The sequence below is a fragment of the Denticeps clupeoides genome, chromosome 7 (assembly GCF_900700375.1).
Source record: "Denticeps clupeoides chromosome 7, fDenClu1.1, whole genome shotgun sequence".
Taxonomy (NCBI): domain Eukaryota; kingdom Metazoa; phylum Chordata; class Actinopteri; order Clupeiformes; family Denticipitidae; genus Denticeps; species Denticeps clupeoides.
Window position 1 is genome coordinate 18,330,309 of NC_041713.1, and position 273,802 is coordinate 18,604,110.

The 273,802-nt window shown below is 44.0% G+C and overlaps 29 protein-coding genes across 50 annotated transcripts; 15 read left to right on the forward strand and 14 right to left on the reverse strand.

Annotated features, from left to right (window-relative positions):
- Positions 1-4,133: 4,133 nt before the first annotated feature.
- LOC114794790 (hemoglobin embryonic subunit alpha-like) lies at positions 4,134-4,801 on the reverse strand. Its single transcript, XM_028987578.1, has 3 exons — positions 4,678-4,801; positions 4,351-4,558; positions 4,134-4,269 (listed from the first exon to the last, which is right to left on the reverse strand). The coding sequence occupies exons 1-3, from the start codon at positions 4,770-4,772 to the stop codon at positions 4,141-4,143; spliced, it is 432 nt and encodes a 143-aa protein (XP_028843411.1). The 5' UTR covers positions 4,773-4,801; the 3' UTR covers positions 4,134-4,140.
- A 5,754-nt stretch (positions 4,802-10,555) lies between these two features.
- Positions 10,556-11,285, forward strand: LOC114794792 (hemoglobin embryonic subunit alpha). Its single transcript, XM_028987579.1, has 3 exons — positions 10,556-10,659; positions 10,746-10,953; positions 11,087-11,285. Exons 1-3 carry the CDS (start codon positions 10,565-10,567, stop codon positions 11,213-11,215), a joined length of 432 nt encoding a protein of 143 aa, XP_028843412.1. The 5' UTR covers positions 10,556-10,564; the 3' UTR covers positions 11,216-11,285.
- A 1,436-nt stretch (positions 11,286-12,721) lies between these two features.
- LOC114793517 (hemoglobin subunit beta-like) lies at positions 12,722-13,458 on the forward strand. 2 transcript variants are annotated; one of them, XM_028985383.1, is made up of 3 exons: positions 12,722-12,851; positions 12,931-13,153; positions 13,250-13,458. In XM_028985383.1, exons 1-3 carry the CDS (start codon positions 12,760-12,762, stop codon positions 13,376-13,378), a joined length of 444 nt encoding a protein of 147 aa, XP_028841216.1. In that variant the 5' UTR covers positions 12,722-12,759; the 3' UTR covers positions 13,379-13,458. The 2 variants fall into 2 exon arrangements, with proteins under 2 accessions (XP_028841216.1, XP_028841215.1); XM_028985382.1 differs by having other exon boundaries at positions 12,931-13,458.
- A 7,325-nt stretch (positions 13,459-20,783) lies between these two features.
- Positions 20,784-21,678, forward strand: LOC114793541 (hemoglobin embryonic subunit alpha-like). The gene is made up of 3 exons (XM_028985433.1): positions 20,784-20,898; positions 21,182-21,389; positions 21,491-21,678. Exons 1-3 carry the CDS (start codon positions 20,804-20,806, stop codon positions 21,617-21,619), a joined length of 432 nt encoding a protein of 143 aa, XP_028841266.1. The 5' UTR covers positions 20,784-20,803; the 3' UTR covers positions 21,620-21,678.
- A 6,632-nt stretch (positions 21,679-28,310) lies between these two features.
- On the reverse strand, positions 28,311-28,953 carry LOC114793509 (hemoglobin subunit beta-like). The gene is made up of 3 exons (XM_028985349.1): positions 28,838-28,953; positions 28,536-28,758; positions 28,311-28,439 (listed from the first exon to the last, which is right to left on the reverse strand). The coding sequence occupies exons 1-3, from the start codon at positions 28,927-28,929 to the stop codon at positions 28,311-28,313; spliced, it is 444 nt and encodes a 147-aa protein (XP_028841182.1). The 5' UTR covers positions 28,930-28,953.
- A 1,464-nt stretch (positions 28,954-30,417) lies between these two features.
- Positions 30,418-31,046, forward strand: LOC114793555 (hemoglobin embryonic subunit alpha-like). Its single transcript, XM_028985464.1, has 3 exons — positions 30,418-30,527; positions 30,609-30,816; positions 30,918-31,046. The coding sequence occupies exons 1-3, from the start codon at positions 30,433-30,435 to the stop codon at positions 31,044-31,046; spliced, it is 432 nt and encodes a 143-aa protein (XP_028841297.1). The 5' UTR covers positions 30,418-30,432.
- A 4,477-nt stretch (positions 31,047-35,523) lies between these two features.
- Positions 35,524-36,166, reverse strand: LOC114793365 (hemoglobin subunit beta-like). Its single transcript, XM_028985057.1, has 3 exons — positions 36,051-36,166; positions 35,749-35,971; positions 35,524-35,652 (listed from the first exon to the last, which is right to left on the reverse strand). Exons 1-3 carry the CDS (start codon positions 36,140-36,142, stop codon positions 35,524-35,526), a joined length of 444 nt encoding a protein of 147 aa, XP_028840890.1. The 5' UTR covers positions 36,143-36,166.
- Positions 36,167-38,046: 1,880 nt separating this feature from the next.
- On the forward strand, positions 38,047-38,757 carry hbae1.1 (hemoglobin, alpha embryonic 1.1). The gene is made up of 3 exons (XM_028985052.1): positions 38,047-38,238; positions 38,320-38,527; positions 38,629-38,757. The coding sequence occupies exons 1-3, from the start codon at positions 38,144-38,146 to the stop codon at positions 38,755-38,757; spliced, it is 432 nt and encodes a 143-aa protein (XP_028840885.1). The 5' UTR covers positions 38,047-38,143.
- Positions 38,758-41,974: 3,217 nt separating this feature from the next.
- On the forward strand, positions 41,975-45,516 carry LOC114793363 (hemoglobin subunit beta-like). 2 transcript variants are annotated; one of them, XM_028985054.1, is made up of 4 exons: positions 41,975-41,983; positions 44,907-44,989; positions 45,069-45,291; positions 45,388-45,516. In XM_028985054.1, the coding sequence occupies exons 1-4, from the start codon at positions 41,975-41,977 to the stop codon at positions 45,514-45,516; spliced, it is 444 nt and encodes a 147-aa protein (XP_028840887.1). The 2 variants fall into 2 exon arrangements, with proteins under 2 accessions (XP_028840887.1, XP_028840888.1); XM_028985055.1 differs by lacking the exon at positions 41,975-41,983 and having other exon boundaries at positions 44,874-44,989.
- On the reverse strand, positions 42,887-43,515 carry LOC114793360 (hemoglobin embryonic subunit alpha-like). The gene is made up of 3 exons (XM_028985051.1): positions 43,406-43,515; positions 43,117-43,324; positions 42,887-43,015 (listed from the first exon to the last, which is right to left on the reverse strand). Exons 1-3 carry the CDS (start codon positions 43,498-43,500, stop codon positions 42,887-42,889), a joined length of 432 nt encoding a protein of 143 aa, XP_028840884.1. The 5' UTR covers positions 43,501-43,515.
- Positions 45,517-58,659: 13,143 nt separating the features above from the next.
- LOC114793366 (hemoglobin subunit beta-2-like) lies at positions 58,660-59,293 on the reverse strand. Its single transcript, XM_028985058.1, has 3 exons — positions 59,187-59,293; positions 58,885-59,107; positions 58,660-58,788 (listed from the first exon to the last, which is right to left on the reverse strand). The coding sequence occupies exons 1-3, from the start codon at positions 59,276-59,278 to the stop codon at positions 58,660-58,662; spliced, it is 444 nt and encodes a 147-aa protein (XP_028840891.1). The 5' UTR covers positions 59,279-59,293.
- Positions 59,294-60,612: 1,319 nt separating this feature from the next.
- LOC114793359 (hemoglobin embryonic subunit alpha-like) lies at positions 60,613-61,390 on the forward strand. Its single transcript, XM_028985050.1, has 3 exons — positions 60,613-60,871; positions 60,953-61,160; positions 61,262-61,390. The coding sequence occupies exons 1-3, from the start codon at positions 60,777-60,779 to the stop codon at positions 61,388-61,390; spliced, it is 432 nt and encodes a 143-aa protein (XP_028840883.1). The 5' UTR covers positions 60,613-60,776.
- Positions 61,391-62,727: 1,337 nt separating this feature from the next.
- On the reverse strand, positions 62,728-63,388 carry LOC114793364 (hemoglobin subunit beta-2-like). Its single transcript, XM_028985056.1, has 3 exons — positions 63,255-63,388; positions 62,953-63,175; positions 62,728-62,856 (listed from the first exon to the last, which is right to left on the reverse strand). The coding sequence occupies exons 1-3, from the start codon at positions 63,344-63,346 to the stop codon at positions 62,728-62,730; spliced, it is 444 nt and encodes a 147-aa protein (XP_028840889.1). The 5' UTR covers positions 63,347-63,388.
- Positions 63,389-67,895: 4,507 nt separating this feature from the next.
- LOC114793844 (uncharacterized) lies at positions 67,896-69,041 on the forward strand. The gene is made up of 4 exons (XM_028985973.1): positions 67,896-68,029; positions 68,215-68,401; positions 68,568-68,868; positions 68,947-69,041. The coding sequence occupies exons 1-4, from the start codon at positions 67,896-67,898 to the stop codon at positions 69,039-69,041; spliced, it is 717 nt and encodes a 238-aa protein (XP_028841806.1).
- Positions 69,042-69,767: 726 nt separating this feature from the next.
- On the reverse strand, positions 69,768-70,562 carry LOC114793522 (hemoglobin subunit alpha). Its single transcript, XM_028985390.1, has 3 exons — positions 70,401-70,562; positions 70,063-70,270; positions 69,768-69,975 (listed from the first exon to the last, which is right to left on the reverse strand). The coding sequence occupies exons 1-3, from the start codon at positions 70,493-70,495 to the stop codon at positions 69,847-69,849; spliced, it is 432 nt and encodes a 143-aa protein (XP_028841223.1). The 5' UTR covers positions 70,496-70,562; the 3' UTR covers positions 69,768-69,846.
- A 769-nt stretch (positions 70,563-71,331) lies between these two features.
- Positions 71,332-72,128, forward strand: hbba1 (hemoglobin, beta adult 1). Its single transcript, XM_028985636.1, has 3 exons — positions 71,332-71,492; positions 71,578-71,800; positions 71,899-72,128. The coding sequence occupies exons 1-3, from the start codon at positions 71,401-71,403 to the stop codon at positions 72,028-72,030; spliced, it is 447 nt and encodes a 148-aa protein (XP_028841469.1). The 5' UTR covers positions 71,332-71,400; the 3' UTR covers positions 72,031-72,128.
- Positions 72,129-73,513: 1,385 nt separating this feature from the next.
- LOC114793614 (hemoglobin subunit alpha-like) lies at positions 73,514-74,710 on the reverse strand. The gene is made up of 3 exons (XM_028985638.1): positions 74,025-74,710; positions 73,745-73,952; positions 73,514-73,677 (listed from the first exon to the last, which is right to left on the reverse strand). Exons 1-3 carry the CDS (start codon positions 74,117-74,119, stop codon positions 73,549-73,551), a joined length of 432 nt encoding a protein of 143 aa, XP_028841471.1. The 5' UTR covers positions 74,120-74,710; the 3' UTR covers positions 73,514-73,548.
- A 615-nt stretch (positions 74,711-75,325) lies between these two features.
- LOC114793612 (hemoglobin cathodic subunit beta-like) lies at positions 75,326-77,845 on the forward strand. The gene is made up of 3 exons (XM_028985637.1): positions 75,326-75,487; positions 75,676-75,898; positions 77,015-77,845. Exons 1-3 carry the CDS (start codon positions 75,396-75,398, stop codon positions 77,141-77,143), a joined length of 444 nt encoding a protein of 147 aa, XP_028841470.1. The 5' UTR covers positions 75,326-75,395; the 3' UTR covers positions 77,144-77,845.
- A 367-nt stretch (positions 77,846-78,212) lies between these two features.
- Positions 78,213-87,780, forward strand: nprl3 (NPR3-like, GATOR1 complex subunit). Of its 3 annotated transcripts, XM_028985632.1 has the most exons (14): positions 78,213-78,776; positions 78,870-78,939; positions 80,193-80,231; positions 81,026-81,158; positions 82,218-82,292; positions 83,603-83,756; positions 84,042-84,126; positions 84,228-84,365; positions 84,471-84,627; positions 85,617-85,723; positions 86,194-86,323; positions 86,406-86,595; positions 86,667-86,859; positions 87,435-87,780. In XM_028985632.1, the coding sequence occupies exons 1-14, from the start codon at positions 78,599-78,601 to the stop codon at positions 87,598-87,600; spliced, it is 1,815 nt and encodes a 604-aa protein (XP_028841465.1). In that variant the 5' UTR covers positions 78,213-78,598; the 3' UTR covers positions 87,601-87,780. The 3 variants fall into 3 exon arrangements, with proteins under 3 accessions (XP_028841465.1, XP_028841466.1, XP_028841467.1); XM_028985633.1 differs by lacking the exon at positions 80,193-80,231 and having other exon boundaries at positions 78,214-78,776; positions 87,435-87,600; XM_028985634.1 differs by lacking the exons at positions 80,193-80,231; positions 81,026-81,158 and having other exon boundaries at positions 78,721-78,776; positions 87,435-87,600.
- Positions 87,781-88,201: 421 nt separating this feature from the next.
- On the reverse strand, positions 88,202-91,039 carry mpg (N-methylpurine DNA glycosylase). The gene is made up of 3 exons (XM_028985635.1): positions 90,602-91,039; positions 89,268-89,472; positions 88,202-89,141 (listed from the first exon to the last, which is right to left on the reverse strand). Exons 1-3 carry the CDS (start codon positions 90,752-90,754, stop codon positions 88,729-88,731), a joined length of 771 nt encoding a protein of 256 aa, XP_028841468.1. The 5' UTR covers positions 90,755-91,039; the 3' UTR covers positions 88,202-88,728.
- Positions 91,040-100,347: 9,308 nt separating this feature from the next.
- On the forward strand, positions 100,348-134,365 carry rhbdf1a (rhomboid 5 homolog 1a (Drosophila)). 7 transcript variants are annotated; one of them, XM_028985663.1, is made up of 19 exons: positions 100,348-100,666; positions 120,359-120,503; positions 120,584-120,723; positions 121,626-121,839; positions 123,408-123,621; positions 125,789-125,995; positions 126,598-126,723; positions 127,023-127,186; positions 127,490-127,741; positions 128,171-128,282; positions 128,408-128,482; positions 128,664-128,825; positions 128,904-129,004; positions 129,143-129,206; positions 129,399-129,493; positions 129,794-129,869; positions 131,452-131,552; positions 132,330-132,483; positions 133,389-134,365. In XM_028985663.1, exons 2-19 carry the CDS (start codon positions 120,481-120,483, stop codon positions 133,806-133,808), a joined length of 2,700 nt encoding a protein of 899 aa, XP_028841496.1. In that variant the 5' UTR covers positions 100,348-100,666; positions 120,359-120,480; the 3' UTR covers positions 133,809-134,365. The 7 variants fall into 7 exon arrangements, with proteins under 7 accessions (XP_028841496.1, XP_028841497.1, XP_028841492.1 ...); XM_028985664.1 differs by having other exon boundaries at positions 121,732-121,839; XM_028985659.1 differs by lacking the exon at positions 100,348-100,666 and adding an exon at positions 102,628-102,818 and having other exon boundaries at positions 121,732-121,839.
- Positions 134,366-134,647: 282 nt separating this feature from the next.
- aanat2 (arylalkylamine N-acetyltransferase 2) lies at positions 134,648-137,801 on the reverse strand. The gene is made up of 3 exons (XM_028986259.1): positions 137,636-137,801; positions 137,020-137,174; positions 134,648-135,603 (listed from the first exon to the last, which is right to left on the reverse strand). Exons 1-3 carry the CDS (start codon positions 137,799-137,801, stop codon positions 135,298-135,300), a joined length of 627 nt encoding a protein of 208 aa, XP_028842092.1. The 3' UTR covers positions 134,648-135,297.
- A 10,356-nt stretch (positions 137,802-148,157) lies between these two features.
- Positions 148,158-150,809, reverse strand: LOC114794561 (forkhead box protein J1-B-like). Of its 2 annotated transcripts, none has more exons than XM_028987200.1 (3): positions 150,610-150,809; positions 149,940-150,478; positions 148,158-149,773 (listed from the first exon to the last, which is right to left on the reverse strand). In XM_028987200.1, the coding sequence occupies exons 2-3, from the start codon at positions 150,459-150,461 to the stop codon at positions 148,979-148,981; spliced, it is 1,317 nt and encodes a 438-aa protein (XP_028843033.1). In that variant the 5' UTR covers positions 150,462-150,478; positions 150,610-150,809; the 3' UTR covers positions 148,158-148,978. The 2 variants fall into 2 exon arrangements, with proteins under 2 accessions (XP_028843033.1, XP_028843032.1); XM_028987199.1 differs by having other exon boundaries at positions 148,159-149,773; positions 149,940-150,495.
- Positions 150,810-151,895: 1,086 nt separating this feature from the next.
- Positions 151,896-160,094, reverse strand: mgrn1b (mahogunin, ring finger 1b). Of its 7 annotated transcripts, none has more exons than XM_028985405.1 (17): positions 159,925-160,090; positions 159,411-159,574; positions 159,159-159,277; positions 158,899-158,987; positions 158,604-158,750; positions 158,300-158,417; positions 158,012-158,078; positions 157,877-157,920; positions 157,389-157,436; positions 157,144-157,212; positions 156,901-157,060; positions 156,723-156,832; positions 156,310-156,524; positions 155,728-155,842; positions 154,848-154,893; positions 154,652-154,756; positions 151,896-152,922 (listed from the first exon to the last, which is right to left on the reverse strand). In XM_028985405.1, the coding sequence occupies exons 2-17, from the start codon at positions 159,496-159,498 to the stop codon at positions 152,810-152,812; spliced, it is 1,653 nt and encodes a 550-aa protein (XP_028841238.1). In that variant the 5' UTR covers positions 159,499-159,574; positions 159,925-160,090; the 3' UTR covers positions 151,896-152,809. The 7 variants fall into 7 exon arrangements, with proteins under 7 accessions (XP_028841238.1, XP_028841237.1, XP_028841236.1 ...); XM_028985404.1 differs by having other exon boundaries at positions 159,785-160,090; XM_028985403.1 differs by having other exon boundaries at positions 159,411-159,693; positions 159,785-160,088.
- A 785-nt stretch (positions 160,095-160,879) lies between these two features.
- On the forward strand, positions 160,880-168,244 carry ubald1b (UBA-like domain containing 1b). Its single transcript, XM_028985412.1, has 3 exons — positions 160,880-161,151; positions 161,493-161,552; positions 166,808-168,244. Exons 1-3 carry the CDS (start codon positions 161,044-161,046, stop codon positions 167,102-167,104), a joined length of 465 nt encoding a protein of 154 aa, XP_028841245.1. The 5' UTR covers positions 160,880-161,043; the 3' UTR covers positions 167,105-168,244.
- Positions 168,245-170,694: 2,450 nt separating this feature from the next.
- cdip1 (cell death-inducing p53 target 1) lies at positions 170,695-177,376 on the forward strand. Of its 4 annotated transcripts, XR_003750257.1 has the most exons (7): positions 170,715-170,884; positions 170,993-171,147; positions 172,437-172,570; positions 172,849-172,998; positions 173,114-173,366; positions 175,032-175,980; positions 176,053-177,376. XR_003750257.1 is itself a non-coding variant. In XM_028985410.1 (6 exons), exons 3-6 carry the CDS (start codon positions 172,486-172,488, stop codon positions 175,141-175,143), a joined length of 600 nt encoding a protein of 199 aa, XP_028841243.1. In that variant the 5' UTR covers positions 170,695-170,749; positions 170,993-171,147; positions 172,437-172,485; the 3' UTR covers positions 175,144-177,376. The 4 variants fall into 4 exon arrangements, 3 of the variants coding, with proteins under 3 accessions (XP_028841243.1, XP_028841242.1, XP_028841244.1); XM_028985410.1 differs by having other exon boundaries at positions 170,695-170,749; positions 175,032-177,376; XM_028985409.1 differs by having other exon boundaries at positions 175,032-177,376.
- polr3k (polymerase (RNA) III (DNA directed) polypeptide K) lies at positions 177,371-178,343 on the reverse strand. Its single transcript, XM_028985414.1, has 3 exons — positions 178,155-178,343; positions 177,743-177,830; positions 177,371-177,659 (listed from the first exon to the last, which is right to left on the reverse strand). Exons 1-3 carry the CDS (start codon positions 178,263-178,265, stop codon positions 177,532-177,534), a joined length of 327 nt encoding a protein of 108 aa, XP_028841247.1. The 5' UTR covers positions 178,266-178,343; the 3' UTR covers positions 177,371-177,531.
- A 234-nt stretch (positions 178,344-178,577) lies between these two features.
- snrnp25 (small nuclear ribonucleoprotein 25) lies at positions 178,578-181,070 on the forward strand. The gene is made up of 5 exons (XM_028985620.1): positions 178,578-178,984; positions 179,897-179,987; positions 180,298-180,403; positions 180,491-180,565; positions 180,647-181,070. Exons 1-5 carry the CDS (start codon positions 178,775-178,777, stop codon positions 180,702-180,704), a joined length of 540 nt encoding a protein of 179 aa, XP_028841453.1. The 5' UTR covers positions 178,578-178,774; the 3' UTR covers positions 180,705-181,070.
- Positions 181,071-186,326: 5,256 nt separating this feature from the next.
- mrtfbb (myocardin related transcription factor Bb) lies at positions 186,327-226,438 on the reverse strand. 2 transcript variants are annotated; one of them, XM_028985617.1, is made up of 17 exons: positions 226,011-226,438; positions 217,112-217,190; positions 209,053-209,273; positions 201,709-201,774; positions 199,947-200,002; positions 197,987-198,062; positions 196,976-197,137; positions 196,639-196,775; positions 195,742-195,849; positions 194,333-194,580; positions 192,761-192,929; positions 190,716-191,480; positions 190,255-190,365; positions 189,618-189,761; positions 189,359-189,490; positions 189,059-189,119; positions 186,327-188,609 (listed from the first exon to the last, which is right to left on the reverse strand). In XM_028985617.1, the coding sequence occupies exons 3-17, from the start codon at positions 209,195-209,197 to the stop codon at positions 188,137-188,139; spliced, it is 2,853 nt and encodes a 950-aa protein (XP_028841450.1). In that variant the 5' UTR covers positions 209,198-209,273; positions 217,112-217,190; positions 226,011-226,438; the 3' UTR covers positions 186,327-188,136. The 2 variants fall into 2 exon arrangements, with proteins under 2 accessions (XP_028841450.1, XP_028841452.1); XM_028985619.1 differs by lacking the exons at positions 209,053-209,273; positions 217,112-217,190; positions 226,011-226,438 and adding an exon at positions 203,740-204,162.
- Positions 226,439-273,802: the final 47,364 nt, after the last annotated feature.

A 273,802-nucleotide genomic window follows, 5' to 3' on the forward strand; every position in this document is an offset into this window, starting at 1 on the left:
AAAGATTTCATGAATTAGAGGTACACAGTACCTCAACTAAAAAATCCTACCACCTTAACCTACCTGATTAGTCTAATTGTAATATGCATGTAGTTTTGCTGCATCATTCTTTCCTTAATCAGTGAAGTTCATCATAAAATGGGTGTGTGTGTGTTCTGAGAACTGCCAGACCCCCTAGAACTAATAATTGCGCCCCATGTTGGCTTATCATGGGTGTTGCTTTTCAGCTCATCAAGATTGGACTGAAGCTGTTTTTTGTTGATAAATACTACAGCAGGTCTTGCTGTATTCTCATGTGTTTTAAGTTTCAGTAAAATTATTTTTAAAAAAATCCCCTTTAAGACATATTGATGCATGAATTTGAGTTTTTGCATGAGCATGAGTTTTTTTAATCATGTAGATAAAATGATCAATAATACTTCAAGTAAGTTAACACTGGTCAGTTACTTCTAGAATTGTAATTGTAGGTTCGGTTAGAATTTTTTTGTTGTGTGTCTTGCTTTGCAGCACATTTTGGACAAAAGCCTAATTGCAAAGTTGGCAGAACATCATCTTGGCAAGCGCTCAGGGAGGTTTTGCTGCGATTGATTTGGCAAGGATCCTTATTTGGGTGGAGCAATTAAACAGCAAAAAAGGCAAAGTGTGCACCATTAAAATCAGTGTTGATATGTTTAACTCCTGCATTCTAAATGTCAACAACTCAGGGAAAGTCTCATTTAGAAAAGGTTTATTCATCATTTCAATTCAGTTTAGATATTTGGTTATTATCCTAGATCTAATTGGTTCTATAATAAAATTATTCATGCTGCATTTATTGTTTGGTTATTAGTAGATTCATGATTTCATATAAACTGGTTATACACTTAGACGTGCCCTAAATCAATAATGATGCTGCACAATAGAGTTGAAGACAGTAAAAAAAACGGGATCAATGGGAGGGAAATATAGATGGAAAGGGTGGATGCTGCTGTCAGATTTGCTGTCAGAATGGTGGTCTTACAGTCACTGAACCAGAGGATGTTCTCACAGGTTGGCGGACGTTTTGAAGCCTCCATAAGAAGTGAGGGCTTTGCTGTGCATTCTTGGGGTTGCGTGTTTACCTGAGGGTCCATCCATCACACTGCTGCCTCTTTCATCAGTCGATAATTTGAAGTGGAGTGTTCAGGTCAGGGCTACTCCTGAAGTCAACATCCATCTTGTCTTGTCACCATTTAGAAAGGTTGCAATCATGACGCCAGTCCACCAACTGCCTATCCCCTCTGCATGCTGTCTCATCGCTGCCATGTCCCACCACAGTTGTGTCATCTTAATCACGTGGTTTGTGACGTGAGCAGCAGAGTGAAGAACAGTGAGCTGAGACCTCCATCCATAGGGGGCACCAGTGCTGCTGGAATGTGGCTTCTTTCAGTCGCATAATCAGGAACGGTTACATTTTCACTAAAGACGAGAGCGCACCTTCTCTCTCAGTTATGCAACTGAGCAAAGCCCCGTCCCCACACACACTGCCCCCTGGGCGCCTGTCATGGCTGCCCACTACTCACCAAGTGTGATGGTTAAAAGCAGAGGACACATTTCGTTGTGTCACTGTGTACTGTGCTGCAGTGTTTGACAATGACAATCACTTCACTTTCCTGTTGCCCACCAATTACTGTTTTAGTTTATTTATGTCACAAAAAAATGTATTTGTCACATACACAGTCATACACGGTATGATATGCAGTCAATTGCTTTAGCGACTGCTACGGACCACAGTATTGCAAATTGTATTGCAATACGGACCACAGTATTGCAAATTGTATTGCAATACGGACCACAGTATTGCAAGCATACAATGAACCAATACACAAATATGTCTTTAACATAAAACATAAAATATGTGTAACAGGTAGGGTGAAGGTGTGCAAATGAGTGAAGTCAAATTAAAAAGTGAGTCCAGAAGTGATTGAAAGTGAAAGTGAAAGTGCTGGCGTGTAGACCTCGAATAGCCTGCGGGAAGAAGCTCCTCCTCATTCTCTCTGTGTCGGCCTTCAGGGAGTGAAGTGCTTCCCTGATCGCAAGAGAGAGAACAGTCCATTGTTGGGGCGGTTGAGGTCCTTCACTACCTTCCTGACCCTGGTCCAGCACCGTTTGGTGTAGATTGATTGAAGGTCAGGTAGCTTGGTACAGATGATGCGTTCAGCTGATCGAAGTATTATCTCTTTGCCCCTCATGGATGGGTGGGTCAGCCTTGTAACTGTCCAAATTGCAGAGCTGGACCTGTCTGGTTTTGCATACATGAGATATAAATATTATTAACGAATATTTGCAGAGTGGAGTCTGTGTTTCACTTTCTGCCAAAACCTATATGTGAATCAGCTTCTTAGAACATTTGCTGTTCTGCTCAATATTTTCATGATCAAATGGGATTTTATTTCAGTGACAGAATGGTAGTAAGAGAGGTTTGAACCTGTGAAGTTGTGGTCTTCTGGTTCATAGGCGAGTGTGTTACCTTCTTGTTTTAATTTCAGATGGTTTGGGTACATATTATAAAGATCCCACAGATTGTTACTGGAGCCAAAGAAAAGTGTCAGAACACACAGTGAATGACAATTATTTGTGTCTGGGGTTACAGACCATTCAGGATACTCATGCTGACTTGTGTCCTTCTTCCATTGCACCAGTTCAGATGCTGCTGAATCATGTGGATGGTCGGGTGTACGTGCATCTATTATCTGAGGAAGACATGACACCAGGATGTACAGGGTGGGCCATTTATATGGATACACCTTAATAAAATGGGAATGGTTGGTGACATTGAACACATTTTATAAGTGGTCAGAAACTTGTAAATAACGTTTTTCTTGTGAAATTACCAATCGATTTGATGTGTCACATGACCCTCTTCCTATTGAAAAAACAAAAGTTGGATCCAAGATGACCGACTTCAAAATGGCCACTATAGTCACTTGAAAAGTTTGCCCCCTCACATATACTAATGTGCCACAAACAGGACGTTAATATCACCAACCATTCCCATTTTATTAAGGTGTATCCATATAAATGGCCCACCCTGTACTATGGGATAAAGGCAGGTTGTTGAAGACAGTGTGATGCTTTTGTTCTGCTTTTTTGACACGGTACCACCCACCTAAACATTGTTCTAATCAAGTACACCCATTCATGAAAACAACATTTCTGATGTCAGTGCCCTGTTTTGTGAAAAAAAAATATACTCTACCACAAAGCTAAAATGAATGAAGAATGATTTTGAGATCTTGACTCCCATCAATTTAGTTGAGCATCTGGAATGCGCTGATAAAATATCAAATCCATTGAAGTACTGCTTCAAAACACAGAGGAAAGAATAATTGGTCAGGATTTTAATTATTTCATTATTGCCTGACACAATGACAAAGGTAATAATGAATAAAAAAAAACAGTAGTGATTAACATATTTTTTAAAATAATAATTATTATATTTTATTTTATTGGTTGGATTTGGAGGTATATTCATCACTGCAATTCTTATTTCACTTTAAGGTTTTAGGCAGTAGTGAAATGATTTTAAGGTCTTGCCAAGGATTCAGAAAGGGACTATTTAAAAGTATAATAATAATTAAAGTGCAAATAATATTGCTTAAAAAGTGAAAGTGACAGTAAAAAATAAAACTGGTTTGGTCTCTCCCAACACTGTAAAGGAATGAATGTCAATAGATGGAAAACAATATTGTATTGCTGCTCAGAGAACAATTAAGACCTTTTCTCTCTTAATTAAAATAAGGACATTTGGAAATAAATAGTTTTGGTAAATCAATATCTAATCAATGTTTGACAGGTTTTGTTATGTTAGAAAAACAGGGCTTTTGGATTCACTGCTTGAGGATCATTATCTATGACTTTTCACATTACTGCACATATGACTGCCAGGTCATAAAGGTTTTGTTTTAAGGTTGTATTACAGTTAGAAAAGAATTCTCGCTTCTCAAACTGTTTTATGTAAATGTTTAAATGGTGTGAGTGATGTGGTGGGAACACATTTTAGTGTTCAGCTTCTATGGGAGATTAATAACAACAATTGAAACCACTGAAGTATTTATTTGAATCCGTTTTATTTGAACTGTTTCACACGACTCTAAACAGCGAAGTGGCATCAGTCGGGTCTCAGCGGTATTTCTCTGACAGAGCCGTAGTCACCGCAGCCAGGAACTTGTCAACAGCAACGTGAACCTCTGGAGTGAAGTCGTTTGGGAACATCATGGCCAGCACCACCAGGATATTGTGGCTCAGGATCTGTCCCATGCACAAAGACGTGGGTCAAATAGCTCAGCATTACGCAGCTTTCTTGTGAGACGGACAGGCAGGACAACTCACCTTGAAGTTGGCAGGGTCCACACGCAGGATGTAGGCGTGCAGCTGGCTGAGCGCCAGCAGTCCAGTGGTGAGGTCGTCGATATTCTCAACAGCCAGCAGGATCCCACCCATAACTACTGCACCATGCTTTCTGACTTGAGCAGAGCCCGGGCTCAGGTCAGACCAGTGAGAGAAGTAGGTCTTCATCTGAGGATAGGCGACCAGCATTCTACAACAAAAGACAAGCAGCCACCTCACTTACTTCAAATCCACACTGCTGCATGAGCAAAACACTTAATGTACCAAACTAAGAGCCTTTCAGGAGAATAAAACCATTAATTAACCGACCTGGAAAGAGCTTCATTGCCGATATCCCCACCTCTGCCAGAGACCTTTTCAAAGAAGGCCTTCACAAGATTCTTGTCTTTAGCTGTGAGGCTCATTTTGACCAGTCTTAGTCAGAATGCTAGAGGGTCACATTGTTAGGGGGTCTATTTATACCTCAAAGCTCCTCTGATATGATCTGTTCAAACTCCACACCCACAGGAACCGCACTTTGTCCATAAATGTGTCCATACATGTGACAGAATAAATTTGTCTTTGTCTGCTTTACTGGTCAATTCATAAAGGGAAATTAAATGCTTTTCTATGCTTCTTGTACATACACAACTTACACAACAGCCTTTTTATTCTTAATGTGAATGTTTCCAGCCGAAAAAAGACTTTAAAAAGCTCAGCATTCATTATAAAAATTCATTTGCTGATCAGAAATCAAGTCATCATTACACGGTTCCTGTTCATCTGCAGTTTATTTTCTTTCATTCAACAAATGAATGAATTAATGACGTATGTGAGAAGGAACGCCTTCCTCACGAAAGTGCTGTGGGCTTGTGGCCAAGATTGTGCGACTCTTATCTGGCCACTCAGAAGTGCTGAGGGACAGAACACCCTCCAGATCACCACCAGATTACCTGTTTCCTGCTCCACCGAGGGTGTACCTGCGCAACACGTGATTATTTTTGTATTTTAAAAACTGCAAGCCCTATGTAGTTTTGATTCTTTTGTGTGCCGCTTTGAATAACCGGCCAGATATAACCGTCCAGTGTCACGAGTGTGAATATCTTCTTTACATACCACAACTGAACTAAGGCAAGTTAAAGTAAGGTAAGTTTTAAAAGTTTGTATATATTATTATACATGGTCATAATATTACATTCCATTCTGCAGACTTCTATGGGAGATTTCTCTGGCTTAATAGAAGTTTTCATTAGGATTGCAATGCAAATTACAATATTTTCAGTCATTTTTTGACAATTCACAATGAATTTTCCTGTTATTTGCATAACTTAAAGGCAACTTGAATTACTGTTCTGAGGCTCTAAGATTATAAAGCTGAAACAAAGTATGAAACAAATAGATACATGTTATTTTATTTCAAGGATTTATTCCCATTTTGGTTGTAGCCTATTGGGTAACACACTCGCCTATTAACCAGAAGACCCAGGTTCAAACCCCACTTACTACTGAACAAGATGCTTAACCATGAGCATCTCCAGGGGGGTCTGTCCCTGTAACTACCGGTTGTAAGTCAACCTGGATAAGAGTCTGATATGTGACATAAATGTAAATGTTTCTGGTGACACAGAAAGATAATAAGACATTGCATGGAAAAAAAATCAAATTAGAGTGTCTGTCCTAAGGTTACCAAAGTTAAACATAAAATGGTACGTAAAAACACTAACTTTGTGATTGTCATTTGTTTAAATGTCCGACAGAGCATAACAGTCAGATCAGGTCAAATTACTGATTATAGCTCTAATATAGACTCTATACACCTTGCAGTGTAAAACAAGTAAAACTGTTTGTTTTTTGCAAATAAAAGTTTGTAATTGATCATTTTATTATTTTAATGTGTGTGGGAAGGGGCTGGCTTGTATTGGATGCAGGCAGGGGGGGCTTCAGAGAAAAAAGGTTGGCCTAGTGGGTAAGACACTTGCCTATGAAGCAGAAGACCACAAAGTAGTCTCACTGAGCAAAACACTTAACCCAGAGACATAAAAAAAATAAAAAAGCTAATAAAAACAAATGCCTGTGATTGAGGAGTCAAATTAATAGATGCTTTACCACTAACCACTTTTCCTTAATTACAAAAAAATAATTCAAATTAAGACTCCACGTTGTTAGATAACCTTACATATAACATGTGAGAACGCCATGTCATAGGGAAGGGTGATGTAAATACTGTAAAGTAAGACAGGCACCATTGAGGCTGGCTGTTGGTGTTACAGAGTGTTATTAACGTGGCCATTACAGGCACAATCGCTGCCTACACTAAAGAAAAATGCTCTGCTGTCATGGCTGCCCACTGCTCACCAAGGGCCATAGAAGCAGAGGACACATTTCGTTGTGTCACCGTGTGCTGTGGTGCAGTGTTTCACAATGACAATTACTTCACTTTCACTTTTTCACTATTTTCATTACGCTGTGGGACGCCCATCTCCGCAATATCTGACAACGTCTTTCGGAAACCCGTGGTGCAACTCGAGTACTGGTTGCCGGGAAACATCAGCTGCTTTACCTTCCTTCCTCAGCAACATTTCTCCCCCCCACCTCACATAAAAGTGCAGTGGGCGTGGCACCAGGGCTTCAGTACTGATTGGCTAGTACTCTGCGGGGTTAGCCAATCAGAGATTTTGGTGGGCGGGCCGCTAAATGAAGCAGCGCACTGAGTGCAGAGTGCGCAAGCCTAATATCGGCCAACAATGAACAGCCGACCAATGATCTCTAGTCGATCCCTAATCTGTCGGACGATGACACCAGCATTCTGTCCTCAGGGTGGCAGTGGTGCCGATTCAGGCGACACTGCTGACTTCTTCACTGCTTGTGAAGTTGTGGGCCGCTGCAGGCCCTCAGTGAGCTTGCATACACGACACACCTACCAACTGCAGAGAGCTGCTAAGTTGATTAAACAGACTAATTTGGATGCTCTAGAACATTGTGGACTGTTTTGAATATAATAATTCAGAATTTGTTTCAGATGAATTTTTTATGAAAAAAAAAAAAAGAAATCAAACATACTAAATGTTTTGCATGTTACTGTTGACACCTATAGACACACATCCAGTCAGAAGAAACTTGAAAATAAAATAAAATAAAAATAAATACTTTAATTCTTAATCTTCCATGGGGCTTAACTGTATACTTGTACGACCTTGGCATGCTAATAAAACAGATAAAACTGAAAAGTTTAGTTCAGTTTTTCAATTCCACAGACTTCAAGGCAGGGCCGGCCCTAAGAGATTATAGGCAAGATTTTAGGTGGCACCGTCTTGCATCACAATACACTTCACTGCTAGTGTAGATACACTCACAATAGTCGTAGACATTATTTTATTTAAATAAACCAATTTCAAATTTAAATTACAAAAAATATGAACTTGAGCTTGTTGAAGGCTAATTAATTGGTGAGAGAGACAGGTAAGTTGAACATTAAACACAGAAGATGACATACTCTGTGCTTGAAATGATGCTTTGAGCTCTTATGGATGGGGTCAATTAAATTTTCTGAAGATTTCATTACAAGTAGCAGAACAATTCCAAGGTGCCTTTTTTGCATTTTCACCCAGATACAGTACTGCTATTTTCTGATTGGCTATTGTCTAGGTCCTTTCTTTTTTGATAGGCTGGAATGGCGGTGGTTTAGTGCTGTCTGTTGTGGTTTGCCTTAAATGTTACTCTTGCACTGTTTGAGATTATGTAGCTGCATTTGACTCTGCCACACACATGCACTTTATGTCAGTTTTTCATTTTGTTTATATGTTACATGTAGCACCTGGTTTCGTTTCACTATGTCCTTTAGTAGCTGAAATGACAATAAAGCTCAACTTGAACTTGAACTAAACTGGAGAGACGGGCTTTCAAATGAAAAATACACATCACATTTAACACAACAAATTCATAAATATATTCTGTGTTAATTATAATATATTTAACCTAATCTACAGTCCCTGACAAAAGTCTTGACCTCAAGTGCGGCTGAAATATATTTCTAATCAAGATTTCTAATCAAGCGTTGTTTTTTTTTTTTTTACAAGAAATTGTCACGATCCGGTCCGAAAAGGGGTTACTCCGGTCCGGGATCCGTTTCATTGTTGTCATGTGTAATGTTCCCTAATCGTTCTCACCTGTGTTAATTGTATAAAGCTGCCCTGTTCGTTTCTGTTCGCCGTCAGGTCTTTAACGTTATGTTCCGTGTTCACCAGTGTCAATGTCTCGGATGTCCCCCCTGTCTTGTGATTCACCATTAAACCCCTGTTTCGTGATGTCAAGTGAAAGAGTCCTCATTCTTCATTCCTCGTCACTCTTCGTCCTCCTCTCCGTTCACCCGCCGCGTCATGCCCGCATGGACGTGACAGAAAAGGCTCGTTTTATTCCCAATAGCTTTTGTTATAATGTTTCAGTGCAAAACAAAACTGTCAAAAAGTATTCTAATATTCAAAGCTTGGTAAAGCCCATTGAGTCAATTTTTTTACAAAGTGTTGTCGCCTTGTCATATGAGCTTCACCTGTGAATGGATCAATGAGGTCTCAGGTGTGTAGGTGTGGTTGGTAGTCCTCTCAGCGTCAAGTACAGAGGATAAAAAAGATTTTGAAGACAACTGCTCAAGAGGACCGTATGTTGGCTTGAAAATCCAAGGCCAGCCCATTTTCCACTACAGCAGAGCTCAACAAGACCTGGTCACCTGAAGTCCCTGTGTCAACCAGAACAGTTTGTTGGATTCTGTCTCAAAATGGCCTCCATGGTCGAATCAGTGCCAAGAAGCCAGCACTAAACTAAAGACAATTGAAAAACCATGTGACATCTGCAATTCACCCAGAAAACAGTGAAGTTTGGTCTGGGATTTCATCCAGTGTGGGGGTGTGTGAGAGATCTGCAAGGTGGAAGGCAACATCAATAGTCTGAAATTCCAAGAAATCTTACCAACCTTTTATATTCCCAACCATAAAATGGATTCAGTCCTTCAAGCTCATGGAAGTCATACAAGATATTAAATTTGGATCTCACAGCACCACTACTTAAAAACCACTACTGACATATTTTTGTATTTGCAGTAAATTTGTCCAATTTCTGTATAGGCGACAAAACTTTTGTCTTGCCAAAATTGGACATTTCTGTCTTCATTAAATGATAAATCTGTTTTCAGTGAAACTAATTCATTTCAATGCATTAAAGATTATTTGGTAGGCCTTTAGCTTTTCATATGAGCTATTTCTAACACCAAATGATTAATGAAAAGTCAGGTTATAGCAGGTGTTTCTACAAGCAACAAGACTTTTGTCAGGGACTGTAGACTGAAAATATCAGTTTGTATATTTTCAGATTTATTCAAATAAATATTATTCAAATTTATCCTTTATAGGATAAATCAATGTTTGGAATCAAGGGAACTGCAGTAATTTGCTAAAATGCAAATGGATATATATATAATGTGTGTGTGTGTAAACCATTATATATATATGTATATAAACTATATTTATTCTTTTGTACACATAGTTTAGCTGACCTGCCAAATGGGGTGATGACCCCACACTGCGGTCTGTCATTACACAACACTTATCTCGGAGTTGCAGGGACCACGCCCTGCATCACTAACTTGCCGGATAAGCAAGTCGAGTTTGAAAAGGTCCGCACGTTGTCCCCTTTTAATATTAATTTTATTAGCTGATAAGAAAGAAATCATTTTACTGAACATCCTCACGGTTCAGCAATGATACCCACCAATCACTGTTACTGAATAAAAACAAAGGATTTAGGCAGAATTTGAAACCTGAACATAACAAGTTGCAACACAATTAATAAGCAGTAATACAGTACCTTTTTATTATAGTAAGAAACAAGTTCCTTCTTTTTTGAGTATTGCTACTAAATATGTTATTAGTGCAGTTTAGGCATAGTTCTTTATGCCTACACATCTCTTTTCTATAAGGATGACTCAGAACATGCTTTTTTTATGTCTGTTTAGCATTAACATGGCATGTGGGGGAGTAAACCCATGTTATCTTGAAGTGCTTTTTTCAGTTTTTTTCTGCCAGTTTTGTGGGGGCAGCTGGGTCACGTTCAGGTTGGCACGCTTTGCAAAGAAGGAGGGTCTTGGGTGTGCCCACTTAAATATGCACTATAAAAATGCCAGTCGTCTTCGCACATGTTACTCCCACTTGAGGAAATCGGCATCATCATGAGTCTCTCAGCTAAAGACAAGGCGGTGGTCAAGGCCTTCTGGGCGAAAGCTGCTACCAAGGCTGATGACATCGGCAGCGATGCTCTGTCCAGGTGAGTGAAGCGGATTTTATCCTCATGTTTACTGGGAGGGTCTGAATGCGCACCTTTAACTCGGAGTCTCGTGTGAATCTGGACAGGATGCTGGTGGTCTACCCTCAGACCAAGACTTACTTCTCCCACTGGAAGGACCTGAGCCCCGGGTCTGCCCCGGTCAGGAAGCACGGCAAGACCGTGATGGGCGGAGTTGCGGAGGCTGTGGCCAAAATCGATAATCTTACTAGTGGCCTGCTGACCCTCAGCGAGCTGCACGCCTTCACTCTGCGCGTGGATCCCGCCAACTTCAAGGTAGAAACAAAATTTACTCAACTTAGAAATTTTAGTTATTGCATAACATATGCAACAATGTTGCATGAAATACAACATAAAAAATTCTACTTAAAAAAATTCTATTTTCTTCCAATTTTCCCTTCCTCCTCAGATTCTGTCCCACAACCTCCTGGTGGTTTTGGCCAATCAGTTCCCAGATGACTTCACTCCCGAGGTCCACGTGGCCATGGACAAGTTCCTGAGTGCCCTGGCTCTGGCTCTGTCCGAGAGATACAGATAAATGTGCTCAGATGTATCTACTAAGTCTGTTTTACATGGGATTCCAATAATAAAACAGAATTGAAATTAAATGAACTTGTTTCCTTTTCCTCTCTTCTGAACATGATTCCTGCATTACATTACACATTTTCTAAATAAATCTGATTTTCTGCATTTCTCTAATTTGCTGTAATTTTGAAATGATTATTCACAGTGTTTTACATTTTGCTGGCTCTGTGACCATTACTGATTACAACACTGTAGACATGATCTACATAGACACTTGCGCCAACAATTATACACTGAATTGTTTTATTCAACAAGAGGATGAAAACATAAATTATTTATAATTTAATAAGAAAACAACCATCTTATGAACATGATTACTGAGATTTACTACTTTGCAAATAAAAATACAAAAGTCAAAATATAACCAAGACCAAGTAAAGCTCTAAATATATGAATTAGGCATGAAAATAATTGAATTATGACATTATTTTACAAGGATATCAGTGTGGAAATAGCTGAAATAAATAAAAGCATTTCAGTGATTAGCTGTCTTTCCAGACAAACTTCCCCATGATAAAAAAGGGGAACTTGTCTACTCTAGGACTCTCTGAAAAGCTTGACGTTTCTTGACCTAAACTTTCATTTAAAAAACTTTTAAAACGGCATATGCAGTAATAACATAAAATAAGACTTGTAATTAAAACCGAGAGGAAAAATGTATGCTGAACTTCACAGTATGTTCATTCAGTTTTTGACCTCATGCTACCTCATTCAACCCCATTTAATCTTTAGCTCATGTTAAAAGGTTAGAATTTTATAAAAGTCAATCATTTCTCAGTGTTGTCTTCTACAAGAAGAGTTTCATTTTATTTTAATCATGTTGTTGCTATTTTGTAAATCATAAAAATATAGTTGATGTTACGATTGCTTATGAATTGGCAAAATTAAATAAAAGCAATCCAATATCGTCATAACTGTGAAATGAAGTATTATGAAATGAGAAAAAATTGAGAATTTGTACATACTGCCTCATGTAGGATATTCACTGGGTACAGAAAGTCATAAAATTACATGAATATTGGCTTCATATTTTGTTTTAATGCCCATATGTTTCTTTGAAAACATAGGGGCATTAAAACATAGAATATGAAGCCAATATTCATGTCATATACAATATACAAATCACTAACAATAATAATAATAAATAATCATCATCATACTTTTGCATTAGAACATTTATAAAGCAATTCTTATAAATTTATCACAATCTTTAAGTGCTATTTGCTTGTCATATAATGACTAAATGACATATCTGAAAAACAAAAAAATTGAGGGTAAGTTCAAGCAAGGTCATTAATAAGAAACTGTGCAGATAGCCCCTATCTCTACAAAATCTAGACCGTGTTGAAACACAGCACCACCCAAATGTTTTTTTCAGCCAATCACCGTTCTTTGGGCGGAGTGACTCGAGACGTTTATAAGGGTCTCCCACGTCTCAGAAGACTGCAAGTCCTAAGATTCTCCTGCAGACTCTTGGAAAGCGCAGCAGCCGCCAGAATGGTTGAGTGGACCGAGTTCGAGCGCAACACCATCCAGAGCATCTTCGCCAACCTCAACTACGAGGTCACAGGAGCCAAAGCTCTGGCCAGGTAATAAATGAGACTTGTTCTCCTTGCAGTTCAGCAGTGGGGGGTTCAGGCTTCACTCACCCACTTGTTCTCCTGACAGGTGTCTGGTTGTGTATCCCTGGACTCAGCGCTACTTCGCCAACTTCGGAAACTTGTACAATGCCGCCGCTATCATGGGCAACCCCAAGGTTGCCGCCCACGGCACAGTGGTCCTTCACGGGCTGGACAGGGCCGTGAAGAACATGGACAACATCAAGGCCACCTACGCGGAGCTGAGCGTGCTGCACTCCGAGAAGCTGCACGTGGATCCCGACAACTTCAAGGTGCGTCTTCTGTCTCCAACCTTCACTACATGTATGCAGTCGTGTGTGTGTGTGGTGGAACAGTCTTGTGACGTGATGTCTCTGCTTGACCCGCAGCTGCTGGCCGACTGCCTCACCATCGTCGTCGCTGCCCAGATGGGAGCTGCGTTCACTGCAGAGGTCCAGGCCGCGTTCCAGAAGTTCCTCGCCGTGGTCGTGTCCTCCCTCTGCAGGCAGTACCACTAGAGAGCTGCGCCCGACTGTCACTCATGTGAAGCCAGCTGTGTTTGTAACTTAAAGAAAATAAAAAGAAAAGTTTTGGCAAATGTGATATAAAAGCTTGTTTTTCCTTTTCTACGTTTATTATTTTTGACCATAAATTCTTTTAGGCAAATTACATTTTTTAATTAAAATTACATTTTTAAAAAACAAATTAAAAATGTGACTTTCGGTTTACCAGGATTGTGTTCACAATTTCTTATAATTTGTTGCACTAATTTAAATGTAAAATTCCATGATCCGTTAATATTTTTTTACAAAGTCACTTAAGGGGCACCTTAAAGCAAATTAAAGAATAATGTATCTGTGTATATAAAATTAAGAGCTTCATTCGGATATAAATATGAGCTTATCTCAGTGCCTAGCAATGACCCGTTCATAATTAATTTTGTTTTGGAAAACAAAGACTGCAACTTTATTTGAACAACCAAGCGCTACTAAACAGAAGCAGCACTGATTATGGCTCCTGTACTTACCGACTAAACCCTTGTGCCACCAACACAACATCATTGAAGGACATCACAAATCCCCACAGACCCTACTGTTACAATACATGGACTCAATCCCATATCAGCACACTTACAACAATACAATCACATCAGTGTCAGGATTTGGAGCAATCATTACAAAATGAAGCATTGCATGCCAGGAATGCATGCTGGGAACATAATGGTTTCCAGCCACCCGGCGACCCACTACTCTATGGCATGTTCAACAAAGACAAGTTAAAACCATGCTCAGTGTATAGTCTCGGTTCCCACTGACTAAAAATATAATTGAGGTGCGAATGTTGTTAGTTGAATGTGAAAGAATGGGGCAGTGGTGGCTTAGCGGTTAAGGAAGTGGCCCTGTAAGTAGGTTGCCGGTTCAAATCCCGATCTTCCAAGGTGCCACTGAGGTGCCACTGAGCAAAGCATCGTCCCCACACACTGCTCCCCGGGCGCCTGTCATGGTTGCCCACTGTTCACTCAGGGTGATGGGTTAAATGCAGAGGACAAATTTCACTGTGTGCACCGTGTGCTGTGCTGTATATTGGCCCGCAGAGCTTCAGCACAAATCATGGTCAAGATTAAATTTTGCACGCTGTGATGCATTAACCAATAGAAACAAACCAATAGAAACAGACCATTGAAGCAGAGTCTGAAACTAAGATGGAGGACAGGTTGATTATAGATGGAGGAGAGTGATTGTAAGGTGAATTCAACCACATCATTTTACTGCGACACCATGAGGAAGGCAGCATGCTGGAGAAAAAAAATAAAGGGAAGAAGGATGGGGCCATGTACCATCAAATCTTGGGTGAGAACCTCCTCCCCTCAGCCAGGGGTAGAAAACGACTTGGAGAGGATCTGTAAAGAGGAGTGGGACAAATATGTTCAAACTCTCTGGCCAACCATAAGATACATCTGACCTCTGTGATTGCTAACAAAGGTTTTGCCAAGAAGTACCAAAGTATATTTTGCAAAATGGATCAAATACTTATTTCATTATTTAAAAACGGAATTACAAATTATTTTTAATTACTAATTGAAATGCATTTTTTTTTTTAATTGTTACCTGTAATTAAACTTGTATCGCTCTATCTCTGTTGAACTCGGGAAGGTGCACAGCAGGAATGACTGCTGCAGCCCCAGGTGCACACCACTTCTGTAGTCGTGTCAGACAACCACTCAGTCACTATGCAGAACACACAAATGGTTCTAATTACTCGATCACTGTGATCTTCCTCCAGCATTGCCACGGGATTGACCCGTGCTCTTTATGGCAGAGAAGCCATATTTCTTATATAGCCCAAAATCACATACAGTATGTCTCAATGGGCTTTGACAGGCCCTACAGTTGACACCCCCCACACTTGACCCTTCTGCACACAAGGAAGAACTCCACACAAAAAAACTCTAGGAGAGAGAAAAAGAGAAAGGAAGAAACCTTGGGAAGGAGTGATACAGAGAGGGACCACCTTCCAGGGTAGAGTGAGCCTGCAAATGGTGTCAGTGCAGGGTTGGATATGATATAATGAGTCCTACAGTTGTAGGGTTGGAGAAGTCCAGGATGTAGTCAGTGTCATGGTCTAGATTTCGTGTCCATAATGATGTTACTGGTCCATTTGAAGATCCCTGAAGCTGTAGTTGTAACGGTGGTGGTGGCTGTGGTGACCCTCTGGTTTGTTTCATGCTATGTCCTTGTTAAGCAGTTGTCAGGAACCAGGATTTATTTGCTGGTCTCTTCACTGGGGTCTGCCAGTAGTCTGGGTGCTTGATTCCGTGTCTCGGAGAAAAACAAACAGAAGCAGCGGCAGACGGTTGCACTGTACGACCGATACTGAAATATGTGGTTATAGTGGTATATTGGTGCTACAGTGGCCCGGTACCCTAACTAGGACAGCCTAACTGGTGAATTTAACTTTGTCTGTGTCTAACAGGGGGACTCTGTGATAAACTGGACTTTATAATTGACACTGGGTCAAAATGAAGTGAAATGAGGGTCTAGGACTTTAGCAAAAAGCCAGAGAAAACAGATAGGTTTTGAGATTGGATTTAAACACTGAGACTGTGTCTGAATCCCGGACACTGACAGGCAAGCTGTTCCACAACTGCGGAGCTCTATAGGAGAAGGATCTGCTCCCAGCTGTGACCTTCTGCACCTTTGGTACCAGTAGTGACCCCGCACCAATTGATCGAAGGGGGCGTGGCAGTTCGTAACACTCAGGTACTGTGGGGCGAGACCATTTAGAGCTTTATAGGTTAAAAGTAGGATTTTGTAGTCAATCCTAAATTTGATGGGTAACCAGTGCAGTGATTGTAAGACTGGGGTGATGTGGTACACCATAAGCATTCTCTGTGATTTGTCAGTGGAAGGTATGAAAATACCAACCTGGAAAGCCACTATGCCAGAATCCTTTCCAAAAAAGGCCTTCACAAGCTGTTAGACTCCGTTTGACCAGTCGACACAACACTGAGTAAACACAAATTCAAAGTGTCTACTTATACCTTAATACAATCTGTCCATCCTCCACGCCCACAAAAACTGCCCTCAATCTCTATCTGAGGAAATGCTACAAAACGGAGAATTAAAACTTTAAAACATCAGTTAACTTGTCATGAATTAAATTAAATTAAATGGCACAATAGAGGTTACTAGAATAAAAAAAATTCTAATTTATTAACACCAGTAACTATTACATGTAACTATTGCAGTTACATGTAACTATTGTATGTAAAAAGAAAAACCTAAAATAAAAAGAAAGGGATAGAGGAAGAGAGAGAAAATACATGGGGACCTTCACGCAAGTCAAACAACACAAAATGCCATGGGATTTCCCATCTTACTAACAAAAGTTAATCTCAATACATTGTAATATACCCTTTGTTGGCAATGACGGAGGTCAAATTTCTGTAAGGCTTCACAAGGTTTTCACACACTGTTGCTTGTATTTTGGCCCATTCTTCCCTGCAGATCTCCTCTAGAGCAGTGATGTTTTGGGGCTGTCACTGGGTAACACAGACTTTCCACTCCCTCCAAAGATTTTCTATGGGGTTGAGATCTTCAGAACCTTGAAATGCTTCTTACGAAGCCACTCCTTTGTTGCCCTTGCTGATGGAAGGAGGTTTTAACTCAAAATCTCATGATACATGGCCCCATTCATTCTTTTCTTTACACGGATCAGTCGTCCGGGTCTCTTTGCAGAAAAACACACGCAAAGCATAATGTTTCCACCACCACACTTCACAGTAGGTATGGTGTTCTTTGGATGCAACTCTGCATTCTTTCTCCTCCAAACACGACAAGTAGAGTTTTTACCATTTTGGTTTCATCGGACCATATGATATTCTCCCAATCCTCTTCTGGATCATCCAAATGCTCTCTAGCAAACTTCAGACAGGCCCGAAAATGTACTGGCTTAAGCATGGGAACTGCAGGATTTGAGTCCTTGTAGGCTGGCCGAACAAGGAAATAGTGGTTTACTGAAACATTGTTCTCCAGGATTTAAATTTTTTAGCACATGGGCTAAGAGGTGTACAAGCCATTGTTGTGTACTTGAAGCTTTGTTGCTCACAAATAACACAACTTCTGCAGATAAAGCAGAAAAGAAAGGGTGCCAGCTCTAACATAAAATGTCTACCCTTTGGATTTTTCTTATTGTTCTGTCTCTCACTGTTTGAAATTATAGACAAATTATTTCTTTGTTACTGTGTTAACATACAAAGTCAGCAGGCCAGCGTTGCATATCATTTTATACGCTTATAGTCTGTCGTCCAGCCTTGTTTGGGCCAACGTTTTAAGTTTCATCTATGACATTTTACCCCCCCGCCCTTGTTATGATAACTCAGTGCAGCATGGCAGTTTATCTTCTCACCAAACTATTCACACAATGCAGACATTTGAGTATTTAAGTACATCATTCGGTGATTTGGCTACATTGAAAAATTGTCCAATGACTAGGAAAGAACCATTTACAATTAGTTTTAGTATGCCCCACAGCCTCACGACCCAGAGTGTGGAACCCTGAACATCACAACAAATAACTCGTGTAACGCATCTAACCCCTCGTATTTGTAAGACATTTTCTTGGATTGCCTTTGACTCACACCAACCCCCCCGATTACTGTCTTGGATTATCTCTTCCTGTCTGAAATTCCGACCCTGATGTTGCCTACTTTTCTTCTGTCCCCAACCAAGCCTCTTGTGACTCCTCTTACACCGAATCTGACCCCAAACCAACCCAAGCACAAAGACCGCGAATCGAGCCAGCTGCCTTCCTCTTCCAGTATCCTGAGGTTGGTTCACCACACCCCCAATGCCAAGCCTCACTCCACCATCGGAGGCCTAAAAAACAGCCTTCCACACCAGCCGCTAGTGCGCTCCAAGTACGTGAATCGGACAGTCTTGCGGCAGTGTGTAAGGAAACAGACCCGTAATCGGAAAAGTTGTCGGTTTGAGTCCCGAGCTGCCAAGGTGCCACTGAGGTGCTACTGATCAAAGCACCGGTCCCACACCCTCCTGCCCAGGCACCAAGGTGATGGTTAAAGCACTGGAGTTATTGTCATTGTGGAACACTGCAGCACAGCCCACAGTGCACACAACGAAATGTGTCCTCTGCTTTTAACCATCCGCCGTAGTGAGCTGTGGGCAGCCATGACAGGCTCCCGGGGAGCAGCGTGTGGGGACGATGCTTTGCTCAAAGTGTCCTTAGCCACCAGGCCAACCACTGCCCCCCTCATGTAGCAGAAAGTATATCCCAGGTGTCACGTCCATGCGGGCATGACGCGGCGGGTGAACGGAGAGTTGGACGAAGAGTGACAAGGAATGGAGGACGCTTTCACCTGACATCACGAAACCGGGGTTTAATTAGTGAATCACAGGACAGGGGAGACATCCGAGATGTAGACACTGGTGAACACGGAACATAACGTTAAAGACCTGACAGTGAACAGAAACGAACAGGGCAGCTTTATACAATTAACACAGGTGAGAACGATTAGGGAACATTACACAGGACAACAATGAAACTCCGGCCCGGATCCTGTTCCAGACCGGAGTAACCCCATTTCGCACCGGATCCTGACAGAATCCCCCCTCCAATGGCACGACGCCTGGCGGGCCAGACGAAGCAGTCCATGAAGGAGGAAGGACAGTCCAAACACAGTCTAAATGGTCCGAGTGGACAGGAGGAATCGAACGGAATCGATTCGAAAACCAGAAAGGATGAGATGAACAGAGAGGAATGATAAATGACTGAATGAATGAATGAATGAGTGGTTCGGTATTCCAGATGGACGAGCGGCGGCTGTCCAGCGCAGACGGCTTCGGGCCAGTTTGGTACCGGCACCTCGTCCGCCGTCAACATGAGACCGCCGCTCCCTGTCAGTCTCCGGCTCGCCCCGCTGAATGGCCGCTCCTCACCTTCAACGCCGCCAGACACGGGACTGAGAGGCAGGGGTCGGGACCCTGCTGAACAAGAAGCCATGGAAGGCCAGGGACAAGGAAGCTGGCGGCGTCCTCCCGGCGAGTCGCGGCTCCTCCGATCAGCGGGGCTGCGTCAGGTGGCGTCCAAATGTGGGTCAGGTCTTTCTGTCACGTCCATGCGGGCATGACGCGGCGGGTGAACGTAGAGGAGGACGAAGAGTGACGAGGAATGACGAGGAATGGAGGACGCTTTCACTTGACATCACGGAACAGGGGTTTAATTAGTGAATCACAGGACAGGGGAGACATCCGAGACGTAGACACTGGTGAACACGGAACATAACGTTAAAGACCTGACAGCGAACAGAAACGAACAGGGCAGCTTTATACAATTGACCCAGGTGAGAACGATTAGGGAACATTACACAGGACAACAATGAATCTCCGGTCCGGATCCTGTTCCGGACCGGAGTAACCCCCATTTCTGACCGGATCCTGACACCAGGATCCCTGACACCGGTCAGGAACATCTACAGAATGTATTTCTATAGCTTTTATTTCCTTTCCTGCATGTGTATTAATGTATTATAATGTTTATGATGATATAATATACCTACAAGCAGGCTGGAAAGGAAAAGAGTCTCTCATTGTGAATATGGGTGTGTCCACGCACCTGCAGCCCCCTGCGCTCTACGATGTTTGGTTTGAGTAGTGCGTTGTTGCGCAGTAATAATAATGTATACAATAAATACAAAAATAATTTCTCTGGCTGTATTAGAAGGGCGAAAGACTGCTGAGATCCGTTCTTGTTGCGACCATCAGGCCTGAAACGAGCCTCTGACTCCACCTTGTGGCACGAAAGTGCGCTTCGGAGACGAACTTCACAGCAAGTACGTTTAATGTCGAACTTGTTTAATTAAAAATGCAACGAGTTTTTCCATTAAGAATGTTAAGATATTGTTCACCCAATACCATTTTCTCACGTGTTTTTATACGTTCTACAGGTTGCATTAATTATTCCGTCATAGTATTTTAATTAATTAATTTATTCTGGACGCATCATCATAAGGTTCGTTAATGCCCAACATTTCTACCAATTGTCTGAATCCTTAGCCTGCAGGGTTTCAGGTTACAATGAATTTTATCGGGACCCTTATCTCTGACTTTCAGTGACCCCAACCTGCACTTACGCGATAAAGAATCGACCCCCACCCCCGTTTACTGAACTCAGTACACGGTACATTTCTTCGAGGAAATACACAACTGAGCAAGATCAAATTACCGATGATTATTAAAATGAGGAATAAAATAAATCCAGGAATGTCTGTGTTTTAATTCTATGAATATTAATCGTTAGTCTCTGCGGCTGTTGTTGGGCTGAGGGGGAGGGTCTTGGGTGTGTCCAACCAGAGTTCCACTATAAGAAGACCAGTCGCCTTCTTGCAAGTTACTCCAGACGAGCGACTTGAGGAAATCGGCATCATCATGAGTCTCTCAGCTAAAGACAAGGCGGCGGTCAAGGCCTTCTGGGCGAAAGCTGCTACCAAAGCTGATGACATCGGCAGCGATGCTCTGTCCAGGTGAGTGGATTTTATCCTCATGTTTACATTTACATTTACATTTACAGCATTTATCAGACGCCCTTATCCAGAGCGACTTACAATCAGTATTACAGGGACAGTCTCCCTGGAGCAATTTAGGGTTAAGTGTCTTGCTCAGGGACACAATGGTAGTAAGTGGGATTCGAACCCGGGTCTTCTGGTTCATAGGCGAGTGTGTTACCCACTAGGCTACTACCACCATGTTTACTGGGAGGGTCTGAATGCGCGCCTTTAACCCGGAGTCTCGTGTGAATCTGGACAGGATGCTGGTGGTCTACCCTCAGACCAAGACTTACTTCTCCCACTGGAAGGACCTGAGCCCCGGGTCTGCCCCGGTCAGGAAGCACGGCAAGACCGTGATGGGCGGTGTTGCGGAGGCTGTGGCAAAAATCGATGACCTGACCGGTGGCCTGCTGACCCTCAGCGAGCTGCACGCCTTCACTCTGCGTGTGGATCCCGCCAACTTCAAGGTCAGTTCATCTCCCAGCAGCAACAATATTTCATAGTGTGACGTATATATACGAGTTTATATGCAAGCAGTAATCCTGACGATCTACTTTCTCCTCCTCAGATTCTGTCCCACAACCTCCTGGTGGTTTTGGCCACTCAGTTCCCCGAGGACTTCACTCCGGAGGTCCACGTGGCCATGGACAAGTTCCTGAGCGCCCTGGCTCTGGCTCTGTCCGAGAAATACAGATAAATGTGCTCAGATGGGCCTGCAGTCTGTTATGTTATAATAAAAAAGAATTTAGATCAAAAGCTCTGGTTTTCACGTCTGTTCTTTGGGTCAAATATGAAAGATAATTTTTTGAAGTCGCCTGTAGTGAGGCCGTTGAAAAAATGTATATATATAAATTGTATAATTATTTATCAAATATAACGTTGCTATAAAATGATGGTGTCGTATCAAATTATCATTGTTATCAAAGAACATAAATTATTAAAATGATGAAAATTATGAAAAGCTAATTTTGTATTAATATTGAACGCATACACGCACGTTTATAACAAATTCACAGACATAAAGAAGACTACATGAATGTTAATTGACGCTTTTGACAGTAGAAACGTTGTTCTAAAATATTCAAACGATGAACATTTTTGTAGAATTTACAGATCCGAACCAAATGAAAGTTTTTAACAATGGCTATTTTAAAGCCCTAATGTAAATGCTGTAAATGACAATGTATAAGTTACTAATTGTTTTTTAAAAGTTATGCGATGTTCGTTCTATTCTGTACATTATATTTCATTAAATTCAGTGTTTCTCAAAACAAATCTTCGGGCGCAGAATCATGAAACTTGGGGCACAAGCATAATGGGGCAAACTCATGCTGAAATAATAGTCGCGACGTGCTTGTCCACTGCAGTCAGAGCTTAAATTCGGGTTCAGACGGAAGCCTCATTAATCGGACGAATTCGCCGTTTTTGGCATGACGTTCGGCTCAAACAGAGAAAAGCCCTCTCTAGAACCATCTCTGCTATAATGGACTAGCTGGCCAGAGGTTGTGCATGAATCCCGTCCCCACATGCTGCTCCCCGGGTTCCTTTCATGGCTGCTCACTGCGCATTCAATGCAGAGGACAGATTTCGTTGTATGCACCGTGCGATGTGCTGTGCATCACAATTAAACTTTGACTTTAAAAAAAAATGTTCAATGTTACTGTACGTTACAAAATCATGGGGAAACTTGGGAAATTCTGCCAACTAATGATTGTGTCCGCCACCTTTTTTATAATCTGGTCAGGTCCAGATACCGAGGGATACCAGGGATGTAGAAATTCATTCAAGTATGGTTAACTTAAATGTACAGTGATCAGAATTAAAAACATTTGTTATATACACTTAAATGTTTTAAGTAATCAGTAATAGAAACGAAAATTGGAGGCTACTTAAAAGTACAATAGTCAGAACTTAATATAACAAGTCAAGTACACTTAAAATCCTAGTCTTATTAAAATACAAATTAAAATATTTGGGATAAGAAAATCCCAATTAAATTCTTTTGTCAATGACCACACAATGCAGCACTTTTAATGTATTATATTGAAACACACAACTGACCAACAAATGCTTTAACAATGATGCTCTGTATAAAAGACCAGAGGAAAATCCAAACAGTGATGTTTTTTCTGCCGATACTTTACTACAGTAAATAGAACATGTGTATTGGAATATTAAAAAATTATTATAATACAGAATTTTAATTTTAAACCTGCAACTTTTCTAAAATGTGCCCTCAGTAAAATATAAAAAAAAAATACAATACTAGGCACATCTAGCACAAAAAGAATCAGACAAAATCTACAACTGCAAGCCAATTTGCTCTAATCAGTATAAAGTAATTGTGCAACAATTCAAAACACACACGAAGAGCTGTGCTATAAACATAATTGTGTCTGACCCTGCTAGCTCATTCTTCAGCTCCTGAACCCTTGGAGGTAGCTCATTTCGTACTTGCATTTCCAAAGCATTTTAAGGTAGCTTTAAACAAAACTAGTAGTGCAAAAAAATTTTGGCTTATGTTGAAAGTGGGTACTCTAAAACTACTAACTACTAGCTACTCTAAATACACAATGCTGCAACTATCAAATGCTCACCGTTCACTTAAGATGATCTCATTTTTTACACACATTCAAATGCACGTTTCCAACCACAAATGTTCCAGCAGTTTCTAATTAGTAGAATTTGAAAAGAGAAAACCCCTCACCTTGTTCATCAACAAAATGGTTTCCTCGTTACAGCAAGCAAAATTCCTTTAAAAGGGTCCAAACATGAGAAAAACAGACAAATGTAGACAGAAAATGTATTTTCCAAGGAGCAAGGAGCACAGACCTTAAATTGCTTTGTGATGCTAAGAAAATGGTCTGGAGTTTCCAGCCAATCACAACAGGGCAGCACTGTGGTCTGAAGTTAGTTTGACTCTCTCAAACACTCTTCATATACTCATACTGTTTAAGTTTCAGGGTTAAGGTGTGTCATTTACACTTCAGTTAATGAAAATGGGTGAGCACACTTCAAATTGCAGAGATACAGTCATTAGTACTGCAATTACCAATCATAGATTCCCCACAATTTAATTGTACAAACGAGACGTGGGAGGGGCAATATGAGTAGGCGGGAAAAAACACGAATAAACAGAAACAGGAGCAGTCTTACTGGTTCAGGAAGATGATTAAAAGGCCAAGTCATTTGCAGGCTAGGGCAAATAATGACTAATGACTGAGGAGGAAGCAATCTTCCCTGTTTATAGAAGCACAGTCGCTGTGGGTATCAACAATTGTGCTGGGCAGAGTTTTGAAGGCAAAAAATGAGAAGTGTTTTCCTCCAGGCGCGTCTGCTGGGCCTACGGGACCCCACCGGGGGGCACCTGGTGTGCGAAGATGGCTGGTTAGTAGCCACAACAGATCTCAAAAAGGCTATACATGGTGGCAGAGGACACCTGCAGGTTGTTGGCTAACTCACCCATAGGAGGTAGGATGGCCAGGTGCGTTGGTGGTCTGACGCAAAGCACCACATGTAATGTGCCAGCTGTTGGGGCTCTCTCTGCCTGGCCGTTGGTTTGTGGATGGTAGCCAGAGGAGAGACTGCAGGTGGAACCAATGAGATGGCAGAACGCGTTACACACAGCTGAGAAAAACTGGGGTCCCTGGTCGGAGACAATGTTATATGGGAACCCATGTAGACGTACAACATGACTTGGTCTGCACTCGTGGCAGAGTATGGGAGGCCAGGCAGGGCAACCAAGTAGACTGCTTTTGAGAAGTAATCCACTATGGTCAGTACTGTCTGCTTCCAGTAACGAAATCCAAAGCGAGGTGGGTCCAGGGACAATGAGGGATTGGCAGAGAATGAAGAGGACAGACTGCTGGAGTGGTGGGATTCTTGGCCCAGGCACAGATGTTGCAGGTGCTGACATGGGCCTGCATGTCAGTGACAGCCACCAGTGGTGGTATGTTGAATGGGCCTGGGTTGGACGCCTGGGCTGTAAATGTGCTGTAAAAAGACCATGGTAGAGAGAACAGGGTGTAGAAAACTCTTTCTCTACACACAAAAGAACTGTATTCAAACCACTCCAACTTGATGTTACCTGGCAGAAAGAGGCATGGCACAATAGAGGTTAAAAATGAACAGTTTCTAATTTATTAGCGAATTATGTGAATATTGTATGTAAAAAGTTACCAAGATTACAGAGAAAACAAAAATGAGAAGAAAGAGTAAAGGGAGAGAAAGAGAGAGAGAGAGCCATGGGAAAAAATTAGATGATAGAGCAGACTCGAAAACCGGAAAATCCGATTTCGATGGAAAGCCAGCTGAGAAAGAAAGGAAAAAGTGTCCTTTCCCATATATACCCCTGGCCTACAGGAAGTTGTCACAGATCAATCAGAACCTGTTGTTTCTGACGTCACGCCCCCGGTGACTCTCAGTGCAAACCCAAGAAACCTCTACAGCTGTTTCAGCCCCTACCCACAACTCCACCGCTGCAAGTTTCTTGGTTTTCATGGCCGCACCCTGGGGTGAGACGGTGAAACCCAGGAATGTGGTGGAGCACTGGTGGAAAGTGCATTTTTCCAGCTTAAACTTCAGCCGGTGGGCAAGCAATCTCTTGAGGACTGCTCTCACATGTTGGATGTGTGCTTCAAGGGTAGGTGAATAGATGAGCACGTCATCCAAGTAGGCCTATCTCAGCATATCATGTAAGGTTTTGTTTATGAATTGCCAGAAAATGGCGGGTGTAATGTACAGACCAAATGGAATGATGAGGCTCTCAAAGTGGCTGGTGGGAGTGATGAAGGTGGGATAAAATTGTAAGTTAAGCTGAGGTCCAGCTTGGTGAAGTACGAGGTACCCAAGCTCAGCTGCACCAGCTGCATCTGTGAGTTTCACTGCATAACTAATGGATTACCCCTCAATTCCTTACTACTCCGATTTAATTCCAGTACCCCCTCACTACCTACCTAATTTTGCTCCTGGCCACAGCCTATTGCTTGCGAGGAGCTATTATTCCCCACTCGCTGTGACCCCAAACACAAGTCTGCTCTATCTATCTGTCTCCCTGTCTTCCTGTGCCTCCACCAGCCTTGTCCTCTGTAGCAAGGTGGTTGCAGGTCAGCTCTACAAGGCGATGTGGACACGGCAGTTCTGCTGTTAGCATGCTCTGCTGTTTTGCCAAAGGAAACCTGATCGCAGGGGCCTTCAATCACACCCCATGACAGTATGTGGGGGGGTTGCAGCATCTGGTGGGCAGGTATAGGTGGGTGGCCAGGTCTCTCCTCTGTCATTCCTGCGGTGACAGTTTAAAGATGAGCCCCACTGCCAGTTCACCATTTCGTCTTTAATGTTTTCATTGAATGTCTGGATCTCAATGACTTAGTCGGCTTTGCTCTTAATACCTTGTTTGAGCACCATCAGCTGGAGGGACACTGCCGGTTTGCCTTGAAACACCAGTTGGAGAACCTTCAGGAATGCCTCTATTGAATCGCAAAGGGGATCGCATGTTAGATGAGGGGCGCGGCCGGTGAAGCGCAACACTATGCACACCACTGATGATTTGTTGTCCTGGTGGAGCTCTGCATTGGGTGAGGAACCCCTGACAGCCCGAGGCGTGACTGTCAAGTCCACTCGCTGTGCCAGTTGGTGGTGAACTCATACCATCAGACAGGTGTGGGGCGCTCTAGTGGCTGGTTCAGTGGGCTGTTGTTGTGATGTCTGGGTCTGGAGCATACCTCTGGAGTGGCGAAGGAACCAAACAGTTGGCGTCATGGATGAGCACCAGATCCAGGATGTCTTTATGGGAAACCCAGGACCATTCCTCCTGACCGTATTCCTTCCCAATTGACGTGGTACTCGTATCCATATCCCTGGCGGCATCTGAGCATAAAGGTGAAGGTACCATCAATATGTCAATCAGGAGGCAGTGCTGTGAGAGTTGGCAGGAGGTGCAAGGAGTGGGCCTTCCAGATGTGAAAGACGTGAAATACAGGGCTGACATGGAGGGAGGAAAGGACAGCTGGTACAATACTGGGTTGACTTGGTGGTGGACCCGCAAAAGGGCCATAGCAGAGTCCCAGTTTCCTTGATGGAGGTTCAGATTGACATTGGGGACCGGTCCTTTGGAGGTGGGAGCTGGGAACCACACCAGGACTCGGTCTTTGGAGGCTTTAAAGGGGGACTGCCCAGTGGTGGATGTGACGTGTTGCTTCCAGGCAAGGATGAGATGTCAGTGAGGATGAGATGTTTGGACCAGGAAGTGGGGTGACCGGAACAGTCACCAGCATAAGTATTTTTTCCAGTTCCTGGTTTATTAACTCGGTCTGGTCGCCGGACTCAGGGTCAATGCATGTCCGGAATCCCCCATCTTTTTTTCCACAAAAAAGAAGGGAGTCACAACAGGGGATGTGATCCTGCTGGCAAGGGAGGCCCGGACGTACTCATCCACCCCCTTTTGTTCTGGCAGGGAGAGAATACAGATGGGCCGCAACTCTTACAGACCTGACCCAGAAGTCACTGAACCAGATTCAGTGGGGTGAGGTACAGGATCAGGCATTCAAGGACTTTTGATTTGTGGACCAGTGTTCCAGAGCCCAGACTTTCAAAGACACTTTACAATGCAGACTGATGCTTCTGGGGTTGGGATGGGGACAGTCCTCCTTCAGGGGACAAGAATCTGAGCAGAAGCCTGTGGCTTACATAAGCCATAAGCTCTTAACATGTGAGACCAGGTACTTTGTGGTGGAGATAGAGTGCCTGGAAGTAAAGTGGACTCTGGGCTTGTTCAAATATTACCTGTTGGGGCAAGAGTTCACACCATAGACTGACCACACAGCTTTACAGTGGTTGGTGAAGATAAAAATGCTCCAAATCATGTGTTACCAGATGTTTTTTGTAAACATTTTGTTTGCAACACTATCATTCTGAGGTAAAATACAGGGTGGGTAAGCAGAACCCGATTGCAGACTTCCTTCAGAGGGGGGTAGAAATGTGTCCACTTTTTAACTATGGTGCATTTTTGTCTGCTGTGTTTATTTTGTTGATCTCTAAGAGTTCTCTGTATGATATGACTAATGGTTTTTTTCAACCTGATTGATGACCTGCTTTTCCCGCCTTCCAAATTGAGCTCACGCAATTATTAGATGATGACTTCTATCAAAATGTACACATGCTATAGAAACAGAAAACATTCCAGATTTGAATGGATTTAAGAATTTAAATCCATTCAGTAATTTAGCTTATTAAAATATTAAATACAAATAAAAAAAATACACAACTTTATAAAATACACTGACAGAGAGAGGACACTCGAGCTTTTATGTCTCTTTTGCCAAGACTTTATTTAAATTATAAACACATCTGGCTTTTCTTGGGTAACAGAATGTGAAAGATGGACAGGACTAGTAGTACTGCCTGCAGAGGGAGGACACGGCCACGGCGAGGAACTTCTGGAACGCGGCCTGGACCTCTGCAGTGAACGCAGCTCCCATCTGGGCAGCGACGACGATGGTGAGGCAGTCGGCCAGCAGCTGCGGGTCAAGCAGAGACATCACGTCACAAGACTGTTCCACCACACACACACACGACTGCATACATGTAGTGAAGGTTGGAGACAGAAGACGCACCTTGAAGTTGTCGGGATCCACGTTCAGCTTCTCGGAGTGCAGCACGCTCAGCTCTTTGTAGGCGGCCTTGATGTTGTCCATGTTCTTCACGGCCTTGTCCAGCCCTTGAAGCACCACCTTGCCGTGGGCGGCGACCTTGGGGTTGCCCATGATGGCCGCAGCATTGTACAAGTTTCCAAAGTTGCCGAAGTAGCGCTGAGTCCAGGGATACACAACCAGACACCTGTCAGGAGAACAAGTGGGTGAGTGAAGCCTGAACCCCCCACTGCTGAACTGCAAGGAGAACAAGTCTCATTTATTACCTGGCCAGAGCTTTGCCACCCGCGACATCGTAGTCGAGTTTGGAGAAGATGCTCTGGATGGTGCTGCGCTCGAACTCGGTCCACTCAACCATTCTGGCGGCTGCTGCGCTTTCCAAGAGTCTGATGGAGAGCCTTGGGAATCGTGATCTTCTGAGACATGCAGGAGACCCTTATAAACGTCTCGAGTCACTCCGCCCTGGGAGGGACAGGGTGGCGCTTGGCCAAGATTTTTCTAAGATAGTGATTATCTCGTCACTTTGAGTTTCCTGCTTGCACCTCGCCTGAAACGAACAGGCACCGGTCTTTATAACATTGATATTTTTAACAGTCTTCGTTTGCAAGATCTCACCTCCAAAAACAAATTCAACAAGTGAAACACTCCACGTCTCCAAAACACCTGAAATACACACAGAGACCAGTACATAAACTACATTAAATTATTATAACATATTTTAATCATTCAAAATGGAATTTGAATATCTCTTTTCATTACACAGACTATAATTTTTTACATAATATTTTGAACAAAAATGTGGGATATAACAATAGGAATTCGTTTCAAACAGTAAGACGTCCTTTCATTACCAACATTCTCCTACAATTCTGGAGTCTGTATACTGATATGGGGAAATACACAACAATTGCAGTAATGATGATTTTTGTACGACGTGTTAAAATGTAGAAAGCAGAATAGTAGCATCTGTGATTTCATTTTGTATATTGTATTGCATATTGTAACTATTTACTTTTATTATTTTGTCCTATTCTTCTAGATGCATTTGATCTTTAAATTTTGGTACTTGCACAACATATGTAAAAAAAAATGTTTGATTTGGATTATGTCTAATGTGGCCATAAAAAAAAAAAACTTTTTAACATAAAACAACTACTAGTACTAATAATGATGAGGATAAACATAATAATTTTTATCATTATCATTTATTACCATAACATGTATTTTATTAAATAATTATTCCTAATATATATCAAATAAAGTACCAAAGAAGTAACAAAGAAATATATTTTCTTATATATTATTTCAAACAGTTTTGAAAAAAAACAGTTAAGGTATCATTCTGCTAACATTCTGGAGTCTGTATACTGATATGTTACAGTAAAGAATTACAACGTTGTCAGCAAACACAATTTTTCTACCATGTTATAACAAATTGTAAAGCAGAGTAGCACGTGCAGTTTCATTGATTATATTGTATTTCATGTTTTACGTTTTAATTTTAATATTTTGCTTTTAAATAATTTATTTTTCTTTTATTATTTCTTTGCATTTAAACTTTAAGTGTTGGTACTTGCACAAGAGATGTAACCCTGACTTTTTTATGTTTGTGCTGCATTTACAATAACGTCTGTTATTATAGACCGTCCATGTAAATAAAAAAAATATATATATAAAATTTCGGTTTTTGTTAATGAAAGCTCCCTGGTAAGACTTTTTATTATAAAGTTAATCGTTAGTTGCTGTTGTTGGGCTGAGGGGGAGGGTCTTGGGTGTGTCCAACCAGAGTTCTACTATAAGAAGACCAGTCGCCTTCTTGCAAGTTACTCCAGACGAGCGACTTGAGGAAATCGGCATCATCATGAGTCTCTCAGCTAAAGACAAGGCGGCGGTCAAGGCCTTCTGGGCGAAAGCTGCTACCAAGGCTGATGACATCGGCAGCGATGCTCTGTCCAGGTGAGTGGATTTTATCCTCATGTTTACTGGGAGGGTCTGAATGCGCGCCTTTAACTCGGAGTCTCGTGTGAATCTGGACAGGATGCTGGTGGTCTACCCTCAGACCAAGACTTACTTCTCCCACTGGAAGGACCTGAGCCCCGGGTCTGCCCCGGTCAGGAAGCACGGCAAGACCGTGATGGGCGGTGTTGCGGAGGCTGTGGCCAAAATCGATGACCTGACCGGTGGCCTGCTGACCCTCAGCGAGCTGCACGCCTTCACTCTGCGTGTGGATCCCGCCAACTTCAAGGTCAGTTCATCTCCCAGCAGCAACAATATTTCATAGTGTGACGTATATATACGAGTTTATATGCAAGCAGTAATCCTGACGATCTACTTTCTCCTCCTCAGATTCTGTCCCACAACCTCCTGGTGGTTTTGGCCACTCAGTTCCCCGAGGACTTCACTCCCGAGGTCCACGTGGCCATGGACAAGTTCCTGAGCGCCCTGGCTCTGGCTCTGTCTGAGAAATACAGATAAATGTGCTCAGATGGGCCTGCAGTCTGTTATGTTTCTGTGATTAAAAGAACATAAAATTATGAAAAAAACTGTGTTTTGAATTAATATCGAAAATTGACACGTGTAACACAGTTCCACATAGAATATAAGTTTCAGAGAGAAACTTATATTCTCTCCGGAGAGAATATAATAATATATTTAGAGAGGAACAATCTAAACTATTAATAATAGAAATTATTTACTTAATGTTTTAAAGTAAAATTGTGTTAACACTATTCAATATATTATTGCATTCTGAGATGGGAAGTAATGAAGTACAATTACTTCGTGTATCTATACTTTAATTAGCTATTTATTTTTGTGACAATATTTTTACTTTGTACATTTTAGCATGAATATCTTTACTTCTTACTCCCTACTTTTTCAAATCAGGTTTATTACTCTTGTGTTTTAAATGGCGCCTAATTCTGACTCTCTGCATCGCTTTTCTCCATAGACCTAAAATTAGTTTTTACCTCCCGCCCTCGCCATCGCACGTCATGTCAGTCACATGACTGAAACACATCTGTATTTACATGCACAAGACAATGAACGTAAAGTGAGTAAGAGAAAAACAATATAAAACCAGGCGTGATAGTGGCACTAAGCATAGATCAGCAAAAATGATGGATAAAACTAATGAGTGTGTGTCACTAAAAAAATGGAAACAGGGGGTCTTTGAATTCACAAAATGAATTTAATAAATGTAATAAAATTAATGTGATTCTTATGTAGACATGATTTAGTCAAGTACATTTCAATCGATTATTGATAATGTTGAAGATACTAGATTCTTTCAAATTGACTGGAAGTGACTGAATTGAAAACCTGAAACCAATTTCATCAATTTTGCCCAACACCAGAAATGAAAAATTACACCAAGAAGTGTAATTGGATCGTAGGGCAGGTTAATTTACATGTGCCCACCTACTGAGCAAAGCACCGTCCCCACACACTGCTCCCCGGGCGCCTGTCATGGCTGCCCACTGCTCACCAAGGGTGATGGTGTGCTGTGTATCACAATGACAATCACTTCACTATTTAAGTTCACATTACAGTTGAAAATCTCATACTCTAAATCTGATTTAATTGTGTTGGAAATATACAATAAATTGGTTTTACATTTACATTTAAGGCATTTGGCAGACGCCCTTATCCAGAGTGACTTACAACGTGCTTCCATGTTACAATCAATGAAGTGATCAATTCTGGTTCACTAGGACCCCCAACTATGAATACAATCATTTATTCACTCTGTTGTAGTTCTATACATAAGTAAGACAATAAGAAGGTTATAAGCAGTGTTGGGAAGGTTACTTTTAAAATGTATCCCGTTACAGATTACAGAATACATGCCCCAAAATGTAGCTAAACCCTCTGAGCGGCGAGGTTAAACCGGGTGATAGCGTGTCACCTTACACACACTCAGTCCATGTGCACTGTAAGAGTATAAGGATCATGGTGTAATAGTGAATTAGATCATATTTATTTAAAATTTCATGGGTAGCATGGATCTATGGCACTGAAACAGAGCGCAAACTTGAGGGACTGCGCATGCACAGATCTCGATAGGCAGCATGTTTAGACAGAACACCTGTGTTATGCGTGGTATGCGCAGCGTGGAATTACCAAAATTAGGGAGGAGATAGAGAGGGGATAGCCTAACATATGAAACAGGAAAAGACCGCCATGTAATCCATTTATTTAAAAAATGTAACTGTATTCTGATTATCACTCATTTAAATGGTAACTGTAACGAAATACAGTTACTCATATTTTGTATTCTAAATACGTAATGCCGGTACATGTATTCCGTTACTCCCCAACACTGGTTATAAGTTACTGGGTGGTAGTAGCCTAGTGGGTAACACACTAGCCTATGAAGACCCAGGTTCAAATCCAGCTTACTACCATTGTGTCCCTGACTAAGTTGCTCCAGGGGGGGACTGCCCCTGTAACTACTGATTGTAAGTCACTCTGGATAAGGGCGTCGGATAAATGCTGTAAATGTAAATGTAAATAAGTTAATGTAAAAATTCTCTAAAGAGGAAAGTCTTGAGCTGCCGTTTGAAGAAATAGCATATTATGTTGACTAAACAAGATTTTTTAAACAATCACATGAATTTAATATTTCAGTTGGCCATAGTCTGATCCTGTGGGACCAATGTACACATTCAAATCAAGTTTGGTGTGAGTTTCACTGATTTGACCCTTTCCAAGAGGGAGACAAACATGTGGTGCTGAAATGCACTCCTACATAAAGAGTTCTCAAGGACCCAGATTGTGTTTAGGAAAAAAAAAGCTGAATTTGAATTGTGAAAACAGAATTTGAATTTGGGGAAGCAAATTTGCATTACATTTTCAGGGAGTAAAATGCAGTTTCAAGTTCCTTCTAATTCAGATTCAATTTAATACACTCAATTTTTCAGTTTCTGCAATTCATATTGAAAAATAGAAATTTTAATTTTAGTTTCTACTGGCACAAATCTCTGCCCAGACCCACCCTCAAATAATTTTCAGAGTAGATTTATTGAAGTGATGTTGATGAGTGTAGTGAGTTTCAATCAGAATAAAATCAGAAAACTTTATTAATCCTGAAGGAAATTGCTTATGCTACAACTGCACAGAGGGAAAGATAATGTTGTCATGTAGGCTGGACATGGCGAGGAAGGAGGACGCATACGCACGACGTCACAGGACAGGGGTTTAATACATAATACACACGACAGGGGAACATCACCACACAATGACCTGACAGCGAATAGACACAAACTGGATAGTTTTATACAATGATACACAGGTGATAACAATCAGGGAACATTACACAGGACGAACATGAAACTCCGGTCCGAACTCCGGACCCGGAGTAGCCCCTGCCTGTCACGTCCATGCGGGCATGACGCGGCGGGTGAACGGAGAGGAGGACGAAGAGTGACGAGGAGACGAGGAATGAAGGACGCTTTCACCTGACATCACGGAACAGGGGTTTAATGGTGAATCACAGGACAGGGGAGACATCCGAGACGTAGACACTGGTGAACACGGAACATAACTTCAAAGACCTGACAGCGAACAGAAACGAACAGGGCAGCTTTATACAATTAACACAGGTGAAAACGATTAGGGAACATTACACATGACAACAATGAAACTCCATTTCGGACCGGATCGTGACACTGCCGGACTGGAGCATGACAAATGTACATACAATGTATGTACAAGACATACAACAAGAGCACAGAGAGCCTGAGAGAAAGACATACATTTATGAGTATAAATAAAAATAAAATAAAAAGAAGCACTAAAAATAAGTATGTAGTAATGGCTAAAGCGACATTGCACATTGTGTCAATAAGTGAGTTATTGCACAGTAAAAAAAACAGCAAGAGGAGACTGTTGCACAGAAGAACGACAGCAGCAGAAGAATCATATTGCACAACCCCATGTTGTTTACAGACTTACAGTGAATGTAAGGTAGAGAGAGAGAGGGCCACCTATTGTATGAGTGAGTGGTGGAGGGGCGAGTTAAAAAGTCTGACAGCTGTGAGATGGAAGGATTTCCCGTGGCGTTCAGTGGAGCATTTCAAACTTGTTAGTCTATTGCTGAAAAAACTCCTCTGCCCCTCCACAGCACCGTGCAGTGGGTGATCAGCATTTCCAATAATAGACGGCAGCTTTCCCAGCACCCTCTGCTCCGCCATAGTCTCCAGCGTGTCCAGTTTTACTTCCACCACGCTGCCAGCCTTCTTGATCAGCTTGTTTCTTATCAGCTACTTTCATGCTGTTCCCCCAGCACACCACACGACTAGAGGTGTTTTTCAAAGTGTTGGTTGGGATTTTTGTCGTTTGTCAATTCACCTTTTTTTAAAAAACAGTTGATACAATTTTGCTTGTATACTCCCCAACACTGGTTATAAGTTACTGGGTGGTAGTAGCCTAGTGGGTAACACACTAGCCTATGAAGACCCAGGTTCAAATCCCGCTTACTACCATTGTGTCCCTGACTAAGTTGCTCCAGGGGGGACTGCCCCTGTAACTACTGATTGTAAGTCACTCTGGATAAGGGCGTCGGATAAATGCTGTAAATGTAAATGTAAATAAGTTAATGTAAAAATTCTCTAAAGAGGAAGGTCTTGAGCTGCAATTTTGCTTGTTTTGATAGTTCGTAAGTGACTTCTACTGAAATGTAGACATGCAATAGAAACAGAAAACTTCAATTAAAATATTAAGCAAAACCGGAAATATTTATTTATAGAATTTAAATTCATTCAGTCATTTAGCTTGTTAAAACATTTAACCAATCAAATGATGCAAAAAATACACAATTGATTCTTAGTTTATAAAATACACTGACAGAGAGAGGACACTCGAGCTTTTATGTCTCTTTTGCCAAGACTTTATTTAAATTATAAACACATCTGGCTTTTCTTGGGGGATAGAATGTGAAAGATGGACAGGACTAGTAGTACTGCCTGCAGAGGGAGGACACGGCCACGGCGAGGAACTTCTGGAACGCGGCCTGGACCTCTGCAGTGAACGCAGCTCCCATCTGGGCAGCGACGACGATGGTGAGGCAGTCGGCCAGCAGCTGCGGGTCAAGCAGAGACATCACGTCACAAGACTGTTCCACCACACACACACACGACTGCATACATGTAGTGAAGGTTGGAGACAGAAGACGCACCTTGAAGTTGTCGGGATCCACGTTCAGCTTCTCGGAGTGCAGCACGCTCAGCTCTTTGTAGGCGGCCTTGATGTTGTCCATGTTCTTCACGGCCCTGTCCAGCCCTTGAAGCACCACCTTGCCGTGGGCGGCGACCTTGGGGTTGCCCATGATGGCGGCGGCATTGTACAAGTTTCCAAAGTTGCCGAAGTAGCGCTGAGTCCAGGGATACACAACCAGACACCTGTCAGGAGAACAAGTGGGTGAGTGAAGCCTGAACCCCCCACTGCTGAACTGCAAGGAGAACAAGTCTCATTTATTACCTGGCCAGAGCTTTGCCACCCGCGACATCGTAGTCGAGTTTGGAGAAGATGCTCTGGATGGTGCTGCGCTCGAACTCGGTCCACTCAACCATTCTGGCGGCTGCTGCGCTTTCCAAGAGTCTGATGGAGAGCCTTGGGAATCATGATCTTCTGAGACATGCAGGAGACCCTTATAAACGTCTCGAGTCACTCCGCCCTGGGAGGGACAGGGTGGCGCTTGGTCAAGATTTTTCTAAGATAGTGATTATCTCGTCACTTTGAGTTTCCTGCTTGCACCTCGCCTGAAACGAACAGGCACCGGTCTTTATAACATTGATATTTTTAACAGTCTTCGTTTGCAAGATCTCACCTCCAAAAACAAATTCAACAAGTGAAACACTCCACGTCTCCAAAACACCTGAAATACACACAGAGACCAGTACATAAACTACATTAAATTATTATAACATATTTTAATCATTCAAAATGGAATTTGAATATCTCTTTTCATTACACAGACTATAATTTTTTACATAATATTTTGAACAAAAATGTGGGATATAACAATAGGAATTCGTTTCAAACAGTAAGACGTCCTTTCATTACCAACATTCTCCTACAATTCTGGAGTCTGTATACTGATATGGGGAAATACACAACAATTGCAGTAATGATGATTTTTGTACGACGTGTTAAAATGTAGAAAGCAGAATAGTAGCATCTGTGATTTCATTTTGTATATTGTATTACATATTGTTAACTCTTTACTTTTATTATTTTGTCCTATTCTTCTAGATGCATTTGATCTTTAAATGTTGGTACTTGCACAACAGATGTAAAAAAAAATTTAATTATGTCTAATGTAGACCGTCCAAGTAAAAAAATCTACTATAAAGTGAAGTGATGTGATTGTCACATGTGATACACAGCAGCACAGCACACAGTGCACACAGTGAAATTTGTCCTCTGCATTTAACCCATCACCTGAGTGAGCAGTGGGCAGCCATGACAGGCGCCCGGGGAGCAGTGTGTGGGGACGGTGCTTTGCTCAGTGGCACCTCAGTGGCACCTTGGCGGATCGGGATTCGAACCGGCAACCTTCTGATTACGGGGCCGCTTCCTTAACCGCTAGGCCACCACTGCCCCATCTCTTGTGCAAGTACCAACACAAGATTAAATGCAAATAATTCATAAAGAAAAATAAATAATTAAAAGCAAAATATTAACAGTAAAAAACGTAAAACATGCAATACAATATAATCAATGAAACAGCAGAATGTTAGCAGAATGACATATTAACTGTCAAATTCAAATTTTTATTTCCCAGATTTTGTTCGTACTAGTACTAATAATAATGATGATAAACATAATAACTGTTATCATTATCATTTATTACCATAAAAAGTATTTAATTAAATAATTATTCCTAATATATAAAATAAAGTACCCTTTTAATTAATGAAAGCTACCTGGTAAGCATTTTATTATAACATATTTTAATAATACATAATAAAACTAGAATATCTGTTTTCATCACACAGACGATGTTAAAACAAAGAAACATAATTTCTTACATATTATTTCGAACAAAATCTGGGAAATAAAAATTTGAATTTGACAGTTAATATGTCATTCTGCTAACATTCTGCTGTTTCATTGATTATATTGTATTGCATGTTTTACGTTTTTTACTGTTAATATTTTGCTTTTAATTATTTATTTTTCTTTATGAATTATTTGCATTTAATCTTGTGTTGGTACTTGCACAAGAGATGTAGACCTGACTTTTTGAATTTGTGCTGCATTTACAATAACATCTGTTATTATAGACCGTCCACGGAAATAAAAAGACTTTTAACATAAAACTGCCTCTACTACTAATAAAAGTATTTTATATGTTATTATGAGATAAATATTAATAACATATAAAAGTTCGGTTTTTGTTCATGAAAGCTCCCTGGTAAGACTTTTTATTATAAAGTTAATCGTTAGTTGCTGTTGTCGGGCTGAGGGGGAGGGTCTTGGGTGTGTCCAACCAGAGTTCCACTATAAGAAGACCAGTCGCCTTCTTGCAAGTTACTCCAGACGAGCAACTTGAGGAAATCGGCATCATCATGAGTCTCTCAGCTAAAGACAAGGCGGCAGTCAAGGCCTTCTGGGCGAAAGCTGCTACCAAGGCTGATGACATCGGCAGCGATGCTCTGTCCAGGTGAGTGGATTTTATCCTCATGTTTACTGGGAGGGTCTGAATGCGCGCCTTTAACCCGGAGTCTCGTGTGAATCTGGACAGGATGCTGGTGGTCTACCCTCAGACCAAGACTTACTTCTCCCACTGGAAGGACCTGAGCCCCGGGTCTGCCCCGGTCAGGAAGCACGGCAAGACCGTGATGGGCGGTGTTGCGGAGGCTGTGGCAAAAATCGATGACCTGACCAGTGGCCTGCTGACCCTCAGCGAGCTGCACGCCTTCACTCTGCGTGTGGATCCCGCCAACTTCAAGGTCAGTTCATCTCCCAGCAGCAACAATATTTCATTGTGTGACGTATATATACGAGTTTATATGCGAGCCGTAATCCTGACGATCTACTTTCTCCTCCTCAGATTCTGTCCCACAACCTCCTGGTGGTTTTGGCCACTCAGTTCCCAGAGGACTTCACTCCCGAGGTCCACGTGGCCATGGACAAGTTCCTGAGCGCCCTGGCTCTGGCTCTGTCCGAGAAATACAGATAAATGTGCTCAGATGGGCCTGCAGTCTGTTATGTTTCTGTGATTAAAAGAACATAAAATTATGATAAAAACTGTGTTTTGAATTAATATTCAACTTTGACACGTGTAACACAGTTCCACATAGAATATAAATTTCAGAGAGAGAACAGAAATGTTGATTTTGACTGTGGAAACATTGATTAGATGAGGAACAATCTAAACTATTAATAATCTAAATTATTTACTTAATGTTTCAAAATAAAATTGTGTTAACACTAGAGGTGGGCATGGATTAATTTTCTTAATCTAGATTAATCTCACTGTAATCTTGAAATTAATCTAGATTAATCTATAGCAATCTAAATTAATCTAGATTAATCTTAAAAATAAATTTTCCCTGAAGCAAACCCGGCGGCTTCATAGCTGCATTTCCACGACACGTGATGTGGTCATTTCTAGAGCTGTGCGATTCATGACTCACCCGGGTTAATTGCCCGGATCCTTTAAATGACTCATGAGTCACGAATCTGAGGTCTCCATTGAACCGAATCCTTCGAGTCCTAACTACACCATGTCTAAATTGTAAACTCCAATATATTGTCTTACATGAGTCCGGTTGTAGAGGAAGTTAACCGCCAGGAGCGCTAACCCGCTCTCTGATCCGGGGGCGTACTGACTCAAGTGACTCAAGTGACTCACACACCCGGCCGGATCAGAGAGCGGGTAGCGCTCCACTCAAGTGACTCAAGTGACTCACAAACCCGGATCAGTTTAGTGAGTGACTCAGAGGGAGCCGAATCCTAAAAAGGATCCGAGTATTACAGCTCTAGTAATTTCACAGTTCGAAGACTCGTTCTCGCCCCCTACAGTGCAGGTATACATCCGCTAGGTATACATCCGCGCTAGGTATACAAAATAAAAAAAAAGGTCTAAACTAAAAGACACAAGAAAGAAGAAATATACTTATAAATCTAGTGTACAATAACTTGCGTAATATAGACCCAGCTCCCAACCCAACATTGTGAATAGATTATCGGCGATATTTTTTTTATCACCCGATAAAGAGTCTCACGTTAACGTGCCGATAGCGGCCCACCACTAGTTAACACTATTCAATACATCATTGCATTCTGAGATGGGAAGTAACAAAGTACAAATACCACGGATATCTATACTTTAATTTGCAATTTTTTTTTGACAATATTCTTACTTTGTACATTTTAGCATGAGTATCCATACTTTTTACTCCTACTTTTTCAAGTCAGGGTTATTACTCTTGCATTATAAATGGCATCTAATACTGACTCTCTGCATCGCTTTATCCCATAGACGTAAAATTTGTTTTAACCTCCCGCCCTTGGCATTGCACGTCATGTCAGTCACATGACTGTAACACATCTGTATTTACATTCACAAGACGATGAATATAAAGCGAGTAAGAGAAAACAATATAAAACCAGGTGGAAATTTACTGGGAAGGTTGTGATAGAAGTAAAAAGCATAGCTCAGCGAAATGACTGATAAAACGACGCGGCTGGACTGCCGTCTGGCCAGTTTGGAGGGCAGGACAGGCACGGGTCTAGGACTGCTCCTCCTAATGAGCCCAATATGGGCTTTTGAATCCCTTTTTCTTGAAAATGGTGTCCTGCATCTGCACCTCCTTTCCTGTGACTAAACTACAGTACAGTACTCCCTTTACTGCCACCGTCAATTATACAAGGAGGCGGAAGATCCAGACCCGGTGGATGGAAAGGAGAGGTAATGAAGGGCTTTAAGCAGCTGACGTGGAAGACTGGATGGATTCGACTGATGATCCAGAACGGCCCGATGAACCGTAGGACTCAGTGTGGAGCTGGAGATCTTGTGTGGAGATTCACACCCTGTGTGGGCAGCGGAGCAGCTTGTGGTTGCCAGGATGGCGGACCATGCTTTGGTCCAGTCCAGTTAGCAATTCCAGGTCAACAGCTGAGCAGAGTGGACCCAACCTGCCAGCACCAGGGACTGTGACCTGGAGGAGACCTGGAGATTGTTAGAGAGCTCTGCCCACTGCGGGTACCGGTGCCACATCTGTTGATGGGAAGTGACGAAGGTTTGGGGAGGCCGTTGGTTTGGTGGTGATAGCCAGAGGAGAGACTGCAGGTGGAACCGAGGAGACGGTAGAACACCTTCCAGAAAGCTGATGTGAATTGGGGTCCCTGATCCGTGGAGAAACCCATAGAGGCGTATGAAATGTTTCAGACGTAGGTTGGCTGTGGTGATAAAGGAAGGGAGGCAAGGGAGGGCAACCAAAGCTCAAAGGGAGGGCGACCAAAGCTCTCTGCTCAGCTTGTTTATATAGTTTGGGTTTATTAGTTTGAGGAGTTCCCCTTTGTGGCATAGTAGGGTTTTCTTTTTTTTTTTTGGGGTGGGGGGTTTACATGCAGGTGAGCCCCCCTGGGCCTGGTCACATATGTATAACACAGAAAATACACTGCACTTGTTTTACCCCTCTCTGCTCCCGCAACACACTGAGGCAAACTGCACGTGGCCATGCAAAGAGCACCAAAAAAATCCAATTTACATTTTGTAATAAATTTATACTAGCACTTCTGTAGTCCAATCCGTGAAACTCGTTCCAGACATCAGCATCACCACAATAAATAAAATAATTTGATGCTCTGCCGTCCTTTTCGGAAATGCTTTTCACGGTAACCATGATTGACATGAAAGGCATCTCCCACTAGGAATAGATCACATTAGTAAAACTCACTCCACTTCTCCAAATTACTCAAATCAACATAATTCAGAAAATTATTTGAGTTTGGCCCTGCAAAATCATTCTTTAATTTTTTTATGCTGAACCTTGCTTTATGCAGAACTTTACTTTTTGCAGAAGCTTACTTTATGGTGAGTTTTTCACAGACTTCAGTCTACCAGGACAAGCACCTTTTTAGGGGTGAGTTTGTAACATTTTGTCATTTTCCTCTTGGTTTGGTTTACTTTCACAGAGGGAGAAATCTAAGCCAACCAAAAATGCGTCTCTTCAAATCACGCGAGAACTTTGATAAGCGTTTGGTCCTGTTTTCACACCTACAGGCTTTAGTGCACTTGAATCGACTGCAACTCCATTTCCCTTATTGGTGCGGTTCGTTTCGACCGGAGTGAACAGTCACTTTCACCAGCCTTCAAGGCAGCAGATAATCACTGCCCCCACCCACCTAATACACCACACCTAAACACAACTGTCGGTGTCCGGTCTTGCATGGGTCATGTTGGAGACCTTGCTTCACATCTTCCTGGAGGTACGTAAGGCGTTACTTCGTGGCGTTTGGTCATGGCACCCGAGAACAAGATACAACACAGACTTTTCAGAATATTGCCAAACAATTGATCATATCATTTCGACATATTTGCCATCAGATATCCATTAAACCCTGGATTAAATTATTATTAAAAGTAAGGACGTATCAATATAAAAGTAATTATGAGAAAACTAATCTAAAATTAGCAGCGCAAACTGCTCCTGTCATTCAGCGACAAAAAAATTAAAGAAATCGAAATTGAACAAAGTATAAAAGCACATTTAATTTTACTTGATTTTATAATAAAGAAAACACAATCCCAAATGACACCAATGGCATCATTATTTTTATAATTTAAAGATGTAAACTTAACTTTGGTACCTGAACATAACATATTTGCTTCTTTATTAAAATCAAATTATAAATAAAATTACAATAATTTATTGACTAGAATGAACGCCGTTTCAGATATTAATCCAAAACATGCCTTTTGTTTTCATCATTTGACATTCTTTGTTGGATATTTGCAGCCAGAGCATCACTTTATAAAAATACTTTATAGCTTTCAGTTACATTTGTCTTTAACAATGATATCGGCATCACTGAACTAAGCACGACTTCAGAAAAGTGTTCAAGTCTTCTCAGTGTTTAACCATCAGTGAAGTGATCACAACCATGACGGTGCCCGGCTACCTTGATGGTTTGGGATTGTGCAACTTTCCAATTATGGGTCCGATTCCTTAGCGCTAGGCCACCACTGCCCAAATGGCCCAACAAACAAACGAGACGATAACCAGTGCATTTGATCTGGGATCAGTTTTATTTTTATTTATCACAGAAACATAACAGACTGCAGGCCCATCTGAGCACATTTATCTGTATTTCTCGGACAGAGCCAGAGCCAGGGCGCTCAGGAACTTGTCCATGGCCACGTGGACCTCGGGAGTGAAGTCCTCAGGGAACTGAGTGGCCAAAACCACCAGGAGGTTGTGGGACAGAATCTGAGGAGGAGAAAGTAGATCGTCAGGATTACTGCTTGCATATAAACTCGTATATATATGTCACACTATGAAATATTGTTGCTGCTGGGAGATGAACTGACCTTGAAGTTGGCGGGATCCACACGCAGAGTGAAGGCGTGCAGCTCGCTGAGGGTCAGCAGGCCACCGGTCAGGTCATCGATTTTGGCCACAGCCTCTGCAACGCCGGCCATCACGGTCTTGCCGTGCTTCCTGACCGGGGCAGACCCGGGGCTCAGGTCCTTCCAGTGGGAGAAGTAAGTCTTGGTCTGAGGGTAGACCACCAGCATCCTGTCCAGATTCACACGAGACTCCGAGTTAAAGGCGCGCATTCAGACCCTCCCAGTAAACATGAGGATAAAATCCACTCACCTGGACAGAGCATCGCTGCCGATGTCATCAGCCTTGGTAGCAGCTTTCGCCCAGAAGGCCTTGACCGCCGCCTTGTCTTTAGCTGAGAGACTCATGATGATGCCGATTTCCTCAAGTCGCTCGTCTGGAGTAACTTGCAAGAAGGCGACTGGTCTTCTTATAGTGGAACTCTGGTTGGACACACCCAAGACCCTCCCCCTCAGCCAACAGAAACTAACGATTAACTTTATAATAAATAAAAGTTAAAAAAAACGTAAAACAGGCAATACAATCTAATCAATAAAATCACACATGCTACTCACAATTTGTTTTACAATTTGTTATAACATGGTACAAAAATCGTGTTTGTTGAAAACATTGTGTAATTCTTGACTGTAACATATCAGTATACAGACTCCAGAATGTTAGCAGAAGGAAATCTTAACTGACTGTCAAATTCAATTTTTTATTTCCCAGATTTTGTTTGAAATAATATGTAAGAAATTATGTTTCTTTGTTCATTGTCTGTGTGATGAAAACCGATATTCTAATTACATTTTGAATTATTAAAATATGTTATAATAAAACGTCTTACCATGGAGCTTTCATTTATAAAAAAGGTATTTTATGTTATATATTAGGAATAATCTTTTAATAAAATACATTTTATGGTAATATGTTATAATTATAACAGTTATTATGTTTATCGTCTTTATTATTAGTACTAGTTGTTGTTTTATGTTAAAAAGGTTTTTTTTTACTCGGACGGTCCACATTAGGCATAATCCAATTTTTTTTTACATCTGTTGTGCAAGTACCAACATTTAAAGATCAAATGCATCTAGAAGAATTGGACAAAGTAATAACAGGAAAGAGTTAACAATATGCAATACAATATATAAAATGAAATCACAGATGCTACTATTCTGCTTTCTAAATTTTAACACTTAATCATCATTACTGCAATTGTTGTGTATTTCCCCGTATCAATATGCAGACTGCAGAAAAGAAGTCTTACTGTTTGAAACAAATTCATATTATATCCCACATTTGTGTTCGAAATATTATGTAAAAAATTATGTTTCTTTGTTGTAACATGTTCTATAGTCTGTGTAATGAAAAGAGATATTCTAATTCTATTTTGAATTATAAAAATATGTTATAATAATTTAATGTAGTTTATGTACTGGTCTCTGTGTGTATTTCAGGTGTTTTGGAGACGTGGAGTGTTTCAGTTGTTGAATTGGTTTTTGGAGGTGAGATCTTGCAAACGAAGACTGATAAAAATATCAATGTTATAAAGACCGGTGCCTGTTCGTTTCAGGCGAGGTGCAAGCAGGAAACTCAAAGTGACGAGATAATCACTATCTTAGAAAAATCTTGGCCAAGCGCCACCCTGTCCCTCCCAGGGCGGAGTGACTCGAGACGTTTATAAGGGTCTCCTGCATGTCTCAGAAGATCACGATTCCCAAGGCTCTCCATCAGACTCTTGGAAAGCGCAGCAGCCGCCAGAATGGTTGAGTGGACCGAGTTCGAGCGCAGCACCATCCAGAGCATCTTCTCCAAACTCGACTACGATGTCGCGGGTGGCAAAGCTCTGGCCAGGTAATAAATGAGACTTGTTCTCCTTGCAGTTCAGCAGTGGGGGGTTCAGGCTTCACTCACCCACTTGTTCTCCTGACAGGTGTCTGGTTGTGTATCCCTGGACTCAGCGCTACTTCGGCAACTTTGGAAACTTGTACAATGCCGCGGCCATCATGGGCAACCCCAAGGTCGCCGCCCACGGCAAGGTGGTGCTTCAAGGGCTGGACAAGGCCGTGAAGAACATGGACAACATCAAGGCCGCCTACAAAGAGCTGAGCGTGCTGCACTCCGAGAAGCTGAACGTGGATCCCGACAACTTCAAGGTGCGTCTTCTGTCTCCAACCTTCACTACATGTATGCAGTCGTGTGTGTGTGTGGTGGAACAGTCTTGTGATGTGATGTCTCTGCTTGACCCGCAGCTGCTGGCCGACTGCCTCACCATCGTCGTCGCTGCCCAGATGGGAGCTGCGTTCACTGCACAAGTCCAGGCCGCGTTCCAGAAGTTCCTCGCCGTGGTCGTGTCCTCCCTCTGCAGGCAGTACTACTAGTCCTGTCCATCTTTCACATTCTGTTACCCAAGAAAAGCCAGATGTGTTTATAATTTAAATAAAGTCTTGGCAAAAGAGACATAAAACTTTTTTGTCAGTGTCTTTTATAAACTAAGAATCAATTTTGAACTTATTGCAAGTGTTGGTCTGTTACATTGTCTCGATAAACTAACAACTGATGTCTATAAATACATTTTTCCAGTTTTGGCTAAGAATTTAAATGAAGTTTCTTGCTGCATGTCTAGATTCCTAGTTCAATTCAGTATTTCATTATTGAAAACCATATTTTACAACCAGTGAAAACTATCAAAGTTATAGCAACTGTTTTTAACTGTTTTTAGTCAGATGCAATACCTTCGCGGGCACAAACATTTCAGGACAGTTACATTAAAACCACAACGAACACCTGGTAAATCATTCAATACATTCATAAACGTCAGCTATTTAAATACATCAATTATTTATGAGCCATCAAATAAATAACTTAAAACAAATAAAAAACACAAACATTTAGTTTTTAGCTTGGCTTATTATGTTCAGTTCAGCAAAATTCTGCTTTCGTATACTTTGCGATTTCAACCAAATCATTGAATTCAGCATTTAGAATAACAACATGGATTATTATATTCAAAATTGTTCATTGTTCAAAACACATCTGAACCAACAATCATATTTTACATTGTTTCTAGCATTGGCTATTTCCTGGCTGTTTTCAGTTTCTCCAAGGCTTTGGTGTGACATATGTGATGCTTTATTTGTACAGTAGGAAAAATAATTATTTGACCAAATAAATGATCAATCTCTAATTTCAATAATTGTTTTGATAGACACAGCAATAACAATGAAGGAATTTGATGCCTTTTGCATAATGTGCTCTAGTACTTGGTGGCAAAACCTTTGCTGGCAATCACAGAGGTCAGAAGTTTTTTGTAGTGTAGCCACAAGGTTTGAACATATCTCAGGGAGTATTTTGTCCCACTCAATCTTAGCGGTACATGGCTCCAAGTCCGAGTTTTATATTAATTTCAGCTACAAACATGTAAGATAGTACATTCATTTTAATTTTATATTTTTATCATTTTGTATTATATTTGGTATTATATTAGTATATGTCTTTTTGTCATCACACGAGCTTTGGGACGCACTCGCAGAATTGGGTTGGGTGGGGTCCCTTCTGCCACCATGCCTCCAGACCAAGCCACACCTTCAAATTCAAATTTTGTCACATACATAATCATACATGGTATGATATGCAGTGAAATGCTTTTTGCGACTTCTACAGAGCACAGTATTGCAAATGTTGCAAGTATACAATGCAAATATTGCAAGCATAACCAAATATAACAGTTTTATGTCTTACGTATTGGAGTTCTATGTACTGTTGTTGTTAAGGGCTCGGATAGCCTGCGGGAAGAAGCTCCTCTTCATTCTCTCTGTGTTGGACTTCAGGGAGCCAAAGCGCTTCCCTGATCGCAGCAGAGAGAAGAGTCCATTGTTTGGGTGGCTGAGGTCCTTCACTATCTACCTGGCCCTGGTCCAGCACCATTTGCTGTAGATAGATTGAAGGTCAGGGAGCTTGGTACAGATGATGCGTTCGGCTGATCGAACCACCTGTAGGGCTTGCCTGTCCTGCATGGTGCTGTTCCTGAACCATCCCATCAGGATGCTCTCTATGGTGCAGGAGTAGAAGTTCCTGAGCACCTTGGAGGGCAGTCTGAAGTCTCTCAGGCATCTGAGGTGGTAGAGACGCTGACGGCCCTTTTCCAACCTCCTCCAGGTAGGCCATCTGACATATCTCGATATGAGATGGCGTCATCTGTGGATTGGTTGGGACGGTAACCAAACTGTTGTGGGTCGAGTGTGTCCAGTAATGAAGAAATTATGAAGTCTCTGACCAGCCGTTCAAGCCAAGCAATACTCCCCAAACTATGTCCAAGCCTGACCACCCAACCCACATCCGCCTTGTCTGTTTTGTGCTACAATGCTCCTGGACAACAGACTCTCTGTCAAGTTTACATTTACATTTATCAGACGTCCTTATCCAGAGCGACTTACAATCAGTAGTTACAGGGACAGTCCCCCTGGAGCAACTTAGGGTTATGTGTCTTGCTCAGGGACACAATGGTAGTAAGTGGGATTTGAACCTGGGTCTTCTGGTTCATAGGCAAGTGTGTTACCCACTAGGCTACTACCAAGTTGGAGAAGAGTTCATTACACATGATACACCTCATTCAGTCACTGACCTCCGGATTCCATCCTGCATCCAATGGCCAGAACAAGCTGATCAACCAGAAATTGGAGAAATACCTCAGATGTTTGAGCTGACCCACTTCCTGGTCCAAGCATCTCCTCCTTGCAGAGCTCCCCCATAACCAGCATGTGTCATCGGCCATGGGCCTCTCCCCCTTCAAGGCCTCCACCGGTCAAACCCCCCTGTGGTTCCCCACTCCTGCTGCCTTTGGAGTTAACCTATGCTTCCACCAGCTCCATTGCACCTGAGCCATGGTCCACCATGCCCTGAACACATTGGAGCCATGAAGAGACATGTTGACTGGCAAAGGAGACACACCCTTATGTTCCATCCCTGCTCAGACATCTAGGACCCGACCCTCCTCCAGGAGTCCCACAATGCCCATCAGTCTATGACACCCACTTGTCCAGTGCCAGGCATAGAGAGGGGGGGTCCTGTCACACCAGTCACCCGTCCGCCGGGCCACCAGAGGGCACAGGTTCAACCCTGACCCTGTCGAACTGGAAGGACACTGCACCCAGGCCAGCCGGCATAAAATGCTGGAGACGAGTGAAGACAGACACAAACTGATACTGATCTCACATCTGCTATAGTCTTACCTGCATAGATACTGCTTCATGCTGACTACCTTTTGATCTGATTACAATTCTTGTGTGCCCTTGATGTTGCCAACCAATTTTCTTTCACTCACGACTATGACTCCCATGCCTTCTCTGACATTGTATCCGCTCCCTAGACCTACCAAGCCCATCAACCTCGATTACAGCCAACATATCCCAAGGGCCACTAAGGAGGCAAAGCCAGCTTATGCAGAGAACTTAACAGTCACTTAATGTTATAGGACACACGGCACATTTGACAAGAGATTCAGACCATGAAAGGCTACAAGCCAGCACACCAGGCCTGCAGCAACAACCCCTCCCTGCAAGGTGAACTTCTTTGAATGCTTTGAAGCAGAGATCAGGGAGCCATTAAGGAAGACAACCCCTTCTCCCAATGACCAGGTATTCTGAAGAGTGAACCCGCAGGAACAGACAGCATACCTGGTTGGGTGCTATGGGAGAGTGCTGATCAGCTTGCAGACATCTTCACAGATTTCTTCAACACTTCACTGTTTAGTTTAGCCATGGTACCTGCATGCCTCAAAACCACATAATTGTCCCAGTGCCAAAGAAGTCAACTGTGTCCTGCCTCAATGATTACCAGCCCATAGCGCTCACATCCATCATTATGAAGTGCTTTTAGAGGCTGGTACTGAAGACCCAACTCCCACAGATTCTGGACCTACTTCAGTTTGGTTATCACCCAAACCGCTCCACAGACAATGCCATTTCATCTGCCATCCACACATCACTCTCCTACCTAGACAAAAAAAGACACTTTTGCCAGAATGCTTTTTATTGACTTCAGCTCAGCATTCAAAACTGTCATCCTTCAGAAGCTGGAAAGGAAGTTGGACTTGCTGCGAATAAGCTCTCCACTCTGCAGTTGGATCTTGGACTTCGTAACAGACAGGCCTCAGTCTGTGTCTATAGATATCATGAAGCTGCATAGAAGGTCCACATGGCTGTCAGCAGTGTGCTGACATGTCAAAAAAAAAACACCTCAAGGTCCTCAAACTAAGCACAGGTTCCCCACAGGGATATGTGCTCAGCCCACTGCTGTTAACTCTGCTGACACACGACTATGCTGCACAGTACAATTTGAATCGCATCATCAAGTTTGCAGATGACACAACAGTAGTGGGGCTCATCACCAACAACGTTGAGTTTGCGTGCAGAGAGGAGATAAAACATCTGGTGGATGTGCCAAAGAAATAACCTGGCTCTCAATGCTAACAAGAAGAGATGGTAATCAACTTCAAGGAAGAAACTGACTGTCCCCACCCCACTGTAAATCAATGGATCCTCTGTTGAGATCGTCATCAGTGTGAATATTTCTTTTTTTTTTTTATTGGAATTAGAGCCTGAACAATAACAAAATTCTCAAGAGGTTACAAAAGAAAACAGCTCAAACTGTATATACATATACACCCACACACACACACACAAAAAAAACACAGCCTACGATCACTCCCACAACCAACCAAAAGCGCTGAGGAAAAAAGCTGAGGAACACAAGGAAGAACCCATCCAGTCGTGGTGAGTGCTGGCGCCAGCGGGGAGCGCTGGAGGATCTCCGAGCAGTTTCCGCAGCGAGATGCACCAGGACCGGGGTACAACCCCCACGTACTGTTTGAGTGGTTACTTCTCGGTGATTCGGGTGTCGAGTCGCGGTAAAAGGCGACGTGTAATGGCATCAACCCCTGGGTGATCCGCAAAAAAGGTGGAAGTGTTCTTCTGTTGGGGATATTGGCCAGCTCCAGCTGGAATGGCTGGAGTACTAGCCATGGGAGGTAATCGCACCCTGGCTCAAGGGGATAAGCAGGGTGGCCAACCCACATGACTTCCGGGAGTACAATGACAAGGGAGACACAGACGACAAAAGCAAGTATGACATGAGTTGGTGGGTAGTCAGGGTCAGGATGGGCTCCGCTCATCGCGGCCATCCGCGATCATCTTTCAGGGAGGGGAGCTGGTCACACTGCCAGCAGAAGGCACCAACTGGGGGTGCAGTAAACAGTTGCTAGAGGGTCCGGGACCGTCTCCCTGTGAGGGACACAGGAAGCATCAAAGGGGACTTGTGGAGACAGGGCCTTGAAGGGTCGGACCTGATTTTTGTGTGCAGGTTAGAGGGACCCTGTTGTTTCAGTCCTGGCAATCACCACACGCCTGCGGGTTTGTTTTTAGTTCTCCCCTTTTATTTCCCCTGTTTTCAGCCCTTGGACCATTTTGGTTTCTGTTATTAATAAATCACTGTTCCCAGAAAGTCCCGCCTCTGTGCTTCCTTCCCCCTTCAGCTCGCAGATGTGACAATTTGCTTCTATTGCCAACCAATTCATTTGAGCATCTGATGCTTCAAACTGAAGCCAGTTTTTGAGGATCCTAATATTAGATGCCCAATAATAAAACCTAAAACGTAGTAAGTTTTCTTGGTCTTTTTCTTGGTTTCGTTTCTTGTAAGTACTGTCTGTGCAGTTTCGGATACTTCTTATTCCAGATAAACTCCAAGATCACAGAGTCAACTTTCTGAAAAAATTACTGAGGCACAAATATTGGTATGCATTGAATTTGGTAGAATTTACACCTTATTAAAACATGCAGTTATAGACAGATTAAGAATGGACCACCGTTCACGAACCTTAGACAGCAAGGAAACAAAATTGGCTTTTAAAAGATCCTCAAATGTAGTGGTGACACAGACACCACTATATGTAAAGTCATGATGGGCAATTTTAAAGGGTAAGCTATAAAGAGGGTAATTCTCACCGGAAATAATAATGGGAAATAATTTTGCAAGATGGCAGCAGCTGGACAACCATTGAACAGCCCGTGGTCGGTGCCCGCAGTCCTTGTGGAAAAGTAGGACAACTCCTGACCGTGTGTACCCCGACCCCCAGCGGGCATTCATGCACCGATGCCAGCAATGATGGCGTGGATGCCATACTGTCACAGGCGACGGAGCAAGATGAGCGAGTAGTCGCATACTACAGCAAGACTCTCAGTAGACCCAAACAGAACTATTGCGTCACGCAGCGTGAGCTGCCCTCAGTGGTGCAGGCCCGTTGTCATTTCCGGACGTACCTGTACAACTGTCGGTTCCGGTTGAGGACAGACAACGCCTCACTCACATGGCTCCTGGGGTTCCGCTGCCCGGAGGGACAACTCGCTTGATGGTTAGAAGCCCTCTGTTACATCCCTGAACGTATGCTCCCACGTGTTCTGTGTGTCTGGCTGTGTTTTTTGCATCCTGTCTCTTTTAGGTTGACTTCATAGGAGAAGTTGAAGCCTTCCAGCTCCACCTACCATCTGCCATTGGTCACCTCCACCTATATAAAGAGACTTTGGATGGTGTTCGAGAGGTCCCCAGGGTCTGCTAGGCCCTTACGCTTTTGGGAGGTCCCCAGGGTCCACAGAGATCTGCGTGGAGCTCCATTGGGGATCTCATTCGTGTGTCTTGTTGCTTTGTGTGATAGATCCCTTTGTTGTTAGCCTGTTAGCTGTTAGCCTGTTATGTGCCCTGTTCATCACACGAACAGCCTCAGCTTGAGTCTTCCGGGGTGACGTTCAGCATTCAAAGTTGCCTCCAATCGGTACCCTCCAAAGAGCAGGTAGGTTAAGGTAGCTTGTGTTAGGCATGTTTAGGACCGGATTTACAATTTTGCTGCTGTGTTTGTGGCCTCAGGTATACGTTCACTGGAGAGGAGTTTGTGTAGGCTTGGGTGGTTGTTAGTATTCAGCTTTTTGTTTTTTGGAGTACAAGTTTGTGTGGGGCAGTTGATATGTTGTATACGCAGTGTTGTATAATTTTTGTGGACATTCATTAGTGCTCCTTCTGCATTCGTTTGGCACAGTGTTTAAAAGACTGTTTGAATTGCTGTGTGGTGTTGGCTCACTCTCAGTAGTGAGGTTCTTCGGCGGAAGGATACTCTGTTTCAGTTGTGGAGCGTGTTTGTTAAGAGGAACGTTTTTCACAGCCCTGCCTGCTGATGCGCTCTCGTCAAGCATTTCTACCGATCTGGCGAGTGACTCTGATGCGGATGTAAAAATCTGTGAGTGCTCATTGGAGAAGCGTGAGTGGCTTGATTCAGCGAGAGTTTGTCCATAATGCGAATACCGTAACTACAGGCTTGCAAGATGGTGCAGGAGCTTCAGCTTTTGCCACCTGGAGTGTCAGCGTGAGCTTGAGCTCAGAAAGTTGGAGCAGGAGGTTGGAATGGAACGTAACTAAGTACCAATGTAAGCACTGAGTGTGCTTTTGTGTAAAGCTCCCACAACAGTCTAGGACGACTGTTGTATGGCAGTGCGTCTGTTTGTGGGCCTACTGTCTCTTAGGGTATTAGTCCCCAGAGCAGTGTGGAGTGCCCAGTTCGCCCTATTATTTTTCCAATCACTGACATTTCGTATTTCTGTGGAAGTGGGGGAAATATTTAATTGGACCATAGTTTGCTTAAGTCTTGCCCTATTATACAACCACCACCATTTTTGGTTTTGAGTATACAAATTTGTCGACTGCTTGTTTTTGGATCTTCGTAATTTTTGATGTGAGATTCGTTGAACAGTGCAGATATTGTATTTGAGGGGCAATGCTTTACCTTGGGCACTTTTGGATAAACCGAAGGGTTGATATTTGGTGGTGGGGGCGTTACATCCCTGAACATATGCTCCCACGTGTTCTGTGTGTCTGGCTGTGTTTTTTGCATTCTGCCTCTTTTAGGTTGACTTCATAGGAGGAGTTGAAGCCTTCCAGCTCCACCTACCATCTGCCATTGGTCACCTCCACCTATATAAAGAGACTTTGGATGGTGTTCGAGAGGTCCCCAGGGTCTGCTAGGCCCTTACGCTTTCGGGAGGTCCCCAGGGTCCATGGAGCTCCGTTGGGGATCTCATGTGTGATAGATCCCTTTGTTGTTAGCCTGTTAGCTGTTAGCCTGTTATGTGCCCTTTTTGTTGACTTGTGCACGTTTTGAAATCCATATTGTTATCACATCCCTTCCTTTAGGTTGTTTTGATGTTTATTAGCTGTCCTGAGTCCGCTGTTTATTGTACCTGTTAGCTCACTGTGAATAAAAGCACTGTTCGTACACTTTGTTAACTGGAGTGCGTAACAGTAGACCTCCTCCTCTCCACACCATTGTTGCATTTCTGAGACCCCTAGACTTAGGAACGTGACACCTCCAGAAGTATGATTTTGATATCCAGCACCGGCCGGGTAAGATGCACTCTCCCGCCGCACCTGTGAACCTTGGCAGTGTTGTTTTTGCACACGTGCAGCAGAGCGAGAAATGGGGGAGGCCACTGTTGCGGCAGGTAATGCGGTGGATGACTGTGATGTGCTTGAAGTGCTGGATCACACCCGCCTGAAGCAGAGCCAAGAACATGGTTGCCATGGATTATTTTACCATGTGGCCAGAAGTGTAGATGATTCCGGATCAGAGTGCGACCACCACGGTGAAAGAGTTAGTGGAAGAGTTCTTTTGCCGGTTTGGTGCACCAAAACTCCACAGTGATCAGCTAGCTATCCTCACCGCACAGCTCCAGAGGGACTGGGACACACATTTGCCCCTGGTGATATGGGCATACAGGTCTGTACACTGGCTGCACTGATGATTAAGTGGGAATTTAGACCACCAATGGACCTAATCTTCGGGTCGCCAACAGAGCCTGAGGTGGCCCGCCGCTGCTGGGTCTGAGTACCTGTTACAGCTGTGACAGCGGATGAGTGTGGTGTATGAGTTGGCGCGACAACACCAGGGGGCAGCTATGCTGAAGCAAAAACGAGCATACGACTCACAGAGCCACGGCAGGGACCTCCCTGCCACCTGTTGGACTAGAGGACCTCCCTGCCACTCTGTTATGTGGAAGCCAAAGGAGTAGGTATTGGCTGTTGGTGCCGCCTACTGGCTTCTGTGCAATGAAAAGTGTTCTTCTGAAACCCTCATGATGGAGCTGACTTCTTCTTTCCTGACCCCGCGGCGACGGCTTGTCACAATAACAATCCAGTTATCTGAGTGTTAAACCTGAGTGTTAAAGTGTATATGAGGTCCTCCTGTGCTTTGGGATCTGAAGCATTATAAATTGTATTAAGCAGACATCTAAGGTTAGAGAATGAGTGTCTATTTCGGATAAATCCTGTCTGGTCTGCAGAGATAATGCTCGGAGGGTAAATTCTAGTCTTAAAGCCAACAATTTTGATAACAGTTTTAAAATCACCATTCAACAAGCTGATTGGGCGGTAGTACGTACAACACAAGGGATTTGCCCTTTTTCCAAAGGAGTGAGATTGGTTATGAAAGGGTTAGAGGAAGGCAGCCAGAGTAAAAAGATTCATTATACATGTTTAGTAATAATGGGGCCAGTATATCCCAGAAGTTTCTATAAAATTCACAAGAAAATCCGTCAGGTCCAGGACATTTTCTGCTTTGTTGAGAAATCAGTGCCGATCTAAGTTCTACAATAGTAATTGGTTTCTATAATCCTCAACAATGGATTGGTCAATGGAGGAAATTGTCACGACGGCGGGCTGACGGGGGAGGGAAACCTGGAGGCCCGGTCCCTCAGGCTGGCTCCCCGGCCTAGTCCGGCATGGCGGCCCCGGTCTCTCAGGCTGGCTCCCGGGTGTGGTCTGGCATGGCGGCCCCGGTCCCTCAGGCTGGCTCCCCAGCGTGGTCCCACATGGCGGCCCCGGACCTTCCAACCTGCACAAATAAATCAGGGCCGACCATTCTGGGTATATGCGGGCCTTGTCTCCGCATGTACCCTTTGACACAGCGCAGGGAGGTGGTCCCCTGAGCCTCCGGCAACCATATACAGCACCCCTGTCTGGTGCCTTCTGGGCACATGCAGCCCCATGCGCTGCACATCCCTGCTGGCAGAGCAGCCAGCTTCTCTCCCTGCACTGCGCAGGAAGGTGGTCCGTAACCTCTGGCGACCATTTACGGCGCCCCTGGCTAATGCCTTCTGGGCACGTGCACCCCCTTTCGCTGCTCGTCTCTGGTGCCAAGGTGGGGGTTTTGGCCAGACCATCCGGCAAGCCCCTTCTGCGTCCGTTGGAACAAGCAGACCCTCTTCCTGCCTGTCCCAGCTGGGTCCTCATGCCTACCACAGGGCTCTATGGCACACCGCCCCTCTAGAGACGGACACAAGGCAATGCCTGGCCCGCCCTCTGTACCGGCTACAAGAGGACCCCCTTCGTCACTTCCCCACCTACCCTCCCCTCAGGGGGTTCCTGATTCTTTGAGGGAGCACCCCTCCCGACTCGACCACCTCATCCTTGACCAGCACAGTCGGGTCAGGAACCTCCTCCCTGGGGTTCGGCTCCACTGCTGGTAGTGGGGGCGACATACAGACACATAAACCATGCGCACACAACAACAGAACATACAGAAGAGAGGGTCATCTGGCTCTCTCTCTGGGCTCTCCGGGACCTCCTCAGGGGGCAGAGCCAGGATCCTGGGAGTACGAGGGAGACATGGACTACGACGAGAATGACAAAGAAGCATGTTGGGCGGTCGTTGCCGAGATGGCTTCGGCCATCGCGCCAGTCCAGGTTCGTCACGGAGTCCATGGAGACCCACGTCACTCCCAGTGGTGTGAGGCCAGCGAGGAGGAAGACAGTGACACGGGGATAAGCTGGTGGAAGGGGTCGTATACTGGCCCGTCTCGCAGTTTGATACAGAATTAGATAAAAATATTGTAATTATTGTCATTTTCATATTCCAAATAAATACATAGTTATACCATTTAATATAGTATTATATATTGTCACAACCATGTTGGCATGACGAGGCAGGTGAACAGAAGTGATGACAAGGAGGTGATAAGATGACCAATAATGGAAGGACACAATTGCGCGACATCACAAAACCGGGGTTTAATGGTGAAGCACAGGACAGGGGAGTCATCCAATGACACTCGTGAACATGGAACATAACATCAAAGACCTGACGGCAAACAGAAACGAACAGGGCAGCTTTATACATTTGACACAGGTGAAAACGATTAGGGAACATTACACAGGACAACAGTGAAACTCCGGTCTGGATCCTGGACCCTTTCGGACCGGATCATGACATATATACTGAAAAATGTCCTACATTAAATGAGATTATATATTGAAAAAGGCATTGCAAATCAAATATATAAGAATATTTCTCATATATTGAAATATATTTACCAATGTATTGTAATATAAATTCTAGTATATAGCAATATACGTTTGTTTCGTAAGGGTTCACTGCTGCTTCAAAACTGTCTGGTACAGGAACTGCACTTTTGCTGCCCAGTTGGGACCTGTGTTCACTGCAGGTGTGCAGGCCACAATCCAGAAGTTCCACGCCATGGCCGTGTCCTCCCTCTGCAGGCAGTACCACTAGAGAGCCGTGCAACATTGTGAAGGTTCCACAGCATCAGAACTGTAACCTCCAGACACTGCAAGAGCTTCTTCCCACAAGTAGTCAGAGCTCTCAAGACACTGATATCACCAAAGGACAGTTAAAACATTGGCAGAATGGATCGTTAGATAGACATGATCATTGCCTTGACCATTATGTGGCCATCGAGTCGAGTGGTGAAAAATAGGGCCCCTGCTCATTGGTCGGTCCTGTGGATGTCATGATAGTAACACGCATGGATGAACACATAAGACCCCCCCCCCCCCCCCCCACACCCTTTTTTTTTTTTTGAAGGGTCCTAATCACCCTGCTTCTAAACCTGAAGATGCTGTGGGTGAAACAGACTGTTAAACTATATTGAGTTTACTACTTAATTAGGTAGCCTTTTGATTGTGGTCTGTTAATATCTTGGAGAATTGAGTAAGGATTCAACAAAAGCTAACTCCACTTATAAACTACTGACTGTTACATCTGCTGTTCAATTTCTACTTGACAAGAAATAACAAGCAGATGAATTCAAAGGCTGTTTTTTAGAAAAGTGTAAATGAAAATGATATTATATTATATATATTTTTTATCTTTAATTGCTCATTGGTGATATAGGATATGTGTTGCTCAGCTTATATTAGTTTTTTTTTTATAATCTCATTCTAATTAATATGTTCACCCACCGTCCTTTCTGTGAATAAATGGGTCCAGCTTTAATTTAATATATTATGGAAACTACATTAAACAGATATGATTGATTGTTTGGTGACATGGTAAATGTCTGTTTGTACAAAGGTTCTGCTTTGGAAAACACTGCTACAATTTTGCTGTTTCAAATAATCAAATACTGAAAAAAACTAGACATGCATTATGGGAAAAATTTACTAACAGAATTGAAATGCGATTAGAGAGTTTACATATTATTATATGGATTGCATTAAATAAACAATATAGCTGGGCCAGAGTGGCTAATTGGGAGGACTGGGACAATTCCCAATTTTTTTCAGAATTTTCTCTTACTCATTACAAAAACCTACAAATCTCGCCATTCATAAAGTCACACACACACACACACACACACACATACATGCTGGATTTTCAACTGCTGCTGCTGATAAATTGTTAAATTGCTTCCAATTTAAGGTGCTCGCGACGGTATGACTTCCAAATGGAAAGACAAGAAAATGATTTAATACACACTAACACAGTGACTTTCAGCTTGAGTCAAGCTACATGTGTAAATTCATGTACATCATGCACGGTGACACTTGTAAAAACGTAGATAATATGGTTCAGGTTAGGAGTTTGATTTTGAAACATTGCATACATTCGGTGAGTGGAAAAGCAGCCGTATTATTCAGGATTAATTGAAATTGAGAAATGAATATGTGTATAAGTTCACAGGCACTTCACAGACAGTTTTTGTTTAATGAGTTAGAGAAAATCCAGTGTCTGTCTGTCGAATACAGAACTCACTAACTGAGGTGCAGGAAGGATTACTCATATTAGAATTAATATAATGACTGTGAACACTTATTTGAACAGAATAACGATTCTGATATTGTTGAAAAGGATGTGTTGTACAGACAATTACTTGCACTGAATTGGAAATATTTTAGAAAAATACTCTGAATTACAAGGCTTTAGGAAACAGCGCTATTGCGGTCTTGAAATGTAAGGTTTTAATCACATGATTTTAATAATATTCGGTCGTGATCTAAGTGGTCTGAGGCATGAAACGGCAGGGCTGAAAATTAGTCCCACTCCGGCCCTGCAATAAAGTCTTAGTTTTTAAGAAAAATAGCAAAAAGACGAGCACTTTGTCATATTTGCCAAAACTTTATTTTCTTTAAGTGACAAACACAGCTGGCTTCACAGAGAGTGACAGAGAGTGACAGTCGGGCGCGGCTCTCTAGTGGTACTGCCTGCAGAGGGAGGACACGGCCACGGCGAGGAACTTCTGGATCGCGGCCTGCACATCTGCAGTGAACGCAGCTCCCAACTGGGCAGCGACGACGATGGTGAGGCAGTCGGCCAGCAGCTGCGGGTCAAGCAGAGACATCACGTCACAAGACTGTTCCACCCCACACACACACGACTGCATACATGTAGTGAAGGTTGGAGACAGAAGACGCACCTTGAAGTTGTCGGGATCCACGTGCAGCTTCTCGGAGTGCAGCACGCTCAGCTCCGCGTAGGTGGCCTTGATGTTGTCCATGTTCTTCACGGCCCTGTCCAGCCCTTGAAGCACCACCTTGCCGTGGGCGGCGACCATGGGGTTGCTCTTGATGGCGGCGGCGTTGTACAAGTTTCCGAAGCTGCCGAAGTAGCGCTGAGTCCAGGGATACACAACCAGACACCTGTCAGGAGAACAAGTGGGTGAGTGAAGCCTGAACCCCCCACTGCTGAACTGCAAGGAGAACAAGTCTCATTTATTACCTGGCCAGAGCTTTGCCACCTGCGACATCGTAGTCGAGGCTGGAGAAGACGCTCTGGATGGTGTTGCGCTCGAACTCGGTCCACTCAACCATTCTGGCGGCTGCTGAGGTTTCCAAGAGTCTGATGGAGAGCCTTGGGAATCGTGATCTTCTGAGACATGCAGGAGACCCTTATAAACGCCTCGAGTCACTCCACCCTCACATCTGGAGGGCGGTTGGCCAAGATTTTCTGAGATAGTGGTTATCTCGTCACTTTGGGTTTCCTGCTAGGGCCACGCCTGAAGTGAACAAGCAATAATAACGTTGTTATTTTCAAATGTCTTCATTAGCAACATATCACCTACAAAACTCATTCAAACCCAATAAACTCTCCAAGTTATTGTTTGGACGAACACAAGTGTAACACATTCCTGTATGGTTACGTAGTCTATGAAAGGTTAATTTTGTATTAATATAAGAAAAAGAAAACGTTTCATGTAAATGTTTAAGTATCTTGCTGTGCTCAGTGCCAAATAAGTTTTTGAGCAAGTCAGTTTTAAATTGTATAATTTATATAATTTACATAAATAATATTTATAATATTGCATCTTTTTAGACTCGGCCACATCTGCATTTCAACAGATGTTGCAGATAATTATTTTTGACAAAATGTGTTGAAATTGGGAAAGACTGGCAAAATGAACATATGTATATATTATATTATTAATAATATGAATATGAATGTGTATATATCTAGATTATATTATTAAACACGTATTACTTATTATACAAAGCAAACTTGCAGTCAGTTTAAGTCTATATATCATATTAGTTTTAGACAGACTGCATTGTCTGTTAGATCTGCTTGTAAGAGGAATCAGTATGGATTCACATTAGAGTAAAAAACACACATTACAATTCATTCTAAACTGAGAACATAACATTAACTTGCTGGTTTGTTCTGTTTGCTGTCTGCTTGTACCCCCTCTTTTATTTATTCACTTTTTTATCTCACATTTAAAAAAAAAAAAGTATTGTATGTTATACTTTATATGTTTAGTAATTTGTGTCATTCTTCTAGGTACATTTCATCTTTAAATATTGGCCATGGACAAAATACACTTTTTTAAAAAATATTATGCTTCAGGCCTCGTAATATTTGTGAATATGCACATTTTAAGTGAAAATCAATCAAATGTAAAATAGCTTGTAATAAAAATGAGTGATTAAGTTTATTCTTTCAAGTTTTTTCGACTATAAATAAAGAATACACAGCAGAGTTTTAATGTTTAATAATATAATTATTTTGCATAAATATTCAAAGTACATTTGACATTTAAACAACAAATGCAAATTTAAATGTCTATAAACAACAGATGTAAAATGTTTTTTATAATTACGCAATATTTAAATGTGAAATAAAATACCAGTAATAATAGTGATAAAAAAGTACCGCCTTAATTAATAAAAAGTGATTAATTATAAGGATAAGGCTGTTGTCGGGCTGAGGGGGAGGGTCTTGGGTGTGTCCAACCAGAGTTCCACTATAAGAAGACCAGTCGCCTTCTTGCAAGTTACTCCAGACGAGCAACTTGAGGAAATCGGCATCATCATGAGTCTCTCAGCTAAAGACAAGGCGGCGGTCAAGGCCTTCTGGGCGAAAGCTGCTACCAAGGCTGATGACATCGGCAGCGATGCTCTGTCCAGGTGAGTGGATTTTATCCTCATGTTTACTGGGAGGGTCTGAATGCGCGCCTTTAACCCGGAGTCTCGTGTGAATCTGGACAGGATGCTGGTGGTCTACCCTCAGACCAAGACTTACTTCTCCCACTGGAAGGACCTGAGCCCCGGGTCTGCCCCGGTCAGGAAGCACGGCAAGACCGTGATGGGCGGTGTTGCGGAGGCTGTGGCCAAAATCGATGACCTGACCGGTGGCCTGCTGACCCTCAGCGAGCTGCACGCCTTCACTCTGCGTGTGGATCCCGCCAACTTCAAGGTCAGTTCATCTCCCAGCAGCAACAATATTTCATTGTGTGACATATATATACGAGTTTATATGCAAGCAGTAATCCTGACGATCTACTTTCTCCTCCTCAGATTCTGTCCCACAACCTCCTGGTGGTTTTGGCCACTCAGTTCCCCGAGGACTTCACTCCCGAGGTCCACGTGGCCATGGACAAGTTCCTGAGCGCCCTGGCTCTGGCTCTGTCCGAGAAATACAGATAAATGTGCTCAGATGGGCCTGCAGTCTGTTATGTTTCTGTGATCAATAATAAAGCAGAATTTAGATCAAACGCAATTATTTTTTGTCTCGTTTATTCTTTGTAAGAACATTGTGCCTGCTGACAAAAATATATATTTGACCATTTGAAATAAATTGTTAAACCCCGTTAGACCCACAAAAAGAGTTTAAATTGTTCAAGAAAAATGAACCTTCACATAAATCTTAGAGGTATTTACATGTAAGTAACGTATGACAGTAACACAATTTCAAAATCGAAATTGTTGCTTGTGGGTTTCAGACCATCCTTTTAAGTGAATACATAAATGTTGACTAATTTGTAGAAATTATTTTCATTTTTTTTTATTTTTCAAATCTGGCTGAAGTCATATTTGTCATCTGCGTTCTCCAACTGAAGTTCTCCGTACAAATTTGTTTTATATCGGATGCCCGGGGATCGAAAAACAATGAAAAAAAAAAAACAATAAGTCATTTTCATTATTATTTTGAATATTAAATAAAAACATTTTATTTGTGGACGTTTGTGAATTAATGGGGTTTGTTGACAATAACTTACATTGTCCCCTACATTTTTGCTTTTGGCGAATTTGCACAGATCTGAAATAGTTTTTTAATGTACATATAAGACAACGCTCAAATTAACCTAACTGAACTAACTTTTTATTGTCTTTGTTAAAAACTTGTTTTAAATTTTTTTTTAAAAACCAAATAAAAGCATATGCATAAATTGTTGTCACGTGTTGCAATTGTGAGATGGGGGAACATTAATTATTACAATATAATACTAATTGCTTGCATGTATAATACAATTTACTCTATAATTACTATAATTTGCTATTTATTGTTCCTTTGTTGTTGGTGCCGGTCCCAAGCCCGGGTAAACGGGAAAAGGCATCCGGTGTAACACCAGACCAGTTATTCCGCTGTGGCGACATGAGCTTTGCTCGACACGAGATTATGATTAATTATGATATTTTATCATATGAACGATGACGACGAGCTGTCTCCGATTAAAGGTTGAACAGACGTGTGGCGCAAATTAAAAGAAGTTTGAGAGGATGGTTTATTCTGTTTATTCCGTGGTTGCGTTAACAGTATTCGTTTGTTTGAAAGTGAAACTCTGGAGGAATGATGTTTTTGACCATTTTATGATAAATCATTTAAAAATACCATGATAAAATTGCCGAGGTCAAATCACCAAGTAAACATTGATCAAAATACCGACACAAAACGACAGTTTTGCCTTTAGACCTGGGCCATTTATTTGCTTTAAGTTACAAATACACATGAGTGACAGAGAGTGACAGTCGGGCATGGCTCTCTAGTGGTACTGCCTGCAGAGGGAGGACACGGCCACGGCGAGGAACTTCTGGAACGCGGCCTGGACCTCTGCAGTGAACGCAGCTCCCATCTGGGCAGCGACGACGATGGTGAGGCAGTCGGCCAGCAGCTGCGGGTCAAGCAGAGACATCACGTCACAAGACTGTTCCACCACACACACACACGACTGCATACATGTAGTGAAGGTTGGAGACAGAAGACGCACCTTGAAGTTGTCGGGATCCACGTGGAGCTTCTCGGAGTGCAGCACGCTCAGCTCCGCGTAGGTGGCCTTGATGTTGTCCATGTTCTTCACGGCCCTGTCCAGCCCTTGAAGCACCACCTTGCCGTGGGCGGCGACCTTGGGGTTGCCCATGATGGCGGTGGCATTGTACAAGTTTCCGAAGCTGCCAAAGTAGCGCTGAGTCCAGGGATACACAACCAGACACCTGTCAGGAGAACGAGCGGGTGAGTGAAGCCTGAACCCCCCACTGCTGAACTGCAAGGAGAACAAGTCTCATTTATTACCTGGCCAGAGCTTTGCCACCCGCGACATCGTAGTCGAGTTTGGAGAAGATGCTCTGGATGGTGCTGCGCTCGAACTCGGTCCACTCAACCATTCTGGCGGCTGCTGCGCTTTCCAAGAGTCTTGGACTTGTGATCTTCTGAAACATGCGGGAGTCCCTTATAAACGCCTCAAGTCACTCCGCCCTCGCATCTGGGAGGGACAGCTGTAAGAACGGAGTCACTGTAGACATACATAATGTAGACATGATACTAATGACAAAGCAATTGGGATTGTAAAATTTTAAAATATTATTTTATAATGTAAAACTGAAAATATGCGTGTATGCTGTTTGCTGATTTTGGGTTTCCATCCTTCATTATAAAGCAGTTTTTACGGATGCTTTCAATGCATCTGTGAAGAATGTCGATTTTATTAAGGACGAATAACCAGGTTTCAAATGCAAGTAATCGAAAGGGTACTGAACCGAACACTGCAGCAACTCAGAAATACCTTACCACGCTGAATCATATGACAAACCCGTGAGAGAATATGAACGTGGCCATCTACCTCCGCCTCCTGGTCAGACGTGGGACATGTCAGCAGACTTTTTTTTTTTTACCCCAACATCTAGAGACCCTGCCCCCCCGACGGCCCCGGAGTGGAATCGTACGCTGTCGGTACTCAGTCACCAAGAAGGGGTCTAGGATGAAGCGACTCTGGCTCTATGAACACATCAGCCGGCCCAGTGATCCGGAACCGGTGGATGGAGGGATGACGTAATGAAAGGTTTCAGCGTGTTGACATGGAACACTGGATGTGCACGGATATTGGGTGGTAGTTGAAGATGCTAGGTGAGGGGATTCAGCCAGCTAAGGATTCCAAATGTACCAAGGGGACAGTTTGTGTGACTCAGTCTGGAGACTTGAGTGGACGCTCTCTGTCCACATTCTCAGCCACGCTCTCTGTCCCACTCGGAAGCGCAGGGTTGATGCGACAAGGGCCAACTGCGCTGAGGTAACTGGGCCGGGTGCGTTGATTGTCTGAAGCTGGGTGATAGGGTGATAGTAGCCTAGTAGCCTAGTGGGTAACACACTCGCCTATGAACCAGAAGACCCAGGTTCAAATCCTACTTACTACCATTGTGTCCCTGAGCAAGACACTTAACCCTAAGTTGCTCCAGGGGGGGACTGTCCCTGTAACTACTGATCGAAAGTCGCTCTGGATAAGGGCGTCTGATAAATGCCGTAAATGTAAATGTAAATGAAGCGAAGAACCGCAGGTATCATCCTGTTGGTTGGTTCTCTCCACCTGGACGTTGGTCTGAGGGTGGTAGAGGGAGAGACTGCTGAGCCGTCAGAATGCCTTCCACACAGCTGAGACAAATTGGGGTCCCCAATCGGAGACAATGTGCTGTGGGAACCCATGAAGGCAGACGACGTGCTGGAGCACAAGGTCAGCAGTTGTGGCAGAGGAAAGCAGGCCGGGTAGGAGTGATCCACTATGGTCAGGATGGTGGTCGATCCGTTGGCTTTGGGGAGACCGGTGATGAAGTTCAAGGCGAGGTGGGTCCAGGGACAACAAGGAATTGGAAGAGGATGCAAGGGACCAACGTGAGGAGTGTTGGGAATCGTGGCCCGGGCACAGACGTCACAGGCATCCACGTAGACCTGTTCATCCCGGCGAATGAACGAGATGGTCCATTGGCGTCCTGGATGGCCAGAGACGTCTGGGGCAGCCCGGACCTTACTCTCCAGGGACCACCAGAGAGGGTGGATTGGTTCGGGTGAGACGGAGGATTGGTTCGGGTTCAGAGTCTGGAGCGTGCTGCCGGGACAGGGCATCTGATTTCTGATTCCAGGAACCAGAACAGTTCGAAAAAGATGGCCCACCTCGTCTGACAGGGATTGAGTTGTTTAGCAGACTTGATGGTGATGACATTTTTATGGTCGGTCCAGACCAGAAAGGGGGTGTCACAGCTTTGCAACCAGTGTCGCCACTCCTTGAGTGCTCACGCGACCACTAGCAACTCATGGTCTCCCACCCCATAACGCTGCTGCGTCAGAGTGAACTTCCATGAGAAGAAGCAACACTGGTGCGGTTTCTGGTCTAGGCCACGTTGTGAGAGGACAGCATCTGTGGATGGATGGATTGGATAGATGGATGGATGGATGGCATCTGTTGTCAGGGAACAGGGGTTGCTCCGGACTTGGAGTTTCATGATCGTCCTGTGTAATGTTCCCTGATTGTTATCACCTCTGTATCATTGTATAAAACTATCCTGTTCATGTCTGTTTGCCATCGGGTCATTGTCTGGTGATGTTTCCCCTGTCGTGTGAATGGGCAAACATGATTAAATTGACTTGAATTTTTCAATTCAGTCACTTTCAGTCAATGTGAAAGAACCCAGTATCATCAACGTTCTCAATAATCAACTGAAATGTACTTGACTAATTCATGTCTACAAAAGAAACACATAATAATTGTGTTACATTTACTAAAATCCTTTATTTTTTTTATTCAAAGCCCCCCTGTTTCCAGTGTATGGTAGTAGATGTTATGGTGTTATTGTTTTGCCTGTACCGGAATTGGCCAGGAATCAGAATGTGTCCGCAGCCACCGGCCTCCATGGGACACTGTTATTAGACAAATTTCCTGAAAAAAGTGCTTGCAGAATTCCCTCCCAGAATTCCCTCCTGAACGTCAGATCAGGATACAGCAAACATAAAAAACTGTATAATCAATTTTTTTTATACAATAATTTTATTTTATACAATAAAAAATATCGCCGTTAATCTATTCACAAAGTTGGGTTGGGAGCTGGGTCAATACTACGCAAGCTATGATGACTTTCACCCTGATATTTTAGCGCGGATGTATACCTAGCTGAATTGCACTGTAGGGGGCGAGAACGAGTCTTCGAACTGTGAAATTACCACATCAAACGTGACTTGGTAACATGGATGCAACTATGAAGCCGCTGGGTTTTCTTCAGGGAAAATTTATTTATAAGAATCTTCCCAATGGAAACCTTGACAAGACTAAAGTGGTTTGCACCTTGTGCAAAGCGGAATTAGTTTACTGTGGGAGTTCTTCCAGTCTCAAGTACCACCTAAACGCAAAGAATCCGTTTATGCGGAGGATGCCGGGCCAAGTACTGATGTAGTGCAGGGGAAGAGTTGTCGCCAAACTACTGTGTTTGAGTGCAACCGAGGCAAGCCCGTCAGCCAAGCTAACTAATCTCCTCGCTCAATGGATTGCCACCAGCTGCCGGCCTATTGGCGTTGTAAAAAACACATGAAGACCATGTGGTGTTGGAGAAGAGAATAGAGTGAGTAGAAAAAACTCTTTCTCCCTCCACACAAAGCACTGTATTCAACCACTCCAATTTGATGTTACCTGGCAGAAAGAGGCATGGCACAATAGAGGTTAAAAATGTACAGTTTCTAATTTATTAACACCGGTAAATAATTATTGTAGTTACATGTGAATATTGAATGTAAAAAGGTACCAAGGTTACAGAGAAAGTAAACATGAGAAGAAAGAGTAAAGAGGGAGAAGAGAAAGAGAGGGGAAGATAAAGTCTCAGAAGCCTTCCGGCTTCCGAGGGAAACCCCCCTGAGCAAGATAGCTCAGAGCCTCTCCTCCCTTCCACATGTGTGCAGACTTTTATACCCCTGGCCTACAGGAAGTTGTCACTGACCAATCAGAACCTGTTGTTTCTGATGTCACGCCCCCCGGTGCCTCCCATTTGGGGAAGACAAAGAGGGTGGGCGGTCCTGACGGCTGATACTTCACACGTTGATGTTGGACAAAAGGCATGTAAAAACCGGGGTGTCGAATCTTCACCCACAACCGTCGACACAGGAATGTCACACCTCCCCCTGCAGACATCTGTTATGCAAGGCAAAAGCAGGCTCCCTGTGATGTCCATTCTTACAGCGTGGTTGAAGATGATGGGCTCGAGCTTGTTCTCCAGGCGGCCACAGACGACTCATCTTACAAACTACCTGCGAGGCGAACTATCATGAGGAGAATACATGACCGACGAGAAGATGGTAGAGGCGAGGTGTGTAGCACTGACTGGGGACCGTTGGACATCTATCAACAATGATAACTACCTCGGCATTACTGTACACCTCATCGATGCCAGCTGGGAACTTCACTCCTTCGCTTTGGGTAGGCTACGTTATGTAATTTTAAATGACATAATTTAATTTAATTACTTAGCCTATTAATTACCACGACACCACGAATTACCAGCACATTATGTTTGCTTCTTGATGATTGCTAGTTGTTTACTACTAGTAAACTGATTCTGATCTACTTTGTCTGTCCGTTAGGTGTGATGAAAACAGAGGAGCATCACTTTGCAGAAGCGTGTGCCATATAAGAACTATTGGAACAGACAGCACTCCTAATATGGTGGCAGCAGGGAGGATACTGACATTCGAGCGTTTGCCCTGTGTTGTGCATGTTGTACAGAGAGCTATTGTAATGTCACTTCGGAAAGGTGGTTTTGATGGTGCACTGGCCAAGTGGTCGGACATTTCAAACACAGTCTGACCAACTGAGATGAGCTGAATGTCCAGCAAGCCTCCCTTGGACAAGTTCAGGAGCCACTCGTGCAAGATGTTCCAACACGGTGGAATTCCACCCTTGAGATGATCAAGCACGTGAGGCGCAACAGAGAGGCACTGCACACAACGCTGTCTCAGCAGAAGCACAATCTGGCCCTCCCAACAAATGCTGAATATGAGAAGTTGGCAAAGCTAGAGAAACCGCTGGAGCCATGCAGGTATAGTCTACAAAGATGGCGTGTTCATGAATTGGCATACAAGTACTTTTAAATGTCACTTTGTATTTAAGAAACACATGCCCTTAAATGTAATGTGATTAAGAACTTTAAAAATGTGTAATCTGAGTTAAATGAATCAGTCATGAATTATTTATTGCTCTGTTTCTGTGTGTGTGTCTGTGTAGGTACATCACTGAGCTCCTTGGTGGGGATAAGTATGTATCCTGCTCTGTGGTTCTACCTGCCCTGTGCCACCTCCAGCACGCGATGAAGATCTCAGATGATGATCCTGCCTTTATTGGGCGATTCAAGGCTGCCTTCACCAAGGACCTCAACCAGTGGAGGGAGAATATAAACCTGGAATGGCTTAAGGTATGTCAGACTGACCAGAAGATAACTGCATTGTTTGACCATTATAGACTGTTAAGACAGTAGATCGGTCAATGAATAGATGAATGAGTCATGAAGAAATATGGAGGTTGGATGTGGAAAGTGAAATTTTCATCAATCAATAATTATTGTTTTTTATTCATCAAAGGTGGCGACTGCTCTAGATCCACGATTTAAGGACCTCAAGTGCTTGCCCAGAGCAGAGAGGGAGCCAGTGTGGGCAAAGCTAAGTGAGTTGGTGAAGGGAGAAGAATCTGCTCTGCAGCCTCTTGGGGAGGAGAACCCTGAGCCACCCAAGAAAAAAACAGCCCTGCTACTGATAAGATCAGACTCAGAATCAGATGAGGAGACACCAGAAGACAACACTGTGGAGAGGTACAAAGTAGAGCCCAGTGCCAGTCTAGATCAGTGTCCACTGAAGTGGTGGTCGGAGCACACTGCTGTCTATGGTAAGATGGCCAACATTGCCCCTAAATACTTGGGGACTCCTGCCACAACTGTCCCATGCAAAAGACTTTTTTCTTTAGCAGGCCATATTGTGCAGAAGAGGAGATCTACTTTGTCACCAGAAAATGTGAACAAGCTGGTCTGCCTGAGTGACTGGTGGAAGAAGGAGAAATAGAGCTTGGACTGATAGACACAAAGCTACTGACTGTAAACAGTTCGTCACAACCTCTTATGTAGGTCTACAGTTCAAAATTCATGTTTAACTGAATAAACAGTTGCTAAACACAAGTACATCTTATTGAACATAATTTATTTTCATCACCAATTATCATAGTAGAACAGCTTTCTCAAACAGTTTTTGATGCATTTTGGAAACAGGAGATGAGCCCCTCGTCTAATGCGCCACCTGGCTTGAGAAACCCGTTCTCAAAGACTTACTTTTAGTCATTATTTGGGTAGCACACATATTCTGAATGCCTTCGGCAGAATTCAAATGAGCCATTTGAATCTAGATTAATCTAGATTAATTACAAGATTACAGTGATATTAATCTAGATTTTAAAACATTTATCTATGACCACCACTAATAATAATTTTAGGGAGTTACACACAATATTTTTATAATACATTTTAAAATTAAAATGATTGCAATATTAGTTTTTACTATTTTTTTTATATTTTTCTGCAGTTATGAATTCTTACCACTTCTCAAGAACATATCTTATGTTTATTTGTAAGTCTGTTGATTGTGTTCAACGTGAGTAATCTGCTACTGCATATGGGGTTTTATACGAAAAACCTGTGGTAAGGTGTTGTAATCAAACCCGGATAAAACAGTCTTGTGCTAAGTTCTCCATAATAAAGCGGACTCACTACAGAAGGACAGCACACTTTTGATTTGATTTATAAATGTTTTATTGATGTTCGGCTTCGTCAGAGACGACCAGATGCGCGAAGTGCGCCTGCGCCGGGCTCGCCGCTTAGCGGTATTTCTCGGCGATGGCCAGGGCCAGATTCTGGAGGAACTTCTCCACGGACACCTGGACCTCGGGGGTGAAGTCTGCAGGGAAGTACATGCCTATGACCACGATGATGTTGTGCGCCAGGATCTGTGGAGATAAAACGGACCAGAATTAACCTGCTGGACGACCCCCCGCCCCGTCGCACGACACCTTTTAACGATTTACGGGACGCGCCTTGAAGTTGGACGGGTCGACGCGCAGCTTGAAGGCGTGCACCTCGCTGAGGGCGGTCAGGCCTCCGACCAGGTCGTCCATCTTGCCGACGGCGTCGCCCACGGCGCCCATGATGTTCTTCCCGTGCTTCTTCACCGGGGCGGAGCCGGGGCTCACATCGGGCCAGTGGGAGAAGTAGGTCTTGGTCTGCGGGTAGACCGTCAGCATCCTGGACGAACAGGGAGGGGGGGGGATCGGACTAAATGGACATTCCATTCCAACACAGCTAGGCAGAGAGAATTATGGACTTCATAAAGTCCAGAGAGTCAGAAGAGTTAAGAGATTTTTTTTAACATTACCTTCCCAGGGCGTCGGCTCCGATTTCGTCGGCCTTTCCGCCGATTTTGGCCCAGAGAGCCTTCACCACAGCTTTGTCCTTGGCAGTGAGACTCATGGCTTCTGTTCTCTTCTCGCAGGATGGATTCAGAACGAAAAATGATCGTGCCGCAATCGAACGGCTGGCCATTTTTATAGCTTGGTCGGAGGAGGGCACACCCAAAAACCCGAACCCCTCCTTTGGGGTCACGCAACCGATGCTTGACGATGCAGATTTTTTTTTTATGTGACTCGGTGCCAGTTTATTTCTGGTTTAATTAAGATAACGGAAATAAGATACTTCTGGGAAAGTCGAAAAAGATACGGCATAAAAAAATTAGCAAGGGAGTGGCGCATCCCCACCCAATTATTGAAAAAAATAACCATCATATTTCTGTCTGTGTTCAACTACCAAACCATCTATGTCTAAAGTTCCAAAATAACGTTTCCGTACAAAACATGGTGAGCAGCATGCATGATCTTGATGCCATTCATATGCTCAGTATTTATGAAGGTGTGCATCTGGATCTGGTCATGCTCTGGTCTAGGTGGACAGAAAATAACGGATTTAAATTGCGCCCGTGTGCATAAAGCGTCTTAATTTGACTATTTTGCATCCATGTGACGCATGCACCTGCTTAAAAAAAAAAAAACGGAACATTGTCATCTTCCACACAATTATTAATCCTGAATAATGTGAAATGGACCCATGACACTCAAAGTGGACCGTGGATTTTAAATTCCGAGAAGGGCTGGACTCATTTAATTTTTGATAGCTAATCTCAGCAGAACATCTGGTTCTTGGCCTGACCCCAGCTTTTGGAGAAACCATGACGCTGTAATTAATCCAAAACGACCCAATCAAATGGATTTTTGAGATGCGGGGCGGGTCCGGGGAGCATCAATAAATAAAGCGCGCAGTGCGCAAGGGGAAGGGATATTCTACTGATATTTCTACAGAAAGAAAGCCTTAAACTACTCATCATGGTCGAGTGGACAGATGCTGAGCGCAGCGCCATCGTGGGTCTGTGGGGAAAGATCAACGTGAATGAAATCGGACCCCAGGCCCTGAGCAGGTGGGTTTTATTATGCGTATTATTATTATTATTATTATTATTATTGTTAGTATTATTATTATAACATTTCTGTTGCACCCAATAGGCTGCTGATCGTGTCTCCCTGGACTCAGAGGTACTTCGGCAACTTCGGTGACCTGTCCAGCCCCGCTGCCATCATGGGCAACGCCAAGGTGGCCAATCATGGAAAGACCGTGATGAGCGGACTGGACAGAGCCGTGAAGAACCTGGACGACATCAAGAACGAATACAAAGCGCTGAGTGTGATGCACTCTGAGAAGCTGCACGTGGATCCTGACAACTTCAGGGTAAGATCCTGAAATCCGTCTGTGCATTTCAGACCATATTTACCATTTAATAGAATAACTAGATATATATTTAGATCTTTTTTTTCGTTTGTTTCCAGCTCCTGGCTGATTGCATCACCGTGTGCGTGGCCATGAAGTTCGGGGGGTCTGTGTTCAACGCTGATGTCCAGGAAGCGTGGCAGAAGTTCCTTACCGTCGTGGCGTCCGCCCTCGGGAGACAGTACCACTAGGTCAGCATCAGCACCGCGGGAGCACAGTCTCGGGGCTCGGAGCTTCTGGAGGTTTCTGACGGGATGTTTCTGAGCAAACCAAATAAAATTTGAAAAAAGATCAGTAACCAACTCAGTGTTGTTCTCTTTGTTGTTACTCCTCGTTCCACGTAGGTCTGGCCAGTGATGCACTACACCAGTTTTAAGTTTACAAAGCAGACAAAAAAGATCATAATAATTCTTTAGTTTAATTTTCTTACATTTCTTTAAAGAACCATTTGTATATCAGACTTGGAATAATCTTCAGAATAATCATGAAGTACATTTCAATATAATTTTGAAGCAGTTTATTTCACACAATGAATTAATTAATTAATTTCTACTTTAACCTTTTTTTTTTTACAACACTTTAGCTCTTCTGGCCTAAACTGCAGTTCTTATACATTTAACCCTTAGATGCACAACCAAAACTTTGTCCTCCTTTTGCTTATTTCATATTTTTCATATTTCATATTATTTTTCATATTTTAAATTATTATTTCATATTTTAGATGTGGCTCAAGATTCATTTAGAAAACACTCAATGTCAATATCAGCAAATGAGCTGAGCCAGCTAAAAGTCTGGTGTCATGTCGTTCACCAACTGAAGCCACACTTTACTGTTTTGTGTGTGTGTGTGTACTGTTGTGTAAAAGAGAATGTGTTATTTCGCAGGCATATAAAAATCTATTTTTCATAGATAACACTACTGGCAACCTTCTGATTATGGGGCGCTTCCTTAACCACTAGGCCACCACTGCCCCACATGTTAGAAATTTACACCCCACATGCAAAAGCTGTTCTAAAAAGACGATTGTGACTACTTTTGTGGGATTTTTCTGTTTTTGCTCTCCTGTAAAGTTGGCAGAATGTTGCTTATTTCCATATATTTTCAGAATATGTCATTCAAAGAACATGTTCTCTTAAGTAAAATGTACTCTGCTTTTTAAGGCCCTGACTGCATTTCTGAGCAAGTTCAGTCACTCACATGTTAAGGGTCATTGTGACACTCCCTGCTCGTACCTGGGTACATCTGCTCCCCTCCTAATGTTTTGGCTCACCCCTGGCTGGCATGATGGTTTATCAGGGTGATCACACACATTCTGTCAGAGATTTGAGGGAAATAGAATGTGTAGATACGCCCGAAAGAGCAGATCTGACAGCGTGTAAGACAAGTCGACCTTTTGAACCTGATTAAACCGTACTGACAGTATAAAAATGGATTGTAAAATAAAAATGGAGCGTTGACGTCCAAAATGAATTAAAATAAGAAATGGGAATAATAGTCTCTGTTTTGACCTACCAAAAGCTCCTTTCACAGAACTAATTCATATGCATATATATTTATTGCATCTCACTTCTGACACAGCTTTCCAAAACGCATTTGGAGCGCATTGGATGTTTGAGCTGAAGTTGGAATTGGGTTCGATGTTTACTGCAAACACAAAGAAGGCTCGAAACGGAATTGCATGGATGCATGAATAACTTTATTGATGGCGGTTAGCGGTAAGCCTCTGAAAGAGCCAGGGCCACGCACTGCAGAAACTTGTCCACGGACACCTGCACCTCCGGAGAGAAATCCTCGGGAAAGTACATGGCGATGGAGATCATGATGTTGTGGGACAGGATCTGGGGAAAGACGCCAAAGACGTGTTTAAAAAAAAAAAAACATCGTCGTCATCCATCATGGTTTCACCTTGAAATTAGCGGGATCCACGCGGAGATTGAAGGCGTGGAGCTCGCTGAGGCCGTCCATGTAGCCGACCATGTCGTCGATGTTCTCGATGGCTTCTCCGATGGCCCTCATGATGGTTCCTCCGTGGTTCTTCACGGAGGACGAAGAGGGGCTCAGGTCGGCCCAGTGGGAGAAGTAGGTCTTGGTTTGGGGGTAGACCACCAACATTCTGCGCGAACGAAATTAAAATGTTCGATTTAAAAGCGCTTCAGCCGGCGAGGCCGAGATGAGCGGCGGGTACCTGGAAAGGGCTTCACTGCCGATCTCGTCAGCCATGGCGCCGACCTTCATCCACAGGCCCTGGACGACGGCTTTATCTAACGCCGAGAGACTCATCTTCTAAATTTTACCCCCCCGCGAGGGTCGCTCCTGTCTGGTTTTTATTGAGGGAATAAACAGCCACACCCTGTTTGATATCAAACCTCAACTCCACCTCGGGCTGGGCCAATTCCAGGAAACGCATCGAGCCACGGAATTAGTACAAAAACGAACGAATAAACTTTGTTTCGGTACGGCAAATAAATAAATAAATAAATAAATAAATAAATAGATAGATATGGTCCCGTTGTTTTTTTTTTTTAGCATTTTACCATCAGGCTTTGAGATAAAAACTGCGCCTTATATAAGCGTCCTCTTCAGTGGGTGTAACCACCCGCAAATGAAGATAATGGGTTTCGTATTATTAATAATGCCCACCTCACATGTCCCCACATGCACATGTCGAGTTAGGTCTCTGTGGGTCGGATCTCATGTATTTTATAAATCGTAACTTCATGTGAAGATTTTTTTGTAGCTGCCAGGTTACCCATTCTAAAACAAATTGCATACAAAAAACGAAAATGTTAGATGAGTATGAAGAAGAATGTTTCAGTGGACGTCGTCCAGTAGATCCACTAAAACCAGCTACTCATCCTTCTTCCACGTCGTTAGCCGGTACGCACCAAAATCCCAGCACTGCAGTAGGGACGCTAATCTCCAGACCCGTACCGAGAATAAAAAAACACCGCGAAATACAATATTTTGAGTATTTCAAACATTTACTCCCCATAACAATCTGTCCGATTAAAATTGTACAGCACGTGATCATCGATTTAACTGCATACTGTCTGCACAGCTTCACCGTAAATTATAAAAAAAAAACTACTTGTAGCACGTGTGACGTTTTTCCCGACGCAGGTGAAGGTGAAGAAACGTCCAATCAGGGGCGGGGGGCGGGGCGAGTAATAAAGGCCGGACGACGCGGGGGGCGGGGCGAGTAGTAAAGGCGGGGCGAGTAGTAAAGGCCGGACGCCGCGGGGGGCGGGGCGAGTAGTAAAGGCCGGACGACGCGGGGGGCGGGGCGAGTAGTAAAGGCCGGACGCTGCGGGGGGCGGGGCGAGTAGTAAAGGCCGGACGCCGCGGGGGGCGGGGCGAGTAGTAAAGGCCGGACGCCGCGGGGGGCGGGGCGAGTAGTAAAGGCCGGACGCCGCGGGGGGCGGGGCGAGTAGTAAAGGCCGGACGCCGCGGGGGGCGGGGCGAGTAGTAAAGGCCGGGCGACGCGGGGGGCGGGGCGAGTAGTAAAGGCCGGACGACGCGGGGTCGTCGACTGGCGACCTGCGGCGGCGGCGTCGTCATGGTGGAGTGGTCCGACAACGAGCGCGCCATCATCGCTGACGTGTGGAGCAAAATCGACGTCGGCGAGATCGGACCGCAGACGCTGGCGAGGTATTTGTCTAAAAACAAAATAATAATGAAAAACCGTGACCGTGTATTTCGGTCATTTGCAAGGCTTATGAAATATTACAAAGACTATTAATAGTGCATTATTATTCCAATTAAAACAACTTTATTTATCACCGAGGATCAAAGGCCTTGGCTGCTGTCCACGCTTTCTTTGAATATTTCCGCTGCAGGGTGCTGATCGTCTACCCCTGGACCCGGCGATATTTTGGCGCCTTCGGCGAACTGTCGAGCGTCGCCGTCGTGCTGGCCAACCGCAAGGTCGCCACCCACGGCAGGGTGGTGCTGAACGCGCTGGACGTGGCGGTGAGGGACCTGGACAACATCAAAAGCGCCTACTCCCACCTGAGCTCGCTGCACCGCTACCAGCTCCACGTGGACCCCGCCAACTTCCGGGTGCGTCCTGCGCCAAGCCGCTCATCAGTGTAGTGCATGGAGAATGTATACACACACACACACACACCAATAAATTGCATGTATATACAGATATTTTGAATACTCTCATCCACAGTTTTCTCAGACTATTTATTGTATAGTGAACTTCTTATATTAGATAGTTGGCATATTCTCTATGATATATATGTTTTGCTGCTCTTGAACTGTCATTTTCTGTCATGAGCAACTTGTGGGACTAATGAATACATAAATAAACGCAGAATATATAGTTCCCCCCTGTTAAAACTGACATACAGGAACTCTGCCCCCCAGCACTAATAATACTACATCAGCAAGGTGTAATTATGTACCTGAGTTCCTGTATGCCAGTTTTAACCAGGAAATAATGTTCCCCCATATTATTTAGGCTAAGAATTATGGCAGATGTCTGAAAATCGCCAAGGTAAATAATTACATGATGTAATATTGGTGGAGGGGCGGTTATATCCTGGGACCTTGGCAAAAATCTGACATGTAGGGTGACTACATGTCAGATAAGATAAGATTATCATTTATTAGTTGCACAAGTTCTCATGGCAGAAAATGACAGAACAAGAGCAGCAAAACATAAATATCATAGAGAATAGGCCAACTATGCAATAAAAGAAGTTCACTATACAATAAATAGTCTGAGAAAACAGTGGATGAGAGTATTCAAAATATCTTTAAATACATACATTATATTGGTGTGTGTATACATTCTCCATGCACTAAACTAGATGTAACATGTCTGGAAATCACTCTAGAACATAATTACATGTGAATACAGGAAACAGTCACTCATAATATACTTCTACAAGTAGACTACCACATATCTACTCCGGCGACTTTATATCCTGTCCGGCAACTTCTTCAATCATTTCGAATAGTATCTGTAAAAATTTAAAGATGCTTCAAATAAAGACATTTAAAAAGGCAGAGAAAATGTCTAAATAAAGAGAAGCCCCCTAACATTGCAGTAGCATGTGACTTCATGATTTGAAATCAGCTCGCGCCAGGGGGAACATAGGGGGACCTGAATTTCCCGAAACACGTGCCTTCTGCCCTCCGTCATGTCTCACACACTTCTCCCCGCAGCTCCTGGCCGACTGTCTCACCATCGTCATCGCCACCAAATTCGGCGCCGCCTTCTCCTCCGATGTGCAGTCGACCTGGCACAAGTTCATGGCAGTTGTGATTGCGGCGCTGGGAAGTCGCTACTTCTGAATATCTCCTGGCTTCTCAGACAATCTCAGCTGTGACCTGACCTGACTGATGTTCTCATGTAACTATTACAACTAGGTCATAAATCATTCATAATTAAGATAATAAATAATACAATAAGACAAAAACAAAGCGTTATAATACTATTATATGTAATAAGATAGCAATAAGGAATGGGGGAGAGTTATATTACTCATATCCAATAATAAAAACTCACTAAAAAAAGCCTTTATACTTTATACTCTTAACCTTAAGACTTTTAGTTAGATATTTTGTGCAGTCTTTGGGCTCCAGAAAATAGATCTATGAGAAAAACAGTAAAGAATGCTTTATAATCTTTCCAATACAATGGTTTGCTGTAAAAGAAATAAAGAAACAATAATAATTCATATTATTATACACTAGAAAAACAATGAAAACGTGTGAAAATATACATAGATGCATACATAATGCATACAGAAATCCATAGAATATACTGATTCGTAAATTGGTGCCTGTGGTACACGTTCTACTTATTACACATTCTTATTACACAACTGGAGACTCTGCGATTATTGTTAATATTCCCTGCGGCGTTGTGTTTAAATGCATTGTGGTTATTATTCATAATATCCTTGACCATAGTACATATCCTTATTTGTGTTGTACTGCATTGCATAGTAAATCAATTCTATAAATAAAATGGCCACTTGTGTAATTATTAAACCGTTCATTTCTGTTTTTTATTTTTATTTTTTTAATGGTGGTCCTAATAGCAGTATTTTCAGTGGAGATTTGAGAAGCAATTAACTACTACATAATCAATCTGAAAATATAAATGAAACTTGTGGTCGGAGCATCATTCAATCAGATTTAAATCACATATATTCAGTTATTTGTTGTAAAATGAATGTGGGTAAAACAAATACTTATTTTGAGCAATGCGTCATATGAAATGGCAGCTATCCGAACAAAATCAGTGCAGATCACACATACAGCTTGTACGTAGGAGTAATCGAAATGAACAGTGTTTCGTTTGACTGGCCGCTGCCTTTATTAAAGCGGAACCTAAAAGCGGGGATCCGTCATTTCCGGGGATCTCTTTTACTGTGACACAAAACACAGTCCTGAAAGTTGAGAACGTTTTAGGCTGCGAAAGCGCAGAAGATATTATACCCTTTTTGTGGATAAATTTTTTTTGGAGAAAAAAAGGTCGGAAAAGGCGGCTGTGCTGTTGTTTTCTCTCATCTGCGCCGTCGCTGTAAATATCGCGTAATAGGCCGGTTCTCTGTTAGCTTGTTGCTCCGCAGTCTGGGTGACGGTACAGCGACCGTCCACGTGACTTTAGAATTACAATTCGGTTTCTTATTAAGTAGGCTGACGCGGTTTTTTAACACGCTTTATCCGGGGAATCGGGTCGGGGAGAGAAAGATGTACCGGCCAGCTCGACGCACGACGTAGACCGCGGCGTCTCCAGCGATGGACGCGTTCGCAGAGCGCAAGTCCACCTTCAGACGGTCAGAAGACAACACGCTGAAGGGCGGAGAAAAGACGAGCCCCATCAGCGTGATCTTGGTCAGCTCGGGAAGTCGGGGGAACAAGCTGCTCTTCCGCTACCCGTTTCAGGGGGTTTCCGAACACGCCTCCTCGTCGGCGAGTAAGTTCCACGCACCGCGTTTTTACGTTTGGTGGACGGCCCGTCGCCGCACGGCTAACGTGTGAATCCTCTCGTGTTGTTTGACCCCCGAAGACAAGCAGAGAAATCCTTATGCGCTGAATGCGGCGGGCGATGCCCAAGAGGACCAAGATGGGGACTCGAGGTAGGTTCCAGGCCAACAAATGGTCACGAGTATTTCACGATCCCGGACATCCTAAACGATGGTGTCATAATATTATAATATTTCTAACCGAGATGAGTAATGCAAGATATAAACGTCACTTGGAACGACTGGCAAATTAACAGTGAATTGTTTGAACATGTTTGTTTCGTCCCCCACCTTTTTATTATTTGTTTTGACCACTCACATATTCACAGTTGCTGGTTGCACACACACCATCTGCTTCCAGCATTAGACTGAAATTTTTATCATCACCAAATCACCCATAAGAGTGGCTAAATGTAGTAATAATAATAATAATATTTTCCGGCCTCACCATTGCAAACGTACTATTAAAAAAAAAACTTTTTTTGTTAGATATTTTGTGCAGTCTGTGGGCTCCGACAACAGATTTCTGAGTGGAAACATTAAAGAATGTTTCATAATTTTTGCAGCAGTACAGTTAGTCAGTGTTTTGGACTCTTTGTGTTTGGGCTTTTTTATTTTAATTTTTTATGCGTTTTGTTACACAGCTTTTCTGGCTACTGTTTGCTCGACATCTCATTTGTTGTCATTGCTGAATGCAGAAACGAAGTAAAACAATATTCCCTGCAGTGATTCGACGTCTTCTGACGCATCATAAGAGGTGCTTGTTCGTCACTACGGACAGTATCACAATGACACTCACTTCACTTTCTTTCTTTTTTCAAAAAAGGTGTATTTAGGTAAAACAAGGCAACTGTTGTATATGTTGTTTAGTCTGAGAAGATGGCATCTGATAATTGTCAAGCCCTAATAATAATAATTATTATTATTGTGAATAGAGGAAATAAATGAGCCCATTGTGCACAGTATATTTCCTTCTCTGAGGCTGTTTGAATCATATCCCTCCTCTAATCTAAGTGTCAAGCGGAGATTTTTGCCTTCAGCACAGACCTGATAACACTCTGCTTTGGGTGGAACGCTGCTTTAACATGAAAAAATGTGCAGTGATCTGAAGGTTTCAAGCCAGGCATCATAATAAAAGCACACCATACGGACGGCGTCGGTAATAACAAGGGAACATTTTTTTTAATGTGCTATCTGAGTAACCACCCTTCTCTGTTGTTCACGTTGCTGTTTCACGTTTTACCATTCTGCCAGTCTGTTCATTTACTTAATATTCTCCTATCATGCACTCATCAAAGACGTGTGCTACATTTTTCTTTTTGGTTGCTTTATTTTGTCCTTGTTTTACGGCCCTGTTCCCATTTCAGAGAACAAACTCCACTAACTGATGAGCAGTTGGTAGCAGGGTAAGAGCAAACCATTCTACACCACTTTCCCTTTCTCTAGATCACCTCATCTTCATGTTCCTTTCCTTCGTGTTACCGTGTCTGGCATACATTTATTTATGTGTGGTGCATATATGTGTGAGTGCATATATGCACCCGCCAGCCGCCACTTCAGGAATCCGTGGTGAAATCCAGTACCTGCTCTGAATCACATGCCTGGGGGGATTTATGCATCAAGCCTGGCTCCATGCTTGTCCGGAATGAAGACCTGTCAATTTATTGTGCACTCATGGTGATAGACACTGTCAAATCAACTGTGATTGTGATTGTTTTGGATATGCAAGTCTGATGAAGTATTTGGCACATTCCTGTAATCACATAATGTCTTTTTTTTTTTTACAAATCTGTGCACTTGTAATTTGTGCTAGAGGCTGAATGTCCACTGTGGGTCTCTGTGTAAAATAATTCACATTTTAATTAAACGAGGTTTAATTCTGTGCCAATGGTGGTCTGCGGCATGAGCTCATAAATGCCAATTAAAATTTGTCACCTCTGATCGACCAAGAGTGAAATTCTCCTCAGCTCCCGGTTCTTCTGCAGACTCATCCCAACCTTCTACCCCATCCCACCCTCACCTTTCTAGAAGCATTGATGTGAGTTCATTAGTGTAGATTTGCTGTTGAGCCTGTAATAAACATTGGACTACCACCAACACCAAAAAAAAAAAAAGCTCAGTGTCCCACCCCCATCCCTTGCTGCACCATCAGTTTCTCTGGTGCTTCTGAGTTCTGACAATTTAGTGGCTTTCTGTACAGGTTCTCTGATAGCATCCTTGCTACCATCCTGGCCACCAAGTCTGACATGTGTGGAAAGAAGTTTGAGCTTAAAATCGACAATGTGCGTTTTGTTGGCCACCCAACCCTGCTTCAGCTTCCACACACCATTCAGGTCCGTACAGCTCTTCACATTTTCTTCCATTTTATGGCAAACACTATGCAGTCCATGATAAAAAGCCATGCTTAATAATAAAAACAATAAATAAATAAAATGTATCAGATTTGACCACCTTATAATGCCATCACATAGTGGACAGTACCATATATCAAATCCATATCAAATAGTATAGCACCAATATACTGAACCCTGTTCAGTATGCTCGATTCTGATCTGTGCTCCTGTGGCACACAGCCATGCCTGTAAAAGCCTCTTTTGCCATCTAGTGGTGGTATATTCTGTAAACAAGTCCTTCAGTGTCCTGCAGTTGTCAGCAGAATTAACCTGAATCTGTAGTGAAAACGTTTAGGGCATTTAGAAGTTTCCTAGTTTCTCCATGGTAAATTTGGTTTGAATAGAAATAGAACGTTTGAAATAATGATGTCGAACATTTATTTGCTGATGTGCTTTATACTGAACTAGTGAGAAGGACCATTTTATTGCTTTTTTAAATGAATGCAGCTCAGCTGTAGTAAAATAATTAAAAAGGCTTTTCTAACATTGAATGAAGCTTTTAAAATGAAAGACTTGGGTTAACAAGACTAATTGTTGCTGATTAAGTTCCTCTTTGCATGTGTGCAGATATTCATTAACAGCCAGCTATTATTTATAACACGAACTGGACTGGACTGGATTTTAAATCCAATGTATAGACATCTATGTTTATAATGAATAAACTTTCTCATTGGTGCATTACCATGAGCTCATATTATGCTATTCATGCAAAATATGATATTTATGATATGACATTGTATAATTTTTTTATTTATTTTTTATACATTTTATACACGCTACTTATCGGAATAATGAGTTCGATTTTTCTTAAGAATAGTAATTAATTTAAAGAAGCCAAAATGTCATGCAGAAATACTTTTACCCAAGAAGTAACTTACACAAAATAAGGATAATGAATTTGATGTTTACATTAATTACAATGACTACACTGACGTGTGTACGATGCAGAGTAAAATAATCATCTCCAGTACATCATTCTGTGCTTTGTCTCTAATACAGGTCTCAAAAACTGACCCATCGCCAAAGAGAGAGATGCCCACCATGATCCTCTTCAGCATTGTGTTTGCTTTGAAGGTGCCATTAACACTCAATTACCAATCAAAGAACTTTTGGTCCTTTTTGGTATTATATATGCTTATGTGAATAAGGCGAGTTATTCAAATTTTCTTATGAAGGTGAACTGAACTAGTGTTGATGTCAAGGAAGGAGTTGTTATCTATGTGAGGGGCCTGTGCGTTATTATTGATTAATATTAAAAATTGTAAAAATAAACAAGTTTTGGGGTGGTGCATGGGACCGATTTAGCATTTTCTGAGAAAGGGAGTGGCCCGTATCAGCACCATTGCGGGGTGGGTCACCGTGCTGCTTGATAATCACCCTGGCCAGGGGTTGTCTCACCACCCGGCAGGATTCTGAGTCAGCAAATACAGCAACACTGAGTGCTTAGTCATGGTTTAGTCTGGCTTTCCAGCACTGGCCGCACCCCAGCCTGACTCGCCCAGCAACAAGATGTCTATCTCCAGCAGCTGGGTTAGCGGCAGTATTTATTATAAAAATTAATTACATTAATAACAATAAAAGTAATATGGTCACAAACAAACACTTGATGGCACATTTAATATATTGTTGAAAACAAGATAAAACATGTAATTAAAGTTTCATTATAAAATAATTTTGATTAATAATTAATTTGATGTCAAATGTCAAATCCTCTAAATAAATACTGTGATAAATAATATGTCCTGCCAATTCTATTTGTATTATGGATTTTGGGAAAGCCAAAATTGACATTTTACCCATTTTTATTATTGATGAAATGAGCATGAACAGAAGAAGAAGAATCTTTGTCACTGATGCAGGAACATCAGCTTTCTTATTTACTGAATAATAATAATTAAGGACATAAAATGAAGAATTTGTAAATATACAAAAAACAAACCACAAAACCTATGTACAATACAGTAGTAAAATTGTTGTAGTTCTGGCAGTGGCCATGCTTACATTCATAGAAGCTAAACATTTTATGTATAAGGAAACAACAAAAAACTCTCCAATAGTCTGAATTATGTTTTTGTTGGTATTATCATAATTTGATAAAAATGTGAAATAATTACACACATATGTGTGAATACTATCCATATATGTATTTTTGGCTGTTCTGTATTTGACATTACATATCTTTTATCTATTTACTCATATTGCTGAGATGTTGGTGTAACAATGTGGTACAGGGTTCACTGACATATGGGTGTTGGCCCAGCTACCACAGCACTCAGTGTTTGTAATGAGAAAACATAGAAAGTGGAATGGTGGTGTTCAAGATAGAAACCCTCTGGCTGATACTTGTATAAATATATATTTTTTTGTGATGTTTCCCCCTACAGGCCAATGCTGACCCCTCAGTCATCAGCTGTATGCACAACCTTTCCCGCCGCATCGCCATTGCACTGCAGCATGAGGAGCTCCGATGCCAGTACCTCACCCACGAAGCCAAACTCATGCTGGCTGTGCAGGACGAAGTCACCACCATGACTGAGAGTGAGGGCCATGCACCAACACAGTCATGAATCAAGCCTATCTCCTGAAAAAATTACCACATCATTAGACGTTTTAACATCATTTTCTGCTGTTTATATTCAGTACATTAGGCTAAGGTCTTGCACATGAAGACCAGATCACATGATTTTAGTTCATTGCTTTGATGGTACATTGATGTTACCCTGCAAATCATTTTTAAAAACTTTATATATATTTTTGTCATGTACAATTGTTTTAAAGTTTATTAGTAATGTTCCAAATGGTGTTTTTCTCTCTTTTTGTTAGGTCCAGACTGCAGCCCCCAGTCCCCATTTAGACAGATCCTGCCAAAGTGCAAGCTTGCAAGAGACCTGAAGGAGGCTTATGACAGGTTAGTCCTTTTAAAGCCTGCTTTTATTTTAAGAATTATACTTAATGTGTATACTAATGAAAAATTTAAACCATTTAAAATATTTTTGTTCATGTGTCCAGCCTCTGCACAACTGGAGTGGTCCGGCTGCACATTAACAACTGGCTGGAGGTGAGCTTCTGTCTGCCACATAAGATCCACCATGTTGGCAGAAACCATATCCCTCCAAAGGCGCTGGAGAGTAGCCTGAAAGCCATTCGGTGAGCTGGATATATGGCATCCACCTCAGATGCTTTAGGACTGTTGTTTTTACTTCAGCATTTTGTCATCAAGTCTGCCAGACATCATCTGGTTTTCTCTTGCAGGCCATACCACGCTCTGCTGCTGCTGGACAGTGAGAAAGCCCTGCTGGCCCAGCTGCCTCTGGACAGCTCCCCGGCACTAGTGCGTCTCATCAAGACCTGCTCGGCTGTCAAGAACCTGCAGCAGCTCGCACAGGACGCAGACCTAGCCCTCCTCCAGGTAGACCTATCTCTGCTCACAACGCAAATACATACACTGGAAACATTATAAGCTTTTATAGCACATTAAACACCAATTCATAGATTTTCACATGGGTATTATCAGCTTTAACATTAAACTGCCTTTATAAAATATATTGATAGTTTTTTTTGTTATGATCGTTCCTATTATTTCAAATTTGAATACCACTGAATACAATTTTGATTTAGACTCATTTTAAGTCAAGCATTGGCTACATGGGCCAATATATTTGTTGCTTAATTTCAGAATATAGGGTACTGTGTCCCTATGCACTTTTTCCAAGAATGCAAAATGTTTGCCCTAGACAATCCACACAAGAGCCGAGCTCTTATCTGACTATATTGTATATTTGTCCATTGACCGAAATCAAATTCCTTTAACAAATCCATTAGCTGTTCTTGTACTGCACTGACACCTAATGGTTGCAGAACAAAACTATATACCAAACATACAGAGGAGTCATTATGACAGCTATATATATAGGGAAATATAAAACATGTATATAGCACAAAATATAACAAACAAAAAAATCTCATCTTACCTAATACAGGAAGGAATTTAGAGACAACCTGCTTTCAGAAGACAACACTTTCAGAATAAAATTTTATTTTATATCATTTTTTATATTATATTTTATTACAATAAATACAAATATTTTTTAAAAAGTATTTGACCACAAAGAATATCAACAATCGTATTTTACACATGAATTGAGGAATTAATGAAAAATAGTTTTCGTTGCGTCTTTTGTTGATTATATTTTTTCTTATAGTTCTAATTAGATTTCTGGGACTGACAATCTTTGAAAATCCCCTACATAGTGAAATTGAAGATCACAATGAAATTTGTCAGTAGGTTGCTTTACACTGCCACCTAATGGATAAACCGTTTTAACATCCTTCCCTAATTATTCCAGTTTAAAATGAATATTTAAAAGATAAAACATCACCAGAATATTTTTTTTACAGGTTTTCCAAATTGCTGCTCATTTGGTGTACTGGGGGAAGGCCATCATTATATATCCTTTGTGTGAAAATAATGTCTACATGCTGTCCCAGCACGCAAACATCTGTCTGTAAGTGTGTGCAGTCATCCTGTCTGCTTTATTAAACATTCAAATATTTATTCAAATATTATACAATCACATAGATCAGGTTCGGTTTGGTGGACCACCCTACTACTATTCTGTTCAAAACTTCTAGGACCAAAATATATAATTGTCTGTGTATATATATTTTCTCTTTTCTTTCAAGATAAGTCAGGAAGTCAGTCAAAAAAAGGGAGGCCAAGTCAAACAAGAGCATGAATGCCAGAAATCAAGTATTTATTTGTGTTCTGCAAATGATTGTTGTTTCTGTGATTTGTGGTGGAACTGCTATATGCATTTATGGTAAATGGCGGGTATTTTAGTGGGGTTTTGTAGTAATGCGCTTACTAGATTTTCTAAATTCTCATTATGTGTTTTCATCATAGGTCATCAAGCTAATGATTCCTAATGTTGTATAAATGTGAGGTGTAGTAGTTGAAGCTGTCCCGCTCTTGCAGGTATTCCCCCTTGGCTGAACAGTTTGCTCAGCAGTTCCCAGGTCATGACCTACCCTCCATGCTTGCCAAGTTCTCCCTGCCAATCTCCCTGTCGGAATTCAGGAACCCTCTGGATGCCCCGATGCATGAGGTCAGCGTGTGTAGTAACATGTGTGAAGCTGATCACAGCCAGTCTCTGAACGTCCTTGACGCCGGTGTTCTCGTCCCTCAAGGCCCAGCTCATCCAGATGGTGGTGTGGATGCTGCAGCGCCGGCTCCTCATTCAGCTGCACACCTACGTCTGCCTGCTGGTGCCACGCAGTGAGGAGGAGACCAGCCTGCGGGACGAGGACCCCCCACTGGCTGCTCGTGTTGGGAGCCGCAGCCTCAGCACACCCAACGCACTCAGCTTTGGATCTCCAAGTACGTGCCACCTCAGCAGGCTTACCTCGTTCTGTACTCTGTTCTTACTCTGACTCCGCTCATACCTGCAGCCAGCAGCGATGACATGATCCTGACCAGCCCCAGCATGGAAAATTCCAGCACAGAGCTGCTGCCAGGCGGGGACTCCCCGCTCAATAAGAGGATGATGGAGACTCTACTGGCCAGCCTGACGGAGCATGAGCGCCAGGTGATCCTCAGCATCCCTGCTGCTCAGAGCCCGGAGGACCTGCGAATGTTTGCCAAGTAAGAGTCTCGGCATCTGCTCCACTCCTGCCACTTTAACATGCCAAATGATGTGTGGGGTGGGACACAGGTAACACGCCCGCCTATGAACCAGAAGTTCAAACCCCACTTGCTCGGGGACACCATTGTGTCCCCGAGCAAGACACTTAATCCTGAGTGTCTCCAGGGGGGGACTGTCCCTGTAAATACTAATTGTAAGTCGCTCTGGATAAGGACGTCTGATAAGTGACTGCTTTCATAAAATGGTTGGGGTAGCACAACTAAGTACACTATTATTCAATAAAGAGTGATTAAAATTATAACAATTAGCAATGGTTCCTCAGCAACAATGTGATTAGAGACTTTTCATTTTCTTTACAACAAAAGCTTAAAGGTTAACAGCCATAATTCACGCAGGGCCGTAGCACCAAAAGTGAAAGATGCAGGCAAGCTGTTCCCCAGATTACGGCACCCTTTTCAAATGACTTGTTTTTAATGTAAACATATGTTTATTCCACACGTTTTAATCGGGTGCCACATTAAAACAGCCCCTTGAGCTGTGTGGATTTTAACCACTCATGTAAACCCCCCCGCAGGCTGCTGCATTACTTCAGGGGCCACCACCACCTGGAGGAGATCATGTACAACGAGAACATGCGGCGCTCGCAGCTGAAGACCCTGTTCGACAAGTTCCGCAGCGTGCTGGTAGTCACAAATCACGAAGACCCCGTCATCTCACTGTTCCAGTCTCCCCCTGAGTAAAGGGTTGATGGACGTCGTGTTCCTGCTCCCAGGATGCCTTCTGAACCAACTTACAACGTTGGCCCTTTACTGCTGACAGCATGGTTAATGTGATGTACAAAACTTTTATAGTAAAAGAAAAAAAAAGTGTATTTTCCACAATAAATCTTAAATTCATTAATAAATTATTCAAGGACGTTAGCTGCTTTCTGCACGTTTGCAGGCCATAAATTGGTCTATTTGAAAATAACAGAGACCTGGCGGCGTCCCAGTCCTCACTGTCATGGATCATTCTTTCAAACCAGCAGGACCAAAGAGCCTGAAGGAGCTGTAACGATCTTCACGGCTGCAGCAGCTTCCCTCAGGACCAGAGCTGGCGCGCGAGTGAGCAAGGGGTGGCGGTCGGGGTCCGGAGCCGAGAGTGTGGGATGGGAACGTTAAATAATATAGCACCCTTGAGGGTCTCATTTCCGCCATGGCGCAAGGCACGCTTCATTATTCGCAGCGCATTCCTGCTGTGAGGCCGTCCACGAATCTCAGTTCACTATAAATAAGATACATAAATTAAAAACTAGAAAAAGTTTTTTTTTTTTTGGCTGGCCACAAGAACCAAGCGATGGTGGACGTTTATTTATTTATTTATTACAGTCCGTCTCCCATCAGCGCATCGATCTACTAGACGGTGATAACATTACTGTAATGCCGTAATCCTGCGTTACCGAGATGCGGGGCATGCATGGATGATGAGGACCTTCAAATCGCAGCAAAGGTGCAGGATGAGGCGGAGAGAGAGAGAGCAATACCGAATGTCTCTCGGTCAAAGATGCTGAGAATGTTGTTGTTAGAGGCACAAAAAATAAAAATGTGGCTGACACCAGCAATTTGACTTTTTTTTTTTTTAAAAGTCAATAGATTCATATTGACGGCAAAAAAATCGATTTGTTCCAAAAACGGAAATGCATTGAAAAGGGGATCGTGGAGCGCTGTGCTGCACAACAAAAATCTTACTACTTGGCATAATTTGACTCTTTCTTCCGCAAACCTGGGCACCCGGAATGAAGTGTATGTGAGGGCTGTAAATTTTGGAGAGGAGCATGTCTGTGGTATAAAGGCTCATGTGATTCATAACCCCCCCCCCCAAAAAAATATTCAAGTGTTGTCACCAGACCTTGTAGAACCCTCATTTAAAGGAGTCTCTCGCTCAGCCTTCCTGTCCACCACACTTACACAGGGGTGCCCGTGTAAGTAGAACCGCAGGGGCTTGGCCGCCCACTCGCCGTGGGCCTGGATTCCGACACGCGCGGCGGCAACCACCCCCCCACCCGGCGCGGACTCCCCTCGGGCGTCCCGCTCCAGCCACACGTCGGCGTCGCCCGCCAGGTCCCTGCGGTCGAACGTGCGGGGGATGTCCAGGGCTTGGCACAGCTTCGAGGGGCCGTTGCAGAGCTCCTCCTCTTTCAGCGGCCGGGACCCTCCCCTCCGCCTGGCGCTTCTCAGCTCCCTCATGACCGCCTGGCCCTGCAGGGGCTCCAGGGAGCGGAGCAGCACGGCCGCTCCCTCGCCTGCAAATTACAACACTTCCTTCCAGATCGGGCGGGCCAGCGTAGTGACATTTAAAGTGACCTTTCATCGAAATACCACAAAAACGGGCTGTACTCGAAGCCTCGGAGAAAAACAAACAGCCTCACCCTGGCTGGAGACGTTCATGCAGAGGTAGATGCCATAAATGGAGTAGACGTAGATGGTGCCTGGCCGCATGAACATGGCGGCGTTCCTCTCCGTGCGCTTCCCGCCTGCAGAGTGCGAGGCCCGGTCTTCTCCGCCCAGGTAGGCCTCCGTCTCCACCACCCTCCCCCTCAGCAGCGTTCCATCCGCGCGACGCCTCGCCAGCACCTAACAAGCACCGGATCCACAACAGAGACGTGCCACTCCCGCCACTTTAATATGGCAACGGGTCACAGACCACAGAGTCACATGTTCAAACCCCGCTTACTACCATTATGTCCCATTATGACATTTAACCCTGAGTTACTCCAGGGGGGACTGTCCCTGTAAATGCTGATTGTACGTCTGATAAATTACGTAAATGTAAAGCATTAATTCTTCAATGCTTCTGCTCAGTAGAGTACAGCTTCCATAAAATGGTTGGGGTAGCACAACCAAGTACACTACATTTACATTTACGGCATTTATCAGACGCTCTTATCCAGAGCGACTTACAATCAGTAGTTACAGGGACAGTCTCCCTGGAAAGTGTTGTCTTTTTTAGGGTTAAATGTCTTGCTCAGGGACACAATGGTAGTAAGTGGGATTTGAACCTGTGACTCTGTAGTCTTCTGGTTCATAGGCAAGTGTGTTACCCACTAGGCTACTACCATCCCATACACTATTCTTCAGCACCGGATCAGCGTTCGAACCAGAGCGATGCTGAACCGGCGTGGTGTAATGGCGCGCTGCCTCCAGCAGGTGGCGCTCCGGCTTTATAAAATTTCCCCCAGAACGCAGCGCGGGGTTCTTCTCGTAATGGTGCAACGCAAGAAACGACGGGGGAGGGCGAGACGAACCACACAAAAACGTGGGCGATTTCTTAGCTGTGTGTGTGTGTGTGTGTGTGTGTGTGTGTGTGTAAAAGCCACATGTTATTTCCCTGGGTAACTACTGAGCGCAGCCAGTCTTCCTGGAGCCCACCTTAACACCACCCGTCAAGATAATTGGCCCCGTTCATGTTCTTTGTGCTTTACAAACCCGAACATCTGCCTTTTTATGGGTTATAGCGGATTATGAAGGATATCAAAGTTTTTTTTTTGATGGTTAACGTTGTTTCCTGTTGATGCATTGTGCCCTGATAAAGAATGAGCTCAGGATTTAGCAACTTCCTGCCTCTAATCGAATTACAGCCGCTATCGTGGGCAATGGCGTGGGTAAGGGACCTGGTGGGACGAACTGTGGCCATCGACCTTGTCCTGCACGCTGCCTGCGCCACATCCGCGTGGGTCCCGCACCATCCGCCCTCCCCGCTCACCTTGCCGAGGAAGGCTTTGGCCAAAGCCACGCACGGCTGGTCGAAGAAATCCCGACCCAGCCGGAGTCCGTCGTCCTCTGGGGTGGTGAAGTAGCGGCTGGCGCAGTCGTCGCTGGTTAAAGGCAGAGCTGCTCTTCTTTTTCTCGCCGCCATCGTGGCTATGATGATGACGATGATGATGATGAGGAGGAGGAGGAGGACAGGGTCTCTGTTAATCGTTTTTTTATTCGAAAATGTATTTTTCCGAGGCCATGTGCTTGCAGCAGAAATGAATAACCATTTGCAGGCGAGTGACGGGACTCTTTGCAAGAATGGACCTTTACATTTGAATAATTACGCAGGGATTTTAACCATGGCCATACGCTCAAACGCCAACGCGCGGGTTCACGGCGACAAGCCCATCCGTGCAAAGCAACCACGGTGCACAGCATTAGCTGACCTGCGCGCAAAGCGCACCGGGATGCGTCTTAAAGGGGCCGCCGTCGCCTGGTCGGTGCTGATGCATTCTGGGAGTCTGCGCGCCTGTCTTGAGCGGACAAAGTTCACTCATATCACAGTACATCACCATAACAGCATATTCTGTGAATAAAGAACAGGCCCTTAAAAAAATCTCCAAACTGGCACATAACTTAACAAGACTTAGATTCTGTTTCATATTCATGTAAGTAATTATTTATTGTTAGATAATTAACAATAACGTTAATAAGCAAACAATAGACGATGTCATAGGTACAGTACAGGCCAAATGTTTGGACACACCTTCTCATTCAGTGTGTTTTCTTTATTTTCATGATCATTTACGTTGGTAGATTCTCACTGAAGGCATCAAAACTATGAATGAACACATGTGTGGAGTTAATAACATGTTTTATATTCTAGTTTCTTTGCTCTGATTACTGCTTTGCACACTCTTGGCATTCTCTCGATGAGCTTCAAGGGGTCGTCACCTGAAATGCTTCTCCAACAGTCTTGAAGGAGTTCCCAGAGGTGTTTAGCACTTGTTGACCCCCCATAGTGCAATTTTCAAAGAAAAAAATATACCCACTAAACTAATCTATACTAACTAAAACTAAAGCTTAAATACTGTACAGGTTTCTCTACAGGAGAAAAGTAGAACTTTTATGTACAATAAACAGGTCGAAGAGGACATAACTGAACAACATCATGTAGGATGCTTGTGAGAGGATATGTTGGATATTTCGAACAGGACACACAAGACAAGACAAACGTGCAAAAAGAGCAGAAATGTGCAAAATTTTAGGAGATGCATAAGGCTAAAGGTGTATGGTTGTTGAGTTTATCAGCGTTCTGGTGATGGTGGTGCATTGAGAGCTCTGACTGCTTGGGGGAAGAAGCTCTTGCAGTGTCTGGTAGTTACAGTTCTGATGCTGCGGAACCGTCTTCCAGATGGTAGGAGGGAGAACAGGGCATGTGAGGGGTAGTGAGAGTCCTTCATTATGTTCCGAGCTCGACGGATGAGGTGCTTCTTGTATAGCTTGGAGATGGTTGGAAGTGGGACCCCGATGATGCGCTCTGCTATCTTCACTATCCATTGCAGGGTCTTCTGCTCAGCAACAATTCAGTTCCCGTACCAGACTGTGATGTAGCAGCAGAGAACATCTCAATGGTCCCCCGGCAGAATGATGGGAGGAGGGAGGTTGGCCTTCTTCAGCTTCCTGAGGAAGTGCAGACGTTGCTGGGTTTTCTTGGTAGTGCAGGTGGTGTTGAAGCTCCAGAAGAGGTCTTCTGTCATGTGCACAACTTCATTCTGCTGACGATCTGAACAGCAGATCCATCGATGTGTAGTGGGGTGGGGACAGTCGGTTTCTTCCTGAAGTTGACAACCATCTCTTTGTTCTTGGTGACATTGATAGTCAGGTTGTTGCTCTGGCACCAATCCACCAGATGTTTATCTCCTCGCTGTAGGCAGACTCATCGTTGTTAGTGATGAGCCCCACTACTGTTGTGTCTTCTGCGAACTTGATGATGTGGTTCGAGCTGTACTGTGCAGCACAGTCGTGTGTCAGCAGAGTGAACAGCGATGGGCTGAGCAGCATCCCTGTGGGGAACCTGCGCTCAGTCTGAGGACCTTGGAGGTGTTATTTCCTATAGACACAGACTGAGGCCAACATCCAGCCAACATCCAGAGTGGAGAGCTTATTCCCAGCAGGTCCAACTTCATTAAAGCTTATTTATTAAATGTTCATGTGTAATTGATTTCAAAAGTAAGGTATAAATGCCGTGCACACATTGCAACTAAGTTATCTTTGACTCCTCGTCTGGGTTATTTGTGTAATCCTCAGTTTGTTAGAAAGTGTGTGCACGTGTATGTCTGGGTTCACCAAGTGACATACTGGTTTCCTGGTCAGTTCCAGGACATAAACTGAATGGATGACATTAAACACCAATTCATGTAACCTAGACAAGTTAGTTTTGCTTTAACTGAGTGGATTTGCAGCTCAGGCACAGTTTGGTGCAAAACGTATCCAGCTGACCATCAAGCTAACTTTGATGGTCCTTGGGGAGTGCTGGCATGGCGCTGAAAGTCAGCATGATGCTCGGCGTCTCTGATGGGGTTGACAGCCTCTGGCCCAGAGCAGGGCCTCCCTCTTAGGGGTCCCAGCTGCTCTGCCATGAGGACCTGACAGAAATTCTCCTTAAAGCCATTCTTGTGCTCCTGGTCCCAGAAGACCACCTGGCCAACCGGGAATGTTGACCTTGGGAAAACAGGATGTGAACTCTGTGTGTCATGGACCGTTGACTGACTCCTCCAAAACTGGGAATGGCACCCAGCGCTGCTGGGAGAAGAAGACTTTGAAGCTGCTGCAGTAGTAAAAACTTGTTCAAGAACTTAATTTTAATCGGCATGCCAGGCAGCTTTATGGCATATAATTTCGGGACACCACCTATTGTCTTGAAAACATGTAAGATCTCCTCAGCAGCAACATGCTGTAGGTGATGTGGAGAGACATGAGAAGATTTACTTGTATTCCGGGACTGTCCAACTTGCTTTGTCAAGAGATATGGGAGAAGACAGACCAAACTTTGTGGACTCCTACATATTTATTTGATCCCAGAGAACATAATCACACTTAACCTGCTTCAGTACAGTCAACGAGTCTGATAAGTACAGGTAATGGAGAACATAAGAGTTCAACACCTCCAACTCCAACAGATTTATATAAATAATAAAAAGCTTTATCTTTATTTTTTTAGGTTTGGCTTTTTTTTTGGGGGGGGGGGGTTTAGATTTATCTTTTTAGATTTGGCCACCTGATATCTAACTGCTTGAATAACCCAAAATGCACAAAGTCCTTCATGATATATTTCACTCGGCTAGTAAAATTATAATATGAATGATCCTTCACTTTTGTTGAGTTGTATGAATGTTTTTTGTACAATGTTCATAGCCTGTAATATTAAAATCTAAAACAAGACAAAGGGTGAACGGAGGGTGAAGCGCCCTTGGGTGAGAGCCCTGGTCATGCAGCGGCTCAGTGTCAGGTCAGACAGGGTTCTGGAGCTCTGCCAGAGGGCTCAGGGATTGCTGGTCTGATGCGTAATCACGGCACAAATAGGTGGCGGACACGCTCGAGGTTTGCAGTAGGTAAACTGACACCTTCGTGTAACCAAAGGACGCTGTAAACATTCCAAGATGGCATGCTTGCCTGGCTCATTTTTTATTATGTCACGCCAGAGGCACAGAATTCGATTACTGTAACTTTATTTAGAATAGTGCTGGTCTATCCCCATATTTTGCTTTGGGGTACTGAAGTTTACAGCGTCGTACACCAACTGCAGGCACTGACCCAGTAAAAATAAAACCAACGTTTTCCTGTTCATTACAGTTCACAGGCTCGCGTGAGGGAGAGAGAGGATATTACCAGAGGTTAGATCAGCGGTCAACCGACTAATCGGTAGTTGTCAGACGAATGCGATCAAGAGTCAGAAAACAAGTTTACACATTTTTATTCTCGAGTGCACCAATAGTTCTTGAGCTGTAGTCATTTATAGTTAATTCTTCAATTTACAAGTAAATATCTATTTAATAATGCAGACAAGACAATGGAAAAAATATAACAAATGTTTATTTCAATTTTGCAACTTGATGTTTACTCTTATTTATGAAAAACCGAACTGAAAAAAAAAATGACCGTGGTATTAAATACATTATTTTCTGCCCCCTATGTCTGAAGCACACACAATGTTTTTACATTTTAACTTGACTGCCTCGACCTTTCAGTTTCATGGATGCATTCTGCTTGGCATCAGTGCTGCCTGTGTCACGGGATTTTGGCTCAAGTGATGCACCCGGGTGACAAATCAGACACAAAAAGTGAGGACTGGAATGGTGCAATGAGCCCGTCAAGCACGGCTTGACAGCAAGGATGGAGCAATTGTTGTCATGCTTTGGCTCTGATTTATGTGGGCGTCAGCAGATCGGACTGACAGACATGAGCTCAGCTGCGTCGCTAGGCCGCACTGAGCTCCGAAAAATGCTTCTCCACAAGGGCGTCAAGGACTCATGTGACACAGATGGATGCTCTACACACCATAAGCTGACTGGAAAAGTCAAAATCTCGCTGTTTTCTCCGCCGAGGCCTCCAGGCTGCGGCGCTTTGAAGTGCTGCTATGGACGACTTTTCCTACGACATCTCCCAAGTCTCCGGGCCAAGCCGTCGAGGGTCTGGTGTGCAGATTGGTAACTCTTTCAGGTCGGATAATTGTTTAAATATGTTCTCTCCCCGTATCTGAGAGCTCTGTTTCAAAGAGTCTGTCCTGTAGGTATAGGCTTGGAGGAGACCTTGGTATGTGACCTTCACGAGGTGTGCTGCGCGATGGTTTACTTATTAAAGGTTTAAAAAGGCAGATGGCAGGCCTCTCTGGGTTTGAAAGGAGCACCTGTTTATCGCAGCATATCGCACAAGGGAAGGGGAGCATGCAAACACTGATTGTGCGGTTTAAATCATGCATGCTCACCGATTGACTGACCCCACTGCACCCGCCCGCCCGCCCCCGCCCCTTTCTCGTCTGCTTGAAGACGTCTTTGTTCTGCAGCCAGCCCACATGACTCTGTGATCGACCTAACACTGTCCAAACGTAATAAATCAGCCCTTTCCCCTGTTTTCTTTCTCACTGCAGCCCTGGACAGCACAGAAGATTGTGCGGTGTGTGTTTTTTTTTTCCTGAAGGGAAACGACACGAGACGACACGAGTGAGAGGAAAACACCGAATTAAAATCCGCAGAAAATCTTTCCAGGCCGAGCACCAGAGGCTTTGGGGGCGTAGAGTCTTCTGACGCCATTCTCTGAATCTTTTCTAAATTTAACCTGATATCTCAGTCAGCTGACAAACAGATCCAGGCGCTTACTAATCAGAGGCTACAGAGCCGCCGTGGTCACCTCTTCGCTTTCCTCACACACACACACACACACACACACACACACACACACACACACACAGAGGTACACGTTCAGTACAGTACCAGCCGGAATAAGGTGGCTTCAGTGGCTGTAGCTTCAAAGTCAAAGAAGACTTCCTTCAGACGCAGCGCACTTTTGTGCCTGTTCCCTTGGCTGGATGGACATCGCTGGAAAAGCACAAAAGAGCAGCCGGCGCAGTGGCATGCCCAGCGGAGCGAGCATTCGCCCGTTTTATTTTGACTAACTCTTGGCTGAATCCAGGCCGACTTCCTGAGTCCCCGCCGACTTCTGAGAGGCTCGGCCTGTCTGTGAACGGGATCTTCCGCAGTTAGATTTCGGTATGCAGTGTTTGTGTTACAGGTCCACATAATAAATCTGTGCTTCTTCCTCTCAGGTAAAGCAAGTCCTTTCCTACCCTCCGAAACGAGAAGCAGATTCATAACCGATAAAACCACGCACATTAATCCCATCTGTTCAGTTCGGGGTTAATTATTAATCACCTATGAAAGTTTAATGCGACTCCTCTCTCATGTTCAGAGGTGTCAGGTTGAGCCCAGGTGGGCCGGCAGGTGTAGGATTTCGTGGGGTCTGCTCGGAACTGGGTGGACCTGGAGGAGGAACAGCTGGCTGACCTGCTTGGGCTTATTCGCTCATTTCCTATAGGGTGGGCCCATACACACACACACACACACACCAGCACTTGCCCTTATTAAATAACCCAGACAGGAATGCAAACCGGTAAGTTGCGGGACATTTGATCCGACGCTGAAGAAGACAACGTCCTGAATTTTGCGAAAATGAGACCTGGCAAAAAATAGCTCTGTGCAATTAAAAACGCATGGTTTGCAAAACAACATTTTTTAATCGGAAAATCTGATGCTTCGTCACATCAGGACATTCGGTGTAATTTCCCTCTCAAAGCACACAGCCTCTTGCCGTCCCTTGATAACAGGCCCTGTGACTAATGTTCAACCTGCGGCAGTAACTTCAGTCTGTCTGCTGTCTGTTTTATCTCAGAGGTGCAGCGAAAAATCCGCTCAACACGAACACACACACGCACACATCTTTCACATCCTTTCCAACATCTGCAGCGACTGTCCCCAAAAAGGTGTACCTCCAAAAATCTGCACCGGCCTGCCTTTCCTGTAGAGCCCGGTTTATTTAACTCATGCTGGATTTCCACCCCGTCTTTCAGCTGACCTTCAGCAGGGTTTGTATGGGACACGGTGGGCGAGGATGAAATGTAAACCGTCACCGGTCCGTATGATGCAATTTTTTGTAATGACATGGTCCTGTGCGTGTGCGTCACTGCGTCTGGTGAGGCCAGTGACACATGACTCGTGGCCTGCCGCAGAGGAATGTTGTTTGGGACTGGCGGCTGAGTCCAGAGCCATTAAAACCGTCCTGTGGCAGGAAGAGGGAACCTTTGTATGTTTTTTTTATAGGCAAATCGGCCCGTGCCGGTGCTTCCCTGTGTTTGTTTGAAGCCGCGTCAGGAAACGGCTGCATGCAAACACAGAAACTGTGAGGATGTTTATCTGACTGCATGACCGACGGCCGAATCGGCCGGGTTCTCAGAGGACACCGATCACGGCTGGGCTGAGTCATGGACGTTTGAGTCCCTTTATTGATTCCTGTGCATGATTAAGATTCATTATGCGTGGCCTGGATGTGTCAGGAAATGCTTCGGCCCGAAGAATGTGCAAGCTTGGGAAAAAGGAGCAGCGCTCGGCTCGCGCGCCAGTGGCATCTCTGTGAGCCGTGAGCCTTCTGAATGAGTGCAGAGGCCGTCATCCACTGCCACTTAGCTCCGGCAAGCTTTGCGCGACGTCCCCTCCCTGAACGCTGAGCTGCCCCTCCATTTTCCTGGCCGGTTAAAGAGTTGAGGAAACGTTTTACGGGTCTTCCGACTCGGTTCCCGTGTTAAGCACGCTCCTTCTGCTGAACCCTTTTATCTCCTTTTGATTGATGGCGTTTTGGGGGAGCTTGAGTGCTCTCACAGGTCTGCCGCGGATGGCCCCGCCCCCCCTTCCCTCTCCCACTGACCCACTGGGGCAGTGTACACTCCATTAATTACTGCAAAACCGCGCTGGCTCATGGAATATCAATCAGCAGCTCCCGGTCGGGTTCTCACGTCTCACTCGCTGCATTCTTGTATGTTATTCTGAATAATGTAGGGTGACCAACGACTGGGTGGGATCATCTGGTATTCCAAACTAATTTTACATGGAAAGGAACCAAAACGCACGCTCTGCTGTGATTGGTCTGTGTCTGAAATGGTCTTCCTGATGGGAAAGCTCCAAGCAACATCTCCGTGCTGGTAAATCCTGTCCCAGGTCCGATGTGCTCCCTCAACGTAGACGTTGCGCTGTCATTCCCCCGAAGTCTGGGCTCTGTATAAGCGCCGCATTGTTCCTGACGCCGGCCTGGGAAGAGTGAGTCAGTGAGTATAGTGCAGAGGTGTGGATGCTAGGCGTGCTTAACCCTGCCGCAAAACTCCAAGACTCCAAGACTTGGACCTCGCCCATTCTAACGTGGCTGCAGAGTTTGGCGGCAAATGGAGGAGTACGGTGCTGCAGCGCTTAGCCAAAAGGCCCACTGCATTAACCATTTTTCTGCATTAATGTCACATAAACACAGTCCCATCTCTCCTGATGCTAACGCACAGGGAACACTGTTGTTAGCGAGAAGCTCAGATACTGGTGCCAGGAACAGGGCTGGGGAGTCCTGTGTCCAGGAGTTATATTCAGATGTCTGCATACAGTAGACACTGCCAGTCAACACCGCATTCGCCCCGTGCCTTTCACCGGCCAACGCAGCCTCTCAGAAGTCCCCGAGCGGAGATCAGGTTATGCTGAAAACACGACGGACCGGGCAAGCGCAATTCATTTACACAAACCCCAGAGTTCCCTCTGTGGACCAATGCAGCTTCCTTTTCCATTAGGAATGCCTGAGCTCTGCTGTTTGAAGGCTCTGGATCTTGTTTTCATATACCTGGTTACTGATTTTGAGTTTGTGGACCTAGATTTAGGAATATAAGAACAACGTGAGTACAAAGATGAAACAGACACTACATTTGAATTGGGCCTTGGGTTAAGTCCCTACCTAGAACATTCTGGGTACATACAGTAAAGGCCAAAAGTTTGGCCTGAAATGGTTTTCCAACAGTCTTGAAGGAGTTCCCAGAGGTGTTTAGCACTTGTTGGCCCCTTTGCCTTCACTCTGCGGTCCAGCTCACCCCAAACCATCTCGATTAGGTTCAGGTCCAGTGACTGTGGCGGCCAGGTCTCCACTTTTTGTTAAGTACATAACTCCACATTCAACTGCACGTTCAATCATAGTTTTCTACCAATGTACATGGTCATGAAAATAAATAAAACACATTGAATGAGAAGGTGTGTCCAAACATTTGGCCTGTACTGTACATCTTAAATAATTCTCTTACTCAGTCACCCGAGCTTTGTCTTACATAGGATGGTGTGATGAGATCTGCACTGACAGCGGGTGACCTTGTTTATTATATTGCAGCTGGGTGAAAGCCTGGTTTAGGTTATACAGTCCTGATAGAAGTGGCTCATATTAGTGCCTGGATGAGAAATATGGTGGGAATTTCACAAATTTTCAATGAGGCACAAATGGAAACGCCACGCCATTGATCGCTTCGTCTTGGTTATCGGCTTTCCACCGCAGCCCCAAAGTTAATTATTTCTGCCCTGAACCCACGCTTAGTGGGTCTTTCAACCATGAAGAAACTGGCACCTCAGGGACTGAGTAATTTTTCCCCTTCACACTTCACCTGTATCTCAGTGAGTTTCTGAAAATGCCATCTAGTCTCCAGAGAGCAACCGGATAAAAAAATGTTTTTATGTCGGATGAATATTACAATCGCGAGTTGGTAAATGCTTCTTGATCAATTTCAAAACCAAATTTTAGTCTCAAGTTGACCCCCTCAGATGAGTTTTTAAGAAAGAATGTAGTCCTGAATGCGCTCCAGCGCCGTTCACATGACTGGTCTGACCACTGCAGATAAGACAGGCCGCATGCCTTTCAGGGTGTAATAAACTGACCTGAGGTCAGCTTCTAACAAGTTCCTGAATTATTGCCGGTGAGACCGATGTCCTGTCAGCGTGTGAATATATATACACTCGGCCTGGCCTTTAGCAGGTAAACGTCGTACGTTCTTGCTTAGTCACGCCTGTCGACCGGGCTGCGCGGTGCGCGTAGGCCCCGCCCCCCCTGCGCGCTGATTGGCCGCCGCGTTTGACAGGCAGGCGCCCCGCTACGGCGCCGCTCCACGGCCACGGGCGGGGCTGGTCGGGCAGCGAAACTAAATTACCGGCAGGCGAGAAACTTGCTCCCGCGCCCCACGCTCGGTGTTTCGCGCGTGGGAATGTACTGGACGCGTGGAATTTGCACCCCGGCGCAGGATTTGGGGGGATTTCTATTGATTCGCAGAGCGCGTTGAGCTGCATCGGGACAGTTTTTTTTTTATTTTTTTTAACGGCGGCTTTCATTTTTTTATCCTTAATATTCTGTTGCCCCTGTACAGAATGAAGTGACTGTGCATTACACTCGAGTCGCTGGATCCCTCGCCGCAAGCGATCGCACGGGAGGACCGCGCCGGTGCTATAATTTTATAAGGGTAAGTAGCATTTCAGTATTGCCGCTGCCGCAAATAGAAACTGATCGATCGGAAGTGGTGGGGTGATCAATCACTGCCCGTGCGCATTTTCTGGATCGGATAGTATCGATTGGCGCTGGTGTTTAATTTGGCGTGCGTGATCGGCTTCGATATACCCCCCCTCCTCCCCAGAGACTAGGCCGGTTCCGTGTCACCTCCTGTCCGTGTTTTTTTTTTTTTTTTTTACCGCGATCCATCGTCCGCCCCAACTTGTAATAAGCGTGTCGTTACCGCGTCGCGTCGCTTCCTACGGATGCGCGGCGGTCACGTGGCGGCTGAAGGGCTTCCGTCGCCCCGCTGCGCTCGTCGTGTCCGTGATTCATTCCTGCGTGGCCGCTGTCACGACCGTGTGTTCTGTGTTTTTTGGGGAGGGACGCGCTGCCGCCTCCACCTCGGTGGGGTGTGGAGTGAGTGTCGCCTGGTCCAGTGACCCAGATCTGCTGTTCTGGTGGCCTCCTGCGCCACCAGTGACACCCAGTAACTGCACTCGTGTAAACGAACCACTTGCCACCTCCCGGTCCAGGTTGATTCATTGTCATGATTCATTATTCCTTGATGAACCCCGGCTGGGGCCTGAGCTGTCATGCTTGTCTCCTGGTGGCGGATGGGTTTGCGGCCTGACGTAACGGTGCAGATAAAGCCTGGGTGTGATGTGTGCGGCACGGTCCCCTCGCCCTGCCAACTGGACCGCAGTTGTGGCGCTGAAGGCAGAAGCTGGCAGCGAACGGAGCAGGTGGAATGTCCGGGCCGTGGGGGGCGTTGTGTGAGTCACCGTCTGTCCGTCTGGGTGTCTGACTGTCCGTCTGACCCGGCGAGGTGCATGTTCAGGTCAGAGTGTTTGTTTTTGTCGAAACCGGCGAGAATAGGCCAAATGCAATAAACGTGGTGGTTGTAAATCTTTGTGTGGGCAGAACAAGGTCCAGTGTTGTGTGTGTGTGTGTGTGACAGAACCACCGTCAGCCAGGACTCTTTTGAAAAACTTCATTTTTCTCTTTCTTTGGAACGAGGGCGTGAACGAGCCGTTGTTAACAGTTACGGGGGTAAAAATGCAACCACGTGTGCTCCTCGCACTGCTCGGGTTCTCGTGCATTCTTCTCGGAAATCTCCCTTGGCTCTCTTCATGGGCGAGGTTTGACAAATTCCATCATAGCTGGAGATTTGAACGAGTAAGCGGCGCTCACAGACCCCCATGTGGCAGGCAGGCCTGCCTGTCTCGCCACCCCCCTGTTAATGAGTATCATTCATGAAAATGATTATGCTATATGCGCTTTGTTATCTTTATTCGCTTTATCCCATGAAAAATGCATGCATGATGTAGCTCTGCACATCTCAAGCCACATTCATGCATAATTTGCACGAAATGTGGCTTTTTACGATTCCAGGACAGAGATTTTTAGTTCTTTGGGTAGCTGGAAGGCCGAAACCTGTTCCCACTGCATTATTTAGTTTGGTATGAACCCCCCACCCCGTCATTACAAAGGACCGTAAAGGACCGTATTCAATCCTTCCAATTCAACAGCCTGTCAAAATGGCCTTTTTTTAGTAATTAGGAAATTGAAAGGTCTCAGCAGTTCCTCCTGTTTATGGATATGGGACAACAGTTCAAAGGATTTACTCTTGTGTAAGTCACTGACCGCCGGTTCCTACGAAACGGAGATGTGCCCCAACAATGAGCGGAAGCGAGCGGACGTGTGCATCAGGAAGCGCGTCTCGGGCCTTCTGGGTTTCATTGACACCTCGGGGAGGCCGAGAAGGGAACGCGGCCCACTACTACCGTCTCCCCGCAAAATATGCCAACCGACCGGTCGGGCCGCTTCCAGACACAAAAGCTTGTTGTTCTCTCGGCTACGTAAGCTGGGACCAACGCCACGGCAGCCAGCAACTAGGCGGCGTCTACGAAAGCTGTGTGGCAAGACTAACCGCGCGGGCACCGAATGTGGCCCGGCGCCTGCCGAGCGCCTGCCGTCCCTCTCCTCTCTGGTGTCCACGTCGCACTGAGGCAGCATAACGTGGCGCGGTGGCATAGTCTACGTTTTACAACTACCGTAAACCTTTCTCAAGATCAAAGTCAAATTCTTGCACTGGGCGGGGACCCGTTTTGGTATGTTGTGCGGTAAGTTGGCGGCGTTTTCGGTGGCGTATCTTCCCGTATCATAATTCCAGGGAGAACGCCTGTAATTGTCTGGCTAAGAGCTGCAGGATTCGTAGCCCGATGGGATTAAACCCGTAGGACGCGAGAAAAGCTTTGAAGCAAGAAGGTAGTTCTTGTGCTCACTGGCCAGGATTGGGGAAAAAAGAAAACAGGGCTTCTTTCGTGCTGGTAGGATTATGGCAGGTTATGGCGAGGGGCCGTGGGACTATGGGAAAGATGCAGGATTTATCATTTTTTTAATTTTGTTTTTCCCTAAGTATGCATTTATTCGTCTGACTCTTCCATGGGTGTGCACTACACCTTCATATCGTCCTGAAATAGTAAATATGAGCTCAAATATAGGAATTAAAGTGAAAGTTATCACTCATTTGCCTACAGTTAATCTGTCTTTAATAATAAAATGCTTATGTACAAATATCCTTTAAATTCAATGGAGTTAAAATGTGCGATTCAATGAAAATAATGAAACTAGAACCTAGAAAAGTATCCATTTTTCACAAATAAGATAAGATAAGATAAACCTTTATTAGTTCCACAAGTGGGAAATTGCATATGCAAATATGCTAATATGACGAAGTTGCTTCAGCTTTATCATCTCACTCTGAAATCAGGGGATGATAAGGGATGGCAGTACCTAGTGGGTAACACACTCGCCTATGAACCAGAAGACCCAGGTTCAAACCCCGCTTACTACCATTGTGTTCCTGAGCAAGACACTTAACCCTGAGTGTCTCCAGGAGGGGACTGTCCCTGTAACTACTGATTGTAAGTTGCTCTGGATAAGGGCGTCTGATAAATACTGTAAATGTAAATGTAAATCAAGGACATGGCTTTCACCGGGACCTTATTCACTGGGTTGTGCTAGCATGGTACTAAAAATGTACCTAAAAGACTGTAATTTGTAATTACATACAAAGAGGGGAGAGAGGATCGTGTGAGTCTTGTGATCTTATTCCAAAAAGGTGTGATTTCCATTTCCTAAAAAGACAGCTGTGGTTTTACTTCTTTTTTTGAAATATAACACGTTTATATGAGCAATAATGAATATTTTGCTCCAGCTGACTACATAGGTTTGTGTACAGGAAGTTTAAATGCTACTCGACCATCCAAATTTAATTACTATCTATAAAAACATCTCAAGTATTCACTTTTTTAAAAAATTTTATCTGTTCTGTAATGCATTATTTGTTTGTTTGCTACATTAGCAAATGCTAATTAACAACGCTAGCAACTTCCTTTTAGAGTAACATTGGAATTTTTTATGACACGACTAGCTGCGCTGATGACAGATTTGTGAAACTATTTCCATCACCAGCCTTTTGGAGATCAGCTGTGTTTTGCTGTAATGGGAAACTACTGCACCCTTCTGCATGTTTAAATAGTTCCTGAGTCCAGGCCATTTTTTTCCACCCTAACAGCAGTCAAAAGGAACTAGAACAGCTGATCTCAGGTCAGTGAGGTCAATTCGTGAGGATGAGGTGCGGTGTGAAAAAGCACTTGCAAGTCTGCGACATCCGGATCATTAAAAGGGTGTGATGCATCTCGGGGGTGTGATGTGTGCATCTCGGGGACGGGCGTCTCGGCAGTAGGTGGTTCCGTACGTGACCAATGAGAAAGTGAAGTGATTGTCACATGTGATGCACAGCAGCACAGCACACGGTGCTTACAGTGAAATTTGTCCTCTGCATTTAACCCATCACCCTGTGTGAGCAGTGGGCAGCCATGACAGGCACCCGGGGAGCAGTGTGTGGGGACGGTGCTTTTGCTCAGTGGCACCTTGGCGGATCGGGATTCGAACCTGCAACCTTCTGATTACGGGGCCGCTTCCTTAACCGCTAGGCCAACACAATGGTAACTCTTAACAGGACTCCTGTCAGGCCAGTGTGAGCGTGCTGTTCAGTCCAGGTTCGCCCTGGAAGAGTTCCACGTTCAGGATTCGTTTGTGCTGTTCGTGTGCTTTTATATTTGCGTGCGTTCGGCAGGGCGCCCGCACCTGCCCGTGCCTCCGAGGACGGGTGTCGCTCCAGCTTTCCTTTCCCATTGAACACTAGTCATTGCCTGGCTCTGCAGTGTGCCAGGGAGGATGATGTAAAGGGGGGGTATGTGCCAGGCGGATGGCGAGGTGGACCGGGGCGGAGACATCCTTTTTCCACTCTCTGAAAATACTGCGTGTGACCCGTCAGGAAAGAATGAAGCGGGCGCTTCACTGCGAACGCGGCACAGTTTCAGCTGGCTTAGCCGGTCGTGGTAGTTTTTCTCATTGTGATACACAGCAAGCACAGCGCACGGTGTGTCCTCTGCGTTTAACCATCACCCTTGGTGAGCAGTGGGCAGCCATGACAGCTACGAGTTTGCTTCCTTACCCGCTAGGCCACCACTGCCCCAGTTAGACACTCGCCTATTAACCAGAAGAGTGCAAAGTCACAGGTTCCAACAGGTTCCAACCCCACATATTACTACTGTGTCCCTGAGCAAGACACTTAACCCTGAGTGTCTCCAGTGACGCTCTTACTAAGGGCATCTGGTGTCGGTCACCTCCATGTTTTACCCTCCCGCACATTGCAACAGTAGCTTATTTGTGTCGCATTTCATCATGCTATGTCGAAATGCGTGCATAAAGGGAACCACGAGACATGAAAAGGAGGAGAGAGGTCAAAGATTTATTTATTTATTAATTTACAATTTTGCCTGCCAATTTCGCACACCCCTCGAAATATGTGTGTGTGTGTGTGTGTATTTTGTGGAACTACACAGACTGATCTGCTTGGAGTCCAATGCTGACTCATTACTGCAGACCCTCCCTCCGCTTCAAACTCTCGTCCGAGGAGTGCTGACGGGGCCACTTTCACTCGGGCTTTGTGCGCTGCCATGTCGGAGCCTTTTAGGGAAGTTGAACTCCTCCTTCACCCTGACCACGCTTTCCGTTTTCTACTAAGACGCTGATGTTTCATTGAGTGTGTGTGTGTGTGTGTGTGTGTTGTGTTGTGCTTCACTCCCCATCCCTCTTGCCTTGGCCCCCTCCTTTTTTCCCAGGGGTCTGTCTCAGCCTGCCCACCGCTCTTCTGTCAGTGCTCCTTCTTCCTTCTTCTCTTTTGCAGCTGTGCTGAGAAGCGCCAGTGGGCGGTGTACTTCCTTTTTTTGACCTTTAAGAGATGAGAACGACTATACTTACAAAATGCAGGTGATCCAAACGTGTATATTAGAGCGTCTGTACCTCCGCGATGGTGCGAGTGGGCGGGTGACCAGGCCACCGTGCACTTTTGTCCTTTAGTGTGGCTTAAATAGTGGCCTGGGCCCGGTTCTGTGCCAGACTCCATCAGCCCACATTACAACGTTCAGTACAGATTTGCCCTAGAGGTGAGGGTAAGCGGGTGGGATAATGGTTCTTATCTTGGAAAGCCTTGTAGATAGGCATGATAATGGAGTTAGATGGTGTGTGTCCATGATTTGTAGATGTGCCATTTGCCATTTTGCAGCCTTCAAAATGAGCTCTTAATTTTAGTTAAGGGTTGCCAAAAGAGATATGTATCTGTGTGTACAAATATATATTTACATTTATGTTTTCCATATTTGGCCTGGAAAGTTGTGGTGACTTTATCAGGTAACCATCAGTTACACTCCAGCTGAGATAAAACTCGGAACCCTCTTGGTTCGTGGGAACGCGAACAAAGGCATCCGGAGAGGCGATAGATTCAAGCCTCAGGTGAGCACCTGCGTTACCAAGGCGACCCCAACCACCGATGGCCGGGCGGAGATTTAAGTTTCAATTTAATGGCTGCTCTCCCACCTGTACTCAAACGCTCCTATCGGATGAAGTGGATTTGCAAATCGGTACAGATGAAAGGGTTTCTGCCCACATCCACCCCTGCTCAGGGGTGTTCGAAAATATCGATGCAGCAATATATCATGATATTTTCCGTGGTGATATTGTATTGATACAGGGACATCAAATATTCATATTTTTGTATACAAATTTAATCCAAAATTCAGTTCTGAGTTATGTTGTTTTGGCTAAATTATTAATGGAATGTGATCCACACAGATCTGTACAGTGTCAAAATATATCATGATATCGTGACCCATGTATCGTGATACGTATCGTGAGATCCTTGGTTTTGGCAGTAAAGTACAGTTTCCTGCGGTTCATGCAGATATCAATATAATCATCCATGTGAATGCAGCGTGGTATAGAGTAAGTGGCAATTATGTGTTCATTTATTAAATATTTAGTGAATTAATTATTCATATTAATTATTAATATGTGCGCCACACGGCACATGACTTACCCCGGACCATTTGGTCAAGGTTTAATAAAGGCCTTTGTCGGTGTCTGTACCAACTTTCTGCTCTGATTTCTGAAGCTCATACATTGCGTTTCAGCTCGCCCTCCTGCAGTTGCACTGATATGACATGGACCGATATTTCAGAAGCGACTGCGGAGGAAATTACAGTTTCACTCCATCTGAGGCATGTGTGGTGATGCAGGAGGGCACCGCCTGGGGAAAAAGCAAGAATGAGGTCAGGTGCTTTGAGGCTTGCGGCGCTCTCCAAAATGACCATCGATTTTTCTCACAGACGGATGCCTGAGGGCTCTGCTGGTTGAAACGGCTTTTGCATTTGACAGAAACTCTGTTTTGTTTGTTGGCCGTTTCTTCGCATCCAAACCAAAGCTGGCAAGGTAGGAAATAGAAAGAAAACACGGCGGCGCAGCGTGGGTTACGTAATGCCGCGTTGAACCCTACAGTAATGATGATCCTGGGTTGATTGTAGCGAGTGAGTTTGTTTTTTGGGGGTTTTTCCCGTCTGTGTAAAGACCTTTTAACACGCCGGAAGGTTTTGAGATGTGGGATCTGATTAAGGGGTTGACTCTTCTGCTTTTACTTCCTCGGGCTTTTTTTCGAAATCACAAAGCTCGTTGCACATGTGGTTCCACGTTTGGTTCACCTCGGAATGCCCGAAGGCCCTGCTGCTGTAACTCCACAGAGGAAACGCCATAAATCAGGGATAGTCTTCGTATCTTCGGCAAAGATCATGTACCTGCCTGGGATAAACCCCTTACATAAATGAACCCTACTTACGGAGTACAATTTAGCACGGTCAGTGTTTGTGAGTACAGATCCTTTTTTTGAAACACACGGCGCGGGAATCCTGTGTGGAACCAGTGTAGTGGTGTCATTTGTTTCTTTTAGCCCCCCGTGATTTGGACGTGGAGAAGACTTCCAGACACGAGCGTGTTTCCTGCCTCTGCTGAGATCTCTCCAGATCTTCTGCTCTCCAGTTCCTTCCGCCTGTCCTAAAATAAGAAGAGATGTGACCTCTGCCCCATTGGCCTCCACTGAAGAGGATGTGATGTAATGGAATATTTGGGGATTTTTTTTTTTCTTATTTTCTGGGGGAAGTCGCCTGTTTTGCTTGCTTTGATAAGCCAGAACATAAATACTGTTAACACTGCAGGTCAGTGTGCCCAAAAGGACACAACTGGTATAGTCACGGTCACGTTATTGGGGTCATCTTCTAGAAAAAGGTCACTGCTAATAGCAACGGTAATTTCCTGCTTTGTGAGCCTGGATGATTAAAGGACCTGTTGATCCCAGCTGTCATAAAACACTTTTACCATCCCATTTTTTATTCCTGTCAGGCTGCCCTGTCCTGTTTAATCCCAACTATTGTATATTAAACTACACACAGAACGTTATTGTTATTTAACTACTATTATTTAAATAGAACGTTACTAAAATGACTTTGGCTTCAGCCAAAAAAGAAGGCTAACAAATGTTTCTACAACCTGCAGGTCAGTAGTTCCAGTGTGCGTCTCAGAATAATGAAGTCAAAGTGAGGTGGGGGCGGGACCTTGATCAAGGGGACCTCAGTGGCACCTTGACTGCTTCAGGATTTGAACCCGCAACCCTTGAATTATGAGTCCGCTTCTTTACCCGCCACTGCCCAGCATTATATAGATATCATAATCATTTAGGTTCAGCAGATAGCTCACTGGATGCTCATGATTTCAGAATGAACACTGTCACATACTCTACATTATATAACCTAAATAACAGTTTTAATTCTAATTTATTAAGACATTCAGGTGGATGTCTTTATTCATTTATTACTGTTCTTAATCAATTGGCAAATTCCTGCGACATACAAGTGGAAGTGATGATCAAGATCAGAACGTACTGATGATGATGAACGTGAAAGTCTGAAACCAGCCTGATATCTGATTGATTCAAACGAATTGGCCGTTGGTGTCTTGTTCAGCGCAGTTCCCTCTGCTGTGGCCCATTTCATATCCTAATGACTCCCTCGTGGGCTGACGTCATTATGCCCTTTGTAGAAGTTTACATGCCATTAGATGAATGTTTTTTAGCTCGCATCTTTATTTCCAGGCCCGGTGTCCACAGTAATACATAACAAGGAGGACAGTCCTGAATATTCATTAGAGAAGCCTGGTTAGGGAGCCACTCTACCTTTGCTGAATGGCACTGTGACTTTGAGTATTCCGTCCAGTGGGCGTTGGTACTTAAGGCTGGAAACAGAAATGGGTCGGCCTGGATTTGAAGAACCCCAACCTTCTGCTCAGCCTCATGTGAATCACACTGCGGCGGGAGACACAATGAAGCCTTTTGTGGGGGCTTATTCAGGCTGACATTGTGCTGAGGAGCGTTTAGATGAAGATCACATGTTGTCTGGGCATGCTTCTGCCGAGAGTCCCGCCTTCACCCCCTCACACAACAGGAAAGGGACCCGCGTCCTACACACAGCATGGCGCTTGTGTGCCGTTTTTTGTGTCTTAACTTCTGTAATATTTTTTTTTTTCCCCGGAGATGAAATGCTGTATTCCCTTTCACAACGTTAGTGCTGATACCGTCGACCTGCTGCTGATGGGGAATTGTTCCTCTCTTTCCAGCAGGATTGTCCAAAAGTATCCGGAAAAGAAGTGTGTTCCACGTTGTGCATTTACTGACTGCAATGCGAAAATAAAGACAATTCTGTCTCTGTGGAGGGAAAATGCTTCTTAACCACTCGCTGTCAATGGTTCCATTGTTATCTCCTTGGACGTCCCATCATTTTATTAGTCATGTCTTTTCCATTTATCCATTGTCGGTTATGGTTCCTGGACAGGCGCCATCCATTTATTATCTACAACACACACACTTAACAATAGTAGGCAGAAAGGCAGAAATAACAAAACGCAAACACCATGTTAACAGCACCATGACAAAAAAAGAAAAGGAAATATTGACACAAATTACTTCTCATTTTACTGGAGACGGATAAGCCTCATGTAACTCTCCTGCCGGCTATACGCCACAATCAGACCCTACCAGAATCTACCCGACAGTAATATGAATACAAATATAAATGTGCATGTCCTTCTGATGCGGACGTAGCTTGGAAGGTCTCCTCAGTCCTGTTCTTTAACCTGCCTTTCACTGATAGGAACCAAAGGGAAAGAATTTTCAATGCTAATATGTGTGGAAATGGAAGGATGTGATTCGTTTGCATTAGAACATTAACGTTTCCAGCACTAGTTGAGAGTGAGGGAATGTACAGTACAGGCCAAAAGTTTGGAAACACCTTCTCATTCAATGTGTTTTCTTTATTTTCATGACCATTTACATTGGTAGATTCTCACTGAAGGCATCAAAACTATGAATGAACACATGTGGAGTTATGTACTTAACAAAAAGTGGAGACCTGACCTCCACAGTCACCGGACCTGAACCCAGTTGAGATGGTTTGGGGTGAGCTGGACCGCAGAGTGAAGGCAAAGGGGCCAACAAGTGCTAAACACCTCTGGGAACTCCCTCAAGACTGTTGGAAAAGCATTTCAGGTGACGACCTCTTGAAGGTCATCGAGAGAATGCCAAGAGTGTGTAAAGCAGTAATCAGAGCAAAGAAACTAGAATATAAAACATGTTTTCAGTTATTTCACCTTTTTTTGTTAAGTACATAACTCCACATGTGTTCATTCATAGTTTTGATGCCTTCAGTGAGAATCTACAAATGTAAATGGTCATGAAAATAAAGAGAACACATGTGTCCAAACTTTTGGCCTGTACTGTATATGCCGCCTCGGCATGGACGGGCATGATGCCATCAAGCAGCCCCGCTTCCCAGGCTGCGCTCAACAGAGGGTTTTCTTTTGAGGGTTTAATGGGACCTTGTGGGGAGGGAAAAGTATTTGTCTCCCACTGGTCAGGCAAATTGGACCATGGCAAATTGGGGACTGCACCCATGTGGGTGTAGGGCGATAGGGTCCTGGCCTACAGCTCAGCCACAGTCTTCTGATTTTTCATTACATTTACAGTATTACATTACAGACGCCCTTATCCAGAGCGACTTACAATCAGTAGTTACAGGGACAGTCCCTGGAGCAACTTGCTCAGGGACACCTGGGTCTTCTGGTTCACAGGCGAGTGTGTCACCCACTAGGCTACTACCACCCACTAGGCTTTCCATCACCATGAAAGCAGACAAATCTGTGCTCAGTAGAGATCTCATACAACATTTACCGTGCACTTACCATGTTTGTCAAAAGAATTTCAAAAAATACATTCACCACTGCTATTTGTAATATAACATATATGTTTGTCTTTGTGTCATGTTACCCATAATCCCGTTTTAAGACCTATCCCAGATTAGTTCTGCAAACACTGGCAGCGACCCAGACAAGATAGGTGATCTTCCGCGAGACCTCGTGCTGCCGGGTTAAGGCGGGGCAGGGTGCGATGGGCTGGGTACGTTCCCTCCCGCCAAAGGTGCATTATTCATGCGTGCGGAGGCGCTGAATAATTCATCGGTTGAATAACCTGCTGTTGCCGGGACCGCCTTAAGCACAACTCGGACTTTGCCGGCGAGCCCTGAGCGAGAACAAGCGACTGTGGCGCTGGAACTTCTACTCTCACCAGCCCATCTTTGTCTCTGGACGCTCTGCTTTTAATGGGAATTTGTATGTGCTGCAGCTTGGGTGAGGAGCCCACAGGAGCCCACAGGAGCCCACAGTCGCTGTTAAATATATATGAGGCTATTTTTGGATGAGAGCGTTGAGCGCCGCACGGCAGCGTGTCACCATAAACGACCACCGGTCACAGAAGAATCCGCTGCTCCGAGTCTGAGCCGGGAACAAAAAAAACGTGTTTCGAGTTAAAAAGTTTGGAGGCAGTAAGGCAGCAGTTAGCAGCATAATGATGGTGTTGGGAGTAATCAGGATGTGGTAATTAAATCCGGCAGAGCCCGGCTCATTAGAGGCCCCGTGATTGGGCCCGGTGACGGCCTCCGCGCCGGCTTCCTCTCCGCTGTGTCGCCTCTAACATACCTGGGGCAAAATGCCTGGGCTTATCTGAGATGCAGAAGCTTGAAGAGACAGGAAATGTGTTTAAGATGTTTATAGAGTCTGTACTGCAGTGTGGATCGCTGCCTTTGAGCATGGAAGCTCGATGATGGCAGATAAGCTCAGTTTACACACAACACTGCAAATGATATTGTGGAAATGTGGGTTTGACCTGGTTATACTGGTCATGCATGCTGAAGCTTCCATTTTGATCTGGATAAAAGGCTTCTTTTTGATAATGATCTGTAGTGCTATGATAATTATTCATTCATTTAAACCCTGGCTGCTGTTGTGTTTGTGCCTATATCCACACTTCCACACATAAAATACGTGTTCAACTGGGTAGTGCCGTCAAGCGTTTTCTTTTGCGAGGTCGGCAGAGATGAGAATCAGTGTGGGACTACGGCCTCCACTCCAGTAGATGGCGCTGTACAGCTGGGCATTTTAGGCATTCCATCGCAAAACATTGCAGACCAATTACAGCATCGTGTTTGTTTTTACATTTTCAGTGAACTGTGGAATATCGCAGTATGTACAGTATCACAATATATATCGTGATCTAATCGTATCGTGAGATCCTTGCCAACACACACCCCTACATATTGCACAAAAATTGCATGTTTGTCAGCTTTATTGCAAAGTTTATTTTATGTGCTGGGGTTTCATGGGCCTTCATTGGTCTTTTTTTATTAGCTTGAACAGAAAAGGGCCATATAATTGTTAATCATCACAGATATTTGCATTCACATATTCACATTGCATGTCATAATATTCATATCAAACAAATCAGCAAATTCTGATTATTATTTGACGGGAAAAAATGACATTGTCTTGCATAAAAGATTTCCTCATTTGGTCATTACACCTCACTTGGCCATTATTTTCCAAACTATGGTCATGTTGGAATGTTTTCCATAGTTTTCATCATATAGCCGTTATTACTGGCAATATTGCGATGGCATTTTCAGCTTCACGCCGAAGTTGCACAAGTTGCATAAGCCTTTGTTGACTTTTTTCAGCCGCCATACCATGCGCCCCCCTCGCATTAATGCGTAACGGAATATTATGGGAGCAGTTTCTTGCAGCCACGGTGCCTGAGGTTAGTAACGAAGCCTGGCGGAAATGCGCCCATGCTGAAGCATTTGCTTATCGCCGCAGGAACCAGTAGGGTGGGTCCAGACACGAAGACGAACAAACATGCAGTAGATGGAACGGATCCATGAGCCAGACTCTCTAGCAGCGATACTCGATCCTGCGGTCAGCCGCGACGGGCCAAGTTCTCATTGTGCGTTGAGGCCGGGTGCCTCAGCATGCGACGCGTTTCCTCAGCCTGGATCCTCGGACCGGAGGATCCAGACATTAGCCAAGGTTCCCCACATGCATGGCTGCCGTGAGTGAGCGGCACGCTGCTCTGCCATTCGTCGGCAGGCGGAGGTGGGCCAGCGTATCACTGTGTGAGAGAGGAAGGCCGACAGAGAGAACGCAGCGTGCCAACCCCGGTTATGTCACAACAGCGACACCAAAACCAGCCTCGTCACCTGGGCCCGCTGTCTCTTCTCATACGCCGCGCGTTTATTTATAGACGCCTGACGTCTCTTAGCAGCCATCCACGCTCCGCAGAGCCATTTCTTTTTTTGACAGGCTCCTAATTGGTCCCTGTTGGTTCCAAGATTCTATAAAAAGATCAAACGGCCGATTTCTGCAGCTAAGGACCGGGATCGTGCAGAGACGTGCAGCGATTGACAGGGCATGGACACGAGACCTCGAGGAGCTCAAAGCAGGGGTCAGGGTCCGAAAGTGCCGCTGCCGTGTGAAACCCTCGAGCTGGTGGGGAATCCCCCCATGGGAGGGGCAGAGGTCACATGACCCACTGTGGTCATGTTGGACAGGAGTGGGTGGGAGATGTTGGGGTTTTGTCATGTCCATATCCATAGCATGTTATCTTGTTTCCGTGGTGGCTTGTCCCTCAGTCTGCCTCCGCAGAAAGCCTCAGGGTGAGGGTGAACGTTCGTCTCTCCACTCGTCCCTCCTGCATGTTACCTTCCCCGTGGCCCGGGGCCGCTGTTCTCCAGTCGGCTTCAATCACACGTCGAGCTGACTGGCATCTACCGGCAGCCGAGAAACCGACTGGGAGCATCACTTAACCCATACAGGCACATGGAATATGAATATGTTTCCAAAATGGCTCTCTGCTGCGAGCACGCCTGACGTTCTATTGGATGAGGGGTTCATTATAACCCCAGTATATTGATCATAATAATATTTTCTGTATGTCTGCTTTGATGGGGCAGAAATGCGAACCTGGAAAGCGAAGTACATGCTGGATTTATATTCGATGTTCATGATATAGTCATCTTCTACATCACACGTAGAACAAGCCACGTTACATCAAGTACATATGATATATCACCAAATCCTTAATGTACATTATATTTAGTTCACTTTCCTGAATAAATAAGAACACACATTTGTTCGTATTGAGTTTATTCAAAACTGACTGCTGCTGTCACTGGCCGAGTTCGGGGACGCATTCGCAGGCATGCTTGGAGCGGGTGGAGTAGTCGTTGTACTGGGAGAGGAGGACCGGAGGCACTTGGCCGGTGATAAGGCGGCCGGAGGTGAGCTGGAACGGGAGTGTGGCCGTGGAAGCGCCGCAGCGCGGCGGGGAGGGAACTCTGGCTCCGTGGGGGGTAACGGGGAAGATCGTATTAGCAAAAGGGGGCAGGCAAACTCAAGGTCGATGGCGGGCGAAGGTCGTGGTCACACTGGAGAATCCGATTAGAGATTGTCGTCACAAGAGGGGCAGGCAAAGTTCTAGGTCGGGGACAGGCAAAGGTCGTGGTCATGGACATCAATCAGTCGGGCGTGGGAAAATAAGGCTGTCGTCTATGGAAGTAAATTCAGCGTCTCCTCGGGGTTACCTGACTTTTATACTCTACGCTGCCCGCTCTCGTTTCCGCTTCCGGGTCGCCGTCTCTCTGTCTGGCCTGGTGCTCTCTGGTGGGCTGGAGGTGTATTGGCTGTGACAGCTGCACAAGTCATTCTGGGGATGGGCCTGGTTTTCCAACCGTCCTGATGTTGCTACGTTTCCTTTGGTCATGATCATCTTATGAAGCTGCTCATGATGGTGACAATAGAGAGCAGACTTTGAAGAATCTGATTCATGAAAAATAATAAATATGTTCTCTGTGTTAGATTATTAAAAATAGCCTCCACTGAGAAGGTATGGTGAGACCTGGAGTTTACATAGCTGGAACTAAACTAGTACCAAGTTGGAAAAAATGTTCCTCCACAATGTCACCTGAAAAGGCTGGTAGTAGCCTAGTGGGTAACACACTCGCCTATGAACCAGAAGACCCAGGTTCAAACCCCGCTTACTACCATTGTGTCCCTGAGCAAGACACCTGGGGGGGACTGTCCCTGTAACTACTGATTGTAAGTCTCTCTGGATAAGGCCATCTGATAAATGCTGTAAATGTAAAAAAATCTAAAAAAAGTTTGCTGATCTATTGGTTATATCCTGATTTGCAAATCCCAGCTCTGTACAACATTTTCAGACCGACATTTTCAAATCATTGACCTTTGCAGTCATAGTAGCATAGGGCTATAAACTGTATGTTAGTACATGAACTGTGAGACAACACCCCTTTGTTGTTCGGACCTCTTAAGGAGGCTATTTTTAAACGGTGGCGATTGTAAGACAGGAAGTTTCCATTAAGGCTGCGCTGCACGATGGCTCCAGGAAATGGAGGACCTGTTGAAATCTACCCAAAAAGGACAAAACCCACCCCTCTCCCTCTCGAAGCGTCACCTGTTCAACCAAAGCCCTGGCCCTCCACCTGGTACAGCTGTATCAGACGCCTGAACGTCCCCGGAATGCCGTGCAGGTGCCGCTGTGGTACCTGTGAAACGTCTGGAGAGCATCTGTGGGGCTGAAACGATGCATCACGAATCTTGGGTGCTTAGATTTTTTTTTTGCATGTTATTCCATATGGTTACGATGGGAGAGTGGCCTAGTCCAGTTAGGTAACATGTTCATAAAAGACATGTTTCTATGTCTTTTGAAAGTTCCGTTTCAGCCGGGCTCACAAAATAATTCACCTGCCTCTAACGCCAACACACTGACTGGGAATGGGAATTATGAATCAGATGCTTTTTTTTTTTTTTTTTTGGTTTAAGAAACGAAAATTTGATGCAGTTGAGCTTTTTTAACCTTTAACATTTGACTTTTATTGAAAGTTTTGTAATCTCTACTGTGCACAGATTTAGTCTTTTAAATGGTTATGAAAAAGCAAAATGTAATGAAATAGCTTGATGGATGAAGTTAAAACATTTGCTGCGCTAATGAATTTCCAGATTTGGTTAATGGGTGAAATTTGACGGAATGCCGGGTTTAATCTAATCAGGGCGCTTTCACAGCCTTGCCCATCCGTAAAATGCCGACATGCTCAGCGCTAGCGGCACTCGGTTTTATAAAAAGCGTCTCATCCGCCCCAGGAAGCGTTTGTTTGCGGCAGGCATTCGCCTGAGGCGTTCCCGGTGGCAGGAAGCTAATCTTGGGTGACTGTAATGGGGGAGAAGAGGGGCGGCACGCAGTTAAACTAAATCCTAGGTAAACCAGGGCCGGTGTGAACAGAAGATTGTCTGACCCCTGAACCGGCGTCCTTTGAAGAAGACGGTTTCCCCTCGTGCCTCTACGCGGTCACGTTTGTGGATTTTCCGGATGAGAGCCGTGAACGGAACTCCTCCGGCCTCTCTGGCTCGGGCCACTTCTTCCCTCAGCGGTTCCCAGTGTCGGGCTTGTAAATTCCCGGGCCCGGTAAAGCGGATAAGCCCGCCGCTTTGTCCAGGTGAAGGGGTGTGAGGGGGTCAGTATCGCCCAGGATCAGTGTGCTGAAGGCTCCTGATCCCAGGGGAGGATGTGAGGGAGGAGAAAAAACCCACACAGCTGCCGTTCCAGAGTTTTCTCTTCACTCCCCCTGCTCCGTATGGGAGATCAAGGCTTATATACCCAAGGATAAATAGAGCGATAAGCACGAGAAGGTCGCAGTTTGGACTGAACCAAATTCTATCAATGATATTGTAATATTTGTATTCTGTGAATATTTCTAATTGGAATCAGCATTTCATGGGCTACCTCAGATGAGACTGTGGCACGGCTAAAGGGGAAGTCAAGTTCAAAGAGCCTCTGAAACTTCAGCCACCCCCGAAACTAAAGCTGCGGGGAAGCGAGGAGCGTAAATTTTGGTACAGATCCGGCGGGTCGGTGTCCAGATCCAAAGCGCAGCGGCTGGAGCAGACGGCTTTATGACTCCAGGGGCCGGGATCAAATAACACCGAGAAAGCGTGGAGGACAGTTTCATCTCCGTCTCGCCGCGCAGAGCTGGAGGCTGATGTCTTTTTTTCATTTAATCACCCCGCTGCACTCAGAGCCCTGTAGCTGGATATAATAGGAAATATAATGAAGCGATAGAGGTCTGTAGTCATGGTGGTGCATGTGGGTGGTCGGCTTCTGGCCAAAAAAAGCGCAAACGGGACCATAATGCTGCTTCCTTTAAGTCATTTGTGAGAAAAATGTGTACTTTTGGTTCTTGACCGTCAATCATGGCGTCCAATGTGATGGCATGGTAATAAATCCTTGATGCTGAAGGTACTCGGAATTAGGGAAGGGATTTGACTGAGGCTACTACTTTTACAGATAAATGCATGTATAAATGTATTAATCACTTATCCATATCTAAAATATAACAACATATAACATGTCCAACATTTCTATGTTTCTGCAGTAATTAGCATTCCATATATTATTTAACACACATTTCTACTAATCTGAGGAGATTATTACCGCCATACTGTAATCATTTTTACCAATAAAAATGAATAAAGTGAAGTGATTGTGAAAGACTGCAGCACAGCACACTGCTTTTAACCATCACCCTGAGTGAGCAGTGGGCAGCCATGACAGGCGCCCGGGGACCAGTGTGTGGGGACGGTGCTTTGCTCAGTGGCACCACAGGGGCACCTTGGCAGATCGGGATTCGAACCTGCAACTTTTTGTCCATTTACTTACCCGCTAGGCCAACCACCGCCTCTGTGTCTGGTACCATTACTAGAAAGGGTAAGACGTGCCTTGTTCCTCAGAGTTTTGGGACGTTCACAGCCCCTGTCCCCGGGCTCGGCCGTCTTTGTTCCCGTCTGTGGCAGTAATCCCCCGCAGTCATCACAGCCCGGCCAGACAAAGAGCCCGAGGACGTCCCCCACATTCCACCACAGGGCTGCTTCCCATCACGGCACGGCCGCCACCGTCTCTCCTTCACCCGCCTCCCCAGATGACGCACCAGCCGGGGATGGGATTAGGATAATCTGGGACGCGGTATTCCGACAGGGTGCCCTGCCATATTAGCGATGGCGGTCCAGACAGGGCCTGCGGCTCGGGCCTGTCAGTCATGCACGCCTCACCTCGTCAGCGCCCCCGTCAGGTTTCCGCAGTCTTACTATTTGTTTGAACTGATTCACTCGCGTCATCGCCAGCGCTAAAATAAGGGTCCCGCGGTTCGTCCAACAACTGGAAACAGATGTTCTGCGCCCGGTGGCGACGCGCGGGTGATCCAGACCGCAATGCCGCGGCGACAGCGCGCGACCCGGCGTGCCAGTGGCGCGTCGGCGAGGGGGGAAGATGAAGATGAACGGGAACCGTTTGCACAGAAGTCATTTCTGTGGATGATTTGTGTTCCGCTAATGACGGTTAGGCTCTAATTGACTCCGCCTCATTACCCAGGGGTCTGTTCTCCGCTCTCGACATGAGCTCGAACAAAGCGGCTCCCGGGACTGGAATACGTTTCACGTCACGTGCAGACAAAACCTTCACATTCACGCCTATGATGTATTTTAACATTCTAGAACAATTCAAATATTGTAATGACAACATTTCATACTGTAAAAACGCACACATGAAGACCATGTGGTGTTGGAGAAGAGAATAGAGTGTGTAGAAAAAACTCTTTCTCCCTCCACACAGAGCACTGTATTTAACCACTCCAATTTGATGTTACCTGGCAGAAAGAGGCATGGCACAACAGAGGTTAAAAATGAACAGTTTCTAATTTATTAACACCGGTAAATAATTATTGTAGTTACATGTGAATATTGAATGTAAAAAGGTACCAAGGTTATAGAGAAAGTAAACATGAGAAGAAAGAGTAAAGAGGGAGAAGAGAAAGAGAAGGGAAGATAAAAGTCCCAGAAGCCTTCCGGCTTCTGAGGGAAAAAACCCCCTGAGCAAGATAGCTCAGAGGTCTCTTTTCCACATGTGTGCAGACATTTATACCCCTGGCCTACAGGAAGTTGTCACTGGCCTACAGGAAGTTGTCACTGGCCTACAGGAAGTTGTCACTGACCAATCAGAACCTGTTGTTTCTGATGTCACGCCCCCGGTGCCTCCCATTTGGTGAAGACAAAGAGGGTGGGCGGTCCTGACGGCTGATACTTCGCACGTTGACGTCGGACAAAAGACATGTAAAAACCGGGGTGTCGAATCTTCACCCACAACCGTCGACACAGGAATGTTACACTTCCCCCTGCAGACATCTGTTATGCAAGACAAAGCAGGCTCCCACGATGTCCATTCTTACAATACTTTTGGCCTCCGTTACCCCGCGTTAGATTAGGCGATTGGGGAGATGAACGTTGTTGGCTGCTCATCAAGCTCCTCTGACTGGTCAGGACCAAAAGAAAAGGACTATGTTTGCTGCGTTAGATTGTACAGATGCCCCTGCCGTGGTCTCCATTGCCTCCATCGAGTAGACATGTCATTAATATAAAACCGTTGTTATATTGACTGCTCGCCGCGAGGCCGACGTCTGCTCCGGAGTTGTGCTGGGGACGCTCCCCTTTAAATGGCGGCATCCCACGGAGTTCCATGCCGGACCACTTAATTCTGGGCACTCGTAATAAACATTCAGCGGCCGGCTAAATGCATCAGCATCTGGGGTCTGTTTCTTATTTACATCCAGCAAGTTGTTCCACTCGAGCTCCGTGTGTGTGTGTGTGTGTGTCTGTAAACACTGTCAGCAGCCTTGACTCAATGCTGCCGCTGTGTGGACACGTTTTGAAGCGTGTCGTTGCGGTCATGATGCTTACGGACTGTTCTCCGGTGGCCTCGATGCAGCTGGAAGGCGTGGGGAGGGGCAGGGAGCATGGCTGAGCCGCGGCGCGACAGCACCAGCAGCCTGCAGAGGAAGAAGCCGCCCTGGCTCAAACTGGACATCCCCAAGGCCCAGGCGTCACTGGATGAGCCGCCAACCTTCGTCCAGGTAGCGCACGTGTTTTTTACCGTTCACCCGCGCTCTTCGTGGTGTTGGAATCCGCCTGTCTACGTTCTGTCTCTCCCCAGCCAATCAAGCGACAGGGTTTCCTGCGCAGCATCAGCATGCCGGTGGAGACCACCCATCTCCCCTCCCCACCACGCGACCTCTACGACCCCCGCAGAGCCGGCCTCCAGCACCAGTCCTCCATCACCCAGACCATCAAGAGGTAGGCGAGCTCCAGCGCCACGGGCACGACCCGTGGCCTCGGTAACCCCGTGCGCGTCGGGCTGTCATGGGACCCTGGCCGCGGTCGGCAGGACAGAAGGGCCGTTATGGGCTCCAGAGAAACAAAGCCCGGCTCTGTGCGCACAACCGTCTCGTTTGTACAGTTTTCTAACACGATCGAGCAGCCTGCTGGGAATTTCCAGCAGACGCTCGGACTCCGCGGCCTCCCGCCTCCGGCGTCGGTGAGGACTTTGGTCAGATGAGCACGAGTAAAGGGCTTCGGTTGCCTTTATGGCGCGGCTGTTTTGCCCGGTTCTGGTCACTCGCGCGTCACCCCCTGCTTCTGTACGTGACCGGGCACTTCCTGTTCCGCTCTCACTAACAGGCTGTCACGTTTCTCATTAGGACTGGGTGATGCGTCTCAAAGAAATTCACCAATACCCCCCTGACATCAAATCAATGGGAATTTACAGAAAGGTCCGAGTCGTCCCACGGTTGTAGGACAAGGGAAGATCTTCTCCAAAACACAATATTGTTTTTTTTTTTATTGAATCCTCTACTGGCTTAATCAGAACCTTCGAAGGCTGCGTTCGAAAACGGTTTAAAATACCAAGACTCCAGGCTGCGAGGGTGTGAGCTAAAACACGCTAAAATAGTTTTGGTGCCTTCAGCGCTCGTACACTTTCACAAAGAATCTTTATTTTCATCTGTTTCATAGCATGTAGGTTCAAATCCGGAGCCGTGATATGCTGAACTTATTTAACTAGGTTTTGTTGGTTTGTATTGATCACCCGGTCCTGTTTCTGATTACTAATGAACTATAAATGGCTTCTTCTGGTTGATTTGTGTTAAACGTGCAGACTTCACTAATCTGGATTTCTCTCGTCTTTGCTCTACTTCCAGCTGATCTCACCCTCTGCATCTTTTCTCTCCCTTTTCCTTCTCTCCTTTCTTCCCGTCTCCTCTCCTGTCCTCTCCCGCGGTCCCTCCACGTGCTGCCGGTCTCCAGCAGCAGGAGGGTGCACTTTGAACGGATTCACACCGTGCCCATTAAAGGGCCCCGCGCCACACGCCGCAGCAGCCGGAGGCACCACTCCCTCTCCCGAACCCTCCTCAGGTACAGCGCGGTCAGGGCTTCCCCTCGCCGCACTGGACGTAACTCACCGCGCACACACACACACACACACGCACATGCACATGCATGTACACACACGTGGAAGTTCACCTCATTATTATTTACTGATTGTTAGTTTTACTAGTTGTGTAGTAGTGTAGTAGTAGTTTACTAGTTGTGTAGTAGTGGTAATCACCTGTAGCCGTTGTCATGATCGAATTTCTTACTTGGTTTGTGCCAGTTGCTTCCCTGCTTTGGAGTTGGGAGCCAGCAACATCCCAGGCCAGCCGGGTCACAGTTATTATACAGCATTAAGCAATAGGGTCGTAGTAGCCTAGCGGGTAACACACACCATTGTGTCCCTGAGCAAGACACTTAACCCTGAGTGTCTCCAGGGGGGGACTGTCCCTGTAACTACTGACTGTAAGTCGCTCTGGATAAGGGCGTCTGGTAAAGGCTACAGGTTCTAGTGTGGCTGTCGGATCAGATCCTGATCGTCTGGACTCGGCGCTCAGTTGTGACCGCAGGAAACAGGGCTGCATGTGGCCTGCTGCTCGGAACGGTGCATAACCATCTGAAGATCTGCCGGTGGGCATTCTTTAAAATGTATTTTCACCCCGGCACGCCATCATTGCAACTGAGTGCAGGATCTAGGCCGAGTTCTCGTGACGTTAGATTAGATTCCCTCCAACGGTAGTGCCGTTCCAGGTGTTCCGGCAAACCCCCTTCTCCCGCCTTCCTCGAACTATTTATAGCGGTCAAGGTTGAGCCAGTGGCGCTCTGGTGTGGTGCCAAGACTTGGGAGAGCAGCAGGAATGTCAGAAATGCAAACATCAGCGTGGATCGTGCTCACACACACACACACACGCACAAGTGGAGGGTGAGCGCAGGTTCATCCGCCGTTCCTTATCTCCGACTCCGCCCGGTTGCTCTCACCGGGGTCCAGTTTCGCGGCGAGGAAGATATTTTTAGGTCCCGCCGTAAACAAGCCCGGGCCTCTCCGCCACTGTACCTGCGTGAGTCATGGTTTCAGTCCCTTGTCCATGGCCACGCTTTCTGTTGAACATGTCTCCTCCTGCGTGTCCTGCTGAAATGGCCAATAGTCTGGTGCGAGCTGACCGGTGAATGCAGTGGTGGTTCACTGGCCCGCCCCTGTGACCGGGCGCCAGGGCACGTTGCGGCGCAGAGCAGGAGGCCACAGTGTGCGGGGGGGGATGTTGTGCTCAAATAGCAGGACTTTAGACGTTGTCACTGTGCCTCCTCGGCCAGGGCTTGTCCAGACAGGTTTCCTGCTACCGTGTCCTCCTACTCGCTTGGGTTTGCCCGTCTCTCCGACTTTCTGCCTCTCTGCTCGCAACTCGTTTTCATCCTCTGTTCGTATGACGCGGACGGCGGTGTCTCTCTCTCTCTCTTGCTCTCTCCATCTCTGTCTCTGGGACTCGTACTGCAGACAGGCTTCCTAAAGACCAAGTGAATGGTGTGTGGGAGCGCAGTGGCTGTGTGTGTTGGGGCTTTTGAGCTGAGCGCAGTGTGTGTGTGTGTGTGTGCGTGTGTGTGTGTGTTGGGACCAGGGGCACGGCCGACTGGTTTGGCGTGAGCAAGGACAGCGACGCCACACAGAAATGGCAGCGGAAGAGCCTGCGGCACTGCAGCATGCGCTACGGGAAGCTGAAGCCACAGGTGATCCGTGAGATGGAGCTGCCCAGTCAGGACAACATATCCCTGACGAGCACCGAGACCCCTCCGCCGCTCTACGTGCCCTCATCACAGCATGGCATGCAGAAGGTGAGTTAACCGCTGGCACGCTCACGCAACATTGTGGAACCACAGGCCAGCCGGCCAAAACAATGTCACAGAATCATTTTTACAGACTGCCTGTATCTCGAATTACAACGTGCGTACAGCATGGCAGAGCTGTGCCATCAGAAAGGAAAAAATCACTGATTCAGTATATTCAGTTTATTCGTTTTATTGACACATGAACTATTCAGTTCAGTTTATTGACACATAATGCTGCTGAACGCAGGACTGACCAACTGAAGAAACCCCAGATCATAACCAAGGTGGGACAATGTGTGATGGACGCATTACTTCATGCACTTCCCTTCTGACCCTGATCTGAGATGCAGTCATCAGATCACATCTCTTTGCTCTCTAGAAAACGGATTTTCAGTCTTTTTTTTTTTATGCTTTATTATACTAATACATAACTATATTTAACTATATTAACTAATACCAGATGTGGGTAGTAATGAGTTACATTTACTCTGTTACATTTACTTTTTGAAAAAATTATTACTTCTAAGAGTAGGTTTACAATGCCAGATTTTTTATTTTTACTTGAGTGCATTTGTGAGTTAAAAACTCTACTCATATTTCACTACATTTGGCAACAGTCAACTCGTAATTTTTAAAAACCATTTATTATATATGATTATTTTTGCCAAACACATGCCGCTAGTCGATCTAAAACATGACTACACTATTTCACGCAAGTCGTGGCGGCCTGGCATCTCCATCTCAGTCTTTCATATTGACACTTTTAGCATTTGTAAATATTTCGTTAAATGGTGCAATAAGCTAAGTAGACCTCTTTACACTGTCTGTAGGGGAAGGAATTAGCGGTATCATTTAGCTGTTTTATTTAATATTGTAATGCTAACACATATGATGCTAACTCACATATACACATATAAGATTTAGTCCAATAATTACTGCAAATTGTACTTTTAATAAGTTATTATTATTATTACTATTAGGAAATACTAGAATTAGCACATTTATATTTACATTTATATATAAAGTACCTCCTCTGAAAAGAAAGACACCAGATGTTTTTAAGTAAAGTATTGAAACAAACTACCCAGCTAGCACTATTTTGCTTGGTAATATTTTGTAAAAATTTGTGGCTAAAGCCTGCTCTGACATTAGCAAATGTGCTACTGCACTAATGCTAATATTAAAAATGCTAAAATATCTGCAACTCTTTATAGCAAGTATGATAAATATAATGATCAATATACTAATGGCGATTTTTCAAATGCATAGCTTTTCATGCATCCGACCCCAGCTGTGTATGCAGGGAATCCTGACTGCCCTAGTTTACACATTGACATAAGATATGTAACATTTCATCAGGTTGCTGAAGGTCTGTAAACTTACTTTGCTTTACTTTATTTTGCAGACGCTTTTATCCAAAGCGACTTAAAAGAGGAAGACACCAGCAATTCTCATTCGATTTCTATAGATTTTTTTGAGTTTACAAAACTAAGAGGCCTGATAAGGCCGAACTTGTCAGGAAAAGAACATGCTCGGAAATTGTTACGTGCTAAACGAAGAAAAACATTTTTTTTAATTTATTTTGTATGCACAAAATAAATTTAAGGCAGAAACCATTACTTTGGGTCTCTGCAGACGCTCTGCAATTGTGGTGTCGAAACGAATCAATGCATTAGGATGCAGATGTGGACGATTCTGCATTGATGCAGTGCAGAACATAATCGATTATATCATAATGAAGTTGCTTGGTGATTTTGCGGCAGCTGCTTTTAAATTCTCATTTAAAAGTAGCGACTGCAGCTGCCTGATCTGAGTTTAGCGCCGCATGGCACTTGGTGGCCTTGTGGGAACACCACGGTCAAACTTGTTGAACAATGACCGCTACACACTGTGACGTAGTTTTTGGGTGACCAATAGTATCGAAGCGGGCTAGTGTTTAGTCTCACTGACAAAGAGGAAATTGAGGAAAAGCTGATCTTATAAGTCTCTGAGTGTCCAGACATTTACAACATGACATTATCACCTTACCAGGAGTTTAATTAACGATAACGATAATTAATAATCATAATCGTAATGGAATCGTGAGACCAGTGAAGGTTTTCGCCTTGACTTCGCATTGAGTAGATGTTTTAGTTCAAGAAAGCCGTCTCTGATGCTGTCGGTTCCTCCTCAGATTGTTGACCCCTTGGCGCGGGGTCGAGCGTTCCGTATGGTGGAGGAGGTGGATGGCTACAGCGTTCCTCAGACTCCCATCACCCCTGGGGCGGCATCTCTGTGCTCGTTCACCAGCTCCCGCTCAGGTCTCAACCGGTTACCGCGGAGACGCAAGCGGGAGTCGGTTGCCAAGATGAGCTTCAGGGCAGCGGCTGCTCTGGTCAAGGTAAACACAAGAACCCTGGTAATCTGGACACACTTTCATAATGATTATTTTATACATTTATTATATTTAATAATGTGTTATAATTTTGGGGACATCTTGGTGTGTGACTGAGAACAGATCTTAGCATCAGATTCAGTTGTATTAGCATAATTTACATCATAACTGTATTTGCACCCTGATGAACCAGTATCATAATGCAATAGCCAATAGAGACAGCTATGTGCACACTGAATAATGGTGTCTGGCAAATTTAGTCTGAATTTATCTTAGGCCTGTTATGGTTGTGAAATTAAAATGCTGTTAAAATATCTGAAAACATGCAGAATAGCCACTATTGGCTAATTACAGCAAGCCTGTCTCCTATAAAATGTACAATTTAACTTAGTTATGCAAGTACCTTTGACAACTGACAGAATTACGTGATCATTTGTCGGATGTCAGAAAGGTTCACCTGTGATTCTGGAATGAACACGAAAAAATAATTGTGTATTTTTCTACTTTTTCGGATGCTCATACTGATTTTATAAAATATTTAAACTTGGATGGTTTCAGCTGTGCAGGGGTGTTACATGCATGCATAATTACAATGCGTGCTGTCTTAGGGTCGCTCACTGAGGGACAGCACAACCCTCCGCAGGGCTCAGAGGCGGAGCTTCACCCCAGCCAGCTTCATTGAGGAGGACGTTCCTGACTTCCCTGATGAGCTGGACACGTCCTTCTTTGCTCGAGTAAGACTGAATTAAATTACCTGATATATTCATTCACAAAAAAAATCACAATCGTAGTTCGGTACAAATATGGTGCAGCAGGGAAAATAATAAAAAATTAGCACATTACAAAAAAAGATTGCAATGTAAAAGTTTGCAAAAATTGCAATGTAAAACATTTGAAAATTAATTTTCAATTCTGTCTAGGAATTCTATGTTCAAACTACAATATCTGACTATATTGCATATTTCACTATTTTCATGGAAACTGTAAATTAAACTGTGCTCATAGTGACTGAGTAACTCGTGTCTTTCCTCAGGACGTAATGATGCATGAGGAGCTGTCCACGTTCGCTGATGAGGTATTTGAGTCGCCATCTGATGCCACCCTGAAGGACTCCGACTTGAGCAAGCAGCTGGACGACACAGACATGACAGGCAGCGCGCTGGACAAGAGCGAACTGGAGAGGAGTCATCTGATGCTGTGAGTGCCCGGATTCAGCCATCTAAATGAGGAGCTTTGTATTCTTGAGATGCTAATTGCATACGTGCCCTAAGACCAGATTCTTCAGACAGTTCACTGCCCAAGTGTATTGTACTCTTGGATTAAGTTCAGCTGTGTTCCAAAATCACAAAGTCTGAACAGCTTTATGTGTTTCTGGTGACAACGTACCTCGTAGGATGTTGTGTAAGCCTGAGTGACTGGGATGTCACTCTGTAGGCCTAGTGACAAAACCTTTAAAGCAGTTATAAAGATGATTAGAGTTTCCGCTGTTTTTCAATTTAGGCCTCTGGAACGTGGATGGAGGAAGACCAAAGAGGGGCCGCCGGCGCCACCCAAGGTGCGTTTGCGGCAGGAGGTTGTGAGCGTTAGTGGCCAGCGGCGTGGTCAGCGCATCGCCCTGCCTGTGAAGAAACTCTTCGCTCGAGAAAAGCGGCCATACGGGCTGGGAATGGTGGGCAAGCTGACCAACCGCACCTACCGCAAACGCATAGACAGCTACGTGAAGAGACAGATTGAGGATATGGATGACCACAGGTACCACCTCCCCCCAGTTTAATTATACTCGAATGTAATAATGTACTGAATTAGTGAAAAGCTTGATACAAAGCTGAAAACCTCAGTACTACATTTTTCTTGGTTAGCATAGTGTTTTATGATTTTTGGAGACACTGATGTAATTTTCCATTTGATCTTATGGGAGCACTTCCTAGTTCATTTGGCTTTTTGTTGACTGTAATCTTGAATAATAGCCACAAGGGGGCGATATAGAAGTGCTTCAGTAAATAGCTCATGCCTGTCTATTAATTAGTTCTGTCTGCAATACTGGAGACATTTATATGTCATCATCAGTGAAACTCACTTTCTATCATGAAGAAATGCTTTGGTGCCAAGAAATAGAATAAATTAATGACGGGAGAATGGGGCAGATTTGATATTTTACACTGGTTAACTTTGACCCATCAGGCCTTTCTTCACCTACTGGATCACCTTTGTCCATTTGCTCATTACTATCCTGGCCGTGTCCATTTACGGCATTGCTCCTGTGGGCTTCTCTCAGCATGAGACTGTTGATTCTGTGAGTGCTTCTCTTCCTAATAATTCAGCATATTTCAGTTTAATTTTATTCACATATGGCGCCACTGTGCCCAGCACACTGTTTTATATTGTTTATTCTTAATACATATTTTTTTTCTTCTCCAGGTTCTAAGAAACAAAGGGGTGTATGAAAATGTCAAGTTTGTGCAACAGGAAAACTTTTGGATTGGACCAAGTTCAGTAAGTATTATTAACCTTTTTATCACTGGAGTTCGGTTATAGATTTTCATTGTTTGTATTGGGCCACTTTTTGGGCCTATAGTGACATTAGTTTTTAAGAATTATATGATCCATATAAGTGCACAAATTCAAAGTTATTAAGGCCATTTTCTCTATATTGTTGACTTTTTTTCTGTTACAGGAGGCGCTGATCCATCTTGGAGCCAAATTCTCACCCTGCATGCGGCAGGACACAGAGGTTCATGACCTGATCCAGAAGAAGCGAGAGCTGGAGCGGAACTCCGCATGCTGTGTACGGAACGACCGATCCGGCTGCGTGCAGACATCTGAAGAGGAGTGTTCAGTGAGTCAGTGGTCTCTCACCGAAGCAAGCGTTCTGTGAAAGCAATTTCAACTTCTTTTTGTGATGCTTCCCTCTCAGAGCACTCTGGCAGAGTGGGTCAAGTGGCCCAAACATGCCAGCACGCCTCTGCTGGACGGCAAGAAGAGACAGTACGGTTCAGTCTGCCACCAGGACCCCAGGTCCGTCCTCTTTTACTGACGTGCCACCAGATTAACCCTGAATCTGAAGCGTATTTGAAATTTGAGCAGTGCATGTGGAGAAAATTTCCATGCTTACAGTCCTTTCGTTTGTCTGTGCATTTGTCCGTACTCATGCAGCACATGCCAGGAGCCTGGCTCTGTAGCGCCACATGAGTGGCCCGACGACATCACCAAGTGGCCAGTGAGTAAACTACAGTCAAATAGTCCTTTATGACTGTAGATGTAGAATAATAATGTTCATTATTCATGGCTTCAAATGCTTTAGCCAGTCATAATATGAGTAATTTTAATTGTAGACCATTCTGCTGGGAGACCATGGTCATGTAAAAATTCTATGTTGTCATGGATATGCATTTTTTTGTCCTCTTGATAGATCTGCACGAGTGACAAAACTAGCAACCACACCAATCTGCCTCACATAGACTGCACCATAACTGGACGGCCCTGCTGTATCGGTACTAAAGGGAGGTGAGAAGGACAATCACCGGCAATGTACACTCCTGACAAAAAAAACACTGAAACGTTGACAAATATCTCTCGTGGATCCAACCGTTTCTAATCTGTTTCTAACCCAACTGTTTCAAAGTTTCTGAGCACATTTCTGAACAAGACATATTTTGCTGGGTAGAAATTGGTCCACCACCCAAAAATGCTCAACCATCTGTTTACCTGGCAACAGGCTCCAAATGTACACATACTGTACACATACACATACTGTATCTGTAACTTACCTCTGACTGACCCTCTGGCCGGTTTTCCTTATGGCAGATGTGAAATTACATCCAGGGAGTACTGTGACTTCATGAAGGGCTTCTTCCATGAGGAAGCAACACTCTGCTCTCAGGTATGCATGTGCCATGTTGGATGGGTGTACTGTAATACAATTGTCTTTGCTGCACAAGGACACAAATGTTAGCAGAACATAAATGTTTTATTGAAACAAGCTAAAAAAAAGTGGGGATATCTCAAGGTATGCCAAGGATATCTCAGGCACCGGTGAAAAAGTTTTTAGTAAAAGTTATTGTCATTGTGAAAATCATAGCACACGATGCATACAGCGACAATGACAAATAAGCACTTTCACCTTAAGAAAATGAAAAAAAGGGATTGTCATACACAGCACATCACACGGTGATACAACGAAACGTGTCCTCTGCATTTAACCATCACCTTTGGTGAGCAGTGGGCAGGCATGACAGGCTCCCGGGGGACGGTGCTTTGTTCAGTGGCACCTTGGCGGATCTGGATTTGAACCGGCAACCTTCTGATTAATGGGCCACTTCCTTAACCGCCAGGCCACCAAATAAATAGCCAAAAGCCATAAATCAACCAAACTGAAGTAAAGCAGAGGAAGCTGGAAAAAATGCACAAGTAAACATCCTTTAAACAATGTTGTATAACACATGACGCTAATAAAGTTCATCTTTACCAGAAGAAGGATCAATACAGCATAACATCAACAGTGTAAACTAAGAATAAAATATCAGTAGTTATTTAGTTTTAATCAATCTGACCATGAGGCTTTGGTGTATTAAATTATACAACATACAGACTAACTGGGTAAAATGTTTGCTTTCCGTTTCAATTTTTCTATTAACTGATGAAAAAAATCTCTTGAGTTCAGGTCCATTTCATTATGCCTGCTCAATGGACAGATGCCAATAAACTGGGATAGTCGTCAGTAAGAAAATCTGATTACGCCAGTGGTAATTAAGACATGTGCGTTTGCACTACACATGTGGCCAGTCCTGATGCTCCTCTGGCCATGTTCAGACTGGCTGTACTGGAAACGTGCGTCGGGCTTCAGCCATTTAATCCCCAGCTAGGTTAATGGGAGGGAATTCTGGGAGATTAAGTGGTTTGTGATTGCCATGAAGGTTGCTGCCTTAATCCCATCTCAGGTGGCAAAATCCCTTTTTATTTGAGAGGGCAAACAGGATTTTGACTTGAGCCGTTGCATCCTGTTTTCCCTTGAAGCTGAATAATCGAGCGTCAAGAATGTTCTTTAGGATCCATAATGTTAGTTTAATTCCCCTTGAGTGGAATATTATTTTCTTGGCAAATTAGTATTAAAGTACACTAAATGCATGTGCAATGGAATGACTAGAACAGGGGATCTGGGTAAAAAAAATAGGTGTACAAGATTTTGATGCTGTAGATTAGTTTATTATTAGTTGATTATTTTATAGGTTGCTTGCTCTGTAAATGCTGCTCTTTATCCAATCCAGTCACTGGCCTCACCAATGGGTGCCAACTAGGGCTGACAAATAAATCACATATTCTGCAATAAATCACAAACTCAATTGTTAAAGCTGGTTCTCCCAGTGAGTTCCAGTCCACGTAAGAAATGTCCAACTTGTTTTCTTCATTTCATTGGAAAATTCTGAATTCAGTTTGGGGTGTCCGTCCTGTCTGTCGCGTGTCAGGTGCACTGCATGGATGATGTGTGTGGCCTGCTGCCGTTCCTGAACCCTGAGGTCCCTGACCAGTTCTACCGGCTGTGGCTGTCGCTCTTCCTGCACGCTGGGTGAGTGAGGAGACAGCCGGCACAGCCTCAATATCAAATATAATACAATAATATTGCATTGTTGCACCATAATAAGGTTACTCCAGAAGATGGTTTTTGCTGCTCAGTGTGGTAGTAGCCTAGTGGGTAACACACTCGCCTATGAACCAGAAGACTCAGGTTCAAACCCCACTTACTACCATTGTGTCCCTGAGCAAGACACTTAACCCTTAGTTGCTCCAGGGGGACTGTCCCTGTAACTACTGATTGTAAGTCTCTTTGGATAATGGCATCTGATAAATGCCGTAAATGTAAAATGTAAAAATGCTCACTTATGGTGTAATGTACGATTCAATAGTTGGATCAAAGGGGGGAAATTGTATGTTGATGTAGATGGACTCTGTGCTCCAGCTCCATAATTGAGGTATTTATGAGGACAAAGTACTCAGTATTTCTGGTCTTGAACGTAGTTGTCATCATGGCGGAGATGTAATAAGAAGCAGCTGACTCTGGTGCTTTGAGGAGAAGCGCTTATTTTGCAGGGTGATCTGTCTCAAGAGGGGCAATCAGCAAAGTGTCCCCCAGTGGGGTGACTGCTCTCAGCTCAGCGCTCTGGCAGGCTGTCTTTCTTAAGCTCCAAGTCACATGCAGGACTGTCACACGTGCAGCTCCCCACACACCAGACATCGTCCCCATCTTTTTTACTCATGGCCAGACACACACACACACACAAAACTTTTACGTGTTCACGTTTGTGCTGTATTTCACCAGTCTTCTAACTTTCCATCTGATCGTCAGGATCCTGCACTGCATGGTGTCGGTATGCTTCCAGATGACCATCCTGAGGGACCTGGAGAAGCTGGCTGGGTGGCTGCGAATATCAATTATTTACATACTGAGTGGCATCACAGGAAACCTGGCCAGTGCCATCTTCCTCCCGTACAGAGCTGAGGTGCGCAGTGGGTTTCTGGAGGCCGTTTGCTAAAAAATGAAGGGAAAGCTTCTGTCTTTGCAACATGCCTCATTATAGTGATTTCTTTTTAGTGATTGTATTCCTTATATTGTTCAGTTGTTCTCATTCCATTCCGCAGGGTTCCTATCAAGTCAGCATGTGCTTTGGTTACATGTTAGTAGCAGAAATGAAAAGTTATTTCACTTTCACTATTTCATTTTTGGTACTAGAGAACATTTCTGCCTTTAATGGTACTTTGTTGCTGTTCATGGTTCTAGACTGGCAAGACTTGCCGTTCTGTACTTCCGTTCTGTACTTCCTTGCCTAGAGACGCTTCTTTTAGAAAGCACATTCACCCATGACCCGGAGACCACAAAGTTACTTAACCCCGAGTGTCTCCAAGAAAAGAAGAAAAGAAAGTGAAGTGATTGTCACATGTGATACACAGCAGCACAGCACACGGTGCACACAGTGAAATTTTTCCTCTGCATTTAACCCATCACCCTGAGTGAGCAGTGGGCAGCCATGACCAGCGCCCGGGGAGCAGTGTGTGGGGACGGTGCTTTGCTCAGTGGCACCTCAGTTGCACCTTGGCGGATCGAACCGGCAACCTTCTGATTACGAGTCCGCTTCCTTAACCGCTAGGCCACCACTGCCCCGCAGGGTGACTGTCCCCGTATCTACTGACTGGAAGTCACTCTGGATAAGGGCGTCTGGTAAATGGTGTAAATGTAAAATATCTGGATTGAGGTTAGGCCTCAGATCTGGAAAAGCACTGGTGGAAAATGGGTTTCACCATCCTTGAGCCCATTTATCATTGTGGTAGTCATAGTCACATCAGTACTGAAGTAGTGATTATTATGAGTTGCCAAAGGTCTATAACTCTGTCTGGTCTCCGTGTGTAGGTCGGTCCTGCCGGTTCTCAGTTCGGCATCCTCGCCTGCCTGTTTGTGGAGCTGTTCCAGAGCTGGCAGATCCTGGCGCAGCCATGGCGCGCCTTCACCAAGCTGCTCTGCGTGGTCCTCTCCCTCTTCGCCTTCGGCCTGCTGCCCTGGATCGACAACTTCGCCCACATCTGCGGCTTCATCTCCGGCTTCTTCCTGTCCTTCGCCTTCCTGCCCTACATCAGCTTCGGCCGCATGGACATGTACCGCAAGCGCTGCCAGATCATCGTCTTCCTGGCCGTGTTCTTGGCACTCTTCGCGGGCCTGGTGGTGCTCTTCTACGTGTACCACATCAAGTGTGAGTGGTGCGAGCTGCTCACCTGCATTCCCTTCACAGACAAGTTCTGCGAGAAGTATGACCTCAACGCGCACCTTCACTGAGGCGACGCGTGGAGAATTCTGTCTTTTTATTAAACCCCGACTGTATGCTTCTGTGTCTTTTTTTTATCAACCTGTGTGGATGCCATGTTGACTGTCATGACAACTGTCGTCTTGTTATTTTATTTTTTTTCACCCCCCAATATTTCTGACTGGGTTGGGGGAGCCTGTTGGACAATCGCCTGTGAAACGAAACAGTCCCACCTCACATGCACTCTCCAGGAAAGCTCTGTAAAGCAACTGGTACCTTCGTGGAAAACAAGAACGGAATCTCGCACCACTTATTCAGTTCAAATGTTTTTATATTTTGCATTTCTCAGACCCAGGCTTCGATTTCACCTTACAAAGCAGGGATGAAACACAACGTACCGTAAACGCCTTCAGTGCCTTGTTGATAAATGTAACTACTACTGCCATATTTTTGTTACAATATGTTGAGCACTTAAATGTTCATTTTATTTTGTTTATTGCTTCTGAAGAAGTAATGACTGCATCAGGGTAGTGTTTTAGCTATCCATCTATTCACTTGTTACAAAATACAGCTGAATGAAACAAATTGGCCTCCGCTTCTCTCTTTTCTTTCGAGTACCATGTTGAGCAGATTAACTCTTATGATTTTACTCTTCCGAACTTTAACAAGTTTTATTCCACTGCTTCAGACAGAATGACATAGAATTTAAAAGTTCAACATTTTTGCTGAATAACTTAAAAAAAGTGAGCAGTTGTGTACAAAACACATTTACAAAAAAAAAATTGTCAACTATTGTAAATGAACAAAAGTTAGTCATTAGGATTAAAGCTTTTTATTGGATCAAATTTAGCTCCTTTTCTGAGATTAAAAAGTAAAGGCAGTTGTCCGGAAGTAGCAAAATAGTAACAGAAAGATTAGTGTGAAAATCCTTTAAGAAGTTTACAAGGCTACAGCATTTTACTGGGAATGAACCCACGATGGACTGGCCTCCCACATGTTGGAGTGTGGTGATTGTGAATGTAATTGGTTTTTATGTTACTGGTCACATTTATTGAAAGAGAAATACTTGTGTTTACAATCAGAGCAACAAGGTATATGGAGTGGTACAGTACAGTTTAGTACAATACAGTAGTATTGTAAAGGGATTTATACATTTATAATGTGCTTTAGAATTAAGTTCTTTATACTGCTAATTGTTTCACAAGGTGATAATACGTCATGAATATTAAACTGTTCTGGGTGGTGCAGTGGTTTTATGCAGCTTCGTGAACTGATGCACTACTGCAGTCTTTTGTGTTTTTTTCACATATCATGTCCCACATATCATCATAATTCTGTCTCTTCCTGGTTGGAGCTGCTATCCCTGTTCAGAGGGAGGCTCCTTAAGTCCTGCATTGCTCAGAGCGAATCCTGTCCTTCTGAAGTCCTGGCAGCAGGCTGCCTCAGGTATTGAGTCAAGAGAACAGCCCTGGAGGTCCAACATGAGGCCGTTGCCTTGTGAGTCTTTGCGAATCCACAGACTTAACAGCCGCTGTTTCGTCGCGTGTAGGCCTGGCCTCCGAGCAGGTACTCCATCTCCATGAAGTTGAGGGAGCCCACAGCGATCGCAGAAGGACCCTTCTCCTTGAAGCCGGCCTTGAGGTAGAAGGGCACCAGGAACTCCTCGCAGATGAGCAGAGCCCGGCGGAGGCCTGGCAGGCAGCGCAGGTACTGCAGGTAACGCCAGAGCAGGATGGAGCCTTTACCCTGCTGCCGGCAGTGGCGGTGGACGGACAGAACGTGGATGTGGACGGCGGGGGTGCCTGGGACGTGTGTAGTCAACGCCTCCTGAGTCACACCAACATACATCAGGGTTTTATTACACTTTTTACCATATACACCAGCCTGTATTAACAATGAACCACAGTCAAGTCTCTTTTCCCTGCACAACCTGAAATAGGGGTACAGAACCCCTACAGGGAACCCCTTATGCACACTAAGGTTAATTGATGGACCTCAAAGCACTAATTTCTAGTCTTTAAGGACCTAAAGGCACAACCCAGAGTCAATCAGAGGAGGATGAATTCCCTTTTTTTATCTTGGTTCCTTTCTATGTTTATTATGATTTTTTGCTCATTTTATTTTTTATTTGCTGCTATCACTTTTGGATTGATCACTGTACTCATAAACATGACCTATATGTGGAGGCCCAGAGGTTCATAGAGGTTATTTACATCGTAGTAACGGCTTGAGACTGGGACAGATGCCTCTAAGGTACCTTAATACTATTAATCCTCTCCCACATCATCTGACCATCAATGTTCAAAAACTCACTTAACAATGCCAGTGTCAACAGGGACAGAAGTTCCACTTCGGGGTGGTAGTAGCCTAGTGGGTAACACACTCGCCTATGAACCAGAAGACTCAGATTCAAACCCCACTTACTACCATTGTGTCCCTGAGCAAGACACTTAACCCTGAGTGTCTCCAGGATGACTGTCCCTGTAAATACTACTAATTTTAATGAACTCTGGTGAGGGTATCTGATAAATGCTGCAAATGGAAACGTACCATTTTCATTTTTAGAGTTCCAGCTGGGTTTGTTCTATCATTTAATAATTTCCAAACTGACATTGACTCTATAAAACCACATGAACATGAAGTGGAGAGGAACATGCAAATTGCTTGTAGATGATCAAGACTGGCTCTTAAAGCCAGTAACATTATAAAAGTGTCCCTTAATTGGAGTTTAAGAAAGTCAAAAGGCCTTGTTTCCAAAGATGCTTTACAAATTAACTCCACCCAGTGTCCAGGGTTGGGTTCCAGCAGCCGTGACCATAAGTGGTTATGGAAAGTGAGTGAGTGAGTAATCACCTTAAGCGCTGCAAAATAGCTTAGTACAAAATAGCTCATTTCAGATAATTTAATTAAACTGTGTACAATCAAGCAAAAAAAAAATGCAAATTGGAGTAAGCACATTTTTTCAACCTGCTTACTAAACCAGACATTTGATCCACTGACAGATTTGTTTCACCTGATCATGGACAATCTGAGTGGATTAATGGGAATTCTATGCATAATATGACTAATCTATTTAGGTCTTTCTTAAGTAGATTCATTATATGTTATCTAATTTTTGAAATAGTTAACTCCCAAAGCCGACAATCTCAACATAATGTTATATTGCCTGCGTCCAAAATGATTCAGACGTGCAAAAAAGTGAGAGAAATCGAGTGGCTGGTGAGGGGTTATACGTAATCTCACCTGCTCCAGCCTCTCCCTGTCCCAGCCGGATCCAATGATGAAGGCCACCAGCTGACCCTCCTCAAACCAGCCGAGGGACAGCTCGGGACACTGGCCTAAAAAGCTCAGCACCTCCTCCAGCGTGAGCGGGCACTCTCCTGACACCGAGATGAAAGCTGCATATGCAACACAGCAAACACACAAGAGGCTAAAGATTAGCGTTGGCACCAAATGATCACACGGGCTGAGACGAGGCGCCTCTCTCAGACACAGCAGAGCAGCAGATTACGGCCATGATGTACAATGATAAACAGGGATCATCGGGTGTGACAAAGCAGTGACGAGTTTACTTGTCACCCCACCCCCCTCACACACATATATGTGTGTAACAATAACTTTTAAGTTTGATCTAACTTTGAGTCTTTCGCTTTAAAATCTCTAAACATCATGGAAGCCACAGAAAAGCCATTTCATGGTTACAATGCTGACCATTACATTCTCTCTTGATCAATGCGTTTTGATCAGTTTGAATAATTATATCACACTTAGATCACACTTTTGAGTCTTCTCTATAAAATCAGTGATCATCATGGAAGCTAAATTAAATAACATTTTGATGATGTGGAGCAACTCTTACCTTCTCTCTCGATCTCAAACACGCTGATCGCGTCCTGAGGGGTCAAGTTACGGAACTCGCTGGCGGGCAGAGTGTGTCGCCGCTGTCGCTGTGGACTGGGCATTACCATGGGGAACCTGCGGAAGGACGGTTTCAAAAAAGGTGACGTGCTGACCTGCTGCGACATGGCGAACAGGATCTTCTGACCAGCAAGTTCCCCTCTGGCCTGAGCTGGTCACTAAGTCACTCCTTCAAGCTCAAATGGTCCAACGCTCAACCGCCACTTTGCGCAGAAACCACGAGAGAGTGTCTCTCTTTCAAAGTCGTTTTCAAGTGAAGCGATTACCCGCTGCTGCCTGCCCACCTCACCTCCTCCTTTTTCTTTCCCCCCTCCCACCTTCTGTTCCTCACTCACATGTCCACATGCAGCGTCCTTCACTGGCCCTCTCCTTAATCTCTCAAAGTTGCCCCTCCAAGAAGGGATAACAGCCTGGACATGTGAGGCTCTAAATCTCGTGGCAGGTGCCCAGACCCACAGATTGTATCATGCTAATGCCCGTGTTAAACTTAACACAATCAGCCTAAATAAAAAGGGGCGTAGGTAAGCAGTCCTTAGGGCCCGGTGTCACCCCTGTGCCCCGTAGCACCTTCATGTGACATGTTGGGTTTCTGAGGCCTTTCATTGAGCCACTGAGTTATGCGGCGTCCTGTGAAATCGAAGCTGAACACTGGCGGGCAGCACGTGGCTCACCTGGACACACCGATGGCATGTGGTCCAACAGCGAGAGAAGTGGGGGGGGGGGTTCATAGAGCAAAGTGGGTGAGATTTGACGGGGGGGGGGGGGTTTGTGTTCTCGATGAAACCTGTTTGTTTCTGCATTCGCTCGCCTGCTGCTGGATTTGGTTTGGAAACACTCATGGGGACACGTGACGAGCTCCCACTGAGACAGTTGCAGGTCATGTGACCATTCTCAACGCATCAGTAATACGACACGTGGTCCACCAACATTTATACAGCTATTATTATTATTATTACTAGTTGCTGAGGTCTAACGTGCCTTTCACCTTCAACATCGAGCTATTTTGGAGGGCAGAAATGATCTGAGGCTGAAATAAATGTTGGGTCACGTGCTAACCTAACGGTCAGGTTTAACACATTGGCCACGTATCCTGTAGGTTAAGTGAAGAGAATCTGTGCATTTCATGATTCTTCCATTAAAGGGTGGACAGCTTTCCTGTTTTAGACATGGCACCTTTTATCACGAATGACTGGCAGTTGTGTTAAGATGTATAAAATATGAAAATTAGGTTGAAATTGAATTGAGACCAATCAGGAACCAGGAACAAGTGAAGTTATTAAATGACAGAATTATTTCAGTTCTATGTTTATTTTTTTTTATGCTTGCAAATAGAAAATGACAGGATAGGCTAGGCCGAATCCTCTTCTGCTTATATTCACGATAATCAGGATAACTGCATCATAGATCCTACTGAACATCCTATTGCTATAGAGAATTATGTGAATAGTCATTATAATGGTTGAACAAACTGAATGCGTGTGGTCTAGAAAGGAAATAATCTGGTTGCTCTCTCAAGAATTCACCATCTTACTTGCATTTGTATCTGGATTAGGTGAAATGATGCAAAAGAACTACAGAGAAAATGTCCATCACCTCTATCAACAGTTCTGCAACTACACTGCGGCCGCGGCATCGGGTGAAAGCGGCCTTTCAAAGCCATTCACGCATCTTCCTGCCTGGTGCAACCCCTCCTACAGCCGCTGGATTTCAGAGGAGACGACGTCCCAAAACCACTTCCAGCCGACAGCTGCACCACATAAAGAAAGAGTCGTGGGCTGCCGGGTCGGTGCCGGCACCGGGCCGCGTGGCGCTCTTTTTTAGTGATGACTTGACCTTTCCGGCCCACCCATCACACCTGCTCCGGTAATCTCTCCAGCTGGCCTGCAAAGCCTCGGGGGGAGAAAGACACTTAATTACCTCAGACGCTCTCAATCCCGCCAGGAGCTGCCGCTCCTCCGAATTAACTTTTGTTCCGGGCCCATCCTTGCTATTTTTAGCTGCGCAATCCGCAAAAGGGCCACATCCAGGACTTTGTGCTGTAAATCAAATATTTATAGCCGCGCGCCAATTGTATTCCACCCTGCCATGAAATGAAATGTTGTAACATGTGCACGTTGGTCCAGGGTTAATGGAAATGGCAGCTAATGATGGCTTTCTTTCGCCCTGTAGTTGGAGAAGTAATAATTCTCGTTGTTGAGGCTTACACTCGACATTCTTCGAGGTATTATAAAGAAAGTTATTTCACACGCCCGGCTCTCCAGCTGATTAAGCCGCCTGACCTCACGTGCCAGTCTCACCCACTGACCCGTGCGACGTGGCGCGGGCAGTGGCACCTGCAGGGTGGCGTCCCAGCCCACAGTGATAGAGGAGAAGCACCGGGAGCTCCCCAGGTGGGGTCTTCAGAGGGGACTGACATGAGCACAATGGGCCGTTCCAGCTCGGGTCATGTTACACGTGCTGCTTACAGCTTCATTCAAATCCCAAGCCAAACAATGGCTGAGTATTCACAGTCGTCTGTGCGCTGTGCAGACTGAACTGGAACTGTCTGAAGACACAAGGCGACATGTGGTCCAGCTGGACATGCCCTTGTCCTTGTTTTGGCCTTTGGGGACAACGCAGGTCAGGGCTTTGTTAAAGAATCACCTCTAAATGAGTCACCTGACCCTGATGGCTTGCCTTACCGGAAAACAGACACCCTCAGTCACCTAGCAGGTGGCGAACGGGGAGTGTGTCTTATTTCGTAAGGTATTTCATGGACAACTGCATTTAAAGTAGAGCAGGCGCCTCTTTCTAAAAAAGAATTATGTGAATCGTAATGGTAGAGCATGAGATGGAGCGAAACGCTCACACCTACAAACTGCTGAGATTGAGCATGTGCATATGCATATGTCTACATGGAACATATATTCAGATGTTCCTTCTTAAAAATCATACACATCACTTTCTCATCTCATGTCCTACATACATTTGACATATAAAGTACTCTTCTGTAGTATTTTATTTGTTATTTTTAATGAATGAATCATATTAATTTTGTATTAACTGTGCACTGTAATAACATGATTTTCACACCAGTCGGAGCCACTTCCATCGTCCTTGCAGGGTGAGAAGAGAGTAAGGGAGGAGGGAGGAAGGGAGGAGTATAGAGGAGAGGCAGGAGACGAGGAGAGCACTTTCAAGTTAAGTAATGGTCTGAAATGATTTTAAATGCTATTTAATTACAATTAACAACATTAACAAACTCTACACGGTTGCAAAGCATAAAGAACATCCTCTTTGCATTCTCATCTATTATTTTATCCATCCCGGGATGCAGTTTGTGAAATTGCTTTATAAGTTGATGGGTTCCCCCCTTGGTTAAAGAACATCATTAATATTACCTGCTACACACGCCCAGGCTGTTAAACCTGATGGGCGGTTAAAGAGCGGAAGCATATTTCTCTGCACATTCAGTCATAAAGGATTAATGGAGCTGTGGCTGACAATCATGACCAGACAGGGTGGGCGGCAGGGGCCTCAGACTATTGTCATGTTAAAGCGCTGCGCAGGAAGCCGGGCCGCCGTGTAAAATAAAACAGACCACACTCACGGTAATGGACTGGACCTTGCGCTCACATTGAAACGCTTTCGGCCCATCACTTACACTGAGTCTCTTTAAAAAAAAAAATTGCGTAATGCAGTCCAAATGCATCCAAAAAATGAAACATGAGGCTTCATCCAGCAGGGGGCAGTGCAGTGCTCATATTTCATCACTGGGCTCATAATCGAATAAGTAAATGGACCACAGCAGTGTTCCCTCTGAAGTGTTCCCACATCTCATTGCTTACAGTGGTTTAGAGTAGCTGAATTGTAATCTAATTACACGATGTTAAAGAGAATGTATTTTAATTTTTTTCTTTTTTAGTGAGTTAAATAGTATGAGGAACATTTGTGAACAATATTGCTGCATTCTTATATTTTTTTGTGTGCCATATGCAATGACAGATTTGGTTTTTGTAGTGAGAGCAAAGTAAAGTGGCAAGTTGAACATGGTTCACGGTCACATTCAACGTCTTGAGATCATCCCCGTGCTCCTTCTCCCCACCATCCCCAAAACACCTTGTTCGGCTGGTGTTCCTGTGAGCCGTAAATTTGAGCTTACAATGGGCCAATTACAATGGTCACAGCATTGGGACCCAGGAATGCCACCCCCTGCAAAGTCCTTTGTGTCAGAAGGTGGCAGCAGGCTGCTCATGTGACTGTAAACACGCTCACCGGGGCGCCTTTTCACAGCAAGGCCAACGACTCCGTCCAGCGTTTGATTTTTCAGCTTGTTTTACAGTCATGAATTACTGATACGGCCAACACTCAGAGAAGATGTATTAACGTGCACAGTGTAACATACAGTTACTGTAATTGGGCGTGTTAATTCAGTAGTGGATGGTTGCTGAGAAGATGTTTCTTATGTGAAATTTCTTCATTTTTGGTTTACACAGTTGTACAGTGAGAAAAGGTAAAGAATAGCAAAAGCAAAGCAACACACTGTAAATAATGTAAATGAATATTTTATTGCTTAAAATGTTAAAGAAAGATATATATATAAAGATATAATTCACAAGCGTGCAGGGCGTCAGGAGGCAGGGCTTCTTGTGTTGGTAGATGTCATGTGTAACACACCATTCAGTGAATAAACATATCAGAAAAACCCTGCTTCCAAATGCCATATATTATTATTTAAGTTGCAAAGTATTTAGTAAAATAGTGATCTATTTTCTTACAAACATTATTTATTTGCACACACCTTCTGTGGCAGTTATGGAGGCTATTGTGTCACAGGGCATGGATGGTGTTGGTGAAAGTGACACATCTGTTGAAGCCTGTTTGTGTGGACAAGTAAATCAACCTTATGAAATAAAATAGTCTTGATTCAGACCAAAAGCACGGCAGCACATATATTTAAGGTAGGCACAAATAAAATAGTGAAATTATTTGGATCCAAATAAATCTGTGCTTGTGCAACATTGCAAAATACTGTACATGATTTTTATATATAACATTGAATGTCACATTTTGTCGATATGCACTGCTCAAACCTAAAAGGAACACTTTAACAACATAACGTAACTCCAAATCTTTAACACTTCTGTGAAATCAAACTGTCCACTTAGGAAGCAACACTGATTGACAATTAACTTGGAATAGACAACAGGTGGAAATTCAGGCAATCAGCAAGACATCCTAAATAAAGGCGCGGTTCTTCAGGTGGTGACCACAGACCACTTCTCAGTTTCTATACTTTCTGGCTGCTGGTTTGGTCACTTTTGAATGCTGGCAGCGCATTCAGTCTAGAGGTAGCATGAGATGGAGTCTACAACCCACACTAGTGGCTCAGGTAGTGCAGCTCATTCAGGATGGCACATCAATGCGAGCTGTGGCAAGAAGGTTTACTGTGTCTGTCAGCCTAGTATCCAGAGTTTACATTTACATTTACAGCCTTTACCAGACGCCCTTATCCAAAGCAACTTACAATCAGTAGTTACAGGGACAGTCCCCTGGAGCAACTTAGGGTTAAGTGTCTTGCTCAGGGACACGATGGTAGTAAGTGGGATTTGAACCTGGGTCTTCTGGTTCATAGACGAGTGTGTTACCCACTAGGCTACTACCACCCAGAGCATGGAGGCGCTACCAGAACATCAGGAGACGTGGAGGAGGCCGTAGGAGGGCAACAACCCAGCAGCAGGACCCATCGCTACCTCTGCCTTTGTGCAAGGAGGAACAGGAGGAGCACAGGAAGAACCCAGCAAAATGACCTCAAGCAGGGCACAAACGTGCATGTATCTTCACATGCCAGAAAACATGTCAGGAACTGACTGTGATGGTGGTATGAGGGCCCGACGTCCACAGGTCGGGGTTGTGCTTACAGCAGCATGTTTGCCGTTTGCAAATTGGCAAATTGGCAAATTCGCCACTGGTGTCCTGTGCTTTTCACAGATGAAAGCAGGTTCATTAACATCGTCTGGAGATGCCGTGGAGAACATTCTGCTGCTTCAGCATCCACCAGCATAACCAGTTTGACAGTGGGTCAGTAATGTTGTGCTGTGGCATTTCTTATGGGGGTTGCAAAGCCCTCCATGTACTCGCCAGAGGTATCCTAACTGCCATTAGGTACCGAGATGAGATCCTCAGAGACCATATGCTGGTGCGGTTGGGCCTGGGTTCCTCCTAATATAAGACACTGCTAGACTGTGGCTGGAGTGTCAGCAGTTCCTGCAAGACGAAAGCATTGATTCTATGGACACTCATTCCCCAGACCTGTATCCTATCAAGCACATCTGGGACATCATGTCTTGCTCCATCCACCAACGGCACATTGCACCACAGACTGTCCAGAGTTGGTGGATGCTTTAGTCCAGGTTTGGGAGAAGATCCCTCAGAAGACCATCTGCCATCTCATCAGGAGCATGTCCAGGCATTGTAGGGAGGTCATACAGGCACATGGAGGCAACACACACTACTGAGCCTCATTTTGACTTGTTTTAAGGACATCACATCAAAGTTGGATCAGCCTGTAGTGTGTTTTCCACTTTCATTTTGAGTGTGACTCCAAATCCAGGCCTCCATGGGTTGATAAATTTGATTTCCATCAATAATTTTTATTATTTATTAAAATTGTATTATGTTGTCAGCAGATTCAAATATGTTTTTAATAAGAATATATAATTCTTTCAGATCTAGATTGTCTTATTTTGGTCTTCCCATTATTTTTTGGAGCAGTGTATATTATTTACCTCACAGCCCTTATTATATACATCGTATACTCCGAGCCTCCAGTACTGCTCGCCTGGTCCCTTAATCTCTGAAGGTACAAAGAAGACGTTCATCTAGACTCTTCTCTGTCTTGGCCCCTCGGTGGTGGAAGGAGAACAGCTCAGTCACTGAGCACTTTCAAACGGCAGCTCAAGACCTTCCTCTTCAGAGAATATTTAGATGAACTTGTAACCTTCTTATTGTCTGACTTATGTATAGAAACTACAACAGAGTGAATAAAAAGATTGTATTCATAGTTGGGGGTCCTAGTGAAACAGAACTGATCAATTCAGTTGATCAGAGATTGATGGAAGCATGTCGCTCTGAATAAGGGCGTCTGCCAAATGCCTTAAATGGAGATGTAAATTTAGGAACAGATGTCTTTACAATAAAGCATCAGTGTTAGCCAATGTATTTCTGTCCATCCATATTGTTTTGGACACCATGCTGATTACATAATATTCCCATATTCCCACTCTGCCATCATGGAAGTCTCCTCTGCCACTGAGACTGTTTTCCAGCTCCGTCAGGAGTTTTCCATCCAGACACGCACTGGGAACAAGAGTAAGGGATCGTAAAGACGAGGGAAACCTCGAAGAAGCCTAAACATCTTCTCTACCTTCCACAGAATATCTGTTCCTCGGGAGACTCCTTTTAGCTGTCATAGAGAATCTAAAAGGCCTAACAGCTAATTAGGAAGTACTTTGCCTATCTGCCATCATGCGTGACATATACAGTATGTCATGTGTGGCACAGCGGCACTGGTACCCTGGTACCTTCCCACTCCTCGTCCCAGACAGACGAAGATCAGGCAGATCAGCTTGGGACCTGCTGGGACCACCGCCTCGCTCTCACATCATGCCGCATCACCCAGTTTGGCTTTAATGATGGACCTGCCACAAAACAGCCCTCCCTCAGCTTCCTCATTATCTAGCTGCTCGTGAGAACTGGGCCCCGGGGACACCAGCGGACCCCTTAGTCCTGTCAGAACAGCGCAGCTTATTTACGCCGTCAGCAGGCCTCGCAGCCAGCCTGGTGTTTCATCAGAGTTACTCTCTAGCACCGAAGTGTGACGTTGTGTGTGTATGTATGTGTGTGTGTATGTTGTGTATTTAAATGTGTGTTATGGTGCTGCGCTTTTCTTCTTCCCTCCCTCTGCACAAAAGCCCAGGAGATGGATCCAGTTCATGGGTCTGAAGCGTTGATGCAGCATAAATATTTCAAATACTGCTGCTACTGCTGCTGCTGCTGATGATGATGTGAGCGTGTGTATGTGTGTGTGGTACTCACCTGGAAAAAGGTCTTCTGGGAACAGCGCAGCTCCCTCATCCCGCACGTTCACACACACACACAACAGGCCAGCAGATGTGGGTGGATAAGCAGTCAGCAGGGGACAGGTGCAGCCCCAACAGATTCAATTGTTTTTAATGAAGCCCCTGAGTGTCTTCGGTAAGAAACCTCCAGGTTTGCAGTGACCGTGCAGACAGGCGTTGCTCTAGATCTTTAGTTTGTGTGCCAACACACTCGATTTTTAAAAGAATCTTTTCAAAAAGCATGATATTCTCTGTCATCAGGAAGGCTTCTCCTGCTTGGAGGCCGTCCCGGTCATCCATAATGAATAATGAAAGCCGGACTGGGGACAGACGTGTGGGATCTGATTACTGAGGTCATGGTGAAATCAACATTTATTACCTAGTTTTTTCAAGAACCTTTGGAATACAGCCTCAAATAACAAAAGTATAGCTCATTATATTTCCTGAAAGCAAATATAATGCCCCAAAACTGGGTAAAAATGAAATCAATTTTGACAATGACTATGGTACAATGGTAGACTGATACATTATTGACCTTTACAACCATGGCGTGGGCCATAGTGAGGGTAGATATGAAGAGCTTTCAGGCCAGGTCTTGTTTATATTTCATTTACCTTAATCACTAAATGCAAGTTATGTTATTCTAAATGATATGAAGGTGAGATTTCTGTGTGTTTGTGTTGGGCAAGGTGGAAGGGAAAGCTGTGGAGGAAGGGAAAAAGAAGCACTGGGGAACAGGTAGGCCATGTGAGACGTGACACATCCGCCCATAGCCGGCTGCTGATTGGCCGGATCCTGCAGGGTCTGAGTGGCCTGACACAGGAGCAGGAACGCAGATCTTCCCTGGCGTGCTGGTGTCCAGTTACAGTCAGCTGGGAAGCCAGATGTCAGGGCTCACAGAGGAGCCTGGAGATAATTAGACACCCATTTTCCCCAAAACTGTCACTCTGTCACCACTGACCTCTTCCCACAACAGGAAGTGTGAAAATACCTGTCAAGAACATGCAGCACAATTTACATGTCTTTTCTATAATTTGTGGGGAACAACCAGTATTAACGGTTTATAATTATGTAGAATTAAACCAAAATGTGAAGGGACCCTTTCTAATCATCACACAGCTCATTGGTTTCATTTGCCTGCAGTGATTAATGCATCCAGCATTCAAGTTTCATTTACAGATAACAATGCAACATTCTCTATTCTTCAACACAGTGTGGCACACTTTATGGTTGGAGATGTCCCCACCACAAATGACGGCCATAACCATTCGAGGAAATTGAGCATTGATGAACTTATTATGTAATTGGAACACTTTCAGCATAATGCCAGCTCTAAGTTATACATACAAATCTGTTGGCCAGAAAATGAACATATAAATACCATATATCTACTATACCGTACATTATCACAGTGACAAAGATCAATTGTGTATTTTTTCTAATTGTGTATTTTTTCAGAAGGACTGAAATAGATTCATGTCTACGGTAATACACGCACCGCTAGCTGCAAGCTTTTCAAAGCTTTGTCAATGCTTTGGATAAAAAGGAAATATACAGCACACCATATAGTGTGGTCAGTTTCCATCACTGGTTAGAATGAAGGTTATTCTGGCTTTTTAGGATAATCCTCTTTATATTTTTCCCCCCTTTTCATTAAAAAGAGATTTTACATCCAAATGCATAATCACAAAATCAGTCCATAGTAGGAGTTTTACTCAAGCTGTCGTTTTCACCGGCATTTCAAAAATTCTTTGAGAATTTTTTTTTTATAAAGGCCAAACTCAAATCCAACTAACATTAGCGTGTTTGCTTCTTGGTGGCCCTCGGATCAGTTGATATTTAACATTAGCCTCATTGCACCAGCCTGTGGCTGCTTCATTTGCATTCCCCATGCTCTGCCGCTGAAATGATTCAGGCTAACGTCCAGCCTCCCTGCATGTCCCGACCTGCCCGAGCACTTTCATCTGATTCACGCCGGTGAGCATCGCTTCAGTACAACCGTGATCAGGAATGAAAACTCACACGTTTATCATTGTTTGCTTAGTGGGTACAATTACTGACAATGGAGCAATTCAAGTTCAGACCTGCCTGACGCCTGGTGAAAAATTAAACCCCTGTTCAACCCGCTCAATGCAAAACATTTCATACAATTGCAGGGTTTAGCAGTATAGTCGTTTATGTATTGTGTTATACATATTACATGGAGAGCCAGGAAATATTTTAGACAATGAGTATGCATTTAAACACCATAGACCGTTTTACACATAAATCCATAATAAGACATAAGACAAGTGTAGGAAATAACTAACCTCATATGGTTTAATGATTATGAGAAACTTATAGGCTGCATAGGCACATTTTGTATTAATAACATTAATACCATTTCCATTAATAAGATAAAAAAAAAATTGTTTTGTATTCTGAAACGCTGACCTGCAGTAAATCTTGGATGTAGAAGAAAAAAAAAAAACTCTTCACATTCTATTTTTTGCAATCAATTTATTTAGCCTTTATCCATGAAAAAAACTTTGCCCTTCATAGTGCAGTACAAAATTGGAACAGGAATCTATAAGATGGAGTCATTATAATCACAGAATCAAAGACTATATTTCGAAAAACAATACATCATATAAAAAAAAACCACGATCCCAGAGACAGAATTATGAACAATTAAGGAACGGAATTATTTAAATTTTCAATCATAAATACTGTAAAGTGTGAAAATCTGGAGTTTCGATGGCCAGGCATCCACCCTCAGGGTGCTCTACAAAGGACACCTCATATATTAGGGAAGCATAATACACTGTGGGCCCTGAGTGCATCCAGAGATCATGTCCATAATGTGTTGACTGTGAAGTTTTGGAAGTGAACTGTATGTGCCGGATATATAAACTTTACAATTTCTTATTTTTACAGTGCCGGGTGATGTCCCCTGAAAAACAAGATTCTACATTTAAAATTCATTATCATAATTTTTATTAGCAGTTTCCATCATATAAACTTTTCATTATAGTTTTCTCCCCTCCATAAATGTTTGATTAGAGTTTTTGGTATCTAACACTAAGTCATAGCTGACTGTAAGGAATTAATGATGCTAATGTAGCACAACACAGCAGTGACGGGGTCCTTGTGCCTCCTGATGGAGTGCCTGCTCTGTGTTTGGTGGTGTTTGGGGGGGGGGGGGGTTAAAAGTAGGCTTCTGCCCTCTCCCACGACTCATGGTAGAACCCGTCATAGAAGCCTCCATGGTGTTCCAGAGTGACGGGGACGGCCTGCACCTCCTCCTTCACCTCCTCCCAGGGGTGCAGCTGCTGATCTGAGAAGAGCGTAAACTCCTCGGCGTGCTGCGCGGGCCCCAGGGCCGCCTCCTGGCGGTACTCCTCGGCGCAGCCGGCCGCGTCGCTCAGCTCCATGTAGCGGGAGGTGCCCTCGGCGCCAGCCATGCACCACTTGCCCCAGCCCGCCGGGTGCCAGGCCTGCTGGGAGAGGTCCATCTCGACGCTCAGGGAGTTCAGGGCCGCGCTCAGGTCCAGGTCCTCAAAGGTGCTGCTGTTGCCCTTCATGACGTCATCGAAGACAAAGGCCCAGTCCAGGTCTCCTCCTCTCACCGGCTCGGACAGCTTCATCTCAGATGACAGCAGCGGTGATTTGCCAACACTCTCCCACTTGGGGCTGCACTTCATTCCCGGCTGCTTACGCTTCTTACTATTTGCCCCCTTGTGGGACCATTTAGTCTGGGCACACTGCTGGTACTCCGAAGGAGCCTGCGGCCCGGACGGGGCGAGGGCGGAGGACGTCTTGGCTCGTTTCTGAGCGGGAAAGTGGGTGGCGGACATCCGTCTGCGTTTAAACACCCCGTTCACGAACATGTCTGCGTACTGGGGGTCGATCTGCCAGAAGCCTCCTTTTCCCGGCTCATCCTTCTGCCTCGGCACCTTCATGAAACACTTGTTGAGGGAGAGATTGTGGCGAATGGAATTCTGAATGAAAAGAAAGGAGATGGGCTGAGTGGGATGTCACTTTACTGCAAAGAAAACCTGCCAACAGTCCACCCGCCACATGCATTTTAAAACAGAAAGTAGCAGCATCTCAGTCTGACCTGAAAGCAAATAAAAGGCACCATCAACACGTGGATTATGAGCTCACCTGCCAGCTAGGCTCGGCGTGTCTGTAGTAGCTGAAGTTCTCTGTGATCCAGCTGTAAATGGCCGACAGGGTGATCTTTGGCTTCTTGCTGGCCTCCATGGCCATGCAGATGAGCGTGGCGTAGGAGTACGGAGGCTTTGCGCTGTGATTGGTCTGGTAGTCCACCTCCTCGGGTGGGATGTGGTGGTGGTGGTGGTAAAGGGCATGCTGCTGGTAGGAGCAGGCGCCGCCCCGGACGTCCGAGGCGCTGGACGGGATGGACCAGCCAGTGCCCTGTGGCATACCTGCGACGGCCGTATCTCCGGCGGGGGGGCTGGCTGGGGAGTCGGCGCCCAGTCGATGTGGGTGGGGAAGGTGCTGCGGATGGCAGCAGGACAGACTCTCCAGGTTGGCGCTGCCTATAGAGAAATCCTGAAGCCACTGCAGACTGGTGAGGCTGTCGTCAAGGTGCACGGAGCCATTAGAGTTGTCTTGGTCTTCGGGATGAAGCAACATCCATCTCTCCTTGAACATTATTGCCATGTCTTGACTGGTTAGTACTGGCATTGTGAAAGCACTAGAATAAATTAATACAATTAACATATACTGATAATGGCATTATGTAATTGCAATATGAAACTATAGAGCGGGTAAAAATGAATTAAAATAATGTAACTTTTTATTATATTACCTGTCCAATCCACAAGTTCTTCAGTGTTGTTCTGTGGTTCTCACAACACTCTAAATATATCAATCATTTGGCAACACAGATTAGCATTTTCTTCAATCCAGTCGTCAAACTAAAATAAAAAAGTAACCATGTTGCTTAAAAAAAAGCCACAATAAAAAGTTCGAGCATCCTCCAGACATTCGGTGTGTAGTCTGTGCTCAGAGCAGGTTCCTGAGAGAAGAGCCCACCGGGCTGGGCGGCCTTTAAACCGAGCGCAGCCTTCTGATTGGCTGCCGGTTTCCAGGTTTCACCTTTCAGCGGCGCCGCTGCGCACCTGACGTCACCTTCTAAAGCTGTAAACACCGCGTGTCGCTAGTGTACAACAGTAAGACAAAAATATTTTAAACAAATAATGTTCGCTGTACAAAAAAACAGTAGAAAACAACAGTGGTTTTCGCTGTCGATTAAATTAGTGGAAAGTGTATAGTTTTTTTAAATAACGTGTTGTATAAGAACGACGTGTCTACAGCGCCATCTAGTGGACCTGTGAGCTGTTGCGCAATGTGTAAAGGGAGTTCCAATAAAATAAATAAACGTGTTCTTTCATCATATTTTGCCCCAGCAGACCAAAGCTTAATCTGTGAGTTTTGTTAATGCAAAGTGCTGAACATGTTCTAGAAGGTCAATCATAATACCAATACAAGACTATGCATTAGATTGATACAGATCTTTGAAAACACACACACACACAAAAAGACAATTATCGTAAAGAAAAGTATTATTTATTTAGTTTTTTGTTTTTTTTCCACATGCCGCTATACTCACTGGGACAAACACAAAGCTATTAGCTGGAGAACAATGAAATAAGCCAATGCAGAATTACCCTGGATACCAGGTCCATAATATTTAAGACAGGAACAGGAAGGCACCGTGTATTGTTGAATTGAAATGGCACATTATTAACACAGAATTAAGAAAATTATCATCTTACACTCATGCTGGAGATGACTGTTTTGCTTTAGTTACATGAATAAATCTGAAATGTTACGAAGAAGCTCCCGGGTAATGTCAGGAGTAGAGCTGTCCAAGTCAATTTTCTTCTATAGGAATCAATTAATGTATTATCTTATGTAAACTTTATGATATACATAGTTTACTGTTTAGTGATTACAAGCTCAAATTTGATAAAATTATAACAGGTGACACAAATTAATATTAGTAGATTCATAGTAGCTTACCTGTATGTACAAACTGCCAAAAAGACATGAAGACTTGGTTCTTTCTCAAGAACACACAGAAGTCAGGAGCAACACACGGCCATATAGGTTGTATTTAAAAGGCACATATATCTATATGTAAAATGCTGCAATTACAGGACCAAGGACAGGCAAGACACGCCAAGTACTAATACTTGAGGTCACTGTCAATGCTACAACATCATATTACCCAGAAATCTGTCAAATCCAGGGGGGAAAAATACAGAACAGTTTCTGACTAGTTAAGCGGAGCTTGATAATTCAGAGCAAACATCTAGGTATTGATAATTGGCTATAAAATGTAGGAGCATTTCAACATTATAATACAGAGTAAGCTGGGGCAATTATGTTCACCTACACAGAGCATCATACAGTGGCCTAAATTTTAACTCTGAAATGTAGTGTGCAGGCATAGCTAAAATAATTCATTTCCATCTGAATTCCCTTACTGTGCATTTCAGTAATAAACTATAAAACCCACACATTTACAAAGAACAAGATTATCCAAGCTGTATGGTCAGGGTATCACATGGTACAGTATATAAATCGCTATACAGGTGCCCTACAATGTAATCATTTAATGAATTGATCACCATGGCTTTTTTGTGTCACAAATTCTTAACACTGCAAGGATGTAAATAAAATAGGCGCACATTTAAAGCAATATACCAATCCCACTAAACGTCACCATAAGACTGTTAACCACCTGAGTTCCAGTTAGATGTTAATGCTGTGTCAGATCGACCTTTCGGAGAAACACTTGTGTGCTTGTCTGTAGAAATGTACTTCGTAGAGTGTAGAGAGAAATAAAACAAGTAGATATTTAGTTCGTGGCCAAGCTTGAACAATTATTCTGCTAATTAACCAGGTAGGGTGCTAGAACCGGAGACACTTCTGCTTTAACACTCGTTTGTGGTCAACACAGCGTTATGAAACTGCCGATAAGCCACGGGGAATGCCGAGTTTCAGTGGTCAATCTGTTCATCCTCCATGTGCAAGCTGCTTTGGGGGCAGAGGAGAGGCTGGCTGGAGCAGTTGGTGCTCTGGCTCTTCAGACTCTCTGTGGACTCTGATGAGCCTGTGGAGGAACCCACCAGAACCATAAGGACATCTGCTCTTCTTTCAGTCAACCACAACACACTGTACCAAGTTGCAGACCATTCAGCAGACTGACACTACACAGCCTGCTTCTCAAACTGTGGTACCTGTAAATGGCTCTCTCTAGTGCTACTGGCCAGGTGACTCTGACATTGTTGTTCATATTCTCAGCTGCTGTGTGTTTGAATGCACATGGTTATTATTATTCATATTCGTAAATTAAGTACATTGATAGTGGATCATATTCATGTTAGGAATAAAATTCCCCCATGTGTAAAGTAGCTGCATGTAAATGTATACCAATGGTGGTCATAATGGTGGTACTAGGGGAGCAAAGTATTTTTTTTGGTGGTACAAAACAATACTCAGTACTTAAGCAGTAAGGAAACAGTTTTTGTTCTGCTGACATAACCCTGCTTATTCTACGCTCAGCATGGCAACCCCTTTTTTATTGTATTTTTTATTTTATTGTATCAACTTTCCACATCAAAATTAATCTCCTGCTAACTAACGCAACAGCATAGTGTAGTACACACTTCAAAAATGGTAGTAGCAGAGGGTGCTAGTAGCCTAGAGGGTAACACTCGCCTGTGAAAACCCAGGTTCAAATCCCACTTACTACTGACTGTCCCTGTCACTACTGATTGTAAGTCGCTTTGGATAAGGCTGTCTGATAAATGCTGCAAATGTAAATGGAAGCAGCAGATTAACAGCAAAATATTCATCAGAGGCAAAAGTCGATGGTATTGTAACTAGTGCTGGTCAAAGTAGCATGTTATTGTGGCATTAAAGCAATATTTAAATAATGCAGTCAATTATGTTATTGTGCATTAACACACAAAGGGTGGTATGCTGATGGGGACTGATGGGGACTGGCTTGGGATGGGCGTCGTGTCACATGAACTGTAACAGAAAGTAAAGGCGGGCTCTAGCCAACATTCCACTGGCCAGCAGTAATTGACACGTGTTTCAGGAAGCACGACTGTCTTGTGGGGGTTGGTCTCCCTGTTTTGACACAAAGTCAACATACTACCAGTGTATGTGTGCTACAGTATTACAGGACAGCTGAAGACGGGAACGTAAAATGCAAAGTTCATGGCTGCGATTGCACATGCAAAGATTCTGAAAAAATCTGAAATCTGAATTAGTTAATGCTGCTTTTTGCTTACTATGGGCCATAATGAGGCTGTCTGGATATCTGGATATTCTGCAAGTGGCTAAGCTCCTCCTATTTAGACAGTTTGTTATATACTAAAAACGGAAGAAGGTCAGAAGATGGCAGATGAAAAGAAAATAACTCTCCAGTTAGAGTTGATTCTTATTCTCAGGAACTATGTTACAAAAAGTTGGACAGAGCTGCTTACATACCAGAGTTAATCTTCCATACCAATAGAGCAGGATTCAGGACCTAGAGCTGCCCACGGCAAGAGCAGGTAAGCAGGACAGGACAGCCGTGAAAGAAGTGAGGAAACAGAGAGGGAAAAACAGCAGACACAAGTTAGATGCGAAGCACCAGAAGCCAGTTAGCTACATAGAAGCTGCCGGAAACATTGGAAACCTTCTGTTCAGACAAAAACGTGCCAGAACAGCACTGCTGAAGTAGCAAAGAACACAGATACTGAGGCGCTTGCACTAAACAACAGGTACGCTACTTTCGAGGACAGACTGTATCACCCTGTCGGGGTCCAGGTAGAAGATGGTTCTCTCACCTGGGAGGGACAGGTCCCCGGGTGGGTCACTCTCTGTTTTGGTCAGGCTGCTGTGCTCACTGCTGCAGTCCTTCAGGATTTCGGCTCCAGAGAGGAGAACTTCTTCTGCAATACAGTCCAGACCAGAGGTCACAACACGCTGGGCACTACCCCCCCAGTCCACAGTAGCCTTCACCAGACCGCACGTCACACTCACCGTCCTCCGGAGTGATGGACTCTGGGGGATCTTCTGCTGCAGTGGCCTACAAAGAGGAAGTGTGACAGTGTTGCGCATGTAACACTGCATAAGACTCTGAATATGTTTCATGAATACCTGTTATTATGGCTCTTATCGTTTGTAATTACAATGTAACGAAGGATTTTTTTTTTCAAGCATCCATGAACCCTTGACTGTTAAATCTCTCTCTCACACCGATATATATCACACACACAAACACACACACACAGTTTAGTTTCATAGTGAATGCAGTAACCCCAAGAGCCAGTCTCTTTCCCACTCGACACTGTCCTAAAAAACATGCATTATAGAAAGTATGTCATAAGTCAATCAATTGTGATGAATGAATTGCTAAATGTGCAACTTATACAAAATATGATATATTCACATTATATATTCAATATTTTCTGCCTGAAAGTAAAGTGTTAGCAAGGGGGTTATGTGTACAGTATAAACTGTATAGACATGTTTTATAATAAAGTGAAGTGATTGTCACATGTGATACACAGCAGCACAGCACACGGTGCACACAGTGAAATTTGTCCTCTGCATTTAACCCATCACCCTGAGTGAGCAGTGGGCAGCCATGACAGGCGCCCGGGGAGCAGTGTGTGGGGACGGTGCTTTGCTCAGTGGCACCTCAGTGGCACCTTGGCGGATCGGGATTCGAACCGGCAACCTTCTGATTACGGGGCCGCTTCCTTAACCGCTAGGCCACCACTGCCCCAACATGCCTTAAGCACAAGATTTTTAAACATCATGGTTTAAAGATGTGTGCCTCTGTATATCAGTACTGATTGTAAGTCACTCTGGATAAGGGTCGTCTGCTAAATGCCATAAATGTAAATGAGACACAAACCTCAGTAGGTGCTGGGCTGCTGGAAAGGATGGCGTGAGGTTGGGCGTCTGACATCTCTGACAGCTTTTCCTCATCCTCCTCCTGAATGGGGGACGAGGGCGACCTAAGGGTGCTGCTGGGGACAGACACAGACATGAAGGTCTTGGTGCCATTGTTTACCTGAATCAGACACACACTTCCTGTGTAATCTAGTATTTTTCCCCTCGCAGACAGATGATGTTTTGCAAAGAGAACTGCCAAGGACATGCAGAGTCATCAGTCTACTGCATACTGCAGAAGAGTGTGACCTCTGGCTGCAGCTTTGAGATGGATGCTCACACGGACCCTTCTACCCTGGCCTGAGGTCAGCCATTACCCAACGATCGATCAATCGATCGATAGATAGATAGGGAGACACTTTATGTCCCAAAGGTCAATACCCTTAAACTGCCCATTTCCTACTATGGCCAAAATAAACAGAAATAAACGGTCACAGTTGTGTAATGATATGATTGCAGAAAGTGAGGGGAAAAACATGTATTGTCTGAAGTGGAACTGATGTGTGATAATGTGAATCAGAGTTGTTGAAATCAGCAGGGTTACCTATCTGGTGACTTGCTGACTTTCCCTTTCTGCAGGGCTCCGTCCCCTGGCAGCTCGGTGGGAGTCAGCTGCCGCCCGTTCCCGCCCGTGCCACTGGAGAAATTGATTTCATCATAGAGGGGGGCCGAGGGGATACCAGGAGACACAGCGCGCAACCCATTCATGGCCTCCAGCAAGGAGATGGGCTCAAATCCTGGAGGGACAGAGTCTGAGCTCTGAGAAAAGAAAGCAGGAAGTGAAATGGGGTGGTGGGCACCTACTGGGAACAAACATGGCACACACACATTGTAGCAATTTTATTATTAATAAAAAGTTATTATTGTTAATAGATTTTAATGCCCTCTTTTAACAAATGGGACGTCAGAGTCTTTGACACATTTGTTGTCCATGGAAGGCACAGGCAGAGGACATACAGAATGCTCATCGTGGTCCATAGTCTGGGCCAGAACTGGGCTGAAGGAGACTGGAGAAAGAGTGCCAGGTTTCTTCCTCACTGCTCGGATTTGCAGCAGGGCTCGAAATGCTGGCAGAGAAAAATAGCACGTCAATCCACGGTCAACGCGACATGTTAGAAAAGCTGAGAGGACTTACGGAGACGACAGATGGGGCAGTTGTTGGCCTGGTAACGCAGGGTGTCTGCACAGGAGTTGCAGAGACACAGATGTCTGCACGGGAGAATCAGTGTGTCCCGCAGGTCTGACAGACAGACTACGCATTCGTTGCTGTTGTCACTGTTTTCGTCATCGGACGGCTGAGAAAGGACAGAGTGGAAACAGGATGGAATATTCCTGATCGTCACTAATCACAGCCTTCACAACTGTAAACAGTATTTACCTTAGTCTCCTGGTTGTTTTTGTTTTCAATCCCATAGATCTCTTGCAGCAAGTAGCTCACACGATCCACCTTCACAAAGACAGTCAGTCAGGGAGCAAAATTATAGCACAATACAGTCAAAATCCATATCTCTGATGGAGATGGAACTATATAAGTTGAGCTCAAAATACAGTCTTCACAAGTGAACACCGATTGGCATGAATATGAATTTGTGCTCTACAGTGGAAGGACACACATTTACTCACAATCTGTTTCTGCTTTAAAGGTTTCACAGAGTAGCTGCCATCCACATGCTGTCACAAAAGAAAATACCAAAAGCATGGATTTAGCACTCCAGAACCTGACAAAGGACTATCACTCACCGCACAGTCAAAACAGAAGAGACATGTCTTACTTAGTCTTGCCACAGAATAAAGTAGGACCACACTACAATTAACTGGATGATGGTAAACAGCACATAATTCACCAATATTCACTGATACCAAACTATTCTACACTCAGAATAATTATTATATTATTAATTTTAAATTGGTGAGAAGCTGTAAAAACAGGTAAGTGATATTCTGTGACACTTTATGTAACCCCTTCATTTGTACAATGATAAGTTGTAACGATTCCAAGCATCTATTACTGAAAATTATTGACTTCTCTTTCCAGTAAATCCAATAAGACTGATATCACCATGCATAACATGCATAATTATCACTTACATGTAAACAACACATTAACTTACCCTCTCAAATGCTGCCAAGAGCACATGAGCATGTCCCAGACAATCTGCAACGATGCAAAAGTCAAGTCAACCTGCTCTTGCACAGACTTAAAAATAAAAATATTTGTCTAACTGCACTGGGTACAGAGGACGTACCATCGCCTTCGTCTACCACAGCCTGAATAACCATGGGGAAAACACCTCTATCCAGGTCAAAGTTCAGCTGTGGGGAAAATAAACATACATCAGTTGGTAATATTATAATGGCCGGTCAGTATAGAAAAAGCCAAAGGGCCTTTTCTGTGTGTCTAAATAAATAAAAACCACACTAACAAATGAAAGGGCAACATGAGAAAGATCACAGGTGATGGAGAAGGATATGTTAATATGCAAATTAGATTTTTCAAATGGATGGAGAAACCGCTAATCTGTAATTGTACTTACATCCTCCTCCTTCCATTCAGAGAAATCAATTTTGAAGGAGGGAAGAGAGAACTGCTGGCTCACTCCTCTTTTGTAGTGCACTGTTTCAGAGATCATGGTTGGACACTTTGGGCTGTAGCTGTTCAGTCGCATTGAAGTGATAATGAGATTACTGTATTACAAATTATGTTCACAGAATTTTATTGTGAAAGTTGGTTTTAAGAAGTGAGTCTAGTTTTCTGTGTCCTGAGCATCATATGGCAAGTTTTCAAACTGCTTGTATGGCTTTTGTCATAACTTTACATTGAATCATTATTCAACTTACATAGCCATGCCATTGGTGAATTCCTCAAAAGCCTGGCAGTAAATAGTGATGGCCACGCGAGCATCAGCGTCGAAGGTGAACTCAACGCCATAAAGGACTCTGGGCTTCCCTCCTTCCTCTGTGGGGCTGTCAGCATCATCTTTGTATCTGTGTGAGGCAACATTACAGATCCGATCTCTACCACAAATTCTGGCATCTCAACATTACCATTTAGTTCATGGTTTATCCATACACAATCATTTTCCTGTAATACTACAGTATATGTGACATGACATTTAGTTTGGCCTTATCGTACCGTACAAGACGTAAGGAGTCCTTCCTGATGTTGACAAGACTCCTCAAGGTCTTTACAGGCTCATGAGGTGCTGGAGTGATGTAAGGAAACTTAAAAAAAATTGACAGGACACATTAAGCATTCCTCTTGAACACTGGTTGAAAATATAGAGCTGTGGCATCAGGAATGTGAACGTGCATTTAAATGATTTGTAGTGGTTTAAACCACGGCAGCACAAACAAAACACAACCCTGAACCGTTCTGTAATTTTCAGCAATTACCTGCACGGGGCGATTTCCAAGGAAGTTTAGATCCATATTTTCCCCAAACAGGTATCCTTCTGGATGGGGTGTATCAAACTTTTCTCCTCCCATGAAAAAGTGACTGGCAAAATAATTTCCTTTCAATCGAGAAGAGAAACGTATTAAAACGTATAATGCATTTACATTTACAATCAATGTGACAACACAATAGAACATTATTTCGATTTAAAATCGACGCACACAGACGTGTGAGCCCTTAAATATCCCAACCTGACTTCGGTGGAAATCTGTAGGCTGAATTGGCTTGGATGTCAATATCCTCAACCCCCGCGATTCTCCGACTGAGTATTGAGCCCATCGTTTAGCGCGGGATTCGCCTGTCGGCTGGGCAGGTCGCTTCTGTCTTCGGGGGTCCGGGAGCTGTGTTGTGTTCGCTGGCGAGAGACCTAGGGTTAATTCGGCTAGCTGCTTGACTAGCCAAACCAATGTAAATAAAGGCGGCTCTGACAGCTAGTTATAAGAAATTGCGTCGCTGTGGTGAAGATATGATGAGCTACACAAAAAGAGAGAGACACATAATATTCTGTTTCAATTCATTAAGAGCTGCAGGAAAAAAGACGACGAAACAGCGTCCAGCTGCCTACCTAAGCATTCAAGACAGCTAGCTCGACAACCAGCTAGCTGGCTAACAAGCTAACGACGCCTTCGCTGAATTACGCCTTCGCTTTATATCTAGCTCTATCTGCATTAGGACGAGGTTTGTGCCGAAGACGAGCACACTGACTCGAGGTTAGAGGCTCAATACAGATGAGGACAGAAGCTCGTCATATCGTACAAAGATGAAGATAAAAACTCGTTTGTTATCCCTGTTAGCTCGGTAAGAGGACGGCACCCGTGTTGCCAGATCTCACTGAAGAGGCAAGAGATGACCCTAGAAGAAAAATGCCAAAATAAGATATTTTGGTTGTCATATAAGCAACCAGTTTTTAATGTTAAGGGGGATACAAGTTAACAAACCGAGCTGAAAACATACACGCAACGTCATTTACAATTCGGAACCATAAACCGTCACCAAAAATTGTGACGACTTTTGATTATAAATTCTTAAATTTCGTAGTTAGAACGATATCTGGCAACACAACATAGACGCACCGTCCCGGGAGGCGAAACTGATTGGATGAGCAGCTGGTTGCGCATCGCAATACACAAAAAGTTCTACAGTGGAACACGATAAAACATTTTAAATAAGAACACACGACAAGAATATGTTTTTTATATTCTGCAACACGTACGCTTGTTTTAGCGCTAGCGCAACAGAACGTAGCGCTCAGGGACTTTTATTTTGACGTGAGAAGTTAATAGTTTTGCAAAATTTGAGAACTGAGTCATGTGATGGATTAAAACAACAACAAAAAAATGGACACGAGTCTTAACACAATATTAACACATTGCATCTGATATTATGTGAAAGTGCGGTCTTGTTCGTAAAGAGTGTTTTCTTTTGTATAGTAATATTATCAGCGGTGTTATTGGAATGCACGATGCATGCCATCTCTTACTGGAACGCAAAGGCTCGCGTTCACAACAACTCGAAATTAAACAACCTTTTTTTTTTACTCAGAGCGTAAAACATGAGTAACAAAAAAAAAGTCTCTCCCGGTGTCTTTTCCATAACAACGCTACGGTTCGATCCGACTCGGTCGCCTTCTCTCTCTCTCTCTCTCTCTCTCTCTCTCGCTCCTGTTCGCTGCAGTCAGTTGTCAATCAGGGGGCGCTCGGGACGCCGGAGCTTTAAACTCCAGCGTTCGCGCAGGCGGCGATGGTGGCGGCTGGGTGAGGACGGAACTCGGCGTGTTCGACGCGGACGCCCCCCCCCCCCTGGTTTATTTCCACGCGTGGAAACATGGACGAGTTGAAGCACCAGGTGATGATAAATCAGTTCGTTCTGGCCGCCGGCTGTGCGGCGGACCAGGCGAAGCAGCTTTTACAGGCGGCTCACTGGCAGTTCGAGGTGAGTGTGTGTGTGTGTTTGTGTGTGTGTGTATCTGCAGCGCTTTGCTTTATTAATGTTTACATTACACACTCAACACCAGCCTACAATTCCTCGTGCCAACGTAGCGATTTTCGGACGACAGGGTGGCAACGCCTCACACTTTTCTTTTAAATACCCCCCACCAAAATAATAATAATAATAATAATACGCCTTATAATAAGATTTCAGCCTTTCTCCTGAGGGGTGGATGCTCTGTTTCGTTACACAAGGAGACTTTTGAACACGTTTTACACGACGTTCTTCACCTCGCCTGCTCCGTCTGTCCTTTTATTCTTCCTTTTTTTTTGTCCCCCGTGTAGACGGCGCTCAGCGCCTTCTTCCAGGAAAGCAGCATTCCGTACAGCCACCACCACCAAATGGTGAGTAAATGTGACGGTCGCCCGGCTGCTGCCGCCGCCGCTGTTGTCGCCGTGAAGAGCGTGTCTGTGTGTTCACATGTCCGCCATGTTGCGCGGCACGAGGCGGACAAAAATAAACACGGACGGGCGTCCACGTTCCCTCCGCCGCCGCGGCAGTGGGGCTCCGCCGCTTTCCCCGGCTTGTCGGCGGCGTCTGGCTTCGCTGTAGGCGGTGGTTTAAATAAAATAGGTTAGTGTCGGGGTGCGGGTGTAAATGTCGGCTTTTGTAAACGTGTCCTAAGTTGTGGGGGAGGGCGGTTCCGGGAAAACGAGGGGACATTTCGACACGGCACCGCTGGACGGACAGAATGAATGAAGATTTCCTTCATCATTCGTTCATTTTCATTCCGTTTGACGTCAAAATCAGTCGTTACGTGCACTGTTGAGGTCATAAATAAAATAAAAAAAAAATACAATGATTACAGTAATTATTATGATATAAACTAGCTATATGCGCATGTAGTGGGGCATTCATTTTACTGAAACTTTACTTGTAGTAAAGTTGAACAACATTTACAACAACCTTACAGTGTTACATTACATTTACGGCATCAGACAACTTACAATCAGTAGCTAGGGTGTTAGTAGAGCAAGACACTTAACACTAAGTTGCTCCAGGGGGGACTGTCCCTGTAACTACGTTTACTTCATTTACATTTACAGCATTTATCACTCGCCGCGACTTAAAATCATTAGCAGCAGGGACAGTCCCTCTGGTTAAGTGTCTTGCTCAGAGACACAATGGTAGTGAGTGGGGCTTGTACCTGTGACTTTGTGGTCTTCTGTCTTACCCACTGGGCTACTACAAACATTGTTATGTCAGGTATGTTATGCATGTTTTAAATTCATCATAGTGCCACCAAAACATAAACCTGAGGCCATGTTTTTGCTCAGGTGCCACTCGGAAGCCTCACCATCTACACTGTAAAGTAAAACCTACCAAGACACGGGTGCAATTATCAACTATGAATAATTGAAAACTGATAACTGTTTACTTAACCCTGTTTCTATAACTCCAGCCCGGCAGCACCACATTTTTCCTGTTGTCCTGCTTCCAATTTGACCGATCAGGTTGCTATCAAGTTCTCCAGGAGTTGAAGATTAGCCTAAAAGGGATTACACAATGTAGGAAGGCCATTTGCCTTTTCATTAAAAAAAAAAAAAAAAAAAAAAAAAAAAATATATATATATATTTTAGAGGGACCAGAGGGGTGTGATTTGTCATGTAAGGACATTTTGCACGGGACATTTTGAGTTACTTTATCCCCATAACTAGTGGTCAGACCTATGAACAAGTGTGACATGTATGTAGTACTTGTCGTGCCTTATTACTGTGTAGTTCAATGTAAAGTTATGACAAAAGCCATACAAGCAGTTTGAAAACTTGCCATGTGATGCTCAGGACACAGAAAACTAGACTCACTTGTTAAAACCAACTTTCACAATAAAATTCTGTGAACTCTATAAGCATTCAGACAAAACTATTGCATAAAATTCTCAGTGTATAATGGATGTCAAAACTGTGCAACACTTTAATAAAATTGTTTATGCAAAACCAATATATGCAACTAAAATGGTGTGATGCACGGGACGACAATGTCGCTCGTCTAAAAGCTAAAAGTGCTGTTCAGTTTAACACATAATGGCCAGTACTAAGAGTTAAACTGTGGTGCATTGTAGGAATATTTTTATGAAGCCCGATGGACTCTTTAATATAAAATATATAAACTGAACTTTGAATGTCCAGGTTATGATAATAATTTACTTTGAGATTCATTGAAATATGTAAACAAATTAACATCGCGGGAGGTCACGGTTTCAAATGTCGGCAAAACCTGAAGGTTTTTAAATACATTGAAATTAAATGCTTATCCATATTATCTGAGTACACAACTTAAATATTGCAAAGGTTTCGTTTTCCAGAGAATATTCTTTCATTAAATTGAAATCGTCATACGAAAACATCTGGTGTAAGAACTAGTGCTATTAAAAATAGCAATTAAAAAAAATGTTTTTTTACTTTTGATTGCGGTAGAGGGAGGCGTCAATCTTTCTGAGGCTGGAAAACAGCTTCTGCTGACAGATTCCTTATCATGGCGGAGAAGGAAGTACAACGACAGTCTGAGTTACCGTCTCGGGTTTCTGCTGCGCTCTGCAGTTACTTTGCCAAGTTCAGATGGCCCTCGAATCCACAAACGGATTGTATTCCTTCCCCCTCCCAAACAGTAGCATGAGGGTACATTTTGAATGGGCCTGCGGTTCTGAATGAAGGCCAGGGTTTTAAACGCCCACATTTCCTTTGCTTGTACACCCGAAAGGCAGACTGTTTAAACGTGAAAATATGAAAAACATCTGGCTGCAGACATGCCGAGTTAATCATCCAACTTCTCGTGGTGATTTTTGACCCGGGTGCTTAATGTAGAACGTGTGCGGGTGCTCCGTGTGCATACAGCGTAGGTAGAGAGTAGTGTAAGCATGTGACTGGGGGAGATGGGTGTTTCCCCCTCCCTCCTTCAGCATAGCTCAGTTCATTCAGTTCGTTGTCACGTGTGCTCTCGAGTGTCTTGAAGGTCACTGAAAATGCCACCGTGTTCTAGAGAAGCCTAGTGTTCCATAATAAAAAGAATAATAATAATAACAATAATGCTCCATCGCTACCACACTGACAGATACTTACCCTAATTCAGGGTGAAGCAGTAGATTGCCGTATAGGATGTAAAATAATCTGGGATTACAGATCTGGGCTGATCTGTGGGTAATGAAAGGATTGCGTCCGTATCCTCTGTGGGACTGGTTGATCATTACTGACGATCTTGAGTTCAGCCATAAACGGGCCGGTTCTGAGCACGTCGTGGGACACCAGTGCCTAATTCGTTGTTGTTTTGTGCACACTGATTTGTGTGGGGTGGTGTAGGGTCCGCACCGCATTGTTCATACGTAGCAAAAAGCAGGGAGTGGGGTTACAGAACTCGTCATGCCAGATTTGAACCTTGGTGCCACTAAGTTGTACTTGTACGTTTATTTGCCAAATATTGTTTTATGTTCTTGCTCTACTGAAAAAAAACGTTCCAGCCGTATCTTTGACCCCAACGATAAAAACCCGCATTATCTTAGGCCTCGTTTTTGTGGTGAAGATAAAATGGTTCTCGTGTTTGTTCAGCTACGTAGGCTAATATGTTGGATGTGTGTCCGTGTGCGTCTGCAGACCCCAGCTTCCTTCACAAACGTTTATTGCATAACCTGGTCGCACACTGCGATCCCCATACGTTCTGAAGGATATCCTGCACTCCCCAAAAACAGGGATGTTTCATTTGGCCTCTGCTTTTGGTGTCAGTTTATTTTCCTCGGGGGGGAAATTCCAGCCACGGCAACCAAAGGTCATTTTCTGAACGTGTCTCTACCGGAATATTTGTGCATGTTAAAAGGGCTGCCGGTGTAAGACACCGTTTTTTTTTTTTTTTTTTTTCATTTCGCCATGCCAGCTCGCTCGTACGTCATGGCGATGCTGCCCATCTGGGAATATTTACAGCAGTCGTGTCCACAGGGAGTGTAAGAGGCAGGATGTTGGGAAGGAACAGGAAATGGGAAGAAGTTGCACTGAAACATCCCGGAGAGGAAAGAAAATGGGACGGTGCTTGCAGAATTAGTGCTACATGCTATTGTTGGCTGAAGTTTTGGGCCTAATTGTTGACGCGTGACATTTGAATTGCTGAATAGGGAACAAGCGAGTCAAGGCTCACAATACAGAAGTCCAAGTTGTGTATTTTTTTTTGTAATTACAAAAATATTTTTCTATTAATAGTAAGGATGCATCAATTGTGAACCAGTGGCAGTGTTTGATACATTTTGACCTATAGCTGAGACTTTATTTATTTATAGAAAATTTTATTATTATTATAAAGAGTGAATTTATAAAACAACTGAACTGAACCTTGCTCTCTAGCACCACCTATTGTATCTGAAGCTGAAGGTTGGCAGGCTACTGTGGTCTTCAATGAATCCCTCTTTGCATCAGTTCAGTTTATCGAAATTGAAGGAAGAAAAGGGAGGAACTGAAGGTAGTTTCCTCAGACAGCTGTAATATTTTCTAGCGCCGTGGCCTACATGGTTTTGAGATTGAATTGCGGCTCATTGCTGAGTTGGCGTGGTCTTGCCGTGGGTTTCCTCTGGGCTCTATAGTTTCCTTCAGCTGTCCAAATGCATGCACACGAGGTGGATTGACTGTACATGTGAGTGAATAGTGTGTGCGTGTGTGTGTGTGCTACCCTGTGATGGGCTTGTGTCCTCCTCTGGTCACAATTACAATTTTGGTTACATCTCAATATTGTGTGCAAAACCTTGGTTTTAGGTCTGTTGCCCTCCGTTTATGAGAAGGCTGGTGCTGTTAGCGACCTCCTGCTTTGCCGCTGATTTTGCATTCTCTGTTCTGAGTGTGTGAAGACATTAAACAGGAAGCTCTTCCTGTGCAGGGTTCATCTCTTTAGTGCCCCCCCCAATAATTCCATCACTTCTGTTACTGTATTGTTCTGATGCCACTAACTGGTGGCTGGTGGTGTCTACATTTGCCATGTTAACTTGCCTGAGTGGTCTCTCTGAGTGGAGTTTCGGTTGTAGTCAATGTCAGGAAAAGGAAAGGAAAAACAGCATTCAATGTAATGCTAGACTGCCAGCTGTCTAGATGTTGTCTATCCCTGTCCAACCTCAAGGAACAGTTACTGTAATGGTCATATTACACAAAGCAGGGACGACATGCCTTGCTTCAGTGTGCCACTCCATGGTTCTAAAGTGCCTGCTACACACTGTGTGATTTTAGTGATTTTCAGCGAGATCATTACCAATTCCGACCAATCTATTAGTCTTGGCTAAAAAGTGCACACCACGCTTTAAATCCACACTTGCACTTTTGATCCTGTTAACGGAAAGTGTACCATTCTCCCTCAATATACTAAGGTGCAAAACCTTAGGTATATTGAGGGACAGCCAGGTAATAAAATTATTGTTGAAAAGTAATCATAAAAATAATCCAATGTAATAACTTACTATTTCAATTACTATATGAAAGTAATAACTGTAATATTACATTTAAATAGTTGTGATTGTAAACACTACATTTCCAAAGTAATCTTCCCAACATGTATTGTAATATAGTAATAATTTTTATAATATAATATTACTGTGGAGATTGACTGACTTGTATCCTGACGTATCCTTTCCAGATGTGCACTCCAGCCAACACCCCAGCAACACCTCCCAACTTCCCAGACACGCTCGCCATGTTCTCTCGCCTCAAGACCACGGAGGGCTGCAACGGCACTAGCCCCATCACCTCAATGGCTACCTCCCCACCTCCTCAGGTCAACTGGGCCATGAGCCCCCCTGCACCCAGCCAACAGGGACTGTGGACTCCAGGGCAGCTCCCGGCACAGACGGCACCCCCCGGCTGGCCTGCGGCTGTTGCCCAGCCAGGCTCTTCTGAACAGATGGCCAGTGTAGCCTTGGAGGCAGAGAGATGAGAACCAAGAGAACAACGGGGCCACGTGTTTTAGGGAGGACAGTGAAGGTTGGTCCTCGCTGTTTGATGGGCTACGCATTGCGGTGGAACGGAGAAAAAAAACAAAAAGAAAGAGGATCTGACTGGAGGGGGGGGGGGGGGGGGCGGATCATAAAGATGTACACATTTAGTCAGTCTGCTGAAGAACTTTTTTAGGTTTATTTTATATCTCTTATCAGAAAAAAAGAAAATGAACAGAACAGACCTTTGTGCTCTTGACAGAATGTGTATGGCTGCTCACCAACACCCCCCTTCTCTTTACACCATTCTGTGCACTGCGTAAAACAAGAAATGTGCTCTTTGTTTTTGTATTTAACACTTAGTTTTCTGAACTAATAAATGAATTGTGTGTGTGATGTGCACCCTGCACATGGCAATATCCTTAAGTGCATTGAAAATTATTTTCTTCTCCCTGATCTTGCAGTTGGTGTGTGTGTGTATATATATATATTTTTTTTTTCTTTTCCCAGTAATATGATGTTGCTGGTGAATAGGCTCTGCAGAAACTCTTCTTTTAGGGTTGGAGGGAGTGAGGATTTTTCTTTGCAATGACACTGTAGCATATGAATTGTACTGAGCAGTTTTGGACGCTAAATGAGTTGCACTGCCTGGTGGCATTTAGATCAGGTTTTTTTTTTTTTTTTTTTAATAATAATTGGGAATCGGTCCTTATTTATCCCATCTATTAGCGCGGCAAGATTTTGTTAAAACTACAAATGCGGAAATAATGCCGTTCAAGTCTGATCTGTAAAATCAGAATGTAGAAATCTAACAATATTGCTTCTTTTTGTATGGTATTTCACCCTCTTCAGTTTTGGAATGGGACATGTTGCGTTAAAAGGAGAGATCTCTGCACATAACTGAGGAACTGGGGGGGAAAAAAAAACGCTGAATATTTCGGAATTATTGCTATTAAGCCTTTGGCCACACTTTCCCAATCTGAATGTACTTTGGTTACAAATTGTTTAATTTACCATGTGTATCTCCCCTGTACATATGTGCCCTGTATGACCATTGGAACTGCTTCCACAATATTTGTGGATGACCGTATGATTAACTTATGTTTCATGTCTCTGAATAAATATTGTATGTATTCATTTCAGCTATGTCTGTGGTGGACCGATGCCATTGGGAGCCATGTAAAAACCTTCAGATGTTTGTGAGGGGTGGGGCACTTTTGTCTAGAACTGCAGAGAGTTTATGCCACGCCCAAGGACACGGTGTGTGGTTTTTGTAGACCGAGACAAAACAGCAGCAGGGTAATTTCCAGCTCTGTGTTAACTTTTTCCTTTCTTCTCAAAAGTACGGTTTATGATGGATCTTGATTCCAGCAGCCTGAAAATGTAACAGGTTCAAACATTACCTGAGTGCAGTTTCTGGAAGACTGGTTCAAACACAAAGGCGGATTAATAAGCAATTTTCCTCACAGTGTGTGGGAGTTTAAATCAGAGATCACATGAGAATACAAAATTGGAACAAGTTTTGGTTAAAGCCAATGAAAATCTGAGGTGATAAATAAGGAAAACTTCACACAGGCCTTCCTGGTATCACCTTCACGTAAAATAAACCATTTTAGGCCGTGTAGCTGCATGCGGCAGCACGCTCACACCTGAACCCCCTTCTCCTCCCTGAACTTGCCGTTTCTGTGTGTGTTTCTGTGTTTGCAGGGCGTGACATGAATATCAGGCAGCTGCCAGGTTGGCAAGGGCAACAGCGTGTCTGCCAAGAACATAACACAATGGGCTAAGAGCAGGACACACCATGGAAAGTGCCTGCATCTCGAGCCGCAAGGTCTTGCAAAAATACTGATCATTAAGATTGTTAAATTGAAGATTTTGTTTTTATTAATATTATTACTGCACTGGTTATAGTACAATCAGAACTAGATTAAAGATCAGATGACTCTGGAAAACCCTGTTTTTTTAATGACCGGTATGTGTTGCTTGGGGCAGTGGTGGCCGCCAAGGTTCCACTGAGCAAAGTACCGTCCCCACACACTGCTCCCCGGGCACCTGTCATGGGATGGTTAGGGTGATGGTTAAAAAGCAGAGGACACGTGTCACAATGCAGCGTATCACAATGACAATCACTTCACTTTTTCTGTCCATATGTATTAGGGTGGTAGTAGCCTAGTGGGTAACACACTCGCCTATGAACCAGAAGACCCGGGTTCGAATCCCACTTACTACCATTGTGTCCCTGAGCAAGACACTTAACCCTAAATTGCTCCAGGGAGACTGTCCCTGTAATACTGATTGTAAGTCTCTCTGGATAAGGGCGTCTGATAAATGCTGTAAATGTAAATGGAACAACCTTGATGCTGTGATTTAATTACTTTTTTTATTTTTTTATTTTTATTTCCTGCTGAGCCAGACCAATGGCCCAATATCTCAGCAGAGACCAATATCGCACGTATCCCACATTTCCTTACACTGTTTTATTATCCAAACTAATGTGTGGAGAGATGGACGTCTCAGAGGACCAGGAAGCAAGACACTTGTTTTTTTTTGTTACGTAACAGCGGCTCTGCCATGCCGCTTGCGGTCTGTCTCAGGCCATCGCTGATTTCTGTAGAGTGCGCATCCAACATTCACAAGGCAAGACAACATGGCCGTCCAGCCATAACACGCCTCTGTACACTGAGTGGTTTTTAATAATGGATAGGTTGTGCCCTTCAACAGTCCTGTTCTGTGCATTATCCTCCAGGATTCCCAATACTTCATGCTGCTGAGGGAGTGCTTTGTCTGCACTTCCTAACCAAAAAAAAAAAAAAAGGCCAAAAATATAGCAGGTAGCAACTCACAGTGTAAATGACAGGGTAAATGGTGGGGAGCCTTTGGTTGTATTACCAAATAAGATTCACAGTATCAATATACAGTACATAAACTTAATCAGGAAAATATGTAAATATAATCCACATGCATACATTGCCTTCATCAGCATTTTGCACCATTTTCTAACCTAATTTCCATGCTGCCATTTATGTATGTGAACTATATAGGGTACAAGATTTTTATAAATATCAATGCTTTTATAAAAAATCTAGTACCCCATTACTGTGTGCTGTATTGAAAAAAATCCCACGCACACACCATGGGACCCTGAAAATGTCCTCGGCAACCGTTGCCATGCTAATGAGCGTGAACTTAACAGTGTTCTGGTCTGTTTATTCCGTCTGATTGTCATTGTGATATGCAGCAAGCACAGTACGCCTGTCATGGCTGCCCACTGCTCACTAAAAGTAGAGGACACATTTTGTTGTGCATCACTGTGTGCTGTGCAGCAGTGTCTCACAGTGACAATCACTTCACTTTCAAACAGTAGGACCTGGGTTTTGAGTATATTTGAATGCATGATATTATGGCAAACTTTGTTTTGCCAGTATCAGTAACCTGCTGACACCAGAAGTTCACATCTGACCAGCTGCTGGCACAACAGTGGCACACAGTCCAATGCAGGCTGACGAAATGTGAGTGAGTTCACGTCGACCGCTTACGTCAGCAGAGGGCGACAATGAGCCCTTTGGTCTTCAGACGGCGCATGAAAAAAGAAATGACGTCACGCCGATTACATTGCCTCGTCGGGAAAGTGGCACAAGAGATAAAGTGTACGAATGGCGTGTTTTGAAGTGCGTTACTTGTAGAAGCCATGTTTACTCGTCCCTGCATCCCTTCCGGAAATTCAGCCTGTGTGGATTATCAATCCGAGCATTAGAGCAGTTTACGAAATGCAGATAACAGATGTAATAACTCCACTCGTGACTTGATTGACGATATCTCGTCGTCAGATGTCACGACTTGCCGTATCCCGCGTGTAAATATAGACCATTCTGTTTTTTGTTTTTTTTTAGGGATTTACTTACGTCACGCTCCCTCCCATCCCATTCCAGTGAATTCAAGAAGTGTGTGAGATGGAAGGCCGCCTTCCTTCCCGACGTCTGACGGTTGCATAGTAACTTCACCAGAGCAGAGAGCACGCAGCCCGGCACGACTGCACCGCCTCCAGGTAACAGCGGCTAAATCGTTTCGTTACGGGGCCGCTGAGCTAATGCGGCTAGCTAACGTCGGCTAACGTCAGCTAGCGCGGATGCCCGATGCACTTTAATTCGTGCGCAACATTAAATGCCGCCTTGTGTTGGCGTGTACCGCAGATCGCGGCGTTTAGAGTGGACGACGGCGTAACACATGGCGCGTTAGCGCGGCGTCGGCGGCAACTTTGTCGCCCGCCCTGGTTCGTGTTTACATTTGTAGCTTGGTTAGCTTAGCCGCTTAGCTTGGTCCTCACAACTTGACAGGCGGGTCTGGAGCTGCACCCCGCGTTTTGTGTGGAGATTTTACGCGTTTTTCCCCCTCTTTTCTTACGGATGTTTTGGTGTTACGGCACATTCTCTTAATCCTTCACCCCCCCCAGGCGAGTTTGCAGGTAATGCTGCAGTCTGGCGACATATTAATATTTACATACAACACATTACATATTTAGATATGAATCATGGTCTAAAATCAAATTAATTAAACAAAAAAAAAGTCTTCCTGACATGGTCAGTGGTGTGAAATGCGGAGTGTAGGCGCCTGGAGGGGCTTTCTGCTGCTCTGTCTTCTGACCTAGATGGACAGCAGCGGTGCGGCTGAGACGGGTCACCAGAGTACATGTAGCGGGGATTAAGAACCAGCTTAGACGCGGAAAAAAGGAAAAGGACATCCTTCTCCCAGTAATAAACTTTAGTTTAAAAAGAAAAAAAGCTTTTTTTGCTCTAACAGATCTGTTTGTTTTTACTGTAACCTGGAGCTTTTGGTCTGAATGCTGAAAAAACAAAATAAATGTTTTGGTGAAGATGGAGCTTTTGTCTCAGTTTCGAATCCTAGGCGTTTACCACACGTGTAATGCGGTTTATCAGTGAGGAGCGAGGATGGTCCACACCTGAATCGGACCATCTTGTCCATGTCTGTTTATGGAACCCTCCGAAGCGTAGCAAGCGTTTCTCATGTCTGGACTGGACTGTGACCTCGCTCTGTGCTTATTTGCTTCTGGACGCTCGTCACTTAAATTCAGACCGGCGAATGAGCCAAACACTCCACTTTGAGGAAGCGGTCGAATTTCATTGAACTGCCTCTTTACGACCCTGTACTCTGCCCCCTATGCGTACGTCAAAACACATAAAAAGATAATGAAAAGCCGATATATATATTTTTTCGCCTCGTGCCAGTTGCTCGAGTGCAGACTGTACGCCGAATTGAATCGGGGGGGGTTTCAGCAAGTTCTTGACCATTGAGATACTTGGCCTGTTGCCTCCTCAGACCGTGACTGACGACCCTCCCAGGACCCCCAGCCATCAGGAGACTTAACATGTCAAGTGATCCCCCTCCTCCCTACCCTGGGGGTCCGAGCGCACCCCTCATCGAGGAAAAGAACGGACAGCCTCCTTTATCTGGTAAGTTGTGTTGAGAAGGGAGTCCATGTGAAACTGACTCCAGGAGTCTTTTTGGCTGCATGGAGGTGTCTTTAAAAGTGAACGTCAGTATTTCGTCCACCTCTGGGTTATCGGTTTTTATGTAATACAAGGCAAGACACTAATCAAACAGAACGGTTGTGAGGTCATTTCAAACCTATATCATATTCTGCTGAACAAAGACCGGAGTAACAAATCCCACTTTTAACTGTGACTTTTTGTCCAGGATATTTGTGGTGAATGTCTTGTTTGTCCTGCAGGCCCACCTCCTGTGACCACTGCACCTCAGGGACACCCCCTGCCGCCAGATTATGGCCCTCCTCCATATGAGCCCACGTATCAGCCTGGCTTCATACCACCTCACGTTCCGGGCGAGGGGCCAATACCGATGCCCATCCCGCACCCACATGGTACTTCATACCGCGTGTTTATTAATAGCGATGGCGCTGTAGTCGCTGCGACTTTGACCGTATTGTGTTACATACAAATATGTAACGCTGGCCCTGCGTTCTTTCTGTCACACAGGTGGGTATTATCCTCCACCCGGTCACTTTCCCCACATGATGCCAGGACAGTTTGGGCCTGGGCCCGGGCACACAGCCACGGTGATCGCGCCACCTGGAGCAGCTACTACTGTGACCGTCCTGCAAGGGGAGTTGTTCCAGTCATCACCAGTGCAGACAGTGTGCCCGCACTGCCAGCAGGCCATCGTCACCCGCATCAGCCATGACATCGGCCTCATGAATTCACTCTTCTGCCTCTTCTGCTTCTTTGTTGGGTAAGCAGCCATCTTGATTTTAAAAGGCTTAGCGAGACCTGGTGCATTTTTAAAATTTTTACTCAATTTTTGTATATGGTAATTACACAGTAAATGCTGCTTTATTACAAATTTGACATGAAAGAAGTGAAAGTGATTTTTGAGATACACAGCACAGCGCATGGTGAACAAAATGTGTCGTCTGCTTTTACCATCAGCCTTGTTGTACAGTGGGCAGCCACGAAAGGCGCCCGGGGAGCAGTGTATGGGGACGGTGCTTTGCTCAGTGGCACCTTGACTGCTCAGGATTCGAACTGGCAACCTTCCAATTACGGGTCCGTTTCCTTACCCGCTAGGCCGCCACTACCCCATTTATTCGCAGTAAACCTTTGTACTGACATTATGTGCATAAGGAAAGAGACAAAATAGTCTCTGTTGTTCTCTGTTTTCCATCTGTAGTCTTTTGCTTGTAGGAGATCATTAATTTCTTTATAGATGTGGGAGAGACCAACATCTCTAACTTACAACACTGCTCCCCGGGTGCCTTTCATGGCTGCCCACTTCTCACTAACGGTGATGCAGGGTTAAATGCAGAGGACACATTTGATTGTGTGCACCATCTGTCACTTTCATGTTTTGCACAGTACTGTACGATCCCAGGCTCTGCAGTCTGTGACTTACGGTTTAGTAGGGCAGCTGCTGTCCCTCCCTTATCACTAACTCCTTTAACTGCAAAATCACAAGTTGACAAGAATGCTGTTGTGTAGCGGTTAAGGAAGTGGCCCCGTAATCAGAAGGTTGCTGGTGTGAATCCTGATCTGCCAAGGTGCCACTGAGCAAAACCATCCCCACACACTGCTCCCCGGGCGCCTGTCATGGCTGCCCACTGCTCACCAAGGGTGATGGTAGAAAGCAGAGGACACATTTCGTTGTGCTGTGCTGTGTATCACAATGACAATCACTTCACTTTCACAACTGAGTGTGTAAAGGCATTGTTGATTTTGAGACAATTTTGCTGTAATGTACAAGGAAAGTTAAGACCCTTCCCTGTATGTAGAGCGCATTTCTTCATCATAAACAGACATTATTTCCTCTCATTTTTTGGAATAACACAAGTAAAAGAATTTTGTGGTGCTGTATTAGATGCCATGCATAGGGAGTGTTCTCCTCAGGTACATCTTCAGGATTTTCTGTGTAATTGTTTGACATGTTTTAATGATTGAAGTTTTAAATGGGAGGAGACGTTCTTATTCTCAATACTTCAATCCATCTTCTCTGTGTGTGTGTTTTTTTTTTTTTTTTCCCCTGGTAATATCACTGGATCACAGGCCAATAGGTGTACTACATATTTTATGCCATAAGCATTCTGATTGTCGAACTTGACCGCGCCCCACGTGCCACGCACTGTGGGGCACGGGGCCCGGCATCTAGGGGTGGTAGTAGCCTAGTGGGTAACACACTCGCCTATGAACCAGAAGACCCAGGTTCAAATCCCGCTTACTACCATTGTGTCCCTGAGCAAGACACTTAACCCTAAATTGCTCCAGGGAGACTGTCCCTGTAACTACTGATTGTAAGTCGCTCTGGATAAGGGCGTCTGATAAATGCCATAAATGTAAACGTAAAATGTAAATGTAAAAAGAGGCTGTGGAAGTTCTGTAAACGTATGACCCTGTCTCTCTGCAGGTGCGATCTGGGATGCTGCTTAATCCCGTGTCTGATTGATGATCTGAAAGATGTGACACACACCTGCCCCAACTGCAAGGGCTACATCTACACATACAAGCGCTTATGCTAACAGAGTCCTGCAGCAAACGCAACTAGGAGCAGAAGGTGGGAGGAAGAAAAGGTCCCTGTAACCCATCCTGGTCGGGTGTCGCAGCCTTTTTTCCATTTGATTACCTTTTTGCTCAGTGTTTTATGCTTGTTTTTTTTTTCCTCTTTACCCTACGTTCACCTCTCACTGTAAATACGTGTCGCACCCACCGACTGTTTATGTTGCTTTTGGTTTTACTGTGAAGAACATGCAGACTGGCGGAGATCTGCTAATGAAGATGGTTATTGCAGCTCACGTGAAGTGGTATAATATCGGTTAATGCCTAGATGCCGATTTAGATTGTATATAATAATCATGTGTTTTTATTAAGAAGATGTTTGGATTATGCACACAAAGAAGAGATTGATGATGGATAGGAAGGAAACGATGTGTGAATGGTCACTTTTACTTACACAAACCAATCTGTGAAACTGAAGATGCAGTCAAAAGCTGGATCGGTGTGTCGCTGTAACGCAATTGTTGCTCTTTTCTTATGTTGAACATGATGTTTATTAGAAAGGCCAGTGTGGCTGTTCTCAGTATCTTGTTTTTTCCCCCCATAATCCTGTTGTGCTGTTTTAATTTTAGCAAACACGACTGTACAGAAAATATGCATATTATGAAGAAAAGCTATACAAGCCAGCCGGAAAAGTGTGACGTTCGTGTTCCGTTTTTTATTCATGTTTTGTCTCATACAACACTTGAAGTCCTACTGCTCCTTTGACTGATGTGATTTTAATGTAACGTGTCTGAGATGTTGCTCCCTAATTAACAGGAAACGTGCACTATTACAAACGGTAGACTCAGCTCAGATCTAAGGTACTGTGTCCCCATCCGAAGCAGTGACTGTTATTGGTGGATTTTAACGTAACCCTCCTTTATTTTCTTTAGTTGTGCCAGGCATTACTGCTTTGATGCTGCGGACGGCAGCAGGCCTGTGACTGAGAATACCCGCTTTGCTCGAACGGTTCATTAGATGACAAAGCACCCTGCATGACGTCACGGTAATCCTGTGCCACGCTTTCTCCCGCCATACGTCCTGGTTCTTTTGGAAGCGTGTGTTAATAGGCCTATTGCTGCTGTCTGCTGATACTGGTTTAAATAACTGGAATCCCACCCCACTTTCTAGTGGTTAATTCACAATGGTATCACTGGCTAATTATAGACACCGGATTTTTAAGCAGGTCTTGATGTTTCTGCTCTGGACCTTTCTGTTGGTAATGTGAGATGAAGTTCACATTATGATGAATTTTTTTTTTTTTTTTTAAATCATGTGTGTTAATATTTAATTAATATTTGTTTTTCCAGAATCCGAGCAAACCGTTAACTCGAAACTTGCACAAGTGGTAAATGAGGTCAGGAAGGGAGTGTTTAGCTTTTGTTTGAAATTGAGGAAAAAACTTTGCAAGGTGGTTTTGTGTAACATCAGAAATCCATATCACACCAGATATTGTTACATATTTTTCACGGGACCTTGCAGCAAACAGGAAACTCAATTCACTTATGTGTTTGTGTAACACCCTAAATGCAGCTATGCTGCTTAAACCTTTTTTCTGTTTTTGATTAAAATCATTAATTGTTTGGATTTGGACTTTACAGAGCCACAGGATTTCTGGCTTTACGTTGAAGGGAGGAGAAGTCATTCCCACTGCTCAGTCACTTTTTGCATGAACATCTAAATAGGTGCAAATAGACAAATGATGCTGGACTGGCTCTTCGACCCCTGTACGTCTGGCTTTTTTCTTTTTTGTTTCTGGTGAAATGTTACTTGCATAATTCTACTAGCAACCAGCATGCTCAGACAAGGAAAAGCAACCATCCAGTGCAACATTTAACACTGTCTGCATGCTTGTGGTCAAACGAGTACTTGCAAGTTCAGGCTGCAAATTTCTCATGGTCAGACCGTGGAACTGAATTAGTGTCAGGTCTATTAAAATAATGAATAATAATCCCTTTAGAAAGACACTAGCCTTTGCACATTTCAGCGTCAGGATGCGGTCCTGTCTTAGTACCCAACGTTCCTTTTTATTTTAGAGCACATTAGGCAGTTGCTGAACAGGGCAGAGTAATACTCATGTTTGAAGAATGTAAATGAGGTTTCAAGGCAGTGTGTCGCATTGCCAACGTTCGCATTCATCAGTAAAATATACGTATGTCAGTCAGACCACTGATGTTGCATCAGCTATTATTTTAACAATAAAAAAAATTTGAGTCATCTTTTCTTTGTGGGTTTTTTTTTTTTTTTTTTTAATAATTTAACCTGTCGTTTTGTACAGCTGTTTTGTATGGGAGTGCTCACATGAAATAAAATCTAGGCTAGAACGGAAGATGCAGCACTCTGGTGCATCTTCAGCAAACCAGTACTGAAGTTCAGTCTCTCCAGCGATGTCCACACTGCGCATTGCAGCATTTGTAGAAAGTTGTCATGGGTTCGTCGGCTGACCTTGTCTGAATCTGCATAAAGTAAGCTCTGGGGTGCTCACACTTCGGGCATGTTTCTAAAAAATAAAAAGATAATTCAGACATGAGGCCTAACGCTACAGATGTATTTATGATTTTACTGACATGCAGAGTACTTTACCTGGAGTAGAATCAACGTTTTCCCAGGCCGCAGCGCCACCAAGCACGTCGTCAACCTCTTTCATTTTGGGGTATTTTCTGTTGTTGACCTGTCAACACAACAACTCGTATAATACGGGGTGCTAGTGGCCTAATGGGTAACTCCGAATTCCCAGATTCGAACCCCACTTAATGCAATCGTGTCCCTGAGCAAGACCCTTAAACCTGAGTGTCTCCAGGGGGGGACTGTCCCTGTAACTACTGACTAAGTCGCTCTGGATAAGGTTAATAATTAAAAATGTTAATATGTTATAATGAGCGACATACCTGAGGCATAACTACAAGGTACTCAAGGTAAGGGTAAATATATACAGAATTTAACGTCACGCTAACGCGATAAACATTTTCCGAAACATGCAAAATGTTACACCGACCTTCCTCGTGATGTTGTGCACGTAGGGACACGTGTTACAGGCGAACCTGTAGCACCTCTGGCCCTCCTCCACTATCAACACGTTCGCACAGGCTGGACAAAACAGCAGCATTTCCGCAGGACTGTGCTATAAATGTACTTTACATTTACACTATTTGGCGCACGACTCCAAATGGACGCATCCCGGTCGTTTGTTACACTTTTATGTGCTCGGGCGGAAACTTTCAACGAGTTGAGAATGAAACTATAATTTCCAAAGGCCCTGAAAATCACTCAATCATCACAAGTGAGATTCAATGCAATAGTTTTTTTTTTTAAATTATATACAAATTATGTTCATTAAAGAACAATCAGACAAATATGATGTTTAAATGGCGGAACTTAAATTGATTAGGTTTGTTTTTGGCGGTAAGTATTACTGGACGGACACTATTAGTTCTGTTCTAGTGCCGAAAAAATGGATCACGCTTACTATTTGGATATACCCTAAAGTGAATTGCGATCGGATTTTCATGATTTTTTAATGTTTCAAGTATGTTACTGCTTTAGTCGATTTTTTTTCCTCTTCATGGTTTCAAATTCTTGCTAATCGAGGAGAAGCAGAGAAAAAAGGGGGAAATCATGAATGAAAATATGGAAGAACCTACGAGTCCTAAAGGGGATAAAGAAAACAAAAACCCTACAGATGATTATGATATGGTGGCGGATGAGGAGATGAAGGAGGAGGAGGAGGATGAAGAGGCGCTGCCCCATTCCGAGTTTCTAGACATTTTTGAGGAGGGGCTCGCCATGATCGTACAAGACCCTCTACTCTGTGATCTACCGATTCAGGTTTGTGATAGAAGGCGGATGTTAATGAATTCAGATTTTTTTTGCGGTGTGAGGCATTGTCCATTTGAAGGCGAATTAATGAATGAAGAATTCACCACAGATCATCATTCCCACATTGTCTCAGATCTATGCAAATATATTTTGATTTACACAAAAAACCTCAACACTCTCAAAGGGCAGAGGTCACACTTAGGTGATATCCACTACTATCGACACAATAATGCTTAAAAAAGGGGAAGCGGACCCCTAACCTGAAGGTTGCTGGTTCGAATCCTGTTATGCCAAGGTGCCACTGAGCAAAGCACCGTCCCCACACGCTGCTCCCCGGGCGCCTGTCATGGCTGCTCACTGCTCACCAAGGGTGATGGTTAAAAGCAGAGGACACATTTCGTTGTGTCATTGTGTGCTGTGCTGCAGTGTTTCACAATGACGATCACTTCACTTTTGCTTTTTTACTTTCAAAGGCCAATGCACTTAATAAGTGCATAATTTCATGGAGTTTTTCCAACTAAATATATTTACATTTGTATCTTGAATCAGAATAGTGTTTATTGGAAAGTACACACACAGTATAATATACAGTATAGAGAGTATTATAATACGAACATTCAATCAGAATCTTTACAGAAACAATACACATAAAGTGCAATAAACAATAATGTGCAACTGTTTAGTGTATGGGATTGGTCCAAGTAGTGTTGTCCATATGGAACAAACTGTCTTATAGATTAGCTTTTTCTGAACGTGATGGAATGAGGGGAAAAAACCTGTTCTTGTGTTGACGGATTCTGGTGTAAAGACGACTTTTTTTGTCTGTATTTCATATTTCATATCCATATTGCATATTATCCATAGATTCAGTCAGATGTATCTAAAATTTGGATCGGTACTGACCACTTTCTTACTCATTAGGTCACACTGGAAGAGGTAAATTCTCAGATTGCTCTGGAGTATGGCCAGGCTATGACTGTGCGTGTGTGCAAGGCTGATGGCGAAGTTATGCGTAAGTACAGCACACAGGGTTCTTTTTCATCCCCCAAATGCATACATACTTTAAATCATTCATAAATTTAAACAGGAACTAATAGAGGGACCACTAAACATCAATCTTGTCTTTATAACACTCACTGATGGATGTTGGTTGTGTGTAAAATGTGTATTTTACACACAACCTAGCTGTTTTTAACACTTCATTTGTGCCTAGATTTGGAAGCTCGTTAAGAAACTCAAGCTCTGTGGCCATTTAGCCTATAATGAGCTGAGTTTCCGGCCAGATCATTTTGACTTCCAGCCTTCTGTCATTTCTTCTGCAGCCATCGTGGTGGTGCAACACGCGACTGTGCTGGATCTGAAAAAAGCCATCTGCAGGTTCTATGAGCTTAAGCAGCAACGTGAGGGTGGAGTCCGGCATATCAGCTGGTAAATATATCTGATTGAAATAGAAAATTCACCATCGGACAATTGTTGCCGTTGATCTTATATGGATTTTTTTTTCTCCATGTTCAGGAAATATGTGTGGAGAAACTTCTGCTTAGCGTTTAATGGTCAAAAACTGGAAGAGGACAAAATGAAACTAAAAGAGTAAGTTGTCAAAATTATTTGAATTATTATTATTATTATTTTGTTCTCTTGTATGTGAGTGTTAATTTTTTCATTTAACAGCTATGGAATCAGGAACAGAGATGAAGTGACCTTCTTGAAGAAATTGATAAAGAAATGAAATATGAGGCATTGGTGTCGCCCTCACTCTATACTCACTCCACCTTTTGTTCCCACTTTTCCAGTTGTCAGGAGTTTTTCTGAGTTTGCATAATATTCAAAGCATATTCCTAATATGACAGTAGGCTTGTTTTCCCGTGACATGCTGTGAAAGCAATCTGGATTGGTCCGTATTGACCGATGCAAATGATGCTGTTTAAGATGTTATGAATAGTGTGTATAACATGCAGTAAATTATGTGCATTAGCTTAGAAGTGTACCATCTTAGAAAATATGCAATCTGTTTTGTATTGTTGCTTTATTTGTCACAATTCCTTGACCTTATTTGCCTACTTTTAATGAATTAAAGTATTTGATTTAAACACCAGCATTTTTGTTAAATAATATATAGTGTTCATTTAATTCAGGTTTTATGAGTATTGTGCTCGTGAACTCATGTTCCATGGAAAGCACATGGCTGAAAACCCACACCATTTAAATACGGCGGCCATATTTCTGGAGGCTTTATAAGCCCTTTGTATTTCCCCCTCCCCGCGCCGTGCAGCTTTGCTGCTCCTCTGTCACGAAGGTAAGAGCCGACTGGCTGCTACAGCCACCTTACTCTCCGCTCTTTTTGGCACTTTTATAAAGCAGCAGCATTTTCTCATGGACTTAATGGACTCGAGAAAACTATGGTCAAATATGTTAATAATATTACATAATACATTATGCAATATTATTGCAGTAATGAAACTGGATGAATTAGGAGGTTTAAGTCCGGTTTAAGTGTTTTATAATTTTTTTTTTTATTTACCGATGTGGGTCGGTACTTCTTTTTCTATTACTCTAGACTGCATAAATTGGTGAATGTCCGTACTTTGCTACAGTTTCTGGACAGTGCTTTCTAGAGAGCTTCCATGGAAAACTTATTTGAACACAACATTCTGCATCTACTACTTTCTTGTTTAAGCTGTTTTTGATTTTGAAATAGTTTATTCTGTAGTGTCAAGTAATATTAACTACGATGTCGCGCTGTTATTTAAGACAACAGTTGCATAATGAAGCTGTAATTGTCTCTTCCTTGGTGATTGCTCCCATTCTCTGGATCTGCCCCTGCTGGCCAGTAATACAATGGGCAGAGGTGGGCCAATGGGCCAGGACACTGGTGTTTGCTGAAAGGTTTTTCCTGACTTATGCGAATGCATTCAGGTCTTTGGGAAACTCAGCATTTCTTCTTCCATCAGCCTCCACCATGTCCGCTTCTCCTGAGGAAACAGAGTGGCAGTTGCAGAGAGTTAAAGAGGAGATGAACAGCCTCTCACTCCAGTCGCAGCAGCTCACCGATCGACAGGTCATGCTGGTCATGTTGAAGGATTTCAGGATGCAGTCTGGTCAGATGATCACAGGTCAGTGGAGCAAAACATGATGTTGGTTGTGATCTCTAATTTCTCGGTCCCCTGAAAGATTATTTGATCGATTGTTTCTCATGTGCAAGAAGAGGACATTCAAGAAGAGACTGAGATGAGGAACATCAAGCAGGACCTGAATAGCATTCAGGAGAAGAAGAAAGATTTAATGAAAAAGCAGGAGATAATTGAAAATCAAATGAGGAGAGGTCTGTTGCTTTCCGAACCTCATCACACACACCCTACTCCAGCCACACTACCATCATACAGCGGGGGAAATGATACCCTGCTGATTTTTTTATGTTTGCCCACTGACAAACAAGTGATCAATCTGCCATTTCACCGGTAGACAGAGAGAGACAGAACAATAACAAAACAGGTTATACATTAATTTGCATTTTCATGAATGAAATAAGTATTTTATGCAAGACCATCTACAAGACCATCGGCAAGCAGCTGGGTGAGAAGGTGACAACAGTTGGTGTGATTATACGCAAATGGAAGAACCAAAAAATAACAGCCAATCTCCCTTGGTCTGGAGCTCCACGCAATCACAGCTCATGGAGTTTCAGTGATAAGAACTACGAGCCCAGATCTTGGCGGCTGGGACCATAGCTGGTAACGCAGTACGCCGTAAAGGACTGTAATGGTCAAGAAAGCACATGTACAGGTTCACCACTGAACATCTAAGTGATTGAGAGGAAGACTGGGTGAAAGTGTTGTGGTCAGATGAGACCAAAACCGAGCTCCTTTGTACCAACTGAATTCGCCGTGTTTGGAGGAGGTGGGATGCTTCCTATGATTCCAGAGAACACCTTCCCCACCGTCAAACATGGAGATGGACGCATTATGCTTTGGGGGTGTTTTCCAAAGGGACAGGACAACTGCAGAGGATGGATGGGGACATGTACCGTCAATTCTTTGGTGAGAACCTCCTTCCCTCAGCCAGGTCATTACAAATGGCTTGGAGAGGCTCTGCAAAGTGGAGTGGGACAATGTGATTGCCCACAAAGGTTTTGCCACCAACTAATGAATGTTTTTCAAAGGAGTCAAATACTTATTTAATTCATGAAAATGCTATTTTTTAAATATTTCTTCTCTCTGTTCAAATAAACGTACCGTTGAGTTATAGTCAGATCATTTGTTAGTGGGCAAACGTACAAAATGAGCAGGCCTGTTTTTCCCTGACCGTACATTCACTACACCCTCTCTCACACACACACACACACACACACACACACACCCTGCACCAGCTACACTACCATCACAACATCAGGTTGCTCAACCACACATACCAGTTGCTGTTCCATTCAACATGCATGACACCAGTTACCAGACCATCAAACAAACAAGTACATCACTTACTCTACACAAGCAGTCCTAACCGTCACACATACACAACATCCATATTGTATTATTAATACCACACTTGTAACCGTAGCCCGCACGCTCTGCCATCTAACACATACCATCCACTACATTACCAGTTATATCTGACTTTTTTTTTTTTTTTGGGTTCAAACACACAACCACAGGAGGACAGCAGGATGGAGACTTTGATTTGTCATGTGTCTGTGCTCCACCAAAATTCCCTGGTGAGTTAGTATTTGTAACTCTTACATTATATTGTGCTGTGAGGTGGACTTAGCATTAGGAACACCAGCGGAAACCTAAACATTAGTGACACAAGCGAAAGTTCAGGCTCTGTACAGACCTTGTGTTCAGATAAATATATTATTTCTGGTAGGAGGCAGAATTCTCTTCCCATTGTGAGTTGGCCAGGAACCAAATGTTATGTGAATCCATTTTAGCCAGGAGTCTGTCCTCAAGACATGAGGACAAGATGATGACATGACATCACACAAAAAAAAGATTTCCTGGTCCGAAAAATGTTACTTTATATGGAGGGCCGGGTCCGTGAGTGTCAAGGCACCTACCGAAACATGGCTGCTGAGTACACCAAGTACACCCCTCCATGGGAACTGTACTCCCTGATGGCCCCCTGCCTGCCACACAACGATTCAGAGGCCCAGTGGAGTCCATGCCTTGATGGGCCAGGGCCAGTTAGGTGGCAATTAGGCAGTCATAATGTTATGTCTGATTGGTATATTGGTATATTTACAGTTGGCTTATGTGTGATATACACATTGGATCGATTTTTATATAAATCTCTAAACTACATATTACATATTTAATGACATACAGCTCCCAAGGTCATGGATGTTACCGACTTGACATTCCTCCCGGGTCCAACACAGTGTCCCCACTGCCACGAGCTCATCCTCACAGAGACCGCTCATACCATTGGTTCTGCTACCTGGCTGGTGTGCATTATATCTATGATGTTTGGGTAAGTGGGGAGCACTTTTTTAGACATTAAAGGGGAGCAATTTGATGTCGAACTGGAAACATTAGCGCTTTTAGGGGAGTAAGTACCCTGGAGGTCAAAAATCTCAACTATTAACCAGAACAATCCTGAACCAAGAAGCAAGGAAACAAGACCATAGTATTTACTATAAAAAAAGTGGCTTTGTTGCTTTTCATTCTACAGAAATTAGGCAAAATAAATTTGAGGCCTACACTGATTTTCTACTAACTTTTCCTGGGGTGGAATGTACAGTACAGGCCAAAAGTTTAGACCCACCTTCTCATTCAATGTGTTTTCTTTATTTTCATGACCATTTACGTTGGTAGATTCTCACTGAAGGCATCAAAACTATGAATGAACACATGCGGAGTTATGTACTTAACAAAAAGTGGAGACCTGGCCTCCACAGTCACTGGACCTGAACCCAGTTGAGATGGTTTGGGGTGAGCTGGACTGCAGAGTGAAGGCAAAGGGGCCAACAAGTGCTAAACACCTCCGTCCTTCAAGAAGGTTGGAAAAGCATTTCAGGTGACGACCTCTTGAAGCTCATCGAGAGAATGATTAGAGTGTGCAAAGCAGTAATCAGAGCAAAGAAACTAGAATATAAAACATGTTTTCAGTTATTTCACCTTTTTTTGTTAAGTCCATAACTCCACATCTGTTCATTCATAGTTTTGATGCCTTCAGTGAGAATCTACCAACGTAAATGGTCATGAAAATAAAGAAAACACACTGAATGAGAAGGCGTGTCCAAACTTTTGACCTGTACTGTACATTTATGGCACTTACAATCAGTAGTTACAGGGACATGTGTCTCAGCAGACACTCAGGGATTGTGGTCTTCTGGTAACTAGGTGAGTGTGTTGCCCACTAGGCTTCTACCACCATAGTTTTAACAGTTCCCGCTCCAAATAAAGGAATTCATTAATTAAAAATGTAAGATTGATATTATGTTGAGGAATGAATAAGCATCCTCCACACTGTGGCAGTTGGGTCAGTGTTGTGTCTCACTGTACCCACAAGTAAATTATTTGACAGGCAGAAACGTAACTGCTATTAATAATTGGGCCAAGATCAGTTGAACTGCTATTTGATTTCAATGCAACTCTCGATATACTATATGATGTTAATAAGCACAGAGTTGGTAAGGAAAGGCTGTTATCTCACTGAAAGGCATGGGGCTGGGTGATGCTGAAATTGCACTATTGCCATCCAGCAGGTGAACATTTTTTTCAGAGCTCATGTTATTATTTTTTGGGGCTCATGTTATAATTATTGAAAGTTAGAGGCATATGGACTCTCTACAGCAAACTTCCATCTCATTGTCTTCCTATAGCTGCGTGGCCGGATGCTGCCTGATTCCTTTTTGCACCAATACTTTTAAAAATGTTGAACACAAGTGCCCGAAGTGTCGGAGCGCCCTTCACACTTGGAAAAAGTTGTAAAACACAAGAGAGGTGATCAGACGTCCAAGTCCCTAAAGATCTACGGCGCTGGGCCTCCACCTGGAAGCCGTGGAAGCTTGCTGTGGACTGTAGGGACCTGGAGACTGCTGGCAGTAAGTGGATGCCCACCTTCATCCCTGTTCGCAACGCAGACCTATTTCTTTTAACACTTTGGAATGCTGTGGCTGAACACAGAAGCAGAGTTGGATTACGGACCATGCTCATGCTCTCTTATACGGGTTATGGATGCTGTGACAAAAGTTACAATTTCTTCTAGGGATGCAGTCAAAATACTTCTGTTTCTTTGTCTGTTAAGGCCTTATATAAATTCCTTGTTTGCTTAAGGCGAAGACACAGCCTACAGTGTCAGCATTTACTTTTTTGACACAAAAGGATCTATATACACACACAATAAACGCCCGTAATTGTTTACCACAAAACATCAGTTTATTTACAAAAAAAACAATAAAAATCAGATGTGCTCCATCTGTATTAAAAAAGTATGTATACATAACATGTATAAATATATACACTGTGCAAAATGTATAGCATACAATCCATGTCTCAAATTATCTTCAAAGGGAGACAATATAAAACCAGATATCCATTAAATTCCAGCACAAACCTCTTTGGTTTAAATTTTTTTTCTTGGTAAAAGATCTTCTTATTGTTATTTTGGTAGAGCAGTGCACAGTTGCTTTCTTGAGAGTGTAAAACACAATTCCCTCTGTATTCTCATTTCTGATCAACGTAATAAAGGACTTTGACTATAGTAAGTGCTTATGCCATATTGTTTTTCTGTATACCAGTGGAAACAGGTTCTAGCTGCTTGCGTATCCGCTACTTTTGAAAAAACTTGTATGTGTCTAAATATGTACATTGTATTTGTTCCTTGCGAGAGACAGAGCGCTTTGGCTCCATTTTTACATTCTCCCTCTCCGTTGTTCTGTTAGGTGAAAGAGCCGCTTTGGCACGTGTTTCCTCTGTGGCTTCACTACCTAACAAGTAATACGGCCTACTGTAGATATGGAGATGCGGAGATTTTATTTCGGCCAGCAGATGTCGCTACTGAGCCTGCACTGGCCTACACTGCTGGCTCATTGGTTTTAAACAGGTTTATTTTTTGGGAACAGTGTAAATGTCCTGTTGATGCCGTGGCTGTCAATGTGATATTGTGATGTTTATGTGACTTTGCTTATTAGTTTATGTGGAATTAAAAATGTAAAATTTTCAAGATTCTGGTTAATAAAATGAACCCTACAACCCAAAAAACCTGTTATACACTGTCAAATGGTAAATGGATGAAGGGAAATTTTAGCATCGGAGTCGAAGCCTCCAAAGCCCCCAAAGTGGGGTGTTTAGTTGATATGGTGGGTGCCATGTCTCCCAGTCAGAATCGTAATGGAACAGCAGCAAACACCACTGAGACGCCGGTTTTCATCCTGCCATGATCAGAGAAGGACATCAACTCCATAAACCAGCTACTTTGTCTTTATCTTTTTTTTTTTGCGTGCAAAAGACATGATTATGCTGCTACACAATTATTTTTCTTTAATTAATCTAGTAGCAAAGTGATGCTTTTCTGTTCCTTCTCATGAAATTGTAAAAGTAAAGGGAAGCTTGGTGTCTGAGTTACAGCTGAATAAAACACCGGTCCCAGACGCATATTGATGCAGTGTGTTTTATACAATAAATCGTGCAGTCCTAGCTGTCAACAACAGTGCGAACAAATATATATATATATTTTAAATACAGATCTTTTAAAATGCGAAGGCACTTCATCTATTGCGCAAGCTGAATATTTCAGTGTGCTGCGTCCCTATGGTTCACTTGTCTGTGTAAGCTTGACAGCCCGTCATCTTCGCCAAAAGCAAGTTCTATTTTACATCTGCTTTACTGCGGATGGCGAGCAAACCGATTTCAAATGTCCGTTGAAAAAAAAAAGAAAAGCTTCTTGCTGAGGCAAACCGCGCTGCCTCATGCCAAGCAGAGGCCTGTGTCCCGGGATGGCATCCAAAAGCAGGCACGGCTTAGTGCTTTCTTTCTCCTCTCAAGAAATTGGTCAGATGAAAATAAAACATCCCAATAACGTCAAGAACACGCTCCGATCCAGCTCTCCAGTGGAGAACACACACACAGCTCCTCGAGCTACAGGTGAAGTTCTGCACTCTGTATTTCTTCAACAAGCTGTACCTGTATGTCCTATCTGTAAAGTTTCCACGTTTGTGCTACAGATCAGTCCCAGTGCAGCTGCAGGTCATGGGGGTCCAGGAAGTCAGAGGAGAAGACCCCTGTAGGCGGGGAGACGCCTGTGGGGACGGGCATGGTGAGATCCAGCCACTCCATGTTGTCCAAGTTGCCATCCTGCAGGTGGATGGTCGGGGAGGTGAAGGACAGCTCGGACATGTCCATGGGCGAGTGCGGCTGCTCCAGCAGATGACTGTGCAGCTCCTCCATCAGCCGCAGCGCCCGGGGCTCCGTCCCGCCCGACAGCGTGCCCTCCAGGAACGACTCCAGCTGGTTGTCTGTGGCCAGGGCCAGCAGGCTGGGAGCCGGGGACTCCGGCACCAGCAAGGGCGGCCGGGCCACCTGCACCTGGGGTGGAGGGCGGGACAGCACGGTGTTGATGGGAAGGGTGGTGACGTTGGCCGTCACAGGCAACAGCTTGTCCAGGGACTGAGGGTCCTGCTTAATGATGGGGGGTATTTCTATTTGTACAAAAGAGAACAGAGGGTCATCATCATATTGAGGGGTTTACTTTGTCATACGACTCAAATGACCATATTGGCCCAACCTAATTTTTATGACTAATTCAAACATTTAATACAAAGATCACATTAAGTGCCATCTACAATGCATTGTGAAGGTAAGACGATGTCACTTATTTTATGAGGGATTTAATAGTATAATCTAAAAAATAATTCGAAAAAGGTAGTCATTAACAGGTCTGTAAATGATCAGAATTTAGAATTAATGCTGAGCCAGTAAACTCAGTTTACTACTGTGATACCACAGAATACCACAGTTGAGATTGTATCCAACCTTTAAAACACATATGTTTTACAACTTAGATAATAGGATTAAAAAACTAAAAAACTTTTTTTTAAATCAGTTTATACTGTATATTCAAGGAAAACGCAGCCCCATCCTTTCTTACCTCCACTTTCAATCAGCACATCAAACAGGTCATCCATGTGCTGACTGGTTGCAGTGGGAACCTTTGAGGGGAACACATACACTTTGCTTAACACAAGTCAATCCCATACGGGGAAGATGTGAATAAAAAACAGCCTTTGAAATGAACAGATGCTCTATTCTCTGAAGAAAACTGCACCCAGGGCAGATTTAAACAGGAGTTCAATATGATGACTGCATAACATGCTGCAAAGTCAGAAAAAACAATGACCCTCCTGCTATATAGTGCAGGATGAGGTGTGTGTGTGTGTGTGTGTGTTACCTGTATAGGGGCTTGCAAGCTGCGCGTTTGTTTGACAGCCTCCTCATAGCGAGGAGGGTCCTTGTTCTTGGGGCTAAGGCTGGAGAAGGTGGACGGCTGCAGGATGTAAGAAGGTGGGCAGGGGGACGGTGCCTAAACGACCACGTAAAAAAAAGAAGCAATAATTGAAGCCTCGCTATTAAAGCTCGTTAAAATAAAACACAATAGCAGAAGTGCATGACACTACATCAGAAAAAAATGGTCACGCAGGAACTTTTACTTTAGTCAAAGGTCCGTTGTGAGCCATGTGATTGGGCGAATTCTGTGCGGGTGAGCGGCTTTCTGGGGAACTGCTGAGGAACCGCTGAGGAACTTCTGCAGCAGGCTGGTTCTGGATGGGCCGGTAGTGGAAAGCAGGGCCGTTCTGGAGTGGGGTAGAAGGGTTAGTTAAAAACTGCTGCTGCTAATTATGTCGCAGGTCCCGGCCGGGCGTGGCAGGCATGCTTGCTGTCAGTTCGATCACTCAGCACCTGCTCCAGTAACCGGGCCGGTGCCAGCGCCGCTTTTGCTGCGAGCAGCGGAGGAATCAATCACCTGACCTCAACTGTTATTGCCCTGCCAACCATGAAGATAAACCACCCAGCGAGGAGCGCATGAAGAGGAGATGAACACGGGCTTTAGTTTCTGGCTTATAAAAGCCAGATTTTCCTGAGGAATGGACCTTGGGTTTTCCATCACGGATTAACTGAGGATTTATTTTAAAAAACTTGGAGAAGGAGGCAACATAGAGCACAAGGTCTGTGGGAAAATGTTGGTCCTCATGGTGCTTTCACTTAAGTCACAGTATGCAAAACACTGATTGCTGGATCCACCCCCCTGTTAATGGATGGAGCGTCCTCTCTGTCCCCTGTCCTCACCTGAGCTGTGGCTGGCGTCGACTGCTGCCGCGGTGACGTCTCCGTTTTCTGGTGCTGCAGAAGAGACGTCTGGGGCAGACCTGTGGCTGCACTGGCAACTGTATGTTGTGCCTGAAGGGTTTAAAAGAAGGCAGAACCAGATGCATAATGGCTTCATTTATTGCATTAAACTGCTGCATATGTGTTATATTGTTTGTGCTCTGAGCTTGATGAGACTTCCACAGACATAGTCCCTCTCCAGTCACCACCCATCATGCTTATTTCCAAATCAGGTTTTTATCCCTCCATCATTAATGGTTTGCACTGTTCAGAAATACATCAGAATGAACAGTGCTGGTGACATTCTGGGCAACTGTAATGATTTCACTGCACATGCTGGGAAGCACATACTGTATCTTACACAAGGACTAATGAATGGACTTAACGAATTAAAAACTCGTTTTACAGCGACAAATTCCTACCTGCGCTGTGATGTTGCTCGTGTTGGGCAGTTGGATGCTGGTGGGCATGGTGGACACTGGGAGGAGAATCTGTGCTCCAGGCTGGCTGGTTAACAGGGCATGGGGGACCTGGGGCACCTGTTGGTGGCTGATGAAAATATGGGGGACTTGGTGGGAGACTTGGGGCTCCTCTTGTTTAATCCCAGCCAGCTGGATGATGGAGCAGCTTGCAGTGGTGCCACTCTCCTCTTTGACAGTGAAGGTTGAGAGAGGCGAATGGGGCGGACTTGGTTCAGGCCGCTGGCCCGTCTGCTGGTTCCTTTTCTCCACCTCCAGCTGCATCTTCAGCTCCTCCACCAGGCTCTGCTGCTTCTCCAGCTTGCGCATAAGCTCCTCGATCTGTCGCTCCTTCTCGTGAAGCCGCTGGTCCTTCTCAATCACCCTGGTCTCCATGGTGACGTCTTCCATGGGCACCTTGTTGGGTGACATCCTCATGGCTGACATGCCTGGGGACGGAGTGCCCTGGAAGCTTCTAGAGGAGCTCTCTGCAAACCCTGCCTCTTCCATGCTGGTGCTGGAGATTTCAGAGTGGACGGGTGACACAGGGGGAGAGGAGCTGCTGTTTTCGAACTGCAGGGATGCAGTGGGAGCCATGAGCTCCATAGCAACACCGGGCTGAGTGCCACCGCTGCCCTCCTGGAAGGGTTTAAGTCTCTCTATGAGGTCCGTCTTGGTTCCAGAAACAGGAAGACCCCGCAGCTTGAGTTCTATCTTCAGCTCGGCCACCTGAGGGTGGAACACGCACCAAACAAACAAAATGAAACCCACCTGCTCACTGCTCCATCTGTTTACTGAGAGTAATGAAGAACAGAGATCCCTGCACTCACTAAATGGCAAACAAAAAGTGTCTGAGAACAGCCAGAATGAAATTACAGCAATAAACCACCCTTTCCAACACGTGGTTCTGGTTTAAATAGACTCCTCTCTACGCACTTTTGGTACCAAGGACTGCGCCTCTAAACGTTCTATAATTACAGTATAATAAAGGCTACAGTAGTGTACAGTACAGCCTTTTTCCGGATGTACTACTCCATGACAAAAAAATGTCATGAGAAGGTCATTTGCTTTTAAAGGTCAATTACTTAAAAAAATTAAACCTTCAGCTTTTCAACGTCAGCCAAGTATTGACTGTATTAATGAAGGTGGGTTAGACATTTCTGTGTTGTGAATCATTTTTGAATGATTGTAGGAAATAAGGAAATATTCTAAAATTTAAGATACTGGATAGCGTTCATGAGTTATCATCCATAATAATTAACATAAAATAAAAGGTTTTAGTGTATGATTAAGGTTTTTTTTTTTTGTTAATGTATAATGAATACAGCACATATGAAGGTTTAATTTCTGATATGATATTCTGTCTGCCAAATCAGTCATCTACACTGATTCTATGTCACCCTTTGGCATGACTCAATGGAGGTAACTGTATAAAAAGTAACAGGCCTGATGATTGACCTTAGGTGGAAAAATATAAACATACAATTCAGACCAGATATTTTAAAAGGAAATGACAAAAAAAAAAACAAGGGTAAATCAGAACCCCTTGCCTTCATTACAGCAGACTCGCTGCATCTTTTAAATCAACCGGAAACCCTTAGATTATAATAATTAATAAGTCCAAAAAAACATTTACTTGAATGACAGATTCACACTAACTTTGGGCACAGTCAGGATGGCATCTGATGTCATGCAGGCCATCTAACTGCACCAACTCTATACCTACTGTGTGGTTTCAGGACTTCATTTTCTGGCTAACCACAGGAACACGTGCCGTGTTCAACATACTCCAACATGACGGTGGTAGTAGCCTAGTGGGTAACACACTCGCCTATGAACATGACCTCGTAGAGGACGTCCCAGAGCCAGAACCATGGCTTTTATCTTCAAAAATATTCTAAATTAGGTTGAAACGATGGACTTACTAACACTTGCTTAGTTAGCTGTTTATCATTCATTGATTAAACGAGTCATTTCACATCTGCTGAAAGGGTCACCTGGGGACGCACCTTCATTTCATCCAGGTTGGCAGGCAGGGGACCAGGCTTGCGGTTGGTCAGGGTGTGGTATTGACGAGCAGGGGCCGCACCTGGCACGGAGACCACAATGGGTGCGGACAGAGCTATGCTGCTGCTCAAACCCACGTTAGAACAAGCAGTGGGGCCTTCTGCAGCCGGCCTGAGAGGGAGGGAGGGAGGGAGAGAGGTTAAAGAAGGGGGGAAGGTGGATGTAGTCGAATGGAGTGAGAAGGAAGAGGGTCTTTTTAAAAAGCATGGGCACATCCCATGGCCTTATCATCCGCAATCACCTGCCTATGAAACAATAATGGTAGAAAAATAATCAACAGAAACAGGAGCTGTTAGGAGGAAACGAGAGCTGAAAGCTCCTGTGTCACCATCCAGGTGTTGACTTGCTAACTTCAGATCGATTGTGTCACCCCCCTCCCCCAAGGCGTGCCACAACATTTACATTGTTAGTGAAGTTATGTAATACTCCATTACAGGGCCGCAGCACAACTGTTATTAGAGGAAACAGTACGTTTCCTACTGTTTCCTGCTGTTCGGTGTGTAAAAAATATTTCACTAAGGGCAATTGTAACTGTTAGTAGTAGAATGAAATTGTGTTTGTGTGTGTCTAGTGTATGGATGATAGTTTAGCAGTTGTAAATTGGTAGTAGCCTAGTGGGTAACTGTAACCTTGAAAAGCAAGTAGTTGTAGAACCACAAGGTCTGATAGCTGTAAAATCCTCTTTGAGGGGAAAAAACTAAAGATTATCTTGGTTACTGAGGTTAAGCTTAGGAGAGGTAACTTGATAAAAGTCAAGATGTTTGGTAGTTGTAGTGTGTGTGCATGTGTGTGACATACTTTAACGGTGCAGGCAGGATGGTTTGGTAGTTGTAGTGTGTGTGCATGTGTGTGACATACTTTAACGGTGCAGGCAGGATGGTTTGGTAGTTGTAGTGTGTGTGTATGTGTGTGACATACTTTAACGGTGCAGGCAGGCTGGTTTGGTAGTTGTAGTGTGTGTGCATGTGTGTGACATACTTTAACGGTGCAGGCAGGCTGGTTTGGTAGTTGTAGTGTGTGTGCATGTGTGTGACATACTTTAACGGTGCAGGCAGGATGGTTTGGTAGTTGTAGTGTGTGTGTATGTGTGTAACATACTTTAACGGTGCAGGCAGGATGGTTTGGTAGTTGTAGTGTGTGTGTATGTGTGTGACATACTTTAACGGTGCAGGCAGGATGGTTTGGTAGTTGTAGTGTGTGTGTATGTGTGTAACATACTTTAACGGTGCAGGCAGGATGGTTTGGTAGTTGTAGTGTGTGCATGTGTGTGACATACTTTAACGGTGCAGGCAGGATGGTTTGGTAGTTGTAGTGTGTGTGTATGTGTGTAACATACTTTAACGGTGCAGGCAGGATGGTTTGGTAGTTGTAGTGTGTGTGTATGTGTGTGACATACTTTAACGGTGCAGGCAGGATGGTTTGGTAGTTGTAGTGTGTGTATGTGTGTGACATACTTTAACGGTGCAGGCAGGATGGTTTGGTAGTTGTAGTGTGTGTGTATGTGTGTGACATACTTTAACGGTGCAGGCAGGATGGTTTGGTAGTTGTAGTGCTGCTGCTGCTGACTGATTATCTGTAGCTGCAGAAACTGCTGCTGCTGCTGGAGCAGGCGGGCGTAGGCCGAGTCCATGGGCGCCTTGTTAGCCTCCTGTTTCTGGTCAGGGGGGATGTACTGGTGGTACTTCAGCTTCTTGACCCGCGGCCTGGGCTCTTTGCTCTTCTTGCTACGGCTCTTGTCGCTGGGAGCCTTTGGTTGGCTGTGCTACAGGGCGACGAAGAACGGGAAAACAGCACCAGGTTCAGAATTACACGCACACACGTTTCCTACATCTCAACATAACCATATTGCTGTAACTTAGTAAACTAGTTAATAAATATTAGCAAATGTAAATGTCCAGCAAAATGTCCCCACAAAGATAGAAGCACCACACCAACACACCGCTGTTCTGCAATGAAATATTTGGGCCGCAGTGTCAACACCACCCAGAAAATGACAGGATGAGGAAACAGGATGTATGGAAGGGGATGTGACCCCCATTGTTTCAGTTCATGGGGCTGCCGGATGCACATGAAAACGGCCTGGCATTAGAGAGGAGAGGTCGAAGCCACGCCGCTATGCCAAATTAGCATCGGCCCCGACCACGCCTGCGCAAGTGAGGAACGGCACGACAGAGAATGACGTGAAAAATGCTCCGAGGCAGAAGGGATTACATTGAATGCATGAGTTATTGCTTCATTCCTCCTTTTCGGGCAGTAGGGCTCAGCCGCTTCTCCCCTTGGCGCAGAGCGTAATTGTTTCATTTGAAACAAAAATTGAAGACATGAGTCGGCTGGCCGCAGTTAAGCCCTGCGATTGGTCACCCTCTGAGGTCCTTGACATGGCAGCACCCGGGCTGTCAGCTCAGTGTTGTTGAGGCGGCCCTTTCAATGTGACGTGACGCAGCTTTGGGGTCCCGCAAGGACAGCTTACACCAGACTGCTCTTGCTCTCAAACCACAATTAAATCCAATAAGAAATATGACTTTCATTTAGAGGACACTGCAGAAAAAAATGCTTTTTATAATTTCATTCTTTAACTGTAGCCATAACTAAGAGCACAATGCTTGATGTTCTTATTTGCAAAAATCGAATCGAATGTTGTGAAGCACGCACCTTACGAGCCAAAACCCACAATAAACTTCCTCAGAATTTTTTTTGTGTAAACACAACACTCGCTCATTTCTTGGAAGAAACTTTCTGTTCCAAGTGGACGCTTCAGGCCTGTTTCGTCTCTCTGCTGTTATGTTTACACCCTACAAACCTCCCAATAACCGGGTCTACACATGGACAGGTGCTGCCAGCATCCCAGGGATTTCATGTGGATCTTATGCTGTATGTCACAGTATCGAAAAACAACAACTTTCAGCCATGAGGGGCAGCTTACCTTCACCAACGTGGGTGCTGGTTTAGTGGGAGCCATGGTGGTGACACACTGCAAGGTGACTGTGGGACGGCTGTTGGTTGCCTCTTCGCTTGGAACCAGACTGAGGCTCTGGGGTTGTGATAAGAAAGAAATGAGACCATAAATTGTTATGAAGCTTATCTGTTGACAAATAAATCACTAATCATTTAATAAAAGGCAGGAATATAACTCAAAACCTCAGTCAATAAAACTCTTTCCCTCAGTCCTTACTTGAGGAAGACTGTAGCATTTGCGACTCTTATTGTGAGTGCAGCAGATTGACTCACTAGTCTCAAACCGACACGTTCCAAAAATAACGGTCATAAATCCAAACTTTCCTTTATATCTGTGTTTTTTACAGTAAATAAAAACAAAAAAACAAAACAAAATATGAATTTCTCAACTTTATACGTGACTGTCAAAAGACTGGTGTTCTTCAAGCTTCAGGCTTCTGGCTTTTTGGCTCACATGCGTGCCATGCAAGTACATTCAATCAGAATTGAACTGTAGAATTATTAAACAATAATCAATAAATCATTCTAATTCAACAACTACTATTAATGCAATATTATATTTACATATTCAAATATTTACTTTCTATTATGCCACAGAATTGGCTCTAACACTTAAAAATATACTGAAAAGAAAGCTCCCCTCCAGCCTTTCGACAGTGGATTAGAGACATGATGCACTAATTGGCAATGGAAAAAATGTAAAGGTCCTACAATATTATCTTTTTATGTAAATTATCATATAATATTATCCTTTATTGTTTTTTTTTTGTACAAAAGCGTTGGAGGGATGGGTGGCTATTTCTCTGTTCTGTTTGAATGTAATATTCAACGGATATAAAATAAGAGTTAAATTGGAGAGACCCACCGGCACGATGGAGGTGGTTGGTGGCGAGGCTGATATGTCTTTGGGTGATGGTGCTGAGCCCTGGGACTCCTGACTGGCCGGCTGCTCGGGTGAAAGGGCATCATTGCTGTCTTCATCAAAGTTGTACACGTCCCCATCTGAAGACAAATAAATAAATAAATAAATAAATAAATAAATAAATAAATACCATACAGCCAGTAAACAACTATTTCCTGTCTGTGCTACACTGCAGTGCAGTAACGTCCTGTTCTTGTGATTTGGATGATAAAAGGACCATAATTTGGTGAGGCTAAACAGTGGGAGCCAATAGCGTGCAACCTCTGATGGGACTGTTTACCAATGATGGCCTCCTTGACGTTTGTGTCCACAGGCAAGATGTTCTTCTCCACAAGCTCCATCGGTCCAGGCCGCTGGGCAATCTTCTCGTTGAGGTTGTCCGCCAGGCGAGCCCTCTTCAGCTTCATCTGAGTGGCCTGCAGGGACGGCTCTGCTTGGGTCTCTGCAAAAGAATAAAGAGTGCTCCATCATTAACTTCAAACTCTTGACAAGCTACTGTTCTTCTCTCACAAATATGAGATTATACATGACTGTTATATATTAATGTTTAAAAGATCATAATTTTAGAAACAGTTGATTTGTCCATTATACAACATAAATGTTATAAAGGGTAATTAACTAATAATGGGTTTCTCTACATTAGTGTTCTTCAATTATTTTCTGAAGAGGTAAACACCCCCCCTCTCTTTCTCTTACTTTCACAAAGTCATGTATGTCTGTGAACTTACACACACATGTTGGTTTTTTAATTAACGGTAAGACCCTAACCCCAAACCTAACCCTAACACTAACCCTATTATCTATGGCTTTCCCAAGTGTAAAATTGCATGACTGATTTACACGTGTAGTTTAGCTTAAATGCACTATATTAATGTATATTAAACCATTCCCTGTCTTTCCATTTGGAAACATTATTTTGAAACGTTGCATAACATCAAGTGCAACTGTATAATAAAACGTGTGTGTTTCAGTTTACAGACATACATGGCTTTGTGAAAGTGGAGAATTCTAGGTTTTTGTTTAAGGAGCAAGAGAAAAATCAGCAAAGTTGTATTAATGTCTTTTGAATACAGAAGACAGTTCGACCCCACCCCTCTATTTGAGAAGCACCATCAATTTAAATCCATTTAAATCCATAACATTTCACAAAAAGAAATCTTAGACAAATCATTTAATGGGAATTTATAAATGACATTAAACTTCTGGATGATAGTGTAAGTGCAAATGGTCTTCTGCTGTAATGATGATTTACTATATTACATCTAATCTGCAACCGAAGTCATTTGGTTACCTTCCAGGATATGCATGCGGACCAGTTCAGAACGTTCAGGCCTAGTGCAGAGTTTGTGCTTCAAGAAGCTCTCAGTCTGCCAATAAAAGCAAAATTGGAAATTTTTTTTAATGAAATACTAACGACAGATACAGATGTCGAGGTATACCGGGATCTTCAACAGGAGCTAAAACAGCGTTTTAATAAAATAAAAAACTTTCATGTATGATTGTCTAATTTATACTACAGGGAGTGCAGAATTATTAGGCAAATGAGTATTTTGTCCACATCATCCTCTTCATGCATGTTGTCTTACTCCAAGCTGTATAGGCTCGAAAGCCTACTACCAATTAAGCATATTAGGTGATGTGCATCTCTGTAATGAGAAGGGGTGTGGTCTAATGACATCAACACCCTATATCAGGTGTGCATAATTATTAGGCAACTTCCTTTCCTTTGGCAAAATGGGTCAAAAGAAGGACTTGACAGGCTCAGAAAAGTCAAAAATAGTCAGATATCTTGCAGAGGGATGCAGCACTCTTAAAATTGCAAAGTTTCTGAAGCGTGATCATCGAACAATCAAGCATTTCATTCAAAATAGTCAATGAGGGTCGCAAGAAGCGTGTGGAAAAACCAAGGCGCAAAATAACTGCCCATGAACTGAGAAAAGTCAAGCGTGCAGCTGCCAAGATGCCACTTGCCACCAGTTTGGCCATATTTCAGAGCTGCAACATCACTGGAGTGCCCAAAAGCACAAGGTGTGCAATACTCAGAGACATGGCCAAGGTAAGAAAGGCTGAAAGACGACCACCACTGAACAAGACACACAAGCTGAAACGTCAAGACTGGGCCAAGAAATTTCTCAAGACTGATTTTTCTAAGGTTTTATGGACTGATGAAATGAGAGTGAGTCTTGATGGGCCAGATGGATGGGCCCGTGGCTGGATTGGTAAAGGGCAGAGAGCTCCAGTCCGACTCAGACGCCAGCAAGGTGGAGGTGGAGTACTGGTTTGGGCTGGTATCATCAAAGATGAGCTTGTGGGGCCTTTTCGGGTTGAGGATGGAGTCAAGCTCAACTCCCAGTCCTACTGCCAGTTTCTGGAAGACACCTTCTTCAAGAAGTGGTACAGGAAGAAGTCTGCATCCTTCAAGAAAAACATGATTTTCATGCAGGACAATGCTCCATCACACGCGTCCAAGTACTCCACAGCGTGGCTGGCAAGAAAGGGTATAAAAGAAGAAAAACTAATGACATGGCCTCCTTGTTCACCTGATCTGAACCCCATTGAGAACCCCATTGGTCCATCATCAAATGTGAGATTTACAAGGAGGGAAAACAGTACACCTCTCTGAACAGTGTCTGGGAGGCTGTGGTTGCTGCTGCACGCAATGTTGATGGAGAACAGATGAAAACACTGACAGAATCCATGGATGGCAGGCTTTTGAGTGTCCTTGCAAAGAAAGGTGGCTATATTGGTCGCTGATTTGTTTTTGTTTTGTTTTTGAATGTCAGAAATGTATATTTGTGAATGTGGAGATGTTATATTGGTTTCACTGGTAAAAATAAATAATTGAAATGGGTACATATTGTTTTTTTGTTAAGTTGCCTAATAAATATGCACAGTAATAGTCACCTGCACACACAGATATCCCCCTAAAATAGCTAAAAATAAAAACAAACTAAAAACTACTTTCAAAAACATTCAGCTTTGATATTAATGAGTTTTTTGGGTTCATTGAGAACATGGTTGTTGTTCAATAATAAAATTATTCCTCAAAAATACAACTTGCCTAATAATTCTGCACTCCCTGTATTATTAGTACTACACAAAGAAAAACACAACAGCCCCAGTTTATCTTTAGGGCTTGCTTGTTCTATAGTAAGGGCTAAAGGGTTGATTAAACGGGGTGTCCAGTCATTTTTACTGGGTGTTGCAGTAAACATCAGTGCTGTATCGGACTGGGAGAAAGTGGAGTTTACCCTGGCGCGCTCCAGGCTCCGGATCTGCTCATGGAAGGCAGCAGGGCTCTTCAGGGCTAAATGAGGGAGAAAGCAAAAAAATTAAAATAAAATGTTGCATCAATAAACAAAACATAGAGAGCGGCAAAGACCTACTGCCTTGGACTTCATTATGGTTATGGAACTATAGTGGTGTCCTGAACGTGAGCAGCCAGCTTGTCAGGGACCAGGCGCTGGGGAACTTCACATCGTGACTCAGATACTGGGACGTGGTTTGGTGAGACGCTCATTACTCACACGGCCAAAGATCATGCACCTAAAACTCGCGAATCCGCTGCATGGGCCGTTTTTTACTGAGTCAGCGAAGGACCAGAGACGGCCCACTTCCTGCTGGTTCCTGGTGTGCTGAGGTGTCTGTGTGGTCCGGCCAACATAGTCCTGCCAAGCAGTCCACACAAGCGCAACAGACCGAGCCCGCAGTCCTGTCTGCGTGGGGCCAACAGAGACGAATCGCTGGGGGGGGGCGGGGTTCAGACCCTGCAAACCAGACATGCAGGCCCCGCCTGTGACTCATCTGTTGCTTCGGCCAGCCAGTCAACGCTCTACTGACCAGACTGACTCCTGGTATTGACAGAGATGTGGTGGCTGCTGGCGTCCATCTCCTGCTTCACTCACCCTCCCCAACCCAGCCCCGCCCCCCGCCCCCCGCGCTGCCCCGCCTTCTTAGCGAGGCCGCGTCGAGCACTTTTATTAGATCTGCCCCTCTTAAAAAAGCGCTGATAATAACATCCCCTCCCTCTCACCCAGGCCAGGACGAGCGACGACCCACTTCAAAACCAGAGTGTGTGTGAGCCAGAGAAGGAACGAGAACACACACATTTAAAACAAGTCAAAAACACTCCACGTATACATGATGCCAGTTCATCTACACTACCAGTCAAAAGTTTGAATGCACCTACTCAGTTATGGTTTATTTTTTACATTATAGAACAAAACTGAAGACACAGGACTATAGACTAAGGTTATGTACTTAAGAGAAAAAAATAGCAAAAGCAAAGTCTGTGATGGCAGCATGTCACACTTTTGTCCACCACCTTAAGTTGGACAACAGAGACGGTTCATGAAGCGTCTTTTGATGACGACACCAGTGAACAAAGCCGCCATGAAAAAAAAAAAAAAAAAACAGATTCATCAAACATACTTAACTTCTCCTAATACACATAAACATATAATAAATATGTTTCTTGCATTGGATCCTTCAAAATGGTGCAACTTTCGACTGGTACTGTAGGAACACAAACTGTGGCATATCTACAGTGCTATGGTTTAGGCTCAAAGCAGAAATAATAAAAAACTGAGACCCAGTGGTCATGACACGGTTATAGGAGGATTGGTGTGACTGCGGCATGGAGACTGGAGTCCACCACCAGCTGACGTGTGGTCATAAACTGACCAGTGAAGGACCTATATTGTTAATACTGTTAATACTAGTCAAGGTCCCATTCATCAGGGTCTCCAGGACTTCTCCAGCCCAATCACCACAAACCTTTCAGCAAGTTTGACCAGCATTATTAGCTGTGATTGTTGAAAGTGATATTACTACCGCAGTCCTCTTACTGAAACAGCTGATTGGCTGTTTAGTAACATGGTATGTGATCGTGCACATGTGCTTTTATACACCCCCCCACCCCAAACGCCTAAAACATCACATCACAGCAAACATTACAATTCATTTAAGAACCCCCAAAAGTTGTAGGGGTGAAGTAAGGTCAGCGAGACTCACGTGGCATGATGCCCTGGTCCACCAGCTGCTCCCGGGTGCGCCTCTGCTGTAGCCGGAGCTGGAGAACTGTTGGAGATCAAAGTGTGCCGGTGAGGGGGTCAGTCACGCAGAAGCGGCCCTGAGCACTTTCATCTGGTTCACTCTGTTTTCAGTGCATCTTAAGGTTATCCTGTTATCTACCACGGTGCCTGGGAGGACAGCGGCTCTTAAAGCCGCGGGGTGGGCCGCGGGGGGCCTGGCTTCTTCGACTCTTTAAAGATTACAGCATATTTTATAAGGCAAAAAAAAAGAGAACATGAGCACAATACAGGCCAATAAATGGACATTTTCTTATCAGCACCCAGTTTTAGGTGCAGATGAAGTCATCTGTGTGCTGGCTGGCCCATAAAGACACAGGGGAGGAGATTAAGTCTCGCTTTGGGTCGGTGAGTCCTGATCTTTTAAGCCCCTGGAACATCAAAAAGAGAATAAGTGTCCGGGTGTAAAAAGCTGAGAACAGAAACGCGGCGAATTCTGTCGCTGCTGCCACCCCACGCTCAGTGCGGCGTGTTAATAAACTGCAGAGGGGGCTCTGTTCAAACATTCATAAACAAGCCAGCGTAGACGTGTTATTTGAGCGGGACAGCGCCGCTCTTTGTCCAAAATATTTGAAGAGCAAGGTGATGGCTGATGGTGACAAATGGTGCGTTTGTGTGAAATATGGGGCGGGGGGGTGGGACATGGCCCCTGGAGTCATTGTTGAACCTCCAGTCCCCCAACACCCTCTGGCAACCCCACTGGGGCCCAGAGCCTCCTGAGTTGAAGGCTAGCAGACCCCGACCCACACAGGTCCCCAGAGGCCGTTGTTGCAGTCGCACCAGAAGTCTGACTCACTCCAGCAAAAATAAACCGGGCGGCTGTGAGAACGAGGCCTGGGAAACGGCACGGTCCGGAGGCGGCACGGGGGGGACGGAAGGACCCCGCGTCCCTCAACGTGATGAGGCTGCGGAGGCGGGGCCCCGGGGACCGCTGCCTAGCCGTGGCTTGCATTGCGTGTTGGGTGAGGATTGCGCGGGTCCCCTGGACACCAGCTTGTACATGCGAATTGAAAAACGGCGCCACGGGGCGCGAGGCGTTATGAAAGTAATATAATGGCGAAAGTGCTTCGCCTCAGTGGGGAAACGGCGCGCTTTTATCTATGGTTTATCCCGGGCCTGAGGTCCTGTCGGATTTGTTTGGCTGATGTCAGTACTGATGTTCTGCACTGAACCCTGGCTAACCCCCACCGTGTGATGCGAGCTGGCTCCGCTGCCTGCTCTCCTACAGAGAATAAACAGAGGTACCGCAGACCCTCTCGGCTGCTTCACCCTACCCTTCCACCGGCGGATCTGTGGAAATAACACGCAGTCCTGCGCATTTACGAGCCTCTGGTTACCCCAAAACTCTCGCTAGAAATAAGAGCATTTGTTTAGTTATGGTTAACCGGGACCACGGGAGTGCTGGAAGTTTCCAGATGATAAAAATGCCTCCACTTGAGTGTTTAACTTTGAAATCCATTACAGTATCTGAATTACGTCATTCCACTGCAAACAGTACAACACCCAACGATTAATAACCAGGGTATTACAGATCCTTCTAATTATTTATGAAGCATGCAAATCCCCCCTCTTTTTTTGTAACAGGGTTAAAGGAAACTGTTTTAAATGGATCTAGGTGTACCAAATATGTATTTATATAGGTATATATACAGAGATTATATACAAATCACAAGCACCACCCTGTCTGTGAAGTTCGGACAGAAATGCCCCGACACCGGTCAGGTTTGGTTTGGATGGGTGATCAGGTTTCCCAAGCATCTCTTCCTGTTACTCCTCAATCTGTCCATCTCACTCTTGTGTCATAATGTCCAGTCATTTCCTGGCGGGGCAAAACACACGTACGCTACCCACAAGCAGACACACAGACAGAGACGCTCGCCGCTGTTCCAACACAGAGCCGTGCTAAGTTATGAATTACAGCAGCGAGGTGGCAGGCGAAGGGTGAAAGCGGCACCTGATTTGAATTTGCCCCTGCCGAGCGCGGGGGTCTCCACTTCGAGGCAGGCCATCGAGGTGAGTGCAGGCTCGGCGTGGGGCCGGGCTTGAAGTCCCATGGATCGCGCAGGAAGGGTGCAAGGCGGCGGTGGTGACGGGAAAAGCCCTGGGACGGAGCGGACGTTCGGCAGCCTGCTCCGGGTGCGATCCCGAGCCCTCCGCCCGCTGCTCGCGGCGCAGTGCAGCGAGTGGACGAGTGTGTGTGTGTGTGTGTGTGTGTGTGAGTGTGTGTGCGTGCTTTGCTGCGGCTCAGCCAGTCAACGATCGGGAGGAGGGACACGAAGCTGCAGGCTGTTAACCCCTCGCACTGCTGCGCTGCCAGAGCACAGGGCTCAAACGACAACAACAACTACAACAAAAGCATTATCAGCAGTCACAATGGAGGGAAACGGATCATGTCCACACGCAGAGTTTATCTCAGTCACTTTTTAACTACTTGTGGAATTTCAGACATCCCACTGCTGCTGTTTAACTTGCATTAATGGGAATACGCCCTTCAATATACTGAGGCTGGGAAATATACTGCGGGAAGCACACAGATACATACTTTAAACTATAGCTTGCATATTTAATACTATGCCAAACAAGTGTGAATGAGGTGCCAATGGGGAGTGACAGGGAGGTGATCTGGTATTTTTAAAAGTAAATAAAATGGAAATTAAATTTAGTGCAAATTTCTTTGGTTCTCTCAACCAAATTCACATAAATGTAGCCGATCATTGTGACTATTTGCGCTTCCTCATCACTGCATTCCACTATCAGCGCAATAAACCTAGTCTAGCCCGGCAAGTTAAGTTAGATGCTCTCTCTCTCTCTCTATATATATATGGTAAAATCTATGGTAAAATGAGACCTATGGTTTATCCCGGGCAGATGCTTAATCTTCCCATCACTAGTCTTTGATTGGCCATTATAAGTAATTCAATTTTCTTAATGTTGAATGCCATTTTTTCTGAGAAAATACATTTGTTTCATATCATTATTATGCTGTGTGCTCTCAGTTTAATTAAAAAAGTGGATTATTCTCATTTGTACAATAGCCATAAAAGGCACATACACAAAAATAATAACAAGAAAAGAAGAAATGATTTCTATACAAATTTTATTCATTTTCAGGTAACTCAACATTTTTCCTTTTAATAAATTTTTAAATCCAGTGGCAGCGCTGTCTGTTAGACCACTTTAGCTTTGGTCCTGACAGCAGAATTTGAGGACAGAACTGTGATGAAACAGCAGTGCTGTTTCTAGTGGGCTTTCTGTGTGGACGTTCACTGGGTCTTCATCTGTGTGTTAACTGGACCAGTCTGAACAGTTGAACAGACTCTGGAAGTCCCACTGCTCTTCGTTGTAGAGCAGCATTGGTAGGACTGGTCGAGAAATTTGCACCACACCCTGTGTGTCCCAATGCTGCTGCCCTAGTGCCTCTTCGCTCTTGAGCATTGGTGGTGACATGTACACTAGACCCTGGAAACCCCCCTGCTGCGAGGCCTCTTGGTTGTGATGTGATGGTATGTTTGCTGGATCCTGGTTGAACCACTGCTGATCCTGCGAGGCCTCTTGGTTGTGTTGCAGTGGTGGTGACATGTACACCAGACCCTGGAAACCCCCCTGCTGCGAGGTCTCTTGGTTGGGCTGTGGTGGTGGTATGTTGGCTGGATCCGGGTTGTACCACTGCTGATCCTGCAAGGACTCTTGGTTGTGTTGTAGTGGTGGTACGTTCCCTGGATCATCTTCATAACACTGCTGCTGTTCAGCCTGTTCAGCCTGTTCAGTGTAGAAATGCTCGCAGAACTTCAGGTAAGTCAGCAGCTCTGATTCTTTGGAACAGCTCTCCTGATGCTGTTTGGAGCTTGATTGCTTCTTTGAAACACGGACCTTCTTGCATTGCATGTCCTTGTGTTTCATGTCATGCACTTTCAGGCTAGATTGAGTCTTCCCACGTTCAGCACGGTGCAGCGACCTTTTTCCTCTATGCGTTTTCTCATGGTACAGTAGACTGGATTTATGAGTAAAACTCTTTTCGCACAGGTTGCACTCAAAAGACTTCTCTCCACTGTGCACTTTCTGGTGAGTCCTGAGATTCGAGCTTTGTGAAAATTTTTTACCACAAGTCTCACACTCATATGGCTGTTCACCACTGTGCACTAACAGGTGCCTTTTAAGATTTGGCTTTTGTGAAAAGCGTTTCCCACATTGGGCGCAGCGATACGGCTTCTCTCCGGTGTGGGCTCTCATGTGGATGGTAAGAGTGGATAGTTGAAGGAACCTCTTATCACAATGGTCGCACTGGTGGAAGTCCCCATAATCATGGAGATGTGTGGATGTCTTAGCCTTGCTCTGGGCGATGTTCCTCTGGCGAACAGCCCTCACTGGTCTGCCTTTTCTCTTTGGAGGCATTTCAATGTTTTCTGTAGCTATTCACAGTATCTAGTAAGAATTAGTTCTGAGAATTCTTTCCAGGTTGCTCCTTTAAATACATAAATGTATGATGATGTCATCGTAAACCAAGCAATCAACAAGCTGCACATCTTTAGGTGACCAATAAGAAAAAAAAAAAAAAGTTTACTGTTGCCATGACGATCCCAGCCAATCAGCAAGCTACATTTTAGGTGACCAATAAGAACAAAAGTAATGTTTACTGTTGCCATGACGATCCCAGCAAGGGATTTAATACATTTATTTACAACATGCGAAAACCTTTAAACAACCACCGACACAAATTTATGAGCGGCGAATCATACATAAAGGATAGTTAGTATAGATCAGAGGTTCGTGTTTGCTGACTGATCCTTTACCACGTGAGCTTGATACGGCTGAAATGATAAAAATTCATTTCCAGCTCTACCCTGCATTAATCAACGCGATTCCACGAATGACATAATATATTGTCGCGTCGGTCCAAATACACGTAATAAAAATCGCATCATTTGCGGTGTACGATCGATGTTTGCGATCATCCAAAAGCGAGCGGCGGACTACCGACGGATCGGAAGCGCAGATATATGACGTCACGCTCGAAGTCCCGCCCTTTCCGGTTTCTGGCCGTCTTATTGGTTGAGAGTGAAAGCTGCGATCTAGCGTCATGTCACTGGGAGAACATGATATTATTTTAGTTATGTTGCAGCCAAACACTGGTTATAATGATTGTAATTTATCCCAGTACTTAAGGGAAATTTTGCTTGTTTTACCTGAACATTACGTGGACATTACAGGGCATCAACTGGACCTGTAGTCTGCTTGCTGGGTAAAACACAAAGTCGGGGGATGATAAAGTGAATACCTTGCTGATGTAGGTGAATACGGGGCTTCATTATATCCAGGGACTTATGCCAGGGTCCAGTTTGTGGACTTTAGTTCAGCTTTCAACACCATTTTTCTCCATTTTTATCTAGGGATTGTCTCTCATATCAGACCCATCACAGTTGTGTTAACTGTATGAAAGACTTAAAATAATCACAACTAATGTGGTAAAAGCTAATATTATAAACCATTCTAATTTACTCATCAGGCACTTTTGTCAGCAATACTATAAGATACTATTATAACTGTAACAGAAAAAATGACAGCAATACTATAGGCAATAATAACACAGAGATTAAAAAGTTTCACAAGAATTTACCACACTATTATTTCAGTTTGATTAATTCATGTTAGAATTAGTTCATGATGTAATAGTCATGTCACGTTTCAATATTTTAATGCCACTATACCACAGTTCCAAAGTTAACATTTATGACAGTAAACACAATGGAGAAATATTCCCATCTATGATGACACTATTGGAACTGATTGTTGCTCAGCAACCTTGTTGTGTCTACAGTCATGAGATTTGTAGATGCTGAATAATTCAATAATTAGATTTTGGTACATGCATTAGCAGCAACATTCAAAACAAAAAGCTACGGTTGACCACAAAACGACAGAAACTGGCAGAGAATGAATGTCAGATGCACAATGGATTCATGCTTGCCAGACCAAAATCAGCCGAAAGTTCCCCAAAGCGTTCAGAACCCACTTTAATTCCTCTGGCCTACACCTGACTTCCTTATGAACATATTTCTCACTAATGAATAACAAGAACAAGCTGGCAGCCATTCCAGGAAGCATTTCAAAAAGGTCTGATGAGCGGAGCTTTAGTGAAGGTCAGGGCGCAGGGAGGCAGAGATTGAGGGAGGAATGGGAGGATGCTGCCTGGGCACTCAATGACGTTGGAAAGTCTGGCGGGGGAGAGGTAGAATGGCGACGTCTGCCAGAGAAAAGCAGCTTACAGCATGGCCAAGAAGCACGAGGAAATCGATACACTGCCTGCAATACTGTTGGCCAATGTTCCTGAGAACGTTCCGAGCTAATGTCAGAGAATTCCACACGATTTGAGCAACGCCATAATAATCCGGCTTTGTGGTTTTCCATGGCCTTCAGCGTTATACAAAAGCCACCCCCCAAAAAAACGCTCTTTATAACCATCCTTCAAAATATGTGCATGTGCAGATATATTTCCAGCACTGATGTTCTTAAAACCAAGGATAACAAAAAACTAAATTCCTCAATCATTCCCTCCAAGTCAGAAGAATAACAGAGAGGGTGCGGAGGAGAATCAGACGAAAATCCGAAAAATCATAGATCAGAGTAGTTCCGAGGGGTCAAGACGACAAAGTTCCACCGGCTTTAATGGGCCAGGCCCAGAGGGGGACGCTCGTGAAAATGTCAATGGCCGACTCGGCATGGGTCGCTGCCAGCCTGGCCAAACAAACATGCCCCGCCATGCCCTCTCATTAAGATTCACACGGCAGGAAAACATTTCCAGACGGGAGACGCTGGCTGAGATTGTGAGAACGAGTTAGGGCCGCCATTGAGATGAACTGGAGCAGATAACACTGATTTGTCAGTTTCCTCCACGATCACCCCCGCTTTTAAAAACAAATTCTTGGGAAACGTATGCGTTTATTACGTTGGGCATGCTGAGTCCTATGCAGCAGTAAATTCATGGATATTTGGGGGAGGATCCCTTCAGTGATGACGCTTCGTACCCTGAAGGCATCCAAGAGGAACTTGAAGCAGCTTTTGAGGAGCCATTTAAGCCGTGATTACGTGTTGGCCGACGAACGCAATTCCTCTGTAATTCCCCACTTCTCCCCACAAAAAAAAAAGATTCCCAAAACTGTCTGGAGGGGCTTATTTTCTCACCGTGAGGGCAGGACTTGAGTTTTAATTGATGGAATGGAAATGAGGGTCGGAGTGCTGGACTTTTTTTTTTTTTTCTCGATACACTCACCATTCCGCCGCTCTTTGATGGGTGGCAGGCTCTGGCTGGGCTGGAGAGTCAGCTCTTCCAGGTCGTGGGTCACCGCGTCACTCCGGGGGCTCGGGACCAGCGTGCCCTGCTCCCCTTCTACTCCCAGACTCCCCTGAGGCTCCATAACTCCTCAGGGAGGGGAGGACGGGCTTCCTGAGAAAGCGGCGGGTCGGGATTCTGGTAGTAAAAGAGTATGAACTCTGCAAATAAAAAATAAAAAAATTACAAAAATGTTTCTGAAAATTTCAGACTTCAGAGCAGGGTTCAGGCCACCAAATCTACGTTACTCATCAAAACACAGATGAGTCACACATTAATGGAGCTCAATGACACCACGGTCCGGACCTGCACAGCTGGTGAGGAGTTCACGTTGAGGCAGAAAATGTCTTAGCGTTGTCTGAGAGAAGATACGGTGATCAGAGTTAAATATTCATGCAGCATTTTAACATTTAATCTCATGTTGATCAACATAGAAAATGAAAGAAAATGATGGAACTGCTTTAGATGTCATAAATGTTTAGGGAAACATTAGTAGTGTGTTTATCTGACAAGGAGTATAATTTACGGCTCTGCCTACGCTAGTGGTCATATTTTGCAGAGGGCCCGGTCCCATCGGTGCCCTGGAATATTCTTGAGAGGTTCCAATCCCCGTAAATCTTCAGCGGTGTTCCCACTGGCTGCAACCACGTGTTGTGCGCTGAACATTGTGTATAATTTTTACATGAGCACGACTGCACAGCTGGACAGTGTGTCTGTGATGTGACTTATGCAACATGATCCAATGTATGACATAAAGAGTGTTTAATAAAAGTTTTTAAAAAGTTAGCCACCTGGATATATATGAACAAATGGGCAAGCCTTTGGTTAATTACATTTGGTTAATATGATTCAGCTCACAAGATGTTTCTTAATCTTTATGAATTACATAAACTATGTCAGAATACAAACGAGTTAGTGGAAAAGAATATAGTACATTTCAGAATTATTATTAATCCTATTCCAATTATTAAGGAAATAAAGCATCTTGTATGACTGTGACCTGAGATAAGGTCAAAATGAAGGAAAAAAGTACAAGCATTTCTAAACATAACGAAAACTGAAGAGGATGCGATGGAACTCTGTAATCACAAGGCAGCCACTTAAAAAGGCTTCTCGATCAATGGAAATAAGTCCTGTGGTCTGTTGAGTCCAGGCTGGCCCTGTTCCTGCGCGATGGGAAACATCAGGGTAAGAAGGATAGTGCATGAAGTGATGCGCCCATCATATACAGTCCCTGACAAAAGTCTTGTCACTTGTGTACAAATTGACCTCAAGTGCCACTGAAATATATATATTTTTTACAAGAAACGGCTCCTTTTATTCCCAACAGCTTTTGTAATAATGTTTCAGTGCAAAACAAAACTGTCAAAAAGTTTGGTAAAGCCCATTGAGTTCATTTTTGCAAAGACATAAATGTTGTCGCCTTGTCATATGAGCTTCACCTGTGACTAATAATGGATCAATGAGGTCTCAGGTGTGTATAAAAAGACCCCCAGAACACTAGACCTTCACATCAACTGCAACTAGACCTCTGCAAACATGCCTAACATTCAGCCTGAGACTAAAGTGTTGATTATCAAGAGGCTGAAGACCAGATCCACTGCTGATGTGGCAGACACCTTCAATGTGTCTCAGCGTCAAGTACAGAGGATAAAAAAAAAGATTTGAAGAGACTGGAGACGTTTTTGACTAGTCCAGGTCGGGCAGACCCCGCAAGACAACTGCTCGAGAGGACCGTTTGTTGGCTCAAAAATCCAAGGCCAGCCCATTTTCCACTACAGCAGCGCTCCACGAGACCTGAAGTCCCTGTGTCAACCAGAACAGTTTGTCAGATTGTGTCTCAAAATGGCCTCCATGGTCGAATCAGTGCCCAGAAGCCAGCACTAAACAAAAGACAATTGAAAAAACGTGTGGCATCTGCCAAGGCCCACAGCCTGCTAAAAGGATGGACACTGGAAAAGTGGCAGAAGGCGGATTTTTCAGAAGAATCTTCTGTTGAATTACACCACAGTCGGTGTGCATGATCTTGTCAAAAATAAATACCATCCAAACAGTATATTTTACAGTGCCATTGAATAATTAAACCTCATTGTACAGATATGTAATTATCTAGAAATTAAAGAAAAAAAATCCTAGCAGTATGGAATTGCTAAATCCATGGAACTGGAGGCTCAGGTCTTGTTTCCTGTCTAGAAGCAGCTCTCTGTCCCTGCGATGTCTGGTGAGTAGGTTCCTCTCGGCACACTGATATGACAGTGAGGGGGTGTTCTGATGCCTGTGATTCACTTTGTGAGAGTGTTTGTGTGTCCGTTTTCTGACTCTTATCTGCAACCAAATCCTACAGACAATATTAATCATGGTCAATATGGACATAATTATCATTTGCTAGCTTTGTTTTTCTTTGAATTTTCTAAATTTTTATATAAATATTGTGATTTTACTGTGTTTTATTTATTCTAAAAGATTGGACTCCCCGTTTTAAGGATTCCAGTTAACTCCAAAACATGCTGGTGCCCATGTTGTAAGAATCACAGGGCAAAAAAATCAGCCTTAGCTCATTGCCTGCATTAAAAAAATTTGCAACATTTTCCTTTGAAATAAAATTCTTTCCAGTAAATTTAACAAGGCTATCAAGGTTTAAAAATGTCAACGTAAAAAGTGAACACACGCGCACACATGAAACCTTTATCAATTTCTTTTATATGGCACAATTGTTCAATTTTAAGGGAAGCATGAAATTACTTCCCACAGATGCTGTGTAATCAGTCATTCTTCATGGGCTGATTCATGGTCCAACAGCGTTTCACTAACATTCGGCCCATTTCAATGCGAGAACATAACATATGTTCCTAATTAGTGTGAAAGGGGAAAAAAATCACTTTCTAACTTCTATGGTGAAACTAATTTGGGATAAAAACTGATGAGTGCTTCTTGAAGAATAAAGAGACCCCAGACCACAAGACGTGAGCATCGCTGAATGGTTGAAGAGTATGAAAATGTTGGAAAATCTCCATATCTCCACACATTCAAACACCAATGAAGACCCTGGTAGAGTAACTGATACCTGTAACAAGGAAGAACAGAATTGAATGTCCCTGTTAAACTAATTGCTTGAATGTTTGAAAGAGTTCATGTAAGGCTACAGTGATCTGTTTGAAGAGAAAACAAAACACTGGTCATTACATAAAAAAAGTTTTTCTTTTTATAAAATGTTCCCTCTGACTGAAGGGAGACAAGCTTTTGGCAGTACAACTTGTCACTTCTCTCACTTACAGAACGTAATGGCAAAAGAACGCAAGGAGGGGTTACTTCTGCCTGGCCCAGGGTCACTGCGTGACCCCTGCAACCCTCTGCTCTTTGACCTTACAGGCAGGGTCAGTGAAGATTTCCAGCCCCCTTAATGGCCTGAACTGCAACACTCCCTTCTCCCGCCTTTTGTGTTGCTTGAGAAAAGAGATCCAGCTGGGCTGCAGAGTACAAAGTCACAAACTCCAGTCTCAACAAAAGTGGAAAGACGGAATGGCCTGCAGCCGGAGTGCCACCGCTTGTTTAGCTTGGGGCCGGCAAGGACTTTGTTGGGAGACCTCCTTGGAGGACTTGGTTGCTGCTTGAAGAGGTGTTGGTGCAGTCTGCCATTCAGATGTCTCCTTTGTGAGGTTGTAGCAAGATCACCCAGGCTGGTCCAGACATGGCTAGTGATTTCTCTCATCCCCGCTCCACCTCAGAATCATGTGTGGTGAGTGTACTGTGCACAATGGCTGCAGCAACATTATCTAGATGGAAGCTAGTGATCTTGTTTTGAGAAAAAGTGCAATATAAACCCCATTATTTTCCAATGGCGAAATGTCATGTGTATCTGGGGATTAAAAATGATTCTAAGGACAAAATCTGTTGTTCCTGAGCAAAAACACTACTTTCACTACTAGATAACTGATAATTAATGTTTTAATAATATTTTTAAAATTACATTCCTGAACGTCCCCGATCGTGAAAATTTAACTTTGCGAAATTATTTAACATTAATACGAGTTCCCCTAGCCTGTCTATGGTCCAGTAGTGGCTAGAAATGGCAATATGTATAAAGTTTGGATCTGGAATTTGTCCCCTTATGTTGTCTTAAGGGGAAAGGTTACCTCCCATTTCTCAAGCTTTTTCTGGCCAGAGAATTTCCCGAACCAACAATCATGGCTGCCAAACGAGCAAAGAATTGCAGTTTTTCAGTGACTGCATGTAAAAATGAGCATCACGCCCCTGAAGAACCGATGGGTGAATCAATTTTTTTTTCTGGAAAAACAACGACACGACTTCCTGTTTGCACCAAACACCTATAAAATTTATGTCAGGGACCTTTAACAGTTTTCCTATATCTCTCTCATGAATAACAAAAAAAAAAAAAAATCATTTTAATCCCTGTGCATATAAAAAGGTCTAAGTATAAAAAATTACCTCTTCTTAATGTTTCTAACCAAGGCAGAAGGCTTGAAAGCTGAACTTTGTGCTGGGAAAGGTCCAAACGATTAAACAAAGCAATCTTATCACAGACACACGTAAATAAAGACAAATGGCTGAGCTCAAACAGAGCAGGAACGCCTCCACCCTGCGCACCATCTGAGTGCAGGAGAAAGAGATCTGCAGAATCACTTTCATCACCCCACTGCTCTCACTTGACTATGAACAGAGCTACATTTTGATGTTTTATATATTTAAATGAGCACTTTCATGAATTGTTTCATATAAATGTCTGTACTGGGTTTGCTATACACGAGGGAAAAAGTTTTATGAGTCATTACGAACGTGACTGAACCCAAGCGTCATCAACATGTTTTTAACACATGGATCACAAACTGAGTTTAGATGACCGCTGCTGCAGTGAAATAACTTGAAACTCCAAAACTCCAAAAAAAAAAAAAAAAGGATACTCTTCCCTCCCAGTGAATAATGTTCTGCATTTCTGCCGTTCTAGTTTGTCAAGTGCACCTGAGGGAACTGCTTTCATCCCAATTCTACCTTACAGGTTCAGAGGATTGTTGATAATGAAAGTTAAAGGTTGACAGCAGGGTGGGGTGGAATGACCACTTTCTGGCAGGGGTTTCTTCCAGGAAATGGATTTCAAGCTGTAAAAACGCACCAAAGGGTCGCACCAAAGTAGACCTCGTTCCTGTCTGGGCCAATAGAGTTTAAAGAGTATAACCAAAAACCTTCATGAAGCATCAGTGATGACTAGACAGGGTGCGGAAACGGAGATGAAATAATAATAAAAACAAGACCAGTAAATGGCAGCAACTTAATCATTTAAAAAAAATGCTGATACACTGCAGGTTGTGTTTTGCTCAGCATGTAGAACTTAAGGTTAGACGAGGAATGTTGTGACTTACACAAGGACTCTGCCATAGCGGGTGAACGCACTCATATTTAAAATACATGGCAGAGCTTGGAAGATAAAAGAGTACTCTCTGAACATGGCAGCTGGAGATAGACGTGACAGTGGAAAATTGGACAGTGTGTGTAGTCAAAACCTTAATCCCTTTAACTTGGACACTTCCCCTCTTTCTCATGGGAGGGAGTAAGACGGGAAGAGGAGAAAAAAAAAGTGCTTGGCTGATATGACCAAGGTAAACGTAGAGACTTCTGATTGACTTTCAGACAACGTGAGCATTATTTAGGCAGGAAGGAGGTTTGTAATTATGGATTGAGGCTTTCAGGCCAAGTCAGTGATGCATCAGTACAAAACGTTATGGGGCTTTTCAGAGAAATAACAGCACATAGTGTTTTATTCCATTTACGGTAAGGCCGATTAGCAATCAACTGGTCAATAATGTGTTTGCTTATTTGTTGGCCAGATGCTTTTATCCACAGAGTGGGGCAGAACAAACGTATATTGGCATACACAAAGAACCAGGAGGAGATGCAGAAAAACAATCCTGTAGAGCCCCTAGTTCTCAATATAGTGTTACATCAGTAGACTTTGCATTTAAACTCTCAGCAGCTGTGAATATTAACAATAATTACGTAATTATTCTTAATATTACAAATTTATTACAGTTAATATTCTCACTTGCTTCATGGTTGACTGATAAATGATAAATAAAATTGATATTAGGAAGAGTCGGTCCAAGAGACAGTTTTAATGTATTTTAATGCTGGTCATAATTGCAGTACTGTATAGGTCAATAAAAGCTATTGTCCACATAGGTACACACTGTACATGTGTCTATAAAGTTTTTAAAAAATAAAATCAGATAAGAAATAAACTAGTGGTGGCCATTACATGAGATGCATCTGTTTAGGTAATAAAGAGATTGTGCAGATTGTTTTTAAGCTTACGAGGTATAAAATGCAAAAAAAAGTTTCAGTTTACATTGTATGTTGAATTGACGTAAGCATTGGTACTGCAAACGAAACTTTCACTTCTACATGACTACATTCCGGGCGAACGTCCGTGGGGATGGAGCACAACTCTCCCGCTCTCTCTCTCTTGGCCCACGCACGCAACTCGTCCATGAACTGCAGCATCCAGTCTCTCTGCTTCATCCTCTGCACGTGCGCCTTCAGGCCTGACACAAACATGTTTACCCCATTTACTTCTGTGTAGTAAAGGATGAAGAAAAAGTAGAGTGCTTTGGTGAACTCTAAATATGAAGGCACAGCAGGACTACAACCAATAGATTTCAAAATTGGCTTAATTGTGACACTGTATAATTTAAGTGAAAAATAATATCTGTTTAAGAGAAAAATACTACCATCAATTAAAGAGACGCTGAGTCAGAGTAGGATTTTCCTGATATTTACTCATTTGCCTGCAAAAAGCCATGGTTCACAGACGCTGTAAAAAGCCTCAACGGGATCTCATTGTTTAAGAGTATCAGTTAGGAGAAGGGTACATGGACCATAGTATAAACAGTAATCACAAAGTACAGAAAAATTACACAACAGTAATGTTGCCAAAAGCTGGACATCCCTATAAAACTCATAAAAAGTCCAAATGAGAAGTGAAAAGGGAGGCTGCCAAGACAGTGCTAATGTAAGCACTGGTTGCTTACTAGACGTGTATTTACTGTATTCTCCATATGTCTGAACTATGGGGTAGGGTTGTTCGCAAAGAAAAACATCCAGGTCCTGACACAGTGGGCACCCTGACAGGTCTTCAGATACACAGCTCCAACATCAAATCGAAATCTTTATTTGGTGCTACTTTGTTTTCAAGTCAGCATCAATTCTTAAGAGGTGAACTTGCACAATGACTGGGATTTTGTGGGATTATATTTTGATGTGTGATCAATCAACTATACCAACCGGGCGGTAAATGATCGTCAATAAGCCATTTACTGAAATAAAAACAGCTGTGCGGGAGGCAGCCAAATGTGAGGTTGTGGACGACTGATGACAGATCATACATCATGGCAAGAGACAATACAGCAACAAGACACAACGTAGTCATACTAAAGTTTTTTTCCCAAAGCCTGTTGCATGGTGGCATGCTGGTTAGTAATATGGCCTCACACAAACCTGCAGGGCTTGAATTCCGTCTCAGGCATTTTGTGTGTGCAGAGTTTGAATGCTTTCCCACTGTTTGCGTAGGATTTCAAGATTTCAGAGCAGACTGGGGTATCAAGATGTGCTGTTCAAACTCTTAAGAAGAAGAATGTTGCTGAACTGATTCTCAGAGGTGTTCTCTACGAAAATGAGAAGCAGGTCCATAGCCAATAAAGCTAATGGACTCGGGGCCGTAAACACGGTAAGCATGTGCAAAATAAAGGCTGCCAGGCCTGTTTGGGCTTTTCCACAGCAACAGCAGATGGAGCCATGCTACAGAGTTTACGTTCCGCAGAGGCCATTTCAAGCAGCTGTACTTCAACAGCAGGCTGATAATGACTGCGCTTTTACTACCGGTCATTTGCAATCGATCACGAGTGAATGCAGATTTGACAACACAGCTTAAACAAACCAGTCCTGACCAATGGTCCTATCACATTTGAAATAGAAGAAAACCTTGGTTTACCTGTGAGTGTGATGTGTAGGTCGACTGCTTCGCGCTATGCCAGCGTGCTGAAGCCCTCTAGGTCATGGCGTTACCTCAGCTGCACAGATTAAAGGAGGAGGACGGTGAGCAAAACCATTATCACATCACTGTAAACAACAGGTTCAAAGGACCTTCAGCCCGACTGCCTCATTAAACATGCAGCCTGACTACATTTATTCAAATGCAAATGCAGACAACACCTGTTCGCAGCCAATCAAAAAGCAGTTGCTATGGAAGCGGCGGCCTGTCCAGACCCGGACGGTCCCTGCTGAACAAAAGCAGGACAGATATTTATAGCACCGGGTCCTCTTCACTGAAGAGTGAGTGGAGAGATATGGAAAATGGGACCACCGGACCCCGTTCTCGGCAGCTCTGAACTTATCGACATGTTACCAAGAGGTTGGATCGGATATTAAACCGTCCACGTCATGTCCGGGCGAAGCCCAAGACAACTCGCAGCAGGTGAGTGCAAGTGCGGAGGTGGATATGATGAAAGCGTTGTAAATTAGGACATTAGGCCAAATATCCCAACAGGCTTTGCTTTGAGTGCAGATGAGTGCACCCCTTCTGTCCGAATTATGAGAACGCTGAGCATGGGCCCTTTTATCGTGAGAAAACTTCATTCCGACCACAGCGCTCTGAGGGAGGATTAAATGATTCACTGGAAGCTGTAATCCTGTTATCTTTAGGAAATTAAAAGCTAGAATGGCAACACACGCACTAACCTGCCCCAACACATGAGCCTCCAAAGACACTAACAAATCCGAGGCCAGAAGTGGAACCGGGTTCAAGGCCACAGAAAGACATTTCTTTAGTCCTATACAGGCATGTTACCGCAAAACATCCAAAGCTGAGCTGCATGTAAGGAACAAACAGCCCTCATCTTTACTAAGCCTCTACCCACGCCCCAGACCGTGCCATGACCCCACCTAGGAACGCAAACTGAACATTAACATTAGACCTGTCCCGGGGGAGCTGAAGAAAACAAACAGGTGGCTGCACACAGGCCCACAGCTGCCATGTTGGTCACAAAACAGTGCCAAGCCATCTGAAATCATTTCAGAAAGATTGTGTATTGTGAAGGATTGCGCATTACTTTTGGAGAAATTGAGGTGCTAAAATTGGCCAGTATTTAAATATGACAAAGGTTCAACCTTACCATTTCCTGCAATTGTCCTTCCTCACCGTGATCATCTGAACACTTTGCACATCACAGTCAGGCAGCTACAGTACAGGCCAAAAGATTGGATACATGTGTTCATAGTTTTGATGCCTTCAGTGAGAATCTACCAACGTAAATGGTCATGAAAATAAAGAAAACACATTGAATGAGAAGGTGTGTCCAAACTTTTGGCCCGTACTGTACATCAAATGCCTCCTTAAATGACACAGAACGCTGATAAGCCTTCACAATTTAGGGAACTATTAGAACCAGTCTTTTATATTTTATGTTAATGTTTCATATTATTGCATTCTTAATTAAACATTTGCCCAGACATTCTAAATAAAAGTAGTGGTGAAAATGTTACCAAATTTCCATATCATGACAAGTTGTCATATTTGCATTTATTTGCCATTGATAAGTTCACTGACCATGAAATTTTATATATATAGGTGCTAAAATTGGCTTTACATATATCTAATATGTTAAGAAATAAGTAAAATAAGTAAAAGTTTCCTTTGATATTACTAATAATGTATGAGAAGGAAAATGTAGACAACATGGATTGCCCCAAATAACAATGTAAGTAGTGGGTGTTTCCACCATTTGCCGCAATGACAGCTTGACAGCAACATCTCATGCTCCTCACTAGCCTCATGACGTTGCTCTGAGGCAATGCGTTCCGCTCTTCCACAAGTGCTACACGCAGTTCTGTCAGGTCATGTGGGGGTGGGGTACGACCATTCAGTCTCTGCTTCAACTCGTCCCAGACGTGCTCTATGGGGTTCAGGTCATTGATGGCCATACAATTTTAGGCACTCCAACTTCCTGAAGTCGAGCTGTGACAATTCTGCCACGATGTGGTGGAGCATTATCATCCTGAACAGAAAGTTGGGGGTGAGCTGGCAGAAGTGGGTGATGATGATGGGTTCTATGATGTCTCTGGGTAAGAAGGTGCCGTGACTGAGCCATGTACAATAACCAAATCTGTTTTGCGCTGACTGGTGATGCCTGCCCAGACTGCTGCACCATCTCCACCAAAGCAAACCCTGGACAACATGTTGACCTCAGCATATCGCTCACCTCGCCTTCTCCAGCAATGCTGACATGACACTCATCAGTGAACAGAACAGCCAAAGCGGTGGAGTTGGTTGCGAATGGTTTGTCTGGAAACTGTAGGCTCATAAATGAGCCTGCAGCTGTATGGCAGATGCATTACGATGTCTGTAGTTCTCTGTCTTGACACAAGTCTGCTGATGTCACCTTGAGACACACCAAGTTCACAAGCAACATCTGACTGCCTGCCACCGTCCCGAAGGCGCGCCGTGGCCAGGTGACGCGGCTCGTCCATTAAGTGACGTCGTGTGTTCATGGCTGTTTGAATGATGAACTTGGAATGACTTACTGACAATACCAGTTTTTATACCCACAGAATGTTGAACTTGATGCCACATTGCCACAAAGGTTGTCTCTTGGTATTGTCCCCAATATAAGGCACACCTGTACACAATGAGACCATTACAATGAAAACACAAAATGAAGCGTGTCTATCACCCCAATACATTTACATTTACAGCATTTATCAGGCGCCCTTATTCAGAGCGACTTACAGTCAGTAGTTACAGGGACAGTCTCGATGGAGCAACTTAGGGTTAAGTGTCTTGCTCAGGGACACAATGTAAGCGGGATTTGAACCTGGGTCTTCTGGTTCATAGGCGAGTGTTTTACCCACTACGCCACTACCACCCACCCAATACAATTGCCTCCCTATCCCAAAAATGTCTGAAGTGAAACAAACAGCATATGTATGACATCCACTAAGTCTCTCACTATATCCCGAACTTATTAAGAGTAGTGTATGTATCATGATATGACATGACTTGTATCATGATACCTAGCAGGTAACACACTCGCCTATGTACCAGTAAGACACTTAAGCCTGAGTGTCTCCAGAGGGACTGTCCCTTTAACTGCTGGTTGTAAGTCGCTCTAGATAAGGGTGTCAGATAAATGCCATAAATGTAGTGATAGATTTCCAAGCCAAAATGTACCTGCATTGTGGCTACCATTGCATCCCCTAACAACACATTAACCCAGTAACCCTGCAGGGGCAGTGGTGGCCTAACAGTTAAGGAAGCGACCCCGTAATCAGAAGGTTGCCGGTTCGAATCCCGATCCGCCAAGGTACCACTGAGGTGCCACTGAGCAAGGCACCGTCCCCACACACTGCTCCCCGGGCGCCGGTCATGGCTGCCCACTGCTCACTCAGGGTGATGGGTTAAATGCAGAGGACAAATTTCACTGTGTGCACCGTGTGCTGTGCTGCTGTGTATCACATGTGACAATCACTTCACTTTATTATTATTATTATTTTAACACCTTGCATTAGTCTAATTAATGAATGCTTTGGGTGAAACATCAAAAGATGAACACCTTTTGACTTTGCATGCAGTCACATGACTCCTCCATATACAGCATGCAGCAAGAGAAGAATCTACGGTCATATCACAAATCACAACAAAGCTCACTCACAACAAGTACTCTGAGTCACCAGCAGTAACCCAGAGGAGGTCAGCTGTGGTTCTATTAATAGTCCCGAAGAACAGCCAGAATAAGCAGCTGGAATATATATATATATTTATAAAAAAACAAAAAAAAATAACTCCCCCGCTTTTCCATGTGTGCTCAGACCAGACAAATCCCACAGCTTTCAAGACCCAGCACAAAGAAAACACTATGTGTGTGTGTGTGTGTGTGTGTGAGAGAGATACAGAGAGGGTGACTGCATGGGGGAAGGGTCAGGGAATTCCTACACCATTCCCAAAAAACCCCTGCACATTTCAAACAGCTTTCCCAGAAGCGCAGAGGGTGAGTGCTCCTGTGACCGGCTCTGAGCGTGGCCTTCGTCCCTCCTCTTTCCCAGACTCTTCCTGGCCCAGCTCAGCTCATTGCGGGAGACTAAAGGAAGAGATGATGCCTCAGCCACAGACAGGAATAGCCGGTTGCCATGTACTAGTCAACTGACAGACGTGACTGACGTTTGTTTTAATGGGAATGCGGGAATTGTTCTACCATAGTCCATTCTGGTGAATTACGCTGCATTTGAAATGCAGCTGGTAATAAATCTCACTAAGATAACAATAAATAGTAATTTTTTTCACATTTATTCAGACGAAAAATAAAAAGGTTTAAAAAAACTAAAGTAACTAGGTGTACCTTACATGGGCAAAAGAACTCCGACTGCTGGCTCAACAGGAGGACGGCTAAACATGGCCGCTGGGGTTGACCCAACACATCCACTGTGTTTCAAACAAACAATGACCATCACTTCACATCAGACAGAGACTCTCTGATTTACTACTGCATTACTCAGCACAAATACTAATAAAACCCAAAGTAAGGCCGTTCCTCTCTTTGTCTGGCGCAAAAAGGCACCTGAAGAACTCTCAGACCATGAAAATAAAATTCTCTGGTGTGATTGTACTCTTTGGTGTGAATGCCAGGCATCACTTTCGGAGGAAACCAGGCACTGCTCATCACCAGGCTAAAACCATCTCTACAGTAAAGCATGGTGGTGGCAGCATCATCATTTAGCTGCAGGAACTGGGAGACTAGGATAGAGGGATAGATGACTGCAGCAATGCACCGAAACATCCTGGATGAATGGCCCTGTAGGCAGAAGGTTGCCGGTTCGAATCCCGATCCGCCAAGGTGCCACTGAGGTGCCACTGAACAAAGCACCGTCCCCACACACTGCTCCCCGGGCGCCTGTCATGGCTGCCCACTGCTCACCAAGGGTGATGGTTAAATGCAGAGGACACATTTCACTGTGTGCACCGTGTGCTGTACTGCTGTGACAATCACAAAATGAAAATCACTTCACTTTACTTGAATCTGATTAAACATCTCTGGAGAGATCTTAAAATGTCTGTGCACCAACATTTCCATCCAAGCGGATAGAGCTTAAGAGGGGCTGCAAAGAGGAATGGGTGAAACTGGCCAAGGATAGGTGTGCCAAGCTTGTGTTTTAATAATTCCACCAATCAATAAAGTTACAGATATGTTATAGACATATCTGGCCATTAGATGATATGTTAATAAATAACTGGCAATTTCCATGAAATGCTCTTCCATACTACGTATTCACATCCTTTGCCTTGTATCTGAACACACTGAAGATCTGCACGTGCATTTTCGTTCCACTGAAGCCACTTTTATCCTTTTCCCAACCAGTCAAAAGAAAAAGGGTTGATATCTGATATGAACGGCACCCGGGACTGAGGAGAAACCTGGCCTCACCCCACCACTTCAGGAAAACTGAGATCCACACCAAATGTCTCTGGAATTGTATTTTACAATGAGGTGTTTGTTTGCGTTATTGTGCCAGACATTCCACAAAAAAAAAAAAATCCTTATTGTAACGTAATCACGCTCACACCACAAACATTCAGGGTTTAGCCACGGCCCTAATGTCGACCTGAAGGAGCAAACAGTCTCTGCACGGTAACAGGTATCAAGCCTCGAGTCCAACAGGCAACACAAGCGGGCTGAGAAAACAGAATCCAGACCACCAGGGACACATCATTCTTGTGCTCGCTATAAATACCCAGAACCGTAGGTTCCGAGCCGCGCTCTTTTAAAGCCCAGCTGTGGCCTGTGAGCAAAAAAAAAAAAAAAAAAAAGAGAAATATCTGCAGCTGCAGCCTTGAATACAAGCGAAGCGGGAGGGAACATAATTAGAAGTACAGTCCACTCCCAGTTTAGCAACAACCAAAAAAAAAAAAAAAAACTGTCTAGATGTCGCTGGGGAGAACATCACAAGGGATTTGGACTATACGAATACAACAAACACGGGCCCCAGTGAGGACAATTAAAAAAAATGGGACGGACGGCACGAACAGGTCTTAAAAACTGATGAGTTCTCATGAGACACACATGAAATGAGGGAGATGGTTGCACTTCAACGCCATTTCACCACTGACCACCACTGAAAGGTACTTGCCAAAGGAACTTCCACATGAATGCAGGACCCCAGGGTCCCAGCAGAACATGGGCCAACGTCTCGGTGCCTCGTCTTCTTCCTATAGAGCTTCCTGGTGCCACTTCTTTCAGTAGATCCAGGACCATCACAGAGGAGCTGAAGTTTTGGAGATACTATGGCCCACCTGTCCAAAAATCACTATTTGGCCATTGTAAAAACACCACTGCCCGCCACTGCAATGGGATCACATTATTCCTTTCACCTGTCATAATGTTATGGCTGATCCAGGTAGACCAACCCATTCACTGAACCTCGTCTTCTAGTACCCCCTTTACACTGCTCTTCCCGTGCTGGTTCCCAATTTTGGAGCCAGTGCCACGCTTTTCCACTGGAAAAAAAAAACAGTGCCGGTTCCCAACCACAGGCACGAACCAGCCCCTAGACTTTTCCGGTCTCATAGCGAGAACATGGGATTTCTGTTTAGTGGGCGTGGCCTGTGATGCATTTTAATGCGACTCCCACTGAGCCCACGTCGAACTTGAACGCGGACGGGTTCTCGGTTGGTTCCCAGTTCGGAACCAGTACCAGTGCAGTGGAAGTTAGGTAGAGGAGACGGCTCACTTTAGGTTCTACAGATGTTAAAGGTCCCCTGACATGAAAATATCATGGGTGGTAGTAGCCTAGTGGTTAGACACTCGCCTATGAACCAGAAGACCCAGGTTCAAATCCCACTAACTACCATTGTGTCCCTAAGCAAGACACTTAACCTTAAGTTGCTCCGGGGGGGACTGTCCCTGTAACTACTGATTGGATAAGGGCGTCTGATAAATGCTGTAAATGTAAATGCTTAATTAAATTTTTTCTGGAAAAAGGACTTCCTGTCTGCAGAAAAGGACAACTTCCTGTCTGCAGAAAACATTGTGGTTGGTGAATGGTTTTGATGACGTCATTTCCGCGAATGCCCGCTCAACTTCTCCGAAACGGCGTGTCCTGGGGAAATCTCACTGTGGGACTGAATAAAAGTGGCAGTGATTCTGAACCAAGGCTGAATTTTGAGAAGAGACTTCAAAGACCTTTCAGGTGCCTTAACTCTGCAAGCCACTCCGAAATCACCCAGTAAATTACACCGCTGAATCGCATCCATATCCATACATGCAACGAACAACGTCGTCAGACGGCCAAAAACCGAAACGCCAGCTTGCAGCGAACAGCAAGATGAGCGTTGGAAAACGTTCGTACCGTGCCTGGGCTCAGAAGCACGGCGCATATAGAAATGCTCCTGGTGGTAGCGCAGACAACTGACGCTTCCCAGACTGGCTCTCTCAAACAAACAGGCTTCAGATATACAACCGTGGGCCTCTGCGAATCCCACTAAAGGCTTATTTTAAACAACACCAGCTCCATTAGCCGCCGAGCGTCTCGCAAGGGACCAGTCCGGCTGGGCTGTCAGATGCTCGCAGATTCCGGGGAATCTGCAGCCGGGGGTGAGCAGGTACGGACTGTTAAAACAGAGCAAGAGCCGGAAAAACAAAAAAAAAAAGTGCTTCCAATTTGTTGGTTGTTTATTCTAAGAAGGCGCAGCGGGCCAAGATTCTCGCACCGGTTGTGCTGTTGTGGTAAAACCCTTGTTTTTTTTTTTGTTCTAACAAGTTGCACCGGGGTCAAAGGTCGCCGCCAATGCCTGTCTAGAGGCGCGCCCATGCACACACACACACACACAACCAGAGGCTGTTCATCATAGTATGTGCATTATTTTGGAAAAAAAGTAGCAATACCACGAGCAAAGTAAACACATTTATGGTAATAAGTATGTAATTACAGTACAGGCCAAAAGTTTGGACACACCTTCTCATTCAGTGTGTTTTCTTTATTTTCATGACCATGTACTTTGGTAGATTCTCACTGAAGGCATCAAAACTATGAATGAACATGTGGAGTTATGTACTTAACAAAAAAGGTGAACTAACTGAAAACATGTTTTATATTCTAGTTTCTTTGCTCTGATTACTGCTTTGCACTCTTGGCATTCTCTTGATGAGCTTCAAGAGGTCGTCATCTGAAATGCTTTTCCAACAGTCTTGAAGGAGTTCCCAGAGGTGTTTAGCACTTGTTGGCCCCTTTACCTTCACTCTGCGGTCCAGCTCACCCCGAACCATCTGGACTGGGTTCAGGTCCGGTGACTGTGGAGGTCAGGTCTCCACTTTTTGTTAAGTACATAACTCCACATGTGTTCATTCATAGTTTTGATGCCTTCAGTGAGAATCTACCAACGTAAATGGTCATGAAAATAAAGAAAACACATTGAATGAGAAGGTGGGTCTAAACTTTTGGCCTGTACTGTACATGACCAGATGTGCAAAAAATGACCAGAAACAAACAGAAAGATGAATCTGTGGCGCTGTCCTGCATGCTGGTGACCTGGGCGCATGTCGGTAGGAATGAATGGGTGTGATAGTCTACATCCCTTTATTAATTACATAGGCGCAGAACCCCCCCCAAATAAAAGAAAAAAGGGGGACCCCCACAAAAAAAGGGGAAACAAAGACATTACAGTGGGTCGCAGAGCGCCATTCATTCGAGTTCCTGTCAGTATCTGGATTTTAAACGACACCTCTGTTCGACTCATTCGGTTTTTGTAGCGGCGACTGGTTCGCGTGTCACTCCGCGACTTTTTCCAGGGTTTTAACCGGGGTTCGTCAGCGGCGACCCGCCCCGCCCCGCCGGGCGCCTCTTACCGTCGCCTCCGGTCCCCGGCGGCAGCGCACCGCGGCCGGCCCTGGCTGGACATGGACGCCGGACGTGCGAGCTCAAGTTCGCCGGGCTGGGAGTGAAGTTGTCGGCGTCCGGGGAGAAGATGGCCGCCCGGCTCCCGGCCTGCTTGGCGGGGCGCGGTGATGTAATCGGGAGTTTAACCCGTTCGGCTCTTTATTTCCAACATTGCGTTACTGCATTATTACGAAGCTGCGAAGCTGCAAAGCGGCGGATGCCAGTAGCGCGACTGGAGGAGGAACCGCAGGTGCTTTTGCTCTATTCGGTCAAACATCGAAACGGCGAGAAAAGACGACAGGGACAGCGACAGAGAGGGGACAGCGCACACGGACACTCGGACGGACTGTCCTCCCGAAAGACGAGCTGCTTCTCACGCCTCCACAGGTCGCCGTCTCCGGGGAAGAAAAGCACCACGCTGCCACCTGGCGTCCACACGCTGCCACGACACTGCGAGGCTGTAAACAACAACAACGACATGTCATTCTTACATAGCCCAAAATCACATACAGTATGTCTCAATGGGCTTTGACAGGCCCTACAGTTGACACCCCCCACACTTGACCCTTCTGCACACAAGGAAAAACTGCACACAAAAAAAAAAACTCTAGGAGAGAGAAAAAAAAGAAAGGAATAAACCTTGGGAAGGAGTGATACAGAGAGGGACCCCCTTCCAGGGTAGAGTGAGCCTGCAAATGGTGTCATATGAGCGGTAAAGACCCCACAACCACAGGCCCGAACCCCACTTACTACCATCGAGCCCCTGAGCAAGACACTGAGTGCCCACGAAGCGTTCAGTGTAAATGCCCTCCAGGACCCACACTTCTTCACTGGTTGTGTGAGCCTCAGTCACAGCTGAGAATAGAGTCTGGCTCCAGGACGGCCTTCTAATGCAGGAGGCTGACACGGGGCTGAACGCCAGGTCTGTGTCGGTGCGTGGTTGGTATGTGAACTGACTCATCACCAAACTGTGCGCTTCATTGCCAGTGGATGCTTTTCTTTTTGACACAAAAATAAGAGAGAGAGAGAGAGAGAGAGAGAGCTGCGGACTATAATTTCAGAAAATGCACATTCCAGGTAACAAGGCTGTATATAAGATCCAGTGGGAGTGGAGACATTTAGGAAGGGGTGTGGCCCTGGGAGTCAGGAGTTGCTCCATGTCAGACATGCAGAGATATTCTGGATTCATTTAATGATGTTTCATACTGTTTGTTAAAACTGTCGATTTAATCAATTAAAATCTTGCATTTTGTAATGTGCATCACTTCAGTAAAGCATAAAAAAAGAAAATACAATGTGCCCCAAACAATAAAACATTCACCTTTTCATGTGCTGTTCCTCATATTTCCACGAGAGGGCAGTATGGCACTTTTCCTCCTGCCCATCAACACTCTGCCAAAGCAAAACTGGACTGCATGTGTTCATTGTGTTCTGCCATTAAGCAGACAGAGCAAAATGATTTCTTGCAAATTCACACAATCTGCACAATCAATCTTCGTTTCTTTCGTACCCCGTGGCTAAATTGTCAAGGAAGAACGGGGAGAGAAACTGTTTTGACTGCCACCATTATCACTTGGGAAGTTGGAGGCGGCTTGAGGAATACTCCGGAACAGGTTATGCACTCAGGTAGCTCACAGTAGCCTTTACAGATTCCTTTCTATCGAGGGAAATTAGGTTTGTGGTATATGCTTAATATATTCAGCCGAGTGTGTACTGGGGGGGAAATTATGAATGTATGTAATATCTTTTACGCAGAAACTGCACTTTATTGACATTTAAATCAAACGAATCTTGGTCTCAGATGCCGTGATGTGACGGAGACTCGACAGCAACAGCAGCTGCAGAGATACAATGCAGAAAATGAGTTTTGACAGGACGTGATGATGGCAGAGCCCGCAGATGTGCTCCTTGTAATGTTAAGCCATTTGTATTAATGGAAAAGCAGATGCTTCCCGTTTTAATCCGTCTCACACGTGGCCCGAGAACCGGGAAGCCATGAGCTCTGGCCAGGGGAGCCCTCTCTGATGCTCGCTTCAATTTGGAACGATGGACGGACAGAGACTGCACAACGATCGACGGCAGAATTCGAGTAGAGATATTTTTATTAGATTTTTTTACTCCACACCCGCCTCAAAACAACGGCAATATAACTGAGCAATATAACACAGACCTGGAAAGACGCACTCTTCACCGGACATCCTCGGCAAGCGCGCAGAGGATTTCCCTACGAGCGCTGCAAATGTCACACAGCTCCAAAGGCCCTCGCGCGCGCATACAGACGTGGAGGAGCTGACCTCGGGTGCTCGGCCGCTTTCGCCCACGGCGGCCCGGCCCATTGGGATGGGCTGGTGTGGTGGTGCTACCGTGTCAGACAGAGCGAGGCCAGTCCTGCCATCGTGAGCACAGCTTTTGTCTGTAAAGGCCCGAGGCCGCGCTGCATTAATTGCAATTCAATGCAGAGCCGTAAAGGGCCCCGCCTCCGCCCGCTATCAGCGAGCGTGCGTCAGTATTTACGGTGAGAGACCGGAGGTGGTCCTGTTGTCCGTCGCTTACGCCACGTTACTGCTCGCCGATGGCCTTCAAGAAAACCACATCGCAGACCTGCACGCTTTCTCTTCTTCGTGACTACAGAGAACCGCTGCATGAGTGCATGCATGGCAGAGAGACACACACACACACACACACAGACGCACACAGACGCACAGGGCGAGACACTAGCAGACTGTCACGTGGGCTTTCGGTAAGCAGAAAAGAAAAAAGGCCGACTGACCCGAGACAGATGGGCAGACAAACAAACAGGCTAAGCGACTGACGGACAGACAAACCTACAAACAGCCCAATGGGCAGACAAACAAACACACAGACGGGGATGAGGATTAATGAGCATGCCGACACACACTGACACTCAGGCAGACAAGTGGACACACTACTGTTCAACATGAAATTAGCTTGGATAGAAAACATTACAGAATGAACGAATGAATGTCGGCGATGTTTGAAATAATGATTTCCCCCCAGGCACGTCGTCTTAAGAAGGCCAAATTGGTGGCTTCTTTAATCAGGGCAACAGTTTTTAGCCGCGTGTGATTGGCAGTGACAGACCTGCATTCGACTGGAACCCAAGACTAATTGTAATGCAGCTATTCCATTCATTAACAGCCACTTCCAGCTACAATGGCTATTTGCGACATGTAATGTTGTTCCCTGAAAAAAGGAAAGAACAAACAGAAACGTTGGAATGTTACAATGCAGATTAATCCAGAGACAGACAAGTAAACCAAATGAAATCAAGCAAAAATCCTCGGAGGAAATGAAACTTAACTCTGAACTTCACAATGTTCCTGTTCAGCCCTTTTCCCTTCGCTGTGCCTTTTAAACTTTTATAAGATACGCTGTAAATGGCAAAAAAAAAAAAAGAAAAAGAGACCGTGCAATTAATTGGTCCTCCTCAAACAGTCCTTATGTAAGGCCGATCAGTAATGCAGTTACTTGTGGGTTGTATCATCCCTCAACTCTGAATGAGGAGTTAAATAAGAGCCCCGGGATATCTTTTTATAGGTGTAATCAAAAACAGCAGCGAAGGCCCTTTATTCCCTGTCGGGCCGGCGTGTCACCGGACCGCTTAAACGGAATGGTTGAGCCGGAATCTGCGGCGAACCTACCATCTGCATAAAAATATATTATTCTCTCTATCTTTCTGTCTCACGCACACACACGCACACACACACAGTGTACAGTTTAGAAGGGAAAAAGAAATCTTCCAGAGAGAATTTACGACGGTGATATTGGTTGGTGTTGCTGCAAGTATAACAAGCTTGTCAGATTCGATTCGGCAAAATGGCACGAGCGGCGCAATAAAAGCTGTGAAATATTGTGCGCAGGCAGCCGCCTGGGAGACGTACGACTCCGTGAAGTAAATTTGCACGGGGAAGAAAATGGAAACCAAACAAACAGACGTTGGTGGCGGAGGTCAAGCACGCCGCCGCTGGGAGGTCCGGTGAGCAGGAGCCGGTTGGACGCGTGAATGGCGAACGTGCGGCGGCTCTCAGACAGACGGAGGAATGTCTGAACGCGCCGTCGAACAGCGACAGGCATGAGGGCTTTGAAATATAGAGCTGGTGACTTGGATTTATCAAGGGGATCAATGTCATCCCTCCTGATGACATTGACAAAAAAAATATGAATTAGAAAATAATAGAATTGGCCATATGAATGCACCGGCAAAGCTGTCCATGCCACTGCAGCTCTCACTTTTGCATGAAAAGAACAGAAATTAAAACCACCGGTCTGGCTGGATGTCCTGTCCTGCAGCGTGCCGGGCTTCTCTTCATTCCCCGCCACTAATCGTCCAGAGCCGATGCCGAATTTGACTCTTGCAAGGCCCCTGGCCACGTGGCTTTTGGGAGGACGATTCACCAATTTCACTAATCGTCACTTAAGCCTCACCAGTCACAGAATGCCATTTCAGACAAAGCGACATAAGACTGAGACAGAATTTTTTTTTTTTGTTTAAAAAATTACAAGTATCAGTAATTCACAAAACCAGTCGTGGACCTAGAATTTTTCCCTTGGAGTGAGGTTCGAGGGAGACAGGCTATCACATAAAACGAGTGTAATTTCAGACTTCATTTCACAGGTTACGGATATTTTCTCCGCATGCGAATTAGCCCAGCATGTAAAACCAAGTTTTACTTCACCCAGACTTCATTTCCTGGATCAGGAGATTTCGGTGAAGATGGATGATGATGACGTGGCCTCTGCCCCGTGCCCGGCTTGGCAGCAGGTGAACGGTGGGCTCTGTCAAGTTCCGTTTTGGTTGGGAGTGTCTCCTTCCAAAAAAAAAAAAATCACGGTAAGCAGACAGGCGAAGAATTCTGTACGACTTAGCTTCTTCCACCCCCCCAAAATACCGAGGTTTGGCACCTGCTTCGGCCTTCTGGTCGTGAGCGTAGAGTTGTTATCACTGAGGCTGGAGCAAGCATTCTCCAGCTCAATAAAAGCCGTCCGCAGCCAGCTCTAAAGACCCTAGTCGCCGTGATCTTCCACTGCAGACCGCACTTACTTTACAGTAAACTAAAAGATGTTCGGAAGTTGCTTGCTTCCAGTAGGGAGCAGATAGTCGCCATAGTTATTTTAGTCCTCTTTTTTCGCCCACTTTGACGCGCTTCGAGGCCATTTTAGAGAGACAAAATACCAGACAGGAACATGTACGAAAACGAACGCAATTATAATACTTCGATTATGAATATGAAGTTGAAGGAGTGGAATTTTTTTTATCATTTAAAACTGTCCCTGATAGTTTGGACAAACCTATTCTATGAAAGCTATGTGTGATACTTTGAAGAATATAAATTTCCATTTGCATACTGAATATGTAGAATATCGTGACCGAGTCTGATGGTCAACACTCACTTTGTGGTGTTCGACTTGTGCTGCACATACTGACAGCCCTGGGTGGCCATTGTAGTTAGATTGTACAACATTTCCAAAGGGACCCGACTGGTGAGTTCTTTGTCTATAAATATTGGGCCCTGGTGACACTATATATATGAGGGTGGCAGAGCTTAGCTCTGGTGCCACTAGTGCTTGTTTTGAGAGCCCCTCCATAGCCACTTGCTCAACACATGATTCAGAAGAAGCAGGAAGGATTGTTCTTTGTCTTGAAAAATCTGACGGAAGGGGGCCATTTCTCTCCTGCTCCTTGGTCCCCTGAGAAATACCCACTGGCTTTTCCAATTTTCTTTCAACCTTGAACCCAGCTTCTGTACAAAACTGTGCACCCAGTCATTTCTCAGCCTGTACGATTATCTGACTGGACTTCCCTGTCCCTGCCCATGGCCTACCTGGACTGGGATGTCCTTCCCAGTCTGTGTACCTGACCAATAATGATCGGACTGTCTGCAGTTGAACTGATGCCCACGTAAGGTACCTAAAGTTCACAAGCAGTTTAGGTCCACAATACAGTACAAGATATAATTTGGATGTTTAGAAATGATCGCTTAAATCACTTGCACTTCATGTCAGAAAGGATATTAAAATGTGTCAATGTCTCTGTTGCTTAAAATGTAATGTAAGATCAATGTTGCTAAAAATTACAAACCCAGCAGTACTGAGCCCATGAAAACAAGGACAACTGTCTGGCTGCAGGGTTTAAACTGGATATGGGGAAAGACGTGCCAATGGACCTTTGTCCCAGAGAGCGTATCTGGTGTCAGTGTAATGGACACACAAATACGCCAGTGTCCACATAATTTGCATCAACTGAGAAGAGAGCAGCACATTTCCAGCACTGAAATCACAGATTACCTAGTCGTCTCGGAAGCCGAGAAGCTCTGTTCTAGGACAAAAATATTAGCTTGACACCAGGACTATCACAGTGGGGTAGGCAAAGCAGGCAACTGGCCAAGGTCAAGGAGAACCACTGATTATGTACATCAACCATTAATATGCAGTAAACCACACATTAAATATTTCAACTGGAAAAAATATTAAGGTGGGGCCCACCCACCATCGGAATAAGATTCTTCACAAGAACTACTGAAAAAGGGACTGAATGCAAGCTACTGCAAGATGTGCAAAATGTTTATAGAGAAGAAATTCATCCACTGGCATTCCAGAGGAACTTCATTGTACATACTAACAATTATTTACCGGATTTTTCTATTTGAGCATTACACATTGTGACAAACCAAGCTCATGTGTCCATATTCATATATCTCACAACAACATACGGCTTGTACTTAAGATTTTTCAAGCATGTGATCATATGGTAGCAAACCAGTTAATAATATACAGCCCACCAGGTCTTTGCTTTACACTTAGTGAAGTTCTGAAAGACTTTTGACAAGGCAGACAAAGCAGAGGATAAATGACATCCAAGAGGATAATTTGTATCAGTTCCTTGGTACTCGAGAGTTCTCATCCATCCAGCACATGAACAGCTCATCACCTTCATGCCTGCTTCACCTTTGAGACCTGGGTTGATTTCTCAGAAGACATTTGCTCTTCAGGAATGCATGAAATTTCCACCTGTTTTACAGACTGTGAATTAATCATGGGTGCAAGTAGCCTAGTGACATGCCTATGAACCAGCAGACCCAGATTCAAATCCCACTGCTACCATTAACCCTGAGTGTCTCCAGGGGGGGACTGTCCCTGTAACTACTGATTGTAAGGCACTCTGGATAAGGGCGTCTGATAAACATTATTTTTTCAATATAAAAGCAGAATTGAACAATTTGGGATCAGAAAGTACAAATCCAGAACAGAGATCACCGTCCTGGGCAGGTGTGCAATTAGATAATATGCATTTGCATAAGCAGCTTTTTCAAATTTATGGCAGTAGAAAAACAAACACATATTCTAAGAGATAAGATGGAAGCCTGTTTCAATATGCAGAGTACATTTTTTCCAGTAAAAACAAATAACTTTTCACTCCTAAACATAAAGGGTCTCATAAAAAAGGATTATGTGCACAACATATTTAAAATAAAACTGTCCAGTGCCATAGGAATAGTGTTATATTTATGAGTTGGTAACGCCCACAATTATGATTATTTCAATGCTAATGATTGATTAAATAATGAAGAGTTTAAAATAATCAACAGTACCCCATGTACAGAATTGTGTCACAACTGTCATTTGATTTCCAACTTTAGCAAGCGTTCTCACATTTCTGTGGGTGATAACAAAATTAGAATATGTATGCTTTCACCAGGGAAGGGTTTTTCACACTGTCTGGCAGTCGCCAGATACGTAATGGTCTCATGTATTCTTATGGTGTGGACAGGCATTTTTCATCACCTAACAAACATGCGAATTGCTTCAGATGTGCAAGAGACTCAAGTTTTAGAAAATCATGAAGGCCGTACAGCCAAATTTGTGGTAATATCAGTAGACAGGTAAAAAAAAAAGGTATTTTAGCCACATGCTCTAGGCTGTGGCATTTTAAGTCCTCATTGTGGACTTGGCATACATCACCCTGACCAGACATCATGAGATGGCATTTTGACCGAGGCTCTTCTGAGCTCTCCTGGCCTAGCAGTTAAAAAAATATTCAGACTCTAATTATTTTTCTGACCTAGGCAGTCAACACATTGAACAATGCATTTGAAATGCAGTGCACCAGATACCACGTTATCGCCGTAATGATGTGTCATAGCAATGCTTGACAGTTGCTTTAGATGACTCTCCATAACTTGTGAAAAGTAAGGTTTGTACTCTAGGCCTTAAACCAGAATAATGTTCAGACTAACAACGTCTGAAAGTAGATAGTGTGCTTCAAGTGATGATTAGCACTGCTGCTTAGTTCTGCTACTTATACAACCTCCATACCGCATTTGGCATTTGTGGTATATGTGGACATTAGGCCTATATACATATATATGTTTTATATATATATAACACACACAATACTATATCTGATACCAAATTAGTGCTAAATCCATCCTGGACTTGCTCATGTTCAGGAGGAGTTCTTAAAAAAAAAAGTTTCAGCTTTATTTTAGCTTTCTTTTTTTTTTTTTTTAGAAAGCAAAACAAATGAGCTTCCCCACACAGCTTCCTAATTCTCTAATTCTCTCATTCCTCCCATGGGTACCGACTATGAGGGAGTGAGATTTGCTCCTTAAAATCTAGTGTGCTCTAAATAGAAGGAGTGATCGAACACTCTGGGCTTCACATTACATTGTTCTAGGCTGCTGCTGTCCTCATAAGGGCCGACATGTCCCAGTCTTATCCCAGATGCTGGACAACGCACCCTTGCAGGGCCCTTTTCTGTTTTCTCTCTAAATTCAGTTCCTTTTTTTTTATGCCATGAAGATTCTTGTAGGCAAATTCAATAATAACGATCATGAAAAAAAACCCCAAAAACTTAAAAAAAATTCTGATTGGGAAATGATTTACAACCGAGAAACACAAGTAGCTGCATGCTGGGAGGAAAATGCACATTTTGCCTATGAGTTCATGTGACCCTACCTGTTCTCATGCAACATTTTTTTTATCTCATTCACCTCTTTTTCACATGAAAACTTTGTTCTTGACAGCCTTTTATACATTTAACCATCAAAATAACACTGTTTCAGCCTAGCTTAGTTCACCTTATATCAGATTTGCTCCCAATCTTTGACTGTAAATACATGATTCAACCTCAGATTCTATTTCAGGCAAATATCCTTCTGTCATGTTGAAAAATTTTGGAGACATGAATTGATGTCATGAACCTCTAATCATTTAGAATTTGACTAGCCTAGTAGTTAGACACTTGCCTACCAACCAGAAGATTACAAAGTTGCATGGTTCAAACCCCACTTCTAACCATTGTGTCCCTTAACCCTGGGTGTCTCCAGGGGAACTGTCCCTGTAACTACTGATTGTAAGTCACTCTGGATAAATAGTGCCACAGCCATTCACAGTCAGGCCAGTCTAACCACGCATTCTTACAGTATAGTAAGTAGAGTAGAGTTTTTTTATTTTAATGGAAAACTAAACATGCAGATATCACTATATGCAAAAAAAAAATCCCAAAAAACAACTATTTGAATTCAACAACTGCAGTGGGCTGGTGCCATGGCCATGATACCTGCCCTGCACCCTCTTTACCAGCAAGGACTCCAGCACCATGAAGTGCTCTGGGAACTACTGTCAGGTGGGTACAGTCTTTGGGTGATCTGCCTTGACCCTTCCTCACACAATAAAAAACTCCACACAAACAAAAAGAGAAAAAAAAGAAAGGATGAAATGTTGGGAAGGAGTGATACAGAGAGGGACCCTCTTATGGGGCAGTGGTGGCCTAGCGGTTAAGGAATCTGCCCCGTAATCAGAAGGTTCCCAGGTCGAATCCCGATCTGCTAAGGTGCCACTGAGGTGCCACTGAGCAAAGCACCGTCCCCACACACTGCTCCCCGGGTGCCTGTCATGGCTGCCCATTGCTCACTCAGGGCGATGGGTTAAATGAAGAGGACAAATTCACTGTGTGCACCATGTGCTGTGCTGCTGTGTATCACAAGTGACAATCACTTAACCTTTCCAGGGCAGAGTGAGCCTGCAGTTGGTGTCAGTGCAGAGTTTGTGATGATTTGTCATATAAGAGAAAAAGTCCTACAATTGTAGAGGTTTAGTCCAGTGTCATGGTGTGCATTATGTGTCCATTATGATGCTGCACAGTCTGTGCTACACAGGGTGACAGTGTGATAAAGTTGACACTCTGTCTGGGACTTTAACATAAGGCCAGAGAGAACAGATGTGTTTTCAGTTTAGATTTAAACACTGAGACTGTGTCTGAGTCCCTAACACTGACTGGCAAGCCGTTCCACAACTGCGGAGCTCTATAGGAGAAGGATCTGCTCCCAGCTGTGACCTTCTCTACTTTGGGTACCAGTTGTGACCCTGCACCCGTTGATTGCAGGGGGCGTGACAGGTCGTAAATAACTAAGAGTTCACTCAGGTAAGGTGGAGCTTTAGAGCTTTATAGGTCCAAAGAACGATTTTGTAGTCAATTCTAAATTTGATGGGTAGCCAGAGCAGTGAGTGTAAGACTGGGGTGATGTGGTCAGATTTCCTAGTTCAAGTTAGAACTCTGACTGCAGCATTCTGAACTAGCTGGAGTTTACTCATGCACCTACTAGAGCATCCAGACAGTATTGCATTGCAGTAATCTAACCTTGAAGGCATGGACCAACTTTTCTGCATTGGGCATTGAGATGATGTTTCTTATTTTTGCAATATTTCTAATTTGAAAGAATGCTATCCTAGTGATTTTATCTACATGCAAATTGAATGAGAGACCTGCATCAATGAGGACACCTAGATCTTTTACTTCAGTACTTGGTGAGATAGAAAGGCTATCCAGAGTTATGATGTAGTCAGCTAGCTTATGTCTGGATGCTTGAGACCCAAGTAGAATAGCTTCTGTCTTATCAAGGTTTAACAGAAGAAAGTTGGTGAGCATCCACTGCCTGGCATTGTCATAAATTCAACTGTGTGTCGTCAGCATAGCAATGAAGGCTAATACTGAGTTTGTGAATGGTAACATGTATAAGGTAACATGGTAAAGGTAACATGTATAAGGAAAATAGCAACGGACCTAGGACAGAACCTTGTGGAACACCAAACTCTAGTTTACTATGTGAAGACGAATCACCATTGATTCGTCACCAAACTAATTCTGATCAGTCAGATATGATCTGAACCATCCAAGGGCTATTCCCTACATCCCAACAACATTCTCTAACCTGTCAAAGAGAATAGTGTGATCAATAGTGTCAAACGCTGCACTCAGGTCAGGCAGGACAAGCAGCGAGATTTTGTGCAAAGTGATTTTGTGCAAAGAGTCCAGAGTGATTGAAAGTGAAAGTGCTGGAGTGTAATGGAGTTATATGTAGTGTTATTGTTGAGAGCTCGGACAGCCTGCGGGAAGAAGCTCCTCCTCATTCTCTCTGTGTTGGACTTCAGGGAGCGAAAGCGCTTCCCTCATTGCAGCAGAGAGAAGAGTCCATTGTTGGGGTGGCTGAGGTCCTTCTGATGCTGCCGGGCCTTTTTCACCACGATGTTGATGTGACAGGACCATGACAGGTCCTGCGTGATGTTAACACCGAGGATAATGGAAGCTGTCCGCTCTCTCCACTGGGCTCCTGTTGATGACAGGGGTCTGGTAGATCCTATCCTGCTTGGTACTGAAGTCCACTATTAACTCCTTTGTCTTGCTGACGTTCAGGTGGAGATTGTTCCTCTGGCACCAGTTCACCAGAATTCCAATCTCCTCCAGGTAGGCCGTCTCGTCGTTGTCAGAGATCAGGCCCACCACGACAGTGTCGTCAGCAAACTTGATGATGGTGGTGGAGTTAGTAGTGGCTGTACAGTAAAATGTGTACAGGGAATACAGAAGGGGGCTCAAAACACAGCCCTGGGGAGCTCCAGTGCTGAGAGTGATGGAGTCTGAGACATGTCCACCCATCCTTACTGCCTGTGGTCTCCCGGTTAGGAAGTTGGAGATCCACTGACAGTGATATTAACTGAGTCCCAGGTGCTCCAGCTTGGTGGTGAGTGTGGAAGGGATTATTGTGTTAAATGCTAAAAGGTCTAGGGTGAGGTCTTGATATACTTCTGAATGTTATTGCTGTCTAGGCTACGACTTTTTCTACAATATACGATATATAAACGGAAGGTTGGATATCGGTCTATAAATCGAAAGCTGAGGTTTTTAATCAGGGGTCTACTGACTGCTACCTTGAACGAACTTGGTACATGGCTGGTGCTAAGTTAATAATTTTAAGGATACGATATATGCTGTTTTATGCTTTTAATCTTATCTTTATTCGTAACTATTTTAGTATTAAAGAAATTCATAAAATTGTCGCTACTATAATGATATTGAGTTTCTGTCTTATTTCTATAGTTTGTCTATTAACGAGGAGAAGTACGTCAATTGAGCTGCTCTAAGAGCCTTCCTAAGGTTAATATAGTTCCATGCTATTCGGAATACGTTCAATTTACGGCATTTACATTCTAATTTCTAGGCAGTCTTCCTATGCGAGCGTGTGTGATCATTATACCAAGGTATTACATTTTTTATCTTCCTTTTGAGGGGAGCAATGTTATCTAATGTACTATGCAGTGTTAATTCTAGACATTTAGTCACTTAGTCTAGTTCAGCGGGATCTGACGGTGAGTTGATCAGCGTTGATAAATCTGGTATGGTATTAATAAACCTCTGCACTGTACTTGATGTAATTGTCCGTTTGTCTCTGTTTATGCCATATTGGTTATTAAGTGTTCACCCTCCAAACCGGTTGCCAATCACTAAGACGTTGTCAGGACAAGCTCAAAGTCCATAAATTCCGGCCCTGCCTAAGGCACTTTAGAAGGTTTCTGTAATTTTCTATTTGAGTGTTTGTAGCCTGACACATACCAGCCATCATATTCTCAAATCTGGAGCACAGCTCAGATTGTTAACAAAATTAGGATGCAGCTTTGAAATGTTAATGTATGCAGAGGGATGAATGGAGCCTGGTGTCACCTTGGCATCTCACAGGACTGATAAACTTTTGACCAAGCCTCTGCTGGACTGAGTTATGGTTTAAGTGACTCTTTATATCCTTTAGATGAGGAATAAACTGGCGTGACCCACAAGCCTACAGAAATAACAAAGCATTTTATTGGATATTTTTTTTGTTGTATTGAGGCATTTATGTGCAAATGCCACCCAGATTTGCCCCTCTTTTAGCTGTTTTTTTAGATTATCTCACTATCAAAAAAGTGCATTTATCCACAAGCGTGATCACTGGCTGTCAACAGGGTGGTAGTTGCCTAGTGGGTAACACACTTTCCTATGAACCAGAAGAACCACTTACTACATTTCAACTACTTCAAATCCCACTTACTACCATTGCGTCTCTAAGCAAGACACTTAACCCTAATTTTCTCCAGGGGGGGACTGTCCCCGTAACTACTGATAGTAAGTCGCTCTGGATAAGGGCGTCTATGCTGAATATGTAAATGGCTGTCACGTTCTGAACATTTCCTGGGTCTCTGGTTCCAATATTTCCCAGCTCTGAGTTTTCTATTCCCTTGGTCTCAAGATTCCCTGATTCTTTTCATCTATTGTAATTAGAATAAATGTATCCTTTGTACATTTGTCATTTGTCATTTTACTCATGTCTAGTGTCTGTGTGAGTGTCCCTGTGCCATGTTTCATTTAGTACATCCCCTGTTTGTGAGTCAGGGCTTTTGCATCCTTTTTCCTTTTCTCCTTGCGTTCCCGATACAGGCGCAACCTGTAAGTTACGTGGTTTGCAGGGTAATAAAGGAAATTGAATGGTTAAAAGTATTTTTAATGCATATCTACTTTCTATTCCATTTTTCAAAATGTCCTTTATGGATGGGGAAAAATTGTTTGGTCCAGTAAAAATTTACACTGGTACTTGTAAACGGCTGTTAATTAACAGACTATCTTCAAACATGTAGAAAGGAACTTTGTCCACAGCAATTGGAATGCTCTGTTTGTTAACCCAAGACTGAAACATGTAATAAAAGAAAAACTCACGTGTTAACCTGTGTTAAATTCAATATATATTTTTAAATCCTGTTCATTAAATTCTTTCTTCTTGATGGAAATTCTTTTCTTTCAAAGATTTGACCATTTCAACATTCAGAGTAATAATTGACTTTCTATTAAAAGATTGGTGTGTCAAGAGTGTCTTTTCACATAAAATCATAAAATGAGTTCTGTTACAAAATTGATAGAACATCAGAGCAAGACTAAATCATTTTTCATTTTAATTTAGAGACAAAATTAAATTCTTTTTTACTTGGGAGCACTACTTTCACTAAAAAGGTATTATACCTTGTTTATCTGGACTAATTGATGTACATGGTTTTGATGCACGCCAACCAGAATTAAACCAATACTCAACATATTGTAACAATTTTAATAGCATACAAATAATAGATTGAAAACAGTCCTGGGAATAGTAGTGGAAAATTATTCACTGTCAGAGTACCCAGGTCTCGAAAATAATGTAATTTGAATGACAAACTGTTCGATCGCTCCTTCGAGTTTAAAGAGGAGATCTAATCTCCCCTACTGTGCCACATGGGACTCCTGGGAGGAAATGCAATTGTGAATTGCTGTGGCCCACGTTGGGGATACTTCAGTGCAGTTGGTGATGATGTAAAAAGGCTCTGTGTTACCGAGCCTTCTGTTCAGAGCCCACAGCTATGGGCAAAACAAACCCGGACCCACTCATCATCACAGTCGGAGAGCATGAGCTACACATATCTATGTCCCTGTAAGTCACTCCACTCTTCCTTTGTTGTGACAGAGCGCTACTCGACGAGAACTTGTCCAGCTTTTTTTTTTTTTTGTTCTCCTTCTCTCAGGCTCCATGGTATATCTCCCAGTTCCGTTTGCATTAAGCCGCCGCCGCTGGCGTGAGTCACAGTTGACTGGGACGGCTGCCAGTACACGGCATCGCATCACACTACCACATCCATTCCTCCAGCCGCCACTAACAGGCCCTGAGGAAGCTCCCTCAGCTCTCAGCTGTGGCACGGCGCAGATTCGGTGCCAGCTAAGACATTTTTTTTTTCTCCTGCCGAAGAAAGCCGAGGTTGAGGTGTGATTGACGGTTGAAAATAAGCACCTGCAGCTGTCAATCTTTTTCAGGGAAAATCCTATCAGCAGTGAAACAAGCCGCCTGTAAACCAATGCCGCCAATGCAAGGGAGCTTAAACATTCATTGAGAAAGACCTGCTCCAGTTTATAAGCTGCGAAGTTTCAAAGCTTTTGAGAAAAGCAAAGTTCTAATCAGATAAACCTGGGAGGTATTAACTAACTGGAGTTATAAGGCATTATATGTCGAAATATTCCTCTCCTTGTGTCTCTGGCTTATTCATTGTTCTCGGATTCCCTGATACAGAAATGCTTCACGTTGGCCCTTTCCTAGTGGCATGTTTTTTGGGGGGAGTTTCAAGTCTGAGTGAAAACCCAACCACGCTCCATGAAGTGGTCATGGTCCCCGGAACGCAATCAGATTAACATTAAACTCATTGGGAATGAAGCCATGTGCATGAGCCCTGAAGGATCCATCACTCTGCCCTTGACGATTTGATGTGTAGCTGAAATTTAGTGAGGGCTGAAAGGGCGGCAGGATTGAGAGGTGTCCCACCTAAGCCTGGAGAAGGAGGCAGGTGTTTGTTCCTCCAGACAGGTAGTTCATTAGCTTTGTCGGTGCTTTGGAGAAGAGTGTCTTTGCCTTGACAAATGTCAGACCTTGCTCAGACTGAACCCTAAAAGCACTATTTCCTGGCAGTTAGCACAGAGCTAAGGTTTTAAATAGTTTAAAATGGGAGAAGCCCCTATAAGAGAAATTATCTTGATAAAAGCATAATTAAAGGTTGTGTTCCCTTTCACAGAAGTAATAACCAAAGCTGACCCTCCACATGGGAGAGCAGCCTTCCTCTCATTTTCTATGGCCATTTTCTTGGTTCAAATGTGCCTGAACAAGCAAACAAGCCCCACGCTTAGACCATAGCGTTGCACTTAGGGCCAATTTGAAAACAGGGCCACTTGTCACTTACATAAAAAAAGTGTATTAAGCTGTGGTATCTTTGAGGAATTCATCAAAATTGGAGCTCCTTTACTTTCTCTGCAGGCTGTTTGCATTGCCTGACCTTTTATGGCGTGCCGCAGTGTGACAGTGGACCAGGCTTGTTTGGCTTTGCAGGCCGGTGACACTTTCCATTCAATGTGGTGCTTTCGAAAGCCTCCCACAAGTCAGCAGAATTACTTTCATCAAAGCAGGAGGACACTTACGTATTTTTCATTCATTGGAAAATCAGGAATTGCCTTTTCAGTCACAAATCACTGCTGTCAGATGTTTCTTTCATTTTATGTTCTGAATTATGTGTTCTAGTTTTTATAAGAATTAATAGTACATAGGAGTCTTCAAAAATAGAAATGCCATCCTTGTGCCACGATCGGTGCTTTTCTAGAAAAAGGAGGGAGTGGAGCTAAGAATGTTCACTTTTACCCGTGATTACAAGATTCATATCACACTGGCCTGGTTCTGAAGATGGTGGAAATCATCATTTTAATGCCCCTGAGATTGTGTTGCACAAAGCATATTATTTCCATAAAGCATTACTATTTCCAGAATGACAGCTTTAGCACTCCAGACACCGGTGTTGTGTGTCTACTATCCCACATGGCCAGCTTACATTACTTTATAGTTCTTCTTTGTTCTTCCTACCAGGGGAAAATTTCTCGGCTAATTCTTAGAACTACTCTGAACTGAAATAGACTTACAGTGACAAGAAAAAGTATGTGAACCCTTTTGAATTTCATAATAAGGTACTGTCAAATGTAATGTGTCTCAAATAAAAACACAAAATAAATTCTGATCTTTCCTGTCTTTATTAACAACAATAAACTGCTCATATTGCTAGTGGAAAAAGTATGTGAACTATTGTGAAGCCAATCTGTTGTGGTTTGACGTATTGGCTGTAGCAACTGCATGGCATATAGGGTCTACCAAATTAAGTGAAAGTGATTGTTATTGTGAGACACTGTAGCAGAGCACACAGTGCACACAACAAAATTAGTCCCCTGCCTTAAAGGGGCAGTGGTGGTCCAGCGGGTATAGAAACAGACCAAATCAGAAGGTTACTGGTTCGAATAACGAACCGCCCAAAGGTTCGCCCCGGTGCCACTTTGCCAGGTACCGTCCCCACACTCTGCTCACCTGTCATGGCTGCCCACCGCTCCCTCAGGGGATGGGTTAAATGCAAAGACCACATTTCACTGTGTGCACTAGGTGCTGTGCAGAGGTGTCACCGGTGACAACTAATCGGTTTCACATTTAACCCATCTCCTTGGTGAGCAGTGGGCAGCCAAGGTGCCCGGGGAGTCGTGTGGGCGGACAATACTTTGTTTGAGATTTGAACCGGCAACCTTCCAATTACGAGTCTGCTTCCTTTCCCGCTAGGCCACCGCTGCCCATGGAGGCTGGTACGGGTGGTCATTTTTTGTTAAATGAGTAGCTGTACTGTGGTCTCTGCTTGTGGTGTAGGGACTTCTTTTGAACGTACGGCAATGGTAATACATGTACTAAATTTGCAGCTCCAGATGAAGGCGGATTGATAATTCTTTTTGATAGTACGTGATGGTACTTTTACAGTACACAGTACCACATTTTCTCATTTTTAAACATGTCACAAATTCCTGGGCAGTGATGGCTCAGGCAGAAAGAAAGCAGACTCGTGACTGTTCAAGTCCACACCCTGGAGTGTGAAAAATACACTCCAATGGAAGCATCAAAGGGTCGTAGACAAGATGTGGCAATGAAAATGAGCATATTGCACTTTTCTATACATATAAAATGTTCTGTTCGATAATAATCTGAATCACCGAGTCAAAGGCCATTTAGAGGGCCCTTTTTTGCTCCAATTTTTACCATATTGCAAGCGCACTGTAATTACTGACTATTAAGCAATGAGGCAATCTGGAATGCAAAGCAAATTAACAGGTTTTGAAACCCATTTCCATGTGCCGACAAGCTGTTCTTTGAGCTCAGAGCACCCACTGTGAAAAATGTGGAATGGGTGCGGAATTACTCTCGCTGTGATCTGTTTCCTTTGATGCAGAAGCTTTCACTTGGGTGTTTACAGGGGTGCCTCATGGAATCCCACGTTATTTGAAAAAGAATCACTTTTTAAGAAATGCCTTATTTCAAGTGTTTGTAAATGCACTTGGATCTCCTACTGGCACCTAAAATAAAAGAGCTTGAGGAAAGTGGGGTGGCACAATGGCACTTCTGACTCAGGAAGAAACCTGGGCTCGAGTGCCATGCTCTGATGGGGGTCCAGAGACAGGCAAGTTTTTTGGCAGGTCAGTTGTTCAGTGTGTGTATGTGTTCTTTTTTTTTAGTGAGTACCAAATGTCACCACAAAGAAAGGAACATATTAAAATGCTGTGATTTTTAGGCTGTGAAATGTAGGCTCTTTGCTACAGGAGTAAAAAAATTGAATATTACACTTATGCTTACTTTAATGACATTAAGCAGATGTTCTTATCCAGAGCGACTTACAGTCAGTAGTCAGAGGGACAGTCCCCCTGGAGACACTCTTTTCTTGTTCAGGGACACAATGGCAGTAAGTGGGGTTTGAACCTGGGTCTTCTGGCAGGTGTGTTACCGGCTAGGCTAACCAGAACATACAAGCATGAAGACACAACAAATGCACATACAAAATTATTATTCAACCTATACATGTTGTACAAGCACAGAAATGTCACAGTGACAGTTCCGCTATATAGTGGATACAAATATTAAAAAACATATACAACCAGTCACAGTCTCTGAGGCTATCCGTGCTTTTTTAACAGAAGAAAAAGTATGTTTGATTAATCTGCATGCTGTATAAGCAACTTCATGAGACGATTGTCTGACCAAAGGTAGTTGAGGAAATGTGAGCATGTAAATTGGCGAATTGCTGTCATAAAGGCGCAAGCTTTTTTTTTTTTTAAACTTTGTTTTTAATGTTTAATTTCAAACTGTAAAATAACAAATGTTATGTAAAAGTGTTTTTTTTTTTTTTAAATGAAGAGCCACTGAGCAAAGTAGCGTCCCCACACACTGCTCCCCGGGCGCCTTTCATGGCTGCCCACTGCTCACCAAGGGTGATGGGTTAAAAGCAGAGGACACATATCATTTTGTCACCGTGTGCTGTGCTTGCTGTGTATCACAATGACAATCACTTTACTTTGACTGTCAGGATTGGCCACATGTGCTGTTTCCAGCTGTAGCCAGTCCGGACGGCTTTTAAAAAACCTTTGATTCCGCAGCGTTTTGTGAACTCTGTTGTGAGCCATGTGTAATTTTTGAGTTATGCGGGCTAGTTTATGTTTTCCCCTCTATTCCCTGTTTTCGGCCACTGCTCATTGTTTCTTTATATTTATTAATAAATCATTACTTCCCTTATGTCCCGCCTCTGAGCTTCCTTCCCCCATCAGACTTTCTTATTTTTTTCCAAAACGAATAATTGTTTTGAGTAAATCTGCAGTGCACAGTATATTTTTTGCTTATATTTGAACGTTTGCTTGATAAATAGAGCATATTTAGGCCAATGCAATATTAACCTGTTGTTTAATCTAAACATAATTTCCCACTGTACATGGTTATGCTTCAACCATAATACTTGTACTCTGACTATGTTAACAGTATGCTGATTTTTAAAACATTTGAACGACCCCAGAGGAAAGACACACTGTCCCTCTGAGAGCAGTGCTGTGCTTAACCATTCCTTGGACCTGCTTTTGTCAATTTTTTGTTTACTGAGCACGTAAATGAATAATTTTTTATTTCATCATCCCGTATGCCCACCGGCAACCTGCTCCTATTAAGATTAAAGCAGAGTAATGAGATCACGTGGGAATTTAAAAATAGGCTCGGCTCCGTTCGAAAGCGAGCGCTCATCTCCGCCGCTATCTCCTTCGCTGGAGTCTTTCTGTGTACAATATGAATGGTTCCCACCTGTCATACCGCCATTGTTCTCTCAATTAGATTCCCCCACATTTTAGCCACCTTTCAGTGTCCCCAGCATAATGCTACCTGTCAAAGCCTTTGTAAGCCCAGTCAAGGTGCTGTGCCAAAGAAGCAGAATATTGGCATTTGAATGCACTAGGACCTCCTCTGCGCCACCAGAATAGGGTGGCGCTTCATTAGAACTTTTTGGGGTTTCAGAGGCTTTGTCGCAGCCAGAGCCCAGTCCTCGCAAGGGACCAATCTTTAATGAGACACGGCCAATCTGAACCCAACAATGGTACCCAAGAGAAAGGACTAACAATGGCTCAATTTTTATACTCCCTCCTGGTTAAAATTGCTCATATAGAGCTGCACAGGAGCAATTCAGCCATGTATCGAAGTCTCTATTATTATTTGCTCGGCGTGTGTGACAATCTGGGCATGAGTAGGTGTTCAACCTACTAGGCGAACTTAGTGTAGTCGATTTGAAAAAGTCTTTTGCATATCTGAGCACTTTGTTAACAGTGCCAAATTCTGCACTCTTCTCTGGGTTAACCTACTGCTTTAAAAAAATGTTATATGTTCCCAGGCCCCATAGACTGATTCGATTTTGATGTTGGGTGAGAATCTGCATGATGTTTGAAGGCCGCAACGATCTATTCAAGATGAAGATTAATGCAACATCTTCGACTTTACCTTGCGTTTGAACTTGTGAGGAAGTCCTAGACTCTGGCTCCTGGGTCTTTCTGGTGCGATGATGTGAGTGGAGGGTCACAGAGCGATTGGGGTGACCAAAGCTTATTTATCTCTAATAGCTGTTTACGAGTGTAAGAGGGGAACGCGGCATTTCTGCTGATGGCCTGACAAATTCAGCTTTTGTTTCCCTGAGCCCCTATTCTGCCTCGCTTGGAAGAAGAGAAGAGGAAAAACGTTGCCATGGCGACAAGAAAAAAAAACAGTCAGAATGACCATGAGCAAGGAGAGCCCGAATGGATGGTGTGTATTGTGAAAGGACCTGTTTTTTTTTCGACTGCAGTGAATCACTTTGAGCACCGCTGAGAAAGTACCCCCATGAAAGAAATGAACAATGAGTGGCTGGATGGGAACTGCAGAGGTGAACTGGTCACTATAGTGCACAGCGCGGTACTCCTGACCATCATAAATATTCAACGGCAGTGTTAGTGGAGAATAACTGAAAAGACACGGCGCTGAAAGCAAAAAAAAAAAGAGGAAAAAGGAAAACTACTGGCAACTTGCATAAGTTTATGATGATTATGGTCCCAGTCTGTCAGTCTGACCTAAATACTTCTTATAAAATCCCTGTTTCCAGCCATCTGTCGGCCGCGTCTCCCCCTTGAGTATTCTTGTTTAAAGGAGCCATTATGATAAAAGATGCTCCTGAGAAGCACAAGATATCAACAAGAATGTTTATGATCCCTGGCACTGTTAAAATTCATCCATTATTAGGACATTCTTCCTTTTTGCTCTAGTTTTCTCATTACAAAAACGTAAATCATCTTTCAGTTCGGTTTCAAAGCAAGCCTCAGTACATCCTCAAGGCAATAGCCTTGAAAAAAATCCTCTGAATGGATTTCAAGAAGTGCTAGTGGAGGGATGGGGACATGCTCAGTATGAAGCCTTTTGTGTGGAGAAAGAAACCAAGGCTTCCAAAATGTGACTCACTAGATGTTTTCAGCAAAACTGCTGAAAAAGCCTCTACATACAGTTACACCACAAGACCTACATACCATAATAACGTATCAACGTTTTAGACACTGCATTGTTTGGTATAGTTGTTGCTCCTCATTTTGCTCAAGTGGTTGCCATATTCACCCAATGGTTTTGTCAGCTTAATTCCCCATAACTGGCCATGCACCCCAGTTTTTGTAACATTACCTCATCACTGATGTCATCTTGGTGATGTTTTAGAAGACTTGTGCACAAACTCCACTTTCCTGGCTCAGTGTTGCAGGTCCACCTTGGGGATCAAAAGGTTTTACAAGTGGCATGATTTCCTGGCATCAGCTGATATGAGACTGTATTTCATCATCTATGCAGGTGCAATATGAAACATTTGACAGTGAAATGGAAAAACTGCAACGAAGTGCAGTAATTACAGTAAACAGAATAACAAATAATGCAGAAAACAATCCCAAAATATTTAGATTTTCAGATTCTCACCCATCTCCATGCTTCCTGCAGGATATTCAGACATTATCATCAGCTCATACGCTGTGCTCAAAAATAATTGAGTCTTTAGGGTTCTCATCAACTGAGGCGGCCCTCTAAATCAGCCATTAGAAAATGCATTAAGCGACGCCTGTTATATTTATTACATTGTACACAAGAGCTGCTGTCAAACAGCCCAACTGTTTGGCTAAGATGACAGCCAAGTCTGACACATTCAGGCTGTTAAATGCCACTAGTTTTGTAAGCTATGATTTTTCCAGAGCGTGTGTGGCTTCAGGACTATGTTAATTAATGCAGAGCTTCGGCCAATTCCACTTTGATATTGTGCTCTATCGAAACAACAAAAGCAACTAATCAAAGTTGAAAACAAGTGCCAATTCCCCCTCTCCACGTCTTTGCTGGAGGGTGGTCAGGGCTCCAAATCCCTCCAGATTAAAAGTCAGCAAAGCCAGAGAATGTCCCAACAGGACATGGCCTTCTTCTGACTGGTCGGCAAAAGACCTATGTTTCCCAATGGTGCATTAGGGTGCTGAGCTTTAATGTGCGAGCCCAGGCAAGGAAAAAGCTCATGCATTATAAATGTAATATTAATATAAATATACAACATTCAATCTAAATATAAATAGACCGAGCAGGTCATGCTACATGTTCATTGTACAAACATACGGTAGATGCAGAAATTACATAATCTCCGTTACTAAATCTCCATGAACAAGAGTATGGTGCAGCTTCAGCCTCTTTTCCAATATTCCAGCAATAAGGCTATGTCTCAAAGCAGCGGTGCTGATGATGTCACTAATGCCTGAAACTGGTTCTAGCATATCTTACCCATATTTTTCACACAGATTTTACATGTAAATGTCCAATTATATATGAACATTTGTAAATTGGTAAACATAACACATTACAAAGATTCTCATTGTACTATAGGTTAAAATAATTTTTCATCAAACCTACCCAAGTTCAATCTCCATCACCATTTTCTGACCAGTCAGAAAAACACATTTTTCCAGCACTGATATCCTGCTGAAGGCATGATGGATCATCAGACCTCTCACTATGACTTCACAGAGGTGAGAAATCAATGATCCAGAATAGGGTAATTTCTGCCACAGAGATATCATTCTTTCTTTCAGTCGTGCCCTTAGTTGTGCAGACGTTGCCACTTGATGACCTCTGAATGAAAGAGCAACCTTTGAGCGGCTGCTTGAGCACCAATCTGTTCCTCAAATCTCCATTAGCCGCCCTCACTGTTAGAACCATTATACCCAGGCCAGTGAGATAGGCACACTGGAAAAGAGTCTTCTCCCTCTCTACAGAGGGAGAAGAGATCAGGAAGATGCTACATTAAACCCAGTTTGACGCCTCCTCTGTACCCTTTAGACAAAACATTAAAGCATATAATTATAATTAATTAATGTCCACGTTGAACAAGACAATACTATTCATATGTGTTATTGTGTGGTACTAACAACTTTTACAATGTTTTGTAAAGGTTCAATATTAACAGGACACCCGCTCACATTTTTATTGGGAGTGGGCTTAGAAATTTAGGCAAATGAAATAAATTGTAAAAAAAACTTTATGCACAAAATTAGCTCATTTCAAATTTGATGCTTTCTACAGGTCTCATTAAACAAAAAAATACATCTGACGACCACCATCTCTTTTTTAAATTACCTTGAATTTATTTCCATTATTTCCCCTTGACTTTTTTGGAACCTGTAGCAGGCATCAGATTTGAAATGAGCTCAATTATCGGATAAAGGTGTACAATTTCCCATTTGTTACGTTATCTAAGCTCTGTTAAAATAATGGCTCATTTGCTTTAAAAGTCTTTTAGTTTTCAATTCATTCAAACATCCCAACTTTTCTGTCCTAGTCCTAATATACTGTGACTGATTTTTGTGGGGGTGTCAACGCATCTAATTTTGTCCCAAAATCTGGGCCCAATTTTCAAAAGTTGTATCTTTCTGATTTAAGTGAAAGTGATTGTGATTCACAGCACAGCGACACACAACGTCGTGACACAACGAAATGTGTCTTCTGCTTTTAACCATCACCCTTGGTGAGCAGCAGGCAGGCACCCGGGGAGCACCTCAGTGGTACCTTGGTGTATCAGGATTCGAACCTGGAACATTCTGATTATAGGGCCGCTTCCTTACCCACAAGACCATCTCCCATGGCCTACATTTTAGAACTTAACATTGAAAGCCACTAATTCATGGACCTGATGCTAGATTCTGCACCATTCAGTCTCTCAGTCATCCATTGAGACAAGCTTGTCTGTTTAGATAAGCTAATGTGAGGCATGTGACAGTACTGATGCAGGAAATGAGACCTTTACTCGTGCCACACAGATGGTGAAACAGCTGCCAAACTCCATCATATCTAGAGTTCTTTATATAGCACACTGTACTTTCTTTATAGAGCACTTGTAATGTAGTAGAACTCCTTAATGCATTGTCTAAATAAATACTAAAATGCTGCACTGCAAGAGGTTAGCCATTTCTATCTGAAACATATACATGATTTTTCCCCAGACATTCAATGCACACAATGTTTCAACTACATGCAGAATTACAGCACTACAAGTCAAACGTGTAGTTATAATCAATCCCCTACCATTGAACAACAGGCAAATAGTCAAGGAGTAAGTGTGTGAGTGAATGGTGGCACACACAAACTCATCAGCTTTTGCTGCCTATGACCCTGTTGCAGGTTCACCAAAACACTTTTGGATGATCCTGACCACATGAGATTAAGATCATCACACAAGAACTGTTGCCTTGGAGATGCTATGACACAGCTGTCTAATCACTCTAATCTTGTCAATGTCACTAAAATCCCTACATTTCAAACAAAATATGGTCTCACCTGGTAAACAAATCCAAAACAATTTTATGAAGATATTATTCAAATTCTACATAAATACCACTATTTGTGTCACGACTACGGACTTACGGGGGAAGGAAGCGCAGAGGTCTGACATGTTGGGAAGGGGTTTTTATTAACAAATAAACAATAAAGAAATACAAATAAACAATGGCGCGGTGGCCGAAAACAGTTTAACGTAAATAATGAACTGAAACAAACCCGTAGGCGTGTGGCGATTGCCAGAACTCAAAACACATAAAACTAAATCAGGTCAAGTTCGTGCAGAGAGTTCACGAAAATGCCAGCGACCCCGAACGGGCGGAAACTTCCGGCATTTATGGGGCGTCAGGATTGGGTTCCGGTGTGGAGCCCAGCTGCAGGCAATCCTGACAGAGCCCCCCCTCCAAGGGCTACGTCCTCGGAGCCCCAACAGTACCATCAGTGGAGGCGGCGGGGCGGACAGCGGCAACCACAGGGCTCCTGCCCTGCTGTATCCTCCCCTTGGAGGACCCGGTCCCTCGGGCTGGCTCCCACGGCGGGGTCAGGCGTGGCGGCCCCGGTCCTCGGGCTGGCTCCCCGCGGGGTCAGGCGTGGCGGCCCCGGTCCCCTCGGGCTGGCTCCCCGGCGGGGTCAGGCGTGGCGGCCCCGGTCCCTCGGGCTGGCTCCCCCGGCGGGGTCAGGCGCGTGGCGGCCCCGGTCCCTCGGGCTGGCTCCCCGGCGGGGTCAGGCGTGGCGGCCCCGGTCCCTCGGGCTGGCTCCCCGGCGGGGTCAGGCGTGGCGGCCCCGGTTGCCTCGAGCTGGATCCCCGGCGTGGGTCAGGCGGTGGGGCTTCCCGGACCCTCGGCTGGCTCCCCGCTGCGTTTCCCGCCTTGGCGCCCCGGACCCTCGGCCTTGCTCCCCGCGTGGTCTCGCTTGGCGGCCCCGGACCTCGGCCTGGCTCCCCGGCGTGGTCCCGCTTGGCGGCCCCGGACCCTCGGCCTGGCTCCCCGGCGTGGTCCCGCTTGGCGGCCCCGGACCCTCGGCCTGGCTCCCCGGCGTGGTCCCGCTTGGCGGCCCCGGACCCTCGGCCTGGCTCCCCGGCGTGGTCCCGCATGGCGGCCCCGGAACCTCGGCCTGGCTCCCCGGCGTGGTCCCGCATGGCGGCCCCGGACCCTCGGCCTGGCTCCCCGGCGTGGTCCCGCATGGCGGCCCCGGACTCCCGTACCTGCACACAATAATCAGGGCCGATCCATCTGGGTACATGTGGGCCCTGTCTCCACACGTCCCCTCTGACACTTCTTGTGTCACCCCCTGCAACCGCGCAGGGAGATTGTCCCAGAGCCTCCGGCGACTGTTCCAGGCACCCAGGCTGGTGCCTTCTGGGACTATGCAGCCCCTCTCGCTGCACGGCCCTGGTGCCAAGGGGGGGGCATTGCCAGACCATCCGGCTAGCCCCTTCTGCGTCCGTTGGGACAAGCAGGCCCTCTTCCTGCCTGTCCCAGCTGGGTCCTCATGCCTACCCGGGGGCTCTATGGCGCTCCACCCCTCTGGAGGCAGACGCAGGCCCATGCCTGGCCCGCCCTCCTCACTGGCTACCGGAGGACCCAGCTCCATCGCTTCCCCACCTCCCCTCCCCTCAGGAGGAGTCCCCAACCCGAACTGCACCCCCCCAAAAAATTCTTTGGGGGAGCACCCCCCCCGGCTGGACTTAGGGGTACCTTGGGGCTTGTCCACCTCGCCTTGGACCAGCACATTCGGGTCAGGAACCTCCTCCCTGGGGTTCGGCTCCGCGGCTGGGTCGCCATCTGGTGGACACAAAGAGGGGAAGTGGGGGCGACATACGGACACATATGTCACACAGACACACACAGACAGAGACAGACAGAAGAGAGGGTCGTCTGGCTCCCTCTCTGGGCTCTCCAGGACCTCCTCAGGGGGCACAGCCAGGATCTCGGGAGGTGCGACCTTCTCGTCGCCCGCCAGTGCTTGGTCTTCTTGCCCCGGATCCTGACTGGCGCTGGACGTGGTGGAGGGGCAGAGTTCGATCCCTGGCTCAGGCTCTGGCCGATCAAACTCCGCCCTCAGTCTCTGCTGGAAGTCCCGAAAACTGCTGTCTGTCTCTCCCTGTTGCCAGAGGGCTGCGCTCCAGCCCCATGCTGACCCAAGCAGACACGAGAGGATGGTGGTGGTCTTATCAGTGTCTGCTGCCCCACTGAAGGGTCCCGGGACAATTGGGCTGTCCCACATGGGGCTGGGCACGTTGCTGGAGATGGTGGTAGGTGTGTGGTGTGGAGGGGGGTGGACGTCTTCTCCAGCAGGTGTGGACGCTGGTGCTGCGCTGCCTTTTCGCTGGGGAACGTCCGGGCAGAGGGAAGGCGGGTCGGCGACTGGAGCAGGAATGGAGGATTCCCTGCGAGGCAGTCCCGGCAGCGCAGTTGCTGGCTGGCGACATCCCGTCGCCCTCTTCCACCAGCTTTCCTCACACTGCTGGGAGGGACGTGGGTCTCCACGGACCTCGTGACGATCCTGGTCGTCGTCCGTGTCAACCTCGTACCCCCGGAAGTCACATGGGTCATCACGGACGCCGCGATGATCTCGGACGCGCACGCTGGGCGGAGCCATCCCGGCACCGACCGCCCACCGAAAATCCACGTCATCATCGCTTTCGTCATCCGTGTCCTCCCACCGGTGACTCCGAGGGTCGTCCACCCTGCGGACATCCTGGACCCATGGCGCGATAAGCTCCCATGGGCAGTACTCTGGCCATTCGGGCTGGAGGCTGCCCACCTCCTCGCTGGAGGAACGCCGTCGTTGTTGTTGCCGCTTCTCACCCCCCTGGAAGTGACGTGGGTCCCCACGGACCTTGCGACGATCGCAGACTGGCGCGATGGGCGGAGCCCAACTCTCGTCTCCCGTGCTCTCGTCGTCATCCGTGTCGTCCCAGTCCACGGGGAGCCTTGCCAGCAGAGCGCAGAGTTCTTGGCTCGACATGCCGAAGATCGTGGGGGGTCGCATCTTCTGCGCTCGCTGCCCACGTCACTTCCTCGCTGCTGCCGACGCCAACGTCCTCGCTCCGCCTCCTCACCCGCCGACGTTGTCGCTTCCGGGTTTCGCGGAGTTTCCCGGGGGTGACGTCATCACGCGGCGCCGCGTACCACGGCTTCTCGGGGAGAAAACGCGCCACCAGAACGGGCGGCGCGTCTCTCCCCTGCCGTCCGCGTTCACCGCGCCGGGCTGCGTCCTTCGCGGCGTTTCTTCTCCTCTGTTTTCCACCTCTGCGCTTTTGGGTGGGTCGCTGGCATTCTGTCACGACTACGGACTTACGGGGGAAGGAAGCGCAGAGGTCTGACATGTTGGGAAGGGGGTTTTATTAACAAATAAACAATAAAGAAATACAAATAAACAATGGCGCGGTGGCCGAAAACAGTTTAACGTAAATAATGAACTGAAACAAACCCGTAGGCGTGTGGCGATTGCCAGAACTCAAAACACATAAAACTAAATCAGGTCAAGTTCGTGCAGAGAGTTCACGAAAATGCCAGCGACCCCGAACGGGCGGAAACTTCCGGCATTTATGGGGCGTCAGGATTGGGTTCCGGTGTGGAGCCCAGCTGCAGGCAATCCTGACAATTTGTAGCATACTTAGTAATCTGAAAGTTAAATTGGTGTAATTTGAACACAGTAGTCTTCTTTTATTCTGCTTCAACAGTGAGCACTGCAAACAGTTGGTTATTTTGTGCATGGTGTTAGAGCTCTCTATTGGTTTCCCCCTCTTTGGTGTTCAAAAAGGTCATCGCAAAACTGCAGTATCAATGTGCAGCAAAAGGCTAATGTAAAGTCAAAACCACACGCTGGATTTACATAAATAAACAGATGAGAACAATCTTTAATAATGTCTGTGCATGTGTCATATTGACAGATTGAGTTTAAATCCAGAATGAGGAAGTAGAGTCAGTCAAGCTGTCAATCATCTGGCTCCTCCCTCTCATGTCCATGTGGGCATGACGTGATCCGGATCGGAGTAACCCCTTTTCGGTCCAGATCGTGACAGAACCCCCCCTTTTAAGACACGACCCCTGGAGGGCCAGACGAAGCAGTCCATGAAGGAGGGAGGGAAGTCCATCCACAGAGTCTTAATGGATCAAGTGGACGATAGGAGGAATCGAATCAAGGAGAGAAAAGATGAGATGAACAGGGAGGAATGATAAATGAATGAATGAGTGGTTCAGTATTCCAGATGGACGAGCGGCGGTTTTTCTAACGCAGACGGCTTTGGGCCAGTTTGGTACCGGCACCTCGTCCGCCGTCCACATGCGTCCGCCGCTCCCTGTCAGTCTCCGGCTCGCCCCGCTGAATGGCCGCTCCTCACCTTCAACGCCGCCAGACACGGGACTGAGAGGCAGGGGTCGGGACCCTGCTGAACATGAAGCCATGGAAGGCCAGGGACAAGGAAGCTGGCGGCGTCCTCCCGGCGAGTCGCGGCTCCTCCGATCTCAGCGGGGCTGCGTCAGGTGGCGTCCAAATGTAAGTCAGGTCTTTCTGTCATGTCTATGCGGGCATGACGAGGCGGGTGCACCGAGAGGAGGACGAAGAGTGACGAGGAATGAAGGACGCTATCACCTGACATCATGAAACAGGGGTTTAATGGTGAATCACAGGACAGGGGAGACATCCGAGACGTTGACATTGGTGAACACGGAACATAACGTTAAAGACCTGACAGCGAACAGAAACGAACAGGGCAGCTTTATACAATTGACCCAGGTGAAAACGATTAGGGAACATTTCACATGACAACAGTGAAACCCCTTTTCGGACCGGATCGTGACAAAAAACATCACAAAAGATTATGTTCTGGGTAAATAATTACACGGCAACAAAAAAAATTATTTGAGCATGTAGTGCTGTGCAAATCACCAGTTTTTTTTAAAAAAGGGATGTTTTACAGTGGTACCAAATATAGAAATGTGAGGCGAGCAGAAATGGTGAGAGAGAGCGAGAGAGAGAGAGTGAGTGAGTGAGTGAGTGAGAGAGCAAGTATGGAAGTGGAGTCCAAATTCCTGATTGATGTGCCTGTCAGTTCCGGGTCTGGGCACCTGGGAGGAGGTGTCCATGGGATAAGGCCGGATTAGCCCTCAAGCTCCTCAGATGCAGCGCTTAAAGTTCTGGCTGCGCAACCTAAGAATGATGGAGGTGGCGGATTTAGCCAGATGGCGACCCATTGAGCTCCCCATGGGCTCCTGATTCTTTTTAGCACCGCAATGAATCGGCAGGCTGCTTCAACAAAGTTAAGGTGAAGGAACAGAGGACTTGGAAAGACAGGCATTTGGCTGAATGTCAAAGGCAAAGGCTTTTCTCAGCCATACAAAAAAAAAAAAGTGAAAATCAAAGAGAAATAAACATCCGACGCATTTTTTTCTTTTCAGAATACGTGCAATTATTTTTGTTCTAAAGCTGGAAAACATAATTAGATCAGGAGAATTACGACGAGGCTGAAGTAATCACTTGATACAGCTCCAGTTGTTCTCACCCTGAATGCAGGCGGTCAAAGTAAGACACCAAAGCCCTTATCAACATTCCAGCAGAATTATTTGACTATTTTTGACTATGAGGGGAAGGAGGATGGGGGTTCTGACTTGAAATCTACTAAATTGTTGTGACTAACAAAACCAAATCACTTCAGTCGCGGAATAGCTGGGAAAAAAAAGAGGTCTGATTGAGTCATTAAAGTCCGATTTAGGGTTGGTAAAGAAATGACTGGATTCAGAGGCCAAGCTGTGGTACCCAGCTTGGCATAGTGATGTGGGCAGTGTGCTCTCAATTAGTCGCCACCCCAAGCGTGCCTCCTCTCCCCCCGTTTCTGTAATTCACCTCGTGACATCTGACACACTAATAAATCAGGAGGGCAACACCCATCTCTGCACCTCATCAATCATCATTACTGACACGTGGGGATGACCGTTGGATAAAATATGGATAAAGTGCTGGGCCGGCAGGTTTGACCCCTAATGTGGTGCTGAAATGAGACGAAACACACAATTGATGCAGCATTGGGTATTACTTCATTGGGGCTAATTCATTCTGGAAGATGCTCTGTTCTTATTGAATTTTTTTTCAGATATTGTTGTCACACTCGAGGCTTGACAAGGAGAACACAAATGTGTGTTAACAGTATTGATTGATATTGATGAATTAAGTTATGAAAGTTAAGATATATACATTTACTCTAATATACAGAGAAGCCCACAACAAAAGAAAAAGCAAAACATTACTGGTGTCACGGTGGCTCCTGTGAGGGCTAGGCACAACTGAAGAGTCCCGGAACCCTGAATGTAGGACACGCCCCCCGATTCCCCGGACATGTAGCCTGCACTTTAAATGTTTTCTGGCACGAGTGTACCAGGTTCTGATATTGATCCGATAAACAGGAACTCAGGGTTTACGGTGTGTTTGGTATTTCAGGTGGTGTGTGTGGAGTACCCAGTACCCCAGGTACCCCCATGTGAGTGCTGACTATCCCTCCCCTGTTTCCTCACCTCCGTCACCAAAGGAGAGCCTTATATATTTGTTTGTCCTTTGATATATTTTAAATAAAACACTGGTTTGGCATCTATATGCATCTGGGTCCTCCTGCTTCTTTTTGTGTCAGTAAATGTGGTGTGAACTATTTAATTGCAAAATTAATTCATTTGAAATTAATATAACGTGCACACAAAGGACGCATCATCTGAATTGGCTCTAATATTCTTTCACTGTCTGCCTCTGTCTATGTAGGGATTGTCTCTGGCTAGGATTAAATTAGTTTGTGTAATTTATCAAATACCAAGAAATAAATGTAAAATTGTTGATCCCTTGCTGATTTTGTAAGTTTACCTACTTACAAAGAATGATCAGTCTCTAATTTCACTGGTAGGGTTACCTGAACAGATAGACAGTTGTCTCTCAACAACAACAACAAAAATTCCAAAATAATGCATAAAAAAAAAGTTATAAATTAATTGCCATTTTCATGAATGAAATAAGTATTTGATCCCCTATCAACCAGGAAGACCTTTGGCTCCTTGTTGTATTTTATACAGATAATATAGATTTCCAAGGATGTCAGGGACAAGGTTGTGGACCTACACAAGGCTGGAATGGGCTACAAGACCATCGCAAAGCAGCTGGGTAAGGAGGTGACAACAGTTTATTCCCAAATAGAAAAACTATAAAATAATTGCAAGTCTCCCATTGTCTGGCGCTCGTAGGGTAAACTGAGCCCAAATGTGTTGTTAGGAATCAATTTGTAAATTGATTAATAAGAACTTTTTTTAAATAAGCTATTAATGATTCCTCATGTTTGACACCTCATCCGCTGAGTAAGTCTTGTGGTAATTTTTATATAAAAAAAGTTATAACAAGGTGTGAGTGAATAAATGTGGATTTTTTTTAAAGAGTGCACCTGACTGGGCACACCATACTGCGATAACTTGGCAAAGTGATCTTAGCAGCTCCACCTATGACAGGCCCATAGATATATACATTATATGTCGTGTTGAATGGGCCCGTCTATGGGAGCGTGAATACGTCAATATACGTCATCTTGGGACGGGGTAGAACTCCTTTAAATGAATGAACAGGGCCAAGGTGGAATACTGAATTAAAGAACCATAAACTGGCATACTTGAAATAAAAAATATAGTTATAGGCAGGGCAGGTCCATACACAGAGGCATTTTGTAAAGAACTATAGACAATGAACTAACTATACAATATTTACAGGTGTCAGTGCAGAAGCTGTGTCTTCTGTACTGTGAGCTTCTGTATAGTGAGCCTGGAAGCCCAATTATGACATCTAGAGTATATACCTATGTGACAGGCCAAGATTTGGTGAGTCAAAACACTGAAGTTCAGTGGTTAGTACGATGCACCCATAATTGTTGTAATGACCTAATCTTCTAATGCTACCCTAATCTGTTAGTAATTTGTTTGCAATGTGATCATTTCTAAAGGACACTTTTTGTGGTACAAATGCAGTGACAGATGGAAGATGTACATCTATTGTTCTCTCAGACCACACATTATACTTTTCAATTATGGGTTGTTTTTCTACCGTCAATTGTCACACATCATAAAGCCTTTACAAGGTACCCACTATAAAGTATTTTCGACAACCCTGAAAACTGTAACTGGGTTTCCTGTATACAAGAAACAGAGTAACGTGGAACCAACATATGTAAATACAGTAAAGAACATAATGCTCACTGTCCATGGTCCACTGGTGGCCCCTAACAGCTGAGGCCTGCTAGGACCTCAGCTACATGTGAGATTATTTAACATTAAAATGAGTTGTGTAAAGAGTGCTTTGGCCATTCCGCTTCACCGTTCAGAGAACAATCAGATCTGAAATGTCTCCACCTAATGTTGTCATAAGGGGAAAGGTTATATCCCCTTTCTCATGCTTTGTCCGCCCAGAGAATTTCCTACATTTCCTCTAAAACAGTAACTCCATTGATTGTCATGGCTTGAAAATGTGCAAAGCATTTCAGTTGCTCAGTAATTGAATGTGGTAGTGGAGATGGGAGCTGTCTAAAATGTTGCTCCCATAGGTTTCTCAGTATGAAGGCTAATGGTTGAGATCTGGTGACTGAAGGCTAAATCACTCAGTGTTCTATATTGATTTACAGTGATCCTTATCTCATGTCAGCAAAATGCAATACATTTTCTAATGGGAAAGGAAAAAATCAAAGATGAAATCTCCTTTATATTACAGCAACAGTGAGAGTAAAGGTAAACTAGACAAGGGATGTCTGTGAATGAGTAAAACGAGTTAAGAGATGAGAAAGGTGGAAGAATAAAATGATTAGTTATTTTCACAAAATGGGTGAAATTGTACAAAGTTAAGAGATTGAAGATTGAAGGAATCATTAATGAATTCCATAGCATGATATCAAGCTACCATCAAAATGCTAACAGGGTCACAATCAATCACATGAAATTTGGTGACATTTGAGACATGTTCAAAAATGCTAATGCTAGCAGGTTAACAAAAGAAAAGCTAATGGGACATGGCCACAAATGTGTCACATAAAATTTGGTGACATTTAGAGAATGTTGGAAAATTTGCATGTTAACATGCTAATGTTAGCATGCTAAAGACAAAAATGCTAACAGGGCGTGGCCACGCTGCATCATGTTAAATTTGGTGACATTTGAGACATGCTAATGTTAGCATGATAACATCAAAAGTGAAGAGGCATGGACACATGAGTCATGTGGTTGATTTGGTTACAGTGAAATAAGTCGCAGTTGGAAGGCTGAAAGTGTATTTTTGCTCAGTAAAATGAATGCATTTCAATGGGATGATGGAGGGATGAAGAGGATAAGTGGAAGTAAGGGGGATGAGTGGAAAAAGGTTAAATGTGGTTGAACATGTTAAGTGTGGGCCTAGTGGGTAAGTAAGTGGACCGATATATTGATAAGCAGAAAGAGGTTAAATGTGGTTGAACTAGTTACATTGGTTGAATATGTCGAATATTAGGTGCTTGTAAAAAGCATGGGAGTGAATGGGAGGATGAAGGTATGAAAAAATGTGTAATAAGGGAGAAGTTGGGGTAAAAGAGTGAAAGAATGAATGGCATCTAAGTGAATGGGAAAAAAGAGGGGATGAAAAGGAGGAGTGCAGGTATGGCTATTTGGGAAAAAATGCAAAGAAGGGGTGATAAAGATATATTGAGTTTCGGGTGTCCACTATAAAAATAGTGGCACACTTCTGTGGTATGGGCCGAACAAACGTACAGTTTGCAGACGATGCAGTGAGAAAAGTGGAATATAAGAGGAAGAAAAAGATTTTGGCTTTACAAAATTTAAGACTTTCACTTACAGTGGGGCAAAAAAGTATTTAGTCAGCCACCAATTGTGCAAGTTCTCCCACTTAAAAAGATGAGAGAGGCCTGTAATTTTCATCATATGTATACCTCAACTATGAGAGACAAAATGAGAAAAAAAATCCCGAAAATCACGTCCTCTGATTTTTAATGAATTTATTTGCAAATATTAGTATTTGGTCACTAACAAAAGTTCATCTTAATACTTTGTTATATACCCTTTGTTGGCAATGATGGAGGTCAAATGTTTTCTGTAAGTCTTCACAAGGTTTTCACATACTGTTGCTGGTATTTTGGCCCATTCTTCCATGCAGATCTCCTCTAGAGCAGTGATGTTTTGGGGCTGTCGCTGGGTAACACGGACTTTCAACTCCCTCCAAAGATTTTCTGTGGGGTTGAGATCTGGCTCCAGAACCTTGAAATGCTTCTTACGAAGCCACTCCTTCGTTGCCCGGGTGGTGTGTTTGGGATTGTCATGCTGAAAGACCCAGCCATGTTTCATCTTTAATCTTTCACTCAAAATCTCACGATACATGGCCCCATTTATTCTTTCCTTTACACAGATCAGTCGTCCGGGTCCCTTTGCAGACCCCCCCCCCCAAAACATGATGTTTCCACCACCATACTTCACAGTAGGTATGGTGTTCTTTGGATGCAACTCTGCATTCTTTCTCCTCCAAACACGACAAGTAGAGTTTTTACCAAAAAGTTCTATTTTGGTTTCATTGGACCATATGACATTCTCCCAATCCTCTTCTGGATCATCCAGATGCTCTCTAGCAAACTTCAGACGGGCCTGGACATGTACTGGCTTAAGCAGGGGAACACGTCTGGCACTGCAGGATTTGAGTCCCTGGCGGCGTAGTGTGTTACTGATGGTAGCCTTTGTTACTTTGGTCCCAGCTCTCTGCAGGTCATTCACTAGGTCCCCCCGTGTGGTTCTGGGATTTTTGATCACCGTTCTTGTAATCAGTTTGACCCCATGGGGTGAGATCTTGCATGGAGCCCCAGATCGAGGGAGATTAACAGTGGTCTTGTATGTCTAATAATTGCTCCCACAGTTGATTTCTTCACACCAAGCTGCTTACCTATTGCAGATTCAGTCTTCCCAGCCTTGTGCAGGTCTACAATTTTGTTTCTAGTGTCCTTACACAGCTCTTTGGTCTTGGCCATAGTGGAGTTTGGAGTGTGACTGTTTGAGGACAGGTGTCTTTTATACTGATAATGAGTTCAAACAGGTGCCATTAATACAGGTAATGAGTGCAGGACAGAGGTGTCACGATCCAGTCCAAAAGGGGTTACTCCGGTCCGGGATCTGGACCGGAGTTTCACTGTTGTCATGTGTAATGTCCCCTAATCGTTTTCACCTGTGTCCAATGTATAAAGCTGCCCTGTTCGTTTCTGTTTGCCGTCAGGTCTTCGATGTTCCATGTTCACCAACGTCTCGGATCTGTGCTCTTCCGGATTTTTTTCCTCAGTTTATCTCTCATAGTTGAGGTATACCTATGATGAAAATTACAGGCCTCTCTCATCTTTTTAAGTGGGAGAACTTGCACAATTGGTGGCTGCCTAAATACTTTTTTGCCCTACTGTATGTCTCCTGCTTTCCTACATCTCATGTGTGTGTCACTGATATCTCAGCTTGGTCACAAAGGAACAAAATGGTATTAAGTGGGGTTTGATCCTGTGACTTGTGGTTCATAAACAAGTGTGTTACCAGCTAGGCTACTACCACCCATTCAATCTGTCCACTTTCTCACCAGTCATGATATTTATCATACAAAATTATAGAACAAACTCTGTGAAGACTGCATGAGACAAATCTTTCTGCAGTTTGTCATTAAATGTGAATGCTTTATGGAATTCAGCAAACATCTTTAAACCCCCACCTCCAATAAACCCCCAGACAAAAAAAGAAACATGCACAGCTTTCATCTTCATGACACTCAGAATGGAGAATATGACATACAAAACTTAAGACGCCTCCTTCATAATATCAATGAGTTCTACTGATATCTAGTGGACACTTTCCTTGATTAAATTTTCCCCTAAATTTCATACGGAGGGAGTTGTGTGTATGCAGCGAGTCCTTGAGGAGGACTCAGAAAACGCTGATGTTAATCACATAATGAGCCGCCAATTACTCAGTGGAGGCCGCGTGCTTCACAGGCACAGCAGCCATACGATTAGAAGGATGGCGGCTCATTTTAAGCATTTATGATGTCAAATTAGATTTGCCTTTACACGGACCCTTGGAGCAAGTGGCACTTCATGCCTAACGAATGGAATGGTGACCGCAGAGGTTGATCAATTCATCCTGTCTGTTCCCTTGAGCCGTTCGCTCTCAAGATCACCTCTACAATCGGACATAATTTTTGCCTGTGAAGGTGACGTGCCGCTATGACTCAGCGCAATCAATCAAATTTAATGAACTAATTTGATGGTCATCGATTAAACATGATGCACAGTAAAAGCCAATTTGACGTGTTAAAGGTCCAGCCTGTTTTCTTTTTTCTTTCATGTGCAGGAACAGCAGGATTTTACACGTTTTATAGAATCTATAGTCCAGCAGTACTTTTAACACTGGACAGTGGTGTCTTGAATAGTTAGTGCTTTGCAGTGACCATTCAACTTTTTTCCCCCAAAGTGACTTATAATTGTTCAGGCTGTCAAGTCTAAGTGAAGGAATCATTTTCTCCCCAAAATAGCATATTTTGGGTACAACTTAACATATTTAAGGGTATAACTTAAGAGTTTGTTATGATACTGTCAGGATCCAGATTGGAAGGGGATACTCTGGGTCCAGGGTTTCTATCGGAGCCGTGTTCCCTTGATTCTAGTTTGTTCTCACTGGTGTAAAGCTGCCCTGTTTGAGTATGTTTTCTGTGGGTCATTGTTTGGTGAGGTTTTACCCTGTCTTTTACTTGTGTATTAAATGCCATGTCATTCATAGATCTCTTGCCAAATCTGGATTATGGTCAACAGGATCCATTTTTTAGGGAGTGATGATCCAGTTGTACTGACAGATAAAGCCTGGCTGAAGTCTGAGTGTCCTGAGCTAAAATGGTATCAATAAACTATTGAAACTAAGATATGGGCTGATATTTTATAATATTTGTGTCAGTAGAAACTGAATTTAAAATTAATATACTGTATTTGAATCTGAATTACGCAAACTGACTCAGAATGTATTGATTTGAATTCCAGTTAAATTGAAAAAGCCACTTTACATCCTTAAAATGTACGGCAAAATTCAATTTCAGCTTTCACAATTCAATTTCAGTTTCATTGCAGCGCACAATCCGGGTCCTTGGGGAAAAGCAATGGCAGATTCCCAACACAGCTCATATCCACGTTTACAACACCTCTGCAGGTTGCAATAAAGTAGAATTTCCTATAGGAGAAACGTGTGGCAGCCAGTATTTACACCTCAACGGCTGACCTGCGCTGAATAAGTCAAAGAAAACTTAATGCTATTTGTTAAACACAGTTCAAGACTAGGGCTATGTAATGTAAAAAAATGTAAAAAAAAAAAAAAGCCACTCAGGACTCAAGACATGATCGACAATGCAACAGCATAGACGGACGACAAAGAATCAAGACAATCTACGTCACGTGGACTGTTGCACATTTGCTGTTTATATTCTATTTGGACACGTCCATGTTAATATCACATTTATCTGCATCTGTATGTGCAGTTAGACCAGGTAAACCAGGTTAATATGAGTATGTCCCAGTAGAACATAAACAGCAGGTAAATGTGCAGCGTAATGTAACCTGCATGTTGTTTGATGAACTCAGAATCCGAGAAGATACTTGAACTGGTACTGGTACTTTGGGATAACAATAACTTTGCAAATTTTTGTACAAGATAGGATGTTGCTGTGTTTATTGATGACTTTATAGCTGATTGGGACACACTGGTGGATGTGGATGCTGAAATGTCCCCAATGCCCCCAGCCGCTTCTTTAATGTAATTGGGAACGGACAATTTACTAGGATTTATTTTATTTAGGGCCAGGCCCAGATGCTGGCATAGATATTCCATGAACTGCAGACACAGGTGGAACTCTTCCTCTGTCAATAATGTATTTGATTATACTAATAAACTTACACTGTTTCTAGAAGCCTACTGCACTTGGTTAATATTTTGTGTTGCATATGATCAGCTTTTAACGTAACTCCCCCTGCACTTGTAACCAAAACCAAAGATTAACGGTCAGCATTCCCACTTACGAGCTGTCAACCTGACAGAATGAACACTTTGCCCAAGTCTCCAATCTTCCCTCTCCTTGTTTCATGTGTTTTTTTTAAGAGGAGCTGGTCGACACTTTGAGGAAATACGAAAAGAGAACAGGAGCTGAACTGGCACCTTCCCCTGGGAGCAAATGTCAGCCTCATGGATCAGAATTCCGACTGGTAGAGAGAGATGGATTTTTTTTTCAGTCAGCTGCTCTGGAGTGCAGGGCTCAGGAAGCAGATACTTTAAACCTTTTTCTGAATGCTGGACATGTAGAGGTTGGAATGGGCCCGCCCAACTGATGCCCTGTAATCTTTCATGAAGTATATATTTGCCCTTCTGTTTTGTTGACAGAGGATAAAGGAGCTGCTGTCGTGTCATGCTAACATTTCTGGGATGTAATAGAGTTTATGCATAATAGGGATTTTTTTTTTACAGAACAGGCTTATGATTGATGTGTAAGGGAGGAATCTGAAATGTTAATTTTTTTCTTAGTTTGGGTGCTAGGCTATGAGCCCTACTTTCATTGTGCCATTTAAGCATGGGGCATGATCACTAGTGTATGTGCATCCTCAGTTTTTTTTAATAAAAATACATAAAAGCAAAAAGGACTACTTGCTACATACGTTGAATAAAAGAAACTAAATGCCTTTTTTGTTTGTGTGTTATTATTTCTGTCACCAAGAACATTAATGTGAATGTTTCTATAAATAATATTTAAATGGGAGGAGCCCATAGAGATGATTGACAGCTCTCCCACAAGTCTTTGTAAAGATTGTCCAAAAATGCACACACACACACACAAACACACACACACACAAAAAAAAAAAAACACACGATAACAACCAAACATGCAGATTGGCACTGGACTTTTGGATTTAAGGATAATGAAACAGTGAATGCGCTCAACCCATCTTCCTAATAACCTTTTTCAGATCTGTCTCAAAGACCACAACCTTTTAATTTCTTTCTCTAGGACCAAACACCTGGACACTAGATAGACATTCTCCTAATTTCACTTCACTTCACTTCATATTCACTCTTACATCCAGATCTCCTTGTATCAGTTTACTACAAAACTATCCACTTTAATGTGTGGTGTAAAAAATAAACAATAAACTTGAATTATGGGTTTGTCCCTGATATGACCTTCATCTTATTAAAAAATCTAATATTTATTGTAACGTTAGTCTGTTTTGATCTAATTTTATGTTTCCCATGTGTTAAGTGGCATTGGTGGCCTAGTGGGTAAGAAAACGGACCCACAATTGGTTTGAATCCTGAACCACCAAGGTGCCACTGAGGTGCCACTGAGCAAAGCACCGTCCCCACACACTGCTCCCCGGGCGCCTGTCATGGCTGCCCACTGCTCACCAACGGTGATGGTTAAAAACAGAGGACACATTTCACTGTGCCACCGTGTGCTGTGTTTCACATTGACCATTTTTTTACAAGACAAATTGAAGAATGCTTACTGTAAACGAAACTTAAAACTGTCTGAAATATTGCAGTCATCTAAACTTGCACTAAAATATAGTCATACTTAAGTATAACTTAATGTAGCTCTAATGATATGTCATGACCCGACAAGTTCAGAAACGACCACGACATTTCACACTTTTGTTTTCTTAACGTGTACTTCTTCACAAAATAATAGAAGATAATATCTCAGTTTCTGAGATAGTTCTTGCTGTAGATACAAATTTCATTGATATAAACAATGTCCTAGCCGTTTAAGGCTGGGCAACTGTACATTACACCTTTGTGCCAAAGAAATGAATAAATTTCACAGAAAGAAAGGAAGGAAGAAAAGAAAATGTGACTTCAGTCCGGTGGTCAGCGATCCTTCTGCAGGCCTTTGACCTCCTCCAAGTCTACTTCTGGTGTGGAACTCCACACTTGAGAAATCTCAGCGTGCTGCACTTACCTCTGCGATAATACCGCGGCGTTCTGCATGGCCTGCGTTTGAACTGGGCCTCTTATCTCCTTCGCCACACGTGTGGCGCATACGCTCACAACACCAGCGCCCAGCGTTCTCTCATGACGAGCGGCTCGGCTGCACTTCGCTGGGCCCGCGCGCTGCGAGTTTGCCGGTGGGGGACTACAGTTAAGTGATTTGGCATGCTGGGCACAGATAGCCCGCTGAGACGGCCCGAGTCTAGCGTTCCACAGCTGGAGGTGCAGTTTTTATAGATTTCTTCAACGATCAGAGTGAAGCTTGAAGCTTGAGCATAAATTAAGCACTCCTGGAAACACGGGGAGCAAAGCCATTCCATCTCATTAAAAACTTTCCCATCATGCCCACCCCCTTTCGTTTTTTACTTTCATGCGGAGTCTGGAATTATTTTTAAAGTAATTGAGACAAATTTACCTTTTCACAATGAACCGAGAAAGAGAAAGAAAATGGAGGATTAAACTGGGAAAATGTTGGAGAACAAATCAAAGGAATCCTTTGTCTCCTGAAGACCATGCATTTTGCTCTGAAGTACCTAGCTGTTTGTGGCAAGATAATTTGAGGAGTGTTCAGAAGACAGCAACCCTAGAACACCTAGCACTGTAGCAAAGAACCCGCTGCCAGAACCCACACTTATGAACTTGTTCAAGCCTCAGCAATCTCAGCGCAAATAGAGCACACAGGAGAGATCTGGGTGGATATCAAACGAAACTCACTGAAAAAGCAATTTGCACTGGATTGAAGTGGTGCCCAGTTCACAGCCGTCACGTTCTTCACAACAGTTTATTTGTGTGAGTGTGGGACAGAGCCCTCCACAGGAAGTAGGTCCTATGGAAGCAGGTCCGTGAATGCTGAATTAATTGAGACTTGGGTCAAATGTGCATGCAAATCCAAGCGTAAACAGCAGGGAGTAGTGCCATGTCTTACATAAATGCAAAAATCACACGGCCAATATTGCTTTTCATTACCCTTCTGGTGCCCGACTGTAGTCAGCACTGCCTTTATCAAGTCATCTTCAGGACCTGAAATGAAGAGAATTTTCATTTTGTGGCATACTGTCACGCTTCACAAAGAGCTGAAGGCATAATTTGTAACAATGGTGGGGTTTATGAAAAAACTAAAAGAGAACTGAAAACAGGCACTGCGGGCAAAACAATGTCAAAACATGGCAAAAAAGTGTCCCTCAGGTGAGTATAAACTGAAGTAGCACAAATAGTACTATGGAGCCAGGATAGTGCCATAGATACTTGTGTGCATTATTTTCAATTTGAACCCGTAATAAGAACTTTTCTCGCACTGAAAACAATTTCTATTTGCAAAAAATCTGAACAGATATATGAGTCAAGTGATCTGTGTTTGTATGCATTTTTATTTCAAATACAAAACCCTTAGTGCAAATCTTGAAACTGTGTACAGGAATCCAAGCAAGGTTGCAAATACCAACCTAGTTCTCAGGTTTCAATCAGTCACATTTACTTAAAAAAGAACTAATGGGCCCATTCTGACTACCTGACATATTGCCGTAAATGTTGAGCGCTGGCGAGTTCACCGTTCTCTATTTGCAAGTGTGCTTGTATTACTGTATGCCATTTCAAGATGTAGTATTTTTGTATTTGATACGCATGTATCTGTTCAACTTTTTGCGACTACTATTTTTTTTCAGATTGCAAACTTCAGATGACCAGGAATAAAGATAATCGGGAGCTTATGTAACTGGGGTAATTGGAAACACATAGAAAATCTTAATTAAGGCTGAGACATTGAGGGAAAACAAATATGTGGAGCCATCTAGTGGTCCTGAGACACCTATACATTGTACATCCAAAACACCTCTAAAGTAGACATTTTTTGAGCCGAGGCACCTGATTAGGGAGCCCTGGTTGATCCGGCCTGATTGACCAGGGCTCCATAAGAGAAGATAGCAGCCACTAAATGACGCTGCTGCATTAATGTGGACAAATGTTACATGCCGTGCTTCCGTTTCAGTTCTGTTCCTGACAACAGTCAAACACCTTCGGGTTGGTTTTTGTTTGGCCCTTGCACCAGGTTTGAGTTTCCTTTGTTTTGTGTGAAAATAAATTCCTTTTGTGCCATGATGTTCCATTTCTGTGCCTCCTTTCCCAGACAACCGAAAATGAAAAGAATAGAATAAAATTTAATACAATATGTAATAAGCACCATTTTCAAACTGCTACTAGGCACAGCTCTATGCTTTGAAATAGTGCCTTATTTATATCTAGTCAATTTACAGGGTGGGCCATTTATATGGATACACCTTAATAAAATGGGAATGGTTGGTGATATTAATGTCCTGTTTGTGGCACATTAATATATGTGAGGGGGCAAACTGTTCAAGATGGGTGGTGACCACAGTGGCCATTTTGAAGTCGGCCATCTTGGATCCAACTTTTGTTTTTTCAATAGGAAGAGCGTCATGTGACACATCAAATGTATTGGTAATTTCACAAGAAAAACAATGGTGTGATTTAACGTAACTTTCATGAGTTATTTACAAGTTTCTGACCACTTATAAAATGTGTTCAATGTCACCAACCATTCCCATTTTATTAAGGTGTATCCATATAAATGCCCCACCCTGTATATAGACACTATATCAATATATGAAACCCTGCCAGTTTATATACAAATTAATAGACATACAAGTGTAATGACAGCATTGACTGTACAGTGTGGAACGTAAGTGACGGGAAGTTGTTTTTTTTTTGGGTGACAGAAATAAGTTTACATCAACAAAAGGAATGTTAATTATGCTTTTTCAAGATACAGTTAACTACTTGTTAGACAACAACAACAACATTTATTTCTTATATAGCCCATAATCTCATACAGTATGTCTCAATGGGCTTTGACAGACTTTACAGTTGACACTCCCCACTTGACCCTTCTGCACACAAGGAAAAACTCCACACAACAAAAAACTCTAGTAGAGAGAAAAAAAGAACGGAAGAAACATTGGGAAGGAGTGATACCGAGAGGGACCTCCTTCCAGGGTAGAGTGAGCCTGCAAATGGTGTCAGTGCAGGGTTTGTGATGGTTTGTCCGAGAAGAGAAAAAGGTGGTAAGTGTAGTAAAGATCATCTGTCCATGTTTGGAGGTCCTGGACAGAAGGTTTTAGTCCAATGTCATGATGTACATTACGTGTCCATTTTGATGCTTCTGGTCCATATGAAGATTCCTGAAGCTTTAGCTGTTACAGTGGTGGTGGATGTTGTGGCCCTCTGGTTTCTTTCATGCTAAGTCATAGTTTAGCAGTTGCCGGGAACCAGGATTTATCTGGTGGTCTATTCGCTGGAGTCTGCCAGTGGTCTTGATTCCCTGTCTTGGAGAGAACAAACATAAGCAGCGGCAGATGGTGGCATTGTATGACTGGTACCGAAACATGTGGTTATAGTGGTATATTTGTGCAACAGTCGCCCGATACCCTGACTAGGACAGCCTAACTAAGGTGAATTTAACAATGTCTGTGTTTGACTTGGTGATTGTGTAATAAAGTGGAATTGACAACGTGCCTGGGACTTTAACAGAAGGCCGGAGTGAACAGATGTGTTTTCAGTTTAGATTTAAACACTTTGTCTGAGTCCCGAACACTGATGCGCATGGCATTCCACAACTGCGGAGCTCTATATGAGAAGGATCTGCTCCCAGCTGTGACCTTCTGTATTTTAAGTACCAGTAGTGACCCCACACCCGTTGAAGGCATGGTGGGTCATAAAATAACTAAGAGTTCACTCAGGAGCGATACCATTTAAAGCTTTATAGGTCAAAAGCAGGATTTTGTAGTCAGTTCTAAATTTGATGGGTAGCCAGTGCAGTGAGTGTAAGACTGGGGTGATGTGGTCAAATGTTCTAGTTCTAGTAAGAACTCTTGCTGCAGCATTCTGAACTAGCTGCATTTTACTCATGCACCTACTAGAGCATACAGACAGTAAACATTGCAGTAATCTAACCTTGATGTAATAAAGGCATGGACCGACTTGTGCATTGAGATGATGTTTCTTATCTTTTCAATATTTCTAAGGTGAAAGAATGCTATCCTAGTGATTTTATCTACATGGGAATCAAATGAGAGACCTGCACAATGAGGACACCTAGATCCTTTACTTCAGTACTTGGTGAGATAGAAAGGCTATTCAGAGTTATGATGTAGTCAGCTAGCTTATGTCTGGATGCTTGAGACCCAAGTACAAGAGCTTCTGTCTTATCAGGGTCTAACAGAAGAAATTTTTTGGGCATCCACTGTCTAATGTCCTTCAGACAATTCTCTTTTCTGTTCAGCTGCTGCCTCTTGTCTGGCATTGTGATAAATACAACTGAAAGCAATGAAAACTATTACTGTGTTTGTGAATGATGTGACCTAAAAGTAACATGTATAAGGAAAATAGCAACGGACCTAGGGCAAAACCTTGTGGAACACCAAACTCTTCTTTACTATGTGAAGACGAATCACCATTGATGTCCACAAACTGATACTGATCGGTCAGATATGATCTGAAAAATACAAGGGCTATTTCCTTAATCCCAACAATTCTCTAACCTGTCAAGGAGAATAGAGTGATCAATAGTGTCAAACGCTGCACTCAGGTGAAGCAGGACAAGTAGTGAGATGTGGTCCTGATCAGAGGCCAACAGCAGGTCATTATCCACTCTAACCAGTGCTGTCTCACTGCTATGATGAGGTCTAAATCCTGATTGATATACTTCATGAATGTTGTTGCTGTGCAGGTACGCACATAGCTGCTGGACTACTACTTTTTCTAAAGACCACTTTTGGGAAGTACGAAACAATGAATGTCGGGGATAAAAAATTTCATACTGATCCCATTTCGTACTGAATGCTCTCTTGGTGCATAACATAATCCCCATGGGTCCATGGTCAGCAGATAAGCAGTGTTATGCACATCACCTGTTAGTGGTTTTAGTCTTGTGGCTGATCTGTTACGTAATGAAAATCTCTGTCCCCTCTCTGGCTTGTTTGATCCTTATTTTAAGGTTTTGCTGGGAATAAAAACATGCAGCTGTGTATCATGACTCATTGCTTGTATTCAAGGTGCTAATTAAAATATGACTTGTCAGATTCTATGTTTGTAGTGCTGCAGGCTGCTCACAGGAAAGAGCACCTTAAGGCTGTTGGGCATGTAAACATGTGGATATGAGTATGTACACACATATGCATGTTTGTTTTTATGCCTTCCTGACAACCTAGAGAATAAAATGTGTGTTGCTTAACAATACTTTTCTATGCTTGGACTGAAGCCTACACCATACAACAACAGGAGGAAAATCAGTTGACTCTTGTTTTTAGCTCAGGGTGCAATATGTGTATACAGTGCAAATACACACACACACACACACACACACACACAATTTGATGTTTGCACAGATTTGTCAAATCCTCTATTTTGATTATCATCAGATGTGATGTGACGGTTGAGATCACCCATAAAATCCAGCAAAACGTCCACTGACTTCTGTAGATAAGTGAAGGCAATCTAAAGCACAGAGGAGTGTAAGCAAGTTCTAAAGACACCACAAAACATTACAAAATATTCACATTCATGCCAACAAAAATATAAATGTCTAGCATTCAATTTAATCTGGCTAGGGTTTTTTTTTTTTTTTTTTTAAAGAAAACCATAAAAGACTTAATTTTTTAAAAAACAACTCAGATGAATCTCATCTGCCCATGCAAATCATGGTTACAGAACTGACTTCTAGATAATATGAGGACATGTGTTATGTTAAAGAAGGTTCAGGCCAAACTTCTTTACTGACAGGCATTTTATTTGGCTGAAGGGAAAACCCATTACAGTATTTAAAGTTCTGAGTAGAAGCCCAGCGTCACTAAATGGAGATGCAACTGTTTAATCTCAGATGGGAGATATGGATAGGGTATCTCTGTGTCTGTGGTTGAAGCACAAAAGATCACAGAGCCCCCCAGACTCCCACCCCCCGTCTCCTCCCACTCATTCCACTCCTTTTGTTTTCCTCCCAAGTGCCGAACGTCTCATATCAATGAAATCCAGTGATAAAAGGAAACACGGCGCCTGCCAGAAGCCTGGCAAATGGCAGATTGTGCTTTTTGTGTCTTTTGAAGTGGATGCATTTCCTCCAAACAGCCAAGAGTAATTCATTACTTATGGCTCTGATGTCATTGCAAGACTTTTGTTTCGGCACTTAACTATCCAGTGCACTGTAAAAAGTGGGGCTTAAGTGCTACCTTTCACCTCCTATGTGATTTCATTTAACCATCAGTCCTGAGACGTTTGCTTTTTCTTTTTTGTCTGAATTCTGTAATGGCCTGTAGGTTGTATCTTGTAGACCCAATGTAGATGCACACAGCTATACACTGAAGTGTCCCTCAACAGGATTGATGGTCCACCTTAAGTCCATCCTTAGAGGATGAACAAAAAAAAAAGAACACTCTACTCACTTTTAAACATAGTGGTGGGCCTCTGGGGCTGTTTTGCTGCTGGTGGTGCTGGTGGACGGAATAATGAAGGAGAAAGACCAAATTCTCCAGATAGACAGTTCCCCTCACACATAGAGAGTTAAATTGTCATTTAAATTGATAAAAAATATTTTTTGAGATAGTTTGTGTCTGTTTGTCTGTTTTTTCC

What these genes read in the sequence shown, in the direction of transcription:
- LOC114794790 (XM_028987578.1), bottom strand. Translation starts at nt 4,772, where the DNA reads ATGAGCCTCACAGCTAAAGACAAGAATCTTGTGAAGGCCTTCTTTGAA. An exon ending in GGCAATGAAGCTCTTTCCAG is followed by an intron (nt 4,559 to 4,677) that starts GTCGGTTAATTA and finishes CTTTTGTTGTAG; the next exon opens with AATGCTGGTCGCCTATCCTC. An exon ending in TGGACCCTGCCAACTTCAAG is followed by an intron (nt 4,270 to 4,350) that starts GTGAGTTGTCCT and finishes TGCATGGGACAG; the next exon opens with ATCCTGAGCCACAATATCCT.
- LOC114794792 (XM_028987579.1), top strand. Translation starts at nt 10,565, where the DNA reads ATGAGTCTCTCAGCTAAAGACAAGGCGGTGGTCAAGGCCTTCTGGGCG. An exon ending in GGCAGCGATGCTCTGTCCAG is followed by an intron (nt 10,660 to 10,745) that starts GTGAGTGAAGCG and finishes GAATCTGGACAG; the next exon opens with GATGCTGGTGGTCTACCCTC. An exon ending in TGGATCCCGCCAACTTCAAG is followed by an intron (nt 10,954 to 11,086) that starts GTAGAAACAAAA and finishes CTTCCTCCTCAG; the next exon opens with ATTCTGTCCCACAACCTCCT.
- LOC114793517 (XM_028985382.1), top strand. Translation starts at nt 12,760, where the DNA reads ATGGTTGAGTGGACCGAGTTCGAGCGCAACACCATCCAGAGCATCTTC. An exon ending in GGAGCCAAAGCTCTGGCCAG is followed by an intron (nt 12,852 to 12,930) that starts GTAATAAATGAG and finishes TTCTCCTGACAG; the next exon opens with GTGTCTGGTTGTGTATCCCT.
- LOC114793541 (XM_028985433.1), top strand. Translation starts at nt 20,804, where the DNA reads ATGAGTCTCTCAGCTAAAGACAAGGCGGCGGTCAAGGCCTTCTGGGCG. An exon ending in GGCAGCGATGCTCTGTCCAG is followed by an intron (nt 20,899 to 21,181) that starts GTGAGTGGATTT and finishes GAATCTGGACAG; the next exon opens with GATGCTGGTGGTCTACCCTC. An exon ending in TGGATCCCGCCAACTTCAAG is followed by an intron (nt 21,390 to 21,490) that starts GTCAGTTCATCT and finishes TCTCCTCCTCAG; the next exon opens with ATTCTGTCCCACAACCTCCT.
- LOC114793509 (XM_028985349.1), bottom strand. Translation starts at nt 28,929, where the DNA reads ATGGTTGAGTGGACCGAGTTCGAGCGCAGCACCATCCAGAGCATCTTC. An exon ending in GGTGGCAAAGCTCTGGCCAG is followed by an intron (nt 28,759 to 28,837) that starts GTAATAAATGAG and finishes TTCTCCTGACAG; the next exon opens with GTGTCTGGTTGTGTATCCCT. An exon ending in TGGATCCCGACAACTTCAAG is followed by an intron (nt 28,440 to 28,535) that starts GTGCGTCTTCTG and finishes CTTGACCCGCAG; the next exon opens with CTGCTGGCCGACTGCCTCAC.
- LOC114793555 (XM_028985464.1), top strand. Translation starts at nt 30,433, where the DNA reads ATGAGTCTCTCAGCTAAAGACAAGGCGGCGGTCAAGGCCTTCTGGGCG. An exon ending in GGCAGCGATGCTCTGTCCAG is followed by an intron (nt 30,528 to 30,608) that starts GTGAGTGGATTT and finishes GAATCTGGACAG; the next exon opens with GATGCTGGTGGTCTACCCTC. An exon ending in TGGATCCCGCCAACTTCAAG is followed by an intron (nt 30,817 to 30,917) that starts GTCAGTTCATCT and finishes TCTCCTCCTCAG; the next exon opens with ATTCTGTCCCACAACCTCCT.
- LOC114793365 (XM_028985057.1), bottom strand. Translation starts at nt 36,142, where the DNA reads ATGGTTGAGTGGACCGAGTTCGAGCGCAGCACCATCCAGAGCATCTTC. An exon ending in GGTGGCAAAGCTCTGGCCAG is followed by an intron (nt 35,972 to 36,050) that starts GTAATAAATGAG and finishes TTCTCCTGACAG; the next exon opens with GTGTCTGGTTGTGTATCCCT. An exon ending in TGGATCCCGACAACTTCAAG is followed by an intron (nt 35,653 to 35,748) that starts GTGCGTCTTCTG and finishes CTTGACCCGCAG; the next exon opens with CTGCTGGCCGACTGCCTCAC.
- hbae1.1 (XM_028985052.1), top strand. Translation starts at nt 38,144, where the DNA reads ATGAGTCTCTCAGCTAAAGACAAGGCGGCAGTCAAGGCCTTCTGGGCG. An exon ending in GGCAGCGATGCTCTGTCCAG is followed by an intron (nt 38,239 to 38,319) that starts GTGAGTGGATTT and finishes GAATCTGGACAG; the next exon opens with GATGCTGGTGGTCTACCCTC. An exon ending in TGGATCCCGCCAACTTCAAG is followed by an intron (nt 38,528 to 38,628) that starts GTCAGTTCATCT and finishes TCTCCTCCTCAG; the next exon opens with ATTCTGTCCCACAACCTCCT.
- LOC114793363 (XM_028985054.1), top strand. An exon ending in GGTGGCAAAGCTCTGGCCAG is followed by an intron (nt 44,990 to 45,068) that starts GTAATAAATGAG and finishes TTCTCCTGACAG; the next exon opens with GTGTCTGGTTGTGTATCCCT. An exon ending in TGGATCCCGACAACTTCAAG is followed by an intron (nt 45,292 to 45,387) that starts GTGCGTCTTCTG and finishes CTTGACCCGCAG; the next exon opens with CTGCTGGCCGACTGCCTCAC.
- LOC114793360 (XM_028985051.1), bottom strand. Translation starts at nt 43,500, where the DNA reads ATGAGTCTCTCAGCTAAAGACAAGGCGGCGGTCAAGGCCTTCTGGGCG. An exon ending in GGCAGCGATGCTCTGTCCAG is followed by an intron (nt 43,325 to 43,405) that starts GTGAGTGGATTT and finishes GAATCTGGACAG; the next exon opens with GATGCTGGTGGTCTACCCTC. An exon ending in TGGATCCCGCCAACTTCAAG is followed by an intron (nt 43,016 to 43,116) that starts GTCAGTTCATCT and finishes TCTCCTCCTCAG; the next exon opens with ATTCTGTCCCACAACCTCCT.
- LOC114793366 (XM_028985058.1), bottom strand. Translation starts at nt 59,278, where the DNA reads ATGGTTGAGTGGACCGAGTTCGAGCGCAACACCATCCAGAGCGTCTTC. An exon ending in GGTGGCAAAGCTCTGGCCAG is followed by an intron (nt 59,108 to 59,186) that starts GTAATAAATGAG and finishes TTCTCCTGACAG; the next exon opens with GTGTCTGGTTGTGTATCCCT. An exon ending in TGGATCCCGACAACTTCAAG is followed by an intron (nt 58,789 to 58,884) that starts GTGCGTCTTCTG and finishes CTTGACCCGCAG; the next exon opens with CTGCTGGCCGACTGCCTCAC.
- LOC114793359 (XM_028985050.1), top strand. Translation starts at nt 60,777, where the DNA reads ATGAGTCTCTCAGCTAAAGACAAGGCGGCGGTCAAGGCCTTCTGGGCG. An exon ending in GGCAGCGATGCTCTGTCCAG is followed by an intron (nt 60,872 to 60,952) that starts GTGAGTGGATTT and finishes GAATCTGGACAG; the next exon opens with GATGCTGGTGGTCTACCCTC. An exon ending in TGGATCCCGCCAACTTCAAG is followed by an intron (nt 61,161 to 61,261) that starts GTCAGTTCATCT and finishes TCTCCTCCTCAG; the next exon opens with ATTCTGTCCCACAACCTCCT.
- LOC114793364 (XM_028985056.1), bottom strand. Translation starts at nt 63,346, where the DNA reads ATGGTTGAGTGGACCGAGTTCGAGCGCAGCACCATCCAGAGCATCTTC. An exon ending in GGTGGCAAAGCTCTGGCCAG is followed by an intron (nt 63,176 to 63,254) that starts GTAATAAATGAG and finishes TTCTCCTGACAG; the next exon opens with GTGTCTGGTTGTGTATCCCT. An exon ending in TGGATCCCGACAACTTCAAG is followed by an intron (nt 62,857 to 62,952) that starts GTGCGTCTTCTG and finishes CTTGACCCGCAG; the next exon opens with CTGCTGGCCGACTGCCTCAC.
- LOC114793844 (XM_028985973.1), top strand. Translation starts at nt 67,896, where the DNA reads ATGATCAAGCACGTGAGGCGCAACAGAGAGGCACTGCACACAACGCTG. An exon ending in TAAACCTGGAATGGCTTAAG is followed by an intron (nt 68,402 to 68,567) that starts GTATGTCAGACT and finishes TATTCATCAAAG; the next exon opens with GTGGCGACTGCTCTAGATCC. An exon ending in GGAGCACACTGCTGTCTATG is followed by an intron (nt 68,869 to 68,946) that starts GTAAGATGGCCA and finishes TTTTTTCTTTAG; the next exon opens with CAGGCCATATTGTGCAGAAG.
- LOC114793522 (XM_028985390.1), bottom strand. Translation starts at nt 70,495, where the DNA reads ATGAGTCTCACTGCCAAGGACAAAGCTGTGGTGAAGGCTCTCTGGGCC. An exon ending in GGAGCCGACGCCCTGGGAAG is followed by an intron (nt 70,271 to 70,400) that starts GTAATGTTAAAA and finishes CTGTTCGTCCAG; the next exon opens with GATGCTGACGGTCTACCCGC. An exon ending in TCGACCCGTCCAACTTCAAG is followed by an intron (nt 69,976 to 70,062) that starts GCGCGTCCCGTA and finishes TTATCTCCACAG; the next exon opens with ATCCTGGCGCACAACATCAT.
- hbba1 (XM_028985636.1), top strand. Translation starts at nt 71,401, where the DNA reads ATGGTCGAGTGGACAGATGCTGAGCGCAGCGCCATCGTGGGTCTGTGG. An exon ending in GGACCCCAGGCCCTGAGCAG is followed by an intron (nt 71,493 to 71,577) that starts GTGGGTTTTATT and finishes TGCACCCAATAG; the next exon opens with GCTGCTGATCGTGTCTCCCT. An exon ending in TGGATCCTGACAACTTCAGG is followed by an intron (nt 71,801 to 71,898) that starts GTAAGATCCTGA and finishes GTTTGTTTCCAG; the next exon opens with CTCCTGGCTGATTGCATCAC.
- LOC114793614 (XM_028985638.1), bottom strand. Translation starts at nt 74,119, where the DNA reads ATGAGTCTCTCGGCGTTAGATAAAGCCGTCGTCCAGGGCCTGTGGATG. An exon ending in GGCAGTGAAGCCCTTTCCAG is followed by an intron (nt 73,953 to 74,024) that starts GTACCCGCCGCT and finishes TCGTTCGCGCAG; the next exon opens with AATGTTGGTGGTCTACCCCC. An exon ending in TGGATCCCGCTAATTTCAAG is followed by an intron (nt 73,678 to 73,744) that starts GTGAAACCATGA and finishes GTCTTTCCCCAG; the next exon opens with ATCCTGTCCCACAACATCAT.
- LOC114793612 (XM_028985637.1), top strand. Translation starts at nt 75,396, where the DNA reads ATGGTGGAGTGGTCCGACAACGAGCGCGCCATCATCGCTGACGTGTGG. An exon ending in GGACCGCAGACGCTGGCGAG is followed by an intron (nt 75,488 to 75,675) that starts GTATTTGTCTAA and finishes TTTCCGCTGCAG; the next exon opens with GGTGCTGATCGTCTACCCCT. An exon ending in TGGACCCCGCCAACTTCCGG is followed by an intron (nt 75,899 to 77,014) that starts GTGCGTCCTGCG and finishes TTCTCCCCGCAG; the next exon opens with CTCCTGGCCGACTGTCTCAC.
- nprl3 (XM_028985632.1), top strand. Translation starts at nt 78,599, where the DNA reads ATGGACGCGTTCGCAGAGCGCAAGTCCACCTTCAGACGGTCAGAAGAC. An exon ending in AGCTTCCACACACCATTCAG is followed by an intron (nt 81,159 to 82,217) that starts GTCCGTACAGCT and finishes TCTCTAATACAG; the next exon opens with GTCTCAAAAACTGACCCATC. An exon ending in CAGACCTAGCCCTCCTCCAG is followed by an intron (nt 84,628 to 85,616) that starts GTAGACCTATCT and finishes TTTTTTTTACAG; the next exon opens with GTTTTCCAAATTGCTGCTCA.
- mpg (XM_028985635.1), bottom strand. Translation starts at nt 90,754, where the DNA reads ATGGCGGCGAGAAAAAGAAGAGCAGCTCTGCCTTTAACCAGCGACGAC. An exon ending in CCAAAGCCTTCCTCGGCAAG is followed by an intron (nt 89,473 to 90,601) that starts GTGAGCGGGGAG and finishes GGTGCTTGTTAG; the next exon opens with GTGCTGGCGAGGCGTCGCGC. An exon ending in CATGAACGTCTCCAGCCAGG is followed by an intron (nt 89,142 to 89,267) that starts GTGAGGCTGTTT and finishes TGTAATTTGCAG; the next exon opens with GCGAGGGAGCGGCCGTGCTG.
- rhbdf1a (XM_028985659.1), top strand. Translation starts at nt 102,640, where the DNA reads ATGTGGCCCGGCGCCTGCCGAGCGCCTGCCGTCCCTCTCCTCTCTGGT. An exon ending in ACGACATCACCAAGTGGCCA is followed by an intron (nt 129,207 to 129,398) that starts GTGAGTAAACTA and finishes TCCTCTTGATAG; the next exon opens with ATCTGCACGAGTGACAAAAC. An exon ending in TGTATCGGTACTAAAGGGAG is followed by an intron (nt 129,494 to 129,793) that starts GTGAGAAGGACA and finishes TCCTTATGGCAG; the next exon opens with ATGTGAAATTACATCCAGGG.
- aanat2 (XM_028986259.1), bottom strand. Translation starts at nt 137,801, where the DNA reads ATGTCGCAGCAGGTCAGCACGTCACCTTTTTTGAAACCGTCCTTCCGC. An exon ending in GTTTGAGATCGAGAGAGAAG is followed by an intron (nt 137,175 to 137,635) that starts GTAAGAGTTGCT and finishes TTGCATATGCAG; the next exon opens with CTTTCATCTCGGTGTCAGGA. An exon ending in ACAGGGAGAGGCTGGAGCAG is followed by an intron (nt 135,604 to 137,019) that starts GTGAGATTACGT and finishes GGTGTGACTCAG; the next exon opens with GAGGCGTTGACTACACACGT.
- LOC114794561 (XM_028987199.1), bottom strand. Translation starts at nt 150,485, where the DNA reads ATGCCAGTACTAACCAGTCAAGACATGGCAATAATGTTCAAGGAGAGA. An exon ending in ACGCCGAGCCTAGCTGGCAG is followed by an intron (nt 149,774 to 149,939) that starts GTGAGCTCATAA and finishes CTTTTCATTCAG; the next exon opens with AATTCCATTCGCCACAATCT.
- mgrn1b (XM_028985405.1), bottom strand. Translation starts at nt 159,498, where the DNA reads ATGGGCTCAATACTCAGTCGGAGAATCGCGGGGGTTGAGGATATTGAC. An exon ending in CTGAATGGAAGGAGGAGGAT is followed by an intron (nt 158,079 to 158,299) that starts GTAAGTACAATT and finishes TTTTCCCCACAG; the next exon opens with CTGAACTTTGACCTGGATAG. An exon ending in GTCCATCACTCCGGAGGACG is followed by an intron (nt 154,757 to 154,847) that starts GTGAGTGTGACG and finishes ACTGTATTGCAG; the next exon opens with AAGAAGTTCTCCTCTCTGGA.
- ubald1b (XM_028985412.1), top strand. Translation starts at nt 161,044, where the DNA reads ATGGACGAGTTGAAGCACCAGGTGATGATAAATCAGTTCGTTCTGGCC. An exon ending in CGGCTCACTGGCAGTTCGAG is followed by an intron (nt 161,152 to 161,492) that starts GTGAGTGTGTGT and finishes TCCCCCGTGTAG; the next exon opens with ACGGCGCTCAGCGCCTTCTT. An exon ending in ACAGCCACCACCACCAAATG is followed by an intron (nt 161,553 to 166,807) that starts GTGAGTAAATGT and finishes TATCCTTTCCAG; the next exon opens with ATGTGCACTCCAGCCAACAC.
- cdip1 (XM_028985410.1), top strand. Translation starts at nt 172,486, where the DNA reads ATGTCAAGTGATCCCCCTCCTCCCTACCCTGGGGGTCCGAGCGCACCC. An exon ending in CGGACAGCCTCCTTTATCTG is followed by an intron (nt 172,571 to 172,848) that starts GTAAGTTGTGTT and finishes TTTGTCCTGCAG; the next exon opens with GCCCACCTCCTGTGACCACT. An exon ending in CTCTTCTGCTTCTTTGTTGG is followed by an intron (nt 173,367 to 175,031) that starts GTAAGCAGCCAT and finishes GTCTCTCTGCAG; the next exon opens with GTGCGATCTGGGATGCTGCT.
- polr3k (XM_028985414.1), bottom strand. Translation starts at nt 178,265, where the DNA reads ATGCTGCTGTTTTGTCCAGCCTGTGCGAACGTGTTGATAGTGGAGGAG. An exon ending in TGCACAACATCACGAGGAAG is followed by an intron (nt 177,831 to 178,154) that starts GTCGGTGTAACA and finishes TTGTGTTGACAG; the next exon opens with GTCAACAACAGAAAATACCC. An exon ending in AAACGTTGATTCTACTCCAG is followed by an intron (nt 177,660 to 177,742) that starts GTAAAGTACTCT and finishes TTTATTTTTTAG; the next exon opens with AAACATGCCCGAAGTGTGAG.
- snrnp25 (XM_028985620.1), top strand. Translation starts at nt 178,775, where the DNA reads ATGAATGAAAATATGGAAGAACCTACGAGTCCTAAAGGGGATAAAGAA. An exon ending in GGCTGATGGCGAAGTTATGC is followed by an intron (nt 179,988 to 180,297) that starts GTAAGTACAGCA and finishes TTTCTTCTGCAG; the next exon opens with CCATCGTGGTGGTGCAACAC. An exon ending in GGAGTCCGGCATATCAGCTG is followed by an intron (nt 180,404 to 180,490) that starts GTAAATATATCT and finishes CTCCATGTTCAG; the next exon opens with GAAATATGTGTGGAGAAACT.
- mrtfbb (XM_028985617.1), bottom strand. Translation starts at nt 209,197, where the DNA reads ATGGAGCCTCAGGGGAGTCTGGGAGTAGAAGGGGAGCAGGGCACGCTG. An exon ending in GGAGCCTGGAGCGCGCCAGG is followed by an intron (nt 198,063 to 199,946) that starts GTAAACTCCACT and finishes TTTTATTGGCAG; the next exon opens with ACTGAGAGCTTCTTGAAGCA. An exon ending in CCAACCTGGATGAAATGAAG is followed by an intron (nt 191,481 to 192,760) that starts GTGCGTCCCCAG and finishes TTCCACCCTCAG; the next exon opens with GTGGCCGAGCTGAAGATAGA.